Genomic DNA, 288358 nt, shown 5'->3' with positions numbered 1-288358 from the left:
TAAACTTACTCAGGGTTTTGTGAGACCACGTACATGCCCACGCTCTTCTGCTTCTGACCCCTTATAAAACATCCCTTGCAAAGGACATTACAGACGACTGTCCTACTGAGGAGGAGGAAAAACGAGAATGAACAACTCCCACAACACACTCTTGAATTACAGCTGGGCCCAGCACCACTAGCAGCCACAACTCACTGGCAAAAGCCTCTTTAATGAAGATTATTACCTTTGCTGATGCCTGCAGGAGGCAATGGGAACGCACCTTTGATAATCTTCTCACAGTGAACTGCGGACGGCAACTCAGCACTTTCTCAGGTCACTGAACACAGCTCTAATCCTGTGTTAGCGCCTTGGTTTTTTGACATTAAAGGAATTCCAACGCGTTATAAAGTACATATGATAAAGTAGCTGGTAGCAGGGCTTAACGCTTAAGATACTGGCCTAAGGCTCAGCTGCGGCAAAACTTCTTGTACAGCCACAGGAAAGATGATTTGGGCTGACTCATTCTACCTGACACTAAGGAAAGAGCCCACTTCTGCTAGGCCAGCTCCACAGTTGAGAAAGGGAGTCACCCAGGGGGAATGGTCACGATCCAAAGCAGCCACCAACTGTGGAGGGAACCCAGAGCACCTATACGCCAGGCTAATGCACCTCAGTCAGGGTGAACCTGCGCTGCAGCCCTCCCACGCTTCGGTCCTTGGCAGCAGGAAGGGGTGACAGCCGTTCTCCAGGTCACTCTCATTGAACACTGCAAAGTGCTCGGGTACTAGCATTGTAGACTACACTGAAGATCTTATTCTCCTAGTGTGTCTGCCTACTGTGTCTCTGGTCAGTGAATTAAACTCTTTCTGCACAGTTTCAAGCTGAACTACTTTATCAGTTACACCCTTGAAACTTCTTTGCAATTTGGGACTCAAAAATTCCTGGTGAACTGGTTTTAATCACCTGCTTGCCACTGTATCTACACTGAAACCAAAGAAATGTTTTCATTTTTGTGGACTTACGTTTTGACTATTAGTAGCCACAAGCTGGACTAGATGCAGCTTGAAGAAACTATTAGAGAATTATTTAAATCATCTTTCTAAGAAAAAATCCTGAACTCTCCTGTACAGTAGGGAATATAGGAGAGAAATCTGAAACAGAGTCTACGGCAGTGCCTATTCCAATAAACTCTTCTGTGATTTTCCATAGTACAAAATGCAGTGCTGTGTACCGATTAGAGCATCAGATTCTTGTTTTGTTCTGTTTTAGCTTACTACAGGATCTCAGAGAAGCCAGTTAAGCTCTCTGGGCATGTCTGACACAGGAATAGCTAATATACAGCACAGGGCGCTCTGTGGATTCATCAGTTAATGTTCACACTGAATCTCTGAGACATGCAAATGAAAGATATCAAGTAACCCCTAAGCTCTCCTGTTGTTATTTTAAATCACTGATTACCTGTCTTGCAGCTATGCCTTGATTTTGTCATGTAGCCATAGCCTTTGTATGAAAACCCATGATGTGAACCAGAAACAGTGGTTCAGCTCTACTGCAGAACATACTCAAACAGCCAAGTACACAAAAATGTGTATTTTCCTGTACTGGCAAGGAATAAGCAACAGAATACAGTATTACTTGTTATGGTGTACATCAGTTTCTATATTTTCCATGCAGTCTGAGATGGATCCAAGTTAGTCTACAGACCTTGTCATCCCAAAGTATTAACAATTTAGCAGGAATAAAATAACACTTGCATTTAAGTGACAAAAAGGAGCAACCATCTAGGCTTACATTCATAAAGACTTGGAGGGACTACAGTTTGAAGGTGAGTTTTGGGGGTGGGGGAGAAGAGGTGTAAACTGCAAGATAAACTATGCTCTAGGGTAAAAAAAAAAAAAAAAAGAAGAAGAAGAAGAAGAAAAAAAAAAAACCAACACAAAAATCCCAAACTATCTTTCACATTGATTTCCTCTATGAACAAAAATATTTAGTAATGTCCTACTTTCTTAATGTCTTCTTCAGAAACACCTGTTGTGGCCACCACTGCTGGATAATAATCACACAGACCTACTCCATGTGTAGTAATTGCAGTGCAATAACTATACTGAAGTGGTGACCCTGGCAGTTAAAGGACTGTTGCTACCTGCCTTTCATACAAGGCTGAAGGGCCAGGGCATCGCAGCTCAGGTCCTGCCTAAATGGGGGAAGATTCTGGAATGGAAAAAAGATGCCAGTTTAGAAAAATCCACTCCGGACTTACTAGTCCACAAGGAAAAATTAAAAAGGACATGTCTGGCCACGCTACATCCTCTGTAAAATGCTACTGAGATGTTTAGATACACTGGTTACTAGGGTGCTATAAATACACAGCAAGAGCTTTTAGTCAACTACAGCAGCTCAAAACAACTGATATTAATGTTTCAAGATGAGCTATAGGTAGAGGAAAAGTGCAAAGAACTGCTCCATTACAGCAGAGGATGTGAGGCATGCAGCAACCCAGCTGTTAGCATCAGGCAAACACTTCTAGATAAATGCTTTCACTGATATACACCATATTTTCATTTCTTAGTGCTTCCTGTGCGATTACTATGGGAGTATAGGCTTGACTGAAATAAATAAGAAAAAAAAAAAATCAGGTTTTATGATAGACTTACTGAACTTTAGAACAGACTGAAAATTCAAGTTCTTGCAAGTCTAGACAATGTATCAGAGCAATAGGTTGACTCCAACTGATAGCCTCACTGTTTGGTAATCATTAGTGAAAAAAACAAGCTAGCAAACTTCAGCCATAAGCTGCCAGAGTAGATCACCCCTAAACATCTGACTAGCAACATTATGCGCCTTGGAAGCGTTACTTTCTGGCACAACACCATTCGCTCCCATGTTGCTAAATCTGGGGGAAGAAAACCCCACTGACCTGGGAAGTGCTGTGTGAGACCGTGTCCTGCAACAACACAGCAATCCCCCCTGAGAAACTGAGGCCAACTTCAAACAAGGAACTATGAGCTGTCAAGCAGATGGTTTTTTAACTTTTTTAGCATCCATTTTCTTAAAAATATATAAATTATCAAAATTACGACTACAAATCAGGAAAAGCATAGTGGAGGCAAACAAATGCTCAGTCTATTTACCAGTTATTACAGCATCAGGACTGCAATGCTATTTACTGCTACTTTGTTCAAAAAGAGAAGGATTTCTGAGAGCAGACTCTGCTTTGCTCTGCTCAGCAAACTGAGAATCCTGTTTTTGCTATTGCAATGGCTCTGTCTAACCAGCATTTCAAAACACTAGCACTTAGTCTTCCATTTTTAGCTACTGGTCCTCTTATAAAGCTCCTTGCTCCTTATGAGCAACAGCAAGGGAGCACAAAGTTTTGCCCACCTTCAAAAGAGGTATGCAAAACAATTTTGAAAGAGTTGGCTAAATCTACAGTATCAGTCACAGCATGACGCTAAAATAATTTTCTTGCTACCACATATATCCACCAGAAGAAAAAGCAGACTTAAGACATCTCAAAGACAGGGCTTTAGCACAATGAGCACACTCCTGTTAAGCACTTCTGAGCTTTTTATATTTAAGAAGCAAACAAGAAAAGCCTCTAGAGGTATTTTTTCTATCTTTTTCTCTTTTTTTTTCTTTCCACGTGGGCGATGACTGAATTCCTGTTCATCACGTCTCACTCCGACATTAGAGTTTAGCTCCACTCCAGCCTCCGACATGGAGTTCAGCTCCACTGCAGCCTGGAATTCTGACCCACAACTTGACGAAGAAAATCAACTGCTCCAAGTACAACTGAAACCACCTTCTGACAAGTTTCACATAACTTCTTTAACATGTAAACTAACTCTGGGGAAAAAAAGAAGTTCTCTAGAAATTCCGAATTCCAAAGAAAAAGACACCAGCCCTAGTAATTCTTCACTGAATTCTGCACCAAAACCCTACCTAGGAAGAAGCTGTACTAGATGTACTAGATGGATCAGTAGCCTAACAGACATGAATGGCCATGTGCTGAGGACCAGAGGGGTAAAATGAGCCACGTGCATGTTGAAGGGAAGGAAAGACAGTGGCAGCACACTTCTGTCATGGCACATTTTTCCACTCTGCAGCACACTAAAACTTCCCCCGTGCAGTCCCGAGGACTGATGGCCCTGCGATTCTGCAGCAGCTCCTAATCCAGAACGGACAGAAGCTGTCCTCGCACCATGCTGCCCTGGGCACAGACCATATAGCTGGAAAGAAACAACACTCCTCATTTCCATACCTACATTCCTTTAAAATAGTTCAGGGATTTTTCATCACCATTGGTCTGTGTCGCAATGATGTAAATCAATGATATTAAAGCTCCTAGAGGAAAAATTGTAGACTATTTCAATTCTGGCTGATCTCAGCACCACTGAAAGTGTCTGGCAGATTTTCTCTCCCAGTTGTTTCCTGATGCATTTACTTTTGCAAAAAAATGTAACATAGTTCCTGCTAAGTGGAAACAGTTATTACTGTGCAGTATCTTAAGTTTCTTAGTCACCAGCTAGTTTGAGCTGCAGTGGCTTTTCCCATCACATTCTACCATCCACTTCCCAATCCCCCCAATGCCCCCTACTACAGTAAAAAGTTCTGTTTAAAACCGATGGCCCACTATCACCATCCAGATGCAGAAAAAGAACCGTGACTGCAAATTTTGTTACAGCACTGCTTGAATATCAGATAAATCATTCTGTTAAAACAATTGATTCATTTTAAAGAAAACGGGAAGAAAAGCTTGAGCTGGGATCAATGCATGCTTTATCATTAACTTCAGCGGAAGAGGTAAGCTAGCGCTCCCATCTGCAGTAGTTTATTTTTAACAGTGAGGGGAACATTATGAAAGCATATGATATTAACGTCCACCATGTTCCAAACCTAGTGCGCAAGATTTAATACATATAGCAACTGTCAGTTGAATGGTTGCTGCTTGTCAGAGTTTAGTTGGATGGTAGTCTGCTATCAATCAACTTTGTCTTCTGAATCTTCTGGAGAGGGAAACGCCAGCGTAACATCAAGAGTGCTCATCATTGCTCCTTACCTCAAACCCTGACTGAAGTTTTCATGCATCTTTTTTATATTTAAGAAGCTGTAGTCACAATTAAGTAGGATGCTGCTGTCTTGAAAGGCTGCTTCAGAAACAGGCTCAGTGTCGAAGCTTTCCATATTAAACTATCAGAAACCACAAGCCTCCCAAGTTAAAATGCAAACTTAACCATTTTAAAGCACCGCGAACAACTAGCTTAACAAGCGTGAGGTCTCTCAACTTTGTGAACTTGATTGCTTTTTTTTACATGGCTCTGCATCACAAGCTTGAGCCTCTTGTGGCACAGCAATGAAGTTACCTCAAAATACCCTCTCTTCACGTTTTTAATAGACTGCAGGATAGCAGGTATTTCTAGCAATGCTGCTTTCCAGATCAGTGCCATGAACATTCAAAAAACAGCGAAAAGAATCATTTAGCACTTGGTTACTTCCACGGAGCAGGCAGATGGAGATACATGTTTGAGAGAACTGATAAACAATTATACAATTGTTCTCTTCCTTACTGGGCCTGTTCCAGCTAGCCTACCTTTTTGGCTAGACTTTACCTGCCACTATGGGAAGAACTGATATATGGCAGCATATTGGCAGGACGATTGCACACCTGAGCTTCTCTTTGCCTTCTGCGCATCAGCATCCTTTGCTGGTTCTGCCTTTTCATGGGCAAGATATTATTCCTCCCCATGTGATGACTCAAGCTCACTACCACACAGAGATGAAAAAGCCTAAATGAGACAAGTATGAGATGAATTAGCAAGCTTATTCATTAGGGTTTTTTGCAGTTCTTGTTCATCACTTCTTCAATTTCTGTCACTTTCAAAGAGTAGGATGTCATCTGCTCCTTCCTTACAAAACATCAGGAAGTGACCTTGGAAGTAATTTTCCTAGATTTCAAGTACAAAACTTCTCATCTAAATCCATCTTCTTCCACAATTTCTTTCACCCTTCTTAAAGCTTGTATTTTCCAGGTGACACTGAAGTACCTGCTACCATGTAGTCTCCTGCATTGGCTCATCTACTTCAGCTTCTTCAAAGAACTTGCTCTTATTTTCATCCACAATGTAATTTACCATTTTCATCTTTTATGTATGTATTTACAGCTTTTTACAACATGTATAAGCAACGTGTGAGTGACTAAAACCATGGCTTTAAGACTGATGTGCTTTAATGCTGCAGAGCCCCTCGCTAGGATTCTGGTTGAAGACTAGGTGCCCAGAGTAGACACATTTTTCCACCAAAGGGGTCTCTTAAGTGACTACTGGCCTCCAAAAGTGAGCAAGTACGGTCCTGAGGAGGCCAAAACACAAGCTAAACTAGCTTGAATATAGTCAGCACGTTCCTACCAAATTCTTCAGCTGGTAAGATCCCTCTGACAGAAACTTTAGTTGTCTTCTGGCATACAAGACTGAATGAGTTAGTTATAGAAAACACTTTGCTCTTTCCTGGAGAGAAATCCTCCTCACACCACCTGAGTGTAATGCACTTTTCTGGCACACAGATCAATTCTCACTTTTCCTTACTACTCAGGATGAACCTAGCCTGTTTGCTGCAAGTGCCCTCAGGTTGGTCTTTTTCTTAATTAAGCGCACAAAAGCCAGTGCAAAGCATTGTTAACAGTTACTGTGCATATGAAGAATAGGAGAAAAGGAAAGCAAATGGTATACGGTGAACACTGTCATAAATGCTCATCCACCTTCTGACTGAACTCACGAATTTAACAAAGTTTCCCATTACTAGAGCATCACACTCCTTGAAAGGAAAAGAACCACAAAAAGCAGAGGAAATAAATGCATATTCTATTAAACAGTAAAACAACTGTAAACTACTTTATTCCACCAATAAATTTCAGTGCATGAACTCTAAAACTGTAAAGCACAGAAATGCTGCTGTAAAGCATTGAAATAACCAAACAAGCCCTCTAGAAAAACAAATTCAAAAACCTATGCAACCCAACACCTTTTTGTCTTAATTTTGCTTGCCTGTGTACTACAGTGGTAGCTTTTGTTATATTACTTAAGGTACTAACATGCACACACAGAAAACCAACTATAACAGGCCTGAAAAATTAAAAAAGGATTTGAGTTTTCAGGCAAGTGCTTGTGAGTTCATCATTGACTCTTCAAGCATCATCAGGTAGTGCAATGTTTAATTAGTAGCTACGCTTGACAGTAGCTGCAGAAGCCAATGCAAATCTCTGTTATTAGGTTAGGTGAACACAGTATGGCAGCAAAATTCAGGACCAAAGGCTGTATGCTCAGCTTCTCAGGTAGCTTCGTAAGCAACACTGACCAAGCACTGCAAGGGGAAGAGCAGTGGCCACTAGGGGAATCCTGAACAAAGACTTAAGAAGAGAGAAAGCGCAGAAGGATGCTTCTCCTGCATGCTCTCCCAACTCCCTACTTCCAGTTTTGGGGGACACAAAAGATGCAAAGCCAAACTGAATCCCAAAGCATGCCTCTTTTTTTTTTTTTTTTTAAATTTCCTATAAATTTTCTTAAATGAGTGGCCTGTATACTGCAACTTACAGAATAATTAATATACCACTTTGGATTAACTTTTTTTAAAAACAAAAATTGTTTAAATTTCTCGCACATACCAGAGACACGACTAGAAATCCCCACGAATGTTCTCCAAGTGGCGGCAAGCACACTACCTCTGCTGACTGCTTTCCTGTGCAGCCCAGCAATGAAAGTCTAACTTCTCACAGGACACCAACCTCATGCCCAACCAGTATTTCAGGCAACTGTTAGAGGCCCCAGTAGTGCTCTTGGAAATGACAGGCAAAACCACATTGTGCAGGTAGCACTTACCTCATTAAAAGAGATGTAACGGCCACAGCTGATGATATTGTAGCAGGTGCTTGAAAGCATTATGGTACATTTACCTGCACTGTCACTGTATCACCTGCATCTACCATCCTTTAATGTTTACTGCTTTACTGTTACTCTAAATATGAAAGCACAATCTAAACTGTATCATATATGTTACGTATATTGTAAATAATAAAATACATACGGGTTCTGAGATTTACCTAATCAGTAGACACGCAGTAAAACAACTTTGCTTGACAAGTTTTTTGTTTTGTTTTGTTTTTTCTTCTTCTTTATATGATTACTTGGCTGAGAAATTAAAGGTAAGAAAATTTACCCATATGGCCACAGGATTTTCTGCTGCCAACAGCAATAGCATTATTTAAACTCACACCCTTTCGTGCTGGAAGATTCATCACTGATATACTCATGTCAAAATAAAGAAGGAAGGAAGATTTGTTCCTCTCTAACTTAATTTTTTTGAGTAGCTGTATGATGGCAATGTGTTTTTTATCTGAAAATCCCTGTTTTAAGAATCCAGGAGTTCTTTCTGCTAACGCGCATACTAAGCCAAAGCTTTCGCTACCTGCAGGGAGAACACACAAAATTTCTTTGAACTTTTTTTTAACATATTCCCACAAAGGTATGCTATGCAAGTAGACAGACAAGAGGGTTAGTGTTAACAAAATTAATCCAGAAACATTTCTTGCAGGATGAAAAAAAAAGTTACATATTTTGAGGGCTGATGCCTTTTTTTAATTCAGTATTTACAGAAGAAAACATTAGTAACCCTCACAGGAGCACCTACATAGGGACTCATTCAGTAGTGCTACAGTGAATTTGCCAGACCAGCAGCCTAAATTGAATTTCACGTAACACTCAAACAATGATTCATAGTATCATGCCACATTAAACATTTAAAAAGGACATTTTTGCACCTTTCCAGATTGCACCCTCAACCAATATGGTTTAATGAGGTATCAGAGTGAATAAATCTTTGAAATAAAAACAAAATACAAATATTCAAAAATATTTTTATTAAAATATCCTGCCCTAGTCAATGATCCTGTCAAACTGAATTATTTTATTAAGTTGTTTTGGGGCTGCTAGGGGTAGTTTCTCTCCTCTCTCTTTAGCTATACACACAATGATCAGAGCTCAGGTGTGGGGCAGCAGTGTTATGGTGCAAAAAAAGGTCTGTTCATTGGTGAGGGCTTTTGCTCCCGACCCTTAAAAAGCAAAGCATCATGACTGTAATATTACAGGCTGTATGTGATTTTTTTTTTGATTTTCCTATATATCAGCCTTTATGAAAAAGGCTTTGTAAAGGTTTGTCCTGGAAAAAGACAAAGTATTACTTAAACTCCCAATCCACTTGTCAACACTTGTCCCATTCAGCTGAAGTATGCTGGTGCATAGCTCTAAAATTTGAGGAGCCTGAGTGTGGATGTTTGTGACTAGGTGGACACACACACATCTCTTGTTTTTAAATGTACAAATGAATTGTACCATAGTATCTGCTTTGCACAAATATTATTTTTTCTTTTAAACCCCACTACGAATTGTTCTAGCCATAATTAAGTAAAGGTGCTTTGTCTGCACAACTGAACAGCTGAATTAGCAAAAGTATTGAAAAGGTTGAGTTTTTATTTTTGCTTATTTATTTTGTAAGCTGGAAAGGCCTTAACTCTTTCTAAGTTTTCAGTAATCAAGTACTACAGACAAATTGGATCAAATGTATTCTTCATATACAATACATAAGCATACTATAAAAGGACAATACCCAGTCAGACAGCCAAAACTGCCTAACTGTCATCCCTCACAATAACTTTTCTTGACCAAATTCTGCCCCTGGCTACACACAAACAGAACCGGATCCCATTCATTCCTACAGCTTTTACACAGTCCCGAACGACCATAAAGGAGAACAAAGGAGAATTCAATTCCAGTTCCAGACGCAGGAAACAAGGTAGTATAAGTTTTCTCATGCCAGAACCATGAGTTATACTCGCCTAGTGTGTATCTAATATTAGGCTGGACTCAATGCCTCATATCTCATTCTTCCTATTCCTCAGAGCATATAAAAAGCACATAATAATGTCTGCCTCTGTGTCAGACAAATCCCAGTCTCCAGTTTCCATAGATTATCTTAAAGCTATGAACAGTTGTTCTAACAAAAATAAAGTCATTTTATGAATACAGAAAATTACAGAATGTGTAAACATATCTGCAGAATACCCACTGGCAAAACATTCTTCACGGTAAGTCAGGCTGAAATCTTAACTATAAGCTCTTCTCATACACATACTAACCTAATTTAAATGATGTCATACTTTTCCCTATGAACTGCAAAAAAGAAATGGGATGGCTGGTTTTTCCCTTCACCCAAATGCAGGCTGTCACTTCTCTCTCCGACTTAATGGAAAAACCTTTCCCCCAGTTGTTTTTCCTTTTCAATCCCCCAGTTGTTTTTCCTCTCCAAGAGGCCGCTATCCCATTTTTCCTTCTTCTTTTTCCCAAGCAAGACTAGTAAAATGCAGAGAATGCAAATTATAAAATAGCCTCAAAACTGATCCAGCTGGGAGAAGGATACACTACAGGAAGTGTTCAGCCCAATGACCTCCCTTTGGGATCTTTCGCTCCGGGATGATGTAGCTATGCGGCACGACACCTCTGTGTCTAAAAGCCCTAGTGCTTTAGAAGAAAGCCATTAACTCATTGTAAGTCAGAAGAAAAATAATGAGCTGCTCTAGAATATTTTTTCTTTCTATAATTTAGTTTTGGCCTACCTGAAAATAAAAAGGATGCGTCTGTATACTGATACACACTTTTATTAGTTACTGATAAACCTGCCATTTAAATTCCTTAGCACCAGCACTGCATACTCTCGGTACTGAACTTGAAGTCCAGAAATGAACTGCAGTGGGAACAACAGGGGTAAAAGGACACACCTGAGTGCTTTAAAAGCAAACAAACAGACCACTTTGTGAAGTGTGTAAAAGGTCTGTTTGATTTATTCATTAAAAAAAAAAAAAAAGTGTTACCTTAAAAAAATTGTATTTTCTGGTCTTGCTAAAAGTGTTCCTGCTAAAAGCTTCCTGGGAAATATGCTCTAGGTGACCCTGCTTGAGCAGGGAGGTTGGACTAGATGATCTCCAGAGGTCCCTTCCAACCTAAATGATTCTGTGATTCTGTTCTTTGGAGGTCACAGAAAACTGGACTTATGAAACTTCCTATTCTCTTTCATCCCACAGAAGCCTTTATTTCAGTGACTGGATTACATAGGCTAAATACATTTTTAAACACAATTATAGCACTTTTTATTTTTAAAGTTAGAACCCATGTATTTTCTTAATTAGCAGTGAAATCAAACCTGATATGTTATGAGGTACAACATTTTCCAGGAAGGTGGTGTACCCAATTTCTAGCATTTCAAATAAAAGCAATAATTAAAAAAAAAAAACAATCTCAGGCCTTTTTACACTGCAAAGATACAGAAAAGGTTCTTTCTGCCTTCAGGGGTCACTTTGTAAGCAAATAAATTTTACACAACTAAAGACAGATCCTTAAATGTCAGGTCTTCTTTTGACAGATGGCTTAAAAATATCCATAACTTAAAATTATCAGAAGAAAACAAAGCAGACTCTGTCGCCTTTTATTTCTCTTTACATTATTATGATTTAAACATTATACAGCTTCATTAACCAGGTATGAGCAAATCATAATTCTAAGTCTAGGGAAAGGAGAAGCAGCACTGAAAACTAACCTTCTAAGGTGTTGGTTTTCACTTGTAAGAACTTTAAGAGATACTTTACGGAATAAGAACATTAAGAAACTGAGAAGTAAAGACAGTGGAGTTAAACTAAGAATTAATTTGTTCTCATTCAACAACCTTATTCTAACTACTTTTAATTTTACCATAAGCTTAACGAAATCATTAATGTACCTTCAGTTTAGTAAAGCAGTAAACAGTTCACTTTTTTCTCCTTTTTTAAAGTTTAGTTCAGCCTGGAGAAATGTAACAGCTAAATTCTCCTTGACTTCAGTGAAAGCAGAATAAAGTCCTTGCATATGCTGGTGTATTAAAAACAAAGTAAACACTTTGACAGTTACGGATTTTAGTGTAGAAAGTGTTGATTATGTAAATATGTAAAGAAGAAATTTTCCTGCAAATTAGAATGGCTAAGGAGACACTTGGAATAAACACAAGAACTATGCCAAAGACAAGTGTGTCCACTACTGCAAGGAAAGTATGTCAGTGGTCTGACTTCATTACATTCAGTGTTACTGTGCCAAAAGTAAAGGGGGGGGGGGAAGGGAAGGGTGGTGGTAAGGGAACAAGTTCTGCCAAGTCTTGCATCTTAAGCAATGCTGTAAGCTGGGGAAAAATCTAGTCTTTCTTAGATTTATATTCTGATCAACAATCAAAAAAAGGGGGGGGAGGGAATTAAGGATTGTCAGAACAAATTAAAACAAAAAAACAAAACAAAAAAACTTTTCACTAGAAAAAATAAACAGATGGGTAATTATATTTGATTTTCTGCAATTGGATAGTTCTAAGTTGTATTTTGTGTTCTGGCCTGCAAGCTGGCTTTACAAAACTGATTTCACTGACTACTACAGGAACCTTGCTAGATTTATAGAACCATCTGTTGATTTAAAAAAAAAAAAAATCAATGGCTATTTTATGCCTAACAAAACTTAAAATAATCTTTTGTTCCATAGATAGTCATATATTGCACATAGCAGCCTGCGTACTAGCTCAGAATGTGGGCTGATTGTCACCTTGGTGTTGGTAGGAAAACAGTTGCCTCCTTATCCAATATTCCACAGTTGTGTGAACAGAATGTATTTTAACATGATTTCTATTCACAGCTTAAATGAATCATTTCCCTTTTAATTCCCCACCCCCAGCTATTCATTTATATACAGATGAGCAAAGCATTTTGATAAAAGTAGGTTCCAGAATAGACTAAAACTCCAGAATTTGCAAATTTATTTCTGCAGATAGAAATGATATAAAACAAGGAGCCAAACAGAAAAAAAGTTTTTTTTTTTATGACAGATTACATATTTTCTTATTTTCAAACGTTCTTTGCTTCATTCTCCCCCCCCCCATCAAAACAACTCCAAAGACACAGACAAGTATAATACAATTTATGCAATTACATATTAATCTTTATAATATGTCCTTGAGTCTCACACTTTGGAAAATATTTTGTGCCAATGCACTCCCTATGCAAAGCTACTTCAGACTAGGTATTGCCCTAGTACAAATTAGCAGATTTTTGACTATGAAAGTGGTATGATGTAGCACCCAAAGTATATCACATTTATGTTAACACATGTATTGAGACTTAGTTCAGTAATAGCTGTATCTTCAATCAAAAACGCTCTATGTCTACATATATAATCAAATCTAATTTTGCCTGTTTTACCTGTCCTTTAGGTAAAAAGGATTTTCTTTGTCCTGCTGAGACTGTCTGCTGACAGCCTTTCTCAGAGAATACCATATTTAGAGACTGTTTAGATGCATAATATGTTTCACCCTTAAAATTAGGTATATCAGCAACAGTATCTCACATTATAACAAAATGAGCTATAAATCAGTAAAAATATAAACACAATTAGTAGTGAAAGAAATGGAAAATTGTTGCAATACTGTTCAAAAAATACATTCCAACTAAGTGCTTGTAAGTTCAGTTAGGCTTAGGCCTAGCCTTTTTTTCTAAAATAGATTCCTACCACAAAGAAAGGACAGCCTTCTGAAAAATTTAGTACATAATAAAAAAAGGTGTTTGCATCTTATGTACTTCCCTCAAAGAACAACATTAACTCTGTTTCATATACTAAGTGCAATGACCTATTTCTTCTTTTTTGGGGAGGGAGGAGGGAGAAGTGGAATTACTGGATACTGCTTTGTCTGTATGTATTCCTATGTGTTATGCTGTGTATTTTTCATAATATTCTAAACATTTTTTGTTTCAGTTAAATAAGCCTTACTGCACAAAGAGAGATTTCAGTTTTTTTATTCAAAAAATGCATGAAAATCAAAGATCCAACATATGGAGGTTTTCAGAGTACATCAATCATTGTATGGCAAATCCCCATAATCTCAAAAAGTCTAATATAGGTCATATTTATAAATGGGTGTTGGGGATGGGGAAAGAAGGCTTGTATTTATATAAAAAAATTACTGATTCTTTGCTAAAGCAACTAATTCTTACCATTTTTAGATTCTGTTAAATCTTGGGATTGCAGTTTCTCTCAAGTAGCACAAGGAGAACAATCTGAAAATAATTTAAAAAAATACAGAAAAAAATGAAAAAAAAAATCATGTAAGTCCAACTGTCACACCATTTAAAAGGCTTTTTGCCAGCATAATAGTGAATGAGCCAAGTATAAGCTTCAGTGGTTAAGATTAAAGTCATGCAAATTATTCTAACCACATGTACGCTTATATATCATGCTTCTCTGCACTTCAGTGGTCTGTAGGCTTAAATATAGGACAAAGGAATCCCTGGTACCTGGATTTGCAAAGCCCTACGCTATTCTTAGCACTTGGTATATCTTTGAAGAGCACTATATCTAATGGTTAACACACTTAAAAATCAGCCAAGAGGACAAAAATCCATCATCCTACGCTTACTGTAAAGGTGGTCCATTGTTCGTGGGCATACTACAACATGTATTTTTTTGCAATCAAGAAACAAGTATAACAGTGTCAGGCTTTCACGATGCAATGGCCCAGAGAGTAGGTATTTTTGGAAATGGCACTGCATTACATAACCTTCGGTTTTCTCTCTCCTTCTCTTCCACGTACACACACCTATTTTAAATAGGGAGGAAAAAAAAGAGGAGTAGGTGCCATCTCATTTAAATGGTACTTTAAATTGCTACTCTCTTAATTGACTGTATTTGCAGCATACCTCCTTTATCAGTTTTCATCTGATGGCAAAAATTAAAGTTCTCTTCCAGTGATTACATATTTCTTACCTATACTGTGTATGTATGAAATGTAATTAGGTATGAGTCATATGTTTACACACAAACACATACATACATGTTGGATATAAAATTGCAAACTCATATCTCTATAGATGTACGTAGAAACGGCTGGAAGAGAGCACATCACTAAACGTACACAAAAATACGTTTTTGTTTTGTTTTGTTTTTTTTCAAAAGAACCACCCAAAATTTAACTGCTGCACATGCAAAAATGCAGAAGGCTGTTGCAAGAATGACTGCTTTCTAAAAATAAACCCCAGCAGCCTGAGAGGAATCCAGTGTCAGGGCGGAGAAGAGGGAGATTCGTTTTACAAGAGAGAAGAAAAGAGACGAAAAACCAATCCGAGAGCCTTGCATGCATGCTAAAAAAGCAAAGTGCATTAAGTTCAAAAATGCCTTCCAGTGTCTTTGGAGTGCAAAAGCAAAAAAGAAAAAAAAAACCAAAAATCCCCAGTTTTAGGAAACCACATCTCCCCGTGAATGTGTGCAGAAAAATCCCCAGCCTAGAAATCCAGCCTTAAAGCATAAAGACAAAGAGTTAAATATATAGATACTGCACGTTTCTCATCTTCTTTAAGAAAGCCTGCTTGGAAACGTGCACCGAGAGGGGGGAAGGCAAGCTGCAGCAAAGTCCAGCTAAGGGCAAAAGGAAATGAAAAGAAACAAAGAAAGAGAGAGAGAATTAATATATATATTAAAAAAAAAAAAATCTGTGGATTGGAATTGCATATACTTACAGACAAAAGCCCCCGCTCCCTGCTCACTTTCTGTCCTTTCTACATGATCTGAAACACAAATGTGGATTAAAAAAGGGCAGCATGCTACAGAAGGGAATTTATAGTTGGGGGAGTGGAGAGAGGGTAGGGGGTGTGGGGAAGAATGACTGCACCTCTTCCAAAGTGCGGCCGTGGAGAAAAAAAGAAAAAAGGGGTGGGGGCGGCTGGGGGAAAGTCTCTCTCCCGGGCTGGGTTTTGGTTGCCAGCGCTGGTTATATTGAACAATGAGCTAATTCTGATGGCAGCTGGCTGCCTGCCAGCGCTCCCCCTCCCCTCCCTCCCTCCTTCCCCTCCCCGCCCGGCCCTCCTTACACACGCGCGCTCCCCCCGCTCCCCCTCCCCGCCCGCCGCCGCCGCCGCCGCCGCAGCGCCAGACTGCTTAGTCTGCAATAATCCGCAGCCCCGCGTCCCCCCGCTGCCCGCCGCCGCCCGGACCGGCACCGGGCCCGGGCCCGGGCCGGGGGCGCCCGGCGGGCAGCGGCGGGGCCGGGCGGCCGTTGGCGCCGCCGCCGCCTGCGCGGCCGTTGGTGTCCCCCGCGCGCGCGCGGGGCCCGGCGCTCCCCACACGGCAGCGCCGCGCGCGCTTGGGCGGCGGCCAGGCGCGGAGCGGGGCCAAGGCGCTGCACAGCCGCGGCGCCCTGCCAGCGGCGCGGAGCGGAGCGGGGCGGCGCGGCGCGGCGCGGCGCGGCGCGGGGGGAGGGAGGGAGGGAGGGAGGGAGCAGCCACGTACTGTAATAATAACCCTGCAGCAGCGGCAGCAAAGGGCATCTGAGGAGAAGGGGAGGGAGAGGGAGGCAGCGGCAGCCGCCTCGCCCGTGCCGCTGCCTGTCTGAGAGGAGAGGAAAATGGTGGGCGGGGAGGAGGGGGCGCCGCGCCCTGACACGGCGGCGGGGCCGCGGCCGCGCAGGTGGCGCGGGCGGCGAGGCCGGGCCGGGCCGGCGCCCCCCGCCCCCCTGAACCGCCGGGGGTGCAGGTGCCCCCCGCGCAGAGCCGGGGGGGAGGGGGGCGGCGAGGGGAGCCCCGGGCCCGGCGGCCGCCGGTGACCCCAAGCGGCGCAGGCGGAAACAGCCGAGTGACGTAGGGCGCGGGGACACAAAAGGCTCCCGCTGCAAAGGCACCGGGGGGGACGGGGCGGCGCAGACGCAGCGGGTGGGAGCCAGAGGCAGCGCGGGGTCGCCCCCTAAAACGCTCTGCAGAGATACATGACGAAAGGCCGGGGAAACGAGCACTGAGAAACCGCTTCCCTCTGCCCCTGCCCCGCCTGTCGTTATCTTCCTCAAGGTTAAAATTTCCAAGGCCAAGGAGGTTAAAATGGTATGAAATTATACATGTTGCAGGCTAAGAGGAAATTAAGCCTTCTCCCTTAGGCCTAGGTTTAGAGCAACTAACACTGTTTTTCAAACCCACTCATATTTAACTCCCCCTAAAACTGCTGTTTCAGTGGTTCACACAAGTCTGCTGTTTATTGAGTGGAATCACCTTGCGTGCCTTTGGCCACTTCTCATCAGTTACCCGCTTCTGGGAATGCTCTGCAAGCCTCTTGGTTCAGCAAAAATTAGGCAACTGGAAGGGACAAGCATGGGGCACATTCAGCCCAATATTTAAACCCATGATAATCTCTGACAGTATTTCTAGCTTCACTGCATTAGGATCAGACCATTAGCTACTTAGGGCATGTTACTACTGCATAGCGTAATATTCAGTTTCCTGGAATAAAATTTCTTAAAAAAAGAATTAGGGTATATCTTTCATCTAGTCTTCTTTCTGCTGGATTTCATATCATCTGCTGGCACTGCTCTGTTGGCATGTGCGACTGGGCTTCTGACACAGCCACCCCCGAGACCTTTTCACCAGTCCTTTCTTGCTCCCTTCCACATCTCTGTGCTCAGAAGTGGATGGCTTTGATGGCTCTTTACAAGGAAGCTCAGGTCCATGTTCTGCCCTTTCTTTTTGGACACAGGCCACACTCGGACCTCTTTCCTGCTGCCAGGTCTTCTGAGCGTGGACCATGCCTGCTCCTTCCCGCTGGAGCCTGAGCGAGTCCCCCCACCTGCACACTCTCAGACTGGCTGGCTTCTCCCCTTTGATCACAACCAGCTGGACACCAGGTAGCCGAGCCCAGCCACCCTCCCCTGACAGCGCGGTGCCGCTGCTCAGCTGGCTCAGGCCCTCCCCCACCCTCCTCAGTTACACCTCTTTTACCATTTGTGTGCTTTCCGGGCACCCTGCCAGCCCCCGAGGGCCTTGCCAGCAGCTCTGCAGGCACTGTGGTGCACACAAACCGCATGGTTTGCCCTCTCTGACTTGCCCCCGCTCACCGCCCTGTGCTTCCCAGGAGGACGCAGGCAGGCTGGCTTGAGCGGCGCCACCCGACACCCCAACTGCTCCAGCCCGCAGAGCGGCAGCTGTGGTTTTCTCAGGAGTTTAGCCACAGACCCCTGGTTCCCGAGCAGCTTTCGTCATCTTCTGCTTTCTTGCAGCCTGCCTTTTGCTGCAGGATGATTGCATGCAAAACATGCAGCAGCAAGTTGGAGAAAGCAATTCAGGCACACTCAGTCGATTGTTTTTTATTACACAAATGAAAACACTCACACAGAAATACATGCTTACTACTGCTTGTGTCTGCTCTCCTTTCTGCCCCCTCCACAGGTCATCACTGATCAAACATGAGGCCTCTATCACGTTAGAGGCTATAAATTTAACCTTTATCTTGATAGCGAAGGAGAATTCTTCTAACCTTTTGCAAAATAGCAGGTTTTTAGGTGGCCCAGTGCAGGCAGCAGTCCTTCACTGCACACTTTTAGTTAACAACAGTGGGTTCCCTTTAGCTGAGGTGCATCTGCTGACCTGGGGGAATACGCTTCCTAGCTGGTAAAGATCCAGAGACTCACTGTTTGTAGAGATTCAGCACTGGGGGATTGTAACAGATACCAAGAACATAACTGGGCGGGGGTGATGAGAAGCTTGCATTAATGAAACCCTTAAGAAGCTCAAGTGGACAATGTTGAAGTGGGCTGAACATGCCACTATGAAGCATATTGGATGTTATGTGGGATTTCCTGGAAAGTTGTGTCCGTTCCAAGTGGGAGGAGAGGTATGAGCTCATACAGATGATAAGCCCTCAGCTAAGCCTTTGGTGTCTTTCTCCCTTCCCTGCTGCCTCAAGCCCTGTGTGCCCAGCTCCTGTAACCCTTTCTCCATATACCCCCCACATCCCAAAGCCCACTCAGAACGTCCTTTACTTGAGCAAGCAAGAGTGGCTGCAGACAGGCACAGACCTCCAGCTCGGACCTGAGCCCTTAACGTCTTCACTTTCTTCCCAGTGACTTGCTCTCTTTCCCCTTAAACTGGTTTGCTGTGCTGTTTGTAGTTGCCCATATCGGGAAAGTCCTACCTGCGTGCTCCCTGTGAATAGCTAAGTTGCTAAGTTCTGCTCAAAGTCTGCACTGTTTAGTTTGGCTGTAATGTCTCGCACTTCCTTTCGCTCAGCAAGTTTCCAATAGCAGCTCTGGATGGAAAATAGGAAACAAAGGCAGAACTGGAATAAGAGGACAAAAGCCTGTGAGCATGGCAGAAGAGCAGGAGGGAGCAGAGAATCGTCCAGCCCTGGACGATATGGGCTAGGAGAGGTTTTGCCACTCCTGGTTCTGGAAGTGTAACCACAGCTTCAAGCTTTGCAGGACAAAAGACTAATACAGAGGATGTTGACCCCAAACAATGACATGCAAACCAAGAGAGTTTAAGAAACCTGTCCCAGCAAAGCAAAGTGTTACACTGAACTGAAAATATCTTTCAAAATCACTTTACTAAAAATATTAATCAAGAAATGCACCAAAAGAAATAAAAACTATTGATCATTTATTTGGTAAAGAAGTAAAAAGCGTTAGGGTTGCTAGGTTGTGAGGAAGTGAAAATCTTTTTTCACCTGCAGCTGGAAATTTCAGCCTGTGAGTCCAATGCCAGACTTCCCCCTTTTGTCTCTAATCACTAATACAGAACTTCATTATTACAAATGTGGCATATAAATAAATAGTCCCCTTGTCCCCAGGAAGACTACGTTTAACCCCAAGCCTAATTTTTATACCCTGTGGTTACCTAAACCAGTCTGATTTTGTTTTGTGGTCAATTTTAGGTGGAGGTGAAGAGCTTGTTCCATCTACTGCCTTTGTATGCCCATGTCCTTTGATTCTTTTTCCCTTTATTTCTCTTTATGGCCTGCCTTATAAACCCTAAAATTGATAAAGCCCCAATTTACAAAGCATTATGATTATACAAATAGTCTAAAATGGGCTGGCAAAGCAGAGAGAGCAGAATAGGCACTTGTGGCTGAAGGGGAGGTAAAAGCAGCAAAAGTTATGCATGTAAAGACGGTTTACTGTTTATAAATCAACAGCTGGGAAACTTCATAGCTTGCAATGAATAGGCACAAAATAGTTGCCAGAGAATCACTCACAACTTGTCCTTCCCAGTGCTGACAGTGAGCAGAGAAGCTGTATCATACGCTACGGGCCATGGTTCCCACTCATCTTCTCACTTCCATCCTTCAGCCATCTGATCCCAATATTGTGCGCGACACAGCAAACTAACGAGATGCTGGTCTGGAAACGGGTTTGGCTCAAGCCTGACAGGTAATGTAGTGGGAAACAGGGCCCATGGAGAGCTGCTAGCACAGGCAATAAATTGGCCTGGACCACCTGAAATAAGAAGGTGGGAGGGTGGCACATGAGGTGCTGGGGGAAGCAGACAGGAAAAGTTTTGGCAATGAAGCCAGGTCACGTGTGCAGCTTTCCTTAATGACAGCACCACTGCAGCACCTTCACAGATGTATTCTAAGAGCAGAAACTCACCATGCAGGCATAAAGGCACAGCATGTAATGACAGCTTTGCTCTCTTCCAGAGTCTTCTGCCTCTCGCACTTTTTCTACTCTTCATTTCTATTCATCAATAAATTACTGAAGGAAGAAAGTGGGGAAATGCATTGCTCTAGTTAAAAACTTGAGCAACTTTTCCTAGCAAAAAAGGGGACGACATGGTAATGAGCTACTTGTCAGAGCGTGTGCATGATGTTTTTATGGCAACTTAATTGAAGTGCGAGGGGAAGACTACCCATTAGCTCACTTTTTCAGAAGACATAAACTATGGGCTCCATTTCCATTTTAGTTTTCTGGGGGCTGCATTCCGAGGGTTTCTTTTTTCTTCTTTTATCTCCCTATGAGAACTTTGTTTTCATTTATTTTTATTACTAAATAAAATGAGTTGTACATAAATAACTGATGGAACTGAGCTATCTGGCAGCTTTCCAATTAAGATTAATTTGTCATTAAATAAACCAAATGTTAAGGGTTTACTACTGGTCCTCCAAGAGAGGACAATTTGGATGGAAGAACTGCACATCAGCTCGGGAAACAAATCCAGCTAAGCAAACCTCTTCGCTTTTAACAAACTAAAGCTCCTGACATTTCTAGAATAGATTACAAGTTCACCTATTGCAGTTCCTGCGTAATAATCACTAACACTGAATACTTGACAGCAAGATGTAAAATACACAGAAAAGTATTCAAGAATACACCAAAGGAAGGAAAATCATAAATACTGATCACGGCAAGGCCTCTGTAGTTAGATGAGACTCCTTAACTTCCATGAAGCTACCTACAGGTACTCAATTAAGTACACTGCTAAGGTTAAGCACATCAAAGTTAAAGTGAAAATCTGCATCAGCTGAAATTTTGGGGGTTTGCTATGGGCTTGGATAAAATGTTTTTCTATTGAACAGACAGAGAAATCATTTGAGAATGCTGTGGTAGAAGACGCAGGAGGATTTGATCGTGATCTGTGGGTATAGATAGAAGAAAAACTGATAAAGTACAGCAAATTTCAGGCTTCAGGGACTGTGAGGCTAGTGCATCTCAAAAAAACAACAGTACATGGGAAAGAGAACTGCCATAGAAAGCAAGAGAAAAATACTAGTACTGACCATGGCCATTTCAGTCAATAGCACTTCATGATTTCCAGACTTGCAGTCATGCACTTGGAAAACAGTAGCCACAGTCCCAGCAAGAGTCTAAGACTTTAGGTAAAGTCCTGCACTGCTCTAGTGGCACAAGCAGAAGAAAAACAGCTACAGTGGCTTGTTTGCCTGGAGCTCTTCTCCTGCATGTGCTCTTCCTAGATCCTAATTCAGGAGATGCTCCCCTGAAACATATTGCCTCTGTGATCTGGTTAGTTCCAGCAACCCAAGTCATTTTTAAATTATAGCAGATGTCAGACTGACTCTTACAAAACTGAGGTTAAGTGATGAAAGCTCTATGAAACTCCAAATGTAATTTCTGCTTTATAGCTTTAGTAATTTTGTGAAAAGGTATGTGAGAATTAACTGGTATAAAGCGGATATGCCAATCCGTATTTGTTACCACAAGAACAGCTATACTGCATGAGGCCAAAGCCCCGCATACCTATAGTATTCTGTTTTCAGCAGTGGCCTGCAGTGTATGTTCAAGAAAATTAAAGGGGATGGAGTTATAAGAGGGATGCATCCCACACGCAGAATCCCTACAGACGTTTATTGGGCTGGTTGGGTCAGGACTATCATATTTAATGACGAATAATGGGGCCATCCTCCACTCATCTGCTAATCCTTTTTTTTTTTTTTTTAACCCCTTTGCACGTTTACTGCTTTACAACTTCCTGATGTGGCAGTAAACCTAGTTTTGTGCTATATGGAAAAAATGCTACGTTCCATTTTAAATCTGCTACCTGACAAGTTCCGAGTATGTCCTAATTCACATGTTTCGGTCAAACTGAATAATCACGCCCTAATCTGGGTACACAATTGCTGTTGATTTCAGAGGAAGTTAGGGTTTCTCATCTACTGCAGAGTCAGACCCAAAATGCAGCAATTGACAATTATGTTGATTAGTGATTCATGTAACAAAACCTAGGAACAGTTGACACTCTAACTTTCATTAGAGCATTAACAGAACCTCTTGGTCTATATAATTTATCTTTTAGCAGCATATACATTTTACTTCTGGCACTCCTTGATCTATTTGTTATCAGCAACATACATAACAAATATTTGTACCAGAAGTCTAAAAACTGGTAGATCAAAAGACACGTTCACAGCCAATGGATTAAATTGTGAAGAAACTCTATTTCTGCATACTAACCAAGAATTGCATAACTAACCGTTTAGAACTCGGCTTGACTTTGACGTTGTGTTGTCCTGTAAAATCAGTGAACGCTTCAGTCGTACAGTTGGTTTGCCAAAATATTCCAAGCAATATCTGCATGCTGGGAAAATGGAATCTCTTCAGTTCAAAAGAAGAATCTTGTGTACAGTCACTCGCAAGCACGTGGCTTTCGTTGCCATATGACAGAGGGACCGTTGGTCTTTTTGTGTCTGAATGTTACAGAGACACCATTAACTGAAGGTCTGTGGAGTACGGTATTTATTTCATTGTCTAATTATTTCCCACAGTACTGTGATTCCAAGTATTCCTTTCAAGGAAATTATAATAAATGACTTGGACAAGAAAGAAGGGTTCAGAAACTTGCATTAAAATGTACAGCTTGGTTTTGACTCACCGTAAGCTCAGGTGCTTTAACATGAAGAACAGAACCAGAACATGTATTCCTGAGTAAGACTGCATGACAAATGTTAGTAGTGCCAACTAGGATAAAGAAGTATTAGCATGTTCTCCCTGGACAGATGGATCTAGAGGAGAAAGGGGAGACAACAGAGAAAGTCCTCTACATTTTCAAACTTTAGAAGAAAAGTTAAAATGCAGATCATGGGATCCGTTGCTGATAAGAAAACAACTAAATCAAATCCAAAGGAAGCAGCATCGTGAACAGGACCCGCGTGTACTTTGTTCAAGCTAAGATGAGGCCTTTCCTAACTTACGCTGACACTCTGCGAATGTCATTTTGATATGTATACTTACAAAGGTAACATAGTTGCACCATTTAATGAAAGACATGAGCGGCAACCCAATCTGTAACCCTCACTTTTGTAGGTAGCATTTATTCACACTAGTGGTCTCACAGAAGGCAATGTTTTAAATGCTGTTCCAAGTAATGGAACAAGAGATGAGCCTTTCTATTCTAGTCAATTAAATAAACACTGTATGCTTCATTTAAATTCATGAGAATTCATTTCATTAAAAATGCAAACTACAGTTTTCCTATTATGGGCTGTTGCATTCAATTATTCTCAGCAACTTAGAACATGTAAGGTTACCTTAGTCACCACTTGTCTGGGATAAGCCCAAGTTTAGCTATAAAGATTAATTCCAGTTTGACTGGAACTCAGGAACAGAGGATCAGTTATTGCCAGTTCACCAGTTCCTGAAAATCAGGAATAGAAGATAGGAGCTTGATTTGAATCAGTTCTATCTGCAAATTTTCAAATGTCTGGATTTTGAATTTTTTCTAGCTACGTGGAAATAAATACATTCCGTCGAGGAAATTTCATTCTACATAAAGCACAAAAATACTCAGGCTCACCGCTGCCCATCATGCTGAAAGTTTCTATGATCTGGACATACTGTATTACAACAACAGTATTATTATTGTATTAGAAAACAAATAGCCCTGAATTTCTGTAGCCAGACTGGGAAATTAGGACCCATAAAAGTAATCATAAATGGGAACCCAGTTCGGGTCAGACACAGACATAAATAGCTGTGTTTGGGGAATACAGAAAGGGAAAAAGTTCAGCCAAAATACCCAGCTGTACCTAAAGAATAAATGGACTCTTTCATCCTATATTATAGGCCATAACATTTCCTTTAGAGTATTTCAAGCCTTGTTTCAAGAAAACATGAAGTTGTGGAAGTAATGTGTATGGAATTAATGATTTCTTTTTTTGCTAGCTTCATAGGTTTAAAACCAAAAATTAAAATTTCCCTTTAACTCTAAGGAGTTATAACTTCCTCACTACAGAAGGAGATGGTCAGAATTTGATTGCCCACAGTTAGTTCTTTTTTTTTTTCTGGTAAGCCTGCACTATGCCTTCTATCACAAACTGTGGCATAGTTTATTTTTTTTTCTGTTTCAAATGCCTGCAGGGTAGATCTGGGACTTCACTTAAAGCCATATTGTTTTACTCTGCAGGAAAGAGTCCTGACTGTTCACCAGTAACACATCTCCCATTCATTTTGCAGAGAGTGAGCTTCAGTCCATTATCATTCATCTAATGATTCTCTCTGTTTGCTGGTATTTTTCATAATAGAGACTAAAGAACCAGGCACTTAAAAGATTAAAATTAAAAGGAAAAGTTAAAAGATCCCTTTTGAAATGGTAGACAAAGCTGCTTCTTTGAAGATCTTTTTTTGTGTGTTTGCAGGACTCAGTCTGTCTTTTTTGCCACTTTGGTAAAGTCTGGGGTTTGGCAATCCCAGCGTGTCATAAAAAGAAATGATGCCTTTTTAACTGAAAGCAATTCCTAAATAACAAAATGCTTAGGAAGCATTGAATTCCCCAGATCAGACCTTACTGTTCAGTTACACCATATTTTACAGTGATTAATGAAAAGGAGATTTTGGCCCCGGAGAGGTAATGACCCCACCTGGCATCTGCCAAAAGCTCTTTCTAGAACATTTTCTTTTGCTTGACTATATCAAGTATTAATCAGAGATGGAAGAGGCCATTACGTGTTCATTAGATTCTACAGCAGTAGGAGAAAATGCAGTGATACTGTATTTGTTTTCAGAGAGCACAGCTCAGTGGGACGCCACGTCCTCATCACTTGTCCTGATCCTTAAGTCCCTACACATCTGCTTTGCCACTGCCAGAGATAATACTGGGGTAAATGGACTTTTGGTCTGAGACAAATAGACTGTGACCACTCCGATAACATAGCCATAGAAATACAATATGCTGCCTCCTTCAATCTCATGGCTTATTTTTAACCGCATGTATTTTTATCAAGAATAATCGTGGTTAGTTCTTCTTAAAAATGAATCACTGGCGCTTCCTCCTCTTGAAGTGCGCAGCTGCAGATGAAGTACTGAGACCACGTGCAGGCTATGGAGGGCTGGGGGAGGAGAGCACTGTATACCTGGGTGGCTGCACGTGACAGTGCACAGCGTTACCTCTGCGGATGGCTACGGTCACTTGCTATTCGTATGTTCATAATTAATACAATTCAAGCAGCTTTTGGTGGAAGTTTTGTTGCTTTGTATCTGGCACTGCTTAAAAAGATCTTTGCTCATTGACCTTTCCTTTTGGTGTTATCTTTTTTAACTCAGCAAGTGTACTCCAATACTTTACAGAACTGTTCTACACACCACTCTCAACTTTGATGAATGCTCAGAGCTCATTATATTCCACTACAGAAACATAACACAACTGAGGAGGATTCCTGCCTAAAAAAAAAAAAACCCAACTTTATGAGAAAGCTAAGCATAGAAATGCAAAAGAACAGTATTAGGACGGTGGACAAACATTTGACAGGCAGTAGGAAAGTCTCAAGTGAAATGTTGGATGTATTAATGCCTTAGAAGATGTTAAATTTCCTACTTTGGCCCCTTTCTATCATTCATGCATAATATGTTTGACAAGTGTTCTGTCGACTTTGTAAACACTCTAAGATCACATCAAGAAATTTGCATTTTGCTAAAACTTACACTCTCAGATCAGAACTGTCTCCAGAGTGTCCGTAGCAAAGGGCTCCAGAATTTAAAAGGTATTCTGGGTATTATTTTTGAAGACCTAATAAAAAAACACATTTGAAAACTATAAACACTTTAAAACTTTAACTTCAAAAATATTCGACTTTCTCCCAAATGAAAAACATATTTTATCTTCAAAGTCCTAAATCTCAAAAACATCTTGTCAAATTAATTTCAAATTTTTCTTGGGGAAAAGCATCTTGGGCCAGAGACTGCACATGAGAAACAGGCAGAAGGGAGCTTTTTAAAAGATGTTATGTCAACATTAGACTTACAATGGAAAATGATTTCTAATCTCAGCTGAAAGGTTCACTGCAGCAGGCTGTGGACTCCATGAAGCTGTGGTTCCCTTCAATTCTGTGGTTTTGTAAATGGCTAGATTAATCATAACTTATATTTTTAAAAACAAAGGCAGAGCCATAGAAACACAAGCTGGCACTTAAGAGTAGAAGTCTGTCACTGTGAACTTTTCCATGGCGTCTCTGGCCCTTTCCTGCCTCCTACCATGACTCCTAAGGGGGCCACAGTGACACATGAAGCACAGAGGTCTTTAAAGCAGGAGAAACAGGACTGCCAGAGATAATGGGTAGAGCTGCTACGAGCCTCTCCTTGAAGGACTGTGCAGAGCTGGACAAACTCCTCTGCTAAGCGGCCAATGTGGGAACAGCTGATTAGATTAAAAAGCAATTTTCTCAAGCAAAGTAACCAGTGGAGCCAACATTTCCAAAGGCGAGTGCCTAAAGATACACACCTACACAGGGACTTGATTTGCAAAGGCAGTAAACATGTACTCTCCCTCTTGACTTCATTAAAAGCAAGGATTTTTCTCTGTCTTTGAAAATTGGGTCACATCTTGACCTGATTGTGCCTAATAAAGGATTTAAGATCCTGATTCTTATTTGTTGGCCACTTTGCGCACTTCCAAAGTAGACATGACTGACACTCACTTCAAGGCCTATTAACACTGCCAAAGAGGTAAACTGTTATCTTGCACATGGCAACTTGATATAGTTATTTGACTGACACTACAAGTTGGGCTGATAAAGCAAATAAAGTTGTTGCAATGACTTCTGTTCAGCATTTGACTTGGCGTGCATGCTGTTTTGATTAAAAAGTGAGAGAAATGCAAAATCCCCATGGTCTATACTCACTGGATGAAACCTCAGCTAATTGGTGTCAAAATATAGCTGTGCATAAATACATTGGTGTGTACTGAAAGATGTTCACTGCTTAATACAGATCAAAAATTTCATATCTAGAATTAAACTTAGAAGAGCTGCTATTAAAGTTTGCAGGGAGCAGTGCTTAGTGAAGGGGACGCATCAGCAAAGCAGAACGATCAGTGCTGCACTTTATCATTCCTCTGTGTTATAGCTCAAGTTGACAGACAAATAGATACAAGTGTAAGTCACTTTGATGAAAGTCACTACCCTGTCTAAACCCTATACAGGAGACTCTCAAGGAAGATGCTGGGATCTAAGCAGCTGGAATGTATTCCTTTTGAAAGAGCATTGTGGACTGATGTACAAGACTTCACCTCAGAGGGCTCAGCTAAGACAAACTCAGCTGGCACAGGCGAGCTCACCACCTACGCTTAAAACAGTTGCTGAGAGCGGGAAATTTGTGGCACAACTGACTGAGGTGGTGTGGTGGGACTGCCAAACTCATTATGCCTACCAGAAGACAGCAAATGTCTCACAAAAGTATAAACACAAAGCTGAAGGAAACAGAAAAAAGAGACTCGCCTAACCTATCGTGTTGATCAGAGGAGACGTAATGAAACCTGAAGGAGTGGGAGAAGAAGCACTGCTTACTTCTCCTTACGTGACTGGAAAGGCCGTTCCCCCTCACGGCAGAGCAGCTCATCAAATCCAATCCCGGCACTGAGGAACAGCATTGGGACTGCAAGTTGCTATAGTCTAAGGATCTAGTGATGAATGGAAATATGGCATTAATTCAGGCAAGTCCTACAGCCTGTGTAATATAAAAGGTTCAGAGAGTTGATCGTAATAGTCCTTTCTGCTGCTAATGTATTTCTCTACTTTAAACTAATCTTCATCATTTTTTTCTTGTCCGTAGGGCACCAACAGATTCCGTGCCCAACCTTCTACTGATTTTAGGACCTTAGAATGCCATATACAATTTTGAGAAGTCCACTTTATAACTTACTGCTGAGCTAGCTACTCAGTAAGGACCTTGTTAGATATTTTTGTTTTTTGCTGATTTTTGTTTGTTTCCCTTCTCTTTTAAAATCTGACCTCGAGCTGTCAAAACAAGAAGGATTTTAATCTGATGTACTCTTCCTTGCCCCTAAAATGCAGACAGTATCAGAAACAGCAGGAAGACTAAGCTTTTCATGTTACATAAAGAAGTGCCCTTCATTTTTTCACTGTAATTATTATATTGGTAATGTGGATATACTATTTATTGTAAGGGTGCAGTACAAGTAATGGCAGTGTACTCATGCTCTATTGCTCTTCCTACTATCATAATGTCAGTGAAGTAACTGCGAAATGAAAATGGCAGATCTTGTCCCTTAGAGCAGCAGGTTTTGCTTTGTGTTGTCTAACTTAGTGCACTTTCATTATTTTCTTCAAAGAAAGCATGCGGTAACTAAACTCACTACGGAAATACTTTGAAAAGTATTCCAAATCGATCAAATTGATCTTTTCATAAAACATTGACACAATAGAATTGAATCTGAAGAATTTCGGTTCAATGCCTTTATTGGGGTAAAGCTGGTAACTGCTGAAGTGAACAGGCAAAGCTGATATTTGAAGAGTGACATTCAGTCACACTTATTTATAGCATCATGTAATATTATATTGCACCAAGGCAGGATGCAGAGATGATCTTGAGGAACTGCTGTTGTAATATTGTGAATCATTTCAATATCTTTTATATGATTAAAATGTTTTAGGTTAATTTAATTGGATATTTTTCTATCTCACCTGAGAAGTGGTCTAGACATTTATCAGGCAATGTCTGGATATTTATCCAGGCGATGTCTGGCACTTTTGATTTAGTGCAGGTCGGCAAATCAGTCAATAAGAATGTACAAGTCTTTCTTTGCTTGAACTATAAAGGATTAAGCGTTCATCTGCATTTGGTCATGGTCATGTTCAAGGCCAAAGTGCTATATTTTAAAGGAAATTTTATATTCCTGGGGGGGATAAAAGGAAACTTGAGAGCCAAGAGGATGAAGAAAGAAGGGAAGAAATTCAACCAGGCAGCAAAGTCCAATATTTAACTACAGGTTACGGAGGTGTTCACTACATCACTCTTCTTGAATCTAACCACCTGACACATGGTTAATGACTGCATGTGAAAGACTAGGTGGACCAAGCCTAGTTCATAATAGATATCTATGTCACTTAATTGCTGCAATACTGTCAGGAGTAACTGGCATTCTCATTTCCTGACATAGTAAAGAGGTGGTGGACCAAGAGATGCAGAGAAGTTGAGAAGGTCCCTTCAGAGCAGAACTCATAACAGCAATATGAAGGGACATGTAGCCATGCTCCTTTCAAGCTTGTACTGTCTAGCATAATGGGTCCCGACTGTCTCATTCTCCTGTTCTGTTACTCCACTACATATCATGAAATGCTGTATTATCACAATAAAAGAACTGTGCCCCAAATTTTAAATAAAATACATTCAAACTAATGTATGTTTTCCTTTCACTTTTACTGCTTTTTTTTTTTTTTTAAATAAGTGCTTTCCATCACTATTCTGTTTCTGCTGCTTGATGCTATGGTGAAGTCATAATCCTGAATTTACATCATCATAGTCTGTTGCCCTAGAAATGACTAATGGGAAAATTCAGCCTTTGTACTCCCACACAACAGCAATTCAAAATACTGAAAAAAAGATAGATTGTATAGATTAAAATCTCATTTTGTGTGTTTAAGAACCATGCCCTTTCCCTTAAACATCCTTAGGATGATCTAGAAAAATGCTGTGTGTTAAGTCATAGCTTTAAAAGGAATGTTCAGACTTCAAACCTTTCACAATATAAAAATGACCATTTAATTACTTTAAAACACAAGTTAAAAATTAGTCGCAGTCTTTGGATTTTCTAAGATCAGCTTGAAAGTAATAAAAGTACAGTTATGGGGGCTTGGGGGAGTCAGCTTCTTTTCAGGATTGTTCAGAGGTTCTGCGCAATCTTTTAAAAGTTGTTTGGTAAAACTGTCTGCTTGAAAAAACTCATCTATTTTGATTTGAAACATTCTGCCTCTAAGAAAGGAAACTCCAGATAGGAAAGAAGAAATAGTAAAGAATATCTTAATACTTTTATGTTTAAACAAACAAACCGAACCCTTAGATTTTCCATCTGATTTTTCTCCTTACAGGTTGTGACTGTATAAGGTGCCACCTGGTAGGAGCCTGGTTTGTCCAAGACACATCACAGTTCATGCTGATTAAGTATGGACTGATTTGTCACAGATGCGGCCTCCCCCCTGTCCTCCTCATTTAGTCTGCACGGCTGGGGGAAACACGGCTGGGGGAAAAGTACTGGGTGCTTTGGCCTAGGGTACTATCATTATGGTGATACTCTTCTCGGGCAGCTTGATTCAGCATCAGCTGAACTCAACAGGAATTCATCTTAGTCTCATCTTCAGCGAAACAGTTCACAGTGTCTCCACCTCCCAGCTGCCTGAGAGTGACAGGTACTCAGCTGAAAGCTGCAGCACTCAAACTCGCCCCATAAAAATGGAAGGGATGCAATCTGATAGGGAGAGTGATATATATCTGCTCAGCTAATGAAGGGCTCATTATTCTCATCTCAAAATGGTTCACAGCCCCAGGATTTTACTGGAACTATAACTATAGCTTGAATTCTAAGGTAACCATGGTGACTTAAAACGCCAAGAAACTGCCTTGCCCACAACGGTCACCTTAGTGCACTTCTGCAACTCTGTATCATTTTTTAGACTGGAGCACTACAATGTATTTTGCTTTAAGTTATATTTTAAAAGAACTCAAAGCTTCAAAGAGTGTTTACCACAGCACCTCACCTCTAGCCTGGAGCGGGCTTCTGGGATTCTCGGCTTTTAAGACTCAGTGCCATATATTTCCTCCACGTTATAATTCAAGAAGCTGAATTTCTGCAAGATCTGGTTACTTGAGAAACTTCCTTATCTATATGGGTCTTGCCTGTAAGATGAGTAAGGTGTGTTTGCTCCTTGCTCCCAGAGCAGAAATATCCACAAACAGGCTGTGTGCATGTTCACAGCAGAATGATCATACCTTTCAAACTGCTTCGTTTAACAAGCGCATAGTGCCTTCATAAGGTGTCCATCAGGGCATGGTGTGAGGCACATCTATTTAAACACTCCTCTTACCAACCTGGCAGGGAGAGGGGTAACAGCAGATTATATCACAGCCATGAAACTATGGTAGACAGTCTGGTTATTTTATTTCCAATCACAGAGTCACAAACTATTTCAGGCTGGAAGGGACGCCAGGGGGTGTCTCCTGTCCAACCCCCAGCTCACAGCTCTGTGGTCGGACCAGGCTGCACAGTGTGTTGTCCAGTCAGGTCTTGAAATCCTCCAGGGATGGAGAGAGCTGGCACAGCCTCTCCGCACAACCTGTGCCACTGCTGGACTACTCTGGTGAGGGGGAAGTTTTTCCTTAAAGCCAGTCTGAACCTCTCATTTCAGCTCCTGCCCTTGTCTCTCATACTGTGCCCTTGCACCACTGTGAAAAGCCTGGCTCCATCTCCTTGTCTGATTATTTATTCAGCCATAAGGCATATCCATTTTACAGTGGGCAAAGGAAGCAAACAGTGGCAGAACCATAACTCCAATATGTCAGGAGCAGGAGATTTCACACTTCTATTAGCTGGTAATCAAAAAAGAGTATTTTGTCAAGCAATACTACAGCATTTCATAAATTTTACTACTAAGCTCTTCATCACATTACGTTACCTGATGTCTATTTGATTTGTAGGCTTCTGAAGCACCTTCTATTTGTCAGCTTCAGCCCTTTCAGTTATCTGTGTTGCTATCAGACTGTGAAGTATAACAAGAAAGTCGCTCTGTAGGAGAGAGAGGTAGACCCTAGTCTTCTGAACAGAAGGAGGAACAAATCTTTTGGGAGCTTCTTTAGATAAAAAAAATCAGCTCAAGCAAGAACTGTTGTTAACCACAACAACTAGCGTTTGCCATCTCAAAGCAGGTGGAAGGGAAAGACAATGTACAGAGCTGTTTCTACAGATTATTCGGTTTTTGGAAAAGTGCACTGTTGTGACTCAGAAGAGTACCTGCTCATGGGACAGCTCACCTGCAGAATGACCCAGGATTGGAGATCAAGGTTGCAGAGATAGAGAGAGAGGGAAAGAGAAGTCCATTTCCATTAAAGGACAGCATCTTCATTCCAGCGGAGAAGAGCTGCTCAAAGCTTGTCTGTTTAAGGCACTCTCTGGAACGGCAAAAGGCAAGCTGGGGAAGATGTAGCCAAAAACATGCTAGGAATGAACACAAATTTCTGGAACAACCGCTCTCACAGAAGTGGTGGGAGTAAAGGAGACCACTGACATTTAAGACAGAATTTGGTGCTTGGAGGGTTTATCAAAGAGATTAGACGTTATGGTATCTCTCACAGGAAAAGCCTGGACTCAGTAGCCCCGGAGGTTCATTTCTCTGCCATGTTCCCCTGTTCCTTCTTCTCCCAGTTTCTCTATTCCTTCCTTGTCATAAACTTTTCAAGAAACTGGAACACTGATTATTTCTCTATTTCTTATTTAACAACTGAGAGAGAGATTTAAGGGCAGAAGAGAAAGAGCACAAGAGAAAGAATGGTATTTCTGACGCAACCATTATTACTACATGGACTGCCTTGCTTCCAGAACTAGAAGAGAAATTTTTACAATATTTCAGTGCCTCCAACACTCTTTTTCTGGGTTATGCCTTGCAGAACTCCCAGAAGAGGGGTGGAGGAAGCCCTGCCAAAGAGGCAAGAGGTGGTGGTGAAGAAAAGCTGTGCACTGGAGTAGAGGAGAAAAATGATATACTGAATTGATATAATTTTTTCCCAAAAAAGTAAGTGAGAAGATATGTAAAGGATTCTATGAAAAACAAAGCACATGAGTTTTTAGGAAGCATATAGGTCTCAACCAAGTTACATCAAGCCATGCTATATTTTTTGAAAATGTTCATTTATACTGTGCTTGTGTTTCCCTGGTATACATTTCTGTTTCTTTTCCTTTTGTACGAAAACAAGCAAGTGCTAAATGAAACAACTCAGAAAAACTTGTCTTGAGAGTTTATTACATACTATTTTTGGTACTGGTACTAGTGTTGGGAGAAAGCAAAATGTACTGCAGAAGTACACAAGAACTACGGGTTCTTCCCCAGCCCCACCAGTGGTCACACTAATCTATGTGTATAAATAAAGATACTCTGTAAAATTGCAGCACTGTTCAGTTACATCTCACCTTGGGCCTAATCCAAAGCTTAAATCCAATTTACTTCCAAAATGGGTTATCCAAGCAGATGCAAAACCTATCTGAAAATATTGTAGGTTGGGGAAAGAATGATTCCTTTATCAGTAATTTTTTGAAGACAGACTTTTTTTTATTGCCATGATCAAGCAACTGTTGTTTCCCATAATGACTGTAAAAGAAAAGAGCTGTACAAGCATATAATTATGTAACACCTTTTAGAACTGTATTAGGCCCAGCTAACCAAAATGTGAGGCTTTATTTCCACTTTTGCTGAGACTTTTCTCAGCAAATCTATGCTGAGAAAATCTATGTAGAAAGTTTAGACTGTAATAAATTGGAACCTGAATCTCAGAAAACAAAAAGAGATGATTTGAATGACCCTATAAGTCAAATACACTGATAAATCAAATGTACTTTGGTAAACGTACATTTGTAAATATATTGAGAAATACACAAATGTAAATATATTGACAAACCAAATGTACTTAAAATACTGCTGTGTCAAAAATGTTCAGATTTACTAACATCCTGAGATCAAAGTCATGCATAAGGTACTAGCAATTTTAATGAGTTTGGGAAATTCTTAACATAGGTCTTTAAATAGACTTTATTTCTCATTTTGCATAAAATGGGCTTGTGAACAACTTCAAAAATCACACTCTCTGAGGTCTCAAAAATGAGGTTTCGATATACACTGTAAACACATAATCCTGAACCCCCCCACCATATTCTTTCTTTATGATAATGGAGATAATCTTTGTACAAGGACATTTACTGGAAAAAACAGCAGAAGATTTTGCCATATTTTGGAAGCTGATTCTTGCAGAGAAGATGGATACATCTAACTTCAGTAAGAAAAAAGGATGCCCACCTACACTACGAAGTTATTTACCCGGGTATTTACATTCTAGCAGAAACACTGACAATCATTTATTTAACCTATTCCTAAGGAAAATGTCCTGAAAACCTGTAGTTTATCTAACGCTGTAGCAGCATATCTGAGTAGGCGTGCTAAATCTCAGTTCTCTCTGTAAGTATTTCAGTGTTGAGGTATGGGCCACACCAGCAAGTTTTAGCCACACAACTATGTTGGCAAGGAGCCAAGAAAACATACACACCTAACCAACACAGCTCTTGCAACAGAAGAATTTTTATAGATACAATTATCCTGTCACAAAAATCTTTCAAGGATACGAGTTGTACTTTTTGGGAACCTGGTTTAGGTTACACTGGCAAAAATAATGTTTTTGCTACTGTAAGCTGGAGTGGTTCCTACACATCTCAGTTTAACTACAAACCTTCTTGAGCGTAGCCAAAAAATTGCTAGGTTTTGCGCCTGCACAAAAATTAACATGATAAATGGGTGGAAACAGTAATCTGTAATACTAAGTAAGTGTTTCATCCCAGTAAACAACCATTACAGTAGTTCCTCCATAAAAACATTACTGAAACTAGAATTGAGGTGCAGAAAATATATGCTTTTTTTGTTGTTTTTGGTAATTTTAACCTTTCAGTTCTAAAATATTTTAAAATATCATTAAGACTGAGTGGTTTAGCCCAACCTATTCAACTGCCATGCTGTTCCGCGGAAGTTTCAGGTGACATCATCCATACGGTTCCCTGTTTGAAGAGAAATTCTCCGAAATGCTCAGCTAACTTATCTCCCTTTGAAGTAAACATAGCTGATCAGTTCACAAAGTTGAGGTCAAGCAAAGACCTCAGTAGGAGGAGTTTAAGGCAGACTTGCCTGACATCTGGATTTGTATTTGTATTTTTGCTTCTCAAGTCTGTGGGCCCACAGCTACCTGCCTCTGAAGTCAACAGAAAAGTTCTACTTGTTCCCATGAACACAGGAAAGGAGGAATCATAATAATCTCACAATGGGACAAGTGCCAATTTATAGATGAAAAATTTGGGACTAAGACTAAATTGGTCCGAACTTGTTCTGTTAGGAAAAATATTTCCTTCACCTCTCACAGCTCACGGCTTTCCTGTGTATATTAACAAATACATCAAAATACACTGCTCAGCTGTCCAAAACTTTAATATACAAATTATGCAAAACAGAGAGGGTTCAAGAGAAAAGAAATCCATGAACATGTCATAATATCACCCGAAATACTACTTCCTTGCTGTATTACCTCTGAGCACAATTATGCTGTAGTATTCCTTCTCTTCAATGAAACACATTTCAGGAATTACAGATGAAAATAAAAGCAACTATATAGCAAACATGCCATGTTAAGGACTATTCAGTCACATCTGATTTCTTTTTACAGCTAGAAAGGGCTTATAATGGGCCCCACGCTACCATGAGCAGAGCAAGGAGGGGACACGAGCAGTGGGTGGCTGCAGTGGTGCCGTGTCCCCAGTGCTGCCACCATGGCAGCTCCTGGCCAAGGAGAAGAGGCGTTACACTCTCCTTGGAGGCCTCTCTCCCTTCCCCCCTGACACTCCACCACACTGGTTACTGTAGCTTAACTCCTTCCATAAGAAAGGAGAGATGTTTTTGTATCTGTATTACACAATATAGTGAGAGGTGGAAAGATTTTTCTCATGAATCTTTGTTGGAGTAAGAAAATCCAGTGGTTTCTTTCTGAGACGGCCCCAGCAATTCCATTGCACTGCTAGCCAAAAATGGTGTGAAAACTGAAACTGGCTTTCTGGTCCACCCTAAAAGTGAAAAACTACCGCCTGTCAAGTTAGAACTTCAAAGTAAACTTCAACTATAAAAATAAAAGCAGCTCATGATGTAAGGTTTTACATCATGCTTATTTTCATTATTATTTGCATGCTTCACACTAAACAATCCAAAACAGAAGTACTGGAAACTTACTCTTTCTCTTTGCATTTAGGAGCATTTCGGGGGGGCCGTTATTTCAAAACTTACAGTTTTCACCTTTATTGTGAAATTAGAAGTCTAGTCCTTAACCAACTATATCATTTTCTATTTATGGCTCTTCCGTTAATAGTTAACACTGAGCTGCCATTTCTCACACTGTAAATTCACTCTGACATCTCCACCACTATACTGTAAAGAAAGTATGAATATCCCACTACCTCGTTTTCAGCTGCCAAACCTTATTTGTTCATCGCTATGGCAACTGCTGCCCCAGCCCAGCTTAATAGGGTACTTGTCTAGACAGCATTAAGCATATCTGCACTTATGTGTGTCTGGTTTTAACAGCCAGGTGTGCAGAAGGTGTGGTGGAGGGAAGGGAGGGAAGAGAAAGGGAATGGGAAAGACTAAAACCATTTCAGAAGTCCTCAAGGTTTACATGAGACTGCTTTTTAATTCTAGGGCCTTGCCTGTGTTGCAATGTTAAAGGGTGCTCATCGTTCAGTACGCACAGGTGTACAGTTGTACATGAAAGAACGTCAAATTGGCCTAAAACTGACTTGAGTAAGGGACATCACAGCACGTGAGCTCCTCCGGAGGAGAGGTGTCCCTTAGGGCAGAGGTGCATTTCCCCCAGGGAGAGCGCAACGTGTCTGTGACTGTGACTGAGCAAGGTCAGCAGCAGATCACCTCCCTCCCAGCTCTGGTTCAGATCTGCTGACTGAGTCACGGCGACAACAGAATAAAGCGCAGAGCACTCCCCCGTACTGCCCACCTCCTCGTCCTGGGAGGTCTGCCGCGGGAAGGAGATACCTTCCCTACAGACAGTGGAGCAACTGAGCCTGTGCAGACTGAGATGAGAGCGCCTCATGACTTCCTCCGGGCACAGTCTCTGCAAGAGCTGATTCACCAAAATGTGGCATTTCAGCCATCCTGAAACTTCTGTGAATACGTGCCCAGTTTAGCAAGGACTTTCAGTACTTTAAATCCAAGAAAAATAAATTATTTCAGCATTAGCTTCACAGTGAAAGAGGGCACAGCTTGACGGCTAGAATGGTGAGTTAGGATATGGGAGACCCAGATTTGATTTTCTTGCGTTCCCTCCTCCCAGCAAATGTCTCAACCAGCATGCTACAGCATGTTTTGGCACACTGAACCGTCAGTGCGCATTTTTTGAGTCTGTAAGCACACACTAGAACGGGGTCCCGCTGACATCCAGACAGTGACCTGAGCCTGTCGAACAAACATCCTAGCCCCCAGACTTAGAACTATCCTAAAGCGAGTAGCCCTCAACCTTTCTTGTTTCCACTTTGCATGAACCACACAAATATTCAGTGAGCCATAAGGAATGAATATTGGGACATTCTCCTGGAAGACAGAGGGCAAAATCCCCAACAGAAATAAGATTTGAAGCAGGCTTCCTGCTGCTGAAAGTGGGAAGCAACAGCATGAATCTAACCTTTCATTCCTATTTATTAATTTTCTGTGGGAGACTAAAAACATACATATACTTATATCAAAGTGAAAACACTTATATACAAGCTAAACTAAGTAAACCTATTAGGGGACAAGAATGGTGAGAAGGCAGTGGAGAAAAGCAAAGCAAAGCAAAGTGAGGGGGGTCTGAATCTTCATTTTTGCTGAACTAAAAAACACCCAGTTATTCTTACTGCTTGCCAGATGACCCTGATAATCCTAGGTGGGCAAGAGAACATTTTGTAGCTAACATATAATAGGTAAATACCATGCATGCATTCCTATGATGAATACCCTAAATATGAAAGGTGCATGGCACCAGGCTCCACCACTGAATCACTTACACCTGCATACAGCACTTAGCATCATCCTCGGAAAAACCTTGCCAGGAGAAGCACTGTTTACAGTCGTAGGTGTCTGCAGGACTAAACATCTGAATTTCTAATCATAATCTGTTAACTCAGGATTTTTTTAATACTTAACCCCTAATTGTGCCCCTGTTATAAGTTAAAGATAGGAGAAAAGTACATATAAACCAGTCCCACATATAAATTCTGTATTCTAGCCACAATTAATGAATATACTGGTAGATTAAAAAATGCTCTCTCTGATACTTATGTTTTCTTCTTTACCAAGAGAAAAATCATTGCGGTGGATGTTGGCAGACATAGACCTTCCGGTTGGCAGTAGGTAACACAGAAATAGAGAAGTGGCCAGAATCAATTCAGGGCCAACGCCTGCTGGCAAACAGGCTCATCACGGGAAAAGCCAGAGGTGGGTGTTGCAGCTACCTGCGATGCCAATACACACTGTTTGTGTGTTGCAGGGCTGACTCATCGACCAAACAGTTCAAAAAGTGAGCAGATACGGTGAGAAGATACGGTTAAGTTTGCTGGTAGAGACAGGCATTCAGCACGTTCCCGAGGCCACCTCACGTAGACGGACTGTTACTGAATCCACGAGAGAAAGTACTCTTCCAGGGGAAACACTACCACTAGCTCCAAACACTGAGTCCTTATTTGACACACTGTCTGCAGAGTGCAAGCAGATGCAGTTTGCACCTTTCTGAAATACCAAGGGTAGGCTGAGAGCAAAGATTGAAAGTGCCAATTTTTTACCAAAAAAATGCATTAGATGATCATATGTCCAGTCATCTGCCTAGGTCCACTGTAATTTAGCCACTTGCACCTCACACAGCCACCCCAAACTTATGCTTACGAGATCATATCATATATTCATCATATGTTATGTGTCAGCATCCTGCCATAACATTTGCAGATTTATACTACACCCTTTCACGTGTTTACCTCTGCATCGTTCACGTTGAAGCATCTGATCATTCCCTACAGGGACGTTCTTGCAATGCACGTGTTCATTCCATAAATATGAGGAAATGGTAAGTAAAATACCTATGTATTATATTTTATAGTTCAAAAGTATCACTATACTCTATTTTGCTAAGCACACTATCTTGAAAAACAAGCACTTGAGTTCACCACACTACAGTAATGCACCATGGCATGATTTCTACTGATGTGTATAATTATGCTGGCATTGCATCAGCCCCTCCCACCCAAAAGCTCCCTATTATTTTTACATGATAACAACATTATGTCAGCCTGGGCATCCCTGTTAGGTGGACACTGACCAGGAATCTGACATCTGTTTGTCATACCATACTAATAAATCTAATGGCTTGGCATTAGGAAAACCTTTCACTTACCAAATAATCCACCAAAGCCCTAAAATAACAGTATCTACCTGGTGCAAGTCATTTTGCTGCTGCTGTCAAATGAATTACCTGTCGCTGTTTGGAAATGCCTGAATTCTCTGAACCCCAGGATAGGAGCAAACAGTGTTACTTTACTTTGGAGGTGCAATTAAGCCCATGATGAGCTTAATGAGAGCAGTAGCATATAGGGTGTATGTTGCTAGGCATCTGTGGGCAGGGTCCTATCAACTCAGTCCCAGCAGTTACCACAGAGAACTGGCACAGTACCTTCTACTTAAACTTCTCGAGTTTCCTTTGTTTAAACACTCTTGGGAGAACAAAATAGCTTCACGAGAAGACAAGTGCCTAAGCTGAAGCATTCCTTACAACAGCTTAACATTCTCCATCAGGAAATCAGACTGCCGACGAATGCCAATAATTTCTATAACGTAGAAGGGATTGTACATGAGTAAGAATTTAAGCTCAGTGCTAGTATTGCCCCTAGGAAAATTAGCAGCTATGTTTAATAAAGGACGTAACTCACTGACGGAATCCGATTTTTGTGAAATGAAGCCTCATGTTTAATCCTCAACATCACCTCTATTCCTGAGGCTGAGTGAACTACCAGGATACTTCCCGCTCTAACAAAATGTAGAATTAAGTACAGATGAACAGGCATAGTTCAAATTCAGGAAGAATGAAGTCTATTATATATACAGGTGCACCAGAAAGTTTATTGTTTTTCTATCCACAAATTATGTCCAAATGTCCAAAAGAGACTTCTGGCCTGCTGTCCGCTGCTTCTTTCGTGGGGCTCCCAGACATGCAGGATTGCTGCTGGTGCACAGTGGTGCCTATGCAGTGATACAGCTGTCGTTGTGCACCGGACGTACTGGATATATACTGGGTTTAAGCATTTGCTTTAGGATATTAAGGGCATGTAATGCTGAGCTGGATTGATAAAGGAATATTAGATAACGAGTGCTTTTATTTAATAGTAATGAATAAATATATTTTTTGTTTCATATAATGTGAAATGTAAATGTAAATAGCTGCTGTTCTTTATCACTATGAGCCATAACATAGCCACTACTGTACTATGCCTTTTACTGTGCAGTAATGTAAATGCAATTGCAATCACTGCATTCTTGAAAAAGGATATCATATTTACCAAAAAGATACGAGCAGAAAAGTAATCCACAGATTACAGCAAGGAAAAAAAACCTCCTGTTAGAAATTTCTTATTCAAAATCATGGACACTGGAACATTGCAAAGTTCTATAGCAAAGTATTTTTTGTTTTTCACTCGATTCACCTTCCAGTGGTCAAAGAAGCCTATGCCCTCAAAACTGTACAACTTACCAGGGAACATAAAAAAAAAACCTCTTTAACTCTTCTGTCTATAAAGTGACAATTTTTTATTTTCACGTTATCATATCCATCTCTGTCCTTGCTTGAGTCAACAGAGTTTTGCAATACTTGCAAAGAATCTTCAAGCTACCATGTTCTTTAGTTTTGCAGCTTTTCTGATGTAATGTACCTTTGCTAATTTTTTCTTCTTTGTGCACTTACTGCAGCTTTCATCTTGCCAAACCCTATCGTGGAAGTATCATTAAAATGGCAGCTGGGCTAAGGGGCATAATAGAAGGGAGAAGGGAGTGCTGGATGCCTTGAGAATGTCGCTGGTGTACAGTTTTATCAAATAAATATTCATAAAGTTGTCCTGATAAAAATCACAGGCCTAAACCCAATTTCACCAGCATAATGGGCATTGACTTTGGTGGGAGGAGGATTTGGTCCATCTGTATGTTTTTACTGACCATATTGAGCATATGCACAAAGCATTTCAAGTAGTTTTCAGAGACTGACATCTTTTTTCTGTAAACTTTTTACATTTGCTCAACTATGCCTCTGTTGTGCTTAGCTTGAAAAAACAATTCTCAGTTAGAAGAACGCTCAGGCAAACTGTAAAACCACCAAACGTTAGCATGTGCCAGCTGAAGTAGTAAAACAGTACTTGGGATAGATACTACTTAATTATAAGTAATAAGTAACAGAAACATTACCTAATTTCTGCTCTAATGTAAAGAGCTGCAAATCTTCCACAGCACAGTCCTTAGGGTCAGATTCTTGTTCCAGCTGTATCCAGGCAAATCCTGGAAAAGAGAGGAAGTGCTGTGCAAGGGTAATTGAAGTTTTTGCTCTTTATTTTGCTACAGCTATCACTGCAGTGTTTTTTAGATTTGCATTGTGAACTTCATCTCACACATACATAACAGTGAAGAGGCTACTGCCATCTATACGTAGTCCCAGCGCTGTGACAAACTCCCTTCCAGGCTGTGCTGGAATGCCATAGACCTAACGTGCCATAACTGAAACGTGTGCTCTTCCTACCTGTGAGCCAAATGCTGATTCAGCCCTAATTATATTAAATAAAATACATGAAACAATCGCAGAAGGAAACCTGTTTCACGTAGGCCTATGGCAGCATAAGCCATCTACAGTCTGGCACCTCCAGGGACAGTGGTCTGCAGAAAAGCCAAAATGGGCCTTCCCATCATCTTATTTGCTGTTTCACCCCCCATGCTTCTACCACAGTCTCCTCTGGAGAAGGAGGCCTGAAGTTTATCTCTCCCTCCAGCAGCAGAACCCCGAGGCTGAATGTCCCTTCTGGCACGCTGGTTCTCAGGGTAGGCTCAACACACAGGGCAGAAGCTGGCTTTTATATTTCTATTTTAGTTTCAGCAGCAGCATTAATAAACCATGGCAGCTTGCCCTCATTCCAGTTCAGTGGCAGCCTTATTATACAATGTACTTTGATGTACAATAGTCTTCATTTGATATCAGATTGGGAGACAAAATCATACTGCAATGCAGAAACTGATAATTTATCTCACTGTGACATAGGAGCATCAGGGTCCCAGTTAAAATGTGTGTATGTGCTCATTATATACTGGACTTTTTACAGGAAACTTTTTTTTTTTAAACTGGTATTTGAAATTTAATGCAATAGATCTCTTGGTAATTGTGCAGGTTTGCCTCTGTAGTTTCAGTAGCAGTCCGGCCCTTCAGCATATTATTTATGGAAAGAAGGGGAAAATGCCAAAGGGAAAAAGGCCGAAGCCTGAGTATGGCTCGAGTGAAACGTTGAGTAACGGCTACAGGATCTGACATTCTCTCAGAAATGAAATCCTAAGCCTTACCAGTTTCTTTAGGGTCAGTCCTGTTAGAGGGGGAGCATTTTGTTTTCAGTGCTCCCTGAGAAATTGAAGATGTTCCCTGAACAGCACCGAAGACTGAGCCCTCAGTTCACTGAAGACCTTGAGGGGAAATCAAATAAACTTAAAAACAGAAGTGATAAAAATATCTTCCTGAAGAGTAAGATTTAATCAGTAGATTAAACTAACCCCAAAACTAACCCAAACTAACTAACTAACTAACCCATCAACTAACTAACCCAAAACAGACTTTACTTTTAATACAGAAATATTTCACTATTCAGCCTTTCTGGCTAGGAAAGCATTTGAGTATCTAGGTTAAACTGGAACTGTTCAGCCACCTTAACCAGGGACCACAGAACACTGTATATCAAAATTCAGACAGATTTACCATTTCAAGAACATCTAAAACCAAGGCAATGGGGGAGAAATTAAGATAAGAGAGACCTTTTTTCCTTACTATGTTAGCAAAACCAGCCAGAGATTCAGCCAACAAGATCTCAGTGTTCCCAAAAGGATTAACACCAAGAGAATGAACCTAGATTCAGATTTATGTGAAAAAAACAGGGTAAAGTGTGTGCCTTGCCCACGTATGATGCCGAGATAATTCTAAGAATTAAAATGCACGTTTCTTTATTAAGCTGCCTTGCATGCTCAGAGAACGTGGCTTATCCGTTAGCTTTGTTCATGTGCTCCTGTCACATTACTTAGAGAAACACTGCTCCATAGCACAGCACCACCCTCCACCCCAAATAACACCACTTCGTGAGCATTCAGGCCTGACTGCCTTTTTTTGTATATTAATGAAAGCCACTGGTATGAAGGGTGTAATTAAACATACGGGGTCCTGAATATGCCTATGCGTTCTTAGTGGGGGAGAACAGAAGAGCTGTGAAATGAGGGTCTGCTTGGTATGCTGGGTGTGCAGCAACCAGCTAGCCATGCCTGCTTCCCTTCGCTCGCAAAATGCCTCTGCGCTCAGATACTGAAATTTGATTTCCAGAAATGGCATATGCCAGTTTTCACTGACCTTTTGACAAGGTGGATATAGTGGCTGAAATGAATACAACACTGTGGCGCACTGGCAAGTATTTGCACCTTATTCGATCAGGCAAAATAAACAACTGGATTCCTAACTTGAATCATATAAAGGGTCAAAGAGTGAGGTTACCATAAGCAAGCAGCCGTATTGGCAACTGGGATGGACACCTTCATCCCTGCCCTGGAAACAGCAGTCCCTTTAAGCCCAGCTGCAAGAGGTGCTAATTCTGAAACTCTACAGACAAATTTGCACAGCCAAAGGAGCTGTGCCTAGAGATGAGATCCTAGAGTCCTACATGCCTTTTTCAGAAGTGCAATTGCAATGCTTTACGCAGCCAAAATTGCTCTTGGAACAGTTTTGCTCACCTGAAACCTTAGCTGTGTGTTAATTCACACGTTGGAAGTCTGCCCTCTGAAGTCTAGCAGACAGGGGATCAGATTATCTTTGGCGTCTAGCTCCCACTGTCTTTTGGCAGAAAGGGGTGGCTGACAGGGAGTTAGTAACAGCACCGTCAATCTCTTTCTAGTCACGGACCCAACAGTGGGTTATACCACAGGAATCACGCCAACTGCTGCTTTGCAAAATAAATCTCACTTTGTCCACTCCCCTCCCTGCACTGCGGTTCAGGAGGGAGAAATCACACTGGATCTATGACCCCTAGGCCCGCTAGGACTCTATCCAAAACAGACATGTCTCCAGGTGGACAGTCCTCACCTTTTATTGAAACAGTTGTGTGTCTGAGAAAATATACAAAGACGACTTCCATCCACCAAAAGACAAAATCAGTCATAAAATGGCATCTGCATTTCCTACTTCCATGCACCTTCAGGGCCACTTTGCTCACAACTCAGAAAAGGAACATCCAAGACTGAAACCACCTGCACATTTTGGTCTATGGGTTTTAACTGGAAAATGTCATGATATTCTGGTGATGGATGGCAATGAAAGGTCCTAAAAACGAAAAATGTTAGACAGAGGACAATAATTGTACTTTGCTAGACCTAGGCTAGACACTTATACAGGACTGAGTGCAAAGTTCCTACATAGCACAATCAAGACCTAAGTTGCATCAGTCCATTCAAATCTTCTCTGTAGTGAGGTGACCACTTCTTTGAGTGTGATGGCAAAGTGGCACACTTTTGCCATTCAGTTTGCCTTCCAGCAGATACAAATATATCATTTACTATTCTCTACACAGCAACTGTTTTGGGCATTCATCTTGTGGTGCTTTACCAACACTTGCTGCAAATCAGAAGCTGGTAGACTTATCCTCTGCCACCAAGCTCCCCCTGCACCTTATTTCATTACTATACATGTCACCCCTGAAACAATAGGAGATCACAAGAGAGCATTTGACTTCCAAAGACCAGGCTTGCAAAACTAATGTCAAATACCTTGTTATACAGCTTACTGTATGTGGCATCATGAAGGCAGACCAAGGAGCGCAACACCAATTATTTACTTGAACTACTCCAGTGAGGTTGGTTGATTTTTTTCTCACAGTTCATAAAAAGTATCTAAGGAGAAAGGGAGTAGTGGTCTGTAAAATGTATTGCCAATTTGTGCTCTTATCTGCAATACTAACATGGTACTGCCTGATCCAGTATTCAGTGGAAAACAATTTCTCTGGAAAGAGTTTTATATTGCTGTGGGATTAGTGCCAGAGCAGGATGTCAGCTTAGGCAACAGAACCTTGAATCCAGCGTTGCTGTCATGAATTCTTGCTGGAGGATGCTCCATTAGGCTTTGAATTCTGAAGCACTGCAGAACTGCCAACTCTTACTCACCTTCAGTGAGATTCAATCATTCATTACTTTGTATGTCACACTTCTTTGATAATGGATCTCAGTAAAAAATTTATGAGCAACTCCACACATCCATAGGAAAGTCTCACTTCCCTTGAAGCTAATTTTATAACCCTGCGTAAAAGAAGCTGGCAATGAGATCTTTAGTAAAGGAGTTCTGGATCCTTTTATTATTACTGGAAGTATAGTTAAGGGAAGAAGAGCCCATCTGGACGATATTTTTGCCAGCCTTCCATCATATGGTGACACACAATTGCCGACATCTACATTCGTGTTTAAAATTCTGATATTTCTTTCCCTTTTCCTCTCCGTTAAATTATATCCCAAGGAAGAATCCCGAATCAATGTCTGAACTTTTGTGGAACGGCTGTATACAGCAATAACTTGTGCTTCCACAAGAATCCCGTTTTTTCCCCTTTGGATCTTAAGGGACAACGTCGTTTTCAGGAACGAAGACTAATGAGAAGTGGTGAAGATAGAAATGCTTACCACTGCTTTTGCTAAACAAAAACCAGTTTTCACTCTCTCCGACCAGGTTAGAAAGCCAGACTTACCAGAAGCAGTGTATTTTGAATAAAGCATTGTGTCAAAAGCGTGACTTAATAAAGTCACTTGTAGAGAGGACTTTGTGTGTTAGTTGGCAAAAGAGGGTTAGAACTTGTCAGTTCAGCTAGTAGTTCAGATTCAGCCTAGCTATTCAAAATGTACATGCTGTTGAAAAAGGATAAGTGAACGCAGCATGATGGCCTCAGCCTGATTTCAGTTGTATCAGATAACAGAACTGGGGCCTGGCTACCCTATTTTGAAGACAGGTAAATGCAGCAATTGTGAATCATGCTGTATTAGCCTGGCAGAGCACAGTCTGTCTAACTACACCCTCAGAAGGAGCTTGTGCACCTCCCATCCCCAGACAGTAACACTGTCAGCAGCTTCCCCATCAATACCCTTCAACTCCGACTTACAACAACCATTACCAGCTGCTCAGTTTTTGTTATATTACCACTAATACTCTCAACAAGACTCAGTCACGGCCAAATCTTTAGTATCAACCAGAGTTGCATGGTCCAAGGGGAGACCAGGGTTCCTAGAGGAATCCTGGGTGTGACAGGATATAGCCTCAGGGAACAATTTTCTTTCTGCTTTACAACGAGAGTAACTTGAGTTTGGGGAATTGAGATGCTGTTAGAAAACCTTGTGTTGAGCCCTGCCCAAATGCAGATATCCAAGAATACAACAGCTGAAAATAATGAATCATAGTCATTTCCAATGACACCCATATGATTTTTCTGCTCTTAGATTTGTTATGCAAAGTTCAGGATCAAAGTTGGGAAACTTAGAAAGAAAGTGGATTTGAGAAGAGCATGAAGAAAAAGCACTTTCTGAAAGTCCAGCAACTCAAAGGCAATTATGCAAGACTGCACTACCATGTGAATCATTGCAGCTGTTTAGTGGGACTAAAGCAGATGTACAGAATATAAGTACAGGCATAGCATTTCTAAGCTTTCATCTGAGATAACATTCACATTCCCACATTAATACATAGTGTGATCACTGTGCACTGTCATACAGATTCTCCAGACATGGTTAAGAGATAGAAAGTGTCTCATAAAGATAATATCTTTCTAAAAGTTAATAGTTCAAATTAGATCAAAGCTAGACATTTCTCAAGGACCATTTAAACAGAAAACATGAACCTTAACCGCATAGCTTTAAAAAGAATTCTCTTAGCACCGGAGTCATATAGCCCAAGCAAAGGTCCCTCCGATTTCTCCTGCGAGATCCAGATAAGAGTATGAAGAAAAAGGAGGAGGGTACAGGAAAAAGCAGCAAAGTGGGCTAATGGAGCAGTTCCTAATCCCAGGAATTTTTGTGACTCTTCACCCTAATGTTCTGTGATGCCAAGGAGCAGGAGTGAAGGAGCAGTGCTTTTAATGTTTTGCTCCTCTCAGTTCCTCACAGAATTACTATCGACAGAAAAAGCAGTAATAACATTTAGTCTTGCTTCCTTCTTTTTCTCAAGAGCAGATGCAAGAAGAGCCTCAGAGGTTTCATGCTGCATGGAAAACTAGCTGCATCTCTGGAAACCATACTTTGTATCTCACACATGGCCCTGCCTTCCCCTGGCAGACTGTTCCAGGGGACAAGGGATTTCACAAAAAAACGAATCAGGGTGTCTTGGGCTCCCTGTCTTCCCGTGGATCTTGTTATAGCTATAACTTTGTTACTGCCTAAAGTTAAGGTATCCAATTAAAACAACTCATGGGTTACTTCTGTTTCTTCTTTGTTTTCCTTTTCAAAATTTGTGTCTTCCTCTGCTATAAAACCATTAAATGAACCACAAATGCAGTTACAGAAAATAAAGCTTTCGCTTTTACAGAGCCTCATGCTATGGTCCATAAAATGAAGGACTGATGAACATGCAGTGTTAACTCTTCCATTGTGCATATCTGTTATAAAAAGCCAGGCTTGTCAGGAGACATAATAGCTTCCATAAGCTAGCTGATAGGGTTGAAAAAAGGCAGACAAGCTCACACAGACCCTTCATGAAGGCACAGAAGCAGTAAACTCCATGCGAAACAGGCGTTAGAAATGATATGCACCTACATCACTCTTCCTATTGCTGTAAGTACTGTAATGTGTCTTGCACTGGAAGCACTCACTCCCACTGCTGCACTGAATGTGACTTGCTCCATACAAAAATTGACATTTCATCCCACAGAAACATTTTGAAATAAAGCAGTACAGAAGTGAAGTGCATAAAGCATTCTGTTCTAGACTGTCGGCATCTGCTTCCAAATATGAAATGCTTTAATTGTAGAATACTTAATCAGTTCATGGATCGGTTTGTCAATATACATACGAAAGATGCAGAACTATTTAACTAATAAACTAATGATCTCTTCATTCTAAGAAGGCATGGTCTACCCCATTGGCTACAGAGAGCGGAAGACACTCAGCACTTTGCAGGTTGAGCATTAAAAATATCACACCATGATTTTTCTGGGAAAGAAAGAGAGAACCTTTCTCAAGCTGGAGGTAAAATTGCATGTAAGTATTCACTAAATACTCATGTCCTATGTGAAGAAAAATGTCACGAAAATATGGAGGTACGTTCTAGGAACAAAACTTTTCTTTCCCCTTTGGAGCAGGAAGTACCAAACTATGCACCAGAAATTCTCCTACTCAGTCTATCATTTCTAAAATCATGCATCCCCTTCCCGCTCACAGATTCAACAGGTGAAATGTTTGCGCGAGGGAGCAGGCACGCAGGGAATACAGAGGAAGACACGAGAGAAAGAGGGCGATGTTCCACGCAGCATAACCTTGCACTCCATGTGCAAGATCTCCTCTCACTGGGGAGAGGCTCTGGGAGTAGTTCTTCACCACAGACCATCTGCAAGCAGCTGTTCTGTGCCTGAAGCAGGAGGCTGCTCCTCCAGCTCCTGTTATGACTTGTGTGAGCTCTCTTGCAGAGCTCATTAAGGCACCTGGCTGAGATGGTAAATTGAAAGAAACTTCCATCATTTATTGGAAGCCAGGACTGTAAATCTGAAAGGAAGGGCTTGGAGGGATTATAAAAAATCTTCCAGCTGCTTGAAAAAATCTATTAGCCCATTAGAAAGGGCTGCAGTGATTACTATTTCAGCTAGTTTTCCTGTATAACTCATAAACATTGTCTGTCAAATCCCAAAATCTTTACCCAGACAGACTCCTGCTGAGCAAATGGAATTTTGCCCAAGTAAGGACGGAATAAGGTCTTCTGCAGTTAACCCTGTGAAGCTGGCACTAAAGGACTCTGTCATGAGAATGCTACCTGTTCTCCCTGACGCTAACACGATGGAAAGAATCATAGAGGTTATAAATACTGTGTGACTGTGATGTAGATCTTCTGTATTGCAGGAAACCTGAAAAGAAGGCTTATGCTTATTAAAAAAAAAAAAGAAAAGTCTCCTCAATCTCTAGAAAACAAAGTTGCAGAATCAACTAATTTAAGGATGAAAAAATCTGATCAGCCTTTTTTTTTAATAACATTAGAGGAATTTTTACAGCTTGGCCCACAAGGATTTGTTTAGCCTGGGAATCCACTGGTCACTGCATATTTAGGGATTTGTTAGTTCAGCCATCACTCAGCATTCCAGATGTCCATGAAAGGTACTTCAGAGTTAACTGGTCAAATTTGTTTTTGCATCTGGACACTTATAATTTGTGTATCATTATTTTCCATCACTTGTGTTCTAGGTGGGGATGCAAATACAAATGCTTTTTCAGTAACTGTCAACCTTTTTTCAATCTGTAGTTCTCCTAAAAATAGAACACTATTCACAATAACTTTGCTTTCCTTAACTGTCTTTCATGGATCCCTTAGAGACATCTCCTAAGGGTTTCTGGATCAGAGCTGAAAACTATTGCTAAGTTTTAAATTACTTGCTTTTAACTGCTGAAACTGTTGACACAGGTAGTCAACGGGGTAAGCTATTTCTTAAAATCTGACGAGCAAAGGCCAGATTCTGATGTCCTTACTCATCCTCCGAGAGGAACCTTTTTCTGTGGGTCTACTCCCGCAATGAACAACAATGAATGAGAGAAATGTATAGTTTATAAGGTAAATAAGAGTAAAACCACACAGCCTCAAATTATTGCGCTTCATCATCAATGCTATGTGCACTGTACAAGTATCAGCTGTATTGTCTTGGAGCACTACAAGACCTTGAAAGTGTCCTGACCTGGATTTTGCTGGTGCTGTAAATTCCCATTATTATCCCTCACAAATGAATTACACAGATTGTGTTCTCTCTCTGTTGGAGGCACAGCACTGTGTGTTATTGTTATGTCTAATGCCATCATTTGCTCAGGGCACAGCCAGACAAAAATATAAAAGTTGGCAGAGATCAACCTAACACACTCCAACTTCAGAGGCCCACATGTGACAGCCAGAAGTAGGAAATGATTACAGAAAGAATATCTAAGTGTTTTGGATGTAAAACATCCAGTTTAAATGCTTTGAGAGACCTCGGACCCCATTTTACCCACGTAAGAGGTGTCTGGTCAGACTCCAATCTGGATAACTGCATGAAGTCCAATTTTTCCTTAAGACATGAACGAACAGATACCACAGGTATGATCTAATATTGCAACGGGCACAAGATAAAATCCTTAACAGAGTGGCCTCTCTGGTACTTGAAACCATGTATCTGAATCATGGCCATGAGATCTACTTAAGTTTTCTGTGCGTTTGAAGGAGTCAGGCGAATTCCTGCACTGACCTAGTGCTTTTGAGGACAGTAGTAATGCTGTTATGTGTCAGTTAAAACACAGTCACACCATTCTCTTTCAGTACCACTTTAAAATCTGTGAGTATTTCAAAATAGAAGGCATAAATTTATACTTAGCAACCTGAATAAGTGGTTTGATTTTCAAATGAATTGGACATTTGAAAGTTCCCATTCAGCTGTTGCTATTAAGCATCCTAGAAAATCAAGCTGCCAATTTGTATACGACGACACATACAAATATATAGATGAATGTGTGTGCATGCATATACCCACCATTCTCTGTTCGTCTTGTCTTCACTCAGCAAAAAAAGATGTGTCAGAGAAAATGCAAGAGAAAACATAGATTGGATAAATGGCAGGATGGAAAGATCAGCGTTCATGGCTGTGGTCACAGCATAGCACAGCATAATGCAGATGAGGATCTGGGACCCCCTTTCTTTATTAGGCTCACCAGTAATAAAGAACTAGAGGTATTCTAGTGCAAGCAAATTCCCATTTGCTCACTGCCACAAATCTTGTATATGTTGCCTGTTTTCTCTACTTGCTGTGCATATGGCAATGAGTTTGCAAAATTTCCCTAGAAGTTGGTTTTATAATAGGACCCTCTTACATAGAACAAGAGGTCTGAGCTACATGACTAGCACTTATACAGTAGATGGCTAGAGTGGGATTCAGGCCCCTGTTTTTAGGTATCAACAATATAGGCATCTGCCTGTGAGCGAGGTGTCTATATACCCATTTCAGTCAATTCAGTCAGCAGAGTGTAAGCAAACAATCAGGCTGAGCAAATACAGGCCTGTGCTTTAGGATGAGATGAATCAATTTGTAGTCTCCATTGACTAGACAGGCAACATGGATGTCTAAAATAAAGCAAGATGAGTCTCACCTCCAAAATTTCTCTACCTCAGTTCATTCCCATCCTCCTTCAGCTGTCAGAAATCTTTGTGAAAGTCAGTCACGTTCTTCTTCTTGAAATCTTGTTTTCTCTTAATTTCCGTGGCTCTTTCCTCTCCTGATTCTCTTCCTGACTCTCTAAAATGCTGGTAAGTGTGCTCCCCTTATCCGACCTTCCAAGTTTTTCAGTGGGCACTGTCTCTGGTCCCATTCTAATCTCCTTCACTACCATATTTCTCAGTCACCTCATTTGAAAATGCAAGCCTAAGAATCATCTGGGCTGTAGACAAATCATAATTTTATTGCTTTACCCTAGAACCACCTCTTTTTATCCAGACAGAAAGTTCAACAAGCTTCTCCTAACAAACATCTCCAGCAGTTCAAGCTGTCTCTGGGCCCTTGCATTCAAGCCCAGATGTATGTCAGGGACATTCTTTTCAATAGCATATAGGAAAACTGGGCCCTGACCTATGATACCTTTATCTATATAAATAAAGGCACTCTTCACTACATCTGGCAATGAGCAGTGAGAACCCAGCTCTGATCCCCCTATTTTAATTTAACGGCTAAGCCCACAGAGATAACAGAAGGCCCAATTTTCTTATTGTGTCTTTGCCAAGAAAGAACTTTGTGGGAAGAAATGCTATTTTTCTAACTTATTACTGGCTGCTCCACAGAGAAATTGAGAATGAAAAATGCAGAACGATGCACAGCATGTCAAAGGAGTACTGTACGGACCAGTGGGCTTTTTCTAAACCAACAGATTTTGTACACAGCTGACAGAATTCACCCTCATTTAAATGTGGCATGCCTTCGGTTTTCTTGTATCAACAAACACTCGGAAGATATTATTTTTCACATTCTTTCTTGGAGGCTTTAGAATGAATGAATGAATTAATCCTCCATCAGATCTGGATATATGCTTCTCACTGGGAGTTCTCTCTCCCTCTTGGGCCCAGCATGTTTTAAAGGGGCTTTAACAGCAAAACCAGATTGTTTTACAGCCATGGCTGAGGGGAAAAAGGTGTTAAAATCCTTCCCTTGAAATGTCCTGTGCTCTTAGCTCTTAATTCTGTTTTCTCTTTAATACTCTTCTTCTAAAGCCTGTTCTCATCAACAACGCAACTGTGAAATGGCTATAAGCCAGAACAGGGGAACAATACATATTTCTCCAGCTCTTTTCCATTTCCTGGTTGCCATTACAGTAATGCCCTTGCTGTAAACGCACAGGCCTAACGGTGGCTGGGGAGGGAAAATGACTGGGTATGCTGGCCTCCATTAATTATACTAGTCCTGTTAAAAGTACTCATGCTCATACAGTAGCAGTAAGAGTAGCTGTATCCAATTATAGCGGAGGACATGCTGACAAAACCATGCGATCGTTCTCCTGTGGTGTGATACAGCGCTTCAAATGGGCGTCTTCCATGAGTGTTGCTGCAAGCGTCAAGTTTCTATACTAGTCTTTCCATAAAATGCCCTTCTGAACAATATCACTACTCAGTTGAATTTTTACTGAAATCCAGTACGCTTGATGATTAATGGGAATTCTCCCAAACGCTTTTTATGAACGCACCCTATGAAAACGTGATAGGAGAACACAACAGTGCCACCCCCAGATTCTGCAAAGCCTTCCTGTATTACCAGGATGGCGAAGGATCTTTCTTTATTACCTAATGTTTGTCAGCCATTTCACTGTCCTTGATGAAAGATGCTACTGAAAAGCAAAGAGTTACTGACCAAGGAGCTCTCAGGTGGAGACAGCTGGAATAAGGTTTCAGTTTCTTATCTCCCTAATGCTAACTATATCCCATTATATCTTGATCACTCATTGCCTTAGTAATTTGCTTCATAGCTATATTACAAGTAAAGTAAATGATTTCTGTAGGAATATTGTAAACATATCTATTTTCACTTCTGAAGTGTTAGATGGCAGAACTGAGCCAATTTAATTAATGAGTCCGTTGTAAATATCAGAAAAGGTTAATATGTGTAAATCAACTTGTTGGTGCCAGGGACAATGTTGCCCTACAAAAAAATGTTAATATTAGTAAATATGAAGGGGTGGGCAAATTTAATTTGTGATTTAGTTACATCTGAGGAAAGCAACTTAAAACAGACTCCAAAGCAGTGAAATTCAATGGGCGCAGAAGTGCAAGGCCTTCAGTGGTATGCAATGATTAACCAATGCTATAGATCAAATTGTGTCCTTGCTCCAGTCTTGACCACTAGGAAAGGACAAATGCTGGCAATACTACCTAGCAATACAGTCAGGCCATCTGCTTATGCACGTCAGGTGCAGGAGGATGGCTGCAAGGCGTTTCATTTGCTAGGTAGAGAAGTAACATATGGTCCCCACACATCAGCATCTGTCCAGTAGGGAACTGTAACCACCCCTCCCGCACAGTCGGACACATTTCCTACCCTTTGTGCAGACAGTGCCGGTGCAGGCATGGCTTCTGCACATGCTAACCCAAGGGTTTCACAGGGTCTATGTCTCCCTGTATCAATCAGTGTCAGGCCAGGCCAACCACAATTCGAAACGGTAACACACAGCTGGAGTTTCTCTCCCAGCCCTTAACCAGAGGTGTCAGGAAATACTACAGATGTCGTGGGATTAGTTACCAAGTTGGTCAGGATTATCCAGTACCTCTCCCCTGGGGCTTTTAGAAACATCATGACCAGGCGCCAAAGAAAACGGCCATCAGCACTGGGGACGGCACTTTGTCAGACTCTCCAGATCTCCTGCTTCAGCCACAGGGCTGATCACTGGCCCGCTCGTACCAGTGGCAGGCACGGTGGGGGGGATTGGAGTACAGGGTGAGACAGGTGGCACACAGATTAGGCTGCGGAAAATCTGTAAGCGAGGACAGTGGAAAATCAACCAAAAGTAAATATTTACTTAATTCCTATATCAACATACATCTCTCCCTTCCTTTCAAAACCCCAGGGGACAGACAAGCAAGTTTAAAACAAACCTTTCCAGCAGTGCGGCTGAGGCAGCTGCCCTGCCGTCATTCAAACCCCATCATCGTTAATCATTAGCAGAGGTGAAAAGGTTAGCAGGGGAGAGACAGAGAAACAGAGCTCAGCCCAGAAATAGCACCTGCTTCCAAGAACCACCTAATGACTGCATCTTAGAAATCAGGGAGAGGCTGTCCAAATCCATTAAGGCACTTAGCATACATATGTATAACAGACCTGTCATTTTGGGTTAAGGAGAAAAGAGAACAAGAGTCCCAACGCACTGGGAAAATACATGAAGTTGCAGGGAGTTTCAGTCAGACTATGCAGTTCATGGCCTGTCAGCATTTCCGTTTAACCCCCATTTTCAAGATGTTATTACCCAACTGATAAATTTGCTCTGGGATGAGTCTTATCGCAGAAGGTTTTGGCCAAGAGCAAGCAAGCAATCTTTCTTTCATTATTCCTTTCTCGACAAGTGTTTGAAAAGATTCATGAAGCCATTTTTTAATTTCAACAGCGCAAGGGTTAAGAAATCAAGGGGCTACCTACTTCACATTAATACTGTAAAGATTAAAAAAATTAGAGTGTGGGCAGTAATACAAAGATCTAAAGTTCTGAACTAGTGTGAAATGCAAATGCATATGTATGTAGGAGACTGCAGTTTAACAGCCAAAACAATTTTCCCTATATTGACAAGGATAATGATGAAAACAGTAAAAAGGTGAGCCCAGATTAAAAATATCACCAACCAGCAGGGAAGCTGGGCTTCAATTTCTTCCTACTTTTTAGCACATGAACCAAGATCACACACAGTGTAGCTCCTCAGAAGATGCTGGGATTTCTTCAGAAACTAAATTGCGCATTATGCTGCCAAAGTTACTCAGATTAACTGTTGCACCTTTGGGCCTATCACGAGAACTCTAGAAGTACTGGCAACTTGAAAAGCGGTCAGTGACTTCTACTGCATAACTCTGAAATGACTTATAAGCACTTTTTTCAGCTTGATGTTCTACGAGTGACAGACATCACTTCCTAAATGTGATCAAAAATGGGGAATAATTCATTTTCATTTTCTGCTGGAAATGTGCTCCCTAACTGAGGAAATTACTGTGGGTGATCTACCCTACTTCTGCTCTAGGTTTCATCCTCACCCAGGTCAGTAGTGACTGAAAATTGTAGTCACCATTTGGCAGCCAATGTGATATAAACTACCAGGCTCAGAAAGCAGACCAAAATGGAATTGATATCAAAATGAATTCTCCGTGAAAAGCTGCTGGCGTGTTTCTGTGCTTGTTGAGTGAGATGCTCACAGAAGCCTTGACTCCTCTAGGCAGAAACTATGAATACTGGATCTTAAATGCATTCCTGTATTGTGGATCCAGACTTTACACCAAGGCCCTAATGTTGCTTAATTGCAACGATTCATTTTAAAGAACTGTTTAGGTTGAGGGGATTATGCTTGGACGTGCACTCACACAAGGAGGTTCTGCATTTCTCTCCCAGGCTCTGCAAGTGAATGCTGCTCCTGGTGCTGTTTCCAAGAGCAACACAACAACATAGATATCTCACAAAAGATAATACAAAGAGAGAGCAATGACAGGTAAATACTGTTTCTGCTACTATTACTGGTCTTTGGAAAAGAGAGGTGAAATACACCATGTGGCAGCTTCGCTGATACTACTCAACTTACATGAAAAGAAAAGCAACTTGACTTTTACATAAAAGGACACAAGAAGCTCTTAGTTTAGGGAATGTATGGTATAAAGCCAGGTTCTAAGAACATTTTCTCTATACAATAATGGGAAAGAGTCAAATTTGGCAATTTTTGCATACCTGAAAGTTTAATGTTGTGCTTGAATCTAAACATTTACCGCTTATAGCAGAAATCACTACCACTAGCCGTTCCCCACAGTATACTTCCAGTTTTCTCCTTGCGGTTTGTAAGGGTTCCTTCTCTGTTGCTACTCACTTTTCAAAAGCTACCTGTTCCTCCACTATTATTTTTTCCATCTTCCTCTGTGTTTATTCTCCAAAGTCCCTGGCCAGCCTAGGGTTTGGATCCTTTCATTCTTTCATCTGCTGAGTCTCTCCTCCTCTGCATTGCTTCTTTTCTGTTCTGTTTTCCATCTCTTTCCCATCCAGCTAATACAGTAATGCTAGTCCACAGGTAATCCATAGCCCCTACCTGGTGAATATCCTCTCTTGTTCCCTTTCTTGTTCCTCAAGCAGGAAAGAGGCGAAAGTTCTTCGCCCTTCATCAAAATCCCTGGATTTTTTTCTCTTACATGGAGACAGGACTGGGCTATTCCTAACGTAACCAGACAGTTTCTTCTGGTGACACATCACAGACAGCTCTGCAATTTACCTGCAGTAGTCTTCAAAGGCACAGATCATGAGAAGGCATTTTAGGAGACTATTTTGCAGACCCGTAGTAAAGATTTGAAAATATAACTTCATGAAAAAGTGCTGATAGTGATGCAGAATATCTGCTCTTTGCTAAGATCAACACAAGCTGGCAAGCCCAAGAAATCAGAAGTACAGCTGAAGTTGTTTTTAGTGAGTAGCATGAAGCACACAGCCACAGTAAAAAGAAAAATAAGCCTGTCAGGAGAAAAGAATCACACTAAGAGATCTTGGGACATCAATCATAAAAGCCACAACAGAAATTAGAACTGAGGCCGCTCATAAGAGGGGAAAAAAAAAAAACAGGAAAAAAGTGATGGCAGTTGAACCAGCTTTACTTCAACCAGTTATACCAAAAATATCTCACTGGATTTCCAGCTGTACTCTAATTAGTTCCATTCGTAAGATACATAACATAAGCGTGGGTTTAGCTATTTGTCTTTAACAATAAGACCAAGTCTAAGAGTACTTCAGAGCCCTTTAAAAATAGAGCCACTACGGTATAAAACGTTGAGTTACATGAACGATAACATGTAAGTAAGTGGCTGATTTTCATTCAAAATAAAAGCAATCTTGATATTAGCTTTCAGTCATCTTCACACCCGAGTTTCCAAGCTCTCCCCTATTAGTAAAAGATAACAATGTAACTTACAAAAATAGATTTTCTTCTCTTGCAAACCTGGAATGGGTAATAGAGCTTATTGTTGGACATATTTCAATAAGAGCAAGTGAGCCCACCTGCATTTAAAGAGGGATTATGAAAAGCTAAACTGAACCAACGGGATGGTTCTGGGAGCTCTAAGGTCTATAGGCATTCCCCTTCTCTTCAGTTCTTCCTGTCTAACAAGCAGGAAAGGGGACAGGGACTGAGACTTCTGAAATACCATGAGGTAAACTGTCTGGGGGTGAGGAAGCAGCTGCCCATTGGGTCTCTGAACGGGATGTTAAGCCTTTCAGAGCATTTTTCAGTCTTGGACTATCTTCTTTACACTGATTTGGAGCCACTGGTGATCCACAGAACAGGGCCAGCAGGCTGAGGGTGACTGCAGTTCCGCAGAGACAGCGATCATTCATATAGCAGACTAAACGCTGTACTTCAGCCTGCACCATGATGGCCAGGGTCAAAGGACCTGGCAGATAGCGCTGCAGATAGATAGATTGACTTTCTGTTTGGTCAAAAGCTTCTTTAGAGACTTGATATCAAATAATTCCACAAATATCAAACGACCGTTTCTGCAGTACTTGTACTTCCTCATCTTTGTGCTCTGGGAGGCTCTACGAGAACTGAGAGTTCTTTCCTGCAGAGTAACATTATCATTCTTCACCACAATGTCCCGGTATTGAGAAGTGTCAACATATGAGACAGCAGTGAGATAGCCCAGAAATTACTACAGAAATGGTCTGTGTTGACGCCGCTGTTTTGTGTTGCCAAAAGAAAAGTAGTTTACTCAGCACTTTCTTCCCGTCTGTGTCTTACAGTTCCCAAGCATCACTTTTCTTGGAGTCTATCTGTGAGAGTGCTAAAAAGCAGCGTCACCCAAATCTTCTTCCTTGACTTTTTTTTTTATCCTGTGATAAGCCATCCAGGAATCATAGTATCAGGGAAGAGAATGGAAACAAGTAGATCAAGTCAAAGGGCAGCTGTAGTATTTAACTAGCTCTTTTCCTTATACAGTTCTTGGTTGGCTCCAGCTTGCTACAAGTGGCTTCTGAAATGCAGTGGCAACCAAAACTTATCATACAAATAGTGCTTTCTTTCCTGCGGACAGGAATAACTCTCTATCTGCCTAAAGTCAGCAGTGTTCCCATAGTATTCACATTGTTTGCACTGAAATATTTACAGCAGTTAACAATTACAGGATAAAAGCACATCATGCTATGGCGTATTATCGCAGATTGTGATTACACTTACAGGGAATCAATTTCTTTATTTCCATAAAATCACAGTAAGCACTCTTACAACTCCTATCCTGTGCAAAATTACAGCACATCCTTTTTCTTTCCATCCGTTCAGCTCAGTTCTCAGAACTCTCCATATCTGACAGTCTCTGTGGGGAGCTCAGCATATAATTTAGCAATTTCACATTTGCAGTGAAGAAAAGAGTGAAATCTCTCTTGCACCCCCCAAACTTAAATTATTTGTGATACATGTTTATCAGACTGAAATATTTACAATTCACTCTCACAAATTATACCAACACATCATACACTGGGCACTCTATAACACGGTACACTCTCTGAGGAATTTGGCATTAGACGAGAGTAACGTTACTGATATTAACAGCTTCTTCACAGTAGGCCCAGTCAGAATCCTCACCCCAGTCATATCCTGATTGCATATACATGCCAAGCAGTTATCTCAAGCTTCACTCAAACAGGTCAGTACTGGTGCTAGCATGAAGAGAAATAATGTCAGGGAGCTATCCAGGAAACTGAACTTGCCCCTTATCTAGTTGATGTGCCAGTAGGGAGCATGAGTTTATTAAACTAACTACTGCTCATGAACACATTAACAGCAACACTGGTTAGAAATGCCTCCTTCCATCTTTAGGCCAAAAAACTGTGTCATTTCCTCTTGGACCAGAGCTTTGCTACTGTGATTCATGCTCTGCTCTGTTTGGTTACTGCAGCCCACTGTACCTTGAGCTAAACAAACGCAGAATAAAAAGCTTAACAAAAAGAAACATTCACAAGAAGCTTGACTGTGCCGTATTCTAAGAGGTGAGAGTGATACTTATCCTGGTACATTGAAAGCATCATTTCAATTAAAGTCTCGGCAGCAGTCCAGCCAATTTTTCTTGAGCAAATCAGAACGTAATCATGGAAAAGTCAGAGAAAAGTCTTTTATGTCACAGTGACCAGAAAATGGGGGAACCTATTTAATGTAACTGTCACGTGTATGTCCACTGTCTAGGTAGCCCAATGAGAATAAAGCAGACAGGCGAAAGAGAGAAATCCATTCCCCTCATACAGGGGAGTCTGCATTGCTCATGTAGCCTTTGAGCTTAAGATCCACATTTTCACAAACAATATATGCAGTTAAGAAACAGCGTTTTAGATCCTGCTCTCTTTGACTCATCTAGTGGATTTGAGTCCAGTCTAGCATCTTTCAGACTGGGGAAATCTGAGTTTAATCAGCTCTAGGCATCACTGCCAGCTTTCCTCACTTGACTCCAGAGTCACCCAATTTCAATTCTTTGGACCTGAACCAATTCAGAAACGATGTGAGATAAAGGGTGGAGGGTATTTCTGATTCAGTGCCTGGCTGTGCAGCAAGTTTAGTCATCTCGAGCCTGACAAAAGGCTTAACAAGAAAGCTGAAGTAATGGCCAGTTATTTAAAGGAGAACACTGAATACAGTACCGACACTTTCCTCTGACAGCCTATTCTAACACCAAGCAATACATTCCAGGCAAACCGATCACATTTTCTATCAATCATTTTCATGTGATATCAGCGATGTCCTTATTTTTAATGAGATCAAATTATGAATCAAGTTACATAAATCATTCTTTCTGGCATGAGTTTCTAGAATGACTGTTACCATGCATCCTTTGACACAGTATCAGTTTTACTTCTAACATTTTTTTAAAATCAGGAGCATGCTCATCTTCAGCTATTGATGTCAGCCACTGGCACATGGTCAATGGAGAGAGATAGCAAATATCTCTCTAGAAGCGCCTAACTGTAGAAGTGTGAATGGCTCTTGACTGAATACACAGAAGGTCTAGGTAGACAACTCTCCTAACTTAGAAGACTAATTCTTCTAACATTAGAAGAGCTAGTTAAGTGTTACAGTTATGTGGGATTACTCTAGGTCCAATTTCTCAACTTGTTAATAAACACTGAAAAGTTTCTTCGGTCACTGTTTAGAACTGTATCCTTTAGAAGAACAGAATTTCATAACGTGCTCCATATGTGATGCAAATCTTGTTTGTATTTTCTCTCAGAGCATCTTTCAAAGATGTGATAACCTGAGGAGAATCTCCACATATCAGATAGAGACATCCAGTCAAGAACATATCTGAAGCACAGCCATCTCTCTTAATGGAAGCTTTGTATCATTTCCAGAGAAGACTATAAAAATGTCCCATTGCATTGCCTTGCAAAACTCTTCGTGGCTCAAAGTTGCACAGAGCAGGAATAAACAGACAAATTACCATGGCACTCGCAATGGCACTTGATGATGTAAACTGGATGTGTTTGTATACACATGAGGGATTCAATACTGTTGAATCTTTTAAAGAATATTGCATTCTAACCCTATCTTACCTAACATTCCCGTGCTAATCTCATGCATTATGCTATGCAGAACTGTGCAATTTGAATGCTGCTGCCCAGCAGCAGCCAAACCCATCATAAGCAGAATTTAGAACTGCCAGAAAACCATTTGCTCTTACTAAATTCATGCCTAATCTAAAGGAACAAAAGAATAATCCTCATCAAGTCCCAGTTCAGATTTATGTGAGGCTTGACAATGCCTCAAATAGCCATTATAATATAGCCATTAAAATGAAGCAATTGGCTTTAATTTTTTCCAATCTTTCAGCATGGAAAGTCTTATCAAAACATCTGACAATGACTATCTTAACTTAATTTATTTCCTGAAACTATATCTGATTCACACTACTGAAAAATCTTGTGATTTACAAACAAAGGTTAATTTAGTACAACATCAACCTATGCAATTCTCAAAAAATAAGGAAATAGCCAGTTAAATCTTTATGTAACCTAGCTAACAAGTTTTTCTACTGGCAGACCTTGGGTAAAATCTTCAGAAGCACCTCAGTCTGGATGTAGGCTCCCAAATGTCTAGACTTTTTAAAAAATAGGATGCAGGCTCCAAGCTCACTGCACTGATTGTCTAACACCTAAATTGTACGTGCTTTGCTTCCCACTCAGACTCCTGTTACATGCCTTTGAGATAAATCTACAAAAGTTTCAAGCATCTAATCCCCACTCTCAATATTTAAGCAAAAAAAGGCGTATCTTCCAAAGCCCTATTCTGGCTACTATTCTGGCTACAATCTGAAGAGATTTGTGTTTTCACCAGTAAAGTTCCTTTGGCGAGTCTTATGGATGAGGCTGCTTCAATCACACCAGCGCAGCTCAGGGCCCAGACCTAGTATAAGCCTTATCGTTCCTCTGACTTTACTGTACCTGTTTTCTTCCCCTATTCCTGTACCTATAGCAGTCTGGCACAATGTTCCACTTTCAAACAGCTAATCCTGAAACAAAGTTTGGCTCACAAGCTCCAGCACTGCTCTCTGACAGCCCACAGGCTGTGCAAGCAGGTCAAGGTAGTATTGCTATAGCCAACTGTATTGCCGTTGTAACATCCTTTATAAAGAAGAACAATCTTTTTTAACAGAGGTGCACCATGCCTTCTATACCCTCACCTCTTGCATTGTTCCTTCTCATATTTTTCTTGGCTAATCTGAATCCCGGGCTTCATTTTATTTTCTCCCCTGTTCATACTGGCAATCAAGGAGGGAGGCATCAACAGTAAAGAACAGAAGTAGTCAGCAGAGCCTAAGGTCCTGGCAAATTTCAGTGAGACCTCTCTGTTGCCGAAGCGAATCTCTCACTTTTGAAGGTGAGTGTGCTGTAGTAGCTATGAACAAGCTAAGCATAGTGGATGTCAGACGACCATCCAGGCTACCCACAGTAAGCACCTTTGCTTGCACAGTTTGAGCACTGCTTAGTGTACAAGCTGGTTACTATCCTGATACTGAGGCATCCTTCAGCCTGAGTAATTTTCATGCTATAATTGTTGCTGACAAAAAGTCTCATGCCTTCTCTCACTTTGACACTTTCTTGCTGCCTGTTATATGATCTCCAAGGAGTTGTCCAGGCAGCAATATTCAAGCGAGTTTGCCATTAGGGTACTCTTGAAGTGCTTTTTGGGGCAACTGTTACTCCATACTTCAGCTTGCTAATTAGGAGCCTATTGGGTATTCAGTTATTATCTGCCTGATCCATGCTCCTGATTCACAGTACCTGCATTGCTGTATAATGCCCTGAATGACACGCAGGGTATCCATCCTGCATTGCTTCACTACTTGTGGACCCCCTCCCTCAGAATAGGGCACAGTATTGCTTTCTCTGCCTGACAGAGGCACTATCTGGAAAAAGCTCAGATTTCCTATCCCCATTGCAAGCTGGGAAGCAGAAAGCTCTCCGTATCTTTGATTTGGATTTATCTTTACTGATGGTGAAAAAGTTCCTATAAATTTTCTACATACCAGCTTAATTTTTAGATAAATTCACAGGATTCAAGGAGTGGTAATCTCTTCTTGGCATATTGTAAAGCAGAATGCATGGCAGGTTTTCCCAGAGAGTAGTCTCAGAAGGAGAAGCACCCCTGCAAAGTTCTTGAAAACTGTAATTATTAAAGCTGCTTTGCCTTTGCCAGTGTTCACACTTCAAAGCCCAACACTTACACAACTTTCAGATTTTTACATTTTGTGAAGAGGCTGTGTGTCTCCCACAGACAGTCAGCATCCCACTGCAGGCTAAAATCTAAACGTGTACCCTAGGATTGCCTTTGTGCAGAGGCTCTGGTGCCTGAGGCTTATTTTGCTTTCTCTCTGCTGACAGAGACAATAAGAGCAAAAGCTTTACATAAAATGAATATAAAAGAAGCAAAGTATTTGCAAATTACATTTCACCACTAATATATGTCTGGAAGGAATATCTATATTCCTTCCTCTTTTTCCTGCTCCCCTTCTCTTTGCTCGAAAAGCTCTTCAAAAGCAGAGCTAGACAACAGCATCCATCAAGTGATAGGATTTTTGAGAAAATAGTTTGTGGAAACGTTTTATTTTAGTCAGCAGTTTCTGGAGCCTTTTATTCCAATGAAACCACCATAAATGAAAAATTTTGCTCAAGATTTGCATGTTGAACAGAAAACTGCTTTTCTTTTTTGGTTTTTGGTATTTGAGTTTTAAAATAGAAACATTTCAGCACAAAATATTTTGCAAACAGTAAATTTTTTCAGCTTTCTTTTTTGTGAAAAATAAATTTATGAAAAAGAATGATTCTTTGACTGGCAATTTTTAGCACTGATCTTCCCCTACCAGTCTGGAACATGTTCTCAGTGAATGACTACAGAAAAGAAAATTACTTTCTTTCCTCACTGTAGTAGTCATGAGGCCAGTTTGTCCAGGATATGAAGAACACCATTTATTTTAGACCCAAATTGATTTAGTCCACAGGAAGGCTGATGAATATGCTGTGACAGAAGAAACACTGAAATTGAGCTCAAAAAAGTAATTTTACGTGTATTACAGAAATTCAGATCTACTGCTGCTTGAAATATGTCCCTTACTTTGGGGTTCTGCCACATGCAGCACTGGAAATTTTGAACACTAAAGCCTAAGTAGGTTGAACGAACCAAGTTATCATCATCCCTTCTAAAGTTGATTTATGACTTATAATGAAAAGGAATTACTCTAACAGTGCTCAGTTAGTTTCTATCAGTAAACTGTCATTTTACTATTTCATGGCTCTGTCAGGTCATGTCACAGCCCTCTCACTTTGCATTCAAATTAATATTTTCCTGTAGCCCTGTCTATTAGTAGTGCTGCTGCCCCACTAATCATATGCACCTAAGAACTAGCCAGCCGATATGAGCAATTAAGTAACTAGATATAACTGAACTATTTGTCAATACAAGTGAGAATCATTTAAAGCCCTGAATAACTACAGGCTGGATTAGGAGACCTAAAAAGAAATGTGGTCTGTATACTCATCATTTGCTTTTCCCCACAAAGGCAGGTTTATAAGGATGAGGTAGAACCATGGCTCTTTTATCCTCAACACAGTGAGCAGTGCAACTGAACTGGCATAGTTTTGCTGCTTATTTGTTGCAAAATTTGATCTTGCAGAATAGCAGTATGAAAAGGATTTGACTCAGCTTCATAGTGCTTCCAGGCTGCTCTGGGATTATGGAGCTAACATGACAGTGTTTACTTCAAACATATAAGATAGCTAAAATAAGTACACATATACCATAATAGCATATGTGTGATCTCCAGTATTTTTATTCTATATACATATATGGATTCTGTATACATATATGGATCACAATCAAAAAATTGTGGCCAAGTGTTGTTCATGTTTCACACCTGGTTAGAGCTAGTAAAGGTCCAACTTCAGATCCAGATACGTGCACACATCTGCCTTTACTGCCAGAAAATGTGTCAGTTTAGACGTTAGTTATTCCCCCTCTTCTATGCTTGAGGAATACCCTGTGAGTGCTGATGCAAAAGCAGTTCTGCAGCACAAGGTGGAGGTTTGAGGGAATAGGAGGCTGAATTTTGTACTTATCTTCTGCTCTATTCCATGATGATTTGTTGCTCACTCTTTCTAGATTTGGTTCCTAGTGGATCTCTATTGCATAAACGCAGTTCATTCCCACGTCATGTCAGAGAGAATGGGAGCCATGGGAGGTGCCCCATCCTTAGCATAGCAGCAATGGCAGCAGTAAGTCTCAGAGGAAGAAAGAGCCTTACCATGCAGTGTGAACCCTTCCAGCCAGACTCGGAGCTTCCTAAATAAACACGCACTGCACTGATCCATTCTGACTATGCCTACTGCTGGGTCACTGTTTCTTGCAGTTCTGTGATACTTTTCAGTCCAAACCTCAATTTACTGTACCATTGCTATTCATGCGTTCTCCATTAGCTCAACAACTAGCACACTGATGAGCCAGCTGAGCAGATGACTTCCAAAGTGGATTACCTCTAGGAGTTAAGAGAATTTAGAGTAAAGCTTGAACTTTGAGTAGAACCTCTCAAAACACAAAGCGCTAGGTAGTGAGCTGAGAGTTTTCAGAGCTGCTAATCTCTTCAACAGGGTATTTAGAGGCAAACTGTAGGGGCTGGAAGAGCAGTTGTGGAAGACATTAACAAATAAGAAGCTGTTTGCAATGCAGAGATTAATGTATACCCTTTAGGATGAACTGAAATTTCTTCTCTGAACAAAATTTCTAAGTACTTCTGAGCCTCCTAACACCTCTTTTCCATACTGAAGAAGGAAAACAGAAGTCACCTGTACTAGACAGACAGCACACCAGCGTGCACACGTCATCCCACCAAAATCCCCACAGCAACATATGAAGAGCTAGGCAACAGAGAAGCCACCGAACTACCTTCATCCAGTTCCAGGGTTCCAAATACCATGGGCAACTGGTGCAGAGGGCTGTAGACACTCTTCCTGCATACAGACCAAAGTACCAGCCGAAACAGAATTCCCCAGCAACCCCACGCTTTAACACAGAGGGCTGGAAATTTCACCCCATCAGCCATTCCACATTGTGCTCACAATGTGAGCCCAATGCCCAAACCCTGAGGCCTTGTGTGGGTGGAGAACATTTCTCCTTTACTAGGGAAGATAGCTTCTACCCCTAACCACAGACTGAATGGCACAAAAGAGACTCCTTTATGACCCTTCCTTCTCGGTATTATTAAGCCATCCTCGGCTTGATGTGCTATTTGGACAAAAGAGATATGTCTAACAGGAGCAAATGTGCCTAAGCTTGAAATAACATAAAGTAGCTGCCTTGTGATAGTCAGTTAATTGGTTTATTACTTTGAACTTTGTTTTTGCTGGCTCAGTGTGGCAGACAAAATAGGAAAAATGCATAGTCCATGTCTACCTGTCTTCTAGTATAATCTGCAGTTTAATTATACGATTCTGCTGTTAGCACCCTCTAATAAGACTTATGTTTAAGAAAATAGGATACAGCAGAGCTGAATGAATAAGATAAAGCTGTGAGGGTTCACAGTATTGGAAGCCATGGAAAGAAAATGAATGTGTTTCTGTGGGCAGAAGTACCCTAAGTCTCTCCTAGGAAAATATTGTAATTAAGGCTAAACATAACATGTCTACTGAGAAAGAAGAATGCAAGAGATTAAATAAAAACAGACAGTGTGGTTTGACAAGAGGTAGTTCAAAGTTTAAAGCATATCTTGGAGATAAGCAAAGAGGTAGGAGCTAATGGGTGGAAAGAAAGGGGCTCACTGAGTGCCTGGCCTCATTCAGAAGGCAGCCATGGCTATTTTTTTCTGGAAACACTGCAGCAGCTCTAATTCCTGACTGACTTAGATGGAACAATTTGCCAAGAACACTCTGTCCCACAACTCATCCATCACTTGCACCCTCTGATTTAGCCAAACAAACTATCAGTTTTTGCCTTAAGTGAGAGCCATCCGAGCTGTAGCAGGCCCCTGTTGCACAAGCAGCCAGGGTGGTGCTCCGATTCACCTGCAGCACAGACCAGGACAGAGGGACTCCCTTTGGCACTCACTGCCTGCTTGAAACAGCGAAAGGATCAAGCCTCCTGGCCACCATCATAAAAGACAGATTGCTGTAGGACTATAAAATGCACATAAAATAGGACCAGGAGGCATCTCAAGAAATGATCTAGTTGACAGCCTATCCCTGGCATTGTACTGCTTCCTGCCACCAGAGATGTGGCTCTGAGGAAGGATTCACAGAAGAAGGAAATGTGAATCCATGTGCGTGTAAGCCCCTTCACAGCAAAGGTGAAGGAATGGGAGACTCAATCTCATTTGTTACATATTTATTTTTGCCTTAGACTGTGTAGCTTTGTGAGTCCAGCCTAAAAATAAAATCAGAATATTGGCTGAAATTGCAAAGAACTTGATGAAAGGAGTACAGAGCACTGTGGAAGAAAGAGTGATAAAATGATTCGTAATTTTTTCCCACTGAGGTTTTCACTCTATTCTTAACTTTGTTTATTCTCCCCTTCTAAAATGTTTTTAACTACTTGAGAAGTAGAACACACTTTTGAAGGAGAAGCTGAAAATTTCCATGTGTTTCCAAAAATTTCAAATTGTATTTTTGACTTCTAGGTAGTCTCCCTTATATCTGGGTATGGAACCAGCACAGCCTCATGGTAAGGATCCTTCAGGGAATTAAAACCTAGATTTAGTCTTGCTAGTTTCTTTATTTTCCCCACTTTTTTCTGAATGTGCTTGTTCTAAACACATGACACATTAGTCTAGGTGGTAAACTATCAGGCGTATTTTCCTTCAATATTGCAGTATTCTCATAAATGTCTTCAATTTCATAACCGAAACCAAAGAATTGTTAGGAAGCAAAGGCACACCCTATCAGAGTACCAAAGCATACAGACCTCTTAAAAAAAAAAAGAAGAAGAAAATAAGAACTAATCACTGGATTCTTGAGAGCTGTAAAGTCACCCAGGGAAGCTTTGCATATTTGCATCACTATTCTGGTGTTCAGATCATAACTATGACTGTGTTTGTACTTCTGCAGAGATATCTCAATGCCTGCATCTGTAGCAATGCACTAGAGTGGCTGAGGTGTTGTTCTAACATCATTATTTTATTTATAAATTAGACACCTACTGTTCACTTTTGTTTTCTCTAGAAGCCTGAATAAGTAATGATAAGAGAGTGGCTAACGTCACACATCTTTTAGATGTTTTCTTTTTCCTCAGCTGTGCAGATAACTTTGGGCTACTTGAAATAAAAACTTTTCATCTGTGAACAGTTTGTTAGCTCTCTTTCAGTTTTTCTCTAAAAATAAATCTTCCAGAGCTGAGTCATGGGTCATTTTCTGATACAGCTAGGGAGCAAAAAGCACAGACAAGTACAGAGCATTGCAATAGAAGCACATGTTCCAAGAACACCGCTTGGAAAAGATGCTCATAGCAAAACTTCCATGAGTAGCAAAACTTTCAGGATTACCCCTTCTTGTGCCTTCCAGCACAACAATCATAACACTGCACGTTCAGTCACTTCTTTCAAGAGCTATATTCTGACACCTTTATCAGCTTGGAGATATCTTATATTAACAACCCATGGATTTTTCTGCCACCTGAGCAAAGGATGGTTGTTTTGCATCAAGTGGAAAATTATTAATCTCTTCATCAATGACCTCAAGATGCCTCAAATGATCAGTATTAGTCAAGAAAACTTTGTGGGAAGTGGGTTTTTTTTTTTTTCATCATAAGCCCTGACACTAGAAACATGGATGAATTACTGTTTTATGCTTGCTGTCCAAGCCATCTCAGTCTGGAATCCAGAGCTGGTTGCATTAGTCATTGATGACATGAGTCAACCTTTTTTTTAAAAAGAGCAACAGATCAGCTTTGTCTGAACATATGACTACACTGCAGAGGGGACCTCATTTGGACTCCCACGCATGACCCAGCCACCTGCTGCCCAGTCAGACACAGTGGCTGCTAGCATTGCAAGGCAGCCGCACGCTGTGCTATGGCTTGTAAGGCCAGTTCCCCGGTGCACACCGCAGCCATGGCCTCTTTCCAGGATTACTCCCAATACACTAACATAACTAACAAAACTAGTTCTTTGAAGGCAGAGTGGGCAAAAGAGCTGACTGTCTAAAGATCTGAATCTATGAATAATGGCTGAAAAATTTACACACTAGAAATTCACCTTGATCAGTGCCAGGACATGCAAATGAGAGAGGTCATAATCCTCCAGACAGCTTGCTATTGCCCTCCAAAGCTGGGCAACTCAAATGACTACATGCCCATAGCTAACCACTTCGCTGTTGGAAAGTCAACCACTAGCACTAAGGGTAGTGGAGGTATATCAGGCAGTCAGTTGTGAGGTTTACTCAACAGTGGTGAGCAGCAGTAACATAGCTGATATGAAAACTGGCTCAAGAAAATGGGCTTCTTTGGCTCCTTTGGACCATCAGGTGTACTAATGTGCCTGCACTCTCCCTACCACAAGGAACACACAGGGCATAAGAGAGACAAGTCCAACATCTCTCAGACCTCAGCTAACTACAAAGCCGGATTCAAATACACCCATAAAGGAGGTGCCAGGATGCGGCAGAGACCTTCCATTTATCTCTTTATACAGGCAGAGCTCTCATTTCCTTCACATAACACAGCTGCCAGTGTGATATCTGCCCTCACCCCCTTTTTAGAAAATCCCATTTACCTTCTACTTACACGTGAAATTGTACCAAGACCAGAAGTCACCCAGCAGAAGAAAGCGTAATTGCACACTTAGAAGTGACAGGCTGGTTGCTGGGGCTGCGTTCAGCAGGCTGAAGAACAGTCCCTTTGCCTACCCTATTAGTGCCCTTGCCTATTTGGTCACCAGTGTGACCAAAGGCAGGGAGACACAACTGCACATCTTCCGCAGGTGATGATGGGGGGACTTTTCAGCTTGAAGGAAGTTTTATATAACTGATAAAGGAAAAATAGATAGTGCTTCTTTGTCTACCGTGCCTGCGTCTTGTCCTAGCAAGGCTCTTTCAGTAAATCAGCTACTTTCTGGTTCTCTCTTCATTCTGAGTAATGCCTGTACGGACATATAGTCTAATCACACAACAGCAGTAACATTAAAAGAAAGACCATTCTGAAAAATACTGTAGGTATACCAGCTGCCTCTACACAAATAATCATTATAAATGTAAACAGAGCACATGTTTGTCAAACTATGCCATGGACCAAAAAGCAAGCTGAAGAATCAGCTATGGCTTGTGGCTGTGCAGGAAATTTTGACAAGCATATGCTCTTTTCAAATCGCTTTTGTCCCAGTTCTATAACATTTGAATAACTAACAGTCTCATCAGACACTTGACCCAGTCCATCAAGGCACTTAATGACATCAGGACTCCTTTATTCAACACTGTCAGTGAGGAAGTGTAAATATACTGGTAAAGTAGCACATTCAGCATTCCTAATGTTAGCCATTCCAAATGTAATCTCGCAAACGGTGGATTAACTGAAACGATTAAACTTTTGGTGAGAATGTTTAACTGGTTAATTTATGGTTCGAACAGTTATTCCAAAATTAGATTGCACTTTTTTTCTTGAAGGGACACAGAAAACATGGTCTACTCTTTTTCCACTATGCATTATTTTTTGCCGAATTTGCATCAAAGCCAATTCCCTAATACAGCGAAGCTTGCAGGAGCAAACATACTATCAGAATATAGAAAATGAATTCACAAAGAGATTTGCACAAGGTCCTCTTGGAGTTAACAGAAGAAAAAATAGAAATTCCCATAGAAATTAGCACAACTGCTGCTGATTTGTGGTTATGAGTGCCTAGTCATGTACGCATGTATAGTTATAACAACATGTGGCTATGAGTGCATAAAATGACATTTGCATTGATATCACCAGTTAAGAAAACCCAGTCCACAATTAGTACAAAAATAGATTTTAATTACAAATGAAGGTTATATAAGTGTAAGTGCAGATGGAATAATTAGAACCTTTTCAGTGAAATCCTGAATGCTTATTCATGAAGCCATAAAGAGTTATAGCAACATCTGGTTCAATAAGAGAATAGAATAATCTTCTCATTTATTAAGTACCTGCTAATGTGAAGAGGCAACATGGTTCTGAAGTGAATCACAAGTGAATACACTGCAGTTTACATTTCTGAAAATTATACTACCTATTGCTTACCAGTGCATCAGTGTTTTAAAGTAAGGCACTGATAAACAACGCATAAAGCAGCAAATTAATTAATTTAATCTTTTAAACTGTGTCTAATGTTGTCCTGCTGGTGTTATGGCAAAAATGTGACATCTTGCTGAAAGACAGCAGATAGCAGCCCTTTACAAACGGTGCCTAGGGTGTCCATTAGAAGAACTGCTCACCTTTTTTTGCTGTCCTTGATTTCATTTTAATAAGACATATTGGAATTCCTATATCCCTATTCATTAGTCTCTACTCATGAGTTCAGCAATGTGCAAACAATTTCTAGTTTAAAAAAAGGCACATTATGTACTCCTGCTCACATTTATTGCAATGCTTTTATTACAAGGTAAAATCTTTCTTACTCTTAATGTTAGGCAGTTCATGCCAAATAAATTCAATACATGATTTATTGCTGTTAAAACAAAGAAATGCCCTTAATCAGAAAAACAGTAACACTTCTGGTGTTACTGCCCTCATCTCAGTTGGAAATACCCTCAGAATGAATATGCTCCAGAAGTACTTGCTAAGCATCTCACGGTAAGGATGGGAAGAACAATGAAACATAAGCTGAAATAAAATGGCTCTATATATTGTTCTTGATGGTAAATTAATTTGACATCTGACTGTACTTCCTGTGTGAATGAAATACTGTAAGGTCTAGGAGAGTTTTCCATTATTCTCTCTAGTTGGAGCTTTCTTGGTGGCTCCCCAAACACAGAGAGCAGTGTTTTGTTTTGAAATAATAAAAAAAGAAAAGCTGTATCTCAGTTTTGACTTGTAAACTGAAAACTTGGATTCTCTGAGAAAATAAAATATTATTCCACAGAGAGTTCTTTTTCAGACTGTAAATACATTAACAATTTCTAACCTTACTCATGCACACTGTTCATATGCCCTCCGTATCTGCTTCCTTGAAAAATGTCTTATGAAAAAATGTAACGTTGAGCTCAGCAAGTAAGAAAAAGATGAAGTATCACGAGACTCCTGCTAAAAGTCGAAAGAGCTAGCCAGAAAGAACACCCTCCTTTTGGAATGTTATTATTTCAAGGATTGTTTTTTATAATCATTTTACCTTCTTTTCTTTTCTTTCTCAATCTCACTCTGACTATATCTACTTACAAGGTTATTGAGAGTTATTATTTAATATATGAATATACTTTTTGCTGCTTTTTTCTGGAGCTCAGAGACCCCAAGGGTTCCTGTGGCTGAAAGCGATACCATCTAAATACAGCTAAGGATAATTAGTTTCATACTACTTTATCCTAAGTCAGTTCAATTTAGAAGGGTAGATAGATTCTCTTATATCTCTTGTATTTCCACACACATGCCAGCATAAAATAAGACAGAGCCATCTTAACACCTTTCAGCCGTGTAGGCAAAACTGAACTTTGCCAGCGCACCGTGGGGCAGAGCTGGGCTCTGGCTGAGACACAGGTTCCCTGGCTGTGGCAACGGGAGCGCGAGAGCCACACCGTGCCCTCTTGCCTTGCCTTGCGGAAGCGGGGCTGGTGATGGCTGCAGGGGCTCCCGCCCAGCAGCAGCGCACGCTGGTCGCTCCAGGGCCCTGGCACAGCAAAACGGCAGGGCCCTGGATATTCTGCTTCCCCACAAACATTGCTTGCTTTAAGCAATGGGTCTTTTTTGCCTATGCCCATGGCTGGCTCTGAAATAACACTTTGATATAAACGTAGCACGGCCATGGCCACAGCAGCTTGTTAACTGATCTGAATAGATTTAAACACAGAACCCGTTATAAGTCACAGACAAAACTCATTCCAGATAAAATGGTCCCCGTGCCAAAAAGCATCATGATGGGGAAGTTGTGAACGAGAGAGATTTTAGGATACGCTTGCCAGGAAGAAGAGTTTTCTTTATTTTATTGTTCTGAGACACTGGGTATCATTTCCTTCTGAGCAGCAGGTTACCTGCATTTGGGGACCCATTTGGAAAGATCAAACTAGCAAGAAGCATCCATGTCTTCTTCACACTGGAGGCTTATTGACTAAAAATGTTTCATGAGTTGCATGCTTGGATTGAAGAGATCAATCTTAGTAAAGCCATAAAAGCAGCATAACAGCATGAAAGAGCAAACTGAGATGCGATGAAATTAGTCTGAGGCTTGGTAACCTTGTTTCTCTCAAGAAAGGGAGCCCTGAGTTTAAATGTGGGAGTCTTTGCTCCCTTTACAGGCAGCAATTATTACATTTTATATAGACTTAGGTTCACTACATTAACAAAAAATAAAATCAAGAAAGCACCAGAAAAAAGCTTTACAAGCTTTACCAAAAAAAGGCATAGAAGTTCTCTGAATTCCCATATAACTGAATCTAATTGAAGTAGCTACGTGATCTGGTGTACATATTCTGAATGGTTTTAGCTCATTTTAATGTCTAACAACTTTTTTACTTTTTGCATTACCTAAGAACAGATTGACAGTGAAAGGTCCCCATTCCCATTTTTCACAGTAGAATGGCTTTTTCTGTAGGTTTTTCTGCCTTCCGCCAAATAATGATAGCAGTTTTTATCATCCCAACTATCTAATGTATTTCTTTAAATACCTGTTTGTACACTTCCAAAATACTAAAAATATAAATGACCATAAGACTCTCAGTATCTGTCTCCTTTTCTTTCACAAGATGAGTAAGGAGTAGCTTTACTATTTCATATTGTGCTTGGTATATTGTCCATGTTTGTCCTGTTATGTGGTTTTGAATCTGAAGAATCATTTTAAGGCAACATTAAAGGAATAATTCTTTGTAACAGGAAATCTTGGGCATTTTTGTTTCAGAAATGAGTCATCTGGAACAGGCTCAGCAGCTATGAAAGTTCTGTCTTCATTTCTTCTAAGCATACTCCTATTTTATTAATCAAGCCGACTACAGATGTTGCAGAAAGTCTCTGTCAAAGGCTATTTCTGAGTACGAATCCCATGAAACAACTGGAATCACTACACTGCACAACCATTATTTTCAAAAGGAAGTGAATTCAGAAAACAGAATACATAAACTAATCACAGTGATTTGTACTGCAAAGGCAACATGCATCAATACTTGCTGGAGCTTTATCAAAGTCTGTAACTTTATTTCTGGATATAATGGCTGACTGTTCTCTCTCTTCCAGTTTTGCATTTGTTGCATCATGTTCACTGGAGCAAACTTTCAATTTATAATGGTCTAAGATAAGAGCTAGGGCCAGTGTGAAGCCATAACCAGTGCCCTAGAGTTGTTAAATAAATGATGTGATCACAGAAAACCAGACCTGCCACCAAGAGGACTGAAGTCAGGCGTTGTTTCCATTTTGTATTATTTTTGTTCAGCAATCGGAAGGTAGGTATCATTAATAGTGTGGAAAGCTACTAGATACTCAAAAGCACTTTTGATGTTCCTGACACCACTACCTTAGTTTGGCTTAGTTTGGTTTGAATTGAGGGAGAGAATATATTTTATCTTTGCTAGAGTTACATATTGTTCCTACTACTATTTTCTTACCTTGCCAGCATAGCTTTCTCAGCATATCTGTAAAGATCCTGAGCTCTGACAGAGAAGACTACATGATTAAGGACGCTGCGTTCAGAATTAAGATAGAGGCACGGTTTTCCATAATGCCTGTTTACTCTTGCCCACGCTTGAGTGCCAACACCTATGCTGTAAGAGTATTTTCACTGTGCCCCACAGCCTGCTGGAAATGAAGAAGGAATGAGGGAGATCTAACATACGGAGAATGACACACTTTTTAAAAACATATATATAAAGATGAAAGTAATGAAAAAGAGCTGTTTCTGTGTCTTTCTCTGGTCTGAACTCCGGCTGTTAGGGATCCCACATGTAAGCAGCTAAGAGGTGGTGGCAGGCCACTTTTCTTAGCTTGCTTACAAAAGACAAGCTGTTAGTGAATCACTTGTATGCGTAGTACTGTTTTCACGGAAAAGGTGGACTGCCTTCATGACCATGGGATTTCTTGTTTCTGTTGGGATATTAGTCTGCTCTCTCTAGTAATCTAGAAAGGGAGTAATTTAGAACTGAAAACAGTGCCATGGTTGCTGTCAGGGCTTCTGTTGTGACTAGGCCTGCTGCTTGGAAAATGGTTTTTTTTACTTCTGGACTTAAGAGTTAGTTGGCCATAACAGAGGTAGGCAATGTTATTTTCCAGGTGAAATAAATAAATTCCTCATAGAGATTCCTAGGACGAATTTAGCTTACATAGTAATTTCTTGTTTGGCAAAGTTTAGTGGGATACCATCTTTGTCTTTCTGTGAGAGAAAAAGAAAGAATGGTTGGTCTCCTCCACATCGCTGGCATAGGCCTGTTGAACTTCTTCATGTCTCAGGCTACTCGGGTGGAGTTTTCTAACAAAATGCAAGTCTCTTGTATACTGTATAGCTAATAATGAAGTATAGTAAATAATAAGAGTACATTATCATTTTCAATGCAGTTGATTTTGAGAGAAGTGCTAAAAGTCTACAGTAAATCATATTTATTCACCAGTTTGAACTCCAATGATAGCAGTCTCACTCGATTGTGTATGTTTGCCTGTAAATATCTTACTTCTCCAAAGTGAGAAAAATTACAGTTTGGAAATAATTTAGCATTTTCGCAAACTGTGAAGCTGGTGTCCTGAAAACTTTAAAAAAAAAATTGGAACAACATTATGGAAGTTATTATAACCACAGCACACTTCAAATGTTCCGTCCCAGCTCCATGCTAAAATAGAAGTCAGATTAGACTTGTTTGCTGAGAAGCCTCTTATCTGTTGCTCAAAGATTTTTATAAAAGTCTAAATGATAACTAAGATTTTAATTTATTGCGATCACTTATAGGGTCTCCAGTCTTGATGAAATTGATAATGAAAATACTACACATCTCAGTGTTTGATAACACCCCTAAAGCTCTGAAGCTGTTGTGCCACTCTTCTTTTGAAATATTATCACATTTCTATTTAAAACATAAGGCTGATACTTTGAGTTGATACCAGTTTCATTTTATATATGCTACTACTCTAAAAAATTCTTTTATATCTAAAAAATCCACCTAATACTGATACTATGAAGAACTTTTTCTGCAGCTGTAGCAACAGAATTTTCTATCCATGTACCTTATTAGTTGTTAATTCTCAAGAAAAAGAATAGTGTTGTTTGTACTTCTGGTTTTAGAAGGCTCCTTAAACCCCAGTACAGCACTGAATCTTCCACAATTCACATGGCAGGGATGATACAAATATCTGTGAACTGTATTTCATCCAAAAGAATAAGCATGGAAGTTTCGAATGTTGGCCTCACAAACCAACATTGCAGTATTCTTTCTATCAGAACTATGACATGCTTTTTCATAACCATCGTTATGCAGAGCAGAAAAGAGAAAAATGAAATGGCAATGCATTTAGAGAGAATGAATTGCCCTGGCCTCTTCTCTCACTCCAAGCTTTGTTCTTTGCTTTCATGTTACCATAGCTCACATTTTATCCACTGCTGAGAGTAGCAGAAGGGTGAAATTCTTGGATCTTTGTGGGAAATTCTTTTTCTCTATGTGAAGTTGCTGGTTGTTTCACCCATGGCTGGTTAGAGAGAGAGAGATATTAAAAGAAAGCAACTGAGATTGAATTGTTCTTGTCCTTTATGGAGCAGCCTTAGATGTGTTTTCCTTAGCTATCTTGTTTAAAAACTTCAGTTTCTCTAGCAGAAGAGGTTTCAGCATCCAGATCTTTTAAGCCATGCTTTCTCTCCTTCCCTTTCTTTTTTGTGTCAGTGCCACAGCTTTCTCTGTCTCAGAGCTATCAGATTTTCAGCACTATCTCTAGCTGATACCAAACTACTAAACTTGTGCTATCTATCTACACTCAATACCTGCAAGCTCTTAACCTGACACCGCTGGTGCCCTAGGTGGGGGCAATCATGTAAGTATTACTAAGCTGTAATTGTACAGTGTATGCCAGAACTCCTCAGAAATGTAATGTGAATGCAAATGAAGGAGGATAGTCCTCAATGGAAGTGCTGCCCACACTGACGATAAAGCTCTTGTGAAGAGATAAAACCAGTGACTCCCGAAATTCTGATGCTGCCTCCAAGACATGCCTAAGAACTTGCCGAGTCTAAGTGCTTAAGCTAAGCACTTGTAATAGTAAAATATAAGCTGTAATAGTAAAAAGTAAGCTAATTCACATTTCTTGTCAGGTGAGTAAGTGAACTTTGCCACTTTTGCAAGCTACTTAGCTGGAGTTCCCTGGAAGCCAAGAAGATTCTTAAAGTGTGTGTTCTTTTTTAATTAAAAGCCATTGCCACAGAAGGGGGAAAAAGGCTGTTTAGAACATTTTTAATAGCATTCATAGCTAAAAATGGTGATGCCTTTCCCCTACTGGATAAACAGGAAACCCATGAGAATTTATCTAAAGATGGTTAGAAAAAGAAGCTGAAAACAAAACTGAAAGCCTGATGTATCACTGCTAGCATGTCACTTGCACTGCTTCAGCACTATAGTCAGGAAAAAAACCTAAATTCAACAGAAGGAATATTGAAGCTTTCCAATAGAAGCTCTGTACAGAAACACCTTAACATCTCTGTAGTTTATGAGCTGAACAAACGGCAACAACCCAGCAAGGGAAGTGTCAAATGCAGCTCGCTCTGAAGACATTAGAAGATACAAATATAACCAGGAATGGACTGAAATAAAGTTTACTTAAATTACTACTGGGACAGTTGGAGCAGATACAGAAGAGAGGTTTCATTGATCACAAAGAGTGCAACTCTAAGCAGCAACTGAGAAATCAAATATGAGTTTTAAAGGGACAAGTTGGCAGACTCGAGCACAATTTTCAGGCCAGGCCTCCTCCCTCAAATGAATTTGATTGGCAAAACCAAAAGAAGTATGGATACATTTGTAAGACAACTAATCCTTGGAGAAATGGTCTTAATGGTGAGGCTTATTAAACATCCATGATAAAGAGAAACTGAAATAGAAGATTTAGTAGAAATGCCACTATAGCAAAATAATTCTTCCGGCAGCTATGAGACAGATACTCTTGAAAGCTGTAATGAGTTTGATGAGTAACTTGCTTTTAATCAGCCAGCTTTTTCATTATGGCTTTTTAGAATATGCAGTTTGGTAATAACACAAGCAAAATTTTTAAAGTAGCAGCTGGAGAACATGGCAGGAAACCTGAGGTAACAGATGTCAAAAAATACTACTTGTCTACGTATCACTCACTTGTTAGGTGGTCTGGCTTACCCATATCCTGATTACATATTAAGTGATTTGTTAGATAGCCAGATTTGTTCAGTTCAGCAGAAGAGCTTGATTAGCACTGTGCCAATAATTTAGCACTTTCAACAAAAAGCCTAAAAGTTTGCTAGCATCCAGTTTCTCCTTGGTCCAGTGGCACAGTACCCATGACTCTGAATGCTTTCATACTCTGTTCTTGCTTTGCTGTTAGAGAGAACAGGCTCAGAATGAATGTTCTTATGCAGTTATATGAATTTTAGGCATTTCCAAAACAATTTCTCATCAGTGAATGCAACATCTCAGTCAAGAAGTGTCTGTTTTTGTCTCTGTTCAGACTGAATTTCCGTGGGGTAGAAACCACGCAAGGACAGCTTTTACGTATGTCACTTTCTCCCTCTAGGGTAACTGCGTTTGGGCACTGGTCTGTTTAGCTAAAGTCTGTGCTGAGACATCCCTAGGAGTAGGATCTCAGAAGTCTTAGGCAGAGAAGTTCACTTAAAAAATCAAAATTGGTTGTCGGTATGAGCTGGGCACCCAGTTCCTCTGCCCCGACAATCTTAGAGTCCTATCTACCTGTACCTGTACAGAGGTAAACTTCTAGGCTCTTGGAGAACTCCACGGTAGTGATGAAGGAGATACGGCAGTTACAGACCAACTTAGGAAGGTTTATCAAAGCGCAGTTTTAGACTTGAATGCCTAGTTTTCCCCCTAGTTCCACTATAGGCACCTAATATTTTGCAGGTTTTTTGGACTGAAGAATCATATTAAAGATTCGTGACAATTTCTGACAAATAAATGAACGGAATAGTCTTGTTACAGTTCCATTTGGCTTCCCCACTGAGAATATCTATCAGGTCGCTTTTCTGGTCCCAAGTCTTGGGATCCTAGCAGCTTTCAGTCTTTCTGAGTATGACCAGATCCTGCCTTACTTCTCTCAGCTCTCATATGAATGTCTCTTAATGACCTTTCACAGTTTTTTGCTTCTCTTTCTCCAGGCTTGGCATCTAGACTGACTCTCTTATCTCGTCTGACAGATAATATCTAAACAGGTGATCTTCCCTTAGATTGCACACTTGAAATTCAGACTTGGAAACATGTTCCTTTGCACTATAGCCAGCTCACTGTTCAATTGCCCTTCAAAGGGAATGAGAGATCATTCAGGCTGAAGAACATGACGCTATCCTTCCTTAACCCTCTGATGAAGCAAGTATTTTTCCTGATGGTGTTTTCTTCCTGTTCAAGAAGAATGATGTAGCGATAAAAAGAATGAGTTTGTTCTGGACAGCCTTAATACTGTAGATGAAGAGAAATACTCGCAAAATACAACGGTACATAAATATTATCAGAATATATTAAATAAATAAATAAATATATTTTCATAAATATTATCAGTTGTATATTAATGCCTCACTAGTTCGTAAGGCAAACTATTTTGCAATACTAGCAATCTAGAATTCGACCAGGTCCTGTCACAGACCGCGTACCCTGTAATGTCATGCAGTGATGTTGGCAGTGGCATATTCTTTTGCCAGGCTTCCCTTCATGGGAACTCCTTTCTTTATAATTAGTGTCCTCTCTTCAGTTTATCAGGAGCATCCCAATGCTGACCTGAGTCCCAAATCAATACTGAACCCTATTGCACTATATACTGGAATAATACAGAGCAGCAGACAATCCTCGTCCAGAGAAGTTTGTCACGTACTTGAGGCAAGTCACAAGTAGGGAGAATTGGGAGGGAAGACACAAAAACTGTAGGTAGGATTGTGCAGTTGCAGTGATTCAGCCTCTGTAATTAGGATTAGATGGTGGCTTTAGTACTCTACATGAGAGGGAGTGCACAGGAGGAGCGCCAAGGAGAGTTTGCTTCAAGAAGCTAAAGCCTTTCCTCAGGATCTTTGTGCCCACAGGAATGAGTAATTCACTCATGCACTCTCCTCAGTTCAGTTCTCAGGACACAGCTTTCAGCACTCTACCTACAGTACTGACTCAAAACAGGAAGGGCTGGTGCTCCCATGCTACAGAGATGCATGCTGGGCTGCATGAGGAGGAAGGGATTACCTGCCTAATTCTGGCTCCAAGTAAATGTTTCTCTTTTATTTATGTATACTCAAATATTAGATTGCTTCAGTAAATGAAAGAGTACAGTGTGTGTTTGTGTGCATGTAATAGAGATGACAATTAACTGCAATACTTCAGTGCAGGCAAGGGTAAATGGAGGTCAAGAGAGTTTATCTGCTTCTAATTTCAGCAAGAACAAGTTTATCTAGTTCTCATATACACTAAACAATGAATTCATCCCACTTTTTTTCATTTACCATTTCACTGCTAACATAATGGTAGATAAATAATCTTTTGCAATAGCAAAGAAACAAAAGATAGCTGACTGTATAGTCAGATTTTTGCTAAATGCATTTTTGAGAATGTAAAAGATTTAGTGTTTTTGAACAGACACTTTGAAAAAAAACTGTTCCAGTAATTCTTCAAACAATAGCTTTCTTAATATTTTCTTACTAATGGATGTATTTTAAGAAATGATTTCAGATATTTTAAAGGGTTCAAGTTATGCTTTCACACTAGATCACTATGCACAGATATTTTACATGCATGCTTTGTATCTGATAAAATCCCAACTATTTTAGTGAAAGATTATAATAAATCCTGGCACATTAAATCCTGAAACACAGCTGGTTAAACACAACACTTTCTGCAAAGGAGAGGTCTTCTGTTCTTTCATTTAGAAGGCTCCAAATCCAGGATAATATTCAGAAAACAAAAATAAGTAATTCCCAAAGAAATACATTAGTTTGGTTTTGGGAATAGGGTAACCAGTAGCAACTGCTTTTTTCTCTCAGTGGTGATGTAGCAATATTTGTTCCTTGAAATGATTGCTTTCAAAGGAATCAAAAGAGACAAGTCTTTCAGATAAAACCAAACATGGTAGAATAAAATCATATAGTAGGAATTAGTCAGATGATAAACCATTAACAAATCCAAAAACATCAAGTGCATTTCTCTATATGCCATTTCTACTGCAGTAAAATAAGCATCCCCAGTTCAACAATAAAAGGTTTCTTTATGACACAACAGCTGACTTTACAGTGATCTCAGTTCTCTAGTCATGGTCTTGAAAAGCAACTTTAATACTGATAGCAAAGACACCAGTAAACTAATGGAATTTTATGTTGTTTTATGACTAGCTTTTTAATGTTCAAGCTACTGTAAGAAACTCCAGTATTGTAATTCACAACTTTACCCTTGAAATCTGGCAGTATTTTTTAGCCTCTACTGAAAGAAAATCACTAGAGATAAAACACCAGCCTTGCATACCCCTTCTTACAAACAGGGCACTACCATAGCCAATACTATTTTCTTTTAAAGCATAATAGCAATGCTCATTTTTGCTTCATCTCACCAAGGTCAAGCAAACATTTGTTTATATATTTTGATAAAATCTTGATAGCAACCAAAACAAATATTAAATGTCATACTGAAATGGCCATTGAAATGAGAAGTGTTAGACAATATTTTTTGTTGAGAGATTCCTCATTCTGTGTTTATAGTTCTTGAAATAATAATAATCATTCCGATCGCTACACACGAATCAGTCATTCTAGACCTTTTACTGCACTTTACGATACCTAATAAAAGGATACAACTATGAATGTGTTGACATAAACAATTTTCTGAAGTGGAAAGGAAAAGGGCCACAAACTGGGGGAGAGGTGATACGAATGCAGAAGGGACAGATACAGAGGCCTATTCCTGATAGGGAGCTAGGAGGAGAGGAAAGCAGGGAGCTGCCTATGGGAAGAAAGTTTCTCAGGAGAACATAGTACATGAGGTGAGAGACGGGGACAAAGCTACTTAGGGGACAGGGGAAAAAAGTCTGGAACTAAAAACAGGACTGTAAAACTAGGACTGCAAAAAATCATCTCCTACTGGTAAAACCATGTAACGCCATAACGACGATAAAGCCAGTAAAGCCATAAAACCTACTAGCAAAACAATATAAAAGAGAATGACTTTCTAATGTTTATCACATGCCAGGATCTATACAGGACCATGTGGTTACAGAGTCTTGCGCTTCCTCTTGTGTCTAGTCTATTCTTTTTTCCTCGACTGCTCTTACCTTCCCTCATTCCCAGCTCCAGCCTCTCTTTCTTTCCAGCTAGTCTGTTATGCTCTCTGTCTACATGTTCTTTCTCCCTGCTGTTTATCACCTTCCCTTGGCTTTTATTTCCCCTTTCCCACATGATCCATCTCTTCCTCTTTTCTCCTCCTGCTTTCCTGATGTCCGTTTCTCAGATCTTTGCCTGTCTCCTCAGCCAGCGTAGCTGCCTGCCTGAGGAGCTCAGCTCTGGAGGAGAGCTGCAGCAGGTATGTTCCAGTCACCTCACAGGAGCTGCAGTTGGACTGAGCACGTTCCACACTTGGAAGTCAACAACCAAACTCTGACAAGTCCCCACTGAGCTCCTGAGAACTGACTTTTTTTTTTTTTTTAAAAAGTTTCTTCATTTCCAGAAGTACATTTTTGCAATGATGGCAAAAGGCAAATTTTAGCTGGGAACTCCCACCTTTCCTGACAAATTTCACAGACTTGCTTCCACACATGGTCATGCAGAGCCTCAACTGAATGACTGTATTGCTTATGGAACATGGGGGAAACAAGAGCATTTTTGTCTCATACAGTTCTCAGATATGGCTGAAATTTCACAAATGTTCTAGTCTGAGCATATAAAAATTGATTAGATTATAAGCTAATTTAAAAAAGTTTTATAAGGCAACATGTCAGGCAAAAATGAAGATAGGTTTCAACTACTTGCCCTATCTAAAATATCATGACCTGTTGGGAGCAAAGAGATAGCTGAAGAACTTAAATACAAAGGCTGCGAGGAAGTGTTTGGAAGAGATAAGCAAGTATAACAAAATAAAATTAAGAAATGGAAAATCTATATCAAGAAAAAAAAATCTTCCCAGCATTGAAATTTGATTAGCCGTAGAATATTGTTCCTTTGGGGATGGTGTAAGACCCATGACTCATCACCTGGCCTATAAAATTAGGTTAGACAAAACATTAGAAACATATGTCCTGCTGAATAACCCTGTGCTCTCAGAAGGATGAACTAGATGACCTAATATGACTTTTCCATCTGTAATATCCATGAATCTAAGAGAAATTCTGTACGAGATTCAAGATTCTGTGGTTGAACAAACCAGAATCCTCACTGAAAGACCTCATTCTGTCATTAGTGCTCATGCCAAGTAGCACCTTGCTTCACAGCAGCCCTCCCTCCTCCAAATTCCCCTCAAAATTGTCTTCCAAGGAAAGCGGATCATGGAAGAGAATAAAATAAATGCAAAATTCCTTGCAGTGCAGTGCAGAAAACATCTGAATTTCTCTCCCGGACAAAGGGGAAGGAAAGGCGAGGAAAGGAAAGGAAGCGGCAAGTACATGATATGCTGGAAAACTTGAACCGAAAATTGTGGATAGTCACCCAGGTCAGCACCTCATTCTGCAGTACTATTTCTCCTTCCCATGGAGCAGCAATATTGGCTCAGAGACCCTGTCATACTGATTACTCACCAGCAAGTACACCCCCTCTCTCATCAGTGAAATAATCTTCGGAGGATGCTTTAATGATGATTCAAGAAGCAGAATTAATTTACAGTTTAAAAGGCTATACAAAGTGCTGTCCTTAGGAGCACTCCTAATTGGCATGGGTATCCTGTACTATTTGAAAGGTCAAATACAAAGCTTCTACAAAGAGCTCCTTGCAGCAGAGGAAGCAGATTGCTCAGTAGAAGGCAAAACAGAGGGTGCTAAGACTTTCCACAGTCAGTCATAAAAGTGCAAATGCTATACTTCCTACAAAGAGGGCTTCATGTCTCACTGCAATAGAACTGGAAAAAGAGTATGTTCAAAGCAATAAACTCCAGAAGGTTTCATAAGGGGAATCCCAAAATTTGTGTTGGTTGATGGACAGAACACAGTTTAACAGATGCATTTGTTACAAGCACTGTTTTTATTCCTAAGAGTTTTTAGAACTGGCCATTTCAAATGAATCGTGCAGGTGAATTCCAACAGTTAACAGGAATTAAATGAAAAAAAGATAGACTTCAGCTGTCTCCTAAGAGTGAGCTTTTTGTATTATCTGATTTAAAATTAAGTTTCCGCATTTTGATTGGCTCCTGAAATTACCATCTTGAAATCACATTCAAATCATGGGAAATATGTGAAAATCAAGCCCTTTGGTTTTCGTCAGATCAGACATACATACGTAACCCTGGGGTGAAAGCAGTGTTTCTGGAGTACCAGATTCTGGCCAGCCTGATGGGCAACCTCTACCATTCTAATTCTGCATGGAGTAAGCAGTGTCCTGTGATTGTGGGCTACAGTTAGATAATAGGCATGGATGTGTCTTCCCAAAATGCAAGCTTTATTTAGCGCTTAAATGGGTGGAGCAAGACCTTTCTGAAAACCTTAGACTGTCTGGTTCATACAACTCTAAGTCTAGTGGATTTAGTGGATACAGGTGTTTGCATTTGACAACATTCAGACATGGCTGATGATCAAAACTGCTGCTTCTCCAAAACTACTTCCAACAGCCATATCCTGTGCAGTGGCAAACTTTCGCAGCAAGGGAGTTATGATGATCAGTACTAGCTGCCTAAGGATCCTCCTGCATCCATCCTTCCCCTTTTTCTCCCCTTCCAGTATAATATTGGATCAGAGGCTAGTAATTGACATTTACATATCATCTCATACTTTACTTTTACATAGCTTTTAGTTTTACAAAAGTTGCCAACTAATTACAGGACGTGAGTTTCCACATTTAAGCTAGAGTTGAATTTTCCATTTAAAGCAGTGATTCGGCTGCTTTCACTATGCATGAGGATAGGAGCATGCCTCTCTTAACTAGGATATTATTCTCCATTTTCTGAAATGTGTAGCTAGTAAAGCAAAGAGTATAAAAGAAAGGTTGTGGGGATTTTGTCCTTTCTGCTTTAAGGCCAATGAAAAGGAAGAAGAAGTTAACAGTGACAGAACACAAAGCAACAGAACTGGAGATGACCTGAGGATTGGCATGACAAAAATGAGAAGGTGCAGAGGCAGTAGGAGATACGTTATCTCTGCAGAAGTACCTGGCACAAGCTATTTCTGTGAATGGTTTGACCTGATTAAGTCAGCTAACAAATGATGAGATCCAAGACTTAGAGGCAACTTGAGAATAGGGGAGTTCAGTAGGCACTTGTCATCGCAATGGAGCAGAAAAAGTGCACAGAACCCAAGACTGAGGGATACCTGCTATAATACCCTGGGCTAGAAGGATTACCACCAGAAGAACGTAACCACAGAGAAAAGAGAGGAAGAAAGCTATCAGAGGAAAGATGTTGAGGAAGAGATTGGCTGCACTAAGGAGAGATGGGCAGAAACAAAAAATGAGAACTATGAAGCAGCTCACTCCCAAAGAGGAGAGGAAGAAACAATGAATACTGGGGCAAAGGATGGAACTAAAGGTGGCATAAAGATGATAGACAGAAAATCATGAAAGAAAAGGCCAAATACAGAATGATCTGCAAACAGAAGGAAGAACATGTAGGGGAGGAATTTCATACTAAGAGCGGAAGAAGCAGGTTTATATGACTCTAAGAAAAACTCATGGGTCCGTCCCCAGAGCAGATGCAGACAACCAAAGAGTGGGCTGTCTGCCAGGAATAAAAATGTGGGCATCTTTCAGAAAGGGATCATCATAGGAGTGGAGGAGAATGTACTGGGACACATGACACTGACAGACTCCCACTGGAATGACTCAGAGACAGTTATACACAAGTTGGGACGACTGGGAAAGAGAAGGGGGCCTCAGTCTCCAGTGGAAGTCTTTTAGTCCCAGAAGGGACAAAAAGGTGGGCCATTAGTCTGCTCCAATATAGTAGGTCCTGTGGCACTTCAACTTCATGACAGAAGGACTTAGAAGTGGCCTTTTACCATAGATCTGTTAAAAGTGGATGGGTAAATAACCTTTGTTTCACATAAACAAAGGAGCAATCACCACACAACACACCTCTTTGTCTATCAATATCAGAAGGAGGAATGTTACTACCCAACCCATAAATTAGCATGGCAAATCCTGCCCTGTGACTCACTGTACTTTTCAGGAGGCTAAATGCAAATGTAGCGGGGAGGCAATGACTGTAGAAGCTATGGACGTTTGGAAGCAGCTAAATGGAACGGGGAAAGCAAAACGAATGTTACTTCATAGAAGTTTCTGGCTTCTTTTTGTTTCTCCTGTATTCAGAGACACAGAACTTGAACTCACTGTTCCGTTAACAAAAAAAATTGCCTCAAAGTATGCAACTTACCTAAGGCATCTCTCTTCCTACTTGCAGTTGTTAAGAACCCACCCATCAATTAAATACTTAGGTTGAAAACGGGAGCAGTGAACTAACACTAGCTACGGCGACTCCCCACAGATATCTTACTCCATTTAGGCACTTCTCACTGATGAGTGCTATCATGAGCGTAAGTAAGATAAAAGTCTGTGCTAGTTCATATCTGTTTTGCATGCCACTATATGAAGTTAATTTTCCCAAGCCTCAATTTTAAGACATAGTCATTCTTCTCAAGTATGCTGAATTTTGATATTGCTTAAAATAAAAAATAAAACTCTCATCTTTCTTTTAAATATCCATTTTGCCAAAAAATAAAGAATCCATGTGCGCTTTGGTGTTATTATTTCCAGGTTCTTCTTCCATCTTTAGCAAACACAAGCTCTGTTCTCAAGCTCCAGAATAAATTGAAAAAATTAAGATCATGGTTCTGATTAATGTTTTTGATTATTGTCTAAAATGGCAAGTGAGAAACTTCATCTTGTGGAGTTTAATCACTTACCATTTTTAAGCACTACAAAATGCTAGCACCAAGCAGTGGCATTAAAATATCCACTCTAAACTCACTTTACCTGAGGGGAGTAGAAACTTTTTTGGGAAACTCAGTGCATTTTTATCTGATCCTACACAAAATATGTTAGATTTGGCAGGGAAGAAGGGGATTGTTTTAGGTGCTGATGATAAATGAAGGCAGCTGATTTATAAAGAAATGTATTACGTGTCATTAAAATAGAGGCCATCTTCTCAAATAATGTAAACGAAAATACCTTTTGAAACTTCGAAAGTTTTGGGGGAAAATTTCCTCTGCAACACACCCCAAGTTGAAGCCCTAATTACTTAATATATAGGTCTTCCAGCATCCATTTCTCCTGCCCCTGTTAGCCTGGCCCACATTTCTGAAAACCCTAGTTTTCATTTAAAAATGAAAAGCTTTTGTCCAAAGGATAAGCCATGATCCTCAGTATCCCCTCTGATTCTGAAGAGTAGTAAGTACGAATATCAAAATTAAAAAAGAAAGAATGGTTCTTCTGACTATTGGACATATTGATAGGCCCTTAAGTATTTTCTCCAGTCAGGCACAATAAGATTATTGACACTGTTAATGGTATTAAATTTTCTGTGAGGAAATCAGCATTTCACTGTAAGTGAAAACATTTCTCAGAATGACAAGATACATTTTTCTATTGTATATATCATGATAGACACAGACCGATAGAGAGATTTCCTTTCTGAAATGTTTAGCTTCAAAGAAGGACATCTGTTACCATGATGTTTTAGATCTTATTAGTTTAAAACAGAAAAGTGACTTACATCTACATGTAAAAATCACTTCAGACTTTCCCTCTTGAGCTGTTCCAGCCCATCTGCAGTTGCTGGTTACTAACATCCAAGAAGATTTCTTGCCAAAGCACAGAACCACTGGGAAAGAATTATAATATCCTATTAATCCAAGTATGTACTTCTCCTTGGAGACTGTATTTTGAAATCATATTATTTGCTGTGTGCAAATGTCAGTCATGCTCTTAGACAGTTTCAGTTTCTTGCAGTAAAGAATTAAGGATTTCTAGACGAATTCATAAAGTGTAAGCACAGTCTAAAGGTTCATTTCAACTTTCAAACATTATGAGAACCACGAATATAATTTAATTGAGAGTTTAATTATCACAATGCTTCCCTCCAATCCTTTCTCACTTCCATGTACAGCAACACACATTAATAAATGTAAAAGTCATCTTTGCTGAACTGCATTTCATGATTTTACAAATTTTTTTGAAATATTTTATTTACACAATAGAATGTATCTACATGGAAGTTTTCATCATTACACTCAAGACTCTGAAACAATTCTTTCTCATGGAAAGGTACTAGAAATTCCTGAAATGCTAGAAAAGACTGCGATGTTGTGATATATTCTCCTAACCCTAATAAAAGCAGCATGTACCAGAGATCACTGAAGACTGCTAGGAGCACTGCTAAGTACTGTAAGGCAGAAGAGTGCAATGTGTCGTGTACAATCAAACTTCCTTCTCTGCATCACTATTTACCTACCACTGCTGTAGGTTTCTGTAGGATTGTTATAGTGCTAACCAATTGCATGCTATTAAAGGGGATGAAACTATGCCTTGCTTTGTTTTGTCCCAATGGAAAGACAGCAGCATTGTCAATAGACTTGTGACTGCACTTGGTAAGAGCACTGACTCCCTTTCTCTGCCTCTCTTTTCCCCCCTCCCCTTCCACCTCTCTCCCTGCAAGGGAACTAAAATGACCTCTACAATAGCACGAGGCCCTGTCATAACCTCCTTCAGCAGGTATCGGATAGAGGAGATAATAGCCCCAGGACACCACAAGCAGCCTCTCCTTTCCGATGCTTTTCTTTTGAAGAGTGACTATGAAGCTATGTGAGGAAAACCGATTCCAAATTCTTTGCATTCTAGAGGTTTGACACAAGATATTCTGCAGTCTGTCCAATTTTTCCTTTTCAGCCTTATATTTTCCATAAGGAAACCAGACAACATTAATAAGGAATAAGAAGCCTTACAAACAGACTGCAGTAGCGACTACTAGGTTTTGCAAGGAAAGTGCTAAACAAAGCAGCTAATTCTTAGACCTCCCCCATTCCTGTCCAGACTTACTCTTGAGATCTTACTGAGCCCCAAGAGCACGGAGGATGCAAGTGGAAAGAGCACAAAGGCATCTAACAAATGGGTGCTGAACTAATGACTTTTCTACACTGCAGTATCAGCTGAAAATAATATGTTAGCCACTTCAAATAAGTCACCTCACCACTGGATCTATTAAACAGTATTTGCCTTACAGAAATAGATATCACTGGAGTGACTTAAAACATGCTTTTGATTTAAACATTTATTACCTAAATCGGTTACGGTACAAAATCAGGCTGTATAGGCTGGTGACAGCATGAGCTAAATTACATTCTGTTGAACTGCAGTTTTGTGATCCATTCAGTTGCAAAGGCTATAGAAGAACTACAGGCACATTGGGCAAACGTGCAGCTGAAGCTGCATAACTGAGAACCTGCATCCTGGCAACAATTAGGTTAAACGAGACTAGTCATGAAACCTTACCATTAAAATAAAAGGTATTACAGAGAATATGAAGACAGACTCTTCTCAGAGATGCACAATGAAGTGTCAAGAGGTAACTGTCACAACTTGCAGCATAAGGAGTTCTAACCAGATACATGGGAAAAAGTGTTCACCACGGGAGTGGTTAAGCACCAGCACAGGTGCCCCGAGGAGACGCAGAATCGCCATCCTTGGAGTTTCCTTGTCCTCAGCTGGGCCAAGCACTAAGCAACCTGGTCTTACCTGGAAGCTAGCCCTGCTTTGAGTAAGATGTTGAACTAGATGACATCCAGAGATCCCATCCAACAGGAATTATGCTATGAAATTAGCACTTTCTACACAAGAGAGAAGACTTTCTAACCAGGTTTAAACTCACTTTCTGTCACTTTGACTTTAACACATATTCTTAACAAAACTTTACTAATCAGGAAGTAAAATGCATGAAATCATAGATAACTTCATCAAATCCAAAACACACTATGTTATCCACAACTCCCAGCTTCTCTAAAGTACCAGAGCCAGTTCAGTTTTTCAGCAGAATAGACGAAACTGAATTTTACTGCCTCAAGGATAAGAACAAAATAAAGCATTTATTGAAATAACTTACTTACCTGCCTCCGCTACAGCTAGGGAGGATTCCATGAGTGGCTGATGAGAGAAGCAACATGTTAGGGGTTGAGAAGGATCAGTGCAGTTTGGGAAGATTGTGGATGGGAATCACTCTCACTTCCCAGTCTCCAGCCAATCATACCGTGGGCCTAGGAGTTGCAGAGTGAGTTAGTGCTAGAGGCAGTGTTAGGCCTCCCTCTAGTAGCAGGAACTCAGGCTGTAAGCAGCCATGCCTCATGGGGAGTAACACAAGGACCTCCTCACAGACTGGGCTCCTGACCTGCAGCCCACATACCCCACATCTTCACATTTAAGAGGTCTCCACTAGGGTCTGCAGAAGAGCCATAAGCACCCTAGCGCTGGGATGCAGATGCTAGGTAAGTGCTACACACACTGTTGATACACACATCGGTGAGAAGGAAGATGAAGGCTTGGAGGGTGAGGCTGTGCAGGAACTGTGCTAGGCTGTTTTGCAGATCTTAACAGGGATTCACTGTGTGGAGCCTGATTATAGCTGTTTTAAGCAGGTTTTTGCTACTTGCTCTTGGCAGGTCTGAAGAGTCCTGCTTTAAGGACTTTGCAGAGCTTACAGTTCAGGCCAGGAGAACCAGGAGCACAGAACTGATTTTGCCACCTCCACCCCTGCCACACTGGCAATGGCTTACAGACACTTTTCCACAACACTGGTTCAAGCAGGCACCAACCACAGTTGCTCAGCAAGCTGCCTGGTTCATGCTACCAGCACATATATCCATGATGTCGTTCTCTGAACAAAAAGTGCAACGCTCCAAGTGCCACTTAGGCTAGATCTACTCTACATAATTCTAATACAGCCATGCTGATCTCATGTGCAGCGACTCTGAAAGTTACAGTGAATACAAATACCTTCCTCAAACCAAGTACTGTCAGATCTCCTCAGGAGAAATGAAACATTACTAGCAAACAGAGTTCTTAAGGCAATAAAAGGCCTGCGCTCCTATCTTTCTTAGGCAAACCTAGTACTGACTATGTCTAAACTATTAAATAAATTGACCCAGAGCTCTTCCTCTCCCTTTGTCCTCCACTTCCCCTCTGAATAGGTTGGTCTCAGCCACACTGTGCACTTGAAACAATTTCTGCATTGCGCTCCTGAACTGTACCCAGAAATTGTCTAGGAAAGCCAGCCTTAGCCAAAACCAAAGGTATGCTAAGGAGTGTGCTAACAGCTAAGCAGAAAGGGCAACTGCAGGCCAGCACCTTAGTCAATGCCCTGGGCCTGTTCACTAGGATAAATGTAGCTAATTTGCCTTGGATGTATCACTTATCAGAGCCCTGGGTATGATGCACTCTCCAGGAGTCTCTGCCTCTCACTTCTACCAACATTCTTCAGAGGCTGCGTTTTTCTCGGTCCCAAATAGCTTCATTTCAGCTCCCAACCTAGATTTCTCCTACTCTGTACCATACCATGGTGCAGAACTCAACACAGGTAAAATTTCACATAAATTGGTAAGTGCCATGGCTAGCTAGCGATGACTTAGATTAATTGGAAGCAGTTAGCAAAGGGATCGTTCTAGTAGGTAACTGTAAAGCAACCAGTGCAATAGCAAACAAATGATGACTCATATAATATTCATGAAATATTGTAGGCAGCTCCTCTTCACAAAATGATCTAATCTGTGGCAGGAATCTTCTAGAAAATTTGGGATAAACTAGATAAAGGTGTTAAGAACATGAATCAGCTTGAACAAAACACTTTAAATCAACTAAAGGCAATTTGAGCAAGGAGATCATACCCAAGGATCAAGCCCTTTATTTCCCAGGAAACTAGGAGGAATAGCTCCCAGGGAGCTATGATACTAGCAAATACCCTCCAAGTACAGATATTGCACATAAAATTCAATCGTCATCTTGGTTTATATTACAGAGAATTTGTTCAGGAAGAGTATGAAGGTCTGAGCCCTACCCAAAACAGCTATAGTAACAAAAGACCTTACAGGAAAAACAACATTTTTTCTCCAGAATAGCTTGTTCCCTCCGGGGGCAGGTGAGAGGGAGGCCACACTGGTTTTACTATATGTATATAGTGCAAATCTTTACCTTTATTGCTCTAGTGCCAGTATACAATACATATAACTTTCTCTTCCAGTAAAGCACTCCTAATGTAAACATAGGCTAAAGGTTAACATTCTCTTGTAAAATTCTCTACACTTTTTATGTTTTAAAAAGCAGCTTTCAAATAAAATTGGATAGTCTGTGCCCATTTCTGAAGCTGCCATCCAAACAAAATTCTTTTGTCATGGTCAAAGCATGAACTTTTGAACATGATGTTATAGAATAAACAGCTCTGTTTCATTCTCCTTCAAATGTAGGTAGGATATTTATTATTTACTGCATGGAAAAAGCTAATATATAAGCATCATGTTCAGGTTTCTAAGCTTTGGAGTAAAAATTAATAATTAAAGACTATAAGAAACCAATTGACCATGTTCTCTGAGAGCCAACAACACTGAGTCACATTTCTTGGAAGAGTTTGACAGTTGCCATATATCTAAAAAACAAAAATAGCCCCACTGCTGGCATACCCTACTGCTGGTGGTGCCTGTAACTGCTGGTTCTGCATTTTCTTTCTCTGATAAGCATGCTAGCCTATCTGCATAAGCCTGCCATTTGAGCTAAAACAAATCACTCCCTGGCTCCCTGTTCAGAGTACTTTGTGCCCGTTATTTAAAATGCATCAAATCATTTTTTCTGCTGACTTATCAGACATGTGCCACATAAAATAATTAGGCAAATGTTTAATTCGAACAAGATTTATTCTGGCAAAGCTTTTGGCTTGGCATCACATAGAAAACTAGATAGCTATTGTCTCATCGGCCCTCAGAGTGGTCACCAAGTTTATCTAGCTGTTGCCTTCAATAATCCGCCAAACATGAAGTCAGGTAGCCACGTCTTCACAGTTTTGAAACAAAACTGGAGGGGAAAGGGTTGAAAGAGAACTGCAATGAGGAAGCAATTAGGCAGAACTGCAAGGGTTGTGCATTTCAGCCAGGCATGTGTTCTTTTATTTATCTGGGTTTATAAGTGAAGATTACAAGAGAAGCCAAATTATAAAGAACAAATTGTACATCTTTAGTACTTAAATTCCACAAATATGTAATTCTGGATGTACTAGAAACACTGGTCCTGGGCCAAGATAGAGTCAGTTAAGAACACTGTAACAAAAAAGGAGAAAAACAAAAAGGAAGCATAAATAATGTATTTCTATACCACAGAAGAGCTGTAGATCTTCTTAAACAATTATAGTCGCATGGGCTTTTCACATGAGATTCCTGTTTCTTCCACTGCATCACTTACAGAACAGAAGACAACCTCTACAAGTTTTGAAGTATCCTCCACCAAGAATATGCTAGTCTCAAATGAAATCCTGTCTATACTTATATGTTTATATAAAATACAGCTGTGTGCAAAGCAGATTTCTGCTGTTCTGTGACTAAATTCTTCCCTTCCATCTATTGGCACAAAGGATACATCTGTACTGCATTTGTAAAGGATACCCCAAGGCAAGGTTCAAGACCAAATGCACAGTCCATACAGACAGGACACTTCAAAGTACAGCCCCAGGTGCAGCCAGAGGCCACTTTATGAAGGAAGCCACATGCCCACACATGTCCAATAGCTTAATGCACTGCTGGACATCTTAGTACGCAGCCTTACAGCAGAGAGGCGGTCCATGGGCTGCCTGTAGGCAGCCTGTGCAGCAGTCATGTGGATTAAAAGGAGAAATCAGTCCTAACGATGGTGTTCACAGTCTTTCCTGAGGCCACTCATATGACATAGGTATAGCCATAAGATTCAAGATCTGAGTAACAGTGCAATTCCACTGAGCAAGGAAGAGCAAGATGTAGAAAGCTTCATCTGTTTCTTCCACTTTGGCTCCTTCCACTCAAAGCATAGACTAATTCAGAGCCAGGGACTACACAAGGAGTGGATCTTGCAACTGAATTTGCAAAGGAACAATCACCATAAAGAAGAACGGAAGCCAATAGCTAAGCCCACCACAGTGCTCACATGAATGACCAGAGAGGGGATACACTACGTTTCCATAGGCACAGGAGATGATAGATGGAGTCCTTTTTCTCTGGCCACCCTGAAAGAGTCTTGTAAACATCCTTTCTTGAACAGACTGGGCAAGATTTGGACACAAGAGTGTTTTCTCTTCATGTGTCCTTCCATCACAGTCACACGTTTTTTCCAAAATAAGGCACGTGCTATAGCCTGACCTGTAGCCCACCGGCTAGGCCTTTGACATTACACAGCAATTCCAAAATACTATATGAACTATGATCTGTGTTTCCCCACATATATCTTTCCATATATTTGCTTCATTAGACTACGCATTACCTTTTACCCTATTAACACTTGTTCAAAGGCAAGTAAAACTGTCCAGCTTGGCTAGCCTGTTTTCTTACCTGACGGTAGGTGTCAAGAAGCATAGGTTTTTGTTCTTAATCCCACATTAAGATCAGTGACTCATGAATGCCAAGTTTCCATTTGTGTAAACGTGTGAGTGAATGTCACCTCCTGAAAGAGAAAAAAAAAAAAAAAAAGAACATCAGAATATAGAGTGGATCAGAAATCTCTGACTAATTTCTCCTAATTCCTTGCTTTAAATGTACAGAATTCTTGCCTTTTCTTTCATTATTTTACTCATGACATTTGATTCATCCTCAGAGTCACTAGAAATAGACAGCTTTCTTTCCTTGTTTAACATAGGCGACATGCTGGTCTTCAGCTTACATTAGAAAATGAGTAATGCCAGTGTTCACTATCTCAGTCCTTGTGAGTTCCCACTCACTGTAGGTGAAATTTATCTTCATGGGTTGGGAGGAGGGGAGAGGAGGATCTGTCCCGGACCTATGCATCATTTTAGTCCACAGAATAGGGTTCATCAGGACCTAGCACAAAAATGAATTTCTCTTTTCTAATTAGAGACTGACAAGTCCTCTACTGGTTGAGAGCTGTGACCCTGACAATGCTGTCATCTCAGTACCTTGTCCCCACACAGATGCGCCAGTCTGCTCTCAGCCTTCATGTTACAGGTCCAAGTCTATGGCTTGATCCTTAAAAGGATTTAGATCTCTGAAGTAAGACGTACAGAACTTAAGTCAAAACATGCAAGCCTCAAAACCCCTGTCTGAGCCCATTGCTGGGGCTAGAGACACCTAAAATTTGAGGCAGGCAGTTCACAGGCTGCTTATGGTGCAGCTCAGCCTCTGTGCAAGCATGATTCAGTACTATCTCTCCTGAACACACTGCCTGACCCCCTCCCACGGCCCGTCAAGCCCCACAGCCGATCCCTCCTCAGTCCCAAGGTGCTGAGTTTAGCAGGCACGCTCAAACCACACCCGGTGCACCTCTGTACCATCAGGTTCCACACCAAACACAACAGCAGCAATCACGGCTATGTTCAAAGCAATGGTCAGCTAAGAGAAAAGCGGGCAAAGGCGTGTGTCTCTAACAACCGCTAACTCACGAAGTATCTACTGGCATATGTGGATGCCAGTTGCTAAGATTAGGATACCCAGCTCCTAAAATAATGAGTTTACAACACTCTTTTACAGCATACTGAATTACTTATCGTTGGTGTCAGAAGGGGTAAAACATACGCACTGAAGCCCTGAGGACTGGTCAGAAGTTTTGTCTTTCAATATTAAATTCCTAAAGAAATGACAAATTTGGTTCTTCAAAAATTAGACCTGAGCTCTAAGTCACATATATCTTGCCTTCATATTATAATAAGCACACATGGTTCAAATCCCCCCTACATAGTATGTAGGGGGATATATATATATATATATATATATATATATATATATATATATAAGCAATTTTATATATATATATAACATAATATAATAAGGAGAAAAAACACAAAGAGAACAGAAGCAGGCGTACATATGTGAGAAAGTGCAATTTCACCAATCCTCTGTGCAGGTACCTTTGCTTTTTTTTTTTTTTTTTTTTTTTGCCTGCACAGTGCCTATTACAACATCCTGACCAGCTGAATCTTTGTTCCTCTTTCTCAAATTTCCATCAGCTGTCGCAGCTTTTCATGGAAAAGTGCCTTCTGCCCAACGCCACATATAAATTGCACATATAAATTAATGAAATACACAGCGAGATGAGGAATATACACTGATAAATCAAGGACAGATTTGCAGTCAAATATGTCATGACACTGGGAGATAGCAGCAGAAAAAAAGATTCCCATATATCTAATGATATACTCAACAGTTGCTTCAAGCCTAATCAAGGCTGAAATATTATCATATGTAGATTTTTTTTTTATAATTTTACTAGTGTTTAACTTATATTAATTACAATTTTCTTCTGCCTAAAAGATCTCTTGCACATGATAATAATGCTGCCTGACTAATGCAAAAAATAATGCAAATTATTTTTAAAAAGTTTCAGCATATTTTAAAACTGTCTCTCAGTGAAGTATGTGGCATACAAAATAAATAATTATGATGTGTATACCACTGGCTGGAGTGACATATTTACAGTACAATCTTATTAACTTGGCCTTGAAGCCATCTCAAACCCATGCTGATTAAAGTTTACATCATACAGTCTGCAGTATCATCATACAGTCGCACATGAGGTTATTCACATTTCATGGAAACAGTGAACAAAGTGATCAGCATTTCAAATATCACAGGAATCATCCATGTAATTAGTCACTAAGGAATGACTGCTACACATAGCAGAGTGTACTGAATAACTGATGTTCTACAGTGCTAATGAAAAGCACATCTATAGTTTATCTCATGATTAATATAACAATGAATTCAGACCCCAAGCTTTCCCTCATAATAAAAACAAGACTGTTAAATCAGAAACTACAGGTCAATTCCGTTCTCCATCACATCCAGCTAATCTTCAAAGCTGTATAATTATAATCAGGAACTGATTATAACTTGCAGCATAATTTGACACAATGAATCAAAATAATTTTTGTATTCAATTAATTTATATACTCCCAAGAAAATCAGAAAACATGAAATCACTTAACCCATTACTATTAGTCCTTTCCAAGAACTCCTGTATCTTTAGGCATCATCTTGATATCCTCTACCCAGTCACTTATTTCTTATACTATCAGATCTGCAACACAATTGTTTTAAAGCTTCAGAAGCATCCTTTATCACTTTTGCATACTCATAATTATGTATCATAGGGATTGTAAATATCATATAGGTAAGTTAGTAGTTTAATTTAGAATTATTTTTCTCTTTAATGAAATCTCCCCAGATCATTTTAATGTTTTGTCATTCCATAAACATCTTGTACACTGCACCACAAAGTCCAGTGGTCCAGATTTTCAAATTTGATTACATATTGAGTTCATCGAGTTTAGATACATTAAGACCTCAATCTCTAAAAAGCACCTTTTAAAAATTAGAACTTGAACAGCGTCTAAGGTTTGGCACCTGAAATTTGAACCCACAACTCAGGATCACCAGTTGCTTTTGAAAAATCAACAGTTCTGTATTTCTAATACCCAGTAATACCCAGCGCAAGTTTTTGCTTTCATGCCATTCATGTTTGAGATTTCATCTGCTAAGGTCAGTCCTAGAGAAGATTTCACAAGCTTCTTGAAGCTATCTGATACAGAAAGCTGATACACTGATACAGAAAGAATCGGATTATCATTTTTAACAGAATAGGACTGTTCTTTCTTGCAAGGAAGGAATGTTCATATTAATTGAAAACAGCTATTAAACGCAGTCTCACCTAGCATGGCAACCTAGTTCAACAGTATCTAAGAGCGGATGGTCATCAAATTGTCATCAAATAAGGCTGGAAATTCAAGTGTTGTCTCTACATTCACTGGAATGACCGTACAAAAGTCTGAATGGAAGCTGTACATGTGTCATAAAATTCAAAGCCCTGACAAATGTCAAAACTAGTAGTGAAGCAGGGAATCCTCTGCCACTGCCGTCCAAAAGAATGAGAGAAGATACTCTGCACAGGAATAGGCACTTCCGCTACTGTGAATTATTTACATAGATATTTCTAATGTAGCAATGCAAAACAGATCTCCAGGCAGGTGTCTGAGGTTGGTTCAAACCAAGCACTTGGGTGCAAGTCACCCATCTAGGGAGCGAACAAGGCAGTACTCCTCACAGCTCTTCTGCTACTCAAAAGGAAGTCATTGCAAATCTCAGCTGTGCAGGGTGGCCTATCAGCAAATCTTTCCAAAGTGTAGGGTTACATTGGAGCTTATCCTATGTATGTGAAATTAGTCTGTGAGGAGGGGGAAGAGTTCTTCAAATTATCATTATTTTGTTGAAGAGATCTGTATCTCTCTTACAATTTCATGTTCAATTATGAGCCAAGTTTAAGAATTTAAAAGAAAGACAGATTTTCAAAACTTTTTAGCTTCTATAATTGAGGCCAGACTTTCACAAAAGCTACGTACATCAAGCACAAAGTTCTTGGAAGTCCAGTCATTAGAGTCACAGTGGGAACCACTAAACAGTAAGAATTATTTTTAAAACCCAATATTGGTTGTTGCAATGGAAATCGAATGCACTTAGCATTGCACACTTACCACTTAGTTTGAGAGATCAAGCACAAGATGTTTAAGAGTCAACATTTTTTCTTGCTTCAGCAAGACTAACAATCCTTCCACTCACAATCCTTCAGGTTATAAATCAGGAATGGAGTAGAAATAAATTTGTATGAAAATTCAAGAGGCAGGATGATGTCTGAATCACTTCCCCAAATCTGTAGTGCTCAAAAGCTAAATAATGTGGAAGAAGAGTATATTTCTGATCAATCCTTTTAAATATTTGCTTGATGTCAATATTCCATTTATTCCACATTTATTCTACTTAAACAAATTCACAGATGCAGATACATTCTAAATTATCAGTTGGCTTAAAAACTGTACTTAAAAATGTTATTTTAAAACTGTTTTTCCTCTGCAACTTCCCAGTGGTCTCTGGGAACTGCTATATACAGTTCTGGCAAGCACTAGGTTCACAGCTGCTACAAGTTATTTATTTATTTATGCACCATCCTACTTGGCACAATAGGTTTAATTTTGTTAAAGGCACAGTGAATGGGCATAAATCAGGATTTTTCAAAAGAGTTCAGTACTATGAACTGGTAATGTTAGGGGCTGAAAGACTCTGCTAAGACCCAGAAGGGCAACAGCAGCACAGGCTTCTCAGCCTTGCTCTCTCAAATATAACTTAGCCCTTAAGCAGGAAGGGCATTCTCTAAGGCAGGGAAGAATCTCAGGCTGTGGGCCTAACATATGCCTACTGGAAAAGCCAGAGAAATGACTGCAGCGGGTATACCTGGACCAGGAGGAACTTTCAGGACCAGAGCCTTAACTTTTGAACTTGCACCTATCACTTCCAACCAGACAGCTGACAACACACAAAAGGTGGATCTTACAGTGTGAAACACGTCACCAGGAAGAAGGCTGAAATTGAATGTTCTCCAGATTTCCCAGCAGTTATCAGATTCAGATGGCTTTCTGTCACTTACGTATTTGAAGCCATAATTTCCATCAACTCAAGTCAGAACACATTCCTGAATCGGATTCTGATGAGGCAAATTTGGTAACAGTTCAGTGGTCAGCAATGGTGGAAATGTGTAAAGCCTTCTTGCTCATGCCACTTGAGTTATGAGCTCAGGGTATCCCAGTAGTGCCCTGCCTCTCTGTGGACTAAAGTAGCACATTATAATAGCACCCTGTACTTCACAGCAATAAAGTGCTTGGGGCTTAGGGTCTATAGCAGAAAATATATAGTCCAGAAACCTCATAACTTTGCTGCCCATCCTGATGGTAAATACTGACTCCGATGCTGAAGAATCTTGGGAGAATTTCCTGGAAGGTGAGGCAGGATGATTTCTGCTGGAATTGGCATTTGCAATGAAAAGTAAGATGAAATATCCATCTCTGCACACTGTAATCAAGCTGACATGTTGTCCAACACTGATCATCACTACAGTTACAGGGCTTTATCTATTTTGGGTCTAAAATGAGAGAGAGATGTAGAATTTCATCCATCTGTAGGCTGGTCAGATATTGCAGTCATACAAGCATTAAAAATGTCTGCTGTAAATTAAATACTAAATAGAGGCAGGCAGACAAATATGTGGATTTTGAAGCGGAAAACATTACTCCTGTCTGTTTTAGTGGAATGATACGCACTTCAGCATAGGACCTGGCGTGCTTATCTGCAAAGCACCACGTGCATTTATGGTGCTGTGTAAATAATATGTTTGGAGAAGTGACCACTAACAAACTGAAGTAAAGAAAGATCACAGAAAAATTGTGGCACAAATACTGCTTGTTTTCTTTAAAAAATAATTTTAAAAAGCCCAGGAAATAGAAATTCACTATAGATTGTTGAATTATGCCTCTGTATATGACAACTTCTTTTTTTGTCTACAGTACACATTGTATTGTTCTGACTGAAATTCTTAACAAATGGATTCAGTCTGATCACATTAAACGGGAAGGTTCCTGTAAAAAACGTCTTGCCTGTGAAATGGAAAGCTATGCTGTTAATAATTTAAATACCATCCACCAATACCGCAGTATCCCACTGAATAATTCAGAAGTATATTAGATTCATGTTATGAGATTTCAAAATTAATATTTGCATTTTGCAGCCACCCTTTCTAATCAAGTTTCCATAAACATCTTGATGAAGGTAAATGAATCCCTAATTTGATGTTTTGTGCTAAGTGCAACTAGTTTGCAGGCTAAATTAAAATTGGGTTTGTGTCTAAGTAACTATTGCCTCAGTCAAATGTTCTTTTGAATCAGTTGTTCAATGTAAGCCTGTTTCACACCACTGTGGAAAACTAATCTATTCTTAAGACCAGACGTAGTATCTCTACACATGCAAAATACTAAGCAAGCTGCCCTAAGCAAGAAGATAAAGACTCTCATTCCAGACAGAACCTCAATCTCTGTTACCTGCTTGGAGCTTTGGGACTCTCCTTCCTTGGTGCTTCTCATGCTGTCAGGCAGGCCAGGAGTCTGCCCACACATTACTCTTTCCACATATTATGTCAAAACTAGACCTCTTTAGCCCACATCCTCAAAAGTATTTACACACAGCCACACTCTGTCCTGTTCACAGAAGCACTCATGGAAGACCTGAAGACAACCCCCTTTCTGACACCTGTCAGACTCTCCCCGGGAGACTGTAATCATAGACAAAGCAGCCTGGCTGTTGCTCTGCTCTCTCCATCTTGTCCACTAACCTAATACTGTGCATCTCAGCACATCACTCATGAACTACCAGCCCATGCTTCTTCTGGGCAGACTGGCTGTTTACCGCCTGTTCTGAATTACTCCTCTGTACTAGTGATTCTTTCACAAGTGAGTCAGTGCTCGTTTGGCATCACTTCTCCAGTATCTCACTATGCTTGTGCCACTTTGCCTCCTTTTTCTTCCTCCTAACAGCTTGCACTTTCATCTACTATCTTTTCTCTTCTTCCTCCTCTCCTCATGCCTGTTCTACTTCCTTGTTCTCTCTCTCATGTGTTTCCACTGTCTCTCCTGCTCGTCCTGTCTCCTCCAAGCAAACTTTTTTGCCTCCTTCTTGCCATTTGCCTTGCTCAGCCTTGGTTCTGTTTCCTACCTCATTATCACCTCTGCTGTTCCATGTTTTCCTACTCAAGCCTCACTTTCACCTTCACGCTTGTCTCCCTCCTGCTCCAGCTAGCATTTTACCCATTCTCAGAAGTCATCATTGCCATCTATAGCTTCTAGATGTCCCTCTTGGCTCTAGATCCCTGCAATTAATACCTCTCTTTCAAGCTGACCTTTTCTCCTCCCCCTCACTCTGTGCATTAACATTTCTAAGAGAAATTAGCTGGAGCATCAGGTTTCTCTGTTCCTGTTCACATCACTTCCAGCTGTTCCTGCATGCTGTATGCATGGTAGGCAAGTAATGGCCTCCTCAAATCTGGATTTGTATTCTATAACATGTCCTTTTCCAAAGACCCTCCATCTAATAACCTCCCTGAAGGAAACTGTTACTTATGGCAAAGTGGATGGTTTCAAGAGATGTATTTTCATTCATGTTGTACAACATGCTAAGTTAAAAACCTTGAGCTGTGCATCTCTCAAACAGTTAAAATATGCTTTCTATTATGACTTCCCCCATTTGCTTCCCTTAGTCTTTTTTACTGCCAGTTGGATACATCTGATGTGACTAGATTTAATTTGATTTTAAAATCCTGAAGGATGTTCCTGACACGTTCTGGTTTTATTTACTGTCTTGTACATTTGGGTTTTGCATGTGCTTGGATTTTACATGTTCTGCTAAATGACAAAGAACAAATGCAACTAATAAAATTCAGTTCCACTGTACTCTGCAAGTATATTGCTGGTCTACCTAATGCTGATTAGAAGTTAAAAGACAAGCTTAACTATGGATAGTCTTCTATTCTTTCTCTCTTTATGACTACATTTTCCAGTAGCAAGTTTGATAAATGAAAAAAACATATGAAAGGGAGGAAACAAGAGAGAGAGAGAAACAGGAAGAGAAATTAATAAATTTAAAAAGCAAACACAGGAAGGAAAGCATTTGATGCTCTTTCCAGTTGGTAACTATATCCAAGATCACCTGTGATCAAAGACTTCTTATTGCACCCCTTGAACATCTTGCACGTTCTTAAAACTCAAACCAAAGTCCTGGGCCCATTACAGTGACTGAGGCTTTGAAGTGTTAACTGCCTTTTGAAAAATTGACTTCACTGGCAAGAAGACAACATGTGGCACAGTGAGACCAGTGGAAGCTTCTTTTACAGTTAAACCACAAAAAAAACCCTTAAAGTTTAAGCTCCCCTAATGGGAATACCTTCTTTGCCCATCTCCTAAGGTCTTGAGATAGATGAAATAAAACCTAAGGACCATTTCTGATTGATTAGCTCTTCATGAATTATAGAAAATGTATCTCTTTTTCTTCCCCATTGTGTTCTTCCTCACTGAACTATCAAGGAGAAAGAGTATCTTCTCTCTAAGTACATTTAATTTGGTAAGAAAGCAAGCAAAATATTTGAAAAAATGCTCTAGACAATTCATGAAGTAGCTAGTACTTGACTTTGATAGCATTTCCTAAAACTCCAGGTTGATGTTTCCTCACCCCTTTAGGGAGCCATAACAAATAACAATATGTCTCTTCCTGGTCTACCCTTTTCTGATTTGCAGTGCTTACCATCGTCCTAGGACTTGACTATGAGATAGTGTTATAATGCACACTAGCTGTTCTCAAATGATAATAAATCTATAGCTGTGAAAGATGCCCTTGCTTGGAGATTGCCAGACAGATAGAGCAATTTTTGTCCTCTGCTATTCTGACACATTAGAAATAAAATGAATGTTGTCAAGAGAATAGAAGAATACTTCTACTACTTACCAGTGTAGCCAATGGAGAGATGAAATCAGTATTTCTACCCTACCATTCATGGCTTTGCTGATGCAACCTAGATTGTCACAGGCTATTGCTTCAACAGATTCAAAGTCTCTAATCCACGCCTGCATTACTCACTTGCTCTCACTGGCTGTACAGAAGGTCATTACGGACATAGTTAAAGATGTGGCCAAAACTGCCACTACATTCCCATTACAATATTTATCAGAGGGCATCTTAAGCATCATTCAACATATACTCCGCTAAGCTGGCAGCAGCAACCTGTGCACAAAGTGCATCTCGTAGCTTGCTTTGAGTAATCCCATTGCCAACAGCTTTCCTACTGGAGAGTAAACATTTGCAGGCATATTTGCTCACCTACACAACCCTAACCATGAACACAGATAGGATCTGTCTCTGTTCCTCTTGCACATCTAGTCAGCAGTGACTGCTGTTGAAGTATTCATCTCAAATCAGTGGGGCTTGCAAACATGGCTGCTCTCAAGCTTTATGTTTGATGTGCATCTATTGCCTGCAGACCTTCTAGAATCCTTGCTGCAATGGAAGTGCAGAAACACGAATAAGACCATGTAAGTATTGTAACAACCGACACACGGGCCTCAGGAGGCACAGACCTGCAAACTTTTATAAAGTGTAAAGAGTTTTCCTAAGGAATAATGAGTGACAACTTTAATTTTGTATTTTTCTTCTTCTTCATTCCACCTTAGTTGTTCTTTTAGCCTTCATTTTATCTGCAGTACCTGCAACACCTTTTGGTGAAAAGAAGAGGTATTTACCACCAGGGAAGGCAATAATTACAGTCTTTGGACATACTGAAGTGTGTGGTTAGCTGTGAGGGAGATGTGGATGCTTCAGTGTTCCTTGAGATGGAACCAGGTAGAATTACAGCAAGTACAAGGGAAAAAAAGCTAGCATGACCTTCTGAGAACTACATGTAATGTTACATTATCAAGCAAGAATATATTTATGAACAAACGGAAGAAGAATCCTAGCATGTCCTGCTGTTGAGAGACTTAGCAAACAGGCTAAGAAAAATCTGCCCACAGAAAATGATGAGGTAATGCAGCCATAGTATGCCTGTAATTATGATTTAATTGTAATACATGAGGGGCATTACAGCAAAAGAAATATACTAAGAATTGCCTTGCTATAACATGAGTTTGTTGTTCATACAGATCGCATTCCAAATCCACTTCGACGAATGGCATACAGCCAAGGTGAAGAGTATCCGGTGTGAGCTCATCGTCCTGAGGGAAAGGGAGTGGGCTGCAGGAAGCAAGCTATATTGAACAACGAGTACTGACCGTGTGAGCTTTCTTTTCAGTCAGTCAAAGATAATATGGCTCCCAGTGGTTTAAGATCTGCTTCTGTCTCCAGTGATTTCTACACAGATGTATACAGAAGTATTCATGAAGGTATTTGCAACCACATTCTGCCACGAACTTTTCTTCATTCAGTTCTCTTTTGGTTTCTGGAATTAACTCTTTTGAAGCTTCTCACTGCTTTAAAGATCATCTCTTAAGCTACAGGCTTGCACTGGCCCTGATCTTAGATTCCTTATTAATCTCAGAATAGCTAGAAGTCATCCTCTGTGGCACCTAATTCTTACTTCCCCAAAGCTTTTCTCTTGCCACACCCCCCAGTGCCTTCTGAACTTGAGAAATGTACACCTCTCTACACCTCAGCATGTACACTCCACTCAGACTAATGAGAGATCTGTTTATTTATACTAGTCCACTGCCAAGATTTTCAGGGAGTTGCAACTAAAGAAGCCTTTACAATTGCACAGTTGTATCCTCTTTCCTTGCACCTTGTTCAGCTCATTTGTTTCTGACTACATAAGTAATCTCAAACATAAATAATTTCTGTCAGTGCGACTTTGTATCTAATTGCACTTCACTATAAAGTCCTCTTCTGTGATGTGCTGCAGAATATTGCACCACTGCTCACTGCAGTATTAATCATTCTTGTCCCAAGGCAGCACATCCTGAAAGATCTGTCACACACCACACAGTTGCTGAGGCAATTGCAGGTACTGCAATGTGTTAAGTTTGGCATCTAGGTCCAGGAAGGTATCCAGATGGTTAGCGCCCACTGAATGTCCTGAGAGGCCTGGATAAAGCTTCTATGAGCTGAGACTACGGAATAAGTGAGGTGATATTTGTGCTTGAGCTGAAAATCCTTGTATAATCTGGAATGTAAACAAAATTCTTCCACACTGCTCCTGTAGGTTAGCTCTTGCTAAAACTTTGGGTTTAGGCAAGTTCTGACTTTGTTCAGTCCATGATAGGAAGAGGTGCAAATAAAGCCACAACATTAAGCCAGGCCTTTCTTGGCTAAGGCACAAAATTTATTCATTCCCTTTGTCACAAACTGGAATTGAGTAACTGTTTCCTCAAGTGGCTACTGTTATCTCTGGATCCTTGGGTCTAATCATGCCCTGTATGGGACTGGACTTGAGACAGAGGCGTGCCACCTAACCCTGGAGCCATACTAGTCCTTAGTCCAGTACAGAGCAGAATTACCATTGACCGTAAATTATACCTCGTTTCAATGGCCACTACACAGCTTTCTGAGCAGCAAGAAACTGCTGCAGTGCTGCAGCTCTGCAACCATGCGCATTTTCCATGGCATGTCTTCCATCCTGAAGCAATCAAGAGTTTCCCTGGGGAAACTGTGCTATCGGCCAAGCAAAAAACTGAGCAGTCAGCGATAAAAGAGGTATCTAAAATTTAATTTGCACCGGATCACCTACAAAGATTGCTGCTCTATTAAGCCATTGCGTTCTTCGTGCTTTTTCACTCACAGATGACCTCACTGAGCATTTAGAAAGGCTTTGAGCCAGATAAAATTCTGTTCTGTTTCTTATCTTAACTTTCTTTGTTTTTTTCTAATATTTTAATTTTTTGCAACAGGAATCCCCAAGAGAAGTAGGAAAGAGCGAGACAATATCAAACTGTGCTAAGGTAGATCCTGTCAAACTCGGAAGCCATCCCTGAGAAGCGTAAAACCTGCCTGCAGTACAGCATAGAAATACTTTGTTTTCATTACAGCTGATTGTGTTTGTTCAATTAAATTAAGGCACACAATAGTTCCGTCTAAAACAGAGCTTTCAGCTTTGTTTGCATGGGTAAAGGAAAACCTCAACCCTTTCAACATAACCAAGAACTACCTATTCAAGCAGGAAGTCCCGAAACCAAACAATCCCAAAAGAGAAATTAGAATTTAAAACCTGTTCAGGTTTCAGCCCAATCTGTTCTGTGGTCCCATTGTTTCTGCAGAAATTTCTTCAATACACAGTCTAGACAGTAGCCTTGACAGGCTTATCTTTTATTCATGGAAGATGAGGGGAGAGCAGGAAAGAGAGAGATGATCTGGCTACTGCAGATTTCACTGTACACCCACTCAGTTCTTGTTTCTGTTTTGCTGACATCAGTGTGGTTTGTCCTTTCGTATCTACATCCATCACCATATGTCCTCTGTTCACACTAGATCCTCAGGGAATCAAATAGCAAAGCATTCCCAATATCATATATTCATATTTTCCAAGCAGTCTGTGCCTTGCGTCATGTACACACTCAGTTGGTGCATGTCCCCACAACGGAATGAATGCAGGGTCTTACTCAAGTTTTAGACTTCTTTTCCCACAAACCATGTGAATATGGGGATTTGGGTCAGTCTACCTAGGTGATGATGCAGGCAGCACCCAACTTGCACAACTCAGGAGCTGGCAGACCTCCACTGCCCTCTCCTGATTGCTCGGGAGGACATTCTTCTGTCCTTCAATCCACTTGCATTTTTCTGCAACAGGAGCAGGTTGATGCAAAGGTATCCCCAAATAATCTTCCTGTCCTCCCCAGACAATCTCCTGGGTTGGCCAAGGACTAACTCAGCCACAGAGCAAAACTCATCATCAGCAACAAGGCTCTAAGTCAGAGGAGTGCACCTTGGCATCATACCAGCAACCCTGAACTGTCCAAGTGCCATGGTCTCCAGCCTACTTCAGAGCCTCTCTTACACTGAGCAGAGAAAATGGAAGAAAGGCAGATATATGCATTTTTTGTAACTGTAAGCATGCTTCCTATCTTAATTCCTATTGTGAGAACAATTTTAAGTTTCCATAGCTTTAATGAAGCACAAGCTGGATGCATCATGCACCCGGAATCTTGCCATTGGTCTGGTTTCTAGACTAAAAAAAAAAAAACCAGCTTTGCCATGAATTCTTGCAGAGAGGTTATATTTTGAAATAGAAGGCAAGGAGATTCCAAGGGAAAAACAGGACGCCTGATTGTGCACCTCAGGGAGAGACTGACTAATGCCCAGTGGCAGCAAACCTCCGCTCACTGCTGAGAGAGACAACTGTGGACATCAATGTAAGGTGGGAAAATGACTGGAAATACCAGAGAAGTCAATATAAATAATTCCGTATTCTTCCCCTGTATGCCATGCTAGAAATTATTTTCCAATAGCCACATTCTCAGATATCAGAGAATCAGGAAATTCAACAACCTTCTCTCCCTTTTAACATGCTGCACTTTGGCAGCTCACAGCAGTTCATTTGGCAGGCGTGTGTACCAAATGTTCATTTCAGTCTTGTAACAGATGGAATGCATTACACACAGCACTGCATGCCCTAGGTACAATATCTAATGCTTGAACTAGGAAAGGACGTCCAGCAGATCCCACTGACCACAAAACTGCTTCCATATCATTGGAAGTGATCTATAAATGAGAGGTGAATATTTTCTCCACATGATAAATAAGTGTATATGCCTGCCCGCAGCAGCCTTTGTTTTCATGGAAGCAATCTATTCTTGCATTCATATTTCACTTCGCAAATGTCCGACCTGAAATCTACACCTAAATAATCAAATCTCCTTTGATCTACTTACATTTGTGTTATAATTCTTGCAGGAAGAATGAGTACCAGATCATTCTGCTATTTGCTTGATTTTGGTAGCTTTCTTGTCATATCGTTACATATCCCAAATTAAAATTCTAGCCACACAAAATTATCAGAGACCACAGACTTTTAATTAAACAATAGATGTAAAAGTTTTACTCAAATCATAGACTAAATCTAAAGCTAGTGGCAGTTCTAACTGCCAGACCAGTTTCAAGTAACACCTAAGACGGACGTTCAGAAATGCACCTAGCAGCATGCTCGTTTCTGAGTGCCCACAATGGGTTATTCAATGGAGCTGAAGAAAGCTCCTCAAAACATGCCAGCTCCCAGGTGCATGTCTATGGCCAACCAGGAGAGGACAACAAGAGAGTAGAATGAGAAACAACAGAAGGAAAAATATGAAAATATAAACACTCAGTGAACCCTGTTCTGTCAGGTGTATTTTATATGCTTTTCTGCAGCATTTGATTTGCTTTTTACAAAATCTCCTTTTTTTTATTGTTGGGATGCTACACAGAAGCTAATTTGTCAGTGCTTGGGTGCTGTCTTAGTGCAATCCCTCCACACGTTTTAAAAGAGAAGGGAATAGCCTTAGTATCCTGGACTAGATAACACCACCTAGTCGTTAACGTGAGTTATAATGCCTGGGTGCCAGATAGTAACATGACTTTTTTAAAATACATTTTATCAAGCCCTTACCACAAGGGAATTGGTGCAACACTGTGATGGGTCTCCAGAACAAACAGTGGCAATCCCAAGCACTTTCCCAGCCCAGCAATGTGGAACACCATCTTGAGCTTCCTTCTCACTCCTACTAGAATTGTAGCTTATAAGGAACTTTTAACACATGGGTAGGTTCTAACTTGCTTTATGGTTTTAGATGAGCTATTCACTCCATCCTGCAGTTTCTGATTCTGTAAGACGGAGATAAAAACATTAACTGATGTCACTGGATGTCAGTTTTTATCACTGATTTAGAGATAGTGATGTGAATATGGTAACTACTCAAACACCACTATAAGCCATGATCAGAAAACTTTGCTGAGCTATGTTTGAGAAACAGACGAACTATATGGGGTCCATTTTCTTTTCTACGATCAACATTTCCGCTTATAGAACAAGGAGGACTATAGTGACAAAGAAATTTACTGTAACATGTACGCTGCAGTATTAGCTGCTGCTGTACATGGCTTATCAGAGTGCATGGGAGATTTCCTCCTCTTCCCCGACATGTCTGAGGATTAGTTAGTTTCTGCTTGTTTTTTTGTACATGTATATATGATTTCTGCTTACTTATATACATCCATATATGTAATAAGTCCTTTGGTGTTTAGCAAAAGGTAATGGTTCATTTGTAAACATAATGACCCATTGCCTGACCTGTCAGACCAAAGTTATCTATAGCAAGTGGCTATCCAGTTAGACAGTAACGGTACATACGAGCAGGCTTATAGTAGGGAATGGTTCGAGAAAGTAGTTGATTCTGTTTTCTTCTTATTGAAGATAACAATATTAGATCTGCCAGGGAAACCTCTAAACCAAACACTTTTTTTCAAAAAACTCATTTCCTGCTGCCATAGAAACAGTCTTAAACTGAGTGAAGCAGAGCTACAAAGTTAGTATTTACTGAATTCTTACATTCCAACAAGTTATACAGATGATGGAGACAAGAGAGTGGGCAGGGCAAATAGCAATTCCTAATTCCTGAGAAGAGAATAAGAATTTATGGAGAGGAATACTTCTGTGTTCAGCCAAGACCTATCTCTTTGCTCCAAGAGCAGTTGGATTTTGCTGAAGGGAAAACAAGTGCCAATGAAGCAAATAAGTTCACACATTTCAGTAAGATACATAAAATACTATTTATAAGAATGTCAGTGGGTAGCTATATTATTTCAATTTGAATGTATAACAACTCGTTTCAGGCACGAAATGAAATCCTGCTTGAAAACTCAGTTGCACCTATAAAATGAGTTAGAGCAGGCAAAAAAGAGGGGCAAAAAGCATAGCAGACTGGTTGTGACTCGTACAAGTCTTCTCTCACACAGAAAGATACACGTGAACTACTTCGGTTCTTCTGTAGTGATGAAACTAGATAGGAAAAGTATTGAACCCCCCTATCCCTGAAAACTCTTGGAGAGACAGCTCTTGATTGTTAGGCATTTGTAGAGTGCTGAGGCCTGCGGGATCCTAAGCATGACTGGGACCTCTTGGGGCTTTTATAACGATAGTAATGATGATATGAAGACAAAGGTGTTGATGACAACGCATCTCAGGCAGACACACACACGGGTGCGTTACCAACAGAAGTGCTGCTCCAGATAGATAGATTATCAAGTCTGAGTTGCCTGGGCATTTCACTTGGGGCATTTTCAAGCATACATAGTCACCTTAGCCAGCCTTCTTGATCCACTTTTTATGTGCAAGGTATCAGTCCGTCTAAGCAATGCCTTGCTATTATGTCCTGGGGTGAGCTAAGCATATTGATTTGCTTATGCATCAGATATAACTCCAGAAATAAAAGAATAAGCACGTGCAAAATATATAATAGGAAGTGTAGGGCATACCTACACAGTTCAGTGAAGGTAGTCCAGAATTTGCTCTGCCCATAACCGCAACTCGGCAAGCTATAAAATAGATCGGCTCTAGAAGTCATAGCAATGCACTGATGCTGGGTTGTGCCTATGCCCTGCTAAGTACTCTGACTCATGATTCTTGCCAAAGTTAGATAACATATGTCACAGATGGAGTTCATCTGTGACAGTTGTGAGGAGTCCCTCATCTTTAGGGCTACAAAGATGATGAGGGGACTGGAGCATCTCTCCTCTGAAGATAGATAGGCTAAGAGAGCTGGGCCTGTTCAACCTGGAGAAGAGAAGACTGAGAGGTGATCTCATCAATGTGTACAAGTATCTGAAGGGAGGGTGTCAAGAGGATGGGGCCAGATTCTTCTCCGTGGACAGAACAAGAGGCAACGAGCAGAAACTGAAACACAGGAAGTTCCGTCTGAACATGAGGAAAAACTTATTTCTTGTGAGGGTGACTGAGCATTGGAGCAGGTTGCCCAGAGAGGTTGTGGAGCCTCCTTCCCCAGAGATATTTAAAACCCGCCTGGACGTGATTCTGTGCAACGTGCTCTAGAGGACCCTGCTTGAGCAGGGGGGTTGGACTAGATGATCTCCAGAGGTCCCTTCCAACCTCAACCATTCTGTGATCTTATCTATCACCTACCAAGCAGCAGGGGCAGAGAAGGCAGTGGCTCCCTTTCAGCAAACGCAGTTCACAGCCAGGCCACTGACTTGGCATAAATATGGGTGAGCCAGTGGCTGGGGTACAGCACAATCCCTGTTACAAGGGTAAAAATAACTTCTGGTGGTAACCCCTGCGTCTGGCATAGCCAAGATCCAGAGAACCTGAAGAAGAGCTCAGAGCACCATATACCATTCTCTGACTCATCTCAAAGCACTGCAGGAAGGTCAAGTCTGGTTTGCACCCAAAGATATAAGTATGTCCTCAACACATCTGGAATAAATATATACGTATTTAAGCACATATTTCCAATATGCTTGCTTCTTATGCCTATTTCTAGTACACTTAACACAATAGGATGGAGTGATTACTGGACACAGACTGAAATCTGGCCCTTGAAACTGCTAACATCCTTAAAAACCCCAAAAACATAAGAACAACAAAAAAAAACCCAGTGCTTTTAGCCAATTTTCACTTACAGTTACCAGAGCTGGGCGAAAACAGTAATTATATACATGCGCTTACATCCACACACATGAACACAACATGAATATTTTTGTTTCTGTTTGCTAAGGGTCTCAACCATCACTTAAAAGAAGCTGATTAAGACAATAAGTACGTGTCAGAATTTGGGCTAGAATTAGTCCTGAAGGCCTTTGCTAAAACTATGAACAGAGGTGAAGCAACTACAAGCTTGAACTAGATTACATCAGATGCCAGCTGCTTTCTTCCTAGACTATATTTCACTCTTTTCTCTTTCTCTTCCATTTGATTTAAACCCCATTTTTAATCCTGGTCCCATCAGTGCAGCCTTTTCAAAGAACATTTCTCATGATATAGAAGGTTTCCATATGGGTAAACTTAATGAAAAGTAATTTATTTCTAGCTTTGGGGCAATTCACAAAAAACCTGCCTAGTGACTATGCAGATTTGTAAAAAACAAATCATTTTGATTTCTCCAGGCCGTAGGCTCCTTGACAGGTTATATCTTGGCAGGCATCTATTTCATCTTTCCAAATATTTGATAAAATTTGCATGCCTTTTGACAGCTCAGCTCAGCAATGCTGGAAGCTACCATTCCACTGCAGCTCTCTGCAGCTCACTGCTTCGTTGTCCCCTATCTGGTCAGCCACACTCCACCTGATGCGGGTAACGATTTTAAGACCAAATGCAGCTGTTTCAACAGGAGCTCTGCACTGGGTCCAGATCTGAGACCATTCTTCTTAGCCCACAGAATGAACAGTTTTGGCACAACAACTTCATAGTGTTGACTCATGAAGACAGGGCGATACTGTTAGGTAGCTACAGCAGTTTTGGCTTCCAGTAGTTTGCCTTTCTCATCTCCTAGAGGTCACCAACACGCAGCAGTGACATCCAAACTGCAGGTGAAACTGCTCCTAGACCACTGCAGTTTACAAACTGGAGTATTACTTGAACCTGGCCCAAATTTTGGATTGCTGGATCCAGTGGCTTCACTGGATCAAGTGGCTTCACTTCTCATCCAGATATTATTCATCACAAAGGCAGTGAAATCCAAAAGAGGCTGGGAAAAAACTGGGGGCAAAATGACTGCAGCACTGTGACTTAAACCCACTGCATCAGCCCCCTATGGAACCCCTTGATTGTTGAAAAAGTCAAGTGCTCATTTGACCTCTTCTCCCACCCAGTAATAAATATATTGTCATACATTAACCAATGATTTGTATGCTTCATTACCCTGTTTTACAAGGCCTTTGCTAGATTCCTAGCTGGTTAAGATAATTATATTATTTTAGTGCCCAAGGCAGCTCTGTCCCATCTGTGTCTGGTTCTGGACATAAAATAATTTTGAATTTAGACCTCCCTATTGTTATCCATACCTTACTTTTTTTAAACCTTACTCTGCTGCAAGGTATTATTAATGATTCTCAACGCTTTCTCTTCCAAGCTGGAAAAATTGACAATGAATTTGCTTGTTAAGCACCATAACTTCCTGGGAGTGTATGCCACCAGTATCCTTTGACTTTAATTACTTGTCCATTGGATTCTAGGTGACATTTAGCCACATAGCTTCTGATCTGAATGGCATGAGAGATGCCTACTTTGAAAAAAGGCTCTTTTCCCATGGGAAAGCTTCTGCCAAAGATGGGTGCTCCACCTGGAGCCCTGAAAAATAAAAGAAAGGGAGTGATGATATCTGTTTTCTTCTAGAGCCATCTTTTGAAAAAAAAGAACAGCCTTTTTTCTTTTTTCAGAAAACTGCAATGGGTATTGTTAGAGGTTAGATCAAATCTTGTTGGATCTGGCAAGTTCAACCATTTCCCTACACTGAAGATAGCTATATCAAATGTTAAGTACATTTTCCTGCAGGAAATAAAGGCAAAGGAATGCTGTTGCTCTAGGTAAAGGGGATTATACATGTTTTTGTTCTAAGCGTGAATGGTTGCAAGCAGCTCAAGTAGAAAAGGAGTGAGATGCTCAGAGAAAGACATAGAAGAAATGTTTGGTTTGCTGGGCCCCAAAAAGGCACAGAGACAGGGTTAGGCCTCAAACTGAAAAACAGTGAGGAGGAAATTATTGTTCCTCCTCTGCTTAAGAAAGCTGAACTTTATCTGTTACTGTAAATAAATGAAACAGCATTAACTAACTCAGCTCCATGTTCAGTGTTTCCTCCTCACTGGAATATCCTAAAAAGCCCCAAATGTTATCTAGCTAGTTGGACCAAAAAGAAGGCAATTATCTATGCAACTTCTTTTGGGAACAAGAAGAATTTGTGTGGGAAGATCTGTTCCCTGCTGTTCTACATTTATTCCCATTTCTGATGGGTGGATTCTGGTTAATTAGGCTTTACATAATTTGTTATTTAAATAATTGCTAAATTATTTGTTAAGTTATTATAGGGTCTAGATCTGCAAATAGGTCCTATTTCCTAAATTAAAAAAAGAAATTACATAGTTGCCTAAGAAATGCCCTCATTGGGGCATACTCTTCTCCCATCCTCTTCCTCTTTCTTTCCCATCTCCCAGGCAGCTGGTATTCCACAACTTGACTCCAGTGATACCATTGCTCCAGCTATCTGGCTTTTCCCTCTCCCTTACTGTAACTAACATCTAATCATTTTATGGAGAGAGAGCTTGAAGCTTTTCGTAGAAGAAAGGCAGTGGAAAAAAAAATGAGCAAGAGATACTATGCTTTACAGCCCACCCAGAAGACCAAAAGCCTTATCTCTTCAATATATCTCCTCAGGAGCCTGCTTTGTAAACAAAGCCAAGGTCCAAAGTTAAAAAAAACAACCACCAAAAAACCCAGCAAAATTAAAAGAGTTTTACAAAAAGAGCCTGAAAGTTCTCTTAGTTTTTTAAACTTTCCATTACTATCTGACTCGTATAGAAACTATATCAACCTAAATGTCTTGTTTAAAAATAGTTACATTCCTCGTTATCAAAACAAGTCTTTGATTTCCTTCTGTCCTTCTTTCTTTTCTCCTCCCACAATGGATTGGCCATATGTTTGGAGCTCACTGAAGTGGAATGCTCATAGAAGAGAAGGGAACTTTTCTACGAAATAAGTATCATCAAAGCCACATATGAAAGAGCCTCTTCCTTTCTTACAGAAGGAGAGAGCTAAGAATACAGCTACTATACATGGTATGGGGGATACCACTCGTACACCTTCCAGTTTCTGTCCTTCATGATAGACTTTTTAATATTTTACTCTTCCAGGTAATTGCATGGCTTGTCCATTTAAAGGTTAATCGAATGGAATTCTTTACAGGTTTAGTTGACTAATAACAATAGAGAATAAACTCTATTTTTAGAACTAGCTAGCTAATAGGAAGTTTAATTGTTTATAGCTAGTGTTCCAAGACTCACATGTTGTGATAATTGCAATGAATGGTCTGGAGTACAAGAAACAGATGCTGTAAATGACAAGACATGAAAATGCTATGCCAATGTACTTAAAACTTTTAATTCAATATATCCTACTTATTTAAAAAAAATGGACTTTAAATTTGCAAATTTACTGCTTTTCTTCATAAAGATCCATTACAGCTGGAATTCAACTTCATGAAAAAAACACTTAGACCACTTGCTTTTTTATCATTCATGAAATGCAAGAAAAGGATATTTTAAAAGTACAAAGCCCATAGAAAGTGAATGCTGCTTGTGGGAACTTCACTGGGAATTTTTAGATTTGTCTGTCTCCTTATCTTGTTCACATTTCCTCTTTATTTATACTGAACGCTTACGTGTTCACTTAAGTTGTTTCTGGATGTCATCTGGTCCAATGTCCTACTCAAAGCAGGGCTACCTTCCAGGTAAGATCAGGTTACTCAGTGCCTGGCCCAGCTGAGGACAAGGATGGTGATTCCACGCCTTCTTGAGGCACCTGTGCTGGTGCTTAACCACTCCCATGGTGAACACTTCTTTTCTTACATCCAGGTAGAATTTATTTCGCTACAAGTTATGACTGTCATCTCTTGTCCTTTAAGTGTGCACCACTGAGGAGAGTCTGGCTTTGTCTTCCCTACAGTCCTCCACTAAATAGTTGGGCATAAGCAATAAGATCCCCTCTTAGTCTTCTGAAAACAAAGCTGAACAAACCCAGCCCTCTCAGATGTGGAGGCGTGTTATGCGCTCTAGGCATCCTAGTGGCCTTCTGCTGGATTCTCTACAATTTGGCAGGATCTTCCTTGTACTGAGGTCCCAAAATTGGGCACAGTTCTTCAGATGTGGCCTCACAAGTGCACAATGGAGGGGAATAATCACTTCCCTGGACTTGCTGATTGCAATCTTGCTAACGCAGCCCAGCATTCATATATAGGGCCTGTCTTACAGTGCCAATAGTACTTAATATTTGTCTCTGCGGGTACTTAGGATCCAAACAGGCAAAAAGGCTTTACTCATGTAAATTGAAATAAACTCCATGATATCACTTCTTTAAGGAAGTATCAAACAAATGTTTAATGTAATATCTCTTCAGAGATTGTCTGATGAGGGAATAAATCTAAACCACCAAATCTAAGGTCAAAAACCATTAAACCATATAACATGGAAGTCCTCTTATTTCAAAAGCTCTTCTAGCCTCAAGTTTCCAGCCACTAAAAATATGTGGAAAGCAGCACCTGGTACAGTTCCAAAATAGCATGGGATTAGAAACTAAAGCAAGCATTGAACTTGGAACTGGTTTGATGACAATGCTGTCATCACTACTGTTGTTTTAAATTCAAAATGTATTTTGAACAACCACAAATAATCAGAGATTGATTTTTGCTGGCAATTTGAAAGGCACAGTGCATCAAGCAGTACTTTCTTCTGTTCTGCTGCTCAGATAATTGTACACGTTGGTCAGTGTGGTAATTTCTTTTCTTTACAAGAAGAGCTCACGATGCATTGGCTACTCCTGCTTACAAAAACTTGAAGTAGGTATTTCAAGATATTTCTTGAAGTTATTCACTTATTCCCACAAATATGTTTTATAAGTAACTGAGAAGCACAGGAGAACTGATTTTTCATTTCTTCCCTTACATGTGCATTGGATTCTTGTTACTAAACAGAGCTTCCTAGAATGTTTTAGGTATATCCTATTTAAATATATAGATACTATACAGTTATACAGTTTCTAGTCCCGTAAATAAGTGATGGCCTTGGTAAAATAATTTTTTTTAGTTTGCTTAACACTCTCCCTTCCTAAGTATGAAATATTTATCTGCTAAGTAAGTTCTGTCAAATACAAGATACAGAAAAAGGAAGATGACTTTTTTTGTTTGCTATGACAGACAGTTTTCAGAAAGGAGTTAAAGTGCTATCTGGATGAGATGCAATGGTTTTTCCAAGTCTATTTAGGCAGAAGCTGTGGTTTTGATAAAGCTTACATTAATGTGGGAACCAAACTAATAGTTCCTCAGGTCACCTGCTGAAAGATTAGTGAGAATCAATAAGCAATTACCTATATGATTCAGAAGCCAAAAGAGAGCTTGCTGTTGTGAGAAAGCACAACCACAAAATGGAGGATAGACAAGATTTTTACATTACAAGGAATATTCTATTCCTACTGAATCACTTAAAGTAGAAGATTAATTGACTGAAACTTAGAGTAGAAAAAAGTGAACAAACAGTTGCTCACCTACATAGATAAAGGCACATCAAGGAGAGCAGACGCTCTCCACCATTCACGTCTCCCAGACCCCCACAATATTTGCTTTCTCAATCAGTCAGCATCTCCATGTGCAGTTTAACTCTTCAAGTCCTGTGCTGCTAGCAGACCGTGGCAAAGTCTATTCTAGAAATGCTTGTCAGTGTGACAGTGTCAAAGAAAGGTGTTATTTGGAGGGAGGAGGGAAAGGCTAAGACATATTTGAGCCAGCCAAAAAAAAAGGGGGGGAGGGGAAGACTTTTGCTGGTATATTTGGTACACATTGCATCTCCAATAGGAAAATCTGCTGGTTTAGCTAAGCTCAGAAAAGCTATACTGGCAACACCTTTGTACTGCAGATGAGTCCTTTTTCAGAGATACCTTATACAGGAATGGAAACTACCAAAGTCAACACAACTCCCAGGAGTTTGAAAGTGCTGACAACATTAACAAGGCAGTCAGGCTACTGGTGGCCAAAAGCTATCTAACTACTGTGCCAGCCATACTTCTTCAGAGCAGACTACATTACATCATGCTTAACACCAGTGGTTGGGTATACTCAGTGTCAACTCTCAGGGAACAACCCTGCTGGAAAAACAATTTAAAAATTCATGTAGACACCTCCTACATAAAGGAAAAGTTAGATCAGCAGATATGGAAAAAAGGAAAGAGTACAACCAGGGGGAAAAAACAGCGCTAGGTTACATAAAAAGTCAGAGTACAGAAACCACTGCAGAGCCCTATGGAGCAGAGACAGGCATTTCCCACTCTGAAACACGAAGTGCTCATGAGAACAGTTCAGTTACAAATAATTCAGCTGGAGCAACTGTGCAGCCTAGATTAGAACTATGAATACACAGAGGAATTTAGTTTCCACATACTGTCAGTCCAGTATTATTTAATGCTCACTAACCATTAGGAAAAAAAAAGAAACTAAATTAATTTTTAAATTTAGTGTTAAGTAAAGACTATGAACATCATGAAAAAGATAGATATCTAAGAGAAACTAGAATATAAAGCCAAACTGCCTGAATTTTCCACACTTATTTACAGAAAAATACCTGTCTGTATTTCAGTCTCAGCCTTTATAAAAACAGGCCACTAGGACAACTAACGATTCATATACCACAACTTTTTGCACCCACACCTGGCAAGAAACTGATCCACAAAAAAATACTGTAAACATTGATTAGAATTCCTAAATAAACTAATGAAAAAACAAATCCTGAATTAATGAGTCTTCCAGAATTCACAATATTGCCCTCTTGACTGATATGCATTCAATAAATAGATCCTCTTTGAAACCCTAAGTTCTTATGTTTTCACATAAATTGCTTCCTCCTTAATCAACCTGGGGAAAAAAGCCTCCAAGAAATCCTGTTACAGCATGCTCTAATAAAAAAATTTGATTCCTTTTGTCTTCTTACAGCCATCAAATATTTTAACAAATGAGTGAATGCCCAAAAATGAAAGTATTCACATGAAAAACATGAACCTAAGAAAGAAGGACATTTCGTAAGGAAAGGGAAATATATCTGATGTACAGGGAAAAGCAACATACCGTATCAGGTGACCTCTCTTTTCTATTAAAACTAATAAGCACTTTAAATGTCATACATTAAATGCATGCAAAGAAGTACTCACAAATTATATTAATAGGAATTGCTTAGCAACATATTTCAAACAACAGACAAATACAAGAAAACCAAAAATCCTTCACAATTAATTAATAGAAAGAGAACACATTCATTGAATAAAGGATTTGAATCAAATTATTGTCTCAAATCTCCCAGTTCAAGTTTCCATGACAACTTTTTTTGCTCATGAATAGCAGGTTATGAAGTAGTACCAAACTACGATTCACAGGTACTCTACATGTTATTTGAGTTTATAAAGTAGGAGTCCCAGTAAAGAGTACACAAAATACATGCTTACGCAGTTCATCTCACAAAGTGCAGCAGTGTACATAACGAAATACAGACAGCACGGCTGTGACGTGACAGTAAGTCTTTCAGTTTGAACTCCGACTGCTGCCTGTATTGGCAGATATTGGAAGAGAAAAATTTTGGATCAGTTGAGGTTCACCATTTCAAATCAGACCTACATTTACAAAATCTTTAATCACTCAAAATGAGCCTAATCAAATTTATTTCAAATTCAAATAAATTTTGCTTGAGATTGAAATATTATTGAGAATTACAGAGGAACTAAAACTCCTGTTAACTTCACAGCGTCACTCCATGAACGACCAGCACCAGAAAGTATAACAGGCTATTCCATTCTCATTATCTCAGCTGTATAAAGTGTAAAGCAAAAAGTTTATGGTGAAAATAACTTTTCTTGTCCTTCCACTGACATTCACCGTGGCATCATTAAAGGGAAACTATTTTAAATAAATATACAGAATTTTGTCTTTAGTTCCTTCACATCAAAAAAAGCCTAAACTTTTGAGGATCACAGGGTTAACAAAGATATGAAGTCAATACAGCACAAGCCAACAAGCTTTTTGATATAAACAGACAGAGTGGACTTTTTTTTCCAGGATAAACTCCTCTTCCGCATGCTCCATTCTCCACCTAAGTCCATCAATTTGAAAATCTCCTAGAATTCATAGTGTCAATTTAAAACAAAGCATCTGTAGCTATCACAAAGCAGGTGTTCAGCCTTCCTCAGAGGACATATCTTTTTTTCTGTCTCCTGAACTAGCTCTGGAGACAAGTATAGAGACATATGAGCTTGCTCAGCACAACCTATTAACTCAGGGTCAGAGCATGGTAAGGAAGCTATAGGATCTCCAGGCCAAAGCTGGCCCAATTCAAGGCAACTTTACCTGCAGTCAGAGCAAATGTGTATCTTTTCACATCTGTCCGTAAAAACGTATTCACAGCCAACATTCCAGAGTCAACTATTCATTCTGACTGACTCCATTTTTAGAGGCTCAACACGACATACAGCAGGACTGAGTTTTAGAGATGTTATGTACTGTACACTTACTTATAGGCATCAGGTATGTTAACTCCCAGAAAAAGAGCTACTAGCCTGAGTTTAGTGATCATATTTGAAAAGACTGGCCATGGTCAGTGGTGTTTACCTGTCTTCCACAGATATCTGTGGGTCCATGCATTATTTCTAACTATGAAAACCAAGACTATTCTCAATAGGTTTAAGAGGTCCTAGAAGACACATGTACCAGAGTGCTTTAAGGAATGTGCAAGGTGTAAACCACTGGCAGCTCTACCCAGCAGGGTACTCTGTTCATTGCCACAGAACATCACTCCCTCTCTCCCATTAACTGAACTGAGATTTCTCATTCTGTCAAGTCACTGAAAACAGATCACATGCAAAAACCTTTTCTGCCATCTATTTGTCAGTAACATTTTTCTCTATAACTAAAGTCTCTGTGTGGCATTGTTACTTAGCTTTCTGTATCTGAACAGGGCATCTGTTTTCTGTCTTCTAGTGCTAATGAATATTTACTCACAAAAGATTGTCACCAAGCACTACTTCAATCTGTTGCAGAGAAATGCTGATTTCAAACGGTTCAATGTCTGCCTGAGGCATTCATTTGACCAAAGCCTTTCATTCACTTGTGAAAGAACATATATTTGTAAGCACTTTCAACCAGCCTCTGCTATTATGTTTTGTTCTTCTACCTGAGATGTTAAGCCACTCACCTCTAAAGAAAAAAAGTAGGTTTACCACAACACATTTATATCACATAAACACATTCCTTGATTACTCTGTCAGTACAGTCTTTCTCTGTTAGTGTTTAGAATGACTGATTTACTAACAAGGGTCAAAGTCACAAGTAAGGTGTGGATATTTTCCTAATTTAGAACCGTGCCTATTGATCCCAACACAAAAAAAAAAGCAATATGAAGAAAATATGCAGAATAAGGGGTCCCAAATAGGCAATCCTAGTATTTTAAAGGAAAGGTTGTTAGCTGTTCTCCCATTAAATATATAGTTATGTTTTCAGTAATTTCTGCAGAACAAAGTATTATGAATACTACTAAATATTACTAAAAACTACTGAAAGAGATATTATGCAATTCCCAGTCATTCACTGTGTGAAGTCTTTTAGAAGTTTGAAAAGTTGGAATAAACCTTACAGATTGGTAGGAACTGGGCATTATCATGATCAAAGTCACAAGACAAATTGTAGGGGGTTAGCTAATTTATCAGATGAATAACACTTCTGCATTGACATAAACATATAGGTGGGCCTGACGGAATGCAGCACGGGTAAGTCTCTCCACTGAGGTTTTATCTGCAAAACGCCTCCGTACTGCAGCACCATGCAAAACATGACAGCTCCAAGACAAAAAATGATATTCCTTTTTGCACATTGTAATGGCTAATTTATATTTTATGACATTATACATCCGTATAACACAACAGGGATGTGCTTGCAAACATTTAAATCCAGAATATGCTCCCAATACCTAAAAACTTTTATGAGCCATCTTTTGGAGCTATATCTATGTCCTACCAGTAACCTTTTCTATCAAGAGCATAATGAGATAAACATATGGTGACTTTTTTTTTTTTAAACAAAGGCTTGATTTGGGGTATTAGGTTATCTGTACAGCAAAGCACACAAATGACTAGACTCCAGTAGAAAGTCCTAAGTGCTCAATCAGCTCCATTTTGTGCAAATAGTTCAATGAACCATACTAAACCATAGCAATGAAGCGGCAAATAACATTATCAGCACAAAGCATAATGAATGCCTTGACTGGGAAGTTAATCCACAGAGTATTTGTGTCAAAAAATTTTTTTACCTATATTCACCCCACTATGAATTTCTGTATGTGCATAACCTGCCAAAGAGGGATTAACAAAATTCAACAGAAACAAAGAGTTTATGTTTTCATGGCATCCACATGAAGTGCAACTCTGCTGGCTGAACAAACCAAGGACCTTGTGCAATCCTGTTGAATTGTCATTCTCTACAAGATGAGACATATTAAAAAGTCAAGACATCTGCTTGCTCCCCTCTCCACCCCTTCCCAGTCTCACATGGTCACAGTGAGGACACATAGAGAGCCTCCACAGCCCCTATTCAGGCTGCACGCCACTCCATAGCTGCCATATCAACAGCAGCATGATCCACAGGTCAGTATCTTTGCAAGGTAACTCTAGGGCTGAGCGGGGCTCTGCTCTCTGCAGGCACTCTGTGCAGAGCATGTTTCCTCAGGCTGAGGTACTACAACCCTGACTCTTGAGAGAAGTAACTCTGCGTGAAAGTGTTCAGTGACTCCCAGAACCAAGCCCAAATTTAGACAATTAAGCAAGCAGTTTTGCGATGGTGAAACCAGTGAGAGCACTGTCATAACTTCAAAATAAGATAGGGTATTTAAACTTGTCAGAAAGAACTGATTGAGCAAGGCTGCAAATTATAGCCAACAAGCCCTGGCACCATGACTGTTTGGAAATTCTGCCTAAATATGTACTGTCTTCAACACAAGACTGGCAAAGCTACAGTGATCTGGCTCTACATATTTAATTCTATTTTCTTCAACTCTAGACACAATGGGTCATACCTTTAAAAAACAAAACACTTCACAAGCTACTTTTAAAATGTGTTCATAGCCTTGTGGTATTTTGCAAAACAAAAGACAAAAACAAAAAAATGGCAGAATCATAGAAATTACTGAATTGGTGGATTCGTAGAAATTACCACATAGATTTCACCATTTACAGAAGAAATTCTTTCACATTCCTGCACACTCCTGCTTGTCTTGCCAAAACAGTATCTAGCTCTCCATATGAGATCTTCAGTACCTTCATCGACTTGTTAATGTGCCTGACCGAGAAGGTCCTTGTTATGTAAAATGAAATACCTCCATCATCCTGACACCTTCCAGCCTTCCTGGAGTTTTCTTCTTCTTTCTTAGAACAAGTTTGCTTTGTAAAGCAGCATCATGCCTCAGTTGCATCACAATACACCATGATGGAATAACTTTGCATAAAAAAGCACACACAAGGACACAACATGATTGTGTCATGCGAAAAAACCAATTTGTTTATGATGAAACATAGCAATCTTTTGTGAGCACCTTCTCTCAGATCATTTCAAAGGCAAGCACAAAGGTATAGCCCAATTTTTAATTTACTTGAACCTACGTAGTTAAGTCTTCTCTGCCTTTTTGATGGTACGTATGAGCTTCTGTTTAGTATCACAGCGCTGGAGTTGAGATGATTTTCCTTTCTAGTGTAGTATGTTGCTCTGCTGAGAGTGAGTCATCTTAATCACACAGCTGTTTTAAGTGGCTAGTCCTTGCTTTTTGAGTTGAATGAATTAGGTCTTCTGCAATCTGTGCTGCTGCAGCCTCTTTTTTACAGAACTGTTTATCTTTTAAAGATCAGATAATGGTAATAGACAAATGCCTAGTTTCTGAGCTCACTTACATTTGTGTAAATCTGCAGCTTTGCAGCTGAGCTCAATGGAGTTACTCCACAGGCAAAGTGATGTAAATTAGGAAATGAGTAGGATCCCTTGACTAAAAGTAGTGCTTTCTCTTACATAGCTTTGTAACTTAGGCCCCTATTAGACCTATCACTCTAAATTCCTCTAAGTTATAGCTTCCACACTACCTCTGACACATTACATGCATAGTGCCTTTTTATTAAAAAGACAGAGGAAAGACTCTCAAGCACTAACAAAATGATGTTTTGGTCCAACCTGTTCTCAGTTGCATTTTCCTAGGAAGCAGCCTGGTGATTCACCCGTATGGGGGATTATGCAGCCACATGCATCATTTTGACCTCTGTATTACTTCTTTAGAAGCTATGTGCCCTTATTCCGCTATATCCTTTATGCAAAATTAAAAAAACAGCACATCAGAAAGATATTTTATTCTTCCCCCAGTGACTAAGCTGTCTTATATTGAAATGTGTCTCACACCCTAACTAACTCATTTCTGCTTTTCTTTTCAATTTCTAAACACCTATCTTAAAACAATGTAAAGAATGTAAATGTATGTGGACAAATGTTTTCAGATTACCTTTAACATTCAGATCTGACTGCATCTGTCTTAATGTTCACTTACTTTCTTAGGCTCAAATCTTATATTCACGCACATTTAACCTTAAGCACACAACAAACAGCACCGTTACCCTGCAAGCATGCAGGTAATCTACTGCTGCTGATTTCACTAGATCTCCACTATGCATCATGCCTTCAAACAGAAAGTCCTTGATGCTGGAAATGACATTTCTAAGGATTCACAGCTAGGACAACAAGCCTCCATTCTCATTTGAGGCAAATGAACATTACTGAAAATGGAGAGACAACGGGCAAATATACCCTAGAAACCAGCCTAGATTTAACAAGTGATTTCATTTTGAACCCTGCATATTTCTTTAATGAATGACAAATAAAAGAGATTAGCTCCAAAAATAGAGAGGTATAAATCCATGAGCAATTTAGGATTTGGAGAAGTGTCCAGGAGGAGTCTCACTAGGCACTACTAGAGTTTTGGCTAGGCTTCAGCATCAATGCTCATCAGTTACTCATCAGTCAGAGGTTTGACTGAAACTCCTGAAGACAGTGATCCAAGCAGGCTCTGTACATGTAACTGTAATTGCAACAGCGTGGGGTTCTGCACACAGAAAAATACTCGAGCAGCTGCCTTGTGCCGAGCCGCACACTGCTAATGCTGTATTAATGTCAACACCTGGAATGCTCACTTCAACAGTACCTTGCAGCTGTCTGTATAAGTGAAGGTCATCCACTCACCTACATGCATAGGAACGAAATCAAGACTTGCACCTAACCTCCGACCCCCCCCCCCCCAAACACAACTGGATGTTCTTGTTTGTACTGATTGCATATTATTAATTGATTCAACTTTCCCTAAGGTTCTCCAGGCAGATCTTGCCAAACCAGTATTTCAGCAGTCCTGAAGAAAGATCTTACTTTACATTTTACATTGGATCAGTTTCTCTTTTGAAAGTATTGATTTCCTCACCATCGAAAAGATTAAGCATTACAGGGTGTTCTGTGGGCAGAAGAATTCATGTGAGTCCTTAGTCCTCTGTACCCACCCACCACCATGACAATCTCACAAGGCAAGAAATAGCACATGCAGCTGCTAATCTGCAACTGTATGTGTGACCTTTGGCTGGCTAATAGGCTGCCAAAAAGAATATCTAACAGCTGAGTTGTTCTGTCTTTTTTTCTCAGTGGAGGCTTTAGCAACTACAAAGCCACTGGTTTTCACTGGATCTGCAGAAGAATAATTCATTCTAAGATTTTTTTCTCCCCTTTGAAATCAGTTGAAAACGTCCATTATAAATGGCCAATAACTATGGGAAGACCTGGCAGCCAGAAAGCGTGATCACAAAAGTTTATTTTCCTTTGAAAAACAGACTTAAAAAGATTATATTAATAATAACAGGGGATTTGTAATGTGTTGTTCCTTCTGAAAAATCCTTTTTTGACAAAACCTGCAGAAGTGATCAGATCCATCACTCAAGCATGGATATAGACTTGTAGGGCTTTTTACACTCCGCTTCTGGTAAGTGGGACAGCTGTGTGGCTTAAAGAACTTCTGGTAAGGGAAAAGTTATAATAAAATGATTTGAAATGCACAATCTTTAATGCTTACCATGTTCAAAGAAAACATATTATTATATACAGTTGAAATATCCAGTCTTTGTGTTTTCCCCTCTGTGTCTGTGCTCCAGCTGCTTGATTGTCCCAGCACGGGTTATCTATTATCTTCTTCTAGGTTGTAAATACACCACAGGGTATGGGACTATCATCATTTACCATACATTAGCACAGCGCATATGGAGTTCTAGCCTAGTTGGGCCTTAGAGGTATTACCAGGTTTAAATACTAAACAAAAGGGAAAAAGCAGTGCTGAAGAAGTATACATATCACTCTTTTAAGCTACTCAGCTGAAATTCAGGCACTGCACACTACCCTTCTATAGCTTTTCATGGCAATCTTTTTTTGAAAGGCACACTTTAAAACAAAGACTTTCTGGTAACTCCAGAGGCTCTCCTTCCTATTCATCAGCGCCAAAAACCTAGCAACTTTACTGTACACTATTTTTGATGACTTGTTTTTTTAAAGTAATTGAGTGATAATATACTGCCTCCCTTCTAGCCATATGCCAGGGACGATCCCTAGGAAGAGCTACAGTGACAGCTCTTTCTGAGACTCAGATCACCACACATGTGAGACCTGTGCAGAACTATTCTCTGGGCTACTTAACGTTCCTGCCCATCTGCTGGAGTGGCACAGTGCCTGCTTATAAGCTGACATGTTGGTTTCAATAAAACAGAAATAACAATTTTAAAAAAAGCTTACGTAATACTTCCAGTACTCATGCTTCCGCAAGGAATCCCTCCTCAGTCACAGTGATACCATATGCTTCTTTCCCACAACACCTAGTGACACTTGTGCCAAACTTCAGCAGTAGGAGAAAAGAAGACCCTGAGTTCACAACTGCCAGGATGACAGATTGTATAGCAGTGGGAACCTGAGAAGTACACAAAGGCAACATGTGGTGTCCAAACATGTCACAAAAAAAGCACAATTGGCGTCCATGACCTGTAAAAGCACTGATCTCTGAATTGTATTAAGTGTAACTGATATAGTCTAGTCCCTTTCTTCTAACTCCATATTAAATAAATAATACAAAACAGATTTTTCAAGTTCTGTCTCTTAGGCAAGTGTTTTGGGCATTCCAGGGCATTATCTGCCTGGGATCTTCATATCTGTATGTCCACATTACAATGAAGTAATGGCAGACCCAAATTCAGCATAGGATTTGAAAGGCAAGCTGAGTTAATTCCTGTTTGCATATGATCACTGCTAATAAACATCCAGCAAGCCAGGTTTTGCCCTTGTGCAGGAACAGTGAAACCCATTGTTTTCAACAGACTTGCACAAGTCGGCATTTGGTGAGCAACTGCATGGGGGATGCACAAAAAAAGGGATCCAATGTACTCCTTTTACCTGAGCTGACTCAAAAATTAACAGGAGGAAAAGGTGGTTAATGCTTGTTTCTCCCATTCTTCTTGAATCCTAAGTCAGGAGTTAGGACTCTCTGTACACAGAGTGAGCAAATCTGCCGAGAAACTAAGGTCATTCCTGCATGGTCACTTTCTGGGACACAGCTACGTTTTAAAGTTTGATGCAAATGTAATTATGGATGAAATACTGTCTCAAAATGCCATTAATGTCTGGTTGCCAGTTTAGTGGCAGATATTCAGAGTGGTTGCATATATTCTAGTTTTTAACCAGGTGAGATGGTTAATACAACAGTACTGGGGAACTACATCTCAAATTTGGAAATCTACATTTATTCCAGGCATTTAAATGAGGAATTTGAACCTGACCAGCTAACAGCTGGGTCCTCTGCTGAGAAGTCTGAGTGCAAGGACAGCACTATTTAGCCAAGTGAACATAGTGAAATAGTGACATCTATGTTTGAAAACTGTTCCAATATTGATATCAGGGTGCTCCGAAAGACTTCCATAGACTTCATGACCATATTGAGTCATGTGCAGGGGTCTTAGGGCATCCCAGTGCAGAACTGGGTCCGGGCAGAACTGGACTCAGATCCACAAAGCAATATAGGCTCCACAGTGCTGAGTATTACTGCACCGATACCACATAGTCCTCAGCTTTGAAGCCTGGCTCTCTCTACCCTGCAAAGGTAGAGTTAGGTATTTCAGAATAGGATCCACAAAAAACAGTATTTTGAGCAAGTATTACTTATATTGGTCAACAGAAAGGCTAAAGATAAAGTTTTGGCAATTTATGCAGCCCTATGAGAAGGCATCTCTGCAAGGAGGCATGAATTTCTGAAGGATCTAGTCCCTCAACAAGCTCAGCCCGGTATGCAGTGTGCATGCCCACATTGCAACTGGGTACGTCCTCAATGGTCCTTGAACATGAATATCTGCCATAGAGCGGATACCTGTGACCAGTGGCTATTCTGGTCTAAGTTAAAGCCAACAGTGCTTGAGGAAAAATGAAAACTTGTACCCCATTTTCCTCCTGAATAAAGCTATGGAGATTTACAGATAGTTGGGGCAAGAACTGTAAACCTATTTGTGTTGGAGTACAGATGAATACCACACTGTATAATTTATCATTTATAATTCATAGCTCATAACTGCTCTTCGTGAATGGGACAAATATTGTAGATTAATACTGACATTTTTCTTATTGCAGCCTGAAAGGATCTTCTAGTCTGTAATTTCCTAATTAAACAGGATGTGCAATCACAGAATGAAAGAAAAGCTCTGATTATCTCTTAGACTATGTCAGGCCAACACATTTTTCCAGTGAAACTACAATGGTGAGGCTTAATGAGCAGAGTTAATGTAAAATAATGTTAATGCTGCATTTTACCACCAGTGGATAACATTATTTCTCAACTGTTGCATGATCTCACAATTGGGTATTTCATTCTCTGAATCACACACTGCCGTTATTTAAAAAGAAAAATCTCCTGGGGCTTTACATCCTACTCAGAAAGAGTGTATTAAAATAGACTAAAACACCCAAAAGATCAATGGTCATCAAAGAATATTACAGAGGTGTGGGGAGGAAGAAGGGGAGGGAGAGACAAGGAAGAAAAAAGCATGGATTAAACCAGTGTCCAGTCCTGTGGGCTGTCTGCAGCATGACAAAGCAATTCATCCGGCCTGTAGTTTCCTTTCAGCTGCCCTCTTTCATACGGGCTCTATGGGAGCAGGTCACGAGATGCACATATTGTTATGGCAGCTGCAGCCTGCGCTTAGCTGCCTCTTTTCCAAGGATCCCTCAAGAGTGGACGCAGAGTTATTTGATTTCTAGGAAGCACCAGACCTACCGTATAAGCAGAAGGATAACTGTATTGTATGTATTACTGCTCTTTCTGGTCAGGATAAGAAAGGGGCTGGGAAGTACAGCTCACTCGTACCATTAGAAAAAACCACTACCCACTGACTAGAAAAGCTGGCCACCTTTGGATCAGGCAGACATAGGCATGAATGAAATTCTGGATTTGAAATGGTACCATTTCTTTCCTTATTTGTTCTACTTAAGCAATTCCTGGGCCGATTAGACCTAGCAACTTTTAGCAGGGACACATCAGGGCTAGAACTGGAAATGCCAGAACACTGCAGAAAAGGTAAACTCAAGACTTAAAGTCTAATTTATTAACTGTTTTTGAGGTGACAACTTTTGAGTACTCCTCCCACTGTAAGTTTTGTCTTCTGTCCCCAATTATTCTTAAATAACAAATTAATGCCCATTTCCCTACTTCCACATTACCCAGAGGCCCACCAACACATCAACCGCACAAATGACAAGATAAGTCATTTGGATGTAGACAGCAGCCTGCAGAGTGATGATACCCCAGCATGCTTTTCAGAGCATTGTAAAACACTGGCGTTGCAGTGAGCGCAGAGGGAATTGTGACAACTTCTTAAACCTGTAAAGACCAAGAGGCAAAATGCCGATGCATGCACAGGTTTCTCTGCAAGCCAAACATGGTCTGCTTTTTGACAAACCCAGAGGAGCAGTGATCTTGGAACACATTTGCCAGGAAAACCTACTGGTATTTTAGTGCCAGGTGTTCACTCCTGATAATCTGCACAAGAATAAACAAGCCCCTTTCTGAAGACTGAACCCTGTTCTCCTCTACTTCTTAGTTTTCATTAAAAAGTGAAGAATAAGGAAAGGAAGAACCAGATAGGTAGCCCTGGACCTTAGTTTTCTTGCACACAGAACACACCCTGACCAATGGTTATCTTTTCACTATTGTCCTGCCCATTTCCACTGGGCAAGAAGAATCTATTCCAAGAAAATAGAACAGAGGACTCAAGCAAAACCTGAAAGCCAGACTTCAAATTTGTTCAGTGCCAAATGAACTGAGCACCCCACTCCCGGCTAGCATGAACTGAAGGGAAGGGCCAATATGAGACTGATCTGTTAGAAGAAGACAAGTACTTTCACAAACCACTCTCAGAAGCCACCATCACTGCTCACTGCGAGTGCTAAAACAGATCCTCGCTGTGAGCCCTAAAACTCAGTAGCTCAGGTAACTCAGAGAAACAAACAGTTACTATGTTTACTCAGTGCCAGTCTTGACTGAGCTTCTCAAAAACAAATAAACAGTTCAAAGCCATAACAATGCTGGCAAGGCTGTGTGGGTGTATGCTTATGTTATCTAATGTTTTGAAAATAAAAGCTATTTGTAGTGTGCTCATATGCATCAGGAGTTAGACCTAACTTCTTCAAAACAAGTATAGTGTATATACCATATACAGAGCGGGCAAGTGGCATCCTAGAAACAGAATTTATTACTCTTACATGAACCAATCCTCCTACACAGAAATTAACCATCTTTCAGCTTCAAAGAGGTGACATTCTCCCCAGCAAAACCTGGGGCAGGTTCATCTACTGACTCCACAGAGCAGTTCACCCCGGCTGCTGAGCACAACTGCTCACATTCCAAGTCAGTGACTAACACGCTGTTCTTCTGAACCACTTTGAAGTGTTCTTGTTACCAAAACCAGCTAGATATACGCTGCTCCGGAGATCTGTACACCAAGTAATTCCCATATGGACTTCTTGTGGCTTTTTCAGTAAGTATTTACACCCACCTGCAGAAGCATGCTAAAAGGATGGTAAGGAGGGAACCTGTGATTTGGTATTAGCATCTAATTACTAATTACACATTAGTAAGTGAGTCCTGGATGCAAGATGCTCAGAGTTTTTGAAAATCTGGCTTATTTACTACTAATTTGTCTGACCCTGGATTAGGTGCTTCATGTACTCATTTCCGCTAATTTTTTTTGTCCCAGAGTACCACAAAAGAAAGAGTCAGTCACTGGATCCGCATCTGAGGGAAGAAAAAGACTCTTGCTCAAAATTTTTCCCTCCAAGGTAACTTAGTCCACTGTCCTGTTTATAGTGAAAGAAAACATGAAACAGAAAGGAAAACCCCTTCACTCTGAGGAAACAGGCCGCACATGGCTCTGCCAGCTGAAGGCTTGTGATACACAGTGGCTATGGAAATTTATGAAAGTAAAAAATATCCAGCATTCTTAAAGCACTAGCAGTTTGCTGGGGTTTATAATTCAACGCAGTTATTAAAGCTACCAGTAGAAGCTGAGAGGAACTTCAGAGAGGGCTACACAGGTTAGGTGAATAGGTGAAATTCAGTAACAACAAACACAAAGTAATGTGCCTTACAGGGAAAAATTTATAGGCAAGAGCCCTGCCCTAAAATGTTCCTAATTTATAGTTTCAGTTCTGAAAGAGACTGATATGTCACTGTAGCCAACCCAGTGTAGACCTCTCTCTGTTAATAAGCAGATACTGTTAAGAAAAGGAAACAAGATGTTGAAGTCCCTAAGGACTGGAAGAAGGGATAACAACAAAAATACTTTAGCGCCTCTATAGAACTCAGTGGTGTGGATTCATCTGGAATTTTATGTGCTGTTACTGAGCATTCCACCTTTAAACAGGCAGAATTATTTCCAAATAAGTTCAGAAAAACACAGTAAGAATAAAGAAAAAGAGAGACTGTAAGACAGGAATGCCTCCCTTCTACGGAAAACGGGTGAGAATGCGTAAAATAATGAAGGCCCCAAAGCCTGGGAACTTGTTTGCCCTGACTCATAATGCGAGAACCTCCAGTTGAAATAAAAGGTGAGAAATGGAAATCAAACAAAATATTTTTCCATCCAACCTGCAAATAAACTGTGACCTGTGTTAGCACAAGGAGCCACAGAGAGAAGAGCTGAGCAAGATCTAGGCACTTCTACAGCTGTCAGGAGTATCTGGAATGCTGCTAGTTAATGGTAACACCCTCTGGGAGAAACATTAAGCTTCATGCTTCTGGAGTTAAGCCAGTCTCTAGCACAGTCTCACAATTCACGGGCGACTTCACATTGGCTATTGCCAGCTTCATACCCTTCCCCTGATTCATGTGGAACTGACAAAAAACAGGATATGCTGCTAGACAGATCACTGCTGTACTCAAGCAATTCCTATGATCCCAGCAATCAGCAGCAACCTGGCAATATTGCCCTTCCCACATTCCTTGGTATTATTGGCATTACACTGACCTCTGGTGGTTGCCAGGAAAAACATGTAACGGAATGAGGCAGCCAAAAGGTAAGGAATCACACACCCTGCAACTTCTGTGGGAGCTCTGTTCAGTGAAGGCATGCAGAAAGTCTTGGCCTTGAAAGTGCTCCAAATCACTCAGGACAACAGGCCAGGAGCAATACTGTACTGATGACTCACAGCTCACAAAGCACTCTAAAGATACTTCAGCTTTTACTCACAGTGCTTCCATGAGATATATACTCTCCTTATCCGCTTGTGTTGCAGTTTCCTATAACATCACTGTCGTATCTGTGTACATATCAGCCCCTTTTTCCATATGAGGAAAAGGAAGCAAAGAACAGCTGGATCTGCAAGCTTTCTCTGCAACACACACCCCAAACCGGACACCGAAGACCTAGACTAAAGCACGTATGTTAAACTGCAACCCTTATTGGCTCTGCTAATGTTACACTTACCCATTTTTGTTTCTTTTGCGTTACTTTATGTCATTTTATGTTATTTTATTCTATTGCACACTTTAATCGTGCCCAAAGCCAAAACACCTGGGAGTTTTTGGTCCTGCTAGTCTCAGTGGCCTGTTTTGCAGCTTGTTCCCACAAATACTTGCACTGGCACAACTGATGGAGCAGTAAACTAAGGTTTGGGAGCAGGAACAAGTGGTCATGAGCCAGGAAGGGCAGGAACTGGTTTTCCTGCTCAAGAAAACACAACAGGGAATTGTATCCTTGCAGGTTAGTGTTGGAATTCACTCAGGAAAACTAAGGACACACCCGGAATGGGTGGAACAAAACAAGACATTTATTACAGACTTCAAATTGTGACTGCTCATTAGTGCCCCAGGAAATCAATGACTACAGGGCTGAAGAGCAAGAACGGTTTCTACAGCACTTTCCTTGAAGAGTGAGAATGAAGGTTGAATTGGGCCAGATGATATACTTCATTCTCCTTTGCACGCAGTGGTACATTGATAAAACTCTAATGCAATTTGACATGACTTTATCTCTCTGTGGGGAAAAAAAAATGTCTTCATTTGAGGAGGTTAGTTGCCAGCTGTTGAACTATACTTTAATAAAATTAAGTAAGGGTGGACAGAGAGAGCATTACCACTGTGCAGTGCTTTCTAGAACTGAAGTCAATGCTATAAAGGCCTAAATAAGCTCTTTCCGCGCTAGCTCATCAGAAATACTCTCAGGTCTGACAGAGAACTCACTGCATGCTTGCAGGTCAGTGGCTCAGCTCAAATTCCCCAGAAGAGGCCATTTAAGCTAGAACAGGGCTTTGTATCAGAGCAGCTAATTCACTTATGCAAACTATGCAACATGTGCAGTAATCCATGGCAGAACAATGAGACAGACTGCTGGGACAGCCATATCTTAGCCTGCTACACCAAGAGTCATCAGCACCTTCTGTCAAAGCCCCTTAATACTTAAAGTGGCAGCTAGGTGTCTGCTTCCACCTCCAGAGGATATATTCAGTCACTAGATAACTGAGAATTATTGTTAATTATGTCCTCGAGCAAGCATGTCCTGGCTTCAGAGGGATAGTTGTAACAAAGAAAATGCTCATGGATTCAGAAACTACAAATCCAGGTTCACTGTGATCATCTACGCGGACCTTCTGTATAACAGAGGCCCTGAAGTCATTTATTTTTCAGTTACATCACCACTTTCAGAAAAATCCTGTCTCTCATTGGATTAAATCAATCAGACTGATTTTTAAAAACCTAGCAATGCAGGGTCTCCTACAGTCCTTTGTAAATTGTTCCACCGATTATTTATTCTTGCTGTCAGCAAGTTGTTCGGTGCGGAGAAGAACTAGGAAAACCAGGATAGCACCTGTGACCTATGTCCCTAACCCATGTCTGTCATATGAAAAATCTCTCTGGTCCCCTCTTCTCTAATGGTATCTGATTGTTCTAGTAACAACTTCTGGGCACAACTGAAATGACCTAGTTTTCATATAATCAGTTAGTGTTTTATAACTAAAAAATGCTTTCTCAAGATGTGTGCCTATCTGAGCTCTTCTGTATCCCGAGGTACAAATAACAAAGGGCACGCACATTAAAGGTTTTTTCTTTGCTATACTGTTAGCTTATGTTATTGAAATCTGGACTAGCTTAACTTGAGTCAACCTCTGTCCAGGCAGCTGTCCTCAAGCTGCAAAGCAACACCTGCCTGAATGAGCAGAACACAGTAACAGGCTTCCACTGCTTTACTAGTGTGACTGTCAGCAACGATCTGATCTGTGTCCTCTGCAAGACCAACTGCTTTTGTGTTTTCAGCATCATTTTACTAAAGTGCTGACCTTTATGAGTGCATAAGAGCTATAGTTGAGGCAATATTTGAGTAATACTTCAATAAAGACAATTTTCTTCCTGGGGAAAACAGCACTTGGATAAAACAAAGCCAGTGAAGGTAAGCATGATAACACTTGTGAATTTGCTTAAAATTAATGTTAACAGTATTGATTAGTCTCACTATGAAGTTAAACAGAGCACTAATATGCCCTGTCTACATTAGGGGTATGCTCAACATGACAAAAGAATAAACTTCCACCGTGCAGACTGCAGACTGAGCCTAACTTACCAGAGAAAGAATCCTGCACTGTGAGAAATCTGTACACTTCTCTAAGCCAGAAGCTGCCAGTGCTGACATTGCCTGCCCTGAACTTTTTTTTTTTTTTCGCTTTTATCTTTTCTTCCCAGCTGTCAGGGCTGCCATGAATCACACTCAGGCGTTTGGCAGCCCTTTTATGACCTCCTGTAACTTAGCTGATTTGTCACACGTCAGGCTGCGCTGCAGAAATGACTTGCAATTGTGGCTTTTGGACACCAAACGTAACCACTCTCTGCTAATTCCAAGCAGGGAAGGAGCAGCTAGAAGAAGCAAGCAGGCCGCAATGGCTATATGCAGAGAGCAAGAAAGACAGATGACAAAAAAGCAGTGCAGGTCTAAGGTTTCTCTACAACTGTTACCAGTTCCCGCTCTGGAGCTCACTCTTTTTTCTCTACACTGTCTCAACTTATCCTCCAGGTGTACACAACCCCCCCCGCCCCAACACACAGTCTTTTGTACATTATATGCACACCTGCCACTTACAAGATCAGCAAATCCGGAGACTGTGCTGTCATGCCTGAGCCTCTATCAGTGTTCGGACATTAAATCTCCAGGGCTATTGCACACCTCCTCGCTCACTGGAACGGAGGATACTTTGCACGCATACAGGGCAGAGCTCTCCTCGGGGCTCACAGACCAGTGCTCCAGGCAGAGGAATTCACAGGGTCAGGATGCCCACATGTAGTAGTCTCTGTATGAACTTTATTGCCTTTCAGAGGAGAGCTTCTGCTAAAAGGCCGACCTAGCGTGTTCAGGAGGGAGCCCTAACCTCGGCTGAGAGCAAGGACCACCTCTAGCCATGTGAGTCCTCCAGAGCCTGCTGCTGTGGAGGATCATGTGTCCGCAGTGGGAGAGTTTATTTCACAGTGTGAGCTTTAGGCATAAAACACTCCTTATGCGTCGATATAACTACGCTATCAGGGCGCAGGCTTGAACTAGCCATACTGGTAAAACCCCTACCGTGCGCTCGGCTCGCTGGCGTAAAGATGCCGTGAGTACATTAGTGCCGCTCCCACAGAAGAACAGTTACACTGGGGAATTTTCCACCGCAGCTACTTAAATCAACACAAAACCCCGAGGCAGAGGGCCCGCAGCAGCCCGCACCCGCGGGGCAGAGGGCGGCGCGGGCGGCTCGCAGCACCGCCCTGAGGCGGCCGCCGGCAGCGCCGGGGCGGGAACGGCAGCGCACCCCCCGCGCGAGCTCAACGGTCGCGCTGCGGCACTGCGCCTGCGCGCAGGCGGGGCTGGGGGCGGGGTGCTCCCCGCCCGCGGGCTACTGCATCGCTCCATTCGGCCGGGGGGGGGGGTGAGCTGCCCTCGCTGCCTTAACCCTGCCCTCCCCGCGTTCTCCAGCTCGGGCTCCTGCCTGCTGCCGCCTGCCGCTGTGGGGACATGGAGCCCCCCCGGCCCGGCTCTGCTCCCCACGCTGCGGGACGGGTTGGCACACGTCGCACCCCCCCGCTGCGCGGGGGGTTGGTTTGCCCCGCTCGGGGTACGCTGGGAGGCGGTTGAGCTCTCGCTCGGTCTCGCGGCAGCCGTTTGCTGACCGTTGGGTGCCCGCCCGCCTGGCCTCTGCGGCCCGCGGTGTCCCAACGGCCCCGAGCGTGAGCGGCGGCGGCGGGCTGGGTCCGGCCAGGGTAGGTCGGGCTGGAGCGCGGCCCCGGGGGGCCGAGGGGAGCTGGGCCGCTCGGGGGCGGGCGGCGGCGGGCTCTGAAGCGCCGCGGCCTGCGCGCACGTGGCGTCGCCTCAGCGCAGGCCGCGTGTGGGCCTCCCCGCTGCGGGCACGGGAACGCCGGCGCCGGAAGGGCTCGGCCGGTTGTGAGCTGTCTCCTGCGCCTGATTTTCTCGGATGTTGCTGGATTTCCATACGATTCCTAGTCGCCGTAGTAGGCGCTAGAGTTAGCTGTAACTTGTGCTACGTAGAGTAGCCCGCAGTCTTAAAGTGTGCTGATGATCATGTTTTTCTCTTGTTTTGAGCCTACTGCCTGTTCTTTAAAACTGGGCAATTATTCCGAGTATTGCTTTGTGGATGCCGTATCTCAGTTACTCTTTCAAGTGAGTATTCGCTTCCTTGTTCTTTCAGAAAGCAATGGAAATCAGCTCATGGCCTAAGCAAGCACCAACATGATCAGCACATGATGTCCCAAGAGCATGGTATGATGGGGCTTTTTTGATTAAATGTTTGCCCTATATAAATAATTATTTATGTGTGACTTTGGAATAACTTACCTGTTGAGAAACTGATTTCTTTCACGTGCTGTTAATCGAATTCTACAGAGAGAAGCGATTGGTCTTGATATTTAAATTTTTGCCTTTGTGTTGCCCATTCATTCACTTCCAGAATGAATGTGGTGTCAAAAAAGGCAAACAGGAATTCTTGCTAAAACTGTTTAAGGAGTTGGTTAATGTACCTTTTCTCCTCCCTGGTTTTGCAAGGACAAAAAAACCCATCTCTTAGCAGTTAAATGGATGAGCAGTTACGTATTAGCTTTTATTTTTCGGCCTTTCTAAGTGAAGAATTTGTGGGTCGTTAGAAAAGGAAAAATTAATAGCTTAATGTTCGCTTTTAGTATTACTTAGCTCTCCTGACTGTAAGGATAACGTTTTTACAGCTGTACTGCAAGTAATTACTACAGATATCATTTTTTGTTTGTTTCTTCAGCTCCTTTGCGGATCTGTTCAAACAAACTTAACAATTCCTTAGTTAACCTTATGTTGTACCTAAAACTTCCATTGCAGTTCTGAAGGTAGTTCTAGGGTTGCTCTTATAGCCCCAGTTCTTGCCATCTCTTTGTATTGTTTTATGTATTTCTTTGGCTAACATATATCACTTTATCTAATGGAAAAAAGAATGACTAAAAAGCTGCAGTTAACGTACACAGATCATGCTGTAACGTGGTGATAAATTTTTCTTTGTCCATTGGATAAAATGTAGGTTTTCTTGTTTTTTTTCCTTTTTTCTTCCTAGCAGTAAACATTAGAAACTTTGAGAGACCATCCTCCAGAAATCTAAATCATCAATGGCTCTTTAATGCACAGGTAGTTTTTATTAAAAAGCTACATGGAACAGTCTAGTATCCAAAAGATTGACTAGCAGGCCTAAACTCTTTCTAATGATAAAGCAACAGAAGTATCAGTGTTGCAAGATACTAAAATGTAAAGCAGTCCTGCATGTTATCCAAAAGATTGTTGTTTTTTTTTTATCGTTGCAGTTTAAGAGCTGCTTCTATCCTTGGTGATGCAAGATTTTATTCCTGTTTAATGTTTACAAGAATGATAGTCTAATTTCGGACTTCTTCAGAGTCCTGTAGTTTTTCACTTACACAAAGATACGTACAACCTATGTACACTCTGCTACAGAAAAGATGAAGATCACAGCTAGCGATGTTCTCAGTGTGTTTTGCTTTTGCGTTGTGTCATTTTGTTATTAATGACTGAGAGGTCAGAAAAAGTATAAAGGGAATCCCTGTGTAGCACAGCTTAGTATTGGATGATGTCTTCTGTTCTGCTGCAGTCTTGTTTTGATGCACTTTTGGTGGTGTGAAGTATACTTTAGGGTATCATTGTTAGCAGGGGGCAGCTCTTACCTTGGGGATAGTGGGATCTGTTCCTAGCAGAATGCTAAAATACCTACAGAAACCTCTAACAGAGCTCTGGTGCGTTTGTGCAGTATCCATCAGTGGGGATTTTGCTGGCAGTTCTCGAGCTCATAGAGGCAAGCATGTGGTGAAATCGCCAAAGCAGGATGAAGTTACAAAGTCCTGATACCCCAATTGTCCTGCAATTTTCTCCATAAGGTGAGTGATAAGAATTTATTTTAGAACTGCGTGCTTCTAGCTTCCTTTGTATGATGAACTTGGTTTTGGAACAAAGTACATCATTCAAGTTCAGCAGAATGACTTTTGAGCAGAAATCGCAAGTGAAACACTCTGGGTTCCCTCAGCCTGACAACTTTGTTCTTATCAACAACAAAAGCAAAGTGAGAAATCCTAAGAGCAAGTCAACATTTCACTGTGAGGGGCTTTGTTAAAAATCATGCCTGGCTACCAGTGTGTTCAGGAAGAATCTGTGTGTCTTAGTGTGGTTTTTTTTTTTTGGGGGGGGGGGGGGGGCGGTGCTGTGGAGAAATTCAGGGTACAGGGACTTAAAATGTTTGTGTGGAAGACTGGTAAATCATGGAAGCCCAACATTTCATGTGCAAAATGCTATTTCTCTGTAACTTCCTGGAAAAGCCAGCACTGTTTAAAAGCTGGATAGTGCGCTTCACTGTGAAATGTGGTAATACAACCAAGATGATAAGAATGGGATGTATTATCCAAGATTTGTTTCAGTGCCAAAACTGTGGTTTGTGTAACTTAAGTACGTACCCAAGGGCATGATAAGTCATTTGAGCCTTTGAAGCCAGGAGATTTCTGGTCAATGTTTGAAGTGCTGTGTGAAGATAATCCAGTACTGAGAAATCATTATGATAATCTACCGGCATTTCAGGGAACATAATATGCGATGTGCTAGAGAGCAGTGTTCCTACTGAATGCTTTGTGCAGTACTCAGTAGCGAAAGAAAAAATGGATGGAGGTTTGTTGAAACAGCAGTGGACTTTTATGAATGTGAGGTGAACAAACGAATTGCTCAAACATAGGAAAGTACAAGAGTGGTGAAGGGTAGATGGCCTGAAGTAGAAACACTGATAAAAGACAGATTCCTTTTTGCACATTTTGTGCAGTTATGTTTGCCAATTAAACCTGCAGGAACATATTGCAGGACACACGCAGAGCTGAAAGTATTTTTTCTGAACGTTTGTCTGTGTTCCCATTATTCTTTTTGTTTGTTTCACTGATGCATTCAGCTCTCCTTGATGGCACATTGAAGAGGAGGATGCCGAAACCCAGTGCAAAACAGTGGACTTCCCAGGGAAGAACTGTAAATATGGCTTAAGAAAACCCAGAAGAGTTGAGAGTCATGGAGAAGCTTCAGGAAGAATCAGGGTGGCATTTGGTCCCGTTTGTGAGTAGTTTGCACTATTCAGTCTTCCGAATGCTGAATGGCTGTGTTGCTTGCTTTCTTTGTTCTCACTGTGCCAGAAATGGATATACTGTACAGACGGCTACAGAATAGAAATACAGACTATGTAATTGTGCAGCACTTGCAATACCAGCTTTCAAAATGCAATTGCAACTCTCTGAGAACAGGCTGATGATTTGGCAGCGCTTTGCAAAGGCAACGTTATAAGCTCTTCAGCCAAGAAAGAAAGGTTATGCAAACGGAGCTGAGTCAAGTTATAAAGGAAGTTTATGATCCAGTAGTTGTCCATACTGAAGATAAATTCAGATGCTGATCTCCTAACTGCTACCAGACTGGGTGATGTTGAGTCATTTAAAGACTGTATGCTATCTTCTGATAAGGAATTAGATAGGGTAGTCAAATATCCTCAGTTTTTAGAAAAAATAAACTGAGGACAGCTTGATATATTCTATGAACATGCTGATGTTCATATGTATGAACTTCAGTGATATAAAGTTCACTATATCGCTGTTCCTTTCCTTTGGTGGAAGGAGGGGAAGAGTATAACAAGTTTTCAATGAAATGAAAAGTTCTTCAAATTATTAGCACATGCATGACAGTATCAGAATTGGAATGTTTCACGCACTGAAACATGTGAAAATCTACTTGAGGAACATGGGAAACACATAATGACTCAATGCTTTACCAGTGCTGTTGATAGAGAATGAACTAGTGAAATGCATACAAGATTCTTAACACCAAAGTCACGGAGCTCTTTGCAAGGCTGAAGAATAGACAGGTGCTTTTTTTAAAAAAACAAAAACAAATTCTGTTGGGCACCAGAAAAAAAAAAAGATTACATTAATGGTAATCCACTATGAGTGGATGTACTTAATTACGTGGCTACTTCTTTTTCAACATAAAACAACCAGAGAGTCTCCTCTTACTGGCTTTACAATGACCTACTGTTCTTGTTTTGTGTAACACCATTCTCTTAAACTAAACCATCATTGCCCAATGCACAAATGTATGTGTGCATGAGTTACAACTACAAAACTGTCTGTTGATCCATTCCAGTACAAAGCATTAGAGCTGCTACTAACTTACTTAGAGTGGATTAGGATCTGAAATTTTGCTTAGTTAGGCAAAGAGCTTCTCTTGCATATAGGCTTTATAAACATTACAGTTGCAGATTTTGGTTTCTGACCGTTTTCCAAAAGGATGAGGGGGAAGCTGGTCCTTGTAACTTTGTACCAGTCTTAAGGATCTAGCAACCTAATGGTTGCTCGGATAGGAATATTATTGAAAACAGTCACCAGTTACATGTGTCCAATCTTGCATTGTGTTTACTCTTTTTTAGGAAGAATTGTCGGAACCAGCCTGAGACAAATGGCATTCTGTGTAGAATAAGTCTTCTCCATAAGAAACAGAAACCTATAGAAAAGATGGAATATTAAGCCTGAAAATTCACGTGGTAAAACTCACAAGTTGCTCTTAACTGAATTGGGGCAGTGTCTGGCAATGTCTGTGTAGACAAAAAAATAAAGATCTTTCTTTTTAATTCTTGGAACTCTCATCTTTTCCAAGCTATAATAGCAGATGCTTCTGTTCAGCAGTAGGACTTGTATTATATTGCTTTGGCATACCAATTCACCCCTTTGGACTAAATCCCAAGAGCTAATAAATGGATGGGAGTTAATTGCTGAAACCATGGTCTTCTGCAGTGCTCTGAGAGATTGGGTTAGCTGTGACTTGTATTGCAGTGAGGAAAAGCAGAAATTTGAAATTCAGCAAACTTGGATTTAAAAGCTGAGACAGAGGTATTTCTGCAGTATGAAAAACCTGCAAGCTTTCTTTGGACCCTAGACACTCTGCATGTTATGGCACCACGTATGGCCTGTAAACTAAACCTGAAGTAGAATGAAATACACTGCAGGAATAATGATGGGATTGCCTACCTCTTACTGGAAGGTTTGTTCATCATACATGTATTTTATCAGCCACTGTGAATGCTGAAATTCCAAAACTTGCAATGTCAGATTTCTCAGTACTGAATATAGGCAAATTACTAATGCAACTTGTAAGTACAAGCATGAGTTTCTTTCTGCTTTGTCAAGATGGGAGAAAGTTTAGACAAGAATGGTTATCATCTTGTGAATGAAGGTGTAATTATTGGATGCCCTAGAAAGGTTAGCGGTTGCATTTGGGATTATATTCCCTGAAGAGACCATCTGTTCAGGAGTTGCTCCTGGGTCTTTGTTCAGAAGTGCAAGACTAGCAGGAGTAGCTTTTTAAGACTTTCTGTTGTTTTGTTTTTTAAACCCTTGAGAGTACCAGCTAATGCCAAGCTTAAATGATGGTGTCTGAAATGTCAATTCCGTATCAACAGGAAAAACTGGAGAATTTAAACTTTGGTATTTATTGATTCTTTTTTTTTTTTTTAATTTGTCCCACCACACTGTGAAACAAAAGTGATGTGGAGGGAGGAATAAATGGGGGAAAAGAGGCACTAATTACTAAAATAGTATTGCTGGTAACTGTATGAATGGTGTTAAGAGGTTAGGACTGCTTTTCCTAGTTTTTATGAGCAGCTAATTGGATTGTACCCTTGCAAAACAAACAAAAAACCCCCTTGTGAAACTCCCTCCCCCCTCCTTTCCTTCCTCTGCTTTACTCTAACACTAACACAGAATCTGGCAGACTTAAGGTTGATAGTATTGAAGTAGAGAGGAGGAAGGGATCCCAAGTGTTCAAGGGAAGCTAGAAAACAGACTTGCACTAGCTTGGTGCTTTACCAACCCTCCTTTCTGTTACTCACCTTTGGTGCTCTATGAAAGAGGGTTAATATTCAAAGCCTGAGAATCATAACTCCTATGGGGTGAGGATAGAAAGGAAACAGCTGGCTTGTTCTCAATTCCCCTTTACCTTTCATCTCACTGCATTGAGACTTATACAATTCAGTCCAACTTCACCGAGGCTTGATCTAATAAATGAAAACAGACAGTTTGCATCAGTGCATGACCAGTAATATTATTGAATGTAAATTATTTATTATTTCTTTTTCCTGGCAAAGGGGCTTGTTTGTAGTAAAATTAGCAGAAGTAGTTTATGAAGAATGTCAAGTACATTCTAATGCCCTTATTGAGGAAATATGTAAGGTCTAATAATTTTCAAGATCTTAATACTATGGCAGGTATATATCATGCAAACTGAGGCCAGCTGTAAGGGCAGCAGTTTTCCTCACTCTTATCAAGGAGACAAATACAGGGAAGAAATTAAAACATGGGCACATGAAGGAGAGAGCACACATCTGCCACACTGGCTCTGTATGTTTGGTTTGACAGCTCATGCAGTCTGATGCTTGTTGGTGGTGATTTTCCTTTTAGATAAGGAAGCTGGGGTATGTATTGGAAGTATACAAAAAACTTGTGACAACTCTCTGCTACCAGCAAAAATACTTAATCTGGAGAAGCTGTATCCTCAAGTGGATTTTAATTGGTACTACACCTGTTTCTACCAGATGGTGCTGTCAAATGAATCTGTGTGTTTCTGAAGTTCTTCTCCTCTGTGTAATGTAAATAAGACACATAGGCAACCATGGAATGCCCTAAAAATTCAAGTTTTACTTGACTTTTAAATAACCTGGACACAAGTTTTGACACAGCCATCTATCAAACTCAATTTTAAACAAAGCACACAGTTGCTTCATGAATATTTAACTTAACGTACATAGAGTATACGCATCACATTGATATGTTTATGTAGGTTGTTTTAAAACATCTTTCCAGAGAGCTTTGAATTAAACAGACTTTTCCAAAACAAAATATGCTATCCAGTTCAATATTCAATTGCATGAAGATGATTTGGCAACTTAAATGTTAGTTTTTTGTTTTTGTTTTTTTCTGAACCAACACCTTGCAAGAAAATGAGCTTAACCAGAGTATGAATTGTAGGTCAGCAGTTTTGACAATGCATTGTAGAAAAGGTCAAGGCTAGCTCCTGCCTGATGAAGAAACCAGCTAACGAGCAAGGAGATCAGTCTGGGATATGCGAAAATGCTTTTGTGGTGTGGATAACCAGCCCTCTTTATTGTGTAAAATACTTGTTTTGCTAAGAGGTACATCTGTATAGTTGGATGTTGCCAGCTAATGGGTGAGACAGATCCGTAGCTTATCTATTCATAGCACTTACTTACAGAAATCTCAGGAGAGGTAAACGCTGAGGCACAAAGTTAAAGTCATTCGCCTGAGATTGCTTCAGCAGACCGGAAGCAGAACCAGGAAGAGAACATCTCATTTCAGTCCTTTGCCCATGTAGGACAAGTCTGTGTAAGACCCAGCCCAAGGGAGAACTTTGCCTAACGTGGTTAAGCATTTCCCATCTTGTGCCTGACTCACAAGGAGGCACCGTGAGCGTCGTGCTCGGACTGCGCAACGCAGCGCTGCTGCTGCTGGGCAGCGAGGGGCCCAAGCCCAAGGAAGCAGGGGAGCGTAGTAACTGCAGGAAGGGCTAGGTGCAGCTCCGAGTTGCTAATTGGCCAGCCACTTGTTGATCTTGTACTCCTGTTGTAGGCTTACGGAGTACAGCTGTAGCATGGTAAGTGCTTTTGGTGATTGATTACTTTTAGATCTCATGTACAAAACTGAAGAAATCACAAGAGGTGCCTTTCCTCAAATGACCCGGGAAGACAAGCTCAAAGGGATTGGAGGTGCATATATACAGAATAACTTTCCTTTTCTGTTCTACTAGCTGACAGTGATGTCCTTGTCTGAATTTTGTCTTGTTCTCACACTAACATGCAATACGTGCAGTAAGCTCAGTCTTTCTTGTACTGAGACAAAATTGTATTGATCCAGGCTGATCATTAGGCTTGTTAAAACGTGATTCTTACACAGTCTCATTGGGAGTAACCACTAATTCAAGTGCAGGACTCTTTCTGCAAGTTTCTCTTTTTTTAAAAAAAACAAGTTAGCTTGACTAGAAAAATGCTGTTTTACTACCAATTTAGAATTGAAAAATATGGATACTAGTCTAGACATAAGCCTATTTTCTGATATAGTGGAATAAGTAAGATATCACACATCTAGCTGATGGTATCCATTGATAATATACAAAAGCCCATAGGCAGGAGACAGCATCCAGGGAAACACCAGGTTGGATGTAAGCCTTGTAAGTAACTTTCTTCCTGATCGATAAGACTTGAAGATTGACAAGATACGGACAGCGTGTACAGATATTCTCAAATCATAAGAATGCAAGTACTCCTAAAGTAATAGAGGTGTTCTACTTGCCTCTACCTCAGTAAGGAGACCAGAAGAGAGGCAGTAATTTAGAAAGCAACAAACTACAAGCAAATGTATAAAGCTCCAAGCTTGGGACAGCTTCTTGAAGAAATAAGGAGCAGCTTTGATTCAGGGTACCTTAACCAGTTCTTGTGTGGTTAGTCATAATTTTAGTATTCTTGGGAGTATTCCAAAGGATTGTGGTGATACAGATTAAGCTATAGGACAATGGGTTGTTGTTTTTGTTTAAAGCAATACGTGTGAGAATACTGCTCCAGGTCATAAACAGATCCTAAAGAATCACTGTAAATGGAAAAATGACAATGAAACCATTCATTTCAAAGTTTGGGATACTTTGTAAAAGACTTTTACAAACAGTTTGAGCAATTACTTTAAGCCAAGCCCAACAGTGTCTTAGGGTGATGTCTGTAGTAAATTCAGAAAATGTTGAAGAACCTCTGTGAAAACTACATTTGCTCCAAGCTCTTCCTTACCTTAGGATTGTTCACTGAGACCAAAGGAGAAGCACTATCTGAGATATTTTTCTTTGGACACTTATCTGTCAGGTGAACCTGCCTTCCCTGGAATGGTGCAGTATCTCTCAACCTGCAGACCAGTCCATATTGTCATAGGAACATACAAACTGTACCATTACTACCCTGCATAATGGCATTCATCTGACCACTTCCGATCATTGCAGAGAATAAAGACTCTAAAGATGAAGGGGGAAATAAAACCCCCTATACCAAGGGCACATGAACTACAACAGCTGTTTCCATTGCTGTTTAAAAAATTCAGTATGTAGTTTGGGGATTACACTTAGCAAAGTTCCCTTCATAACAAAAAGGTTTTGCTAAGCTCCTTAGTAAGCTGGCAAAGCGAGGAGGGTAGGCAGTGTACAGACTGAAGACAAATGGGAGAGACATGAATGACTTCAACTATTCATACAAAGCGATAGGACAGATCTAGGCGTCACATCAGGCACGCGCTGGAAGATAATCTGCTCAATGTGCAGCATCATTAAAACTTACTAGTCCTACCTTGACAATAGAATAAAATATAATTATCACAGCTGGAATACTGCCTTTGTCATTTTATCACAGAAGAAGTGGCTCAGAGAGGAGTAATAGAGGTCATTGACATTATTCCATATGAAAAGAGATTAAGGCAGGCTTTGCTAATCTAGTTTAAAAAAAGGGCTATTTGCCAGCTCTTTAAATCCTACTCTACAAGTTTTGTTTAACTGATATTTAAGTGCTCTGCTAAGCGGTCTTAATACAGTAGGTCACTTAATACAGTAGGTCAGTACATATCCAGATGTTTCCAGTGTGGTTTACCATAAAGATGTTAGATCTATTCTTATAGTAGGCAATGTTCAATTAAATAGTCCCTGTACACAAAAGGGCATTCAAAATTGCAAACACTTGAACTGTTGAGTGAAAGTAAATCTGTATAATCCCTGGAACTCTCTGCCACAGGGAGTTATGCAGTCCATTATTTCTGAGCTAAAAATTGATTGAGTCAACATTTGTATTAACAACACCAGCATCTGTTGTTGTGCTAAGCTAAAACAAACGTTTTAAGAGCTAGCAATCCTTATGTTTCAGGGTGTAAGTTAATCACCAGATGGAATTGTAAAGATGTTTCTTCCCAAGTCATACTGCATTGCACAATTGGCCAAAAAATATGACTATTTTGATTCCCTTAGAGCATCTGGTCCTGATCATGTTAGTTAACAGTCATTTTTGGAAAAAGGCAATTCAGTTACAGAGCAGACCGTAAAGCCTGTTTTGTTGCAGCAATTTTTTTTTTTCTTTTTTGGAAATGTAACTGCTGATTATTCAGTTTTACTAAGACTTTTCTTTTTGGTTGTCTAATCAGGCAGCTTCTCCTCAGTCAGTCACACCACTAGAGCAGCGTAAGCGGTAAATGCATTGCTTGGCCTTCCCAGCAAGCGCTGCGTTTCTGCAAGTTCTGAGGAAATTGCTATCGCTCCAACTTTAGCTTCCTTCCTTGCACAAAAACCCCCTCTCTGTTTCCAAAGAATAAAATCATTCACCATCTTCGGTTACAGCAATCAAGTCTCTACCTTGAGGCGTGACACCTGTACAGTTTTTATTGTTTTAGTGGTGGGTTTTCCATCCAGGTTGTTAGTGGATAGCTGAGATTTTTCTTCTATTAGGCTGTCTTTAGATCCATTTCGTCTCTGAGGAGAACAAATGAAAATATGTTGCTGAAAACGTATAGCAGAATTTGTATCCCATGTTTTGATAACTGCTTCTGCGACAGCCTTAGACTAAGGATAGAACAATTTACTGATACCAGAAATAGCGAAGTCTGTACATTTGATCAAACACAACTTCTTCCCCTCTTGCCTTCTCCCTCCCCTCCCAGCTGCTGCCCCTCTATGCTATTTGGATTCATATTCCCTGTTCAGGAAATACCAGGACTAATTTTTTGGTATTTGGCCAAATACTGCAAACAAGCGTTCATTAGGAATTAACGGCCACTGTTGTGAGGCATTCCGGGGAAAAGGGAAAAGAGAGGTGCTTGTGGACACTGAACACTGTAACATTAATTCCTTCCAGGGCAAGGAATTCAAGCCAAATAGTATTAGACAGTAACGAAAATAAGACTACGTGATGAATTTTGAACAGGACTCAATACTGCAAGTTACCTATTTCTATAAAGCACTTAAATGTGCTTAGTTTTAAGTATACCACCTTCCTGCTCCCTGCTGGAGCAAGTCCTTGCGAAAATATCAAGGATGGCTCATCTTTTTCAGTTTCCATCATACGCAGGAATACAAATATCCTTAGACTTAATTCCTATCTGACAGCACATGTTTGCTGGCCTTAAAATGAAAAAACCCCAAATCTCTTTTTTATGTTAAAGTTGTTCAAACTTCCGTTATTCTAACTGCTTACAGGATAAAACTGGACATGTTTTACAAGGCGCGTTCTTTGGAGTTTCCACACTGCAGTAGCAGCATGCAGTTTCGTACACTCACATGCTAGATTAGCCGACATGATGGGCGAGAAAGAAATGTGTGTATTCTATTTCATATTCTGCTTTTAGATTTGAAACTACAACACAGATTTCTAAATGACAATCTAGTCGTTTTGGTAAAGACTTATTTTTCTCGCTGAAAACCTATATACACTCTCTTAAGAGGACAACTAGGAATCCTATCTGTTTCTACTAAATGTGTTATTACATAGATATGCCCTCCCATTGCCAATAATGATGATAAAAATCAAACTTAAATAAATAAAAAAGGGTCTAGAAAGAAAACACAATTTAGGAGTCTGCCTATATGAGTGTACCCAAATCGCTAATACATACCAGTAAAGGAACAAAACTTTTCGTAAGTACATGAGAATCCCATAGCATTGTGGGAAAAACCTCCAGGTAAAACAGAAAGCGTTTGTCAGAAGAGAAGCAGCTTGTACCGTTCTAAGGATTTGGAAGCTAGGTAGAAATGTGTCTGGAATTTTCCCTTGTATACATTGGTTTTCCTTTAGTGCACTTGTATAACAGAAGTGCTTGCTTTTTTGATATCATTTCCTTCTCGTGTTTGGAGCTTAATACGACTGACTATCAAAGCTAAGAGATATGTTACCATAATTTATGATAAAAGCCGCTGATGAAGACAAGCTCCGTCCATTTTAAATTTCAATAAGCTGAAAAGAATAACTGTGTTTCAAGCCTGAGCAATCAAGCTCTAAGAACTGGAGGGAAAATGATAATAGACTATCATTACAACTACATCCTAAGCACACGTGCATATTTTCAGTAATTGTGAGAGTTGATTCTCCTCCTGTGGAAACAGGATAGCATGTTAACAAAGCATCAAACTTTAAATAGGAACGTGCCCTCCAGTAGTAGAAGCAGATTTCTGTGGGAGCATACGCTACAGAATTCAGTATATTTGGAAATGTAAACAAAGTAGTCAAACTGCAAAATGTAAAGCTTCCAGTCACATTGGTTAAAAAAAAAAAAACAACAAAAAACCGAGTCAGCTTTCATTTTCACTGAAAGATAAAGATTTAATGTAAATACAGCACTGGACCCCTTCTCCCTCCAAAAAAGGAAAATTTTCACAGATGTGCAATTACTAACCTGTTGAGTCAACTGGATGCTGGGTCCTCTAGCATCTGAGGAACGTGTCACAGGCAGTGGAGGCACCAGATCCGTTTTTGCACTGGAATTATAAAATGATATTACAAAATAGATATCGCTGTGATGAAGTATACCGCAACAATACACAAGAAGCATATGAACCTGACCCAGCTGGTTACGTAAAGACACATCAAGGAATTACAGATCTCAAAAGCAACTCACTGCCTATCCCCTAACTTGAGATGGCTGAAAGCTATTGTGGCCACTCTCAATATGCAGTGGGGAGAGGCACCTTCAGGGCACGGTTCACCCCTTCTCTTCTTATGAAGCCTCTCTCCTCCTAGACTAAGAGAGAGGGCCCAACTTTATTACTTTATGTGAGATGAGCCTCATCCTAAATCGCAAGTGTGCCCCATCTCCTTCAGGGCATCACCAGCTCGCCTCCTGTGGGCAGCACAGGAACAGAGAGCAGGAGCCGTCCAGCAAGCCCAGGACATCCTTCTCCCAAGGCAGAGCGCCTCCCCTGAAACGCCTCAACCTACTTCTCTGTACTTTGTGCTGGGGCCACAGGGAGTGATGCAGCTATGTATAGGGGGGTGGGAGGGGAGGGGAGGACCTTAGGTGGGCGATATTTTCAGGGAACTGCTTTTGTCATTTCAGGCCTTAATATAACTGAGAATGGGGCTTCTTCTTCTCCATGCACAGCTATTCCCTTTAGAAATTGGTCTTCTAGGAAAGACTGACAAACCCACTGCTGAAGAAGGGTGTATTGGAGTTCCCACGAAACACACTCCTGCAAATGAGCAGCTCCACGCTGTTAAGGATGTAGGTGTTTGGAAAGTGACTCATATGAGCTCTCAGAGGTAGGTCATGAAGTTGCCTAAGGGAGGAGGAGCGGGGCAGGTTTCATTTGGCTTTTTCAGTTTTTCGCCCTCTCTACGGAGCGAGTCAAGCAAGCCTCCATGGCTCAAAATAGACTACAAATGTTTTTGCACTTCGTTGAGTTATTTAGCTCTGAAGACTTATTGCTTACAGGGTTGCCTGAATCCTATGTCAGCAAACAATCACAAACATGCCACTTCTAATCTAAGCATGATCTCTGAAGAACATCTGTGACCCATTTAAAACAATCCATTGCTAATAATCACTTGCACATACTTCACTTCTGACAGAACAGATCTTTCGCCATCAGAGCACTGGGAGCGCCGATACTGCCGGTAGCTTCGAGGGGAATGCGAATGTCTAATGCGAATTGGGTCACCTTGAGTCCTAAGTGAGAAACAGTAGATTAAAAAATCAGAGCTTTGGCACAAAAAAATAAACACAACTTCAGACTGAGACACCCCTCCGTTTCTTATTAAAGTATAACAGATGGCTTCTTGCACTGTCTGCACTTAAAAGGCTGATGCTTTCCTTATGAGTCTGTACTTACAAGTTAATGCTTTAAAAGTGTAAAGGTCACTAAAACGGCCATGTCATTGTGTTTGAGAATGAAACGGTTTAATAAGGGATGTATTAAAATATACAGCGCTAACATCAGCCTTTTTTGTTAGTGGTGTTGTGGAAGAACACTATAATATAAACGGATCCCATTTGTGTCACAGGCAGCTGCTTGCACTAACACATGGCATCCCAAATGGGCAATTACGGGGAAATAGATGTCCGTTCTGAAGGAAATGGCTATGCCCTGGCAGCTGCCCATGATAAGCCAGGGAAAAGGGGTTGAGCAGGTCAAACAGTGCTTTAGATGATCAGAATAAAAAAATTAAAAGGAAGCAGAAGTTTAAGAAAGAAATGGGCTTGCTTGTTTGTATTCAATTCTCCCTGATTGTGTACTACGTATAACATAGAACGGATTGAAGGGTGGCATAGGGAGACACATCGAACGTACATACATACAGCAGGCTGATGAGCGAGTGGCATAGGAAGAGCTGAAGACGATTCTTTTTGTATTTGGGAAAGGGAAAATGTTAGCTTTAAAAATTATTTAGTATCCTCACCCAACCCATCCTGATAAGCGTTTTGAGAGGATAAAAACTTACGGATTATGTGTAGCCCACTCCTACTTCAGTTTGACAGAGTTCACAGTAAAAGAAGAAAAGTGGGCTTTTGTATTTCCAAAGAAAAATGCTGACACAAACTCACTCTACTTTAGTGTATGGGATTTCTTTCAATTGCTCCTCAGACAGGCCAGATGGATCCACAAGTTCCTTCCTAGAAAGAATTAGGCAAAGTTAATAATATTACAGTAGCTAGCAACTACATAACCATTCTTTTTTATTATTATTATTATATTAAGCTGGAAAGATCTACCTAAACAAGCTGTTTTGAGCCCTGAAGCTATACTGACATCAAAATAGGAAACCTATTAAGAACTGTGTCTAACTACCTTGATAGCTTCAACTGCAGGTCGCATCCTCTTTCATCCTCCTCTCACCTCCTCGTAACCTGATCTTGTTGCTTCACGATATACATGAATATTGTGAATACTGAACATTGAATATCCTTTGGAATAGGTCATTATCTCCCTATTTGGTAATAGTATGTATGAGGATAAGAGGCCTCATCCTAAAAGTGTCAGTATTAAAACCAAGGACATTTTGGAAGCCCCACAAGAATACATCTCTAAAATACCGCATTTTTCTTTAATTCATCTACATATGATGAATACACACTGTATTCAGTGGTGTGAAGTATCTTCTACGCATAGCCAAGTGAAGTAATTTACACCTGTGTAATTAATGTACTGTGGCACATAACCAAATCAGAACATACTGCTTTATAGCCACAGCGCAAGGAGCGTGAATAACTCTACTGGGGCAATGCAGTGGTCAGTCAGACCCTACGAGGACAGTACTTACTGAATATGTTTCCACAGTTGTTCTTTAGCTTGTACATCTGGGCTTCTCCTACAAAGACCGAGAAAAACAAACAACGCAGAACTGTGAAAACCACCATCTGAGGTATTGCCGCTCAAATAACTTTTAATGGCATACATTAAGCACAGAAATTATGGCAAGCGTAATCCACTAGTGACTTCAATTTTAAAGTTTGTTATCTTGGGAAATATACTAAACTTCATTGCTTTATTGGAACTGAAAAGTCATTTCTTGAACGAGAGGCTCTGAGTAAAATCACCATTTCTGTTCCACTAGCCTTCAGCAAAAGTACGCGCAAAGCATTAATGGCAGAACAGGTTCTCCCTGCAAGCCAAAGCTGTGCCCACCTGCTGCTGCCCCCTTAGCCCCCAGCCCAGCTGAGGACAGTGTGTTTTGGAATTACTCCTTTTAAAGGAGTAATTCCTGAGAAACACCGGGGTGGCCCAGTGAGCCCTCTGCGGGCAGGAAGCAGGTCGCATGGGCCAGCCAGGCCAGGCCTGGCCAAGCCGGCAGGAATCCCTGCCCATTCCCAGCGGGCCCCAGGAAAGAGGAGCTCTCGCTCAGCTCTCATCGCAGCCTAGCCTCAGGCTTGCTGGTGCTTTGCAGGTAAGGTTTCTGCTCTGCTCGTTTATACTTTGACTTGGCGACATCTAGGACAAATGCGACAACAGCGATCACACTTACACACAAACACGCAAAAATTTTAGCAAGTATTTCATTCATGGATATATTGCTTAGCCAAAATTGTAATTTTTCTGTTGCAGATATGGAGATATAGTACAGAAAGCCTGAATTACATGTTTCTCATCTTCCAGCTAATTACAGAAAATACTGTCTCCTAACTAGACTGTCCTTTCTTTTTATTTTTCTTATTCTATTTCATTGCAAGTTTAACATGAAACCACCGCTGTTGCTGAAGTTACACCTAGAAACCACCAAAAACCATGCAGCTTAGTGGATTAAATAGACGCTTTACACAGTGGCAGGGACTACAGTGTATGAAGAGATCAGATCGCTCTTTTCATTGCGATTACACAACTTCAGCGTAGACAGCTAGACTGTTCCACGTCCTCCGAGATGCAAGGGAGGCAACTTACAAAAGGATCAGCGTGCCTAAATGCTCCCACAGAAGTCACGGTTTCATCAGATCATATACATTTGTGCTTTTTGCTTTTTTTTTTTTTCCCCCTTTAAACAAAAGGGCCCATCATAGTCAAAGATGCTTTTGGAATGATATAATCCACAGACTTAAATGAAGATCAAGGAAGAGAGCAGGATTTTGCCTTTTTGTTAGTTGTAAAGCATCTGTTAAATTGACTCTCCATTGCTCAGTGAGAGAGCCATATCAGAGATTATTCCAAACTGTTCTCTCTCACTAATTGTTTTACTATGTTTTTGTTTCACCATTACATGTTTGGCTTATTTCCAGACTTCAGTCTGGGAATAATGTTCAGAGACATCTGTATTTCAGTAAATGTTTACAGATGGCATAGAAGCAGATTATCTAGAGATGATAATTTTTTTTAGATTTCACAGGTGTAGAAGTCCTGGAAGATCCTAGTTTAATACTGTAAAAATACCACAGAGAGAGAAAGGCAAGAAACAACTTTACATCTGTAATTCCCTAATGGGACTAATATAAGCTAATCCATAACGTTCTCAGGCTTCATGCTAGTGATGGTGTTCAAAGGCAGCATCGCGCAGACCTCCTCGCCCCCTCTGCCCCGGGGATGCGTCCTGTCCTCCTGTCAGACCGCTCTGCTGTCTGGTCCGACAGGCCAGGGCATCTGCATGAGGGCATCTGCAGCCATCAGGTGCAAGAGCTGCAGCCACAAGTAGCTTGCAATCTGATTTCTTTTTTTTTTTTTTTTAACAGCATTAAGAGGTTTTGATGGCTTTGCGCGTTTGTGTTTAGTTTACTGTATTTCATTTTCTCCGATTCTCCCTTCTCCTCTTTCCTTCTCTCTTCTTGCTTTTACTTCTTTTTACTCCCCTTCTTCCATCAGTTCACATTATTTTTAACTCCCTGAGGCAGGAGCTTGGTATGCAGCGGTTTCTAACAGCCTTTTTTGCCCCCAACTTTGAATTGATTTCTGCTTCTATGCAACCCCCTACTCACAAAATAGCAGCTGCAAACCCCGCATTCACCCTGGGGCTGGGAAGATAGGCATCCTCTTCTGAGACTGAATAATCAGGCAGTGGGGAATGGGACAGCTCACTGAAAACGGCAGCTCCTCCAGGGAGGCTTTGTAATGCTTACAAGCCCTAGTTTGCCTGAGGAAGGAAAGCCCCAAGGTCACTCCCAAACCCAGGGTTCCCACAAAGCAGGGTATTGTGCACGCCACTAACCCATCTGATTAGCTCATTGCCCGTACTTATTCATGAAAATACACCAGTTCAGGATGCGGTCCTAAGTCTCCCTGTGTCACTGAACATGGCACACGGCCTCACCTGCGGTAAGAAATACTAACTCGTGGAGCAGCGTGGGAAGAGAGCGGTTAAATAAGAAGTTGCCTTCATCTCACCATTTTCTAGGAATTGTGCCTCCTGCTTTCTATGGCCAGCTCTGGGTGCTGAATTCTGTGACCTCTCCCATCCTCTCCCTCCTCCTCTTCCTTCCACCTCTGCAACTACAGTAATAAGGGAACCATTGCCGTAAAACACCAGTAGAGCCAAATATGGCATCTCATGAAAAAAAGCATGAAGGAAAGGCGCTATGCGCAATCATTGCTCAGAGCAAACTGTTTTTAGGAATTCGCATCTTGACGTTATCCATCTTCCAGCAGTTTAAGAAGCCTTTAAGATACTGGGATAACCTCATAGCAGCTATTCAAGTTAACTCCCCACAAAAGAACATCCAGAAACATGATACAGATACTGTATCTTAATACAAGTATTTTTTTCACCAAAGGCCTGATTCTGCTTCCTTGGAAGACAGCAGGAACAGTATCACTCTAAAATGAAGAAAAGCTTATGAAAAGAGAGGCTTTGTTAGGGTGAAATGTAGGCATTGTAAATACTGAATAGGAAACTCATGTTTGTGTAGTTCTCAACAACACATAAGGAGGAGATCCTTCTACTAAAACTTCAATGCCAGATCACAATCCTCCTCTTACACTCTTTTCACTTTTTTTTTATTGTGAATCGTTTTAGCATCCAGACTTTGGACAGATAATATATATTCGGATTGTCCTATTGCAGTATCTGAATCAAATTTTGAACAGATAACAGCTTCTGGACAATTTGTAAGCTAATCGGATTCTCAAATCCGCAAGACACCTAATGGGAATTCACAGTAAGTGGTGAGTCTCCAGGGGTTTTTTTTGTTGTTGTTATTTGGTTTTTACAAGCGCAAACAACCCTAGACGTTAATAAGGTCTACATTATTTTTATGTCTGCATCTGCACCCTTATTAATAATTCAATTTGATTTCGTGATTCACAAATGGTAGATTTAAATAGCCATGGAATTTTAATGACCATTCTTCTTAATTAAAAAAGCCCTTTGGCTATGCAGATGTTTTACTTGAACTCTTGAAAATAAACCCCGTAGAACTAGAACTGGGAGCTTTCTATATTTGCTGTTTCCTTTAGAAGAAAGAAAGGTCAAATTCTTGTCAAATATTTTTATTCCTGAGACCAAGGAGAAACCCCCTGCCACACACACACACACACACACTCACCAACAATGATTAATATTACTCGTTATCAAACACATGAAATGCAGCGTCGTGCCAGACACGGTAACAAAAATTTCAACCTTCAGGCTTCCAAGATGAACCTCTAGTTAAGCTGACAGCAAAACATAACCTAATGTGAAAGACTTATTTGTACTATTAAAATGAAGGTTTTGTGTCAATTGTTAAATGTGTGAATTGAAGTGACCATGTGTCCAGATTAAAAAATAGAAACGACCATACCCTATACCCTAGGGATTCACTTGTTTCCCTTCTCTCTAACATGCATACAGTCCTGTAAGCAAACAGCTGAGCCAAACTAAACTCAATAAATGCTCTTATAACCTACTGCAGCTAGGGTTTATCCATCTTGTTTGATTTGACTGTTCAAACAGATAAAACCCTTTTACCAGACTTTTTTTTTTTAAAGTACCTTTAAAGGCATTCAAGTTTTCCCTTTTTTAGCTCATACTGACATACATTAAGCGAGGCACACAAAAGTGAGGAGTATATTCATCACTATCACAACAGGAGAGAGAAGAGAAACGAAGAGTTACCTAAAATCTTAAGGGTTTCCTCCTTTCTTTGCTTTCTCTAGGACCTTGCCTTGTTACAATAAAGACATACTACACCTTTATGCTTTTTGCTAATAGTATTTTTAAAAAATATATAATCCAGAATATCACTGCGCTGGCTAGTATTTTCGGGAGGGAAGAAAAAATGCATTTTGTAAGTTGTTAGCCGCAAGAGGGAGCCTGTGCTGTCTAAGCAATAAAACTTACCTGGCACAAGGAAGAAAAAAAAGTTGGCTATAAATTTCATCTAACCATGCTCTCATAAACTGAGTGCATTTCCTAGTTTATAGCACTTTCTGTATATAGTACAAAAATGTAAATCAAACAGTGTTATATTTGCACCTTTAATAGGAGTGAGTTTTAATATTTCTTATTTTTAGTAATATATCGTCCTACAATAATAATATTTGACTTTTGTGCAGTTGAGAGCGAACAGGTCTGTACAAAACCAGTAAAAGTAGAAATTCCAACATTTGGAATTTTAATAACAAATACTGTTTCTCATAAAAGTAGTAAAACTGTAAGCTAGGAAGCTGGAGATAAAAAATGGGTTCTAACAACGTGGGTAACTATGAGAACAGAACTCCAGTGGATTTTAATACCGGAAACATCAATGCAGATTACAGTTTCAATAGGTAAGAATAAAATAGCCGTATACTTAATATGGTGTATGTTCCTAATATGCTTGCAGCTGATTTCCTCAGAAACGGGGTGAATAAATCTTTCCAATCACAAATAAGCATTTATAACAATATATCTTTTAAATTTAGCTATATCAACACAGCCTTCTAAGAAACAAACCCCCTTCCTCCCCTCATGCTTCCTTTAGAGGCTTATTGGGAGCGTGTGGGGCTGACAGTGAAAATTACTATTCCCCTCCCCACTTAGCTATAATAAAATTCCACTGATTAAATCAGGGAGAATCATCCTTCCCTTCATGAGGCTAAGTATGTTCTTTGTATGAGGAACTAAAAAGGGACAAGACGCATTCTCTACATTTTGCTGGAGGCAGTGATTTCTATCCCTCCTTCTTTTGTGTCCACGGGTCAATAAAAGTACGAATCTTTGCTCTCCCCTAACACCATGCACGCACGGGATTGTCAGGAACCCCTGGGCACTTCTTCCCACTTGGGAAATGCAGCAAAGCCAAAGTCCTTGAAGAGATTCAAATCTGCATCCTAGAATTTTGTTACAAATATTTCATTCTTCTTCAAACTATACTAAAATGCTTACTAAGGCAAATAAATTTAGCAATTCAAGGCCTTACAGTTTGTGTTGGTTAGTCGTAACATGGAAGGCAAATTAAAAGAAAAAAAAAGGCATTGAGGAAAAGAAACTATGTTAAGTGATTATACTGGGTTACAACGGTCACGCGTTAAGCCATGGGCTTCAGAGCTGGACAACTCATCTATTTTAGCAAGGCAGTGAGAGCGGGGATATAGCTTCAAAGACTGCTCTTTTGCCTGGTCTCGCAGTGCCTTCGTAGCTGCTCTCCCGGCATTCTTGAACACATCGCCCAGCCCTGTCCCCAGGGCTCCCTGACACTGAGGCTGCTCTAGGTGGTTTCTCCGGTGGTACATTCGGCTGGAACACACACAGTCCAAAACAATGTGTCTAAACCCCCCAAACATGCCATTAAAAGAAAACATAGTTATAATAAAATGAGTATTTTTGTTCGTCTGAGAAAATTAATTCTAGAAACCGACAATTTCACCATGTGGGGAATGGCTATCGGTAGGAATGGCACTGCCTAGCAACACGGCTCTGTCATGGAAATCCTGACATCAGGACCTAATAAATCACCGGCTGCTGCTTACAAATGGTAATTTGACATGGAGACTTCAGTAGCTGGTCTCATCTGGAATAACACTGCAGACATTACACTGATTAAAGAAACGCACACACATTTCACAAAAACGCCTGCACCTCTCGCACAAAAACAGAATGTCTTTGCAGAGATGCTGCAAAGAGCAGGGGCATCGCTGTCCTCATTACAGAATTGAGGTTCAGTGAGCCACAAAACAGTGCAATACCTCATCCAAGGTCGTGGAGTTGGTTACTGGCCAAGTCTGTTACAGAGCCTATTCTGCGTTACTCGTACCCTCAAATTCAAATCACTAAAGCAAAGGAGGCCACAGAGAGACAAATCTGCTATGTGAGAACATGCCAAGTGAAAGCCACTGTTCCTGAGTAACTGCGAGGAATAACTATACTGGAGATGCTCTTCCTACTTTTTAACGTGCTACAGCAGCCTTAATGTTCAAGTCAAAGTGGGCTAATTTTACATACGATCGAGATCTGTGCCTGGATCGACGGTAGTTCGGATCTGCCTGGTTTTTCTCCTTTTGTCGCCGCAGCACGGCTTCCCACTGAGGAGCTGAGTCAACCATGTCATTCTCTTGCCGTAACCTGCAAAACAAGTACCAGGACTTTAGTCTTGAGGTCTCCGTCCCAGGTCGTTCTGAGAAAGAAACGGGTTATTTTTTTCCTTGCAGAATTCCAGCTACTATTATGCAATATTTTAACTTTTTATCTTGCTATATTTATAAATAATATTCCCAAAATATATTAAAGCATAAGAACCTGTATCAAAGAGAATTCACTGATCTGTTATTTAGAAATAGCTTGGGCCAAAGATGAATCACTCCAGGACAGCAAAAACAGGCCTACGACTTGAATTCAATTTGTCTTCTTGGCCCAAGCCGAACGGCTGGAATTTTTTCCTTCCTCTATTTAGCTTTTCGAGTTCACCTCACCTACAGCAAGTAGAAGTCCAATATTGTGATACACGGCTGCAACTTTTTTCAAATGCATCGTTGCAGCACACACCTTCATGGGACCTCGGGAAAATGCCCCAGGGACGCCCTGAGCAAGCTCCCGCTCAGAGGAAGCGGTCCCTTCGCCCTGACCTGCAAAACAGCCCATGACGACCACCGTCACCTGTGTGCCGCACTGCCCTCTATGTGCCTCCGGCCCCTGTTTGCGTTGGTGTGGTTGTGCCCGGTGCCTCCGCATCAAGCCTTGCTTGCCCCATCCTGGAACGCCTGTACAACAACTTCCCCCTCCAACCGAGACTCAGCAACCCCTACAGGCCTCCCCGGTAAGCACCTCTGGCCCAGGGAACACCCTGCTCCGTCCAAAGGAGAGGAGAAAACCCACCACCAAGGCATCAAAATCCACCTTCCAAAGAGACACAGATAATCTCGTCGTTTTATTGATCTGAGAGAGATGCAAAAAACTGAGGGGCGGAGAAAGCCGTTAAAATCCGGGCTTCCCAAAAGCAGGTCAGCGTAAAGCAAAAGAGCCCATCGCTGACAGGGAACCGTTCTGCTCAGAGGTTTAGATTAGCTAGCTGCTAACGCAGCAGCTGATTTGAAGAGGCAGACGGGAAGGTGAAATCCTCAGTCCCGTGAATTATTTCCTATCATTAAACGATCCAAATCATTTAGAAATAAGAGATTCCAATGTTAGGCTATTTTCAGATGGGATATGATATTCTTTTTAAATAAATCCATGAATCCATTATTGGAACGCAGTGCAAATTAAAATGCAAAATCACATAAACTCAGCATGTTCAATAGCAGGCGGAGCTAACTGCAATGACACAACAAGCCAGAACAATCAACGTGCCACTACCTGGCCATTCGAGACTATACAGAAGCCTCGCAGTTTGGGGGATACAGATATGACTGCTGTAATAAGATGCTAAGGTGAAACCAATGGCTGTGCTTGGTCACAGCACCGAATTTAGAAATCAGCAAAAATTGAGAAACAACCCTGGAAAATATCAGTCCAAGAGCGGGCTGTCTGGTATGACAGCGTGACTGGCGCATTGAAGAAGCCAGAGTAGCGTAACAAGAATGGGAAGACTGACAGGTAAAACAAACAAACCAACAGAGATAAATGGATTACAGCAGAGACTTTACTCCCTAGGAAATGCAAAGTATGTTATTGTTCTTGCTCTTCACCACCTCTACGTCTTTCCAGTTGAGTTTTGAATTGTATCAGGCTAAACTGGCTAAGCAGGCTGCCGCTTTTCCTTTGATCAGATCCTTCTCTCACATGCGTAACGATTTTGAGCCGGATCCCCAACTACTGCAAAGCCTCACAACTCTACCAAACGGCACCAAGCATCTGGAGTAGACCACAGCGCTAGGTTTTGATTTCTAAGCAACTTTTTTTCAACCTGTAATCTGCTAGTGACAGGGATTAACATAAGCTTCTATCTGCGGATTTAATACAAGAACTCACACAGCAACAAGTAACGAACTGCAATTTTCATCCCGAATAATCCAATTTGTGGAGGGAGCAATCGTGCCCTGCATGGTATAAACACTACCAACTGCCTTGCACGTACGGCAGTCGCTTCAACCTGCACAGAAAGAACGCGTAGGGCTGCCGGATCACAACTGCTGCGCTGGATGCTTCTTCTGCCCATTTGTCAGTCCCTTGCCCAGTCCCCCTCAAGGACTAGCACCTAACGGGACAAGCAGACAGCTAGGCTCTGAAGCAGACATTCGGATGCTGACCATAAAATAATTGCGAGCTACCCAAGAACCGCACAGCACGGCGGAGCATGACGCCCGCGCTCCAGCACAGCGCGCACGAGATTCTGCGCCTCCCCGACAAGCACTGGAAATTACACTTCTGTGCTGACCACACGCTTTGTCGATCTGCTTTTGATGAATGGCCTCTAATTAAAGGAGTAAACACATCATTTCTGCTCTGGGCCAGTCTACTAATGGAATCCCTCGGGGCTACAAGGGAACAAAACTGCAGTGATAACAGAAAAGCGCTCTTCTGCACAGCTAAAACTCTCCCTGCTCTAAAGGTAAAGGAGGACAAAATAAAAGAAGAAATGACTTCAGAGAACATAATAGCTGGCAACGTGGTTTCCAGCAAAATTCAGCCGGAACCAACAAAAATTCAAATGACATTGTCCAGTGTCATTTCAAGACCATTTTTTAAACAAAACACAGCAATAAACAAGCAAACAAAAACAAACAGTATCACTACCATTGGTATAAGATGGTTACGGAAAAGAAATCTTTGCTGATGCTGGGATAAGAGCTCATTAACAGATACGCCTCCGGTTAGGCCACACTGATCCCAGCATGCGGAGATTTGAAGTCTTCATTAGGTTCTTCTTTTAAATGGGTTTCACTGACTCTGTTGCCTAACACCGTCTCCAGTGGAGTCCATATTTCCATATCGTGTTCACACAGTCTTTAGGTGATGACTCCACTGCACCCTGGACATTTGGGTTCAGTAATTTCCAAGAGTGAGTTCAGCACACAGATGTCGTACATGACTACCTTTAGACATTCCCTTCCTTAGATACAGGAGACTGAAGATGAAGAAGAGTCCTGCAGCAAAACCCTGCTCTTTGGTAAGAACACAGGCAGGAAGTAACTCTTCTCCCAAATCCAGGACCACTGCAAAATGAGATTTTCTTTCTTTGAGGTTTATTTCCATTCTATTACACTGCAATATATTTCCCCTGCATAACCTCTTATGGAACTAAAATTAAGAAAATGGAAACTAAACCTTTAGCTGGTGAAACTCAGGATATTGCAGCTTTTGCTTCTTGTAAAAAAACACTGAGAAGTTTTAGCATCAGGTATTGAAAGAGCAATCATGTCCTAACTGTCGACAAGAGAAAGCAGAAGTCTGAGCCAGAAATTTTGTAAAACTGCATACTGTTGAAGTCAGACTTGCAGATATTTCATTCTGTTCCTGCCTCAGCCCTCTACACGTGCTTCAAATTTTGATCACATGCCCACACTGCAATCCCATTCTCCTTTAGCATTTCTTTGCCCTCCTAAATAAATTTACATCAGTTTTATACATATGTTCACATATTTCTTTGAAAGAACGGATGCGAAAAAAAATCATTTAACTTTCAGACTTTCTCCATTTTTCAACCTTCTCTGCCTATAAATTTTCTGCACTAGGACTTAGAGGTCTATTGTTCCCCACAGTGATCTCTTGCTACGTATCCCCCTGAGAAAGCAATACTGAGGACTTATTTGACTCCTGAAATCCCATTCAAAATATACTGGAGCGTACAGCTACTATTTATTTACAAATGTGATGGATCTTCCAAGTATAACCAAGTGGAAGACTATTTTCCAGTATACGCTGTCTACTACTCAAAGATATTTTTATCTACGCAATGCATTTTGACCACAGCATTAAAAAAAGCAAACGTGTTTCTTCTACGATTTAAATATGCTCACCATAGGTTCTTTTTCAACTACTTATGAACGTTTGCTCAGGATAAAATATTCATACGATGGACTGAAATCTCAAAGGTTGACCGAGATTAAGTAAACAGTTTCTCTCCAGCCTTTTTCCACTGTTTCACCTTCAGAAGGTCACAACTGCATTTCTGTTTTTCCCCAGTAGATCTGTTTTCATCTGAGAGTTACTTCCCAGTGATCTCCCCTCATGCGAGCAACATATTCTACTCTTCTGTGATCAGAATCAGATTCTTCTGGAGAATGTGAGAATCAGGCATTTTATCCCAATCACAAACAGCACAACTTTGTGTCTGCTTGTGCCGTGGGCCTGATTACAGGACTGGGAAATAAATTTGTATTAATCTATGCCACAGATAAAGCCTGAGCAACAGCAGCGCAACCCTCCCGGTATTGTGCCATTTAACTGTGTCAGGACTGGCTCACGTCTTCTAATAAGAAAGCAATTCAAATGTCTGTGCCCATTCAGTGTATTATATTCCTCCTGTGGCTGCTAACGAAATGCAGAAATTCATTATGACTGGTAGTTTTCATGCACCTGATGACAAGGGGCAAGTCTCAGATGACCGGCTCGTTTTGTGCTTGTTTACTCTAACACTGAAATGACTTTTGATCTCGTCCGACTTCAAGCGACCACCAAGGGGTAGGAAATTCTGCAATATTAATTTTTTTTTTATATTTCTTACATTCCTGAAAATGTCAAACAGCATAAAAACACCCATTACACATACTAAGTCTTTTTTTTTCTTTTTAATTTTAAGCACTTTGGCAGGAACTGAAGAAGGGTAGGTAAAGGTTCTTTTATTCTTCAAAAAATGATAAGCCCTACTTAATCGTTTTTACAATTCATTCCTTATATTGCAAGAAGCTCTTAAAAACATTCTTGTGGTCAGTCTCTAATTTCCTTCACTTGCTTGCGGAGCTTTCTGAACAACAAGTTTCATAGGGGAAAAAACTATTTACCTACTGCTCACTGAAACTTAAACTCAGTATTTCATTCAAGCTTCAGAGCTCTCCTGGAAAACAAATCTTCCACACGCACTAGGTTATTGTTACCCACATATCTCGCAAGACTCTGCTCTGATTTAAGCAAACTCTAAAGAAATCTCATGGCTCAGCTATGCTTTTTCTGAATGTTAGCATTTTTTTTAGCATCTCTACCTACTGCAAGTCATGTCTAAATTATTATTATACTACATACTTCTGCGGCACTTTACAAACAAGACACATTCCACTGCTTTAACATATCTAGCACATAATTATTTCTAAGAGCTTCGAAATATCTCAGAATCACTTATCATTCACAGCACTGCATGAGAAACAATAAGCAGTTATGGCAGCTTGTGCAGAGAGCTTTTTTAGAAATCTGCATTAAACAATTCCTCTTTTGTCAAATGACAGTTCTACTATGTTTTGTTTATGCAATATGAAGTAATTCTATAGGTTTAAAAAATCAATTTTAATACATAACTCTCAAAATGCTGTCATCTCCAGTGGGAAATAAAAGTGGCTGCTTTAACGGAAAAAAATTGCCACAATCAATTAGTAGTTAAACAAGGCTTCTCTTATCAGCAATAAGAAAAATAAACATAAAAAACCAAAACTGGCTAGCATCACCGAGTATTAACCGCTGTTATCCTACTAAAAGCTGACACTGTACATATTTTGGGTTTAAACCCACTCTTCACATTTTAGAAAACAAAGAATATTTTCCAAAATTTAATATATGGATTTAAAAACAGCAACAAGTTGTAGAGCCCTTCAAAAACACTTTGAGGATTCTTCCCCAAAGCTTATTTTCTGCTAAAATTCTACTTACGAAATTTTTGAGGTGCCGAAGTACATGCTGGGAATATCATCTCATCACCATTGTCCATTTTATTCGCATTAGTATTTCAAGTCTCTTATAAACGTGTGCCAGTATTTGATTTTACAATCCATTAACGAGTTCTTCCCAAACATGTGGATGACTGCAGACATCTACAGTGTTTATCTACTTTGGTAATTATTTCTCTTTTTATTCAAACACAGGCATTAATTAAGCTACCTCAGGAGGACTGCACACAAGTAAAACAGGTTAGATTGTTTGTTTGTTTTTTACCGGAGCTACCATAGAAGAACCCACGCTCCATCTGTTTATGTTTCATGTTTCTATGTCTAAAATACAGAATGGTCACCTGTTTCTCTTCTTCCGGTGTTCTCTGGTAGAGTTTTCTGATTCACTGCCGCTGCTGGTGTTACACCGAGACCGCGATCTGGAGAGGAAGAAAGCAAGGTAGGCCAGGTACTAAGCATACAACTCGTATTTTAGTTGCTCTCTCTCTCAAAATCAATTTATCTTTTAATATCTTGCAAGCCACAAAACAGAAATGGTAAGTGCTCATTCTCACTTTTTTCTACTGTTACAATATTACAGAAGTACCAAGATTCTGAACAAGGAACAAACAATATTGAGAAAACATTATTAGCAAAATCAGGACTAAGGAAGAGTTTAGAAGGCTTGTCTAAACCTGAGAGCCTCATGGTCTTTCTCTCATTACTTAGGAATAACTGCTTTAAAGGTGGCGCGCCCAGAGAGCACTGTCAGGTGAGTGCTGTTTTCCTTTTAAATCATTGCACTACGTTTTCGCGTTTTTTATTTAAGCTTTCAGCATTCTTTGTGTATATGCCACAGGGAAACGTTGCTTTGAAATGTGAAATGTTTTGCCTTTAAATGGTATCCATTCTGCCATTCTTCTTACTCCACACAGCGGGACATCCAACAGAAGCTACACAGTAATTCTGATATTGGCAAGCAAACTAAAATGTTTACCGCATCTCTTTTTCTATTCAGCTCAACTTCCACCTGGCTTCTGCAAGTTTCTATCATTTCCCAAGCGTCAGGCAGCATGGAGGAAACGCCACTGAACACTGTGATTCTGCTGTCTTCATAAATATAGAAAGGCTGAAGTGCACAAGCTTGCAGATGCATCCGCACAGCTTTGAGATGACTCAAGGCAGAGCTCCAAAGATGGTGCAACACGTGAGGGAAAAGGAAATAAAGCACTGGCTTCTTGTATATCCCCTCTGATTGCGAAGCTTCAAATGGTAAGGTGACATTTATGGCTCTGAATATTTATTACTGAAACAGACTGGTGGTACAAGCTGATTCAAAAGTAGACAGACAACACTGACAGCTGAACTTCAAGAAGAAAATATCACCGTCTTCAGAACTGTTACGAGAATTCAACCTGGAGCTGGAGTCATGGGGATACACCTACCTACACGCAAGCTCCCCTCAGCACGGGGAAGTGCTTGGCAATTACTATCTAAAAGCTTTAAATCCTCAGTTGCCACTGATCGACATTTTGGAGCAGACAGACCAGCTGTCAGGGCTTTGGTTCTAGAAACCAGAATTTTGTTACTGCACTGTTGGGCTAGGTCCTAAAAAAAATGGCACTATATGAGAGGATCTCTGGGGTTATCAAAAACTGTTTTGGACCATTCTTTACTTAGTGCAACGATGGTCTCAGAATGCCTCCAAAGACAGACACGTTCCTCTGCGGTGCTGATGGCCCAGGTGATTAATGGGGAAAGTTTACCAATACTAATGTGAGCTGGCCTCGGAGAATATAGTTTATCAGGAATTAGAAATGCTGATGTTTTTGCTGCAATGGAAAGTGGAAGTTTTGCTCTGTGAGGTCTCTGGGAATGAAATAAGAGAGAAAAAGAGATGACTCCTGCTGCCACTGACAAAGATGCAGATGATCTTGTTCCTCCTGGCTTTTTCTTTCTTTGACGAGCCACTTGGGAAAGAGAGTAGACTTGTTAAACAACCCTCAGATAAGCTGAAGAGTGAAGGCAGGTCAGCAGGGTAGGTAACAGGTAAGTGGAAGCGTTTCACGCCAAGGCCGGGCACTCCTGAGGAGCACCTGCTCACCGCATGGTCTGACCGCTCAGGGAGAAGAGCTCAAAGAGGAAGTCAAGAGAGATTCCCCAAGAAATACAATAGCCGAAGAGCTGACCTCTACTCAGTGTCATCATCACTCTAGCCTCTGCCTTTAAAAGTAAGACACTGTTATAGGTGTCCTTCTGTCAGAGCTGACAGGCTCATGAATCTGTCCATAGCAGCTGTGAATTATGGTTAGTTTTATAAAATTGCTGTGTCATTAAATGCCTCAGAGTCTATGGAATCAAAAGCTCAGTAAGGAGGCTGGTTTTCCCCTCTCCCCCGAGCTGGGGACAATAGGAAATCATTCACTCAAATAGCTCCCATTCAAACAGAGGTATTCTAAAATAACAGGATAACCAAAGCCTAGGAAACGCAGTTCAACCCAGCTTGTCTGCAGGGGAAAGGCCTGGAAAAGCGAAATTTCTCCAGCGGAAAAGCAGAACCCTCTCCTCCCTCCCCACCCACAAATTTTACATGTTAAAACCACTAAGAGGCTCAAGACAGCCAGTTTCCCAGGTGAAAATGGACATTTCTGGGTGAAGCTGAAAGCATGGATAAGAGAGATGTATGTTTCCAAAGAAAAACATTATTCCAAAGGAAGAAGCAGGAATAAAAGAGAGTGTCCAAAAGACACCGGCTCAAGCGTGTTCAAATTGTTCAGAGAGCAATGAATGCTCTAGAACTGCAGCAGCCCTTATGTGCTCTGAATCTTATCAGTTGTCCAATAAAATATTATCATTTCCTACGAATCTCGACTCTCCACATTCCTAGGTCATTCCTAGAGCAACAGAGTTCTTTCACATTTCTCATGATTTCAAGTATTTTCTTGCTCTGACTTAGGCAATGCATCCCACAAAGTACCAAAGCATCAAAAAGCATACTTTTTGGCAAGAAAACTGCACGATAAACATCCTGATTTGCTCAAGATAACTCTTTCTCTAGCTTTTCAGGAATAAAAATATGATCCACCTTTTGTACTGAACATTGAATTACTTTGTGTTCCCTGTCAGGAAAGCACTTGCAGAAAGACAGCAGGGCTGCTGAGCTGTCAGCTGAGCGGCAGCTGCTCGTGTTAGCTGTCAGTATATATGCTTTCACCACATATTAAACATCAGCTTTTACTGAACTGAATAAAATACTAAAGATGGAAATAAAGGCAATTTCCTAAATCAGGTGCAAGAACAGACGGGATTATCCTGATCTCTGACAACTACATCCTTTCACCCTTTTTTTCCTCATCCTTTCCTGGTCATGCAACATCTCTGAGATATTGAGGCTGGTGCCTCTGTATGGTCTGACACAAGGAGCAGGAAGGCAGGCTTTGTCAGTTAGGCAAGAGAGGCAGAACATACGCAGCCCAGGAGGGAAGCTATGGGCCTGAGAGGTTGCAGGATTTGGTTATTTCTGAGAAGCAACTGACATAGGGTTCATATGCTGGTGTCTGGAACAGACACACACGTTTGTAACGTAGTATAGCAAACAGAGGTCCCTTCTGAGTACTGAGATTTTCCACCTGAGATGTCTAACTACATCCTCTCTGCTTTATGTTCTGGTCATCCACCACGGGGCTATCACTGGCAGAGCATAACGGAAATATCCTTCAAAAAGTTACTCTGTTGTCTTACAATAGGTGCAAAGTATGTGAGCTTTTTCTCTGACTTCCTGTGATTGTCCCCGAGATTTCTGTATCTGTGCCAGAGCTCCTTTCCTATGCTGCAGCAGTGAATCAGATCCTGGGAGTGTTTCCTCCCTTTCACAAGATTCAACAGGCTCTGACACCAAATGAACTGCAACGTCTCCTCTTTCCAGTGGCCAGGGAAGGAGGACAGGACCAGGGAGTAGCACTGCTGTGGCAATGCCACAGCAGTCAGATGCAATACTAGAGGACTCCAGAAAAAAGAACTTGCCAAAAGTTGAGGTGTGGAAGCGCATACCTAATCGCACATCAGCATTTTATTTGGAAGCGCGACATCCAGGCAAGACCGCAGAGAAATAAGTTTAAAAAAAACCCTCATCAAAACGTGTAAGACAGTGACAAGACTGTAAGAAGTTGAATCAGAATAGACATGCCTCTATACCTACCTTTTGCAGGACAACTCATCTCAAACATCAGTTTACTCACTTTCAAAACAGGTTAAATAAAGTAGAGTGAGAGGTTAGAGAATTCACAACAAGATCTTCTGTATTGCAGATGCAAAATTCGAAACCTCCTACTTTGGAAATTGACTTTCAAGTTGCAGACAAGCCTTCAGGAAGCTTCCATAAACTACTTCTAGCATGGTGTAGTAACAATGCGCACCTTGTGTGAATCTGTGATGTGATGAGGTTATACTACAGAGCATTTTAGCAAAAGTAAGGCAGGAAAGAAAAACCTATGTAGGTGGAACACAACAAGCCTTTTAAACATGCAAGAGGATGAGGGAAGAAGGAAGGGAGGAAGGGCATGCAGGGAACTAAAATATGATCAGTACCTTTGTAATCATTTCATCACTGCTATAGATTATATATTTACCTTCTCCTTGGCTTTAAATCTGAATCTTCGCCACTGTTTTGGGCTTTCCTATGACATTAAGGAAGTTTTAATCAAATACTATAGCATCACTTAACATGAATACAGAAGAGCACGCATCTTTTCCAATAAAGCCTTCACATAAGATTTTTTTTTTTTTAGTAGGATTTAAGGTAGGAAAAAAGGGGCATGTGTGCTTGTTTTAAACTTTGCAGGCCACCTTTACAATAAGCTGCGAAGGCATGATCCCATTTAAGGTCTCATTGCAAACCCCTGACTTGCAAGGTTGAGCACAGTAAGCTGGCATTTAGAGCTTCCTACTGTTTCCAGCATAGCAAAGTCTGATGTTTCCCTCTTAATTCCAGTAAGGAGCACATAAACAACATGGCTATTGTTATTAAACAGATGAAAAAGGAAAGTGCATGAATAAAACCTGAGATTCAGGAAGACATAATTAGGTTAGTATCTACCCGCTATTGTCAGTCTTCACAGTCTCACATATGAGATAAGACTTTTAAAAATATTTTGGTGGTGTGGTGACCCAAGAGAAAACTTGTTATTGGCGTGACCACCTGTCTACCTAGCAGATGAGCCAAATGTAAATCCCAGATGACAAACATTTTGCATCTCAAAAAATCCCCTCCTGCATGATACTCAAACATTATTCTTTTCATGATACAAGATGGTTTTTGAACTGCACATCTGTATTCCTTTGTTTTTGCAGAGCCCAGCAAGTCCTTCTGCTAACCAAGCTAGAAATGAATCAGAAAATCCATCTCAGGAACCAAATTGCTATTAACGCTTACGAGTGCTATGTCCAAGAGAGTAAATCAACATTTCTGCATTGACTGAAAGAGAGCTACCCTGATTTACCTTAACTCAAGCATGAGGTCACTAAGCAGATTCCATAGGTGAGTTTCTTCACTCCTGTTCTAGACTGCTAATGGCAGACAAAAGGTCTGGAGTGGCTCAGAAAACAAATGTAAAAGCTGCATATCTATCTAGGAGAAGATTTCTCCATCAGTACAGCTGTATATTCAAAGATCCCTCTGCAAACCTTGGCTCTGAGGGCCAAACAGGGAATGGCATCAGAGATGTCAGAAGAAAATGTAATTCGAGCGTGCTGGCTCATAAGGCAGCCCTAGAAGACCACTATAAATATGGTAGAGTGGCTATACTTCACTGCAGACCACAGCACTGGGGAACCTAGCCCCTGCGTTAAGGGTTGCTAGCTCAGATGATGAAAGCAGCTTCCCAGCAAGACAAATCATCCTAGGTAAGATGTAGTCCCTCAAAACTGTATCACTTCAGGACCTGAACTGTCCCTGTAATTTGCATTCTGGCCATACTCCAGAAGACGCAGCACAGATTCTCCATCCGTTTCATGTTACTACTTTAAGTTACTCAATTCAGCACATACCCATTAAAAACACATTAAGTAATCATAGTTGTATTTTTACTGGCATACTTTCTCATGTAAAGTAATTCGCACATGGGACTGCTGAAGACAGCTTAATGGCTCACACGTTTATTCTTTGCTGTACTTAAAGCAAAACACTGTACTGTATCAGAAGCTCATTGTAAAGCAAGCAACCTCAATCCGCTCCTTTACAAGCAAAGAATAGCTGCAGCAACTAAAAGGATCTTGCAAGTGCAAATAATGCAAGCTCTTGGATTTTCAGTATTATTTTCCTGGTACCCAGAAGAGCAAACAGGCAAAAAGCCTGACTGAAGTTTCCCTTCCAAAAGCAGATCTGGCATTTTGTTCAGTCTTGTTTTGTACTGACAACTGACCCCTAGAGTACTCATTTTGCCAGGACCCAGCTGTGTCTCCAAGAGCCCTTACTGAATGCAGAGCACGCAGCACCTGCATAAAAAGCAGCTAACACTGACTAGCCTCCGTGCTCTTACCTCCTCCGGACTGGCTGCCCAGATTCATTCTCACTGCCACCGGATGGGTTCCGTCGCCGAGAGTAAGGAAACTTTGGTGATTTATTGCGGTCACTGGGAGAATTATACAGCCCACTAGAGTTAAAAAGGAAGAGCAAACAATTGACCTTAAAACTTCCAGAAAAGTTAAGTCAGCTAGCCCAGATTCAGTCTACAAAAATAACGAGAAGGGATACACGTGTGTGTGTGTGCGCACACACACATATGTATATACATATATATATATATATTCAGTTATACATATACGTGTGTGTGTGTGTTTGTGTTTGCATGTGTACGCGCTATATAATTACAAGTGGTATTGCTTTCCAGGAATAAATATTTTACGCTGAACCTTGAAAACACAGGAGAGAGTCCACTTAGCACTGAGACCACAGCTCTAAACTTACAAAACGTACAACCAAGCATATGCATGTTTCTTTTAGCATAATAAAACTTTTGTACCTTAGAACAACTAAGCGCTAGGCATTCAAAGTGCATCCATACTCTTTATACATGATTTCCATGAACCGAGGCATTAAAATAGTGCTAATATCCTGAAATGTCTCTTCACCACAAAGCCAACACTCAGGACCTGGAAACAATTTTACTTTTAGGTCTCCACTGTTGATCCACACAATCCTCTGCCATTGAAAGTGAGGAGTTTCAAGCTTCAGGTTATCTACTTAAGCCTGGGAGGGACCCAAGGCTGTAACAGAGTTAGAAGTAGACGGTACCGCTGGTTACAAAACGCTTGTATGGATTGTCCTGTAGCATCTCCCTACAGGAATGTAAGGACCTCTTCCAACAGTTTACTAGAGCCTGTGACAGAGTACAAATCGCTCTAGGATGCTGCAGTGATGCAACAGCAATACTACAGTTTCTAGGATGATGTATGCTAAACTCCACAACACACCTTCATCTAATGTTACTTAGCCCTTTTTGTGACAGCTATGTGGTAAATGCGGTATTCTCGCCAAATTCCAGTTAAGGTATTTCTTTCTGCTTTCCTAACACCCTCTAGTCTTTAAATCAGATACATGGTTGTTCTTCACCTCCTTGTGCAGACTGCTCATGGCCATACTGCTCTGCTCAGTAAAAAAAACCTGCCACAGTTCATTTCAAAGTGAATGTGTTTCAGAACTAGAAAATCTTTATTAGAAGCTGTTAAACCCTCCGTGCAGCATATAGTCTCCTTATGTGTCCACAACTGCATAGTCCTTTAGAATAGAAGGACTTGCAAAAATTCAGTCTTTCTGTTCTTCAGCTGTTAGGCCTTTAAATTTCCTTCTGTTCTGAGAACTATTTCAACTCTGAAGCTGTAACGTGACAAGCTGACACCCCTTCGTCTTTAAACATCTTTAAACATCACACACAAAAGTCTACCCCAGCAAGAGAACATCAGCACGCTGCTTTGTTCTTATTCTGAAAACTCTTTATATTTACAATAGGACCAAACAGAGTAAGTCATCATGGTGCCCATAAAGATATAGGAATTTTAGCAGAAAAGTCCTGGTAACACACTGTGTATAGACCTGTATCATCACATAAAAGTAGGATCATACTGAACCACATCAATGATCCATCTAATTCGGTGGCCTGTTTCCAACAGCAGCCATAAGCAACCACTTACAGAAAGGTAAGAAGGTAAAAGTGTATGATAGTTCTTCCTATACTCTCTCTCTCCCTACCTATTTCCAGCTCAGAGGACTTCCTCATCCATGTGTTGTTCCTCTGCGTTTAGGAGCCCGCAGCGGATCTCTCTTCTCCATGTACCGGCTCCATCTCTCCCAGGCACCCATTAACTTCGGGCATCCCTTCTAAAGGAGCAGAACAGGTCTCCTACTCACCGGGAGTCACTACTCCTTTTGAGTGCTTTTAAACTGCTCCTAACTACCTTCCTCTGACACTCCCAAGTCCCTACACTGGAAAAATATAAGTATTATTGATCTCTATCCCCTTTCTCTATACTATTTGTGACTTTCTAGACCTCTATCACATTCTCTGAAATTGCCTCGTTTCCAGACCGAAGAGTCCTGGTCTACGCAGTTATACCTTGTACACGTTTCCTCTACAGTCATTCATACCTGTGATCACCCTTACTGCCTCTCTCAAAGCCTCTTCCAGCTTTATTATAACCATTCTGGGATAAGGACATCAGAACTGCACTCATTGTTCAAGGAGCAAAGACACGATCCACAAATTTATGTAATGGCATAATGCTGTTCTCTTGCTCTCTTCTCTATCCCTTTCCTAATACTCGCTAATTTTTTTCTGACTGCTACTGAGCTGATGTTTCCATGAAGCTATCCACCATAATCCCCAAATCCCAGTCCTACATGGTAATGGCCATCTACAGCACCTCATTTCACTTGGGAATCTAGGAGTATTCCCCTACCCGACACTGTGCCTCACTTCACATTTAGTGACTCAGTGATGTCATCTATCATTTAGTGACTAGTCACTCCATCTCTAAGGGTTTTCTGTTCAGCCTTCTTTCCAGTTCTTTTATAGATACGCTGGAAAGCAGATATCCAAGCACAGATCTCTGCAGAATGCCACTGGTGACTCCTATCCAGTGACTATTTCCTTCTACCCTTTCTTTCCTAATTTTTATCTCACTGTTTATCCATGTCAGTACCTATTTCTTATGACAGATCTATTACGACTCTGCTAATATATTATTATCACTAATCTCCTTCACCTTATTGCCAGGGCATGATATTTACCTTTGCACGATACTTAAGTCATCATGCCTTGCCTTACCTCTTTGGGCCGTTTTCCTCCCACGGTGCACTTGTTTTACTTCTTTGGGTTTCTGGGCTGTTTTCATTTTTCATCTTTTTAAAGCTAAATAAAAGTACAAATATGGTTTTTTAAACCTATAATGTACAGATCATCTTCCCCCCGCCACAGACTCTTAAAGAATTAATCTTAGAGGAATGCAGTCATTAGAGAGACCCACCCTGGCATACAGCTGTTTGCCTGTTATGTGAAAGAAGGCAAACAGCTGCTGTGTTAACAAATCTGGCCTAGAAAGAAAGACTGGAAGAAAAAAATATGACTTCAAAAATCAGCTCTGAAGTCTCTTAATTATGGCTGTACTGAGTCAGAAAAAAGGTCAGTCTTGTCTCAGCATAGATGAAAACAGAGGCTAAAGCAGAAAGTCTAAGAATAGGGCAAATACACAGGATGCCCTCCCAGCTTTCCACAATATGCAGTTAATGGATTACTGAATCAGAGGCTTTACTTGCCTCTTTTTTCTTTTTTTTTTTTCAATTAAACAGAGTTCTTGATGGAACTTTCTTCCATGGATTTATCTAAACACTTTTTGAACATACTTTTATTTTTGGCATGAATGGTGCCTGGTAGCAGTGAGTTCCAGTATTTAACTATGGCATTTTGTTTCAAAACTTCCACTATTTAATCCTTGCTAGTTCTGGGTTTATGGGACTAAGAATGATGGTTCTCTAATCACAGATTCCATCCCCCTTTTTTTTTTTTTTAAACAGATTTCTAACACCTATCCCTCATCTCTTTTCTAAGTGAAAGAGTCATAGTTTAATCTCTCCCAGTACAGGAGCTATCCCGTAGATCTGATTTTCCTTCTCATTTTTCTAGGTCTATAGTATCTGCTTTAAGATAGGTGTGACAAAGGGAGGGTAGATAACTATTCCAAACGTGACAGACCACGGGTTCATAGAGTAGCACAGTGATGTTCTCCACTTTCTTCTCATCCCTTCCCCAGTAACTCCGTTCACTGTCTTCCTGCTAGCAAAGCAGGAAAGCATTTTTTTCTGAGCACTGATCTAACGATGTGAAAGAGCTATCTTCACTGACTCCTGCAAGCCAAAGTACCAGGACAGCCAAGACAGGGACCTGGCTTAAGAGAGATATACCAGGGTTCGTAACCAATCTCCCATTCTACCTGTGGGGGCATGGGGGAAACAACAGCATACTCTAATTTCTTTTTCATTCTTTCTTTCTCATGCTGTCAGGTTTCACAACTCTTATCACACTAATGCACCCAGACCGCCTGCTCGCTGCCACTCCAAATGTTGGATGGTGGCTTCTGGCTGGAGTGTGCTTTTTGCCTCCTTCTCTCTCCAATGGCTAGTCACGCTCTTCCTGCACTGTCACCTCTAGTGCTCGCTCACAAAATGAACAAGCAGTTCACCCAATACAAAACGAGACAGCCATATTAGTTTCTACTAAGCTCTTCAAGAAGTACTACTGACAGCATCCCACTACAAACATTAATGCTACAAATGCTTCCCAAGTGCAACTTAAACAGCAAAAAGGCTTTTACAGATGCTTATAGAGAGGGGGGCATAAGCCAGCGTTCTTTGCTCAGAGCAGGAGGTGACAGACTCAGCTTTATAAGGGAATAGTGGCTACTTAGCTCACTAATCCACTTTTAACCTCAGCCTTTGGTTACTACAGGTCACCGAGTTAATCATTTAATTCTCACACAATGAACAAAATGCAAAGCTACAGTAGGTCAGCAGGAAAAGAAATTAGAGCCCGCTTTATCAGGTGAATCATTTTCTTAATACTGTCCCCATTAATTATTGACTCATATGTGCACAGAATCTGTTCCCAGCCTTAAAAACACGAGCTTACAGCAGACTGAGAAAGTTACTTGGGTAAATGTTTCTGTCTCGTGCTACAGAAACAACTGCTTTTGCACAGCATAAACTACTGAGCAATTCTCAGCTTGAAGGTTGTGCTTACAGAAATTTAGATTATGCTTTCAAATTGTAAAAAAGAGAGGCAGAGCTATAATCCTGGGAGGTGAATTAACTGCATTAGATTCCTAAGTCATTACTACTTCAGAGCAGACACATACTTTACAGCTAGAGAGCTAGAGCATGGCAGCTCTTCAGACACCGGCCTTATCTCCAGGAATGCAGTTGCAAAAGGGACCGAGTTCATTCAGAGTATTTGCAAAGGCTGGGATCTAAATTTGATGGCAGGTTACTGGGGCTTTTTCCTGTTTACCTTGAATTTTTACTGTTTATGCAGAATTACCAACAAGTCATCTCAACAGTGAGAGAGATGTTAAGCTACAGACACTCAGCTCATAAGAGCTGCTCAAAGACGCTCTGTAAGAACGACTGGCAAGTAATGTGAGAATTAACGTGGAATGGAGTGAACTACCAAACTGTAAATGCTTCACAAAGGGTGCGTGCTGTCTGTCAGGTATATTAAATTTGGTGGACATGGCAAACGTCCACCAAATGCAGACATGCAGACACAGAGAAGAAGAAAAATAAATCAAGGAAACTAAAAAATAAATTATGTAATTTATAAACATAGAGATATTTCCTTTTTTGTGCATCTTCCACGCAGATAAATACCTGGAATACAGAAGTGGCCGTAAATCAAATTTCTATATAGAAAAGGTGCAAGAAAAACAACTTACTTTTTTTTCAGTTTAAAAGTTACTAACACTATTTAAAAACCTGCATCAGTAAGAGTCTGCCTGAGAATTCTTTTTAAATTGTGAAGTTAAAAACTAAACCCAGAAACTCTGAAACTGCCATGCTGAGAGCCATTTATCCTGTTCCTTGCTCTACAACCTGCCTACCCACTTTCCTCAAATGATTCACCAGTCAAAACAGGGATCACAAGCTGTAGTTAAAGGCTCTCCCTTTCCAAGACTATCATCTCTGAACTACAAAATAAGGATATCTCTTGCTTTGTCTCTTTCTCTCTCCTCACAAATCTTGCATTGTTTTTTCTGCTCACTGGCCTAGCTTCAGCAGGATGAAATGGCAACATGATAACCTTTCTTTTAACCTGTGATCGGAACAGCTTTCTAAGGGCTGGAATACTGGATTCAAATTCCCTCAAGCTGAGGAAGCAGCTTAACTCAGCTCTTCTCTTTTTGGGCAACCGTTCTAATTATTAGGCAACAGGAAACATCAGCCAGTAACAGTTTGGAGTAAATCTTTTAGACCCTTCTTCAGAGGCCAGCCAAAGACCTAGAACGTGAAGCCCACAGCTTTCATAAAGAGACAAGGCCAGAGCTGCTTAACTCAGAAAACTTGTCAGGGCTACTGGGCATGCAGAGACGCAGACGTTTAGGCAATCGAGCAAAAAAGTTACGTGCCGAGCTCTTGACTCATGGTTTTGTCAGATAACTGTTTTGAGTCAGGCACCTAAATTCCACCTAAATTAAGGGTGGGGGTGTAAATCCCTTTCTGAATCTGAGACTCATCTCTTTCTCTCAAATACACCTAATAGCCAGAGGTGCACATTTCAGCACTGAAAATTTTAAAAAGAGGACCACTAAACTCAGAGGAGCCCCGGCAACCCACTGCTGCACAGAATCAGGCACAAACATGCACGAGTTTTGTACTATACTACTCCTGGGTTTACCAGAGTAATCGTGAGTAATGGACTGCAAGATTGACAGCGCTGCTGGAGGGGAAGCCATGCCCAGTATGTCCCTCCCTGCGCCTCGCCAAGCAGAGTTAGCCCTGTACAGAGGCAGAGGGCACATGCCCTGCTCTCAGAGCACCTGTGAAGGCCGTGCCAGCAGTGCTGCCAGCTTGAAGCATCCACAGAGGGAAGGTGCAGGGGAGAGACACACAGGACTTCATACCTATCGTGACCAAGACAGTGCCCTTGTGCCATAAATCTTGTTTTTCAGGTTTAGGCCTCAGACTGTTTGTTTTCCCATTAACTTGCTCTGATTCATGGGTTCCCAGACTCTGTCATCTGGAACCTCTGTTCCAGGGCAGCCCGAAGATCTAATACCAATTATTGGGCAACGTTCTATGGCCTTTGTCAGCAGGTGAGATCAGGGAATCCTGAATTTTAAGGGCAGGAAAAGCCATGATTAATGATTATTAAATGTGTTCCTCTACTGAATGTAATATGTGGTGTCTTACAAACTGGAAGTGAAGTGCTGGTCTGGTTACCTTTTCACTGGAGAAGGTGCAATAATTTTGGTAGTTCGTTCATGTTCCCCATTTGTTGTAATCTGGTTTATGCTGTTAGAGCCTGAAAAAATAAAAAACACAAAACAATCCTTTAGCAGGTCCCTTGCACACCTATTCAGCCTAACCAGTGTACTAAAACCTCATATAATCCTGCTGAACACAGTGCAGTACGCGAGATAAAATAACACACAAGTCAGCTGATGCACGTTGTGCTTGCTAGGGGTGTACAAGGAGCATGTTTCGGTGTTTTATCTTTGTTTTTAGTTATACCACATTACAAAAAAGTTCAGCATAGGTTACATTCATTACTCTTCTACATGAGATGGAGGAGTTAGGAGCTATTTCTCCCTCAGGGACACTATGCCACTGCAAATAGGAGGGAATTCCCTGCTCAGGCACTGATGAGAAGAAAGGTGAGAGGAGAATATAACCTCATTCAGTGAGGTATACACTCTGAAAATGTTTGGGACTCTCCAGTGCTATAACTGTGGCCTCTAAAACAATCATTAGATTGGATGGTTAAGCAAGATGAAATGTTTATTCTAAGAAATTTGATATAGTAACTGTGCATAAAGTAGCTGTGAGTTGATATAGCAACACTATGCACACATCACAGATATTTCCTAAGTTATGATCAAGAAAATAATAAACTAATAGATTTGAGAACTAATAATATAAACAGAGAGACACAATAAAGAATAATACTCTTAACAGAAGCAGCCAAGGCTCACTTTCAGTAAGCCAGAAACACCTGGCCGATATTTGAAGGATATCTGCCTATTTTCCAGTGTTGTGCCCGATGCTCTATACATTTTGGTCCCAATCTTTGTGCACTGTTGGCATTGGAGCCCCCCACCAGAGCCCTGAAAGGGAACTTACAGAAGGAGAAGGAACATGCACTTTCCCCTCTTTCTGAGCCCCCATATTATCACGCTCCAACGGAAGAGATTGGTGCGTTCACGATTTAGGAGCAGCACAGAGGGCCACAGGATCTGGATATATAATACCGGGTTAAAGCCAAAATGGCACGATAAAGCTGTGCTGCACAGCTGAATACACCTCAGTATCATTAAAAGAAAAAGCAGCAACCTATTTAACTTGGTAGGTAGTGCAGGTACATCGCGCAGATCTGGCAGAGCTTCAACAACAAACAAAAAATACATCAATCACCAAGACAGGTTGGTTTTTATTAGTGTTGTTTTTTTTTTTAGTTTTCATGCTGTGTCATTAATATTCATCTGTGCTGCCTCTGTGGAAAGGCTGAGGGGGAAAAAAAAAAAGAAAAAGAAAAAACGACGTGCCAAACAACTTCTAACAAAGAGAAAATTACCTGACAACACAGCTCTATGGAACTATTCCAAGGCTTCCAATACAACTGAATAACATTTTAATTTCTCTATTAGAACTGTGAACTATCTATTCCCTAGTTCAGTTTAGTGCCCAACTAAGGAGATTTGGTTTGATTCATTAGTTTTAAAAGGGTCCATCTGCCCAAAGAAAAAAAAACGTGGCAAGTTTTTTCTTGCTGTTCCATATAGAGATGTTAAAAAAGTAATTTCCCTTCAATTAGTGTGTTCTCCTTCTCTCTCAATGGCAATTTCAGTCATTTCTAAGAAAACCGTTCCCAACTCTAGAAGCAGATGTTATGTAAAATAACAAAACATCACCACTGATGATGTGCCTCAGTCCTGGGCAGGACTCGTAGGTTGTTCACTGAAGATAATGAAGGATTTCCATTACATATTGGCTGAAAGCCATAAAACTGCTAGTAAAAAAACGCTAGGTCTTTTGGAAAGCAGTAACAGCACCATACGGCTAATACAGTGGTACAAACTCAGAGCCTTTTTGTTTGGCTAAAACTATAACCGAATGTCTAAAATCAAACAGGGGCTCAATTCTGCATTATAAGTTTTCTTCGTAAGCTTGTTCAACTTCCCACATCACCCCTTTGACATACAAAATCTCTGGGGTCTATTCTACTTCAACACGGGCGTCTGAGGTGCCCTAAAACATCCTGTTTGGACATCAACTGCCCCTCCAGAAGGGTGTGGGTCTTCTATAGGCTACCTCTGCTAGTCTCCTGCAGATGTCTTGGATACAGCAGAGGGTCTCAAGTGGCATTAGTCACCGTGTGCAGGCAACTCAGTCAAGCCCTTTTCGTCTTTGACTTTACCGCTTTTTTATGATGTAGTTTACTACTTTCCCTACTTATTTTTTCAGACTAGCGCCTGGCAGGGGAGCTGCCAGGTTCCTGTCTTGTACATCCTTTGCTCCTCCGAGGTAGGTAAGGATAGAAAGTCTTTGTACTCCCACTGAAGCAAAGACTGTGTCTCTGTCTGCACTTTTGATTGTTCATGTAAGCTTAAGGACTAGGAAGAACATGGAATATTCTAAATAAAGAAATGCAGAATGCACACAAATTCATGGACAGAACTGAAAATACCATTTAGGTATTCTGAATGAACACACTAGTTCATACAGGAAGAGACAACCAACTTTACAGACTCGCTGAAGCACCGTACATCTATCCACACAGTTATTTTCCGTTTTCAAGAAAACGGCAATAGCTACACTGCCATTAAAACCTGCTTGGCAAAAGGACAGAACTACTGAAAGAAGAATTAGTGGCTTAAGAAAGCTGAACGCTTTCTTGGATAAATGTGGATAAGAAAATATGCAGAACAAAAACCCCCAAGAATACCTAGAGTCAAAAATAACAAAGAAAGATGACAGCAAATAAGAACAGGAAAAAGAAATTTACCACCTTCAGGGAAGATACCAGCAGTGAAACGAAGATGAAGTAGGTCAGTGTCAGACTACAAGGATATGTCAGGGTTCCTAACCCTCCCTTCCCCATACACCTTTTTTGTGCATTCAGATATATTTAGCTCCCATTTGCCATCAAACATGAGATAGCAAAATCACTATAATAACTCGGCCTTATACAATGGTGTTCTATCAACATACACGTCTGCGCGACACTACCCCTACTATAAAAAAAAAAACAGACTCCAGGAAAATTGTCTAAACACTAACCCCATTACCGTATCTTATCTGTATTACTGTTTCTCACATGCCAAGGTAATAGGCCTCTCAAAAATACCTTAGATAGCCAGATAGCTCACTTGTAGCACGTTTTCCTGGTTTACCTTTTGTTAAATAAAAGTTCAGTTCAGTGAAAACTGACCGTAACTTTTCCAATAATGTGAATGCACATGCTTTGATTTGCTTTTTCAGTGATCTTGATCCCAACTTTTGCATTCAAATTTAAACAGTGTTTAAACTTTTGGTGTTTAAAAACACCGAAAGTATGTAACTTCAGGAGCCTGGCAAAACTAATTACGTCATTCTGCTTCTTATCAATTAAATTCATTCCATTGACATTGCCTGGAAGTAGTGTTTATATTTAAATCTATTAATGAGGGCAGAAGATAGCATGAGCAAAAGGAAAACAGTCAGTAAGAGTTCATGCTCTGCACTGCATGTTACTATGAGCTTATAAAAAGGGATGGACTTCTGTGTGTCTATGCAATAACACAGCTTAGCTCACTCTGCGACACCATTTATTTACCAAATTAATTTCCAAACCAGTAATCTCAAAGGTTTTGTTTACCTCATACCATACACATGAAATACAGAAGTGGTCAAATCCACCCTTTTACAAAATCGCTGATTTAAAAAAAAACTTTTACAGTTAGCGAATCATTTCACAGCTTCGCTGGTGCTGATCTACCTCAGGCAAAAGTCGGTTTATAGAGGTACCTATTATGTAGTTATCCCCTTAAAAACCTGTCAAAAACAGTTCCTGTATTTGGGTCACAGACCACAGAGAAACGTATATTAAAAAATCCTTAACGCTGGTATTGCTAGCCATTCAACAGGAGCTTGTTTCCCAGAATGGAGCAATTTTCCTCTAAAGCAGGTTATTGTTCTGGACAAAATAACACAGGAAATATATGAATATGAGTCAATCGACTTTTAACTCTTTTACATCAAATTAGTGGTTTTCAACTTTTCCAGTGCAAATCCCTTCTGAAACGTCACGCATATACACTAGGCACACACTTTCTGAGGCCGTTTGCTGCACCCCCGTTAGAAGTGTCTACGATCCTGATGTTCGGCGAAAACCAGAGCTGTAAATAATGAAAGTCAGATTTCTGGCAACCAAATACTTACCCAAACCAAAAATTTCTGTTTTACGGATCTGAATACAACAGCTGTTGAGACAGAAAGATAAAACCTTAATTCCCTAAATCGATCCTTTCTTTCAGCATACCTCCCTACATCTCTCTGAGCTATCTCCTGTGTTAGGACAACTCAGATAAAGCAAAGGTTGCTGTACATGAACATACACACTCAGTGGGGCTAATCCTCTCACTAGAACCGTGCCTTTCTTGAAGCCTAAGTTTCTCAAGAGGTGCAATTATGCAGAAAACACAGAAGTTTCTACTTTTCATACTTTTGGAGAAATTCTTGCGTGCTCTGCTCCGAAAGCTCAAAAAAAAAAAAAAAAACTTATTTACATAAGTAAATAATAGTATCCCAACATTCATTTTCTAAAATTCAACTTTTAAACCCAGTCTCCTAGCTTTCTGGGAGAAGACTCATGACTCTGAATGCTCAAAGCCAACAGTTCTCCATACCACGACAGAGATGGACCCAGCAGGATAACGCCGGGTGGCTATGACGTTACGTAGGTTTGTCAGGGCCACGATTGTGATCGCGTGTGCTCGGGACTACCAGAAGAGAGCCCTGACCCAGGCCCCCCAGGAGACAGTACCACAATTTTAATACCCACTTTTGATCTCCCACCTTGCTTTTAAATCAGACCGCGGCACTTATTTTACGCGAGTTCAAACGACTACACAGCGCACGAGGCACTGACAAATCAGTTACCACACAACAGCGAGCGCTAAGCAATGCATTTTCCAGTGCTGAATAAAGTCAGACCCGCGGCAACAGGTTTGGTCGTACCAGTGGTTTGCAAGAGGGCACGTTCCTGCGGAGCCAGGGGTAACGAAGGCTCTCTTCGGGCAGCCCGTATGCGCCGTTGCGAAAGCCGAACAAAATGTCAAGCCTTATCGTAACAGAATAGGACAGAACAATGCAAGATCCTGTTCCCCTGCTTGAGTTTGTCATTTATAACCAGAACAAAATTATAACTGTAACTCTTTCTTAACCGAAATGAAACGAAGAGAATATGCAAACTAAACAAGCTATGCATATCTCAAGTCTGAGCTTTTATTCCCCTCCTAAAAAAAACCCCTAAACCCTCTTCTCCTGCTGAACACCAAATTAAAAACTTACCTAAATGTACACGGAGGAAAAACAATTCAGTACTATAAAAACATTGATTACACAGTCATTGAAGTTTCCTGGTCTGATTTTTTCCACTAACCTTAGGACTGCTGACATACATAATGTATTAAGCAAGTGATAAAAGGGAGGTTACTGCATTTTATCAAGGGAGCCAGTCAGGGGCAGCGGCTGTTACCTAAGAAAGCTAGTTTCTCTCTGTTCGCATTATCATCTCCTTCAATCCCGCCCTTAAAGCACATATATTTTTACTAAAAATATAAATATTTTTTATCATTGTTTTGGTATCTACTCCAGCTCTTACCAGGGAGTTCACCAAGCGGCTATAGCCCTAATGGCTTTAGTGTATTTTAATGGACCAGTGAGACAAGGAAACATTAGTAGTCGCTCAACGGTCCAAAAGATAGCTAACCTCTACATTTAAGTGACAGGAAAAAAAAAAAAAAAAAAGATGAAGAACCCATGCTACATAATTGCTAATAAGAGCGGAACAAGGGTACAAAAAGGAAGAACGAAGGAAAACATGAGATGTCACAGAAGTCCGAGGGTTTAGCACACCTCTGCGATGGAGGCAACGCGCGTCACAGCCTCGCATGCACAGCGCCACTGATTCGTCTCCCTGCCCCCAAAACCACAGCTGCGGCTGAGCCCCTTCCTGGCACCGACAGCTAACAAAAAGCAGAACAGCCAACCGACCTGGCTGCATTTAATTTCGCAATCTTAAAAAGAGGAAAAAAGGTAAAGCAGCAGGTGAAGAAAGATGCTGAACTCCGAGAAGGTGAGAAGGAAACTACTGTGCAAGAGCTACTTGTAGGTTGTTACGGGCTTTGGGGGACAGGAGAACAAACGCAACTCTACTTTTCGTTACAACAAGACAAATTTTAAACAATATCCAGCTGGGTACTAACCTAAGTGGCATTTGGCAGAAAATACCCTAAGAAATCTCTAATTTATAGAGGCAAACAAAATTCAGCCTGTTACAAATGCTGAATAGGGCACATTCAATCTTCTTAGCCCATATGAAAAACAAAACTAAAAAGACTAGCTATCAATGACAACCGCTAACGTCATCTCACTGTGTTAAAGGAAGGTTTATTTTAATGAGCAATGTCATATTACCCTCTCAGCCATTTCAGTCAGGGCAAGTTTTAAGTAACTCATGAGACCATTTACAGCACCAGTCTCATTTCTGAGGTCAAAATTATTCTGTAAAAGCAAAATCTACAGCGGGTTAGTATTTTTCACCAAGTAAAACATATCAAGAAACAAAATGTGATTTATTGTGTTACCTGCACTCAACATCGCTGCATCTAAGAACCCATTTATGTGAAAAGGGGAGGACTTATCCTAATGAGACGCGACAGACCGTCACACGGAGGAGAAGCAGCATTAACCTGCCCTCAGCGTCTGAGAACCCATGTAAACAGAGAAACCGTACAAGCTTTTTATCAATGTGAGTGCCCGAACACAAAATGAAAAAATAAATCAAAATATCCTCATAGGGAAGGACGGAGTTTGAACGACGTGGCTCGCTCTCCTTACCGCAAATATTAAGTGGGATATGAATCGAATTCCTTTTACTTAAAGCCCGTTCCAGGTGATACACTCTCGCCAGTGCAAAGGGACGGCACATTCACAACACACAGCAAATAACGGATTAACTTGAATTAACAGCAAAACAAATCCCTAACATACCAGGATGGAGAATACAGATTAGACAAATACATATGAATAAGATGGTGAAAAAGTAGCCTTTTTTATTTTGGAAGTAAAACAAACAAATTAAATCCACCAAAACAACAAACACGCATTGCTCAGCAAATTCTACACCACCTTGTATCAGTAAAATATATTATAAGGCGGTCTCAGTTTTCCTCACAGTGAGTTGAGAGGCCCCAGCAATCAGTGAGCACAACACACACACCCCTGCAGCAATACAGACAGACAGTCAGTGCCCGTGCTAAGGCAGACAGTCTTTCCAACTGATGGGCCAAGTTTCAGACGACAAGTTTACCTCTGAATAGCCGTAAAATTTTCTGCAAAACCAAACAGGAGAGTAATGAGGTGGGAAGTGGCATACATCTGGAACTACTACTGTAAGTATGGTGTACGTGTAAGTATGGTATGGCCCAGCTGAACAAAAGCCCAAGTTCCTAGGTTCAAGAAGGAACAGCTTCTTCTGCGTTTAGGCATCCGTTCACGACCGCAGATACTGCAAAAAGATACCATGATCCAAAAGCAAAGCAATCCTTCCCTTCTTATACTTAACGCCAAAAAATGCGTTGTAAACTGCTTTTATTTTCCAGGGATAATACTTGTAATGACACTACACTTCAATGCCCATTGGAGCTAATACACAGAACAGGGACAGAAAATTTCTAGACACGCTCACTTTGTCTCTGAATCCAAAGATGTCACCAGAATCAACATGGGTGGTTTCCAGATGTATATACCTGCTTTCTTTTTAAAAATGGCGACTCTCAAAACTTTCTGATGCTATATTAACCTGTGATAAAGAGAAAGCTTGCTTACATTTTAAAGCCCGAAACAAGTTTTCCTCAAACCACTAACGCACGTGCACATACGCTTAACTCTATGCACATACGTTCCACTCAAATTTGTACAATCGCTGTCACGAGTGAAGTTAAGGGTAGGCACATAATCACACGTAGAACTGGAGCCTGACATTAGAAAAACTTTTTGCCCCTATTACTAGATTGCAGGAAACGTTCATTGTTTTGGATACAGCTCCTGGGATGTGTGCTTAATCTCAAATGTTTCCTCTGATGCCTGCAAAAACTTCCAGCCTCCCCTGACATTTTCAGAATGCAGTTAGGATTTTCCAGCTCACAAATCTGAAGCATGTTAAAACTTCAGAGGGCACGGCATTAATTCTATTCCACTTAATATCAAAATAAAGGGATATTACACTAGTTTTATCAAACTGGGAAACAGATGTAAAAGGGAGACACCTTGGGTTAAGGAGCTGGAACTATGGGATCCCAACTAAGCAACGCAAATACAAATTCTTCAGACAGTTTTCAAGAAATAAAAAATATGTGCCAACTGTCTGTTTTCAAACTTCCCTTTCATACTTTACATTTAGACCTATACATACGGATTTTTATCATGTTTGATCTACTTTTTGTCACTTTCATTCACAAAGCTGGAATTTTAAAATCCATTTAAGGTTACGTCTCTACTGACCTAAACCAAAAAAAAAAAAAAAAAAGGGAGAAAATGCATTTTGAGAGATCCTTGAGGATCTTGGAGCATTTTTGACTTGCTTCTTGAAAATAGAATGACTCATACGCCAAAGATGAAATCTTTCCGCAGGCACAGCATAGAAGGACTTACCGGTCTGTTGTGTTCTTTTCGGATAAGTCTTACTGCGACTTCTTTCAACACTCTGGTCAGGCCGGGGAAGCTGAATAGAAAGGTCTCTGGTCATTTGCAAAGCCGTCCTGCCACTTGAAAATGCACCAAAATTACGTTAAAAAAAATCAGATAAACACATGGAAAAATGCAGGATCTAAGAAATAGGAAATATTTAGATTGAAAAAAATGCATGTGGTTTGGCAGTACTTTTTGTTAGCTATTCACTTCTCATCCCAACTCTACTACTCCTGCTCTCAGCATCGGCTGCACATAGCACTACCCTCTCTGCTATTTATTCACTTCTGTTTTGAATCAGACAATGGCAGAATCATCAAAAGATTGTGTTGATCTCTTCTAGATTTCGTATTTTCAGGGGAGCTAAGCAACCAAAACTGAATGGTGGTCTATTAGGAAGGGGTTGAGATAGTGTGACCTTTTGTAACCTCCTAGCTTCTAACACACAACTTTCTTAAATAATTTGATTGTTTTATTTCCTGAATTCTCTTTGTACATTTTTACCTCAGTAAAACACGTATTTCAGGTTGTTCAGTTGCAATCAGAAAGCGGCTACTTGCTCTACCATAGGGAAGTGACGATAAAAACGGCATGAAAAACCCCGTGCAAAGCAAACTGTAATAACGTACTCTCACTAGCACAGGCCTGACTGATATTAAATTGAGTACAAGACCCAATTCCCATTTATAGTATAGCTCTTTTCCATCACACAGTGGAAAAAGTCACTACAAGTATAAATAAATTATTTTATGCTCATGTTAAAGCCCCTTTCCGTGTGACTAGGCAGAATAAAGTGGTCATAATACAAATGTGAACCAGGCCCCATACTCCTCCCCAAAACTCTTGGTTCGCTTCAGGAAACTTATCATACAAAAGAAGTAATTGTTAACAGTAACTCCCAATTACTCTGACACCTGCAGTTCCATGTTTTAAAAGCAATCAGATGTCTTGCTAGCTAGTGCCAAGCAATTATTCCAGGCATTACATGTGTAGATATTCTGAGCTATGTGAATAGGCTCCACTAGGATGACTGTGTTTTCACCAATAGCACCACAGGAGTAATCAGCACTGCAGAATTTTGATCTTCTTAAAATCTGTAAAAGGATTAAAGGACAAAAAAATCTCTAACGTTGCATCAAAGTAATGCTGTTTTTCGATATTCAGTTTCATGTTCTTTTGTTCCCAAGTTGGGCAGAAAACATTTCCGCTCAACTTTTAAGTTCTGTGGCCATGCTAGTCTTGCAAATTCCAAAAGCAATTTTAACGAAAACACCTGGGGATAAGACCTTCCATTCACACTAACACCTCTGTGTAATTAACCAAAACATCTGATCTTAAGAGAGAGAAATTGTTTTCTTGGAATCTGCCTGCCACCTAACAAGAAGTACCTGGAAGATTTAAAAACACACCATAATATTATGGTCCCAATACATACACAGTCCAAGAACAGAATCATGGCTTCTGCTTCGACCTAATGATGCATGCAGATACACAATACTGTCACTGCTTGTGGTGCTACAACAGTTACAAAAGGCAAAGAAAAAAAAAATCAAAGCTGAGGGATAAACAAAGGAAAGATATTCAAGGCACATGAAAATGCTGTTAGCTATGCTTGTTTCTCTGCATTCCAAGGAGAGTTAATGTGTCAAACACCAATCGATTATCACCATATATGATTAACACTGTGTAATCAATGTGCTATAACTACACGTCACATTCCAATTTACTAGAGCATCAGCTCAAATCAGGGGGAAATCCTAAACAACCACTACAGCAAAACGGGGAACACTATACTAGAACAGAAAGCTACGCTTAAATATGTTCTAGACAAAACTAACATTAACAAAATTGCTGGCGGTAACAATTGAACCGACGTGGCAATTCAAATCACAGATCAACACTGGAGCTGTTAATAAATTAATTAATTAATGAATAATAATAATAAAAAGAACCACCACGGCCAAGAGAAAAGGGACTCAATGTACCAGTGGCAGAAAAGACTCAAACACAGTAACTGCTACACTCTACTCGTAGGAAGGTCCTAGTAGACAGAAAGCTTTCTTTTCCTACAGCACATAACCTGCCACGCTCCCATCAGCTGAAACGGTCCAGCCTGGAAAACTCTCATCTTCAGTACTCTGGCAGGAATTCAGTGTATTCCATACCAGTTTCACAGATGAGGTTACGCTGGTCAGGATCAAACTGGAAACCCCAATGGCAGTACAATCAATCCTCCGTTTACAAGAGTAAGGGGAAGCTGGGGCGCAGCAGATAACATGATGAGCCACATACATCGGAGAGGAGGGCACAGAAACACACCAGTGATCCTGCCTGGACACAATCCAGATTCAGTCAAACAAGCTCAGACTCAGCACAGTCATCTCTCCATCTGTAACACAAGCTAGGTCTTAAATCCTAATCAACCAGGGACAAGTGTAATAGAGCTACTACTGCACACTACTGTTAGTAGCTACTATTGCAATCCAGGAGCCGCTTGAATAACGGAGAGTTACGGTTGTTGGGTTTAGGATATCTTCTAGGGGGCACTGACAAAGAACTGCCTAACAAATAACACACCATCAACGTTACCTATGGTAACATATGTACTCCTTGAGCGACGGTGGAAATGCAAACAGGAAAAAGACACACAGACGAGAGAAAAATAAACCTAAACCCTAAACAAACTGGTATATTTTCAGGACATGGAAAAAACCTCTAGAATTTGTGAATATAGCATACAGAGCTCCTTCACCCAGCAGCTTCAAAACAACTACAAAAGAAGAAAAACTATTTTTAGCCCCACTTGATAAACAGGGCCAATGAAGATGGAAAAAGAAAGGGGCTTGGCTTTCAGATGTGATCTTGATTTGCTGCTCCACATCCTCCTCTTCAGGTTCACTGAATACGCACTGAAAATGCAACTCTAAAGCAATTCTAAATATCAGGCCATAAATTATTTTCCTCAAAATTGTTCAGTCAATATGACAGAACAGGATTTAACACAGGGGTCTCCGAATGCCAAACCCAGTGTCTTTCTCACTAGACAAAGACCCTGTTGTTTCAACAGGCTTAAGGACCCCAGGCTCAATAGAAATATTGGGTTTCTGTCATATTTCTGTTTTTTCTAAATCCCGTCTCCTGCTAGCCCTTTGTGGCCCTACAGCTAGAGTTATCTTAAGTCCTCTCCGCTTGCCACATCTTCCTCTGCACCGTTGTATTAACTGTCTCTTATGTCACACTGTCTAGTTGGTTAACTCAGGTTAAAACAGAGTAACTGCTCCCTGTACACCCTTTGCCTGAAAGTCTGCTGCTTCTTTCAGACATAAAAAGAGCTTGCAGGCTTGAAAGCTTATCCAGTTTTTCCCAGAGAGTCCAGTTAGAAAAGATATCTCCATTTCCCTTTAGGTCTTCCCTCATTTTCATTCATAAAACAGCAGCGCTACAAAAGCATTGCTGCTACAGGACGAGATACAACCAGTCACATCAACAGCCCTTGCAATAAGTCAATTACAATGCCCAAGTAGCTGTAAAGGAGGGCCTCACAGTTGCGGATTTCCTACGCTCTTCTGCTTGTACCATCCCTTTGCAAACTCCCTGATGACAGGTGACGGCCAGCCTGCCTCCCTGCCTTCGTATTCCCCAGCTGTCAGGGAAAAAATCTTTAGGATATTAGAGCAATTTCACAACTTAACAATGAGATTTTAACTTGAAGCACTGCCAAGGTTCCTCTCTCTTTCACTAACGGCTACAGCAGGTCCTAGCCAGCTCTAGGAATCTGGACAATGAAAAGTCACTTCTACATTTGTCCTAACACTGCCTTCCAAGGCCTCAGACACAGACAAATGGAGTCAGCTAAAACGGCCCTGAGTGTCCCTTTGTGAAAAGAACTGGGTAGGGTGAGACATAACTGTTTTCTGTAATTGGAAGAAAGGGGAAGAAATAGGAATAATGAAAGAATTAATTGAACAGACGTTTACACAAAGAAATAAATTTACCTGTACCGATGTTTATAACCTATGGATCCAAACTTGCTGAATTTTCTTGACAGAGAGTTTGACTCATTCTCTGGCATTCTACATAATTTGAAAAATAAAACAACAGAGTAAGTTCACGTTGATAAGTCCCAACTAGACTCCTTTTCCTAAGAGGAGGAACAATAAATACAAACTTAAATTCTGAAAAATAATTTTCTCTTAACTCCTCTTCATCCCCACCACCAGGCAGACTCTTAACGGGTTCAGAGTTCCACAAAGCCACATGTTTACGTCCTCTTCTTTTGACTATACATCTCTTTATTTTAGGGTCTGCTATAAACTGTTGGCAATAACAGCCTTTTGCTCAATATTTCACGCTGGCAGGCAAAAACACCATGGCACAGAAACGGGCAGGAATTCTGAGCTTACACCTTTAAAATACTGTTAAAGCCAGCCCTAAGCATTCCACGAACAGATTCCTAGCTAAAGACCCTTGTGTATTTTTACTAGTGATTTTGCAATAGTAACCAAACGTGTTTTGAGAGGTATAATACTGGAAACGTTTTTATACACTCCAACAAAGCTTCAGTGAGTCACTCTATCAAAAATTCTGCATACAGCAAAGAATGCTATTCAAAAAATCATAGGTAATAGTAACATGTGAAATCCAAAAGCCTGAAGTCAATGCTGCAACAGAGAATGTAATGGTTACAGCTTAAATCCCACCATATACGTACGTGGATACTTCTGTTACAACATACTTCATGCAAGTTGAGATATGCTGTTTTAGAAAGAATTCTAAGACAAAATGAGCCACTGAACTACTGAAAGATTTTAAAACGATTGTTTTATAGCATCATAAAAAAGGAAGGCATCAACTTTCAAGAGTATTCTATAATCAAGAGGAAACAAGAGTTGTCAGGTAGCAAGTCTGTGACACCACTTTCAGCTATAGCAAGGTTCTTATTCAGTGCAGTGTCCCTCATTTCACTAATGAAATCACAATAAACTTCAGCATCACTCACCTGAAAAATGTATGATGTTCTACACAACATTTCCAGAGATGCTTGCATGCAGTCTTGTTACGTGCTTCAAAAAAGAAGGAAGTTTCATTGCACTGAAAACAAAACAAAAGAAAGTCAATGCTGCTATGAAGGATTCTGCCAGTGAAGTGAACTTTCATCTACTGAGCATGAGAAGATATCATCCACATATCACTGTACATAAGACATGAATAAGAAGAAATGTAGGTCCTATAATTTTGTACAATTCTTCATTTAAAGGGTTTTTTTTGTTTCTCATTGCCTGAAAATAATTATTTAAAGGATTGATTCCTTAGACACGGAAAAAGAAGAAGAACAAGGAGACTACTGAAACAATACCGTTCCTCGATTCCGGTCCATAGATGTCAGCTTCTTCCTAACTAAAAAGCAGAAAAGGTTTTTCATAAAGTCCGTTTCTGAAACTGCACCTCACGTGGTCAAAAAAAATATATATATTCTTCTTAGGGCTCTGTTTAACAGTATATTCAGGAAAAGGAACAGCACAATGGAAGATTTGTTATAAACAACTACGGAGCAACAATGCACGGAGAAAATGCACAGGACGTGCGGGTAGAGAAAAAAATGAGGTAAAACTGGAAATCAAAAAGGTGCGTGGAAGGAAAGATAAAGGAGTAACATTAACTTCAGAACGATTCAAAATACTTGAAAAAAGGGTCAATGGAAAAAGACTTAAAATCCACCTGCAGAGGGAACAGTTACGGGAAGACAGACAACAAAAAAGAATATTCAAAAGCTTTAAGCCTATTCACAGGAAACAGGCAGTCAGTAGAGCAGACACGAAGAAACCACAAACTACAGGGAAATACGAAAGAGAAGTCAGACATCCACAAACTGTGAAATACTTCCAAGAGACAAGAAGAACCACCAGAGAAAGAAATACAGGACTTGCACTTATGTCCTTTGCTTACTGAAATATCCTGCTGGTAACATATATTACAACAGGCACAAATCTGACCTAAAACTTAATGTGGGAATCATACACTTTGTAATGTTTTAATTTTGTGGAAGGTCATAAAGTCACGAGAACTCAGTGTAAAATTACAACCTGCCCATGAAACGTGATACCTACACTACCTGTACAACAGATACCTACAACAAACTAGTTTTTAACGCAGCTATATATTTCCTTTCTGTAAGAAAGTGGAAAATATACCAAAACTGCACCAGTACCTATGACAGCACATCCTGCAAATGAATCAACTCTTTCTAAGCGCCATAAATAATTTCAGCTACCAAGCTGCCAAGTCAGACACTAAGAAAATAAGAAGCCCTCTTCTTGTAATGCTGACGTCAACATCAACATTTTCAAAAAAAATTAACATCAAAAGCTTTGTTCCTAAACCCATATTTAGGCACTTCTACAAATCAGACCAAACTGCTCATAGAGAGAAACAGAAACCAATCTTGATCTATTTTCTATTTATTCTCTTTATATTTTCCATTTTCTTTATATTCTCTATTCTCTTTCGCGTGTTAATCAGGAACAACAGCTCTCAGACACATTATTCCACTTGTTTCCAACAAGTTAAACATTCAAAACGGTTCACATAAAATGCATTTCCAATTATCTCTCACTCAGTAAACTTAAGCGCTTAGTTCTGTATCTGCTATCTGCACAAGGAACAAATAGTCCCACTAACTTCCGTGCGAATTCTCCGCATAGTACGATACTGTCAGCAACAGCGACATAAGCGAGCCCTACAATCGTTTCCTCAATATCTCAATCGTACAGGGGGTATGACTCACCCCACTTTCGGCAGCCGGCTTTAGGAAACGGATGCTCTCATGTAGGTTATGGTTCTGCAGCACCATGCGTAGCGGGGTAAAGAGCTGTGGCAGGTTTCTCTCATTCTCCAGTTAATTAGCTATTGTGACCTGCGAGCACCTTGCAAACTGTGAACTAATTCAGTATGTTCTCTGGACTTCCCTATTTCACAAAGAAATCCATTACATCCTTATGGAAGGCTGTCAGGCAGCCTCCCAAAATCACAAATTATCTGCTCAAGCAGCCTTTCCTGCAACTTCAAACAAGTCACAGCAAAAATGACAGAACTTTGCAAACTGAGACTTCATTCCCTGACAAAAATAAAAATTGGAGACATACTCATGAGCTCATTTCCTTAGTTAAACTTCTCCAGTGGAAAAATATAAACGGCTGGCTGGGACAGTCACAAGAAATATCCAAGGAATGAAAATCCCCCTCTAGTCTTCTCTCAAAAAGCATGTTTTCCCCTCCGGGGCATCACAGCAAGGAAAGAAGAGTACAGTAAGAAATATGTAAATATTAAGAAAACTGTAAATATTAAAAAGTAGGATTTATCTGAGATTGCTATGTTGCATAGTATAAAAATGATTAAATATTAAATTAGTCCGATAAATATATTCCTACAGTTATTAACAAGACAATCTCGGGCTTCATAGGGATCTTAACCTCTCTACAGGATACGCAAGGGGTTTAACTTGGAGCAAAAGAGGTAAATCTAAAAACTTTAAAACTTGTCTACAGCAAATCCAACACCTGGAAGCTTCATGGGGAATCCTGAGGACTGCCAAGGAGAAAAACCCATTTACGCTGGAATTTTCAAGAGTAATCACGCTGCTCATGCCCCTCTGGCAATCAGTCTACCCACTGAAGTGGAACTAAGACCTTCAGGGGAGAAATATCAAGCAGTACTTCTCCTCTGCTTATTTTACATGTAAAAGAAACATAGTTTCAGGTTTCATTATTTAATTTATACTAAAATTTCTAGATCAGACTGTCACCTGGTGTGATTTCACATAAATCCACACAGCTCTAGTCACCGGTGCAATTTTAAACAATAATCTCAGATCAGATCTCTGATATTACAGACTTTCTGCAATATGATGATTCATTTTAACTTCTATTAGGAAAGAACCGAATGACTCACATTTAATATGCAGGATCTTGCTCCTTCTTCCTTCACTCCTAAATTTTGTGTTTAAGCAAAGAATCCTCTGCTGCACTTACATTTATTTAAGGAAATAACGTGAGAGGAGAAAGTTTGGGGTTTTGTGGGGGAGAAGTCAGGATATGTTCTGTTTTTTTAAAGGGACTTTTAAAAATAAGGTATTTCTGCTATTTCTTATTATTGGCCCAGTTTGAAGTCCACTGAAATTAAGGGAAAGATTCTCATTAGGGAAAAGGTTCTACTTAGTCTGTTTATCTATTTTTTATTCTTCATAAAGTTTTGGAATATTCCCATATATAAAACAAATAATACCTAACACCTGAAAATCAATTAGCACCTAAAAGAGAGAAAGTATAGCTACAGTTTCTTGCAATTGAAAGATTTCAACAACAAATATTAGTGATGCCATTCTTTGAAGAAATTATTTTCTAAGGGGAAGAAAGCTCATCTCAGTCGATAAGTAAAAAATGTTGATGATAAACTATGGGTTGAAATGCCCATACTTATCATGCAGCAATTAAAGGCATTAAGGAAGAAACAGTGCCACCCTGCAGATCAAATTTATCAACCAGGTAAGATACGGAATTCAGATTTGCAAAACGAAACACTGTCCGCAAAAAATTAGGAGAGGAACCAATAAGCTTTCTGATGACACTCAGACTCATTTAGTTGTATTCAACGGAATAGAACACCTCTGAAAACTAACTGTCATCTCAGGATGGATGCTTGTAACGAGTCAAATGGCACAGCTAAATTTTATCAAGGTAGGAAGCCTAAGAAATTCATCGCCCAGGTCTTCGACCAACACAGAGGAGACAATTCATAATCCTTTTATCATTTTTCAATTTTTCTTAGAAGGATTCAGTAACTTACCGCAACTAACCCCAATATGACTCTGCATACAGCATATTTAGGTCTAGGATTTCCTCCATTTACTTTTAAGCTGGTTTGATATATTCTAACAGCACTGTGACTACCCTCACAATATACAAGTGCATATTTAAAAATAAAGCAGTACTTAAGGCAGTAACATCTCCTAGGTTTAATCACCCTCCCCTAAAGAAAGAAACTATGTGTATAGGTAAAGCAAGGATGATCTTACACAATATCATGCACTTTTTGTTTCCATTAAGAGGCAACATCTTTACCATCTTGAATGATTATAACTTCTTTACAGATAGTGAGAGTTAGCTGGCGGGGGGGAGGGGGGGGGGAGTGGTTCTAATTACTTTACTGTACCTGAACCACAAGAAAGAAAGAGCTATTGTGCTTTTACTGATGATTTACAGGAAACAACAATTTCATACACAAATGCTCAGTGTTGTTTGGTGCCTCACAAACTACTCCCCGCTATTTATGCTGCTGCTTTCAGAGTGCCTAGCGTACTGAAGGTGAGGTGGCACAAAACGTGATGGCAACCGCTTCAGAGCGGCCCTGGTCCACCTGTCCACGCCGAAGTTCGCCCTCACCTCTGGCCGTGCAGTGCTGCCCTCTCCTCTGCCCCAGCTTTGGTGTTTGTCTCATCTTTCAGGAAGCCGACTGCGCTAGCCAAGCAAGCAGAAAAAGCGTTATTTTTGTACGATGTTTTTTGGTCGTGTCTGTGACTTGCACCAGCTCCCTTGAGGGTCAGACAGGCATCAGAGCTGGGGTACAGAAGAAGGCAGGACCACATGGCCCAAGGCAGCCAAGGAACAGAAGTGTCCCTTGCAGCACCATCTAGTAGTTGTTGGGCTGCCTGTCTTCTAATCCTGAGAGCGCCAAGCAACTACACAAGTGGGAGGACAAATATAACACACTCTTCTCTTTCTAAATACTTCAGTAGCTTGTCCCGCAGTCTCTAGCGCACGCGAACGCTCATACTGCCACAGCATACTGCCACTGCTATTTTTACCTATGGGAGGGACAGATCAGCACATGGGATGCACATAGTTTGACTACACTATCTTATAACATACTTATAATACACTGTCAATCAAAAGTAGCCACAGCCTTTAATTGTTTTATGTTGCCTCTCAAAGCAGCTAGAAAACGGACCTGGCAGGGCATTGGAGATCTTCTCCACTAAAAGGTTGGTAATCGGCATAGCACTCCACCATCTGCTCCCCTCAAAGGAGACAAGCGACCTAACCCTCGCCGGGTAGCCCCAGAACGCCTCTGGGACGGCCACAGCTGACATATCACCTAGGGAATGCCTACGCTGCCTTTTGCAAACAGTTCAGAGCTGGCTTTGCCACACCTCTGTGATTACACAGCTTCAAGTACAGAGCTGGCTCGTGTCCAGCTAGCCCAGTGCCCAGGCAGAGCAAGCTCGAGTCTGCCTGGAAGGGAAGACACGCATACAAATGGCAGCTTTTCCCTCTGGGGACCAGCGGATCCCTTGGCTGTGAAGTTCAGTAACAGGGAAAAACAAGCCTATTGTTAGCAGACTTGCTCCATGGGGCACTGCACCTGCACTAGAAAATTTTTAAAACTCCACAGATCAAAGACGTTCGGAAACCCGTGCCTCAGAGCAGACCTTAGCTGCTCTCACTTATGACAGGACATACATTAGCCCCTACCAGTCCCAGTTCAGGAAATGAAAACAATACTTAATAGAAACTCTCTGCCAAGACACAGACTCTTCCCAGTTGCGCTGAATATTAATTTAGCCTAAGTGAGGACCCTGCCCTATCACAAAGCACATTGCAAGTGAACGCACACGTAACAGAAACGTTAATACTAGCTCTGAAGCGACTGCTTCCAAACATTACTCTTTGCCAGGTCAGGCACACACCTGGATACTATCAGTTGCTTCCTCCAATAGGAAATATTTGGTCTTCACATATTTACACAATGCATACCCATCATAGCTTATGTAATGGAGAAGGTATTACTGGTTACATAAGGTCACCTGAAATCTCCAGTTAGATAATTATCTTTAAGCACATTATACAAGTCAAGAATTAAAATTAAAAATGCTATGCTACTACGCATAAAGCATATCAAGTTTTAAAGTATCTCAGCCTCATATTATCTCCACGATTACAAAAAAATTACTACACAAAAACCCCTGACACGAACATTTTAATGACAACCACTTTAAGTTTACCCAGGAATTTTAATCCTAGTTCTCCTTCAAAAATGTTGATTAGCGAAGACTTAGCTATCAAGCCTTGAGCCATTCTTACAAGTATGTGGTGAGTCAGAAAGTGGTTAAAAAAAAAAAGTTATACACAACATATTAACTTCAGCGGGCTTGCTCACCTCCACCCTCCGTTACCCACTCTGGCCTAAGTGGGCACAAATACAAACGATACAAAAGTTATTTCAAATTCTTCAGTCACCATAAAAATCAAAATGCTGTTTTTTTCTTTAATGGAAATCTAAGTTATATTGGACTTTCGAATAGGAGAAACACCTCTTCAGCCCTGTTCCACCTTCTAAAGAAACTGTGCAAGAGGAACAAATCAAATGAAGAGCTCCCGCTCTTATAACTTATATACCATATAAGTGATATACCGTAACATAGCTCAAAATGGAAAAAAGTGTGTGAATTCACAAAGGTGTATAGCTAGACCACCTTATTAATGTAATCATCTTTCAGACTTTGAACACCTCTACAAATCAGATTAAAAATAAACAAACACATTAATTAAAAGCAAAAGTCCAGGGTCTCCCAATATAATTTAAAAGAACAAAAATCACTTGAGCCAGCAGAAGGGGGACCATTACGTGCCTTGGAATTGCCTTCAAGTTCCTCTTACATGCATCAGTCGCTGGCACTGCTCTTGAAAAGTGTCTTTATCAACTTCACCTTACAAATTCAGCTGAGCTGAATTTCTTCACCCGACTAAGAAAGGCTGCAGAGGAAGGCTCGTGTTGCAATTGCGTAAATCATTTTTAATTGCACTGTTTTGGGAGTTTGTTCAGACTTGAACAAACCAAATTTCAAAATCCATCACAAAGCAAAAATTTCAGACTTCCAAAAGACTCTTCTCTTAAAATGAGAAGTAATGAAAGCAAGTGTTCTGCAGACTGAACTCCCCGAAAAACAAACATGAAAAATAAGTACAGAAGCTTTGCCTAAGCTCTGTGAGCCAGTTAAACCATTCGCTTGCACGCGCAGACACCCTGTAACCAAAGTAAAAGGAACTCTTAAAAAGCACCACTCAGTTGTGGGGAACAGAAGTACATCCTACCTATGGGCAATGCAGCTCCACCTCTGTAACTGCTGCATACTACTACATTTAAGTTCCCAGCCTATCAAACCTATCACACCATGTTTTTTCTCTATTTTGTTCATCTCCATAGCTGAGAGAAATTTAGGAAACAAGCTGCCTTTCTTACACAGAGAAGGCACAGAAGGTACGTAGTGCACCCTTTCAGTTCCTCATTTCCCAGTAGTTGTCTACTGTGATTAGACTCAATTTTGTGGCACTTGGGGGTCTTCTGCAGCCACCCATATTGCTGGATGTTCAGCAACCAGCACGGCTGTTCAACAGACATCTCTGCTAATAGGAATTGTGCACAGGTACAATGATCAGATGGATCTCTCATCTTGCTTAAGAGAAATCGCACCAAAAATTATTCGGCAACTATTCTGCTCAGGGAATCTCTCTGCAATCTATAAAGCAGAAAGGTTCCTAATTTCACATTGATACTTAAGACATTTCACAGAAAGCACAGCATGTTTTTAGCTCAGAATTCAGAGCATGGGTCAAGTTGGGGGATAAGGAAATACTGATTCAGTGATAAATGCTGCTGAAAAACAACTTCTGTCAGCTGGTCCAAGTCACTAGTCTCACATGCCAGGATAAGCCAGGGATGGCCAAATTAAGAGCGGTATTTTGTTTATGACAAAAGGACAGTAATAATAGAATTAAGGAGGAAAAAAATGTGATAACATAACCAAAACAGTAAAAGCTAAAACCAAAATACCAATAACCATGCTAGCACACAATAGCAACAGGTATACAGGAATAATACACATAATGAAGAATTCAAATATATAGGAAATGTTCTCATGGAAGAGATCTGAGGAAGCACAAGAGACTACAATGCAAACCAGGAGAGGTGAAGCATGATATTACAAGACAGTAAGCATAAGTATGTTGTGTTCAGTAAATCATCAACTTTATGAAAACTGAAACAACGTAAACAACAAACTCCGCGGCGGTGGCGGCAGCAGCAGCAGCAGCGATACATAATTTATTCTGACACATGCCCCCCACAGTGTCTTCTTTGTGTAGACTGAGAACATGGAGCCGTACATTTAGACTGACGTTTTCAAATCGGTCAAGGCAACCAGGGTGTTCTCTTCCACTCATTTACCAGGAACTGCACATTCAAAGTCCTTTTGTAGGTTTAGAAAAGTCTCAGACAAATTTATCTTAAGGAAGAACTGAGAAGTTACCATAAGTAACTCCATGCTGGGAAAAGAGCAACACTTCACAGAGTGCTAAAAGCATCAAACTTCCTCTTGATGAATAGGTGTATCTGTGGAAGATGTCTGTTTGCGTGAATAAAAGTAACTGGCGCATGGAAACAAACTAAAATCCAGTGTGTACAATATACCCAGAAACAATCTGTTCTCAGTAATACATGATGTTAGCTTCTTTCCTCTAAGCCATAAAGCTCCAACTAAGTGAGAAAAAAAACTCCATTATTTCACCTCTTGCTAAATCTTATCTAGTGTTCTCTCCAACTAATGTTAATAGTCACATCCTTCCATCAATTCCTATGGAGAGTACTCATCAGTCTAATAAATCCTACTGCCCGTGCACCTTTTCCCTGATGTTTGGGCTGTTTCCTCCTTTTCTTGTAACTGTGCTCCCTGTTCAATCTTAATTACTAACTCCTCCTTTTGAGCATTTCTCCCTTCAAGTTTTCTTAGACTTTTATACCCACCTTCACTCCGTGCTTGGAAAAGTTTATGTATTTAATATGTCCAAGTACATCCTTCCAACTCCACCATGTTTATTTCATGCAATGTTATTAAAGGAGAAAAGATAACTTTCCATGATATGGAGACAGAAGTAGAAATAGTTCTTTAGCTCTTCCCTGTGACCATTTCTGGTGTCCTTCAAACCTTGTCATAACCTGTTAACATCTTCCTAGTAACTGAATAGTCTGGAAATGAGCAACACATTCCAGACTTGGTGTGCTACATCTGTAACAAGGAACCTATTAATTCCCTGTGCTGTAAAGTGACATTCAAGGATGCAGCATGAAGCAAAGACGGTACGTTTACTCTCCTACCGTATAGCGCAAACTCATTTCTCACATGAAAGGACAAAGTGATAGCATTTATTCCAAAGCATGGAGGAATAAAAGCAATTTATGAGTGAAGTTTTTGTAGGGTATTGGAACACACAGTCATGTAAATCTACTGATGAGTTGTTACTACAGTGATTTTAATCCAGAGGCTAAGACTGCTGTTAACTTATTCCAAAAATACTTTTTCATAGTAACAAAGCTACAGTGTTTACAAAAAGGAAGAGGACAATATTTCTGGGCCATTTTGGCATTTTTTTATCCTGTCAGGATATGAAATGCAGTAGAAGCACTTCAAATGAGTATTAGTCGCAATGTAGATTATAATGATGGTACACACCCTTGTACTTACTGTTCTCTTGAACAATTTCCTAAAAATACCTGTTGGGACTCGAAATTGCCAACTGCTGTCAAAGTGTTTGTCTTATGATCATAATACTAGATGCTCACCAACTTTATAGGCCATCAACATTCCCAATCTAAACTTATGTACATTTTCCAAAGCTTCCAGGTTTTCTTTTCAGCATGTTAAACGTTTGCAATTCCAGATGGTTCAAACAAAAAACATATACATGTGACATCAAACAGAAACTACAGCATCACTTCAATGCAATCCACTCTTAAGTCAATCTAGGACTTGTTTGCACATGAACAGGCATTCACCCTTGAAACGAAACATTGAGAAAAGTTTTCCCAACCTTCCCCCACCTTCAAACAACTCTCTGATTTCAACAAACACATCATCAGAAATAAACTTCCCATAGACCAACACACCAAACAGAACCAAACCACTTCTGAGTAACAAAAGCAAAACTTGTCAACACATCTCCACAAGCACAAGAAATACTATCCTCAGCAGAACCAACAAAATCCATCAGTGGTACACATACATTTCCCAGCATGTACTTAATGCACCAAATGACCTCTTAGAAAAATCATGGGCGAGACTAACAGCCACTGCACAGATGAACAAACTTGCACAGATAACCTGAAAGGAGAGAAACGCACAGTTTCCAGCAAGGAAATATTTCTCACAGAATAACCATTCCGTGCCTAAACTTTCACTCCTGATACTCCAAAGAGACCTACAAAACATTTTCAAAAAATAACTCAGCAAACTAAACTCATTAGTCAACTAGTCACCAAACGTCACAGACTGAATGCAACAATTTCTTTTATTATATTTCATACTTCTCCCTCCACCCCCACATCTCTCTGTGCTCCACAGGTGATAAATATCTATCTCTCTGTTCCACTGAATCTACCTTAAAACCTCTTCTCTTCCTAGAAATTTGCTACACTTTCCCACAGGAATCAACATTTTTTTCTCTCAAATGACCGAACAGCACAATTGGATTAAATTCTGACAAATGTGGTTCAAGCTGTATAAGGCGGATGCTTCTGTTCCAAAGCCACGAAACTTCACCTTGGGTGCCTGAAAGTTTTCCAAGTTTTCCGCTCTCCATTTTTCAGTAGGTATTATCTTTCCCTGTAGATTTTGCCTTGTTAAAAAGCACTATATGCAATAGCACAACCACGGCATTCTAGAAGCTGTCCACTCTAATTCATAGAGCATAGTATGAAAGCATGAAAGCTTGTTACAAAATCCCTACATTAGCATTGCTCTGCTGAAGTTCTCTCCCCTACTTGCAAAACATAGACAGAAAATCTTCCTTCCTCTTTTCTCTTTGCTAAATCTGCAAGAACTATCAAGAACACAAGACACTTTAGCATGAGATCATTTTCTTGCAGTAATCATCAGTAGCATTAGTTTCACTTTGATGGATGCATAACATTTCCCAATTAATTAAAACAGATTATTTTTATGTTTTCTTTCAGGCTTGAATAAAAACTTACATCTTTTCCCACGACTCTGAGTTCAAACTGTGTTTCCTTGAAGTGAACTTTTGTAATTCTAGGCCTGTAATATTGCAAAAAAGACAGAAAGTAGTTCATGGTACTTTGACTTCATAAATAGTACACTATAAAGCTGCATATATTTACATACAAAGACAAGAAAGGATTCAAAGTAGGATTTTCTCTGCATGTACGCACCAGATATCAGCAGAAATTAGCAGCACTTAAACATTTCAGCATGAATTCAGTAAAGGTAAAATATATTTTTCAATATTTGGATTATTAAAGAATTAAAAATTCAAATAATCCACACAAAGGTTAGGACACACAGATTCCAGCTGTGAAATGTTTTTCCAAATAAAATCAACCTTTCAAACATAAATCACAAATCATATATTTCTGTACAATAATATTGTTTAAACACAGACTGCACAGTTAAATTATACATACCAGAAATATTTCCCTACTTGTTTTTTATTCTTGTAGACAACAACTCCTACGGGTGTTAATCCTAAAAAATATTCAGATTTGTTTTCACCCTAGAAAATAAAAAATATGTCATTCAATTATTTATAGCAGCAATTTGTATCATAGTAGCAGTACGGTCTAGTGGAGGAAGCCAGTCTGATGACTGAATTGAGCACATTGTTTCGTCCTAGCTAGAACGGGGAAAACAGTACTTGATCCAACGATGAAAACCCCTATAAGAAAACTCTTACGCATAGATGCAAAAGAGGCAAAACAGAATGGCAGTCAAGGAAAGAATGGGAGTTTCCACATTCCACGGTATAAAATAAAAATAATTTATTAAAGGAATTACTTTCAGCTATCTGGGAAATGGCCAGAGTTCAGAGACTAAACTCTTTATTAAGACATGATAGCAACAGACATCCTGAACCCTAGCTGAAGGTACACAGTGATTTCCTGACCTACTTCACTACAGTTTAACCTCACAGCTGCTTTCTCCCTTCTAAAATAACATCACCTGTGTGCTGCTACAGAGTGGTCCGAAAGGAACTAACTGCTTTGAGAGATTCAGAGCATTTCTTTCAGAAAGGGTAGCAATGTCCAAGAGTAACAAGGAGGGGTCACATCATCTTCCCCAAAGGAAACTGTTTCTGAGGTCAGTACCTGAATTGCAAATCATATTTGTACAGAATATGATGAAAAATCTGAAGGTGAATGGCAGAAGGGCCCCCCCCCCCCAACTCCCCAATTTGTAGTCTATGATCAGAATAGGCTACACCCTCAAAGGGAATAGAGCAGGACAGACAAAGGAGTTGAGTTCTCCTGCCCAACCTAGATTCTTAAAGTTTCAGGTTTGAAGAAGTCACAAGCTCTAGAAAATCTGAGTCTTCTGAAGTTTCATATGAGCCCTTTTTGGGTTACTGCTTAGATGTTTAACAGACAGGGAGTTTCTATCACAGTTTTCTTGAACTTGCTCTGAATTAATTTGAGAAAAGCCTAAATGATTTTGGGAAGCAATTCAACAACATTATTCTTTTTTTCAGCAGTAATCACCAAAAGTAATCAGTTAACTCATCATGTTCTCCCACTTCAGAGCAAAATGCTGACTTTAGTCTTCTGTGGAACAGAAGGGGCCACCAAAATGTCTCATCTCAGAATGGCTCTTTTCAACCTTTTAGAGAATTTCTGTATTTTGGGCACCACTTTTAGAATTGCCTGTTGAGGGAATAGCGGCAGCATTTTTACCGAACACTTAACTTTGCTAGGGAATGGCAAAAATTGGCCCAGTCCCCCTAAGCATTCCCATTACCAATGAAACGTCTTTGATCACACCAAGACCTGCAGAGCAGAAGCACAAATGGGCACAGAGCACATGAAAGTCAAATGATCCAGTTCAAATAATACTAGCTGCTAGTTCAGAGTTGTTCCAGCAGCAGCTCCAATAACAGTCAAGCTTCACACTTAGGCCTTTATTACAGAGTATTATGGCAGGTCCTTCTCCCGGGGAGTGAAGGGAGGTGGTAACAGGAATGGCAAGAAAAATCTCCACTAGAATCCTAATTTTTATTTTTTTTAATCCTTCTACCTTTACGCACAATCATTATTACCGCGTCAGTATCTTATGATACTGAAGGTGCTTGAAAGACTGCAGATCTTAGTGCACGCGGTTATTTACAGAGTCACTGCACGAGGTAAACAAGCCAGCTGCAGAAGTTAGTTAATCTCTCTGCTTGGGAGAATACGGAAGAGCCCTATTTGTTCTATACCAGCAGATCATGAACCACAAAAAATATCAGCTGGGAGACTGAGGGATTATAGAAATTATACCTCTCTGTGAGAAAGCTCAAGCTCATCTCCCCGAGTTCTGCTTGTGCTCCAAAATGAACTAACTGCTAAAGGCAAGTTTATTTTCAGTATGACCAGGTAATGAAAAGAACTATGTCTCTTTATATCTATAGCTTCAGTCTCAAAGGAAGGCTTTTGGTGCTACTGTAATATAAATACAAATAATGATATTCACGGGTTAGTCTTAGGCATATTACAACGCACCCCTCACCACGCAGCTGGGGATCCATCCCTCTGCAGGGCATAAACAAACTAGGTGAAAACAAATTTTCCAGACTCTGCAAATTTAACTTGATTTTGCTGGACCATGTTGAAGCAGGTTCCAGCAACTCCCCCACTTCCTATAGGTGGAGGGGCACAGAGCACTGGATATGAATATCATTAAGCCACAGTGTGTATCAAAAAATACTTCATATTGTGGCCTGCACAATTGTCAGGTGGAAATACACGCTTAATCTTTTGGTAGCATCTTGGCTTACTTATTTTCTTTTAATTAATTTTACAAAGTACTGACATCCAATTTAGTGAACTATTTACAGTACAACTCCCCACGTGAACTTCTGATTTTCTTTTTATTCAATAAGTAAAAATAAAAAAACCCTGCCATGAGCACAATTATTCAAACAAGATAGAATGATGTTTCTACAAGGAGCACATAGCCTTCAGGTGATGGCTTCAATCCAATCCCAATATACATGTTGTTTTACAAAAGAGGTAGAGGGATCTGCTGAGGCAATACAGACAGCTTGCAATGCCGCATTATATTGTACAGAAAAAGCTGTAAACATGCTCTGTCTCTTTAGCAAAACCTTCACAATGAATACTAAAATAAGCCAGACATGCTCCTACCCCACCCTAATTTTTGGTCGCCTTTGGCAATGATTCTGAAATCTTTTCAGCTCTCACTCACTGTGTTCTTTGCAAAAGAATAACGTGCAAATTATTGTGTCAAATACAAGAACTATAACCCTCTCTATCTTTTCTGACACTTATACTAATGCCTTCCAATTTATCAGCATTGTATTTTCTTAGTACAGTTGATTGTCTTTCATAGGAGTAATCCAATCACAACCTTTCATCTGAAAACCATTAGGCTTCTGTATGTGCGAAAGATTTAATCCATTTGGTCTGTGAGCACGTATTTCTTTGGACTTCTTAAGCACAATTTTTTCTTTTAAGGTATTGCCTGATGACTAAACAGTACAAATACTCTCCACCACCTGAGTACAGGAGATTTTCTGCATGGCTATCAAATTTAAAATACATAATTATAAGCAATACTTACATAAACAGGATGGAGATCCACTCCGTACATTTCCAGGGATTTGGCCACCCCCAAGTAATTCGCTTCTGCCTCAGCAGGAACTTGACCCCTGTAAACAACATTCTGCATAAGAACTTGGCACTTCCAGTTAACGTATTGTCCTATCGATAAAAACAGTTGGCTGGACGGATGTGCAACCCTTCCTACCATTTGTGTAGACTGTCATTATCCTCTCAGCACTGCATTTCTGCTGGCTCCAAGTAAGATTGTACAGCGGGCACAAACTTTTACTATAAAATTCTCTGCTGCAAGATGCTATCATATATAAAATGCAAGTTAACTAGAGTGGCTAATCTTTTCCTGGATGCCACACTAACGCCCTGTTGTCTCAAACATGCTTCAGACATTTCATTTTTAGGTTTGAATAGGCAAAATAATCTTTTTTCAAACAACTACATGATTATTAATAAACCAGGAATGGAGTGACTGACTGGGGGAGCGTTTTCCCCTAGCAGTGCCACGGCTAGCAAGGATTTCTGAAAGCAAGGTTCAGGACTTCAGATGAAATGCTCTTTTCTTCATAAAATCTTGCCTACAGGAAGCCAGGCCAGTCAACAATACCCAAGCCTGCTACTGTAAAAACAAAGTGTGGAGTCTGTTGCAAGAGATTAGCAGTTTCACAGACCCAACTTGCCTTTCTATCTGCAAATATCAACGCATCAGTTAACAGCTACCATCAGCTGCACGGTGGGGAGAGGCCACGGGTGAAAAGTGGAGAAAAAACGGCTGTGAGGAGCGTACTTGACATCACTGAGGAAGGATTTTTTTTTTTCCAGAAAGTCTAAATAAATTCATGGTGGTCAGCAATGGACTTATCCTCAGAATTTAATTTGTTCTTCCCTCAATAATTGCCATTGATACAACAGTTAGACCCCTCTGTTGCAAGCCTGAAATAACTGAAACTGCATTTTCATCCTCACTCCTTTCTCAAGTTTCTATGACTGCTACTAGAGTGTTACCGAGAAAGTGCAGCACAGCTCATGAACCCATAAGCACTAACTCTAAAAACCGCATTTCCTGCTTCACCCTGTAACTGTTGTCTTGGGGGAACATTTTACTGCATTTGCCGCCACTCATATTCAAGGTGTGAAGCAGAGCTCAAAATCTTGACACAAGACCTGAAAAATCCTGCAATATATACATTTTCTCTTCTTGTCTCCCCGTTCTCTTCAGCCTAGCAGGTACTTTCCAGGTTTTCCCAACTTTGTTTTATGCCTGACAAGGTAGAAAACACATGAAGAGCAACACGTGAAATAGCAGCGCTAGCATAAATGCAGTAGCGTAGGTTTTTTAAATTGCTTCTCTGCATTTGAGAGACAGGCTGCTTCACCTCATCTCATCTACAGAGCAGCACTGACACCGTCTCAGGTGATCACCCTATATTTCAAGGCGTCCTGGAAAAGTAGCAGACCTGAAGCTTGGAACAAAGTCCTTTCCTCAAGAGCTGGAGTTCCCAGTAGTTCAGTGGCTCACGTCTGTATTCACAATACGCAGAACGCCGGGTATTCAGGATGACAAGGTCCTTGAATCTGGCACTACTCTACCCACTGCTGCTATAAAAATTCATTCTACAGCTTGTTTTTTTAGATCATATTTGTAGCTCTCACAGACACGAGCACAACATTCACTGAAGCAGCATTGTTGTTTTGAGTTCACAGGCAGGCTAAATATCAGGGCTAAGCAATCTGAATTACCCCATCAATGAATTAGCACCGGAATCCAACAGCAATTTAAATATTCCTATTACTATTTCCTTTCTGATCATATATAAAAAAAAAAATGTTTGTGTACAAATCCCACTTATCTCAGAAAGTACCGAAAGGCTCAGATGTCAACTGAGTGTATGTTAATATTTGTAAAGTTATACTTAATACATAAACATGTATATTTGCAAAAATCCTCAGTAAAGGCTTGGTCTGTGAAGATGTAAGCTGGAGCCACTAAAGGAAGAGAAGGGTAAGTGTACGTCCTCCCAAACGTAGATGGAGGAGACAATGTGGAAGGGAGCAGAGAGGGTCAAGAACTGAAACTGTTCCTATCCTCACAAAGAATAAATGTTTCTTTTTCTCCTCAGCATCATCCATCTTGCTAATACATCTCAAATCTGAACCAGCCTTTGCAGTCAGTAACAACAGAGCAGGCAAAGTAATAACTGTGCAGCTGATACGCACCTCTCCTTTAGCTGGACAAACAAAGAGCTCCTGAGAGCCACTAAACAATACTGGCCCTAAACGATACCGAAGGCCACTCTTAGGTCTATTATGGGCATTTTAGCTTTCCTTATGCCCCACTGATAACGTGCAATATTGATTCAAAAAACACCAACAGCTGACCTGCCAAGCATCAGTTAGCCCCCGACCTGCTGCGGTCTGCAGCAGACAGTGTAAGAGGGCCAGCACGAGCTCTCCCATTTGTACTGAAGGATTATATTCCTCCTGCAGCACCCTGAGCGTCTGCTCCCTCAGGTGCAAGAGCTGCAGCCACTGTTTGCTGTTGAAGATGTGCACATCTTCATGTGCACATGAGGAAGCAGACGCTCAGGGTGCTGACAACAAAACCACATTGCACTCTGCTATTTGACCTCAGGATTGTCATGCTGGTTTACATTTGGGACAACAACTGCCGTGGGCAGGCTGCAGACACTTGCTGCAACCAGAAAAACTCCCACCTCTGAGTTCTCCCACCTTACATGACTCAGAAACTTGCTCCAGAAACTTCATCCCGAACAAATCCCAGAATATCTGCTGTGCTGTGTTAAAACTGAAAGCTGAGCTCCACAAACCTATTCGCAAAATGTCACCAGTAGGTAGGTGAGAAGAAGCAGGGATATGCCCTAAGCCACTCTAGCTTGAAAAATTGTATCCAGAGACAGTTTTCACCTGTGTACAGAAGGCATGCTGGCCGTGCTGATGCTGACAGCCAGGCTGAACTAGCAATGCGTGTGCAACTTGGTGTCACTTTTTTCTGGTGCCTCGAAATCCCTGTCACCTAAGGGCAGTCAAGGAGCAGAAGAGTATCAGAGCTCTGGCTCAGCAAGCATATAAAAACACTGCTGTGAAGACAGCTATCACTCCCCTTCACAACCTCTGCTCCCCCTCCTTCTGAATTTCATCTTTAAGTCACAAACTCTTTGAGCTAAACGTATCATAGTCTGATTACCCAAATGACTAGAGAAACTAAAGAGAGAAGAATGAAAGCTGCTTAGTATTGGTGATCTGGAATTAATCTCAAGTTTCATTTCTCGAACCCAGTCTCTGTGATGTTGACCCAAATAAACGCTCCGTGCCTCAGTTTCCCATCTCTAGAAGAGAAAAAAAAACAGTACTACTCTACTTCACAGAAAGGCCTGTAGTAAGAGTCTCTGTCATCCATCAGTTTCTCCAGAGCAGTCGGGCAACCATTCAGAAATAATTATTTAACAACAGATTCTCTTCCCTAAAAGAGAAAGCTCAAGGTAATGTGGCAACTGGTACGCATTCCAGTCACAAGAGAACTTTCCAAAGTGAACAGCTCTGAGTTAATACCTAGTCTCATTAAACAAGGTACGTGTAACACTAACATACAAAACCACAGGCAAGACATTACTTAACCTTTATCTGGACTGGGGCTATCTTATAGCAGGAGAATCAAGAAATCTAGATCTAAATACACGATGGCTAGTTCTGATTATCTCTACATGACTTTGACAAAAGGTGTGATAAACATAAAGTATTTCTTACGGCTCTCATCTTAATAAATGGTTCTATCACAATTGCACCTAACTTGGACTTGTTAGAACAAGCTTCTTTTACGTTTACCAGGAATATGAAGTTGGAGAGAAGAAAGTAAATGTTTATTTTGGCTTTATGTACAGTATGAGCTTCTTCCATATGTTTTGTTTTCAAAACCAGGCTTACATTTGGCAGTTTTGAAGGCACTGCAGTGTAACATTCAGAACTGCAGACTGCGAAGCCAGATCTTTCTGACTTCCTGCGCTTTCACACAGTGACTGCTCTTTCTGCCTCAGTCACTCACATACCAAGTAAACTTCATTCTAAAACCTCTCTGAAGCTACGGAGACTTCATCACACAGAAGACTATTTCTAAAAATAAGTAAGTGGGACAGAAAGTGGCACTCTCCGCCTCTCTGATGCCACCTCCAAAAAGCTCCAGTTATGCTCTTTGCCCCAACTTCCATGTGAGATTGTTGTATTTTTTCCTCTTTAATTTTTCTGTTTCTTACTCAAGCACTGACAGAACAAATGGGACCAGAAGTTACCAGTCCTTATCTTTCTTTTCTTAACAGCTTGCCTCTGCAGTCTATCCCTTGGCTGTCCTTACTGCAGTTTTGCTTCCCACTGCTTTGATCAGTAATCAAGGAAAGATGTCGCATGCACAAATTGCAATCTGACAGAGAATCAACTGAATCCCAAGCACCATCTTGGTGTCCACCATCAGGCAGAGATTGCCCACCATGTCAAAGATAGTACAAAGCAGAATTTTATGTATTCTGGGTGATTACTATTCCAGTACCTGGAAGACGGAGAACCAAAGCTTTGTAAGCTTCTATGATGAAAATGAATCTGTCTTTTCCAACTTTTCCCAAGGTTAAGTTGAGATTGCATGAATCTCTTACGTCTGTTGATAATACGTTTCAGATCTCTTCAGGCCTCTTTCGTCCTGTCTGCAGTAAGCCTAATATTCTACTCCTGCAATCACTTGGTCCCTGCCAAGTATTGTAATTCTAGCTTATTTCTGCCTTCTCAGCTTCTTCTCATGCCAGAGAAATGTTTTCAGGTACAGTTTTGATGTCTGCAAACTTCTGTACTGGCTGGTTCAGTTTAACTCTTCTGACACCCACCAGGTATCCTGTGCTCGCACTGCTTTTACGCTCATGTAAAGTTTTAGAATTTGTTTGTTTTCTGTCCAGAAGCCAGCACTTCTAATGCCTTGAGTTCTTCAGTGCTGCCTGATGACTTTGTCTCCAGGCACTGTTTTTTTCCTTATGAATCTTATGTTCCTCCTTACTGTGGAATCCATTACATTGATCACTGCCAATATGTTTTACATAAGACACATTGGTTAATACAGTGAAAGGACTCTATGCCTGTAAAACCAAACTGCCTCTTTAATATATACAGATGTCGCAACTTAAGCCATGTGCATACAAGCTGCTTTCCTGGTATCTCCTGCAACGCGAGTTGCTCTCACAAAGATTTATACAGGTTGCTACAAGCACTCCTTCCTTACCCCAGTAAGGATCTGGCAAGAAAAGAGACACTTCATTGTACGAAGTGCCTCACGTTATTATATTAAAAGTGTTTTTTTATCCAAACAATTTATTATCAGAATAGACAGGACAGGATAAGGAAAATAAATATTATCCCCATTTTACAGAGAATAGATGGAGGCAAGGACGCAATACGCATTTTGTCCAAAATTAGAACACAGGAAATCTGCGCTGGAACAGGGAACTGAACTCAAACAGTTCAGAAGATGTAGATTTCTTTTTTTTTTCCACTACAACAAACTAAGAGAAGACAGGACCACTACTAAAACTGCTGGTTCAGAAACACCCATACCTAGGCCTGACAGACATCATATTTCCAGTTATTTTCCTATTCAGTTCTGAAAAGGACAACTTGAAACACACGAAACTTTTCTACTTTTCTGAGGGGTATAACTGGATGCTGTGGGTTTCCTCAAGTCTGCAGACCTCTGGTTGGCACTAATGAGGTGCTGCCTGTTCACACTTACCAAGCATTTCTGAATCTGATTTTAAATGACAATTTCCCAACATTACTGAGTTCTTACATCAGAGTTTTGTGTATCCGTTCTATGGCATCTTCTAGTTCTTCCTTCTGGTCCGGAACAAACCGGTACTCCGACACATAACCTGCAGTATGCTTGTACGGGTCATAGTCCCCCAGCTCAGCTACAGTACACAAGAAAAGAAAAAAGGTCACCAGTTTGCAATGCTTCATGTTAACCAAAAAGTATATTATCTAATCTATAATTTGTGCCAATCCACTTTTACCCAAGTGACTGCAGTTTCACCACGCAGTCAAATAAAAACCTCCAAACCTGTTCTTCTTTTGAAGAGGAGAAATATAAGATAATCTGCTCTTTATGTACAGAGCTGTCCACACTAGCCAGCTGTAACTTTACAGACGGACCCGATTCATACTCTTGCTGACTCTTAACAGAAACGTCAAAGTCTGAATGGGAATGTAGACAAATATTATGAGATAGACCTAGAGATATGTCCTTTGTAGAAACGCATCATTTCTTGTGAGGAAACAGAAGGCGTTATTCTCTGATAAAGTATCAGTATACTTTCTGAACATTAAATTAACTTTCAAAATCAAAATAGTTGTAAAAAAATAAATTTTCTTAAACAAAAAAAGGTTAATGAATAGTCAAAACACTGTTTTCTTGGAAAAACCTAGAATTTGTATACCTTAGTTGTATTACTTTACATGTTGCCATACAATTATAAAACAAACATGCACCTTTCTCAGAACCTCCTTCTGATGATCTTAATTATAATGAATTGCATCTGAGAAACTGTGCTACAGCTAATATGTTAATTTGTTTGAATAACCCTGAGCAAAATTTGTGCACGTGGGGCCTCTGTGAGAAAATCTCCACTGAAGGTTTCTATCCAATGCCAACTGAAACCTCAGACAGCCAAAAGCAGGCTATAAGGGCCATGAAGGAAAAGGCTCATCTAACCACTCCTGTTTCTTTCTAGAATTTAATAACGCTTCCAGAACAAGACAGTTACCTGTTCAGTGGAGATGTTGAGAAGTTTCTCAAAAAACTCTCTAAGACAATGTGTTTCTGGCCTATAACAGGATCAACAGGACTAGCTACAACAGCAAGAACTTCAGTATTCCTAACAGGAACAGGTCAATCAAAAAACAGAATTGGCAGATTCTGCAGATGTGCCAAGGGTACTGTTTTCCATCAGTGCCACTATAACAGTCTGCAGTCTTTGCCCACAAAAGTCTTTGCCCATGCGCTAAGGAAAGGATCAGCATGGACACCAAAGATTGTCATCTTTGACAATCATCTTTGCCTGGCATGATCTGAATGGCGCGTGCAGGGCCAGCGGCTGAAAGTTACCCATTGTGTTTGAATGTAGAGCTTGAACTGCAATGTAAGAGGAATAACTGGTAGACAGACAGCTCCTTCCTAATTGATCGCTAGTTCTAGCAAGTATATAGGATATAACTTGCACTTCTGAAAAGCTACCTACTGATGGATGAATGCAAATAAATGACAGGAAGAATTAAAATTCTTCACTTCAGGTCAAAACACATCCTCTCTTCAAGCAAGGTACATTCATATTGACATAACGTAATTTCTAAAAGATTCTTTTATTTGACAGAATGTGTTGCCTGGAGGCTGCCAATGACCAATCAACTCTAAACTGCCTGATGAAGTAAAAAATATGCTATGGGGGGAAAAAAAAAAGGAGGGGGTTGTTGACACAGTCTACATGCGATGTCCTAAGTACAAAATAAAGTATTCCTGAGTAAGGCAAACAGTGTTTGACACACTCCTCAGAAGGTACTTCAGATCATCATCAACTTTTCAAATATTTTTGGTACTAATTTCTATATTATTTCTACATTATTAATTTCTATATTATTTCTACTTCTTCTCTTCAGACTGAGCATCTATTTACAGTTCTCTGGTACAAATCAATCTAAATTTGTTTTGTTCCATTCTGAAATGAACACACAAAGCGCTAATCAAGTCTTCAGTCAACACAAAGTGAATCATAATACAGGATTAAAAGAAATAAGCTCTCAGCTGGCCAGAAGAACTTACACTGAATCACATATGCTCCCAGCTGCGCTGCAGTGTTGGTTGGACAAGGCAAGCGGCCCTGTAAAACATCTTGCTTGACCTGCAAGAAAAACTGATACCTAAAACAAAGAGGAAATGAAGTTATTACTTCAGTATCGAGCCCGATGCCCCAAGTAACATTTCATCATCTTCCAGTTAACTAAAAACACATCATGTAACATAATTAGGTGACAATCAAAAATTTTATCCCTGTTTGAATTACTTTTCTCCTCCTAACCTTCAAGTAACAACTAAGAACAATCTAGTGAAAGAAACTGGATTGGGGAGAACTCTGCAAATTAATTTTCCTCATAAAAGTGTAATTTCGCTCTTTTGACTTTCATACAGCAGTCAAGAAACGGGGAAGAGGGCTAAAAATCACAAAAATTCTGCTAGAAACCTATCAAAGGACCAAAGTTTAACCTGATCAGTGGATCAGCTTAGGGGAGAACTGGGCATCACACATCGCTTGAATCAGTGGTTTCCTCTCTGCATATCAGAAATAGCAAGTCTAGAATAGGAAGCAGATTTCATCGGGTCTGTCCTCTCACGAAGAAATGGGTGGATATATTACCAGCAGCTAACCGTATTTCTTAGTGCAGCATACCTGTCCTCTTGGAACAGAGACAGCAGGGATAAAATGTAATTTTGGGCTAAACCTTCCCCTTGGTGAAATGCATACTCAGGTCTCAACATAAAGCCTCACTGAATTCAAAATCAGCAGCAGGACTCAGAAGCAAAGGTAAAAATCAAAGTTTTTAAGAATATTTTTACTGATGCAGATCTCTCAGTTTCTAGCATTACATCAAATGCAATCCAAAACACCTTACATACTGTTTCTTCAGCCTCCATTGTATATATTCAACACACATCGGATAAACGGCTCAGACATCAGCTGCCAGCTGAGCACAACTATCTATCTGCATTCGCCACACCTCCTCCTGTCTTTCCAATGCTGCGCTTAACAACAAAACAATATGCACAGAACAGATGGAAAAGTAATAGGCAAGAAAACAAGCTACCAGGTAAAAGGCCTGTTTGGTTTTGCAACTCTCCATACTCATTCTAGGAAATCTTTTTAAACACACTTGGTTTTGTTTTGTCTGTTTTTACCACAACACCTTTACACAGTGTTTTACAGCACCCTATATGAAGTTCTTGCACCAAGTTCATACAAAAACACCACCGAAAAGGTATCTTTTTTAAGAAAAAGTTTGTCATGCACACACGCACACAGCTCTTTCATTATTCATTAATTCAACTTCATCTACACAGAGCAGTTCAGCTACACTGTAACTGATTTATTTTGTGTTTGTTATTACACCTGACTCATGAGAACACCTTGGAAGGCTCTGCAAGTTCAAAGTACAACTGTTCTTGTCCTTGGGAAGCTCACAAACTGCAGGTTGCACGACAGCTGATCCTTCAATTATTGAAAGCCCAATAAAAATTACTAGACTTTATCAGACCAACTGAGTCTCTAAATAAGAATATCCATTTCTTTCTGGTTAATGATCCCCAGAATATGTGCTGTGCTTTGTGTGATTATGACAGGAGAAAACGTCCATCCTTAAACAAATGGCTAATATTCTTCATCCCTAATGGCCAGGACCTTGCACAGAAGTTTTTGAGAAAGTCATCCAGAGATATAAAGCGCGCACACTCAGGGTTTCTCCTGTCTAGGCAACATGTCAGTATTGCTTCTATCTAGGGCTGGCCAGTCCCATCTAGACAAATATTCTCTGTATGGATGATGAAGATAAAGAAGATTTTAAATCTACTATGGAGCACACAGCACCTTCTTTTTAACATGAAATACGCTTCTGATATACAATCGTTTTTCCTTTAACACCTCTACAGGTCTACAGTGCAGAGCTTCAGGAACAGAATAGGGCTACCAATGTCCTTTCCATGTAGTAGGTGTCCTTACCTGCCTCTTTCCAGTATGTTTGTTCAGAATACAACAGAACAACGCCTTTGCAACAAAACTCACCTCCTTGCCAAAAAACAGTCAGAGGCAACAACCGTTAAGTGCTGGAGTGACTCCTACAAAGTGATGAACATTCTCAATTCCCACTGTAGCCACTAAGCTCCTCACAGAACGAGGCCTTTTGTCCAAACTTGTAGCTAAAATATTCTCACCTTGTTCGCTGTCAAGTTTGTCACGCATACTATTAAGTACCCAAGCACACAGCTCTAGCAAACACATCCCGCAAATGTTAATAGGAATCAGCTCAGCATTAGCTTTTGCCTACAAACCAAAATTAGAATTTGGTGTGAAGCAATTACAAATTTGACAGGATTTTATTATTTGCAAGTAGTAATCATGTAATGCCATAGATCATTAACATCTAATAACAACACTCACATACGCGTTCAAATAACAATCACGCTCCAAATAAACACAGTCAGCGCACCACTGGAATCACATACTTCCTGCTGAAAATTATCGTTATGAAGAAAAAGAGTGGCTGTAATCCCTTCTAGGTAGAAGGCTTTATTTTTACCTTTTTTCTGAAAATATATATTTTTCCCTTCCAAGGTTTAAGAGTCTATAGGAATAAACGCTCATAAAGTTTGATGGCATTTGGCTGTTCTTCAGTGTGTTTTTTGAAGAGTGTAGTTACAAGCACATTGCTTTCTTATGTACCTCTGTACCTTCCAGGGTGCAACTTTTGCATGAGCAAACAAACACTGTGCACACAAAAATAGAGGCTTACGATTTATACCAAAATGCTTCTTGACTAGATTTGCACACCAAATAAGTGCAAATCACAGGCTAACTTTATTGCAAGGAAACCAAATGCAATTCTTGAAAATTTAGCCCCTGTCATTCCACAGACATAAATCCAACCTGCCTCCCTAGCAGTAATCACAACAGGTTCTGCTGCTGAAGTTCTCTTCCCAGGGCCATCTTTTTCCCCCTGTTTGAGTAGAGTTGAAAGTGGCTCTGGAAAGGAACAGCAAAACTGTATCAAACTTTGAGGGCAGCAGGGCATTACATTGCAGCCAACTTATGTTTTTTACCTGAAGAATCATCATTTTATTTATTTTTACCAGGTCAATATCAATCTTGTTATACTGAGACTTCTGTTACTGCAGTGCCCTTAAGGGGGAAAAAAAAATTTCTCATTGCGGTACATGAAATATATTCTGCTTAGGCTGTAACAACTGCCACGTTTGATTAAGGAAAATTAAAATCCCTGCACGTGTTCAAATGGATTCTTACATGTCATATTCCTCTTGAGCACAAACTTGGACATCAGAAGAAATATTTTGGCATTTATTAATGCAAGTCAGTATATTAATTTTATCCATCTACCTATCACAATGTTTAAAGTTCCTTTTGAATATAAAATTAATTGTCTAGGATCTTTCATAAACAAAGCAAACAGAAAAGCCCCTGTGTGTGAGTTCATGCAAGTGCACGTGCGCGCGCACGTGCGTGTATCTGCAGAATTTTTTTTAAGGCTAATCTTATCTAAAAGAATGAAAAGCACATAGCTCTTCAATTTCCTTCACATATTTTTAGGACAAAGAGAAGTCCTCTTGAAAAACAGTCCTGGAATTTAAGCTATGACCAATAAAGAAGAAAATCTCCTGTATTTAGATACCCAAGTAAACTCTAAACTTCACTATAGCACATGCATAAAGAGAGAAGGAGAGGGAGGAAAAGGAAAGAAGAGAAAGAGAGGGAGAGAGAGAAAAAGGAAAGAACTCAAACGCACATCAGATGCCTTTGCTTTTTAATGCACTAGAAAGTACCTTTTCATCCTGATCTTCCTAACCGTGGTTCATACCAACCTCCGTGAAGTTGCTCACAACTCTCTTCCTGCACATGCAGACGCTCCAGCATAAACAACAACGCAGGCACACCGCAGCGGTACGCGCCTGACTCTAACCCGCTACTACCTGGAAACCAACTACCTATGCTCCCATCACAATACTGCACCTTGTTATTTCTTCTTTAAGTTTACATGGATCTTCCGCATAGAATTTAATGCCGAAATACAGCGTGTATGGTGGTCCAGCTGAGGGGGAAAAAAAACAGAAAAATAAAAATCAGTGCAAAAGGTAATAGTTATGATTATCTGATTACAAAACATCTACTACGAAGCCTATAAAACTTGAAGTCACCAAAAATTCCTCACACAATCATATAACATTCTTTAGCAAAGCAGAACATCTACATTCATAACATATGAATAATAAACCATAATTATTATAAAATAACAAGGTTCTAATAGCACAAATATAATAATAAATACAATAATAAAAAACTAAACTAAGAAAAGTCTTTTTACTATTTTTTCCACAAATTGTGTTTATTTATTCATATCCCATATTCTACTTGGAGTTTTTTTTTATTTTGAAAACTTTAACTTTAGATTTCTTTGCTATTTCTCCAAGTTCTTTTTTTTAACTGATTGGTTTTGACCTTTAAATACCTTTTCTAATGAGACTTTTGAAAAAAATGTAATTGTGCGAAATGTGACTCCCTACGATAAATTATACTGAATATTAAGCCTTTCTACATTTTCAAATATCTTACAAAGAGATTTTAATTATATGCTAGTTTAATTAATAAATATTTGGAAGGGCTTTTCTAATTCCACTTTTATAAATACATTGTTCTTCCCCAGTAAGCTTCCGTCCCGAGATTCTTACAGATGCATTTATTTCACGTACGCTCCCACTTTTACATGTTTCACAGAAAGTCTCCAATTTATTTTTAAGAAATCTTACCAAAATTCTTTAATTATAATGCAAGTAACGGGTATTACATAGGAAGACCAGACAGTAATGCAGTAAAAACATTAGCCAGCATATTATCAATAGAAGCAATATTGTTACCTTCAGAAGAAAAAAGGGAATTTCATGTGGTTAGTATGGTAGAGGTATCACAGTTAAAAATTAATTATAAAAATTAATTATAAAATTATAATTATAAAATTATAAAATTAATTATACAAGTTAAGAATAGCACCATTTGTTTTCTAAAATAAAAACGTAACGGCAGAGAACTCCTTGGACAACAGTCTCACAAATACCCTTGGAAAATGACGGTACATTCAATGCGTGTGTGAAATTTTGATGTGGCTATGAACTATAGTAATGAATTAGCTATTAACCTGTTGCAACTAGAATACAAAGGCCTTACAGGCTATATATACATGGAATACTTTCTCTGTTGTTTCATCTTCAGATAATTTCTTTAAAAGTTTGAATTAAATACATACTGTTTATCAATTCCTTATGTTCAGCAAGGGTCTTTGCAGGATCCAGCCAGTACTGTGAGATAAATAATTATGGAAAATAGTCACTTAACATTGCAAATCATGCAGGATAATATCAAGTGCATATTTATTCATATATTGATGTTTTTCCTCACAAACAGAGCACAAGTAAGACGATTCATTTTCTCCGCAGAACACAGAAACTTTTCCGAGATCACATTAACGCGGAAGTGGACAGACCGTCCGCCTGAGACGCGCTCGTCTGCTAACAACCGCCTCGTAGCAGTAGAGCCGTTTCTGATCAGAGAACCATCGTCTGCACGAGTGTGATGTTACCTGTCTTCTCTGAGGCAACGGGTCTCGCTAAAAGGAAATGCGTTTGCTAGGAGCTACCACGTATCAGTCTCGTGACCAGCTGGCTCTACAGAGGATTTATATAAGGGACCTCTTGGTGTCTACCTTATCTGACAGAGATAGTACACGCTGCTGTGCAACCCGCTCTTTTCTTCCCGGGAGATTAACCGAAGCAGGCTATCTCTGAAGTAACAGCAAAGGTATACATACACTCAGTAACAACAAAGCACGTCAGACAAGACCTACAGGGAAAGAATGAAGGGGCTCCATTTTTTTTTCCTAACAAAGCCCAAAAGGGAGGCGATAGGCGTAACTCTTCCATCTCCAAGAACTGCTATAAGAAAACGCTGATCAATTTTCCGTCATGTCCACTGAGTACAAGATGTGAAGAAAGTGGCTTAACTAGCAGCAAAGAAAATTTAGTTTTGATTTTTAGAAAAGCCTTCTAATAACAGGGGACGGAGTCACTGGCAAACGGCACCAAGGGAGAAAGGGCGCAGAATCTCTTCCCCCGGCAGGTTTAAAGAGCTGGTTGGCAAACGTGTCAGAGATGAGCAAGGTGTATGTACTTGGTGCGCTGCAAAGGCATCAGCTGTTACGAGAGCGCCCCTATCATTCGACCAACAGACCACAGACAACTGCTTGTATAACTTCCGATTACTCTGCCCCTTCTCTAGCAAACTTTTGTTAGAAGCTATTCAGCAGGTTACCGCTGAGCCCACTTCTGCAGACCAGCTGGCTACCTCTCAGGATGGCTACACGGATCACCAGCACGGTGCACATCCTGTTCTCGCAATGACTGCGTTAGCTTATTTTTTCTTTAGCCTGACATTTCTATGATTCATTTATTGGAAAAAAAGTGCACAGGCAGCTGCCAAGACCATTCTTGTCTTCACTCATTTCTGTCCTCTGCCCTCGTACATGAACTTTTTGGACCAGCCAAGAACAGCACACAGTTTTAAAACATGGGGAGGAAAAAGGCTGCAGAACACAGCTCCTGAAAAGCGCTTTCTGAGGCAGCCTGAATTTACTCCCTTTGTGCCCCCCACTTTTAACCAAGGAACTATACAGACCAAAGAACGAGGAAACGCCTTACCCGCCCCACTGAGCTCACCCTACAGAGAACAAGGCTAAACTGATCAATCAAAATTCTTCCTCTTCTAGCCAGAGGACATCTCCAGAGTAAAGAATTTCACTATTAGAACGAGTAACAAAGGAGAGAGGGAAAAACACTACAAAAGACTGAAAGGAAAAATTCAAACAATTAATTGAATAACCGGTTGTAAACAACTATCAGTATTTTGACGAAACAGGAAAACAAACTAGTTAGCCGCTGATCCAGCTGCATGCCTTGCTCTTGGTCTAGTAGACTGATATTGCCATTTCACATCCAGGAACGTTTGTGGAGCATTGCCATAAACTAAGATTACAAGAGTCATCAGCCGTCTGTTCAGTGAGCTGCATTTTAAAAAAAATAATTAAGATGGCACCTCACACAGGAGGAAAACCTTACACTTGACTCTTACCTACAAAATTCTCATGAGTCAAAAGTGACAGCTTCACAAGCATATAGAGTGATGATCAGGCACTTCAAACTTCCTAAAGAAAAATGTATTTGTTTTGCATGCATCCAGTAACTATCCGAAAACACAAACCCTCTTAACCTCAACACAAGGTGGGAAGGGAAGAAAAACTCGTCACACTTGTTCAAACAACCTGTCAGAACTCCCTACCAGCAATAATCTGAGCTAGCACAGTAAGCTGATAAAATACAGAGATTTCAAAGTTAACAGGCAAAAAAGGGGCAAAAATGACACTGCAATGCACATTCCGACCTCAGAACATCCCACTTTCCAAAACTGGCATCACAGCGCGAAAAATACATTGCCAAACTAGTTTGCTTTTCATTGACAGCTCTGCGTTATGTTGCAAGAGATCAGAACTATGCTGTTTCAACAACAGATCAAATTCTATCACAAAATAACTCGACAGTCTTTAAAGCAAAAATGATTTTCCTTAAGTGAACTGAAATCAGCTTCAAGATTTGATGCTGTATTTTTTAATGTTTCATAGTCCCCTTTGTTTTTGAGCTTTATACGTACGGATGGATTAACTGTATGTAAAAAATTGATGTTGAAGTATCACCATTCAAGTTGCCAAGTCAAGCCCAGGAGTATTACAGACTTCTGGTTGTCTCTGTAACCTGAATTCTGTTGCCTTTTGTATCCATGCAATACGCTGGCTGCGATGGGATAAAACAGACAGTGGCCCCATAATCAAAGACTGTATCATCACATAAGTAGACAGCACAAGCACACTAAAGTTGCATTAGAAGTCTTAATTCTCACGTTTCCTACTTTGCAGCCTAAATTATATTCTTTGTATGGTCTTTGGAATGCAATTTCCAAGTTGCAGGCAGCTGTGTAACACACAGCACAATTGTGTATTACCTTTCACACCCAGTAGAGCCCTTTAAGCATACTTATGCACATCTACATAACAATGTGCATTATATACATATCAAATACATGTGTATTCATATAAATAATGTTGGACATGGTCATAGTTTTGCATTCACGTGTTAAATTGTTAAAGAGCCAAGAGGAAGAAAACAAAAGAGCCCTCTCTCCTGTTAATCCAATACACTTGCACAGCAGGTGATGACAACAAACTTAGCATTCATGGGTGCTGAAGCAGGAGACATGTAGTCTCATTCTTTTTATCTATTTGGCAACCAGCTTGTCACTTCTCAGGGAGCTCCTGCCTGTATCTCTCCTGTGCACACAGCTACTTATCTAACTTACAAGCAGCTCATCACCACTGCAAAGCAGCGGAGGACCCAGCTCTTACCCATCCAACTGCAGGTGCTAAATTACGTGCATCTGAAAGCAAAATTTAATATTCACAGAAGAAATAGGGGGGAAAAAAATCACTATTTTTCATTAGCACTAACAAATGCAGCTATCCAATTACTAAATTGATGGCTACTAATTTACTAATTACTATTTACAAAGGCAATTTACCCTTTATTTACTACACAAATTATTATTTACTAAGAATGATGATAAATTTACTTGACATTAATGAACAAAATCTTCCTTGTTCCTTTTTAGGAAGGAATTATAAAAAAAAAGATGTTTTAAAAAACGTATGGTGTTTTAAGAACAGACAGGCTCTGTTGTCATCTGTACTTCTACAAATCGGGCTCCAATATGAAGATTTTAAACTGAGACAAAGCTGTGAAAGGTGTATGCGTTATTTTATAATCAGCCCTTTAAATGAGCGCAAACATTTCTTCCGCGAATTTCATTCCTTGAATCTGCATAGGGTCAAATCTAGGTCAAATTCCATGAACTTAATTGAAACAAAATATTAACTAGGTTGAAATGTTTGCTGTGGTATCAGTCAATGAAGTGTTCGGTGGAGGCAAATCTATCAATTTCAAGGTATCTTAATAAGGTACCTTGGTACCTTAATAAGACTTATTACCTTAAGGTACCTTAGGCATCTTAATAAGACTTTTATGAAGTTGTACCTATCTCCTCACGCCAATTTTTGTTCACTTTTACAAGAGAAAAATCATAACATTTAAGAGATTACCTAGCATTTTTCAATTATAATCTGAAATTATCAAAAACCTTCCATAATTTCAGCCAACATTAACCATCAGAATTATTAGGTCAGTTTTTCTACAAATATTAAATGCAAACTCTCTAGATCTTCTGAGCTGCAGACATCCTAGGTGACCTCGTCAAGAACTCTGAAAAAGGAAAATGTTCCCTTATTACAAAGGAAATGAATAAATCATCAGGCATTTCCTAAAAATACAAATATGTATTAAATACTTCTACCTTTTTATTAGAATCTGAAGTTCTCTCTCTTATACTTAATAATAAATCTATACTATACCAGAGTATGAGTTTCCTTTTGATCCTGCTACCCTTTAAAAGTTCACTCTTACTGCCTTTAATTCAGTTGGCCATCAGCTTCGTTTAGGTTGTCTCATTCCCTTAATAATCTTCTACAGTTTCTAGCTTCTAATCAATACTATCAACTCCCACTTTCCTCTCACTGGCTATACAGCCTAATTTTAACCAGTCCAAGTCTTTTTCTTTCGAGCTAATTTAGTGTACTGTATTCATGGGCAAATGTCAAACCCAGGCAAAAAACAAAATATGAGCTAAGTACAGCTCAACTGTTCTTCCAAGCTCTTGAGATCACAGTGTACACTATATCATGTTACAGTGAAGTCCTAAAGGACAGACATTTCCTATTGTAAGCAAATATTTTGTTAAAATGATGCCTTTTTCTACAGCTAAGTTACATACAGTCCATTTAATCTGCTATTTTTTTGCCATCTACCTATTTGGTCTAATAACCTGGCAATTTGAGCATGCTGCAGTTCCTTTATTAACTGTGTAGGATGGATCAAGAAACATACTTCGCATCCATGAGTCCACACTGCTGGGTTACGGACTTCATGGTGCTGGCTTCTGTATTTAACTTTGCCATAACTGAACTGACCTGATTGCAGCAGGGCAATTCACAGTAGAAAGTTCAGCGTCAGAAGAAATCGAGATCTGCATCCCCTCCTCGCTGCTTCTACATCCCCTCTGGGCTACTCAGCTGCAAAATGCATTGCCAAGGGCTATCTTCTACATGCTACTCTACCACACCCGTACGCTCAAAACAGAGCTTCCACACAGCAAGGAAGAAAGCACCCAAATGAACACTTATTTCAAATAAATTCATACTACCCACTAGATGCACGGTACGCAGGTACAGTGGTGCCAATTTCATGTTCGCTCCGGATCTTGGAGCGGTAGGGATGCGTTAGCACAGCACTGTACCTGAACTAACCGGGGCAGGGGAAATCAGCTTGGATACGCTGCTGAATTTACACGGTAATAATGCTTTCTGTATTTTTATAGCCCTAAGCCAATATCGCTATGCTGTCCATTGTGAATTTAACAGCTCAGGTTAGCATTACAGTGGAGAAGAAAAGGCAGATCTTTGCATCACACCCTGTTGTACAACACAGACATGCCTCCAGGGACCTTAGACTGAGCAGGTTTAGCATGAGAGTTTAGTTGGGGATGGTGAGGGGCCAATCTGACCAAACTTGAGATTGCAAAACGCAGTCGGGTTTCTGCAAGTTAAAAATAGTTTTTATTACCAAAGGATCTTTAAAATGCTTTCAGTTGTCTAGCTTTGTCTACAATAAGGGTATCTCAAAATCTTTTTCATAAGAGAAGCTCTAATAGCATGATTTTTTTCGGCATGCTTTTGTGTTTTAGCAAGGGAATGCCTTCAGGCTACAGAAGTGCCCTTTCTCTCATCAAATTCTGCTCAGCTTTTCCTGAGATATAACGTATGAAAATTGCCATTTCCATTCCCTCTTTCGTACGCTGCAAGAAAATATCGGCATCCTGCCAAAATAATAATTGGCACCGCTCTCCTAAAGCACATTGGTGATGCCAGAGAGGCAGTAGCAGCAGTCATTATGTGGGAGCACCTGGGAGCTGGAGGAAGGTGGGAAACAGAAGTGAGATGAGCAGGGGACCTGTGCGGGCCTCCTAACATGGACTTACCTTGCATTTGGTCCCTCCTCCACTAAAGGAGAGGGAAATCACAAGGCTGCTGTTCTCCCAATTACCAAAGCAGTGAGAGAGTAAAAGGCAGGACAGCCTTTCCTAAACCATTTTCAGCTTCTGCGGCACAGACTCTGGAGGTGGTCTTGCCTGAGAACACCAAATAGGGCACATTATACCACTTTGCTGACAGATGAGGCAGAAGACAAAAAATGCCCCATCAGTCAGGACCCAGCTGACCATCCACAGTGAAAAGTAAAGGCTGGATCTGCCCTCAGCTCAGTGTGACTGAAGTGCCAACAGTTTGGGCAGCAACGCAAAAGGCTTGAGCGAACAGCTGATGACAAGGCACAGAGAGGTACAGTGGCAATCAGTTAAAACTATTTTTCATTTAACCTATCTATACCAAAAACATACTATGCTATGTTAAAAGAGCACTGTGTAGTTTGTGAACAAAAGCACTCAAGGTTAGGAAACACTACTGACATCCTACAGCATTAGTTCAACCCATCTGTTCATTTTGATGGAGTTTCAGTTATAAGATCAAATACTTTTTGTTTTTCCTTAGGACTTCCACCCTGCTCAGAGCACAAGATAGACATAGCTTAAGTACCTCACTGGAGAATAATAAATTTGGCAATTCCTAACTTTCAAGTGCTTGATTTTGCAAATTAAATACTGTTCTTTTAACATGAAGAGGTTGAGGGTACCCGGAACATCGGCAGAGAAATTCGTATAATATGTCCAAATTACTACTCTAGAGACAGAATCCTCCAATTCCTGCTCTATCCTACTGTCCGTGGTCTCCTCCCTGTTCTCTTGTTCTGTCCTTCTCTTTGTTGCGCCTAGCTGTTCTCTCTCACTTTCCAATCAGTTAGCTAGCTTCTTCAGGAAGAGACCACTTGACTGTTAACGCATTCATACGCTATATAGCACAGTGAAATCCTGTTCCCTGATTAGACCCAAAGTACTACTAAAATAATTATGATACTACCCACATAAGAGGTAGCTCACTAGCACAGCATGAAACAAACTGGAAGTGCCGAGGCATGCATAAATAATGGGAAGAATAACTAACCGATTTCTTTCATACTCTTCATAAAAAACCTCTTTTGTGACTGTGTTGTGTTCTTTAAAACATACAGTTTTGTCCAATCTATTTTATTCATCACTCAGTTAAATATATAATACCACAAAAAAACCTGCCAAATTAAGTAGTAAAATATTCCTCACCGGTAGCAGTGCGTTAATAGGTGGCCAATACTCCAAAAAGATTTTTCTCTCTGAGACTAACTCAGGAGCACAGTTTTAAAACTAATTAGCAAGGTAACCTTTTTTAACTCCCTTAGGAAATCTGCTCTGGCCAATCCAAAACATATCCAATACAAAATTCAAATCTAGGTTTCTTGTCAGCCAGTACAGGACTAAGTCCCGCAATAGCCCACAGGGTTTGAGCAGTTTTCACTGTGCAATTCAATACATGTTTACAGTTTAAGTGCATGGTGTTGCTTGTTCCAAGGAGGCTTTCCCTTTATACTGGCCATTCTTAAGGCATAAAAGGATTTCACTAAAAACAGCAGCCTAGCAACAGTTGCATAAAACACGTAAAACTAAACACAGTCCTCATTAATGAACCTTCCAGGTAAAACAGCATTAACTTCTAATTACCTATGCACAGATAAATAACAGGAACAGGCATTTTCCTGATATTTTTCTATAATACAGCCCAGGTGCAAAGCCTGCAGCACAAACTCAGTCGGTCACTGTGGCAGTGTCTACCTGGCAGGGCAGGTGCACTCCATAACGTGGCCCACAGTTGTGGTCTCCGGTTGTACATCCTGGCTGCTTCCCAGCGGCATGTCAGGACAAAGCTTGTGTGTGCACCCTTCTCCCACGCACCTCAGATCGCTCTGTAAAGAAAATCTGCAGGCGGGGGATACACTGTGCCCCAGTCAAGAGACCAGGAATACAAACACTACAGAGACACCTGCCCACCAGTGCGGAAGCCAGGCAAAATACAGGTCAGAGGACCTCCACACACAGAGCGACTGGAGCTCCTTATCTGCGCTGGTACCACTTGTATTCCCACACCATGACTGCTACCAGTACACAAGCAGGAAAACTAGGGAAGTGGGATGAACACCTTCATGATCCACAGGAAAGCCTATGCACAGCGGCTTCTCGATCTTGAGTGATCGGAAAACAGAGACAAAGGCTAACGTTAAGGTTACACCACTAGAGCACGATACGAGAGAAAAAAGCAAAAAAGCAGTATTTGGAGAGGCTGAGTTAATGGCATAATGACTGACAGCTCATACACACTAACATAATGAAAAAATGCAATAATATCATACAGCCAAATCTGCTAGTCTATTAGCAGGATATATCCTAAAATGTGCCCTTACGCATTAAGCCTTTCTGAAGGGAGGTAATCTTCTCTTATTTTCACAATGCCAGATAAATCACTTAATACGCACTGTGCACATCTCTGGAATTTGTCTTTGCAGGAAAAAAGGAAACTGTTTTGAGAGTAAAAAATAGCTACCTGCTTTTCATTCACACGTTTCCTCGGGAAATCAAAAATGCTCTTTTCAACAGCCTACTTTTCAGTTCATCGCTGAATCTGACTTTCATCTCCATGTAACAAAACTTAGTTTAAAAGCCTGAAGCTTTAACTGAATTTATAAATGTCTAGACTACAGCACAGAAATAAACAAATGGCGAGCAGGGCAGTCTGCAGCTCCCAATAGCAAGCAATAGTCTCTAGCTACTATGACTCCAGTCTCTACAGGTTCTACTTCAGCTAATCAGAAGAAATTAGTAAGCATTTAGTCAATTCAGTAACTTACTATCATTTTTAGATAAAACTTGACATCTCTCGAGGTCAGGGTGCTGTGCCTACTCCCAAAATACAGTTGACTTTAAAAGCATAACAGCTTGACATAATTACCCATAAGCCAGGCATTATTCCTTTCATAAAATGAAGGTAATATGAAGACCTCTCTATGAATACAGCACTGGTTCCCCTACTGAGCACTCCCTGCTCCTCCTCTCTGACCGCAGTAACACTTCACAACCTGTTTTGGGAAGGCAGTTCGGATACCACCGCCCCAATCCAACTGTTTTGGCCCTAAAATGTCTCAGCCCAGTTTCTATTTTCTTGCCCAATTAAGACTGTAATCTCCTGCTGGAAAAAGCCTTGCACGTGTGGAGAGTCCCTGTCAATCAAATGGGACTCCTTCTTCATGGTATTGGCTTGAGGACGCAGTGCCAGTCCAAGCGGAGCCAAGAGGTCATTATCAATATCCTGACTTCTGGGGCTCTCAGTAAATGAGCAGTCGCCATACTATACAAAACGTCCTGACAGCCAAATGATTCCTTCAAAGCAGGAGCTATGCTCTAAGACAGCAGATCAGCAAGCAGGCCAAGTAAATCAGCTTTTGACACACTTGGGGACACTGCTTTCAAGATACTCCAGGCCCAGCCAAAACAGGAGTAAGTTACAACTGGTTCATTCAAAGAGAATTCCCAGTCAGGAAAGTATCACGTGCTAAGCATCGAGTTCAGGGCAAAACACTAAAACGGAAAAATACTTAACCCTACTTACTGCGACAATTTTTTACCTGTTATACTTTCTTCATTTTATTTTCAAAAATCAAATCCTAAATTCTGCATGAGAAAATGTTCCTGTCTAAAACATTAATGACTATTCCAAGATCTTAATGCAAATGAGCATAAGGAAATTTTTACTGGAAAACTGACTGTTTCATGAAATAGTAAAAGTTAGTGAAGGCATGACAATTTAATGCTCTACAGGCAAAGGTCAAGAGGGTAAATTTTACAGATGGAAAACCCAGCCTGGTGTGTCGTTTACTCACCGTTTGATGACTTTGGTCACAGTAGCGCAGTCCAAAGTAATCTATCTCCACTAGGTTTAAGTGACGAAATACGTAGCCCAGGACAACCGACCCTTTCGTTGACTTCTGTGGGAAAGAATTTACAGGGTCTTTTCATAAAGATGCTCTGCCTTTGTCAGCTATGTGCAGTGGCGTTCATGCATTCAGTTAGCTTTGTCTAAAGAAGAAGGCAGCTCCCCACTGCCTTAAATCAAAAATTCAGCTATATACAGAAGAAAATATATTGTCCTGATACGTGTTTAACCAACCATTCTGAAACTATTGTTACGTAGTTAGCAGGTAAATAAGAACAAAAAAAAAAACTACTTAAGAGTACTCGCATGCATACAATGCTAGTGAGCCTAGTGTGTTTTCCTTGCAAATTTCTGGTCTCTGATCAACACTCTAATCCCCACGGCATATCTCAATTCTGAAATAATATTCTTCCTTCAAGCAGAGACTGCCTGTCACTCAAACGCTGACACTGAAGATCAGGAGGCAAAAGTCTGTCCGTAAGATGTAAATTATGAATCCTTAGCTACTCCGTTATTACTCTTGCTGAAGAAGGTTGGAGTTCATTTGTTTTCATTTAAAATGCTTTTGGTAGTAGAAGTGGGAGAAATCCAACACCTTGAATCAAAATAATCTCACTGTATTCTTGAATACTACTTCATTAAGGGTCTACTCTAGTATTTGCAAACAATATTGGGGACAACATTACCAACAAAGTTGTACTGTTGACAACATATTATGAAATGCTTACTGCCACCTGAAGGCCTCCTACTTATCGGTTTGTCTGCTAGCCAACAACAAACGTGCAAAGACAACTGAGAACAATTACACAGAACGATCCCTCTACAGAATCATGTAAAGCCTTTGCTTCCTATAGTCCTAAATTCCACAGAAAAACATGGAAATAAATCATAATTAGGCTTTGGTTAACTGCTTTACGTATACATACATAGAAGGGCCCTAGGATACCAGTGCATGCCAATTGCCCTACGCTTAGCCTGCATATGTGGAAAAACTACTTGTAAGAAGCTCGTATAAACAGTCAGAGAACAGTGAATAGGACACACACACCTGAAAGATGTGTCGCCAATTAACCATTTACAATAGATTTCAAAAACGAGTTTACATCTGCTTTAATCTTCTCTGTTACAGTAAAAGCATGAGAGAACTGAAACAGGAAGTTGAGGCTGAGAGATACTGCTTGTGTTCTTTTGCTGTTTAACCTAGGAGAAAAATCACAATTTCACAACTAAAATGGCAAAAACACATTGATATTCAATTTATTTAATTCAGCTCTGCTAGTGAAATATCAGTCAAACAACGACTGTGAAGGCACTTTCATTCTTTTCCAGTAGACACGTTTGTGAAGTATTTGTACCCAGTCACCAAGGCAGGGTCAGTACAACAATTTCAGATGGTCAATGGCACTCTAAGTAAGTAATGGCAAGATAAACATCTCTGGTAGGCTGGGACTTGTTTATTCGTGCTATTCAACTAATTTAATATATGTTTACTTAAACAGGAGCAGTTCTTCAAAGGGTCTCAGTATGGCACAATCTAATGCCATCATATAGGCTATTTACACTGAACAGTTATGCCAAGTCAGGATAGGAGAACAAAGCAACTGGAATGACATATTTCCTCAGCACGTACAGGGAGACTTAACGATCAGCCACATAACCGGAAAAACTTTGGGAAAAACATGATTAAGGTTAGCAGAAATTCACTAAATCTCACTTTAGTGTTTTAGTTGAAGCACAGAAGTACAGTTATCTTATCATTGCTTTCCCCAATAAAAACTGAACTTGGGTTGTAAAAACAATGCAAGACAAGAATCACCCTTTCTGAGCTATAAACTGACAGTCAGGAGCACTACAGCAAAAAACACAGAAACAAAACCAAATACACCTCAACAACAACAACAAAAAGGACAGGCTAAACACAGGACAATAGGGATACAAGACAGCAGCAGTAACCGTCCTACCTCATCTTCTATAAACTGTTATTCAAAGAAGCAGGAAAGATATCTAACTAAAAAGCACAGACGTTAACATTCATACTTCATATAAGAGACCACTGCCTTTGGCGTTGGTAACTGTTCTAATGATCGTTTAAGCAGTTACAATCATACCTTGGGAACCCAAGACTCCACTGGCATCCTTTAGAAACTGACACCGTAAAAGCACAAAACGAAAAAGCAGCCCTGACCCCAAAGGTCCTACGCTTAACTGCAAATGACTCCATTTAGGTATAAACCGTTGCAACATCTTAAACTGGGTAGCAAACGTAAAAAGAATATTGTAGACGGAAGGAAACCCACAATCAGCTGTCCAGAGCCACGGGGTTTTGAAAGGGTGAACTCAATTTCAGTTAGCAAAGCCTTTTCAGAAGGCATTAACCAGAGCTACCTGCATTACTGCCTATGGAGGGAAACCGGGCAGGGCCTACTGAAGGCACATGGAAATTCTGTGATTGCCTTAAGTCTACTCTTTTTCAATGAACTTGTCACTCTTTTTGTTTGCTCAGTAAAATGATTCATACCATCAATTAGTTTTATTAGTAGGACTTGGGGAGGGGGGGAAGCAATCCAGGGACAAAGATGAAAGTAGTCCCTTTTCCACTCAAACATCTTATGGTAATTACGCACCCTGTTGGGACTCAAAGATGCTAGACTAAAACGAAAGAGAAACTAAAGTCCTACAGAGTTTAACTTATATCACTCTGTACCAGTTCAGGATTCGGCTAACCTGGCTGGCATTTTTCATTTTCAGTCAGCTTAGGGCTGCAATGGGCTGAATGTAAATGAAGAGTCTTTGGGACAACCTCCTTCCCCTCCTCCTCCCCCAGAAGCTAAAGCTAGCACGATCCCTAACAAACAAGCACATTTCACACCTGGTTTGGCAGAAACTAAGGCATCTCTTTTTTCCTTTCGCAGATAAACAGCAATGACGTTTAAAAATCTTTCAACTATCGTTGAGCCGAGAGAGAAAATAAATGTCTCTTAACTTTTTGCTTAACACAGCTCAATTAACATTTCCACCACTGCAGTTCCTGCAGAAACAAGTGATCCAGCTGTGGCCAAAGGCTGCGCAAAGCCATGTTACTTACAACGGTTGGGTGCTCTCCACATCTATAGCCGTAAGATGCTCAATGTGTGGTTATCCTCAGTCAAAACACGCTGTGTGCAATTGTCTCCATAGCCCTCCTCACCAAGGCGTTTCATGACCTTCAGCGATCCCCGTGGGTACACGGGGCAGTGCTCCACCAGGGAACTGCCGAGATGAGGGCTGGTCACTGCCCCTCTATCACTCTAACCTCACTTTACTTAACCTCACATATCGCCAACACTAAGGAAGACCCTTCGGACCCATTCTCAGAGCCTCACTGAAACCAGTGTAGCCTCATTTTCAATTAGCAAGTTCTCAGTTTAAGCCAATTGAGTTCAGAGTCTTATGCAAGTAAATTGGCTCTTCAGCTGGAATCTGGAAAGCAATTCTGCCGAAAAAGCCCCAAGAGACTACTTATCAGTCTTGAAACGCACTTTTTTTTACTGCATTGGAAGAAAGTTATCTTCAGCTATCAGATTCAGAAGAAAAGCTGTCTTATTTTCACCAATAAAATTATAACATAATTCACCAAAACTGCAGAGTAAAACTATCAAAGAACGTTAACAGAATGACATCCACAGCATATAGCGCTGCAGAAATTACATAACCTGCCTTGCATTAAGCTCAGACTTGCTAGAGCCTTGCATTCTTAGGGGTAAACCCAAGTATAATAAGTTTATTTGAAAACATCATTGGCAATGCTTTCAAGAGAGAACAAAGAATTGTTCAAATGACTCATAACATCTTACTTTACATGTTAGCACCATGGTTTCATAAACCAGAAAGGCAGGTTTCTACTGGCAAAAAAAATGACAGCCTGAACTTTCAGGAGATATTTGATTTAATTGTATTTCTTTAATCAAAAAGAAATTGCTCTCTTAAAAATGCTACAGTATTCTACTTCAATATATTCACATTACTGCATATTTAGTCATCAGAAATTCCTATTTTGCACACTGCTCATTGCTTTTTAGCCCCAGTGAGGTTTTCTGGTTTGATACTGTTTAATTCTCTTCTTTGTATTGTACACAGCAGCAAAAGCCAAATCAGATCCACAATCGAGGTCAACAATAAATTTAAACGCAAAGAAAGAAGTATAGCAACGCCAGCCTCTGCAGGATGTTAGTCCCTCTCTCAAGAAGAAATTCGTGTAGGGAGTGAAATGTCAAGTTATTAAAAGCAAAATAAAACACAGCATTGCCTCTTTTAGTCAGGCAGTGACCATGGAACTTTTCTTCAGAAAGTAATTCAATCTGCTGCCTTTACCAGACTCTGTCTCTTACAACCTCATAAATGCTAAGGAAGATGCAGATGAATAATCTGTGAGCCCCTGCTTAAAAATATGAGACTTGAAACTGTGGTTTAGCAGAACTGCTGTCTTTTGATACGTCTTCCTATTTTTTTCCCCCTCTGTTGTTGAGTCTGTTGGAAAGTCACACCTGACACCAAGTTAATTATTTCGCTTTTGCACTGACGTGAGACGAGAATAAAGAACAAAAGCAGAAGGCTTCTGATATTGAACAAGGAACTTCATTAGAATACGGAAAGTCAAGGAGGGCGCTACGGGGGAAGACACACAATTGTGCTGAGAGTCAGGAGCACATACAACCGTCCTCAGCTTTCCCTCTCAGGCGTACGGCTGCAGGGGTTGTGCTGCTAAACAGGCCCTTGAGTTGGAAGTGTGCTTGACCCACCACCTACATGCTACACAGTAGCTAGCGCCCATGCAGTAAGGGGAGGTGCTCCCTACCTGTTGGAGCTGGAGTGCGCAGGCCAGCCACGTCTGGAGCAGGAGCACAGAAAGCCCAAAAAAAGAGGGGAAGCCCCCGTTCTACTGCTTGCATGCAGGTAAAAGGCAGCTCTGGACGCGTCTGTCACAGCAACGGCACACGCATGGACCAGCCCGACACCATGTGGGTGCTCAGGTGGATGCCCCCCCCCCCCACAGTACCATTTCCACAGAACCTTCAGAGATTGAATGGCAGAATTTTGTCTTAAGTATTACTAAGAAGAGATGAAAACTTTCTACAAAAGCAGCGTACAAAGTCACACAATCGAGGGTGAGTAGAGCCATCAGTTCCTCCCATCCCTGGAAGGACTGTAACCGAAAGAAGCGTCTCCAAAGAGCATGTTCTCATTGTTCGCTGTTGGGCTTCTTCCAAAGATCACCCCTGCCCCCATATTAAGCTCAGAAAAGACCCGATACCACCACAGCTTTCTACCTCCTTCTAGCTATAAAAGCAGCAAGGCTCAGGGCTCCAAAATTCAGGTTCTTGGGGGTCTGTGGTCACTGCAGAATAAGCGCCTCTTTTCCCCTGAGGCAGACAACCAGCCAGGCCTCAATTTGCACAATGCATGTCCAAGCAGAGAAGATTTTCAAATTAACAATGTGCAATATTTACAAAATATTCATCTAGACAAACAGCTTGACCTTAATTTGCGGAATGCACATGCAAACAGAGAAGAAATTAAATTACTGTAATTTTATACGTGCAGACGTTCCCCAACACAATTGCATAATAGAAATAAATACTTTCAGAACTGAGGATGTAACACACGCAAATGAAATACCACAGTCTGCCCTAAGTACACATCATACAAACATACAAACCAAACTGCACAAACTCATCTCTTCCCCTCTCTGCTTTCACTGACAGCAGATACGCCAACCTGTTTTCCATTTTTTTTTTCCCCTCACTGAAGACTCCTCACAAATTTGCACAAACACGCACAAACTTCTCCACCTATGCTCCTGAGAAGAACTTTACAGAGCAGCTGCTCTGTTTGCTGGAACGTTATCTAAAGGTACTGATTTTTCAAGTTACGTATATGAAGACACCCAGAGATTTGTTGTTTTGCTTTTACTAACGTAAGTTACGCTAACTCATTCTCATTAGGGAATGCGATTCTAGAAACATGTCTGAAAGTGCATCTAATTTGTCTGGTTTTGAAATTAGTTTACCTGTCCTAAATTTTTAAATATCTTTTAAAATCCACTTTGGGGGCCGTTCCTTAACAGAAGGTAAAATTCCAGTGAGTAGGATCTCCAGCTACTTAAACCTCTCCCCTTGTAACTACCAGCTAGACTACACTTCCAGGCTTAGTCACAGATAGATGTAAACTGACCTTAATTCTGAGTAGCTTCTGTTTAAAAGAAAGATTTACTGAAATACTTGGCTTATGAGAAACTACTTCAGCTCAACGTGCTTTTTTTTGGGGGGGGGGGGGGAAGGGGAAGAGGGAGGGAGTTGATAAGGATTTCACTGAACACATAAAAGCAAACATATACTCCTTACTATCTTTATCATGAACACTAAAAACATGTCTCGTTAAACATCCACAAGCCCTGCAATTTTTTTTTCAATTCCTCTTGCATACCTAACACAAAGCTCTATATAAAGTGAATGGAAAACTGCAATTTGCATATCTCAGTAAATAAAATTCAGAGCTGCCCCAGGATGCAATGTGTAAATATCGTGAAAACTATTCAAAATTAGATACTGTAATATCAGCTCAGTCTGTAAAACAGTGATGTTTGTCTGCAATTTAGAAGCAAACAAACAGCAACACTGAGCCACAAAACCCTATAAAGACGCGTGACCACATTTACAGTAACGCATTCTTCACACGCACACACATATGCTATAATGAGAAATGCCCCGAGCAGGAGTCAAAGAGCGGTGAAGATGACAGGCACTAGATGACATTAGAGCAAGCACATTATTAACGGAAAGAATAGCAGACTGCAGAAATGTAATTAATACTTAATAATACTTTACAATTGATCCCTCATCAGTCATAAACAATATTTTGTAAAATGGCAGCAATTAGTTCCTGTAGAGGGATTCAGGCCATACCAATTTTATTAAAAAACACTCATTGACCTATACACTAATATTAACATTAAGCAGCTTGTTAGCATCTAGATTTGCCAGATGACAGGTGAGTTACGTTGCCTACAACAAAGCATGTCAACTTCGCACAGAAAACAGTTGGGTGGAACAGAGCAATACCAATGGTCACTTCTGTGATACCCATATATTTTGGATATTTCCTACACCACAGAAATGATGATTATAATAATGAAATTCAAAAACACAGGACTACACATTTGGAACGGTTATGAGGTTGGCTATCATTATTTTTCTACTCCTCACAAAACCTCTTCTCAAGTCAGTAGAAGTCACAGCTTTTGACCTGGTATGTCTTCTCGATAGGCAAGGGGTTCTGCATTTCCCGATTACAGATGCTAAAGAAATACACCACAGGCACCTCACGACGCAGAAGACAAGCACATGCGAATTTATAATGCCCACACGTCTAACGCAGTCTCACCCATTGACTTTAAATTATTCCCAATGAATATGGAAGACGCGTCCCTTTGGGCCTGCCAGGGACCGGGCAGCTCCGAGAGAGGAGGCCCTTTTATTTTGAAAGCTGCGAGCTACCCTGGTGGTGCAGCAGGGCTCTTGCAGGCACCTAGCAGGAGATGTAGGAGTTCATGGCCCAGCCTTGGGCTGTCTTGCAGCAGACATCTGGCGTCCGGCAGGGTAGGAGAGGGGAATCCGATGCACTGGCTGCTCCGCCGAAGCCCCCTGGCAGGCAGGCAGGCAGGCAGGCAGCCTACAGAAGCGCGCTCCATGGAGACGGGGTGAGCAGGGCACGCACAGAGAGCTCGCGGAGGCTGCTTCCTCCAAACCTCACCCTCCTGCACCATGCCAACCCCCACACAGCCAAATCCCAGCAGCATTAAAAACAGCTTGGGTTTTTGCACTTAGTTCCTAAAGGATGGTATGGAAAACTGCCAAAAATTCTTGCTCCAAATCTGAAGAACAGGTGAAACCCTTCAACCGTGGAGGAGATGGACTTTGGCCATTTTGTCAGAGCAAAGCTCAGTGAACCCCACGCTTCCTTATTCTAGCTTGCACCTCCTTCAGAGCGTGGCTGCAGCTCACGCCGAGTCCGAGAGGACTTTGGCAGTGCCTTGGCAGAGTTCTCGTGCAGCAGAGGAAAGATCTGGTCTTTATCTTTGTTATATTCCAACATATATCCACATATCTTTGTTATATATCCAAACAGAGGAAGCATCACATGCTTTCTAAATAACCTTCTCAATGAGATTTCTGTAATACTTTTTTCCAGTAGTTGAAAACGTTCAAAACCTCTCTCATGCAAATTTATTGCTGTTTTAAAAATATAACTTCGAAGGGTTTTTTATCTTGTCTGATATTGAGATAATTTGGTTTGAAGCATTTTCAGTTTCCCTTTTCTCACCTTTTTTATTTTTCTGCCTTATTTTGGATTACTTACCCATCACGTTTTATTATCTTTACTTCTTATGTCTTACTTGAGCAACATTGTTTAGGTTGTCTGCACCAGTGTACAGATAAGATACAATTTTGAAAATAAATATAAAGGTATATAACCTTTTAGCTTTAGTCATTAGTTCTCGCATTTTTGGTTCCATTCCACCTCTACAAATGATTTTGTGATCTGTGACTAAGTACACAAGGGAGGCACTTGAAGTACCCAAGCCTCCATTCTAACACTCCTAACTTCTCATACGGTCATCAATCTAAACATTTATTTTAAATCAAGTGCTGTACCCATTTTTGGAGCACATTAAACTCGTTATACACTGCAGTTTTAGAACACAAGAACTTACCGTTTCGGTAAGTCACGTACTTTGACTAACTGCTTTAAGTGTGAGACTCTCAAGGGAGAATATCTGTAAGGAGCTAAATACTGAAAGGCGTTCAGAAAGAAAGAATCTTAAAAATTAAAAGAGGACAGACATTCTGTCAAAGTGTTTCAGGATTTTTCTACTGCTTCCGCTGTTAAGCACAGTAGTAAGACAGTTAACAATCTTCCTGTTCTAGGGTGAAGTTGGCTCCAAGTATTGATTAGTAGAGTGTTTTGGGGTTTAGTTTTTTTGCGGGGATGTTTTTAAGAGCAAGGAAAGAAGAATGGGAGGGAGAATAAATTAGTGGAGACCTTGTTAATGCTCTTTTTGGCAGTTTGGTAGTAGAATGAATAACGGTACTGTCAGAGCTGAGCATACCTGCAAAAGCGTGTTTGTACAGAGTAACATAAGACTGACCAAAGAGCAAACCACCTCCGTACTCCTCCTCTCCCTAAGCAAAGGCCAAACTCGTTATCCTCCTCATCATTCATTTTCAGCCCTGGTGACGCTGTTAATAACTTGGTTATTCCTTTCCTGCAGTAAGGCTTACAAATGTGAACAGCCTCTATTTCTGCTTCTCAAAATACTTATTTCTGCTACTCCCTGACTTTTACCTTGGTAATCCCACATTTTTGTTTCCGATTGCCTCCAACCTCCACTTCTTTTGTGTAAGTCTTTTCAAAACTCTGGTCCACAGAGTCAGCAATTTGAGATGGAAATTCCCAAATAAATTCTTAAGTTGTTCTCTAGACATTTTTTTTCCCCCTCCTCTTGTTCAGGAGTAAAGGATGGAATTTCTCATAGCTTTAAATCTCTGTTCAAGTAGATTCATGTTTTAGAAGCCTCAGTCAAGCTCAGTTCAAACAATATTTTTGAAAAAAATCTCTCATGTTTTCCTTCTTCACAACCAAAGGTGTTCGCAACAGACTTGGTTTGCCTGTCGTTTGATTGAACTGAACTACCACATGATCATTCAGTCAACAGATATTACAAAAAACCTCAAGAGAAAAAGTTAGCAGAAAAACAGTGGAACAGTGGAACCCTTCTTAGATGGGTTCTAAAATACATGGGAGGAACAAAGAGATAATTCATCTTCTTGAAGAGACAGAGGGGCCTTTTCTTTCTGGCTCCGACATGGGTGACGCAGGGAAAGGAGGGCAAGAGGAAGAGTAGCCTTCTCCATTAAACAAGCCTTTCACAGCACACATCTTGGGCTCTTCTGCATCTTGCCCTCTGCAAGTCACACACTGTGATGACATAAAGCTGACCTTTCCATAGTGTGAGCTCTGCCAAGGCATTGCCAAATTCATCTCGGACTCGGTGTGAGCTAGAGCCACACTCTGAAGGAGGTGCAAGCTAGAAAAAGAAGGCGTTGGGGTTCACTGAGCTTTGCTCTGACAAAATGGCCAAAGTCAAAAATGAAGCAGCCTCCGCGAGCTCTCTGTGCGTGCCCTGCTCACCCCGTCTCCATGGAGCGCGCTTCTGTAGGCTGCCTGCCTGCCTGCCTGCCTGCCAGGGGGCTTCGGCGGAGCAGCCAGTGCATCGGATTCCCCTCTCCTACCCTGCCGGATGCCAGCTGTCTGCTGCAAGACAGCCCAAGGCTGGGCCATGAACTCCTACATCTCCTGCTAGGTGCCTGCAAGAGCCCTGCTGCACCACCAGGGTAGCTCGCAGCTTTCAAAATAAAAGGGCCTCCTCTCTCGGAGCTGCCCGGTCCCTGGCAGGCCCAAAGGGACGCGTCTTCCATATTAATTGGGAATAATTTAAAGTCAATGGGTGAGTCTGCGTTAGACGTGTGGGCATTATAAATTCGCATGTGCTTGTCTTCTGTGCTTGTCGTGAGGTGCCTGTGGTGTATTTCTTTAGCATCTGTAATCGGGAAATGCAGAACCCTTGCCTATCGAGAAGACATAAAGAAAGATATCTGTATTTGCTGCTACCCTACAAGCTACTCAAGCTATTTCCTTCCATCTGTCAATTGCCAGCTGGGTGTTTCTGGTACCAAATTCAATGGAGTCCACACTGCAATGCATTCAATGCCTTGTAGTTGCATGAAAGTGCTTATTTTCCCCTTAAGATTCATCTAACCATGCTTGAATGTATTTTCATTAAAACGTATACTTTCCTTTTAAAAGAACTTCTACATGATGATAAACTGTCACATCCCCAAAACAACTTCTCCAAAATTTAATATCATTTTCCTTATTTAAAAGTCATATTTCCAAGTTGATTCACTTATATCGGTCATAAAATGAGAAGGTAAAGAAAATTACTTATTCCGGAAATACTGACAGAAGGCAAAAGATTACATTTATAGTTCCAAACAAAAGTATATACTTTTTCCGTAATCCTTTGATAATTCAATTGCTATGATGTTTCCTGTGATACTGATCAAATTCTACTGAAAGCTTCAATTTTCATTAAAATTTTTCATAATATCCATCTGGAAATTTGTTTGAAAAATTAAAGATTAAAATTTAAAACCAGCCTTTTTTTTTAACAGCCATTCCTCATAGGAATAATAGAATATACACTGGAATTATTTTTGTTCTAAAAGTAATTTTCTAGATATGCTTATTACCAAACTGAAGCACAACAAAACAATCAATGTATTTGCATCAGGGCAAGAAGAAGTTATCGCGCAGCATGCTGTAATGACTGCTAATGGAGGAACTCTATCCGCCTTTCTTCTGTCCTGTCCTTCTAGAGTTTCTAGTCGTCCTGAAGAGTTACTATCCAGTGCCACATACCGCATCGGGTCATATTACCATCTTACTGCTACTGGGCTGTATTCAATTTCAATGTTCTTTACTGAAAAAAAAAAAAAAATCCACGGGAAAGTCAGGCCTCTGACAGACTCACAGCAGCGGAGAGGAATGCAAAAGCTGCGTCGTATCTGTCACAGCTCCTAGCCCTCTATTGCACCCCCTGAGTAGGGCTGCCTGCCCTTTCTCCTGCCACTCTCCCAGCACGGGTGCCTCATTCTGCTGTCAATCAGTTCCTGAATCACTGCAAGTTTCAGCCCTGAACATTCAGATAAACCAAAATCAGACTCAGGTTTTTGGAAGAATGGTACCCCTGCCCATAAACAAACAGACAAAACAAGCACTAAGGTCAAATAATGACATACAAATTAAGGAATTAAAGCAGTCCGCGGAACACTATTTCAGCCTCTTGAATGTATGTACTATGTTAATGTTACCTACAATGTTTTCCCCCGTTGACCTCATCATATGAAGGATAGTCACCACATGCAAAGATGATTTCATATGTACTGTATATATTTAAAGATCTTCCAGCAAAATTTCGCTAAAGCTGTAGGTACAACCTGTTATGACTAAACTGTAAATTCATCAATAAAAAATAAAATCACATTTTTTAAAATAAATTTAACATTTCAAGGTTTTGGGGGAAGGATGTTTTTAAAGTTAAGATACAAACCAAAAAACCGCTATACTTTGGCTTTGAAATCTATTCCTACAGAAGGTTTTTGTTCTTTGATAAAGAACCTCCACGGAACTGAATAACCCAAATATGGCAGCTGGCTCTTTGTGCTAAAATAAATATTCCACAAACATATTAAAGAAACAAAAATAAAATAAAACCCTACCAAATCACATCTTCCTCAATAGTTCTCCATGAAGAAGATGACAAGACTATATGCACATGTACTACACTGGGAAAGTTGCTTCACTCCCAGCTGACAGGCGCATTTAGGGATAGGCATAGCATCAAAATCTATATGGAGAACAGGGTATTGGCAGTTCTGCCAAGTATTGCAGAACTAAACCCTTCTTTCTGCACATCTAGTTCAAAACTAAAGAATACATCTATTCATCAACAGCAGTCTTTGTTCACAGATATGCAAGCAGTTAACCCCTCAATGCACACAACAGTGTAAGTTTTGTGATTCTAGTGAAAAATGCATCCTTCCAGCATCTTCAGTATCAGACCCAAGAGGTTAATTAATAAAGTGCCTCAGGCATGCTATCCTTTGCTAATGGGGATGGCTATTTGTTGTACTCCATCAATCTGCTCACACCTCTCATGCAAGAAGAACAAGAGCTTTAAAGACAGTTTTTTTTAAATACAGGCATTAATCAAACTACAAACGTATTTGCATTAGAAGAAAATTCCAGTTAATACCAAAAGACAAAAGTATCTTTTTGAAATCTGCCAGTGGTGTGAGAATAACTCAACTAGCTTTTTCACTCAGAGGGAATTGTGATAATTAGAGTGAAAATCTGATCCTATTTAAGTCAATATGAATTTTATCACTGACTTCCGGGGCAGAGGACTTTAGATTAATGTTAGAAATAAGATTTCTACTACATTTTTTATTACCAAAGAAGCCAGGCCGCCAACTTAAAATCAGTGTGATTACAGTGGGGCCACGGGAGTCATAAGCTTAATCACTTTTGCTGGGACCCAAGCAAGAAACAAACCCCAGCTCACTTTGAATAATTTATCAGAGTAATACCTGAAAATTACAATTAAAGCACAATAAATTATGAAACTGAAAACTGACTGTAAAAACTCTGCCATTTAATTCACAAGCTTGCACGTAAGCCACTAGTGTTTAACAACCAGAAGTCTCCACCACAGACAGTATCTTCAATTCTAGTGCAACGTACCCTGCCAAGGAGCACTAGCAAAACCTCAGCTGAGTGTGCGTTAAAGGGAGTTATTTTAAATTACTGGAAACGCCTAGTATACTTCTTTCTCTGTAGGCAAATCACAACATGCATTGTGGACTAGACTGCTAAATTTCAAACAGAAAATTGCTAACGTTTTTGTTTAGCTTCAAATGTACTTAGTTCTATCCCTTTTGGGGAACCAAACTGATCATCCGTTCATCTCTGATCTGTGTTGAATACTGTAACACAAGATTTTTGGCAGCACTACTTTTGTTTACGTTAAATATAGCTTACTGTGTGAATTAGACTTGATCCCAGTCACACTGAAAATTTAAAGGCAAAAATCCCTGTGGTTTGAAGAGGGAAGGCTCACATCCTTCAGTTTTGACCTGACTGGCTGATGATAAAATAACATCGTTTACTAGCAGTAAAACTAGCAACATATTCAGTGGGACCAAATAAAGTAATAGCCCCCAGGTTCCCCCTGCATTTTAATTAAGAAACACCATTTTTATAAGTTTTTTAAAATGTGTCGCTTCATGTGGACGTAAACCATGCCTACAGCCAAACGTTCTGGCAACGGGCTGGTAAATGCTGCGCCCAGGTAGCGCTCCTCAAAGTGTTACAGTAAAGTCAGGGAGATTCATGTTCCCAAGTGAGATGTCACTGAGCACCCTTCCTTGTGAAATACAGTTGGTGGGGGATTTTTTCTTTCCCCCCCCTTCATTATTGCATAATTTTGTTCTGATGATGTAAACCCTTACTGGCAACACTTGTCTGCTGACACTAACTGCATCAAGACTGCTACTGGAGACAAGAACTTATATTTAAATATAAGTTAAAATGCTTATATTTAAATATATACATTACTTTAATAATACAAATATATAACGTATAAACAAATATATGCAATACCTAAATATTTTTAAAGTAACTGTATCTGTCATTTAAAAGGTGGCGGTGCAGCTGGTGTAGGGTGTTTCGTTTCTTGGGTTTTTGGGTTTTTTTTAAAGCAGCCTCCAAAATACTGACTCATTCCAGCGAGGGTTAGAGCTGAAATTCCATCTCACACAGCTAATAAAAGGGCAGATAGCAAGATTTCAAACAGAGTATTCTCCCACTGAAAGAGGGGGTTTTACTTGAACCAACATCTCCCAGGGTAGGAAGGTTTAAGTAAGACTTCTCAGCAGAAGAATCTGAACCAAACGTTTTATTTCGTAACGGACACGTTTGCCCAATATTTGCCTGCATCACAGTGAAAACTCATCCCAGAATTATTTCTACCAGCCCCTCTTCTCAAGGCAAAGTATTTTTCCCATGACGTACCACAACGCCTCAGCCACAGGAAAGGACTGAGCCACTTCTTTGCCCTGTGAACTCTTACGGTTTCATGCAATACAAATACCCACAAAATAAACGCGCTCAAAGACAGTCTCACTCAATACGCAGTTTTAACAAATCTAACCACTGCTCACACAGATGCCTAAGGCGCTACACAACCCCTTCCCTGTGCGGGGGAAATTATGGACTCCAGCCTACTCAGCTGCTCCTACCCATCGAGCTGCTCACGTGAGCACACGCTGATCTGATTTCACTGAAAGTACACCAGGTTAGCAAAGATCTTCCAGTTACATTGGCTAAACAAATCCAATGTATTTTGACTTACCACAGCCTGGGGGGAGTGTCAGACATCCATCAGTAATTTTAGGCAGACATCTATGTAACGGGCCACAATATAATGCCAGCTGAAGGGGAAGTATTTTTTGATTGCCTGCTATGGTCAATATTGAAGAGAATAAGTGCCCCAAATGACATTAGTTACGCTGGAGTAGTGACCAGGTCTCCCAGTCATGGTTCAGGCCTCCAAGATACTCAAGTACACCCACTTACAGAAAATCTGAGCAATTTTAACAGAAAGTTAACCAACTCACGGACATAAGTACGTTACTAAAAACTCAGACTTACACCTGTGCTATAAAACTATCTTGGGTCTGGGAGTAATAAAATACTATGCCAATGGTGTGCATCTCATCTGTGCTATTATTAAGGAGGAGTTTATTACCTAACAGAAGTGGCTTGGACACTTCTGAAGCCAGCTCAGACTCCTCTCCAAGGCCTGGGCCTCCCAGACAACACCCTACATATACTGTCTGAGTATACAGCATCCTCCCTATGCTTTCCCTGTATCATAAACTTCCAAAATACTTGCGATGAGGAAAAGAATTGCAGAATTCAGAATGGCAGGACAAAAAATAACCCACTGACGGAAGCATGATCAAAGAATACGGAAAATAAACCGGACTTTGAAGGTTTGCCTTGCCACTCTGGTCTCAGTGCAAAGTCCAGCTTCTTCACACAAAGTTCACTTTTTTTTTTTTTTTTTTTTTTTTTTTTTACATTCTTATTGTTCATATTTATGCACTTTACAGTTGTCTGGAGATTTTTATGCATTTAGCTATTGCCTGGTTGTCACTCCCTACTGTAAAAGCAAAAGAGTGTCTTGGGAACACTGTGAAGAAAGGCTGCACTGACATTGCACTTTGAAGAGACTATCAAAGCCTGAAATAAGCTCCTGACATTTGCTCAAGAAAAGGAATTGAGGGACTTGGGGATGTCATGTTTTGGCACAGAACCAGCATAATATGATAATCAAGTGCAGACAATGGGAAGCAAACAAAATAAGAGGGAGCATCATCCTCCACTGTGCCCTTTCTGTGGTACCGCACGACATACCAAAAGGGAAAGCCCCTGTATTTCACAGGCTGCAATTCTTTTAGGCTTTTACCTAGGTTGTACAAAGCCACGGACGTTATGCTTTTTCCCTTACCCACTGGCCTCTAGGGAGTTACCCCAGCAGAAAAAAGGTGGTCCAGAGTTCCCGTATACAGAGTTAGCACTTGGAAAGGACTGCAATATTCTCATTCCTCCCTGCAACAGCGGAGCCTCAGCATTGTTCTGGAAAGGAGAACTGCCAACCCCTTCACGTGCTTTGTGAACAAAGCAGTGAAGTCGCCACTTGCACAGCCGCATTAAGAACGGTCTATCCAGGCCGTTGTGCTCAGTAACGAAGGTATGCGTTTTGCTCAATTCAGACTTGCTCGTTTTGCCAATTGCAGTAACATCTGACCGTCCTGTCTTGCTGAACCAACAGAACCCATCTGTTGACTTCTTCCAAATTGCAACAGCCAAAAACAATAGTAGAATGTTTAACTTGGGGGATGCTCATCTCTAAGACCAACTGATATCATGTACTACAGCGTCTGGAGTGGAAGGGAGCAATTTCTCATCCTATATACCTGCGGGTAACACTAATACATGCCTTCTGTATCTCTTTGTTTTAGGTTGTCATCACAAGAGTAATCTTGGTCTAAAAATATGATAGCCATCAAGAACAAAAATATTGCATGTTCTTACTGAAGCTACAGTACACCTAACACTAAAAGAAAGAAGGCAAGGGGATATTAATATTCAAAGACTCTAACCTGCTTCTGCACTTATATTGACTTCCTTTTGATCATATATATTTTTAGTATAATTAAAGTTCCTTGTGATCTGACAGAAAGGCCTTATCTACATTTTTCCCCTTAATATTTCAATCAAAATTTTCCATTCTTTGTTTTCAGATTTACAAGCACAATTACTAGTGCTTCATGTAATAAAATATGAACCAACGAATACAGCAAAATACTGCTCACCAACATGCTTATTTGTATACTCCCTGGCCCATTCTTCTTTTCTGGCATAATTCCAGTTAAGTCAATGGAGCTCTGTCAGGAGTGAATTTGGCCTTTTCTTTCTAGACATAATATTGTCACACAAATACCAAGAATAGATCAAGCAGGTTAATTATCCAAATTACACTAGGGAGGGCCATACTTTAAATCTATAGCAGGGGATACCAGATTCCATTCTGCAACTACTTCTTTTGGTTTTAAAAACACATATATACACTCCTGGTCATGAAACCCAATTCTTTAAGGAATCACATCGCCACAGATTAACTGAACAACGGCAAAAAAAAAAAAAAACCCTACCTGTTCAATTTTATTAGTGCAGCGAGTCCTTAGATAGTCAAAACTTCGCAGCGTCTTCAGCTGCTATAGCCTAGAATAGATCCATTTAAGCCCACGTGGCAATTTACATCAATAATTTACCCAATATTCAAAAAACTCAGTTACAAAGCAGTAGGCAGTAGTGTTTCAGGTAACAAGTCTAATGGATATGTTTTAACAGCTTAATGCACGGTTGTTGGGAAGTCAAAAAACATTGTTGGTATATCAAACAGCACGCTATTGAAAGTTAAGCTATTGTAAACCTAATTCTGTTTACTCTCCAAACTATTGTGAAGGAGAAAAGGTATATAGCTCCCCTGTCAAAACCAAAGAGCATAACTAGGCTTCAAAAATATTTCACTGTTTGACAGGTATCAACTGGTGACAAACCACTTGGACAAAGTTATTTGAACGTGTGCTGTCATAATGCAGAATACACTGCACAAACAAAATATTACTCAAAAATATCTGTTATTTTATGTATGCATTTAAGTAGGCAAGATTTACCAAATTAAGCACAACTATAAAACCTAAATAATTTAGACTAGAAAGCCTAGGATTTCTATTTCAATCACTTATGGAAAAGGCTATTTTGCTTCCAAATTCAAGTCACTTACCTGAGAAACAGATGCCTCAAAAATACCAAGCAGAGTAGACTGCCACTAGAAGTACATAGAGGACAAATATTTCCCTCCAACTCATTTACATACATCAATATTTACATTTCCCTACCTTCATAAGCCAGACTCGAAACACCTAAGATTGGGTGCAGTCAGCCTGGCATATTCACAGCTCTATCACTCTGGGAGACTTCTAGGTTCATTAGGAGCAGAAAGTACATATCAGATGTCTGGATAATTTATCATCTTCATAATCTAGACAGAGATAAAAGATAGCTTTTTTGCGTATTACACATGGGCAGGCATCAGGAAAATTTGTGTCTATCCCCAACTCTATACTGGCTGCCTGAGTCATCTCACTTTGATTCAGCTTCCTCTTCTGTAAAACCACGTTATGAGTCTGGCATCACTAGCGTAAAAAAAATTAGAATACATTTGGAAGACGACAATGATTAAAGCCATGCAGGTAAACAAGATACAACACAGCATAATTTCATTAACAGTAAGCTGTGCTGATGCACTAAGCCAAAACATTTCTCTGCTTACAGAGGTGATTTTCAGGAACAGAAAACACAATACATTTCATCTGTCTGAACTTCAGTAAAGTATCTGGTTTGTTATTACATGAGAAGTTATTAATTAAATAGGATAAAATGTGGTATGGTAGAGAAAGCGTAAAGCAAACAAGGAGCTAGCTGAAAGAAAAATGACAGCAGTTTTTTTTTTTTTAAAAAAAGAAACATTACCAAAATAAGTTTCTCTACCACTGAAGGTGGAACATAACTCACTCACCTTTTGTGCTTCTGCCTTTAATACAAGTAGGCGCATACCAATTTAAAATTAAGAAGTCTAAAGGAAGACCACAGACACACCATAGAGAAAGAAAACTATCTTGAGGACAGGATCAATAGAAATGAGGTGAAAGTCAACAGGACAAAATTGCAAGGACACGCATTTACAGACCAAAACCATCTGTTCCTGTTACGGTTGTCACTAAACATCCCGAGTTAGCGGTTTACAAAGTGGTCCAAAGCAGCTTCAGGGGAGGAGCAATTCACCACCCGTTTGCCATTCGCCTGGTTATCGAGCGCAGAGCGCTGTTAAACCGCTCTGCTACTCCAGTCGCCCAGATTAACCACACCAGTGGGAATGCAATATGTCCTCTGAGGTTTGCAGTCAACCCGAGATCTCTTTTACACTACACCAAATGTAAAATGAATGCACGTATGCAGTCTTAAAATCCAAAGTTAAACAAAGATGTAGGGCGAGAGATGAAAGGAAACTACAGTACAGTTCACACAAGTCCTGTACACAAGGAGATGGAGATAAACTGGAAGCAAGTCCCACAGCGGGCCGCAAGGACAGTGCAAGGGCTGCAGCACATAACAGACACAGAGAGGCTAAAGGAACGGGTTGGTCTACACTGCAGGGAAGAAAGTTAAGGGAGGAAGGCGATGCAGTCAGAAAGGACAGAGCCAGATCCTTGCCAAAGACGCACAACGAAAGGAGAAGAGGCAACGATCGCAGGATGCAGCAAGGGGAACGCCTTATGTCCCACTGGAGAGCGGCAAGCGCAGCAACAGGTTGCCCAGAGGTTACGGCACCTCCATCCTTGGAGGTGCTCAACGCTCAGCTGGGCAAGGTCCCCAGCAACCTGCCCTGCCTCGGAAGGCAGCTGCACTACACGATCTCCAGAGGTCCCTTCCAACCTAAATTATCCTATGATATAACTTAATAGCCATACATTGTACAACATACAGAAGAGGATAATGCTGCATCATATTACTTGCATTTGGCTGAAATGAGATCGGGTCACTAATTTATTAAAATAGTAGTTTTGGGTAAGGATGCCCCTACCCTTTGCTTTCAGGAATACTTGGACAGTGAACCGGGAACAGTGAATTGTAAGAAATCTCCTCATGGAGAAAATACTATGGAAATGTATACAGCTGGTATCACTGCTATTCAACCCACAGTTTGGACTACCAGTGGCCCAAAACACACTGGAAAGTGGTCTGCAAAAATGCCAACTCCTAATAAAGCCTGTAACAGGGATGCAGTTAGGAGTTAGCAGGCATTACCAGTGTATTTTTAAATAGAAAGCTTACAAACAAGCACACTTACTATTCGAAGACAATAAAATACTGTTTATCTAAATGCTAATTATTTAATTTTGAAAACATAATTTGAAGGGATAAATACACAAACTACAAATATTTTTTATTTGTGATAGCATACGATTAACTCACAATCCACATACTCATAAAGACGACCCCCAAAATTATATTTCATATATTTATATATAAAAGGAAAGCAGTAGTTCACGAAATTCATTCAAAGCTCTTACACCAACAAAACTTAACCACAGTGAACTATCCCAATATTAACCAGCAAGTTTGTTTAACTTTAAAAGTAAGCGCACTGAAAGATAGGTTATATATAAAAGTAAATCATAACATTAATCTCTGTTTACCTTTAGCACAATTTCCAGAAACGGTACCTCTGAGGAGAGTTTCTAAAGAGAACAGTTAGACAGGTCTGGGCCAGCAATACTCGCCACAAGTTCCTTTAAATAATTATTAACAAAAGTCCCTTAGTTCAAGCAGCCTACTTTCAATAAATTACCGTGCTGTTAACAGCCGCGTTTTGGAACAATAACACAAGCATCACAATGACCCACAGAAGCCTTTTTCAGCACAATACGATCTGATAGGTTAGCATTAATTACATTATAGATGACTGCCTTTGCAATTCTTACATTTACTTTTGCATTTCGTGCTTTTATTCTACCAATGTAGCTACAGATACTAATGTGAGCTGTTACTGTTTAAAAGAGAAAACTGTATGGACAGATGAAACAGGGCTAGCTATAATCACCTCTATCCTAGCAGAATAAGGCTTTGATTTTTCACAGGGAAAGGCAACGCAACAGTGAATTTGCTTACACTCTATGGCTCGCTTGAGGGAAGAAAACCAGTCCCGATGGAAATGGCAAATCAATCTTCCACTCTTCAGTAATTATCGTTCATAAACGGGCAAAAACAGAGCGCGACACCATTATATACAGCAGCAGTACGTTAGAACTTAGCACTGACCTGTACCTTTTAAAGGCATAATTTGTCGTGCACGTTACTGAGCCCCGTTCACTACATTTTGCAAACACTACCTTTGATAACAAAAAGCATCTCACTAACAAGTGACTTTTGGTAACAGATAAAGACAGCTTTCTTACTATAGTTTTACAGCTCAGATATTTCACCGCCAAATCTGCTGATATATAATTTTTTTTCTTCTTAAAGCTAAGATTTTTCTTCATTCCTCATTTCTAGAAGTCAGGAAGACCGCATCAGAAGAAAACAAAGTGGCATTCCAAATTCCGAGCATCTTCCTCGGAAAATATTTTTTTCTTTCCAATTGTTCTTTTTCTAAGGAAAGAAACTGGAGCTATGTGTCGGCAAACTCAGGCAGACAATATTGCTTTAAAAGCCCTCTCCAAAACAAACTGCATTAGTAATTTAATTATTTTTTCATTTTGCAAGCCCGAATTTGTCAAAAGTTGGCTGTTTCAAAGGCAGGACATAGTTCTCACGAACAAAGTGATTTTGCAGTTCCGGCTATGCAAACAACGTGCTATTCCGCACCACAACCGCTCAAGTTTAACTTTTAAAAGGAAATTCTTCCAAGCCAGTGTCCCACTCAACGCTTTACACTCATATGGCTTTCACAGGAGGCTTCCAATACTTTTTCATTCAATACTTGCTATGGAAAAATATGAGAAAGCACTTCCTCCAAGCTTGCACAACTTCACAACCCAAAACATCAAGGTGATCTCCAAGGGTGAAATGCTACTGCTTTCACAACCTCTGGTAGTAAAGGCTCTGCTACCTAACTGACGTCTTTGGTTACACCTGTACACTGGTTTACATAAGCGCAATCAGTTAGCACATAAGACACATTCATAATGCACAAGAAAAGATACTTATCTCACTGGTTCTTCACTCTCTTATCTTTCTAAAGCTGTTGGGAAGAAAATAAATTAACTCAGAATTTCAGCTCAAATCTGTGATAGTGCAGCCCCGGGCACTGCTTTACAAAGGAATATTGAGATAATCGGGACCCCACACAGACATGACAGCAAAACTTGATTTAAAATTGTTGCATTAGGCTTAGGTCCAATTCCTCTATAAAATACAAGAACTGAATCAGGTCCCAATCTACAAATTATGCTGTGGATAAGAAGGTCGCCTGTTAGATGAAATCACACCAGTCTTCATGGACAGGCTCCACAAAAGGAACACGTTTTAATCGTGAGAACTTAGTTCCAAATGTCTCAAATGACCCAACTTAAGAACACAGAAAACTGGCATTAACAGGGACTATTAACACTGTTGGCTCCTTCACCTGTATGATGACACACACAACGATTCAGTCGCTCGTTGTTCAGACCTCCCAAACTCCTCGAAACACAGCCCGCAAGGTCTACAAGATGGACACATCTCCATGGCACCTCATGACACATGAGCCCTCCAGGTCCTATGACACTGGTGGGCCCACAGAGCTACCTTGAGGCTGAGGAACACGTAGCAACGCCGTTGCCTGCTTCAAGAGCCTGTGGGCAGGCACCAAGCAGCGTGCCAGCGCCTCTGGCACGGGAAGTCACAGAACTGTTAAAACATAGGATGCCGGCATCCCCACAGAAGAGTTTGTTACAAGTGGGAAAAGAGTAATTCTCACGATTAGCATGTAAAATTTGGCAAGTTTGACTTAAGCTGGTGCTTGCATCATCCATTCAGAAGGATGGGAAAACAAATCCTAGACATGTTTTTTCCTTTAAAAGTAAAAGACACCAAGTCAGGCTCCAGGACCCAGTTAACATGTATTTCAATTAGAAACTTTCAACTTTTTTGATAAAAAGGGAAACATGTAAAACCCATCTCAGTTTGACTTCTAATTTGCTGGCCTTTAACCAACACAATGATACTTTTACAGAAAAAAAATCTTAATTATGTATGGAACCAACTACCATCTTTGCTTTGTTCATGTTAAAGGAAATAGGGATTAACTATGTATTTTTATACACCATGTATTTTAAAATTAAAGTCACAATACTGGGTCTCATTCTGCTAACACAGTCTTTGGGAGTTCATTTGAAAATATAACCTCTACTCTGAAATATGACACATACAATATGATTTAAAGAAGATAAAAACAGAAAACATACTGCTCTAAGGAGCGTGAACAAGAGAATTACAGCCTGTATCGCAAACCTCATGGAAGGACTTGGAGATGTCTTCATGCCTGCTACTCTATCCATACCATAATAATAAAATTAATCTTTTCACTATCAATTCTTGATAACACTTTGGTAAGAGAACAGATCTTAACATAGGCACTTTACTTGCACCCACTTTACAAATCCCATCGTACCAGGAAGAAGCTTCAATGGCGGATCACAATGAGCACCTATCTGAATGGATCACTTGTGTGGTCCCACAACAACTACCACATTAAATAACTGGAAAAATGCATGCTCCTAGGGAAGGAACTAATGAAGCAGATAGGGAAGATCATCTTTACAGCCCACCGTGATGTATCTGTGCCTGTTAATGTAAATAGGATAAATAATTGTATTTGGAAGACCTAAGCCTGGGAGGGGCATGAAACTGTAGAGAAGAGGAAAGTAAACAGACAACAGGCATGTTCCTCTTCATAGAGCAGATGCGTCAACTTGGTTCAAGGTGCTGGTAGGTAACCGTGAGCGCATCTCTCATTGTACTCCATATATTAATTCACCACCCTAGGCTCTTCGGTGCTCTAACACTTTTCTGCTGGTCAAATTCCAAATTAAACTATTCATTACCATCACAAACTCATTCTGTTCCAAAAATCCACTGACTAGAGTTTGCAGTAAGAAACAATTATAAAGATATCCTAATAACAACAAATGTTGGCTTTTTTCTCCTTTCTTTTTTTTTTCCCCCATTAAGGACAGAATAGTAATATTATCTACTGATACTCAAAAGAGTAGTTACTTTTCAGCAAATCTGCACTGCTATATAAAAATCTTGACAATTAAAATGATTTAAAAAGGTGTCAAAACCTATTCCTTCAGCAGCTATAATAAGGTGATTTGTATTTGAAAATTCATTAAAAGCAACAAGATAAAATGAATGATGATGGAAACGTGAGAATAACCTAGTTAATTTTTAAATATTTTTGAACTACATACAGTGAAAGAATAAAACAAAATGCGACAACTCAAACAACTAGGGAGTTCCACCACAACTACTGCCAAGCACTTCTGTGACTAAATTTTTTTTATGTTTACATTTATCCAGTACTGTTATTTATGAATAGGAGCAGCGCTGTCATAACACTTTACAACAATATATTTTATACAACATGTTTTAGTTCAAGGCAACAAGACTGCTAACTTTTTTTTTTTGTCAAAAATCTTTACTGTGTAAATAGATACTAGAACCTACTTTTGGGAGTCTGATGATGTATCTAGATAACAACACAGTTCTGGAGGAGGTGGAGAAAAGGCTTTGTTTAGAGGTTTCATTGAGTTTCAGCTCTAACAGCAGAAAATTCTTACATACTATTTCCTTCCACAATATAATTAACCATGGTCAGGAGGGAAAATACAAAGATCAGTAATTTCCTTTGTACAAGGTAACTGGTCATTTTGATAGGGATCTGTTTTTCCCCTACATGGGCTCAAAATTGAGAGCCTGTTTTAACTACAGCACTGTACTGGAGAGCTCTAACAGCCATAAGAAATAAGTCTACCACAGTCAACATCAAAAAGTAACACTATAAGGAGAAAAAAAATTAAATGGAATAAAAATTGGATTAATATAATCTTCAGCAGAGACCGATGTCTTCCTGTCTTCCCATTAGACAGTTAGCTTATCTTTTTCCATGACCTGTAGGAAAATATAAAACCATTCCAGTAAAATTTACTAGTTGTGATTTCTGCAAAGTGAAAAATAATGAGGCAAGCCAGTTATTTGCAAAATGGCCTGAGTCACTTGCTAAGACTGCGTCCTTAGAGAGCATGCACTGTAACACCTGCAAAGTGCAAGCTCACCTGCAAGAAGAAAGCACAGGCTAGTTTATAAAGTAGGGTTTCACGTCCTGCAAAGCTGCAGCCCTGAATGAGACTTGGGCATCACCATGAATAAGCAACTGAACGTGAGTCGCAGTGACGCAGCTACTAGAGGGTGGAGGATAAAACAGACATATGAACACATAAGTATCCAAGTAGGAGCGCTGCAATACTTTTATATTACTGGAGAAATATATCTAGTTCTTGCATCCATACTTCAAAAAATCGAAAATGGTTCAGAATGGGGTTAAGAAAATAGCCTAACTCTGGAAATCCTGTCATTCAGGAAGAGACTTGAAATATTCAGTCTGTCAAAAGAGAATAAAGGGGTGACTTGGTCAGTGCCTCCAAGTATCAAGACAAGGAAGACATCTGACAGATGGTTTCTTAACAATAAAAGATAGAATAAGGTCAAACAGGTGAAAGATAGTAGGAAAAATGTGTATTAAACTTAAAAAGAAGAAACAATGAAGGTAATAAACATGCGGAACAACATAACAAGTGGTAGGATGGATTTTTCATATGAAACTTCTCATCATCATCTTTCTAAAAATTGAGCTGAAATCACTGGAGGGGTACTACTGCATATATTTAGATTACCACAGTCTATTGAAGAAACATTTGGGTTACCGCTAACAGGACATCACCTTAAAATGAAGTTTCCTTTGTGTTTATTGAGCTTAGTTTCAGTAAAGGAGCTGTGGCTGTATATGAATACATTATAAGCAGATATATTCCCAAATCTGGATACTTCATTCACTTACTCACCTTTCCAGTTTCCTCGCAGAACTACCAGCTGCACTCATCCTCCTAAACAGATCACAGTATCACGAGCAATAAACCTCATGACTTCTTGTTCTGCTAATAGGTGTCAACTACACTGAGCTGTAAAACGTTCTTTAGTTTGAGGGCAGTTCTCAGAGCACGTTTCTAATCAGCGGCTATCATGCTCCATGCATACCAAGACAGACGACTTTCACCATGCACTATGTACTTTTCCCCTTCACTTGTTTTTACCACATCCCTTGTGCACAAGATCCTACTCCTTTACTGTCACCCACATACCTGCGCTCCTTTCCCACCAATTTTTCCTCCATCCTCTTTACCACAATCTCCACCGACCACATCCTCCTGAGCCCTTCACTCCTACCCTCCGCCATACTCCAACCTACGCCTGCTTGTGCTCTGCTGAGCTCCGCTTCTCAATATTCACGTGAAGCCTGATTTGTTCACGGCAGAGGAAGACGTGGGGAGCAAATGAGCTTGTGTGGGTGCTGGTACCTAGAAGAACTCAAGTAAAAGTGGGAGAAGATGGAGGGAAGGGGTGCAATAACGGATGCACACGATGTGCTCTGAGAAACACGTTATTTGCCAAAGCAAAACTCAACGGTTCTGTTTCTTCCAGATTAAGACTCATTTCACCCACATGACCATGGACATCCTACATCACCACTCACCCCTAATGCCCCCTTCCTGGGGGAGCAGGAGGGCTTATGGCCATTTATACTCTCCATAATTCTCTCGTGTAATAACATCTAGGATCCAGACAGACATTACCACAAAAGCAAAAGAACAATTTATATGCCATTAGGGGAGTGAGGGGCGCAATCCTGACACTAAGGACTTTGGTGAAGGAGGCCGTTCCTTTTCCTGCCTGGAAGGGGTGAAAGGGCACTACTTACTACTGTTACTTACTAGCTGGGAAAAAATCCCATTTCCTCTACATTAAAACATTGGCTTACATGGTTGTCTCAGCAAAGCTCACGACGCTTAGATTTTCTCACCGCATCAGGCAGCGGGAAAACCTAGAGAAGCTTCTGGGAGTCTCTTCCTGTGGCAGGTTAAGCAAACTTTTACATGAAATAAATACTTCACATATTGTGGTTTATGTCATGCCTACACTACCTAATTTCATACAAAGAATATGGTTGATGACTCAGTAAAAGAACTAGGTCACTCCACTCCTCCCCTCTCACTTAGCTAACAGACATCATTCTGTATTTCTAAAAGACTTTATTCCTTCACTAGTCCTTAGCATCTATTCACAGAAAATCCATCCTGTTTATAGCAAGAAAGCAATGCTGCATTCAAATGCTGATGGATAAAAGGTCTATCATGTTTTCGAATGAGCAGGAAGAACGGGAAAGGGCTGGCAAAATGACTTTTTTATTCCATTACAATTGCGACGTTAGTAGACATCCTGAGGCTCTGGGTTTCATTATACCAAAGATAAAATAATCGAACTAACATGACAGCAGCTCAAGAAAACAATAATTTCATTTCAGGTATAAAAGAATATTCTAATGCATTTTGCCTGAAAAAAAAAGATGAATGACAATTTTAAAGTACTTAGCTTTCTAAGGGTTCTTTTAACTGACAGGCTGTTCCGTCAGATCTGGCTCTGTGGCTTTATGGGAACTATACAAGCTAGCAAGAGTGAGCTTAAAGATGGGTAGATTTATATAATGATTGCTCCAAAGTTGAAGTTGCACTGAAATTAGTACTTAAAGCAGGAGCAAAATCCTTTTCCTTCACAGAGTGATGATTTTTTTTCCCCTCCAATTTGACACAATCTGCCAGAAAGGGGAAAAAAAATTTTCTTCTTGTACATGCTGTTTTTTTAAGGAGGAAAAAAAATACTGACTTCTTCAGATGCAATAGACCAAAGCGATCTCTCACCAGATCTTTTCAGACTTTATCCTCTCTGTTAGGCTTCTGTATCTCTCTTACATTTCTCTATCTACATAATACCAAGACCGCACAAACTCCATACTCACAGTTATCTTCATAAACCAGATACAAAGTACTCTGAGCTTTTCCAGTGTCACACTTTGACTTACATACACAAGACATGTATGCACCTTAACTTGCCATGACTGATTTGATCTACTCCCAAAACAGATCACAGATGCTAACATCCCCCGCTTCAATTCCCTTCCTCACAAATACAGAAAAGTTCAAGGTTGAACAGTTAGGGATGTGAGGGGAGGAAGTACTACAGAAAAAAACTGGGCTTTTACAGGTGACTAAAAGCTCCATGAGTCAAGGGAAAGATGCAGGAGACAGCATCTGGAGGAAAGGAAGAGTTAGCGGGACTGCAAGAGCAGAGCGGAAAGGTGCTGGAGATGGACGGGATCCCGGGCCAGGGGGAGCCCAGCACCTTTGGGCCAACCCTGTCACTGGAACAGATCTCTCCAAGGAGCTTTCTCAAATCCAGGCTGTCAAATCTGGGGCGTGAGCTCCAGTAGGGAGGAGAGCATCCCTTGCTGAGGCACGAGCATGGAAGTCTGTTCTTTTTCAAAAAGAAGTGAACAATCAAGAGGCAAATGGATTTTGTTTTAAAAATAACAGAAACCAATTGTACAAATTCCAACTGGATTTATTTTAAAAGGGTTGACTTTGCTAATTGCCATCCATTCTAAGCCTAATTCTAATTCAGACCCTGCATTGCAACAAAATCTCCCTCCTTCACCCTGCAAATACAGGCATAGGTAGACAAATCATGCACGCACACCTCAACGTGGAAGCCCGAGCAACGGCAGCAGTGCAAGCAGGGCTAGCTGCTTTCAACCAACCGTGCTATAATGATGACTCTTCCTCATGAAAAGGAAAAACTTCTCGTAAAGTTTGCTAATGGAGTCTGCTGCATTCAAAACGATCAAAAAGAAGACTTCTGTTTTGCTGGATCACTGTGGCTGAACAGATGAGAAAATAACATTACAAAATTTGTCTCTTCTCTTGTTCAAATGCCAGATGGCAGAGACCAAAAGATATCAAGCTGTACTTAAAGCAGCCATGCATTAGCTCTCTTGATAAACAGCATAATACACAGCAGCTGAGGTCTATTTTCAATATAGCTGAGCAACAAGATTTCAGCCCTGCAGTCTGCTTTCTTAAAGTAAGCCTTTTGCGTTCCTGCTTCAGCCCCAATAGGACACAGGTAACAACTAGAAGGATGAGCCTTCCCGGAGAATAAGGAGCCACAATCAGGAGGGAGAAGGGCACAGATACATTAAAAGCGAGTAGAAGAAAAGAGCAGAAAGCAATCGAGAAAGACAGCGTGGCTCCTTCTTTTTGCTCATTGCAAACATCACGCTGTGTGTGAACAAACCAGCACTTCCTTTGGCCCTGCCTTGGCCTAACAGAACTAGCACAAACGTCTAGTTGCAGGCAGCAGCACGTAAGCTTCACGTGTCAGTCAAGCTCTGTCTTCCTACTTTAACACTGTATTTTCATGCTCTGGAAGCACTGATCCTGTAGAACCATAACCTGACCATACGCAACGTGGTGAGCAAGATCGCAAGGAGAGCGCGCAAGCAACGAAGTTGACAAAAAGAGATAACCCACAATACTCACAAAAAAGGAGACAAAAACACTCACAAGATCTAATTATAACATAATAAAAGAAAGAGTCAGAAGGTTAAAAAGGGAGGAGGGGGGCAAATAGGGACTGAGCAGCAACCAAAGTGCACTGCACAAGGGCAAGAATAGAAGAGCCTATCAGGCATCAACTTATTGTGCCATTTATCACCCATAACTTCTGGGGTGGTGGTTTTAAAAGAGTAGCTTCCTCCTCCCCCCCTCCAGGTACTGCACATAAGTCTAATTACAGAACGCTCCCAATCAGGTGAAGCATACGACACACAGCCTGGATTTGCTTTATATCTCCAACATACTAATCAAAGATCTACCAGGCAAAAATCCCCCAACTTCGCCAGTTCCTACCCTCCCCGCTGTCTGCAGGTAGAAGGATGAGCTGGTTGAGTATTTCACAGACAGTATATAGGACAGAGCAATTTGTACAAACTGAGCCAGAAACACAGAGGCTTTTTGGCAGCTCCCGTTTTCCCTAGTAGAGGATGAAGGAACACATTTAATTGCCCTGCTAGAAAGTTACTAACATGTTAGTAACTGCAAGCATAACCTACAAAATTCTTTGAAACAGACCCAGAGGTGCTGTTGAGATTAGTTGCTTATTCACCTTTAAAATTGATGGAGACCACGCTCATCAGAAGCATACCTAACTTTATCAAGCCATGACCGGGCACCCTGCAGCCATGTCAAGACAGATTACTTCCGTAAAGATGCCCCACAAAACCTGTCAAGAACATGGAACTGCAACAGTGCTACTTTCTTCACAAACCCCTCGATCATACCAATCCCAGACAATCAGCTAGAAACCCACTTCTAAACATCACGCTAGCCTAATCTTCAAGAACACTCAGATCACATCCAAAAACTTTCCAGCGTGGCCCATTTCTACTTAAAAGACACAATTGCATATAAACGAAGCACAAAACCTGTATCTGGTCTACTGAAGCAATCCACTGTAACCACTGTTCAAAAAACTAGCCAGAAGGGGACTCTGCTTGCAGGGAGATTTCAGACTCCCTCCTATTGTGAAGGTTCTGCCAGTGGGGCAAGTAATTTTATCTCCACTGACCTGATTTCCCCGATTCCTTATTTTCCATGTCACGGGCAGCAATACATGGAAACGCATCGGAAGTTTAACGCTACACTGCAGGAATCATCTGTAATAGCCAATGCCAGAAATGAGAAGAGACTAATAAATGACATTTTATAAACAATCAGTAGCTGAAATGGAAAAGAAAGGGTCCAAAGAGAAAACACTGGAGAAAAGCAGTTAAAAAAACGCCGCTCCTGAAAAACCATACAAAACATCTATTCTGGGCCATTTAAAAACTTTGTAGCTATCAAATTTAATGCACAGTCAATGGAAATCTACAAAGCTGTGTAAAACATCGTTTGAAAGCTACACCTGAAAAAAGTGGACTTATGTTTTCTGAAAAAGATACTGGAAAACATGAAACAAGCCACTATTTCTAGGATTTAATGGCTAAAAATGTGACTTCATGCAGTTACCTAACATTGTATTAAATCTTGCTTTTTCATTTAAAGCATGTTTTTACCCGCTAAATTAGTCTCTTGACAAAGATGATTAGTACATACTAAGCAATCTTTATGGCATGCAGATGTGTACAACTGCATTTAAAATTGAAAGATCTCAGTGAATATTAATGTTTTGAAACTTTTTCCTTCCATTCTAGTTCTGAAAGAACAACATTTACATAATGGGAACAGTGCTTTTTAGACGACTTTTGAGAAAAATCACAGCTAGGTTTTTCCAGGCCTCTCTTGAGGTTATCAAAGGTCTTCCCCAACAAAAGGGGAACGGACAACAGCCTGACCCTCAGCCTTTTGAGATCAGTGGAAAGATCTCCACTGACAAAAAAAATTACAGATCTGGCCTAGTTCACTGAACGTGCAAGGAAAACAATGCAAGTAACTAGCCACAAAACGCTCACACACCACCATGATTTGATAACTCTTTTGGTTATCACAACGCTGACTGCCACATTTAACTGGGAAGCAGGTATTTTCAGATAAAATTCCAATTCTTCAAATTTGCATCATCTTCATAAGCGAAAGCAACCAATATCACACGTTGCCCTATCATCAACTAGCTCACATTTTCAACAGCACCCTTTGTTCCTTTACTAGGGATTCAAAAACCTTTCCCAAACTTTTCAGCATGTCATGCAAACTCCAGCAGCTCTTTACCACACTGCACTCTTCAGTTAGCCTCCTGGAAAAGAGTTCTGACCTTTCCATTACTTTTATACATGTGTGTGCATGTATGTATACACACACACACCCCCGTACATATAAAGTAATCCGCTGGTGTTTACCAAGAATTGCCACCGTTAACACATTTGACTTGGGAGTGATCTTACTAACAACTAGTGCTGGACTTTTAGTCTACTAATTCCTCAGAATGTAAAACGAAAAAATAATGATCTAACATAACTGAACTGATGACATTAAGCCTAAGCTTAATTACAAACTGCCAACATATTATTATAGCCCCGCGATAAACTGCAAGACACACAATTTTTCAGCTGCCCACCAAGCAAGCTACTGCACTTGTCAGATCAAAGGAAGCAACATTAAAGAAACAGGGGCATACAATTCTACAATTTTATGCATGACTGTAAATGTTTGAGCCTGTTTTATATGAAAGCTGAGTCCCTTCATAAACTGAGAAAACGTATATTTTAGATTTTATTCCCCAAATACAGCGTAGCCAATCATATAGCTTCAATATAATGCCACTTAAAAGAATTATCACTTTACCAAAGACATCCCAGCATAATTTCTCTATTTTGACATTATATTATTAATCCATAGCAAATTTGCCATTGAAAGTACAGTTTCGGAGAGAGAACATGAAATATTTCTTTGTGAACAAGCCATCACTACAGTATAAAATAGAGACATGGTGAAAACTAATGCAGTGGGTTTGCTTGATGACTCTTCTCAGCCATTTCAGACTATTCTCTTCTCTTCTTAAGATTATAGATTTTTTTCCCCACACATTTTCCCTGCAACACCAGGAAAGGCTGTGAAAGATGTAATTACAGCATGTTATTTCTATTCAATTTCCGGGTAGTATTTTCAATACTTAATAATACTTAGTAAACACTTAAATAGTAAATACTTAGTATTTACCAATTACTTACCAAATACTTAGTAAATACCAATTTAAAAAACTCTGCAGTTAACTTGCACAGAACACATTCAGATACTCAAAAATCCAGAAAATTCATTCTCACAATCAATACTGAAGTAAAGTTTCAGATTTCCAGGTACACAGTTTAAAATACCACAGTTCTTAAAACTGGCAGGAAGATACAGGCAGCTCACTACAATCTTAAATCAGCTCAGGTTCTGTAAACTAGACAGACGATGAACTTTTCTATACCCATTAATTAATCTGCCAAACAGGAAAATGAAACTTTTCCTGCTGACCACAGGCTTCTGCACCACAATGTTTGATTAAAAGAAGGTTACGATGGAAAAAAAGAAGAAATCATGCTTTCTTCCACTTTTGAACTAACTATATGACAAAATTAAATCATACAGTCTTAAGACAAATCTTCTAGAAGAACGAGCCTATTGAGAAGGCTGCAAAAAAGATTCTCTCCAGTATAAAAAACCCCCACCTATCTTAGAACTGGTGCAATGCATTGGAGCACCTCTTTATATTTTTAAGTTTAACTTAGAGTAACATCTCAACTCCCAACACTTTACAAGCGTAGCTGCATTAATTTTACCTTCAACAAAGACATAAGTCTACACAGGGCCTACATATAGGTCATGAGGTGTAATAAACACAAAAAGCTGGATAGCAACGCCAGAAAACAATATTGGTGACACAGCCTATCATCAGTGGAGCTGCCCCCTTTTTTCTTTCTTTTTTTTATTTTTTGTCTTTTTTGTCTTTCTTTTTTTTAAAGGAAGAATAGCTCTGGAAAGCACAAATCGGGCAAGAAATCAATTCCTACGCCTCAGTGCAAACATCTGAACTAATGACTCCCAAAACACAGCCGTTTAGAAGGAGGTAGAGGAGGAAAAGTGCATTTAACAGCATTTATTAGAGCATTCTGATCCAAACAAAGGAGTGAAAAAAAAACTAGTTAACAGATAGGATGCAGTTTGACCTGAAAAATTTATAATGTAAGATTGTGTTCTGTAATTATGCATTAAATTTACTGTTAATATTTGCTCAGTTAAGTGAAACACAGTATGATAAAAAATTCTTTTCAGCAGGATGACCAGTAAAGCCATTCTTTGTAAACTAACTAAAGCAAGACGACTTCTCTTTGGAATACAGCTATTACTGCTTGTCTGCGAGTAACATTTTGCAAACGTTTCAGAGGCAAAACTTTTGCACCTTTGACTCACAAACTAAAACGATGTTTAAAAAAACGTTTTTAAGTAGGCTAGGTCCCTGATAAAACGCGCAGACTTCAGCGTGGCGGTTACAATGCCTGCCTTCAAAGTCAGAGGGCTTCAGACTGCGGCGTTCAGACTTCTCAGCACGGGGATACGCGAGAGCGCGTGAAGGATCTGGGAGCAGAAGCTCTGCGCTTCTGTGCTTCCCAAGCGGCTTAAAGCGGGAACTCTCAGCAGGTTCCCAGGCAGGGACTCCCTGCTTCGGGCGACCCTGGCGGGCCGCTCTCCGGGAGAGCCTGCTCCCACACACTGTTGCCCGCAGAGCCTCTGCAGGGTGGGGAGAGGGTGCAGCCGGGATGAGCCCTGCTCCTCTATAGCCAGGTGGCACACAGCTCCTTGGGAATCGCAGCCAACTAGAGTAAATTAAAGCAGTCCTCAGGCTACCCTAGACAGGGCTGGGCCAAGTTGGGAAAGGAGAAACGCAGAGCTATAATTAGGATAGAGTTCAAGGAATACCTTCTCTCTTGATCAAATACATTTTTCCTCTTAATTCAGTCCAGCATTAATAGTTTTACAAAGATCTTTGCAATGTACCTACTCTCCTTCCCATCTCTGCAGCCACAGATTTAAATATTAGCAAGTCTAGGCAGGAAGAAGCGTGAATGAAAGGGCACATTACCTCTACCATGTCGTTTCTATTTCATTTCATTTTTTCAGTGCACAAAAGAAGGGGCCAGAGCAGAAGAAATCAATTGAAACGGCAGGGCTGGGAATGAACGCCGCTCTTCCTCCTCCCCAGGCCACTCAGCAGGCAGGGAACACAAAACGGACTGTCCCTAAATGCAAGCGTCTCAGCAAGGCAAGAGCCAAACCCGAAGCAAACACAAACTGTTACTCTGAACTTTTACAGACCTGAAACAACTCCAGCAACATCTGAACCCAGACTGGAAACAAACTGAAAAAAAATATACATATACACATATATATACACATATATACATACATATATATATATACATACATACATATATATATATATATATATACACACACACACATATATACATATACATATATACATATACATATATATATTGGTTCAGCACCTTTTTCCTCCTTCTGCATTTTTGCTTCCAGGGTAGCAGCTGGCAAGACAGGTGGTTAATACCACGTTACAGATTCAGTCTAATGTTATGCTGTCAGAAGAACAAGATGACTAGAGAGACGCTGGAGAACTTTTCAAACGTGAGAGATGAAAACTGCCTATTACACACACTCAAGTCCTTCAAAGCTTCAGCCCAAACAGCAAGTAGCTTTGCCTGCAGAAGAGATGAGTTCATTCTAGATGAGTCCAACTTTCTGAACGCAGAGGGTTCTTCTATAAACGAACACCGTTCTAAAATCACGAGTTTCATCTTTTTGGGAGGGAAGAGGGAGAAGTCATATGAACTGTAAGAAATGGGAAGGGACACCGAATGCAACCGTATCATGGAGGTGTCAAAGAACAGATGCACAAAACCAAGCCAACAAACCTAAAAATTAAGTCTGCGCAGAAGAACAAGTGTGCCTGGTGGCAGGCATTTTATTTTTATTTTTTAAAGAGAAGAAGGGCCAGGAAGTTGGCAGAGCTGGTGACAAGGTTTATGTGCACATTTTTTGCTTTGCTTCCGTTTTGTGGGTTGGGGTGTTGTTTTTTTTTTGGTCAATCCCTGCTCTTTGAGGGAAAACAAAACACCAGATTTTTGCCTGAACACCATTCCAGTCTTCAAGATCCTCCTAGAACTTCTAACAAAGAACTGCATGAGAATTTATATCTGGTAGAAGGACTTATATCCAATAAGATCAACTTCAGTCCAAATATAAAGTAGTCCTTTCTCACTGCTCACGTCACTTATCCCTTCTACTCTCCTACCATCATCTTCATTTACAGGGAAGAGCCACACAGAGACTTCCAGAATATTGTCGTTCGCTGCACTAAGGATTTGTAAGAAACACATCAGATAATCCTCAACTCCTCAAATTTACAAACAAAATAATGAAACAAAACACAACACAAGGGAAATAATTTCCCCCATTCTACAATGCAGGGACTTGAAGTACAGACTCCCCTAAGGTCACACAGGAAGACTGGTAGAAGCAGAAACTGTACACCATTTGTTTACGTATCATCTCAGGGCTCTGGCCAGCAGACCAAACTTACCAGTTCTCAGCCTCCCCATCATCTTCTTCAGAAGACTTCTTTCATATCGCATCTTCTGAACTTCTGCTGGATGCCAGCCTGGCTCAGTTTAAAGCCGCCTTGGAACACACAGTGTTCTGTCAAGCAAATAGCTCCAGGTACCACCAGCATGACGCACAGAGATAACGATACATATCTGAAAAGTTCGTTGCGGTTTGGAAGAGCGGAGGGAGAAAGCCAAAGCTTTTGCAGAGTCACAACGTTAGGGCCTGCCTACACGGGGACTCTCAGAAGAGCACAGCAGAACTGTAATCCTTAGAGGCAGCAGCACAACGCTGTTTTACTTCTCAAGTAAGAACGTATGCTATTTAAAATGTGTTAACGACATCAGTTGATTCGCTGCACACAGTGAAAAAGCAACTCTATACACAACCTTTTGCCCACGGTCGAAATTGCTGCTTAAAGTTTTTGCTTTTTTATCATGGATAGCGACGGGCAGATGCTGTCCTCTACTTGCTGCAAGAGCTCTGTCTCTCCCCCACACTCTCACTTACCAGACTAGGAAAAAATAGACTGACCAAAGAAGGGAGGGGGACACCAGGTAGATTGTTTAGATGACTTAGGCCTTTTGTTTCATGATCAGGGAAGAAAAACAGTAGAAAGAAGCACTAGTCAAGTGAGGCATAACAAGATTTTTGAGGTAGGATTTTAAAGAGCGCACACACAGTGGAAACAAAGGGAAAGTTTCACAGGGGTACACAAAAAGCATTGGGCAGAGCAGAAACAGCTAAAGCCAAAGCAAACCAGTCTTGATATTTTGTCTAGGTACATGAATCTCTGATATAGTAGTTGAAGGCATCTGAATACATTCTACTGCCCCATACAGGCACACGCTCCCTCATCTCAGGTGCCAGGCAATTGTCCCGGGCACCTGCCCCTGCCCAAAGTCAAAGATGTCCACCATTTCCTAGTATAAACAGTCCTCTAATATCCTATAAAACAGCATGTTTTAAAACATTAAGGATTAAATGTACTCTGTGCACAGACCCACTGAAGTTAGGAAAACTAAAGTAGCTTAAAGGAAAACAAAAGTGGCTAGATAATGGGGAAAGCTTCCTAACACAGATGAGGAATGAATTACTGTAACTACATTATAAATTAACTATATGACCTATCTATCCAGTTTTACCCCTTGTGTTCTACACAGGCAATCCTAGCCATTGAGAAATGATGACTTCAGCTTCAAGGAAAAAAAAAAAAAAACACCACACACACACAAAATCACAAAGCTTTCTTTAATTCTGAACTTCCTCATAGAAATATGCAGGCTTACTGGTTTTAGGAGTCAGCAGGGTTCATGTTTTTGAGTTTCTCTCTGCAACCATGACAACAGAAAGTACAAGTTATTTTCAAAGAGAGCAAGAAAGAAAATAAAAGATTTTGCATCGAAGAAGACACCAACATGAAACTCATGATCAGAACTGCAGTCTGAAACCCTGCAGATTTCAAGCCTTCCATAGGACTCAAAGACCCTAAAAAGATACCCGCGTAAGGTGAGCTACAGCTGCCGCAACCTGTGCAGGCTCTTAGCCAACCGCAAATGAAAGGTAATGCAACTAACTTAATCCTCTCGCTGCAGTCTAAACTAAACTGAATTACCAAATATTTGATATTCATGCATGGAGATAGCCACCACAGCTGACACATGCTATGTTATTAACTTGTAACAGCTTGATTATGTGCCCAAACCTTTAGGCAGAAGCTTGTAAGAATCAGCAGAGCCCAGAAGAGTTGCATGTAAGTAAACAACTGAGATGTTGCAGTCCCACTAAAGAACTTAATTTTAGGTAGGGCATACACCTACCTGAATCACCTGGCCTAGAACTAGAAACTCCGTATCACTACATAAATGACTGTGATAGTCAAATCTTCCTTTTGAGAAGCAATTTTAGTACGTTCCTATGTGAAGAATTACAGTACTGCTTAGAGGCAAATGTTTCTTTGTGTCAGCAGCAGCTGTTCCTTAGAACTGTTAAATCCACATGTAATTATCTACGATTGTTTTTAAAAAAAAAATACAGCCTCAACAGCATAAAAATTCTCTGTCTTTTTTTCTAGCACTAAATAAGAAAACGCCAACTCAACTGCTAAGATGCTGCTTCCCAGTTTTAGCTCATGAGTCTAGCTCTCATACCCCAGGCATCATAAAGGCAACTTGAGGTAAATGATACTCATACACCAATGCTTTGCAACTGGTAGTTTAGACCTTGAGATGGAGATTTATGAAAATCTAAGTGCCTAAGGATGCAGATGGGCGCCAAGCAGGAGCTCTACAAATAAATGCTTTGGAAATACTCTTACGCACCTAAATACTTTTGAAAACATATATCATGTCTATCTCTTTCACGCACAGTTCTGATGCTGTTTATGATAATGTGACACAATATAATCCCCGCTGACATTAACAGGCAGCATCCTCCTCACCAAGATCAGATCCTTCCAATCTCTTCTTTTTCACATGCATGATCTGTTGCTGTTTCATCTTGAATTTTTTTTGCTTTGACACATTATGGCTCAAATGACCTTTCAGGTAATCTGACAAAGGAAAATATTACCTCTTTCCCTTACAGCAGAACATGTGTGTGCTGACTAAAGCCTAATTGTTACTTCTACTTGGCTTAATTGAGCTGGATAAAGATTGCCATGTAACTTGAGGATATAATTCCTAGTTGAAGCAAAAGCCCAGAACCAAAACAAACCTTTGTTCAAAATAACAAATGTTTTCAAGCAGGTCCAGCCTTCTACCTAAAACCAAGTAGACTAAGACATTCTTGGTCACAAAAAAACATCTGTTCCTTCAGGGTTCAAAACTAGTCTGTGACTTCACCAAATATTTTTTCTGCTATATGAAAATATCTAAGCTACGGATTATATTTGTGTCAAGGTGCTTTAGACTTGTACAGCGTATTCCTTTTCCCATAAACAAGTAGCCTATAGTAAAATAAGCACAATTACAGCGGTGTAACAAAACAGACTGCAGTGAGGTTGAACTTCTGTTCATGAAAGTACCTCCAGTTAGTCAGAAAGACAATTTTTGCATGCAAACAAAATCTTAAGGTTTTGAAAGAAAATGGGTTTGATAGGTTGTGGGTTCTGTGTATGCATAAGGTCAGTATTCATTGTGGAATTACCTGCTAGGCCTTTGGCAGATAAGCCATCTTTGCTACCTTTGTGTCAGAGATGCTTAAAATCCTCAGGCTTGCCTAAAAAACAGAGACAGTGCCTTCTGCACGCTGCTGCAGGACTCACTGTGCACCTCCCTCCCAGCCTGCCCCAGCAAAGGGCTGCCAAACTGCTAACGCTAACTTGTTGTCTTTCTTACTTGAGGAAGGGTTAAGCTAAGTAAGTACAAAATTATTTGCATCAGTATAAACTGTTTCCACACTGTTTTACCTTTATAAATGTTTTAATACAAAACTATCATACCTGTAACCAAAACTGTGATAGCCACACAGGACCTGGAAGCAGATCAGTCCAAAGCTACCGGTCATATGTACCTGTAATTTGGGGCAGATGCCCCGGGGCTATTTACTTACAGTAGAATTCTGAAAATTTTATTATTAAAAGAACTGCTCTAGACTAATCAGCTGTTCAACTGTGTAGAAACAGCATTGCCTGAAATGACGACCTGGCCTCTTTTCTCCTCCCTCCCAAGCTGCCCTCCTCCCACATTTGTCAATTCACTCACTTGTGTATTGCTTCAGCCCCAGACTGACAACGCTCTGGGGCAGGGCCTGCCTTTGTGCTGGCTCGTTGTAGAGTACTTTGATGTTTTATCAGTGTGCTCAAGTGCTATCTTGACTAAAACAATCATCATTATAAATTTGCACATGCTCAAAACATCTGTGAAAATTTGAGCGCTAACTTTGCACTGCAGGAAACATCTGTACACAAAAAATAATCTCATTTAATCTATATATATATATATCCCTTACTGTTAGGAATAAGGGAGTATAAACGAATAAAGTCAAAGGTTATTGTTTAATTAAATGTTCAGCCCCTTCTTCCAGACTAAAAATGGTTAGCACTCTTGACAGACAGAATACAAGACTTCCTTTGTGTTTACTTTAAACAATCACTACTGCAATTTCCTTTAGACTGATTTTCCTTCTTCTGGTTCCCCCCTCCTGTTTCAGGCTTAGACAGAAGAGCTAAAAAGAATCATGTTTTCCCCTGCATTATGATTTTTTTTCTTTTTGCAAACCTGTACTGAATACAAAAAGCCTATCAGTCAGATCAGGTTTCCTGTTCCCTGTAACTGTTCCTAATAATGGCCTAAACGGACTCCAAAAGGCAAGCATGTTTGTACGCCTGGTGAACTTACATAGCCAACACCTGCTTCTTAAAGGCACTTTACACTTTGCCAGAGCCTGTAATTTACTGGTCGAACACGTTCTTTTGCTTCACTTTCCGTTTGCTCAGAAGTCAATGTTCAAAATTTGATTACATACTTTTCTACAGTTCAACTGGATCTTCTTATCCCATGTTCCTTCCGTATGCAAGGAAAGGAATACGGATCAGAGCAAGCTTGAGAAACAAGATAATAGGCAGCAGTCTGTTAGATATCCTTCTTCTCACAGATAATACCACTGAGTCTACTCTGCTCTAGCCAGTGAGATGCACGCAGGAAGAAATGCCTACTATGATGAAGAATCACATCCTCTGCTGGCAAAGGCAGAAGAAATTCCGCTAAATTCAACAGACTACACCAACCCAATGGTGGATTACACACAACAAACACACGCAAAAAATAATCACCTCCAGCGTAAAGATAGGTATAGCATACATTTACATGACTTCAGAAGACAGGAGAATGCAATTAGGAATGTTAGCTCATACTCTTGTTACTTTTCAGTGCATGCTTAAACTTCCAATACAGCAAGCATATAAAAAACTGGCTGTTTTGAAGCATCAGCAAGAGAAAGCACATGGTAGGTTTAAATAAAACAAAGAAGAAAGGTTCGCCTAGACTTTTGGGTTTGGAGTTTCTTTGAGTGCATTACTGGTTTACAAAGAGGTCTGGATTAAGATTCTTGGAGAGAGGTTTTTTTAAGCACAACACAGGTACATCATATGCAGCAGCATAAGTATTTCTTTATGCTGCCCTACTGCAAAGCTTCAGCCCTGACCTGTGCAGCACTCATGGACAAAAAAAATAAAACAGAAAATGCCATGGGCTCAAGATGCAGACTATGTAACTGGAAAAAAAAAACACTCTATAATGAAAAACATACCATTTTTGGTTCATCCTCAGTGAACTTAATGCAGCTAGTTTAGTCTCCCCTACCTCCCCCCAAAATCAAACCTTTCTCTCAACAAAGACAGACGACCAAATGAGTAGCATGCTTTCCTGTAGGACTTTTGTCTTCTTCTGTAGTTTCTGCATGCTAAATTAAAAATTTCAGTGTTACAAAAACACAAACAGGACAGATCTATGCAAAGAAAAACAAAAGAAATCAAGTTCTGTGAAATTCTTTTCCTTTTGACATTTTCTAGATTCCCTGACCAACATCTTTCTTTCACCAACGCCCTCCAATTTCTGTACACACGCAAGTCAAGAACAAACCTATTATTTTTCTGACCAACCAGGCTGACTTTTGTTCACCTATTACAAAGCAGCAGGGGTCATAAACAAACCTGATTTGCCTTGCCCTCCCTCCAAAGACTTCAGGAGATAGCTCATGAAACTTGCTTCTATTGCAGATTGTTTTCAGGAAAGGGGGAAGAGAGAAAACACAGTTCTAGGATCACTGAATAAAGTCATGAAAGTAACAAACAGCTCTCATGCTCAAAACAGCCAGACTCAAGACCTGAACTCTGATGAAAGGCCAAGGATGACAAAGAAAAAGTCGAGCTTCTTTTATTTAAAAGGTTGTAAGTGTATACATTTCTTTCATGTGAACAACATCTAACATCTTTGAACAAGATGTAACACATTCTGTTTTCAGCGTCATCACTTATTAATTGAGCGTGCTTGCAGAAAAATCAGGTCCAATTTGGCTCCTCTTGAAGTTGGTGCCAAAACATGCCAGAACACCTATTGTCTTCTCTGGAATTGAAACCGGGTTCTCCATTTCCAGCATTCCCAAGTCAGGGAAGTGCTTTGCTAACTCACTACTGCTTTCACACGAAAAAGAAATGTTATTACAAATCACTCTTCTGAGGGAAGAGGATTGGCTTTTGCCAATACAGCCTAGGGATAGACTAAGAATTGAAGGAATTAGAAGGCCAAGAGCATCTTCTTAATAGTAAATCTGCTCCACACCTATTTACACGGAACCGCTCAAAATAGTCCAGAATAACTATGATATCTTTAAAGGAGACCAAAAGCTTTTGTTTCCAAATACGTTACCATAGCTTTAGAGCTTGCTAGGCTCCAGGTGAAAAAAGCAAGCGTTGAAAAGAAAACTGAAGTATTCAGCCAACCTAAATGCTATACATGAAAACAAAAGGCACATGTTTTAGAATGTCCAGGTCCTGCTGAGGGGCTCTTGGAGAGAAGAACGAACAGGGGAAAGAATATGGCTGAAGAATCTGACATCACTTCAAAACAGAAGCAAAACATTTAACCTTTTGAACTTATGTGCTTTTTTCCATCCTGAAAATATTACTAAAATAACACCTTTAAGCCAACTCCCTCCTTCCCTCCCCAAAGCAGCCAATGCAAATTAAACCAAAAAAGCTGAGGGCAAGTCAGGACATTCACACACCTCTTCCAAAGGGTTCCATTACAGGGTCTTGTGACTTTCCTCCCTTCCTCCTCAGAAGGAACAGCAACATGAGAAAAGCTTTTTGCAAGTGTAATCGTACTGTCAATTTGTGTTTCTTCGATTGGCCCAGGGCCTTTGTTTCCTGATCCCCGATAATGAATTTAGGGTACCTTTGTCCCATGCTCCCTTCTAAAGCGTCCTAAATTCCTCCAAAAGAAGATCCAGGCACAGCTGTCAGGATCATTTACTGCATGGGCCTAAGATAAATAGCTTGGCTTCAGTTGCTCAAGCCAGTGTTCAACATCATCCAGCCACCGACGCACCTTCAAAACACCCTGAAACATATCACCCACACCTCAATGTCATGGTACGAAAATCAGCATTATGATGGTCTGAGATTCGGCTCTTTCTTTTTTTCTGGAATGCTGAATAAACAAACCAACCACACACACACAAGATCGTCTCTCGGCATCAAGCAGACTTCAAATGAGCCCCAAAGGAGAAGCTCTGGGCTACAAGCAACACGGTGCAGATGAGGCCAGTCTGCGCTATTCAGTCTAGGACGCCATTCACTCCCTTATATTGTCTACCCAGGTAGTACAGACATGGCCACAGAGAATCACAAAAAAATGGAGATTCTTTAGGTTCCTCAGCATGAACAAAACCTGAAAAAGTAGTAATAGTCACAGCTTTCCAGCCTGTATTTAATATTTGACTCTAAAAGACAGGTGACTTCCCTCTGATAACTTTGACAAGGGAGAAGAATATCCTACTTTGTGAACATCAGGCACCCCTTCTATACTGTAGACAAACACATAGCACCATAAAAACAGAAGCATTACACCATAGGTGAGGCCCAGTGTGGTATTCTTCTCTCTTTGATGGCAGCCAACACCAGTAAGTTTTGAGGGTGGTTCAAGAAGCCCCCAGGATGCAGATGCGCAAAAACCTGTTTTTATATTACGTTTCATACCAATAATTAGAGATTATCTTATTTCAGAAGGGATATTTAACCACATGCTTCAAGTTTTAAATTAGTGCTGAAGTCACTCTTCATTATTCACATTAAGCGTTCTTCCGCTTTTTGGAATCCCGAGTAGTTAGCCTCACCAATTTCCTATGGTAAATCCACATGGCACTAAATCTGTAATATTCTTATGGCATTAATATCTGACTAGATATTAATATTTTTGGTGACACTACAAATAACGTATTCTGATTTCAGACTGCTATAAATGAGAAGTTACACTGAAATTACATATAGTTTGTGGAAAATAAGAACTAATTCCAGCAATTTTTATCTGGATGATCTTTCTTCTGGCCTAATCCTGCAAAATGCTGAACTTCCTTTAGTTCAACAAAGTGTTAAAGCATGTGCTTACATACATTAGTAGTCATGCCAAATTTTACCACTAATTACATGGAGAAACTGCCATTTTCTGCTTTCCAAATACTTTTCATGCAATCGAGATATAAAAGGTCCTCCTTTTCCATTACTAAAAGGCACTTAGCCTCACATGGCCAAAGAATTTATCTCAAAGTGCATTCAGTACTCTTTTTCTGGGAACATAGTAAAGATAGTAAAGCACTAGGCCATTCATTATCAAATTGGCTCACTCAGCCACATACCGATTTTACCCACCTATCTGAAACTTCAAGAACTAAGCCTAGAGGAAGACGGATTGTCTCCTTATCCGACTTACGGAGAAACATTTTCCACCCTGCAAAGCATAGACGGTAAATACTGACAAATAAGTGCATGAACCATACAAAATATAGCCCACTTTTCCCTCTACATTAATAATTACCCATGACTATAAAACAATGAATTTATTAAATATTTTAAGTGTAAACTAAAGCAGTAGCTGGATTTCCTAGAACGTAAAGGATTTTCCTTATTAAACTTATCTAATAAAAATAACCAACAGGACAGGCTGTTTGCCAATTATGTAAATTTCCTTAATATTACAACAAGTAAGAATACAAATTTAACCAGTGAGATGAGAAAGAAAAAGCTGTTTAAAAGCAGTCATTACACACCTCTGAAACTTTTTAAAACGCACAAAATAAAAAAAAATTTAAAAAATCACTGGTTCTATAGGTTAATGATACAGGCAGTTCAATGACGACATCCGTGAACAATGATCCAAAAAGCTTACGTAGGCATTTTAAATTTTACTTGTTATTTTTGTTATTTCTGCAATGTTTTACACTATCGATTGAAAGAAACCACTGAGGTTTCTTGTTTCCACCTCTGGAAAGGAACTACTAGAATTACATTTCACAAAAGGTTTCTCTGCTTGTCATCACAGCATTTCTTCCCCTCTCTCACTGCTATTCCCAACTTTATTTCTAACCTCCCAATACCATTACAATTCTTTTCCTTCTTTCAAACACAGAATGCAGATGCATTTACTGCTGCTTGTGGTCTCTATACTCCTTAGACAGGACTAATCTGTTTAAAAGAAAAAAGGGGCCAGAAAAGAGCCCACCTCCCAAAGAGTCACTGCGCACAGTCAACTTACACCTAGCAGAGACAACAGTAAAAACAAGGTATGGCTTACGGTAATGTATTAATCTCCAAATATGACTATTTGAATTTCAGCTTAAAAAAAAACCACACAGACACACACTACTTAGAGCGATAAACAAAGCAATACAGCCTCTGTCAGAGATGAAAGAGCACGTTCCCCGCTTGGCAAAACAGACAGGTTCCCCCCTCAATATTGCAACAAAACTAAAAGAGTAGAGCTCTCCCTTTGCAATGCTTCTTATTGGTTTTCCACTTCTGAGTAATAGCACAGGGCGATCTTGGGCATGTCCCTTTGACCCGAGTGCCTGCAGGGTTCAACCACCCCCAGGGGTATAGGATGCAAAAGACAAAGTGGAAACAAAAGCACAAATAGTCAGCACGGAAGTTACAATCTTTATTTTAAACTATTAAACAGGTATAACGTTAGCCCAAGATCTGATCAGAAAGCACAGTATCTAAAACGTGTACTAAAAAATGCAGTCTGCAAAATTCAGATGCTGAAGTATGATTATTAACTTGCAAAGAGCTCACTTTTGAATAAAATTCAGCTAACTTGTCTGTTCTACCATTACAAAGGTGAAATTCCCTTTAAAAAAATAACGTTTGAAATAAAAAAAAAACTGACAAGATCCAAGAAAGGAAAATGTATCAGTAATCTCTCATCTTTCTAACAAAAATATGGATGTCAGTAATCATGCAGCATGATCAATGCATAAACTTCTTATTTTCTCATACATGTTCAATATCATCTTGGCAACAGAAATTTAACACTATGCAGGGACAAAAAATTACAGCTTCATAATTAAATCCTCTTTCTGAAGCATCTCCTCAGCTACCCGGTCTCTTGACGGGTTCCCCTGATATCACGTGGTTCCAATTCTTAGAGATTTTCCTTCTTGAGGGGAAGGGGAAGGGCTGCAATTCTGCAGCTGAATTTTAGTTTACAACTAGCAACTTTAATAACCTAAAATAATTAAAACATCAGCTGATGGTATTTAACTATACTAAATACTCTAAGGCAAGAAATGTTAGCTTCAAGTTACAGAAAAGCAAAGAAAGTTTAATAAAAGGGCCACCTCACACAGTTTACATTTGCTCTGATTATATTAAGAAATTATTGCCCATTAAAACCACCAAAATAGATCCTTCTGACAATATTACTGCTCGAAGCTCAGGTTGACTAAGAGGTAACTTCATTTAAAAGTTAATGGATTTCCTTCTTGCTGTCATGCTGGTTTCATTAATTTAGTTAAGTGCACCTAGGGAAAATAAAGTGTCTCAGTGTTCATTTATTATATGGTTATTCCCTGGTGTATTCAAAATTGCTGGTCTCATCTGTAAAGATACTGGTGAAATTAGTAATCTATTTCAAATATGTGACAGTAATTTCGAGGAGTAGTTAATTTATAGCAAGGTTTGTGAAACCCTTTGTTTCTTTCATTCTGTTTTTTACTAGAGGACGGAAACGTGAAAAGCTGCACAATTGCACATGCACCATATTGTACTCAGGGTGAATTTAGATGTCTTCATCCTATTTTATACTCACTACTAAAAAAATGCAAGAAGAATTGCATCTTTCTAGCATGTAAGTGCTATGGAGTATCATTAATCCACGCTTCAGTTTAAAATTGTTTTCATTGCCGTTGTTACAAACAACCCTTAGATGTATTATATCAATAACATTAAAGAAGAAAATATGTATTCACTTAACACTGGGAGCTTGAGGATATCATCTGTTTAGTTTCCCTGCTGCGGTGCAAAAGATGCACGTATAACAGTAGACTGTACTTTTATAAACAACAGAAAAAATAAGGTTGTAAACAAGACTTAGAAATAGTATTGTATTTTTAAACTACTGGTTCAGTTAAAAAAAAAAGCTAGATTTCAAGATGCCGTCCTTTTATTAACTGTTCTTTTCAAAACAATATTCTGAATATCTAAAAGAATCTCTGTCTAGAAAGTATCAATTAATCCATACTAAACAGGGAAAAGGAAAAAAAAATACAGATTTAATATGCTTGAGCTTTGATATTACAGTTCAGTAGCACAAGGAGGCAAACTACACAGTCCCAAGTTATCTAGAGATGGAAAGCAGCTCCAATTTACCATTAAAGAGATGTTTAGGATTTCTGAAAATATATCTGCATAAAAAGCAAATTTATCACAGAAGGATGCTTTGCTTTTTTTTAAAAAGTGCAGAAACATACAACAGCAAAAAAATCACCATCAAAAAGGATACATCCCATATTCACTCAGCAAAGGACTGCCAATTTGACTTGTAATGCCAACTCTCAATTAAACTCATTAAAAAAATATGAGATCTCCCTATCCATAGGGATCTGTTTTCTCCTGACATATGCATTCATTATGCATCTACATCGGGGGGGGGGGGGGGAGAGGAGGAAACTATCATTCATATATTGACTGCTTGGAGTCCCTACAGTTACATGAGATTATCTCAAAAGCATATCCCAAATTTTCTGATATATAGTCTACTTTGAAGGCATAAAGCCTGGGGCATTTTGTACTGCTCAAAAAAGTAATCTTTAACATGGAATGAAAAAACGAAGATGTTAATCTTGACAAACTCACTAGGAACAATCCAAGAAAATATTCCAAAAACAGTATGTTAACCTGACTATTTCAATATACTATACTAAATTGTATTGTCAACTATTCCAGAAATTTCTTTACTAAATGTATCATGTTCTGAAGAACTCAGAATTTTTTTTTCTTTTTACATATCAAGTCATTTAACACAGATCCTAACCTCAGTCACTCGCTATTCTGGGGGGGGGGGGTTGTGCGCACATGTGCATGTGGTTTTTTGTTTGTTTTTGTAAAATATGTTGAGATGATGAAGACTGCTTTTAAATTCTTGGGTCCCATTTTGTTGAAATCTCAGGAGATTGTCATGCAGAAAAATCAGTCTGCTTACTTTCCAGATAAATGCCACACATGCTCCTTGGAAACTGTGCCCGCCGAGTACATTTTATAGAGATTTGGCCTACAAGCGTAACTTATAAACCATGAAATGTAACTTGGTGCGGAGGGCCACGCAACTTGTATGTCACAAAACCCCTTAAAATACTAAGTGATATGCTGTCCAGAACATCACTGTTAGATGGTATGACCAAATAAAATAGTGTTACCTTAACACACAGTGTAAAGAGAGTCCAAGAAAATTTTTTCCAAGAAAAATTAGTGCAGCTATCCTATCCATCACTTCTCTTATTATGAAACTTCACTCTTGGCCTGTTATCAAGTATATGTCAAATTAAATAGGACTTAATGGCACGGAAATAGTGCTGAGAGAGGAATTTCAGGGAATACTTCAAAAGTGCAATTACCAAAAGACTTAAGTCTAACTGGTTTGTGCACTAGAGAAGTAGCTAATTTTTTTTTTTGAAGACTTTTATTACAACCAAAGAGATATAAAATCGCAATGTTTCAAAATATTTTGAACTCCTTCAGGAAGAAGGGAACAAATATGCTTGCCTAAAATAACATTTTCAAATAAAATAAGTAGAAAAATTGACCAGGTTCCTGTTTACATATATGGATCCCAGTTCTTTCTGAAATAGGTAATTACAAACAAATATGTTTCACAGCAGTATTTTCTAAGGACCCACAGAGCTTTCCTTGACTTTTGACAACAAATTTGTGCAACAAAACACCAATTTCCTTCTGCAAGGATAATTACTCCAATTCTTAATGAAGCCAATATACAGAACGCACACAACCCATCCGCAGTCAGGGATAGTATCAAAACACTACTGACATATTCTGTGACATTAACAAACTTAGAAGGTAACACCTCACTGTAAAGCCTGCCTAAATTATTGTTCAGCTATGTGAAGAGCAGTCAAAATAACAGTCCTGGAAAAGTGATTATTTTGCTTCAGGTAACAGCCAATTCTTACCCTGTTTGGAGTACAAGGCTTGTAACGACCTGTTTCCTAACTAGCATCCTGACCACCTTTCTTAGAACTTACCCCATCTGATAGTAGGAAAAGATGCCTCCATCTGATACCATATACCTTGGTTAGACATATCGTCCCAGAACTGGTGAACAGCCTCTAAACCCAAAATCTTCTGGACTAACAACTGCCGTTGCTTTATTATTTTAAAATATGTACTAATCAAAATCTCTCTCTCTATTAATGCATTACAGGGAAACATTCAAAAAATAATGAGACACTCAATGCCCTTTCCTGATTATCTAGCTATTATCAACCTGCAGTAAACCTAAAGGCTGGACAGCCAACTTTCACATTTTCACACAGCAATGCTCTTATCTTAAACCACAAAGACATAAAGGCAGAACAAGACAACAGCACTGGTAACAGTGAGAAAATCGAAACAAAATACAAGAAACAAGAGTTCGTTTGAGCAATTAGAAAGAAGAGAGCAGCACTAACACACCTCCAGACAAAGCAGCCCAGGGCAGGCTTTCCAGCGCTCCAGCCCGGAGGCCTGGGGACTTTATTGCTGGCTCCAATGTTGACCTCTTTGCATGACCTTGAAAAAGTCACTTGACCTCTCTGCACCTCAGCTTCCCCACCTGGGAGCAGAAAAACAATCCTATCCTTTCCTTTCTCTGAGGAGCTCTTTCAAATCCACAGAGAAGAGCTAAGTATCTCTGAATTGCAATCGATGCCTTAATCTTGTATCTTCTCTGCTCCCTGTGTTAATCTGAAGTACAACTTAAAGCCCACTTCTGCAGTACCACAAATGCATTAATAAAAAAGGGTAATTCACAAATGCCGCATTTTGCCGCTTGCAGTCGATGTCAAACGTAGCAAGCCAGAACGATAACGCAAACTAAGCGATGCATTTTCAAAACTTGACATTGGTACAAATACTCACTTTATGCCTTTCTTTCGGATTCACTGAAGAAATCAAGCTGCCTAAGACTCCTAAAGTCACAGAGCTCAGTCTTTCACCCTTTGAAGCAAACAACAGGACTACCTCCACTACAACCAAGTAAGAACACAGAGAGTAAATAGCTATTAAGTTGTGGTTTTCATTTCTAGCAGACATGAATCTGCTTGGGGGAAGAGAAGAGATCAAAGTTGCTTTTATAATCACTTAAAAATCTCTGCTTTTGTAATAGTTGAAAATTTGTAAAACAGTATCAAAAACTTAAGTTTCCTATGTAGTTATAAACCCAATTAAAAGTGTGAAGACAGAAGAAAGACCAGATCCAAGATCTGAAGTTCTAAGAACATCTTTGATTTAGAATAGAATACATAAAAACATTTATAATTTGTACCTTGCACAGAGAAAGCTGAGTATTATAAAAACAAATAAAATGACACCCTTCATTTTCAGATGTGTGTATGCTAACAAAGGTATCAAAACAAAAGAGGCAGAAAAGGCTTATACACCTGATGTTTCTCAAGCTTAAAATGACAGAACATCACAAATTTTATTTCTTTGTAAAGAGACTTTTTAATCACATAACTTTAACGTAAAAGCCTAGAATAAAAGCAACACAGAAGCTTCCCAAGCAGTTTAAAATGGCATAGGCCAGGACTCAGCTGAAAAAGCCAGTTCTGCCCTCCTTCAGCTGTGAAGCTGATCAAGGCACTGACCCAGCTGAAGACTAACCCAGCAAAAGGAAAACCAACAGTTACTCCTCAGCTGGATCTGCAATGCTCTTCACATGCAGCTGTACAAACACTTGCGCGGGTACAAAGGCAAGGGAGAAACACAAAGGTGGAAATCAGTGGCTGGGGAGGGCTGTGCAGCTCCTCCCTGCCAGCTTTCAAAGGCTCATAGAGAGAGCTACAGCAGTAGGGTGTGGTTTCACGTTATACAAATTTAATCCAAAAAAACAGACTGCTATAGAAAGGGAGATTCTCCTTTCCCTAATATCCCCTGCTGTGCAATCCCAGCATGTACCCCAAAATATTAACAAATTGTTACTTTTCTGTCAGATCAATAAGCCATTCCAACTCACCTATAACCACTCAATGGTTAGATTCAGCACAAAGAAAGGACAGGTGGAACAAGACCAAACCTTCAGCATCACACCACAGCCAGGCCACGCGAACTACGACAGGAAACCATGCTCTGAGCTAAACTATACCTTTCTCCACATCGCAAGTCGTATGCTCTCAAGAATAAGTTACACCTTCAGATCCTTTCTTTCTCATTGAGGTGTTAATTTTTATTAGACTCTGCATAAACCCATCACCTTTCACGGCTTCGATTCAGGAAGCCACCCACGGGACTATCTTCACAAATTATTCTTTTAATAATCTGATTGCACATTTACAGGCAACAAAAGTGTATATACACATATAATACATACATCCACATCTGCATCTATAAAGGTAAGCTTTTCAGAAGTGTCTAAACTTAAATTTCAAAGGGCCAGTTACGTTTGAATTCAGTGCCTGCCTAGCGATCTGCTTACTACTCTGTGCTAAGTACGGATTTATGAGCCTATTTACAGACACTCGATTCTGCAACTCCTGGCAATCCTCAATAGATGCAGAGATGGTAGTGCCACAGATCATTGATAAACTTATTCTGGCTTCCCCTTCCCCCCTTTAGATTTTCTTCTCCCCCGTTGTTTCATGAGACTTTAATCATTCAAGCTGAAACATTATAGACTACTGCAGGACATTTTTCACTTTTTGAACATCTCAGCTAAAATAGATTAGCTGTTGTCAAGAATAAATTTAGAAGAACTTTTTTTTCCCCGATCCAACATGGAAACTACGTTCTTACGTTGCAAATAAAGTCAAGTCCCTGTGCTTTGGAACAAGAGCTTCAAGTGTCTAAGACATGCTATTTGCTGTCATCAGGCTTCACCAAACCGGACCAAGTTAAGGGCCTTTAGAAAAATCTCAGTTTTCACATGCTCTGTCAGCACTCATTAGAGCTTGGCAGATGACTTCTTTGAAGAGTTCATCTGCCGCACCGCACGGCTTTGCCACCGGCCGGGCTGCCAGCGGCGGGGCTCGGCGGCCCGCACCGGAGGGGCGGCGGCCAAACCGCGGCGGGGGGCAGCGACTCGACGGGGGGTACAACAGCCCTGTACAGCGCCGCCTTCTTTTTTTCTCCAGCACGTACAATAAAGCACTTGTACGCAGTACCCCGCGTCCTCCAGAGCGCTGAGCACCTGCTCGCTTAACTGCGTATCTGGAAGTACGCTCTCCAAAGCCACGTCCGCCCACCGCCGCGCGTCCTTCCGATCCATCTGAGCCTGGGGAGACCGCAACGAAAGTCTCCCTGTCGTTCTTCCCCCTCCCGAGGGATCCCGAGGGCCCCCTCGCCTGCCCCGCTCCCTTTCGGCCCCCGAGCTCGAGGGAGCCGCACGCCCCTCGGCGCCCGGCCCGGCCCGGCCCGCCCGCCCGCCCGTACCTTGATGCCCTGCTGCTGCGTGGTCAGGGTCAGCTTAGCCTCATCCAGGAGCAAAACTTCGCAATAAAATTCCTCCGGGACAGCGCAGAAACAGCCCATGCCTGCTGCGATGGCCGGGACGAGGCGGGCACGAGGGAAGCGCCCCGGGCGGCGGCGGCGGCGGCGGCAGCAGCGAGGGACGGGGCGCAGGCGGGCCGGGCCGGGGCGGCGGGAGCCCGGCGGTGCTAGGGCGCAGCGCGCAGCCCCGCGGGGCCGCCTTCCGCCGCGGCCATCCCGCGGGGGAGCCTGGACGGGAGGTGCCGGGAGCGTCCTAGGAGAAACGGGAGAAAAGAGCCGCGGTAGGAAAGAGCCCAGGGCGCAGCCCGCGCCCCCGGCTCGCTGTCACGGCGGCTCCCCCCGCCCCGGGGAGGCACCGAGCCGCCCCGCGCCGCGGCCGCGCACATTGCTTCGCCTCCTCTTTGTGTGGAGGGGCGGGCGCCGCGGAGCCCTCCCCGCCGCGGCGGGAGGGGTCCCGTCAGGCGAGCGCGTTACCTCAGGCCGCGGAGCCCTCCTAGCGGAGCGGGGCGGCGGCGGTGCCCGGCCGGCGCGGGGCTGGCGTCCCTCGGCGGCCCGCGGCCATGTGCGGAGGCTGCTGTCCGCCGCCGCCGCGGCTCGCCTCCTCCGCCGGCTGCCTCAGCGGGGCGAGCGGAGGCGGAGGCGGAGGGAGCGCTGCCGGGCGCCGGGGCAGCCCCAGCCGAAGGGAAACCCGCCGCCGCTCCGCCGGTGCCGTCCTCCGCGCGGGGCGGGCGGCACGGCCATGCACGCGGCGCGGGGGCCGGCCGACGCCACCTGCCCCGCGGAGGAGCCGCCGCCGCCGCCGCCGCCCACGGGCTGCCTGCTCAGCGCCTGCCCCGGCGGCACCGCGCTCCGCCGGCTCGCCCTGCCCCCGGCAGCGCCGCAGCCTGCGGAGCCGGCCCGGGGCTAGGGGCGCCGCGGCATCGCATCGCGTCGCATCTCACGGCATCCCACCAGGCATCGGCGCCGCACGCCGCCGGGGCAGAGCCGGACCTTCGCTGCCCCCGCTGCCGGGGCAGCCGCGCTCAGCTGCGCCGGCTCCCGAGGGGGGCGGGGGGGAGCGGCGGCCCCGGCCCCGGCCCCGGCCCGCCCCGCGCGGGCTCACCCCCGCCGCTCCTGCCACCCGCTCCCTCGCCGGCGCCAGCGGCCCCGCGCCGCGGCAGCAGTGACCCCTGCTGGGCCGGCGGCGCGGGGCGCCGGGGCCGCGCAGCCCCGGGCGGGCGGAGGAGGCCCGGCTGCGGCCGGCCGGGGTCGGGCTGCGGGGAAAGCGGCACCAGAGCGGGGGGCTTTTTTCTCCTCCCCGCTTTACGCGGAAGCGCTTCAAGAGTTAAAGAGACACGGGTGAGAGTCCAGAAGAGGTCAGCTTTAAAAGCGGCAGGAAATACTTTCCCGAATGTGCTGTTAAAGGCGGGGGCTAGCTACACATATATTTGGTTTAAAAAACAGCAGCTCTGTAGTAGTGTGCATGTGTGTATTTATATACGTAAAATTTATATACATATATATATATATATATATATATATATAAAAGTTCCCGTTGTCTGCTGTATATAGTTGCTGGAGTTCCTACTAGTCCACCTGTGTATTTTAATTGCTACACACGTCTATATCCCATGATTTTTGCCCTCAGGCAGAACGTTAAGCCTTCATCCCACAAGTACACGTGCGTTTGTTTAGCTTTGCACACGAGGCGTCCTGTTGAAGAGCACACAAAGTTTGCGTGTGCACATTTAAGCATGTGCATAAATGTTTTTTCGTAGATAGTTAACCTGCTCCCGTTGCATAGGAGTAGGGCATAAGGAGATTTCTCACTTGACAAACCCTCACTAGCCCGGTAGGTAAGAGACCCAGGGAATGATATCTCAGCGTTTAAGCTTCTGCTGTACATGAGTCCCTGCTGCTCCCAGGAGATACCACTTCTATTTCCTTTGATGCAGGCTGCGTGTAAATTTGTTCAAGGGGGCCCCGGGATCTCTGTATTACACCCTGTACCTGCAAAAACAGTACTTTCCATGAAGACTGTGAAGATCGGGGCACAGGACAGATTTGTTAGACCGAGGCTTGTATAATCACATATCTTCAGAAAAATACAGCCTTTTGAACAAGTTACAGAATATAAAGTAATGCAAAAGCTTAAAAACAAGTTCCTAACTTTGCTGGGCTAGATATACCCAATGAGGATGTCATCGAAACAGCACAAGGAACTTAGATACATTTATTCCTGCTCTTTCTCAACACATTTTTCAAATGCATTTCTTGAATTGTTCTGACAACGGACAGTCTTCCAGGGAACAGATGGTTCCTTTTTCCTTCTCTTTAGTCTATTTAGATCCATATATCATGCACATCATGACAGAAATTACCCCTTAAGTCAGTTGAAGTCATTATACATATATAAATCACCGATTCATCAAGTGAGAGGGAAGGCTCAGTGAACTCAAAATCTGTCTTAAAACCTTTAACTATAATTTAAAAATGGCTCATATTGTTAAATCACAATCCCACAGCTGAGCAGCATAAATGAAGACCAGTCTTGGGTACAAGCAGTCCAAGTAAACTCTTTAGTGTCCTCTGTTTCTGAAGATCCTTATCAAGCTACTGCACATTTGCTGATTGATCCACAGGGAATATAAAATACATGCACTCACCATGTTCGGCTGATGCCAGTGTTTTGAGGCACAGAGTTACTAACACATAAAATCACCTCCTAACTATCTATTGCTTGAGAGCATAGCTAGCAGCTGATCCATCAGTAGTACCAGAACCTACTATTTGAGGTATAAACCTGTGAGGAGGTCCTGAGTTGAAAAGGTGAGGAAATTTGTCATGGGAGTGGAGGAAGAGGGGATGGAATCTATATTAGGAGATAATATGAACACTGAGGAGCTCACGGAAGCAAAACAGTTATGGTTTAGAGGGGAGGAAAAATGTAGGACTGCATTTAAGCTTTGCTTGGAGTGCCACGCTGCATGAGACTAGCCCTTCCTAACTATTTCAAGTATCAGGCCAGCTCAGAACTTTTAAGAAACTTAAGATAGTCATCTGTTTTCCAAATCCACTAGGAAACTGAGCTGCTTTTTTTCTTCCCTCTACAAGAAAAAACACAGGTCAAGCACCGCAAAAGAAAACTTGCTGACATAAACTCTCATCACACATACATTTACGGACACGTTTAACTTAGGCATGTAAGCGCGGGACTAGGGCATAAAGGTGTTTTTTGTCCATTGCCTAGTTAATGAGACACCTAGCACGATTCATTGCAGTCACTGTGGCCCAGCACACCTTCATAACAACAAACAGTTTTAGCTGTAATCAAGTATTTTTCAATGCAGTCCTATAAACAAGACACCAAGAGTCACAGGCACTTCCATATGTGCAGTGACCTACATCCATATTCTGATACACCAGCAAGAAGACTAACTGCCTGAAGGAAAGTTTTGCATACCTCATTTCTCATTAATCATAACACCGTTTTGCTCATAAACATTTGCTGCCAGTGGATGAACATGTAGTAAGAGGCATGGTGGCCTTTCTTGAGCCATTATCACTGTTATCACTATCGCTTCCCTATCATTGTTATTTCCCAGTCTGTAGTAAAGCAAATCATATCTTGCTCCCACATGGACTTCCAGGGGACTAGTGAAAAATTAAAGCAAGACGCAGAGCAACCACTTACATCTCCTGGATTTAGCTTCCTGTTCACACAAGGAGCAGAGAAAAGCATTGAGTACTAATGCAAGAGATGTAAAACGAAAACAGAAAACAGCAGCACATACACCCTGGGCTAAAGGTACAACCCTGAACGCTTTCCACCTTCCACGGAAGAAAAGATTCCTACGAAGAATACTGTTCAACAGTTACTGTCCAGAAGGGATGGGGACCTTCACAGGAAAAAAAGAGGTGCAATTCTTTCAGCAGCATTGCACTGCTCTAGTTGAGCACACGCTCACCTGCCCAGACATCGCTGCCTTATGACTGCTCTCAGATATTTACAGTCCTTCCAGAGGGGTTCTCCAAAAGACGTTTAGCATCCCATTGAGAGGTATACTTATTTGTGCCCCTTCTACCCAAAAGGAGGATTGAGGCAGACAATGGAAAAGAATCATTTCCACATATCACTTTTCAGCATTCAGAACCTGAAGTTTAAGCGTGTTACAAACGTGAGTGAATTCACACTTCTCATTTCACTAGTAAAAGTTTTACTTAAAACAGTCACGGATGCTATCATCTAAGGATCTGTTTGAACTATGCGTTACTACTACACATCAGACATGTATGCAACCACTGGGCAATAACAATGCATTGTCCAAGGCATACTACAAATAAACCTTCTTCATATGTTAAACAGTTTTGTATTTCCTCCAAAAACAGTGATTTGACCTTAGATTGTACTTAATACACTTAGAGAGCCCCTAAAGAATTATCAGTCAACACCAC

The 288358-nt window shown here is 40.6% G+C and overlaps 1 protein-coding gene, 1 long non-coding RNA gene and 1 other non-coding gene across 7 annotated transcripts; 2 read left to right on the top strand and 1 right to left on the bottom strand.

The window, feature by feature from the left end:
* The first annotated feature begins 137810 nt into the window (after positions 1–137810).
* Positions 137811–146652, top strand: LOC138064822 (uncharacterized). Its single transcript, XR_011138066.1, has 5 exons — positions 137811–138215; positions 138662–138732; positions 140249–140375; positions 141425–141582; positions 142940–146652. It is a non-coding gene; the product is annotated as an uncharacterized lncRNA (long non-coding RNA).
* LOC138064870 (small nucleolar RNA SNORA13) lies at positions 138888–139021 on the top strand. Its single transcript, XR_011138127.1, has one exon. It is a non-coding gene; the product is annotated as a small nucleolar RNA SNORA13 (small nucleolar RNA).
* LOC138064821 (band 4.1-like protein 4A) lies at positions 144435–284989 on the bottom strand. Of its 5 annotated transcripts, XM_068928825.1 has the most exons (25): positions 284876–284981; positions 283868–284177; positions 231012–231116; positions 221192–221243; positions 219904–219982; positions 215934–216031; positions 213909–214029; positions 208077–208164; positions 204929–205017; positions 204479–204542; positions 193401–193492; positions 192397–192474; positions 188366–188478; positions 179672–179753; positions 175509–175592; positions 172725–172838; positions 170817–170864; positions 166551–166628; positions 160403–160522; positions 153845–153892; positions 153129–153197; positions 152142–152252; positions 150984–151065; positions 148951–149067; positions 144435–144562 (listed from the first exon to the last, which is right to left on the bottom strand). In XM_068928825.1, the coding sequence occupies exons 2-25, from the start codon at positions 283964–283966 to the stop codon at positions 144548–144550; spliced, it is 2046 nt and encodes a 681-aa protein (XP_068784926.1). In that variant the 5' UTR covers positions 283967–284177; positions 284876–284981; the 3' UTR covers positions 144435–144547. The 5 variants fall into 5 exon arrangements, with proteins under 5 accessions (XP_068784926.1, XP_068784928.1, XP_068784929.1 ...); XM_068928827.1 differs by lacking the exon at positions 170817–170864 and having other exon boundaries at positions 284876–284989; XM_068928828.1 differs by lacking the exon at positions 175509–175592 and having other exon boundaries at positions 284876–284989.
* Positions 284990–288358: the final 3369 nt, after the last annotated feature.

This window comes from Struthio camelus, chromosome Z (assembly GCF_040807025.1).
Source record: "Struthio camelus isolate bStrCam1 chromosome Z, bStrCam1.hap1, whole genome shotgun sequence".
Taxonomy (NCBI): Eukaryota; Metazoa; Chordata; class Aves; order Struthioniformes; family Struthionidae; genus Struthio; species Struthio camelus.
This window is presented reverse-complemented; position numbering and strand designations above follow the sequence as displayed.

What these genes read in the sequence shown, in the direction of transcription:
- LOC138064821 (XM_068928825.1), bottom strand. Translation starts at nt 283,966, where the DNA reads ATGGGCTGTTTCTGCGCTGTCCCGGAGGAATTTTATTGCGAAGTTTTG. An exon ending in GATTTAAAGCCAAGGAGAAG is followed by an intron (nt 166,629 to 170,816) that starts GTAAATATATAA and finishes CTTCCTCTCCAG; the next exon opens with ATCGCGGTCTCGGTGTAACA. An exon ending in CACCGGAAGAAGAGAAACAG is followed by an intron (nt 160,523 to 166,550) that starts GTGACCATTCTG and finishes CTTGTTTTGCAG; the next exon opens with GTTACGGCAAGAGAATGACA.